We start from the raw sequence: 288,358 nt of genomic DNA on the forward strand, positions 1-288,358 counted from the left end.
TTTGCAGTTATATTCAAGGCATACCACTTAAACCAGGATAACTGAGACACCTCAGTCTACAGATTAAGGCCATGGGATGTGTGTGAAAGCTAATAGGTCGAGCTGTGATTTCTTGTGAAATATATGTCAGCATCTAACAGCCACTTAGGCTTATATGTGATACTAAATATCAATATTAGACATAATCTGTGCTTTTTGAAAATAACTATTAATTGTTGTGAAGCGGATCAGACTCCCCAACCTGACTGCGTAACCAAGGAAGTACATTTATGACAAGGACTGAAGAAGCTGCGTTCAAAGCCATGCACAGAGCGTTGGAATTCAGGGGTAAAAAAAGGGGGAGGCGACACTGAGGTAAAACACAGGACCCAAAGAGGTCATGTTAAAAAGGTTTATTTCAACAACTGTCTGAATCTTGTTTGTTTATTCTCTGTTCGAAATCCCAAAAAAGTACAAAAAAAACCAAAAAAACAAGTACATCAAAGGATTAGAAATCACATCAATGAAAACCAAGACACATTGTGTTGCTTCTTTTAAATCAATCCAAGCATTGTTTCTCCAATATTTATACATACTCACTGGATTAGTCAGACAAACATCAAAACCTCTCAGTAGCTTTATCTTAACTTTTTTTTTTTTTTACATTGACGTTTTACGTACGTTTTAAACTTCTGTATGATTTCTTTCTTTTTACAAAATACACCAATGCAGGCAGGGGGAGGGTGTGTCTATGTGTGTGTGTGTATACATATAAGTGTGGCTATGTCGTCATCTTTTCACAGTGGGTGTATGCTTCTTATGTGTGTATGTGTGTGTGTGTGTGTGTGTGTGCAGGTAAGAAAGATAAGGGACAGTAGAGTGACAGCAACAAGGGGGTAACAAGGGGCTGCGAAACAGGGGTGTGGCTGGATGTAAGGGGGTGTTGCAGGGCAGCGGCAGGGTGCAATTGGTGGGGGTGGGGTTACTTTCACCTGGGGCAGTGACGGCGGCGATGGTCGTGTATGATTTTTGCGGCGACTTGGGGCCGCTTTGTGGCAGTGTTGCCGTGTTGGAAACGGGTACAGACTGTGTTGGTTGGCTGGTATATTGGCTGGCTGGCAGGCTGGCTGATTGGTTGGTTGGTTGGTTGGTTGGACCACTTAGGTGCACACGGCAGCGGATGGACAGCAAGCAGGGAGGGGTTTGCGGGCACCCATTGCCGGCGCACCTTGTCGTTTTTCGATGTTGGATTGATGGGTTGCTGGGGTTGTTTTGTTTCACATCATGTTGTTCTGCAGTGAGTTTACCTCCGAGGAGTTCTCCTCGCCCAGGACCTTGTGGTTCTCATGTTTGGGGGTCAGAGAGTTGTGGATGTTGAGGGAGTCATCCTCCTTGGGCGGGGCCTTCACCGGGTCCTCCAGCTTGTTCTGGGAATTAGGATCATCCTACCCAAGAAGGGGTGGAGGAGGAGTGGGGGAATAAATTACAGTTAGAACCAAAGAAATCAATCAACCATCAGTCTGATTTTTAGTTACAACCCTGCTTATTGGTCGAGAACTGCCTCTGAGTTCATTTAAACTTTCTGCAAAAGAAAAGAGTGGACTTTCTTTATCACGAGGATTCTTCAGCAAACAGATTACCAATCGTTCCATATTAAGTAATTCTGTATTAACAATTTATGCCCAATGCCAGCATTCAGTGCCAGTTTAGGAAATATTTTGTGCTTTATGTACCAAGGCAAGGAAAGAATGTGGAGGTTGGAGTGGCAAATCGATATATGGCTACATCCAGCCACTATTCAGTAGTTTACATTATTAAAACCCACATTTTCCATAATGTTGACCAAGCATTTTTCAATAGTTTTTCAGTGAGACACACTCACCATAGTGTATTTTTCAGAAAAATGAATTCATGATTCACCCCAAGCACACAGATTCTGAGACGTCAGCACTGGCACTGAACCTAAATATTTATTTTACTGAATCATCCAGTACTAACATTCCTATTCTAGCTACAAACTTAAAGAAAACAAAAATGAGCTTTGGCTCAACACATTTTTGATAAGTTTTAATTTGTCTTTAATTTCATGCATGGAAACAAATTGTCATGTTCTAATGTGGTGCTTTAATGGACCACACTGCTGCTGTGTTTACCTTTTTCTTTTGCTTTTAAAGTTGGATCTAATGAGTTCCAAAAATAATACAATCAGTACTACATCAAATAATACATAAAAGTAAAGATAGGTATTGATTGATTGATTGATTTTTTTGTCTGCACTTAATGGTTAACTGTGAACTGACATTTATCAGTGCTTGGACAGAAGAGCACAGGTGTGAGAGGTGAAATAAGGATATACTCAAAACAGCAAAATATAAATGAAAATGCGTTATGTAATTTTAGGTTTTCACAAGCGTAGAAGGCCGAATGCCCTTTCTTGTGTGTAGAGCATGGGAAGCTGACAGATGCTTTGTGCATATATCAGTGTACGTGTGAATGTGTGTGGGGGGCTCTATTGTGCCAGATCGGCACCCTGAATGGAACAAAAAGTTCACTTGAATTTATGTATGTGTGGGAGCTCTGTGTGACCATGTATAAGCGTTTAAGATTTAATATGTATTTTATCCATGTTTAAAAATAAAATGCAAGTGAACTGCTCAATATGGGCATTCATTGATTTTTCTTTAATTTCGTGCACTGAAACAGAATCTCAGCTAAATCTTGTGTCATCTTGATCAGAATTGTGAAATAATGATGACTGAATTCGATTTACCTGCCACAGGTTACTGGAAACATAAAGCAACAATTGTTAAGGTTTAAGTAGCAAGAACCATTTTCCCCCTTGTGACAGGAAAACCTATCTGCCATGAAATGAAACCAACATAAGTTTTGCTGTGATGAGTATACCGGTATATTCAAGTAGGTTTTGGGACCAGTCACAGAGAAACCGGTCCTTGACACTCTGGCAATCACCAGTTACTAGGGAAAACTGTGTATTTCCCGACTGGTGAATGGTTGCTGGCAGTTGCTGGGAAATCGGTTGCAACAGCCTCAGTTATGCAGGTCTAAAGACAAGTCAGGGACTCCCTGGCAACTACACTTGCCAACATATTCTTTGTTAGTTGACGAGTAGTTGCTGACAGTGAAATTGGTCATAAAGAGATATACAGTACTGCACCAACAGCCTCCTTGTGATTTCCTTGGTTGCTAGTAGATTGCCATAGTTAGCCCTAGTTTGCAGGTAAGATGTCTTAAAGATGTCTGCAAATACTCAACTTACTTGCAGAGCTGAGAAAGTGCAACACAGAAAACAGAGAAAAAGAAAATGTTTAGCTTCAAAGTAAAAGTTGTCTTTTAAAGTTGCAGCACCCTTTTGAAACATGTTGGTGCAATCAAAGCAACTGTAAGGAGGTTTTTGATCCAGCACGCTATTTGTGACCAATTTCACCTAATGACAGCCAGCAACCTCCAGCAACCAGTTGCCAACTGGGAAACACACATTTTTCCCTTGCAGCCTCTGAATACCAGGGGCTGCCACACTTCAGTCACACTGGCTCTTCTATAGGCCTGTGTGGCTAAGGACTTAAAATGTCAGCTAGATTTGAAAATTGCAATTATAAGGTGAGCATCCATAATGCATGATAATTCTTCACTTTAACCTCTTCAATCTGAAATTCATAAGCAAAATAGAACATTCATAACATTTAGTATACAGCCTATATAATATTTTGTGACTAGTTTAAAAAACGCTCGAATGCTATCATAATGTAAGCATGTAATAAAAAGGTTGTAATTTTTAGCATTTGTGAAAATATTTACAACTAAAAGTTTTATATTGGAAAAAAATACAATAATCTATGATAATCAGTTTACACCTATCTTCATTAGAGTGTGTTATAAACAAAAAGTGATTGCAGAAAAATGCTGGTGAATTGGTTTGACTTTGGATTTGTAGTAAAAACTTTAAATTCTGCAAAAAACACACGTATAAGCCTTTAAAAGCTGTCAGAATGGTGAAAAATACCATCAGGAAAAACAGAAGGTATTGAAAGCAAAAATAATTTTAGTAGCAGTCATTTCAGTGGTTTAAAAGCTCTGCTGTTTATCATGCTTGGCTGGTATGTTGTGTTTGGTTGAGGCGACACTGAGGTGAGCTGCATGAGTGACACCATCCACCCGCCCTCCTTACACCTTCAGGCAACCCAGGAAGCACATGCACATCCACATGCAAAACCCTTACAATACACCCCATGGACAGTGATGACCGCTCATGCAGTGCACCCAGCGTCTTCCTGCTTCACCTCCACCGTGACCATTTAGTGTCCCAAAACACAAGAAAATGAACAAAAGTAAACTAACCCTGTTTGATTATCTGTGGGTACCACCGTCATACATACCCACCGGGGGAGAAAACTGTTGTGTTTTAGAGGTTTCAGTTTAATTCATCTGAATTTAATTAAGGTCAGAGGGGAAAAATTGATTGCAGAGTCTATTTTAGCTCAGTTTTCCAGCCTCTTAGCTTCCATTAATTTTGCATGGCATCATCGACCCTACTGAGCTGAGGCATCCTGGGGCGTCAGCCTGAGCCTCTCTGTCACACTCACAACCGCAAGGGTGCACCCATACAGGCAAGCACAAACAGAGTATGTCGAGATAGACACATTCATTCAAACACGTGCGCACGCACACATCAAATTCCAGACCCTGGGGCCTGTGCCATTCACAAACACCCCCTAATTGAATGTTTGTGTTTAAATTCAATGGCACTTTTTTAGAAAGGAAGAGCAGTGAGAGCATTTACCCGATGGCTGCTGGCCTAGATAGTAACTTCAGGCAAGACGTGTGGATACGTCACTTCCATGGTTACGGGATAGGGGCCCTCTTTCCTCCCGTCAGCGTGAAACTGTAAAATGTTTGTGTTTGTTGGATTTCAATGTTTTAGTGCATGGGTGGAGAGGGGTGTGGGCATTGAGTGGGCAGCAGTCACAGAGTCATCAGGACTTTTGAGTGGGTTTCATTTTGGGAGAGTGGGAACAGAGAAAAACAGGGCTTTGATGATGATGATGATGATGATAGAGGCACATGGACAGTTCCTGACGTCCTTCTCTTGTGTACTGGATTCCAATTTAGTTTAATGGTCCTGCAAATTGCATGAAAGCTTTGGGAAATAAATGAATATTGCACTTAAGATTCATTTGCAATCACTGTAATTTTAATATAATAAAACTTGATGTTAGTCTTTCTGTCTTTCAGTTATTTCCTGTTTTACTTAGTTTTCTCTCAAATCTTGTTATGCTTTTGTTCCTTTCCCTCCTTTCAGATTGTTATAACTTTCAGTCTGTGCCAGATCTTCAATGCTCCTCATGTATATGTCTATAAAGCCTCCCTATGTCCCCTCCATGTGTTTCACTAGTCCTTGTGTTTCGGTTTTTGGACCTATTTTGGTTTCACATTTGAACTTTGTGTTTCTGGGTTTACATCACCATTAAGAGTCCTGCATTTGCGTCCTCTCTCCACCCCTACCTAACCTGACATAAATACTCTTTGGTCATTATTAAATGATAAATCCTAAGCCTCTCCACACTTGCCCTACTCCCACACTATTTATGGTTGCCAAAGTCAGAAATATTTAAATAATAAACATAGAGGGTTTTTGTTAAGTAAAAGGGTAAATATGTTTTGGATCTTGTCAGAGACCTGAATTTAAGGATTTAGTGTTTTAGCTACAAAACATTTTGATGGTGTTGTATTTATGTATCAATATTTTCTTCAGTTTTTTCTCTGCAGCTGATTAACAGTGTTTAAGAGTCAATACACCTTTGTGTGTTTTAGCATTAGCATTATGCATGAACACACATCATATTAAAATATTTGTACTGGAATGCATGTGTGTCTGCTAATATTTGCCTGCTTGTATTAAAAGGAATGCCACCACGCATGTGTATACATAGCTGTTTGAGTTTACTGACTGATGTTTGCCCCTGAGTGGATATGTGTCTATATAAGGACTGTGCAGAGTTAGGGGGAAGCACAGGGTGAGGCAGGCAGTCGGGACACTGCACAATGCGGCTGTGACTGTGTGACTAATCCAAAAAGGAATAGCATGGCAAGCATCACTCCCACATCCTGACTTGGATCTGAATATGGAGTATTTTGAGTTTTAATCATATGCTACATTGTATGCATTTTATCAATTCAATTCAATTTCATTTACATAGTGCCAAATCACAACAACAGTCGCCTAAAGGTGCTTCATATTGTAAGATAAAGATCCTGAAATGATACAGAGAACCCCCAACAATGAGATGACTCCCTATGAGCAAGCACTTGGTGATAGTGGGAAGGAAAAAACTCCCTTTTAACAGGAAGAAACCTGCAGGAGCAGGCTCTGGGAGGGGCAAACATCATATAGTCTTATGTCTTTTAAAGGCCTGTGCTGAAGTGGTGTGAATTCCCCTAACGAAACAAGTCACTGAATAGGAAGTTGGGTCTTACCAACAAATAATTATTAGTAGAATTAATCATAAAAGAACAATTTCTTTGGATTTTATTACTGCAAATGGTTAAGTACCTGTATGCACTCACACTTACCTTTTTATTATTTATTTATTTAAGTGATTCTAAAGCTGCGTCCTTTCTCGAAAAATTTGGACAGTCACATGAATCATAGCAACAACAGTTCACCGCTGTCACAATGACCTACAGAGAAGTCAAATTTAAAGTCAGAAGTTTTCAACTATCTACTTTATTATCGAGATCAAAGATTAATCGCAGAGTTTGTTGTTTTAAGACCACATGGATCACAGTCTGCACAAAGGATCATAAGAACGAAATCATTTTTAAAGAGAGTATTTAGTATTTTCTTTGCTGATTTACACATCAAACCTGCAGCCTTTGCACTTCAGGTTAATTCTGTTATGATAAGTCAGTCTGAGAGCCAATTCAGTCAGTGGAAATGAAATCCTCTTAGAAATTACAGCCAGCTCTGCCTGGTCAACTCATTTTCTGTGTGGAATTTATTTAGTATTGACAGAAAACAATTTCATTTCAGGGTTTGCTGCAGAGAAAACTGTGTGTCTGGACTCTGCTGAATTTCTGTGAAGGGAAGATTAGGGACAAGTGGGTTCAATCTACCACGGTGAATGAAACACAAAGCGTTCTATTACTGCCGGGAAACTTTGAGTGTTTTTTGTGTTATTGTGCAGAAATGGCATTGTGTGAGGGGGTTCAATTTCTCTGTAAATTCGTCTTTTTCTGAATGGTATTTCTTCTTCCATTAAAGCCTCAGCATGTGTGCCTGTGTGTGTTATGGAGGTGGTACAGTGGCTGTCTGGACATGTGACAAGGACCTCACAAGGTCAGCAGCTCCTTGTGGCAGCAGCGATGCTGTTTTTATGCCTTTGTTAGACTGGATTTTTTAACTTCTAGGCATTGGATCTTTATTGCTGGAGGAACGTAACCAATTTAAATGCTATGTGTTACAAAAAAATGCTTAAAAAGGGTTAAAGGGCTACTTTAGTATCTCACTTTCATAAAATTTCATGTGACAGATTAACAAAAGAATAGTCAGATTAAAGCCGGCATGTCTAAAATATTCTCTTTCTTCTGTCTTAAAAACTGAAAATAAATGAAGCTTTGCATTCAAAGAAGACATTACTCCATTTTCATGAGCTAGCTAGCAATTTTTTTCAAAATCTGGAAGTAGAATATTAGTGTAAAGCCCCTCAAATTTGAAATTTATATATGTATATATATATATATATATATATATATATATATATATATATATATATATATATATATATACATATATTTATATTTAAATGTGCCTTACACTCGCAGGGCCTTCATGAGTTAGTGTGACCCACGAGTCCTAGTGCCAGTCTCAAGCTTCAAGAGGTTTGCATCAGGAAGGGCATCTGGTGTAAAATCTAACCAATCTGATCTGTCCACTGTGGTGACCTCTCAGAAAATAAGGGAGTAGCCAAAAGTAATTACCTACACAAGTCAAAATTAAATGCTTTTTTTTTTTGCCCTTTAAAAAACCTGTCAGTTTAATGCTACCAAATAAGTTATATTTGCATCCATTTGGCTAACACATACTAACACTGCTTAAAAAAACAAAAACAAAATAAACACCTGAAGACCATAAAAGCTGGAAAAATAAGGGTATTATATAAAGCCATACTTTTAATTCTTATTAATATTAAATGGAGCCCAAAGTTTACCAAATGTAAATATGTCAGGTCAACACTAAATATTGGCTGTCTTTGTTAATTTTAGTTGTGTGTTCTGCTCTAACATAGCATGTTTTTCTGACTTTACTATCCGTTTTTATTTTGGCTTTTATTGATTTTGTGGGTGGGAAAGGCTCAGATTGATTCACTGATAGTTGAAAAGGGTGATTGACAGGGCCACAGTAACAATGAAAGAGCTGTTTGGGAAGGCGGAAGAGAGGATCGGGACTATCTAACATTTGGGATTTGATCTTACCTCACAGTCGGACTCCTCTTTGGTCTTACACTCCCAGGTGTATCTGCTCATGGTTTTCTGAGGGGAGGGGGATGGGGCAAAGGGTTATACTCCTCAAAAACCATACAAGGCATCCTCAGAAAGACAGATAAGGACGGACAGAGAAAGAAGGAGGGTGAAGCGGAAAGAAAGAAAGAGAAGTAGCGAGAGGCACGGCAGATCAGAGGTGATACAGAGAGATTAAGTGGCAAGAGAGGCAGAGGGAGAAGAGGGAGGCAGACAGGAAGAGATAGAGACAGATAAAACAGAGAGAGAGAGAGATGGAGCACTGGAGACAGAGACCAATAGTAGGAGTAACTAGACTTCCTCTCGGATGTCAGCTGATATTCCCAGCTGGCTACAGATGCGGACTCTGGTGCTGCCTGGTTGTAACTCTGTATCACCACAGTACGTACAGTTTTGGATATTTCTGTTCAGGTCTCAGCCTTCATAGCACAGACACTGCGCTGTTAGTTTGGAAGGGAATTCAGGGTATTTGCTTTATTAGAGGATTATTTGGGGTTTATTTGGGGAAAACTGGTGAGTTCGTGTGGTTTTTGGTTTGGGTAAGTTTATATGGAAAGGTCAGTTTTGTATGTGGTTGGCAAACCTGTTGCAAAATTAATCTGGGTTGAATAGTAGTTGGAAACTTTAAGATAGTGTAAGATACTAGAGAAGGAAATCAGTTACATAAGTAAATGATTTAATAATCACTTGCAATATTTTATATATTCTGATTTATTTCTTTTACCCTTGGACACCCTCACTCTCAATAGCACTAGCATTTTTTTATTAAACGTTCATTCGAAACACTGGAAATCTTAATTCAGAATACAAATATAAATTAATAGACCTGCAGGATAAATATGTGAAGCCTGACATTGCTACGGTGATCGTAACCCAGCCTTGTGCTTAAAGGTATATTTTTGTAAATAAATATTATCCTTCTCACCAAATACTGTGATGGAAAATATTTGCACAACAGTCCTAAAGGCATTTTTACATTTCCATGTTTGCTAGCCTGTGGGTTCTTTTTTTACTGTCTTCTCTGGCAAATTCCTGCATTTCTTGGTTCATTTTCACCAGCTAACTATAAGTCAGTGATATGTATGACACTGCATCAGAAATGTGTACTATACATAATCGTCAGAATTATGTGTAGATCTCACAGTGTAGCTTAAATTGTGCAAACAGTTTACAAATACTATTCAACCCAATGATGAGAGGTAATTTGCAGGGTTTGATGGGTTGTCCTGAGTTAGGAAGGAGAGCTAAGAGACGATGTTAGAATACGATGATGGGGTTTTTTTTACTGCTTTGAGTTTTTAGATATTTCAGGGTTATAAATGGTAAACGGTATTTAGGTGTGGTTACAATGAATGGTTGTGACAGTTTTCCATCTAAAAACTGCTAGCCTATGCTGTCGCATAATATTAAAGATAATCATAAAGTAAAAACAAAAAAACTAAACAAAACAAAAAAAACCGAAAAAACCTACAAAGTTGTTAGAGGGTGGTACCACATTTTCAAAAGGTTTAAAATCTGAAAACAAAACAAACTCTTTACCAGTTGTAGCACTACAACTACCCATGCTGCTACAACGTTAGCGTTAGCTCTACAAGCTACCCATGCTTCAGTTAGTGAGGTACCTGTCGAATCTCTGCTGCCTCCTTCAGGCAGCAGCGAGACGTTGCATCTCAGATGTTTATCCTGATAACCCCAACCATGTCCAGGGAATATCCCTTAAAAGCTTACCTGGTTCTGGGATTCCTTTCCCCATTTTCTCCTCCCCCAGAAATCCAGAAAACCCTCCCATTTCCCCGCCCACTTTCAGGATAAACAAGTCAAGCAGACAATTTGTTAAAAGTACAGATTTCTTAGCAGCAAAGCAAAGCTGCGGTGGCTGATATGGCCACTGGGTGGCGCATATTAGCGACAGAGCAGGCATGCCATGACATCCTGATGCAAGAGGTGATCAGAAAGAGATGGGATAGGGAGGGGTCACAGAGGGGAGTTTTTTGTTTTTTTCTTATAGTAATCAGGGCGGTGGCTCAGTTTGCAGCTGCATTATGAAAACAGTCCATAAACATTCAGACTACATGGTTTCAGGAAATCAGTGTTTTTTGGACACTACTCAGACAAAATAAATTAGGGAACTGTTTTAGACTTTGCCTAAGATAAGAAATTATAGGTTATTTCCAGCCATTCTCACTATTTCAAGTTTTCATTGTACTTGAACTATGCTATGTTGTAAAATAGGATAAATAAAAACTACACCAACAAACTAAATCAATAAACAGAATCAAACTATAAGCCTTTACAAAAGTTGTGTTGCAATGGTAACGGGCTGCAAGGGCTCAGTTACTCCTTGGGTATTTATTTCTATGATTCATTACAGTCCATAATTCAATTCAATTCAATTCAATTCAATTCAATTTTATTTATATAGCGCCAAATCACAACAAAAGTCGCCTCAAGGTGCTTCATAACTTAACAGCAGACATCTAAGTCCACATATTTGTAGCTTGTCAGTGATTTTGAGAACAGCATTTGTATGACATGCGGGACCTTTGTGTTGGTTAATGAGAAACTTGTTTCACATTGTAAAGACATTGTAGACATGACGATCCACAACAGGAAGTGTTTCAAAAAGGCGTATTCTTCAAGTTTCAATCAAATTAGCTTTTCTCATTGTGTTAAAATGATAATTGAAAATGCAGTGTGTAGATCTACAGTTGCTAAAGGTCCTTGACTATCTGTGCAGATATTACAAATATAAGTCAGGACATGACTTCATTGTCATGGGTACCGTATATAGTACAGAACAGCATATTTTCACATGTTTATGCTCTTTAACTTGAAGTCGTGTTAAATTTAAATTTTAAAATGTAAGAATTGAGAGATTTAATGCATTTTTCTTGTTTTTCCAGGAATTGAAATGTATATATGGGATGAAATTCAACTTGCAGATGATGCAAAATAGCTTCTAATGTTATGTGAGTTTTCATCTTGGTTCATTAAAATAAGAATTTGAGGTATTACAAAGACAAAAAAACCAAACAGGAAAACCTGTAGAAAAAAAGAGTGTGATTTGTTTGTGATAAACAGGCTCAAATTTAACTTCAAAATTAATTCATGTGATATTCTGATTAATGGATTAAATTTGTTCTTAGATAAAATCCTATGAATGTGAGGGTAGAAATGATTAGAGTGCATGGATGCCCACTCGCTTTTATTGCATTTAGATTTCCTGCAGTATTTTAGAAAACTCCCACCATTCTTTATTGCACTATGACCACTCCCATCCCCCTCCTTTAGCATTTCACACCTCGGAGTATTGGAGAATACTCATGCCCATGCATTTGGAGGAGAGTCGAGGGCCCGGGCAGGATTTGGGGGAGATGCAGAAAAAGGGGTGAGAGATAGAGGCGAGAACCACGTTACCTGACAGATAATGTTATCATAGTAAGCCAATGCACGGGCATGAGGGACGTTAGGAGGGGTGTCGCACAGTTTCCTTACATTTGGGTGGGAGCCCTCAGCGATGGTGGACAGCGAGAAATTATCATTGTGCTGCTCCGATGAAGGCCGGTACTTACTGCTGGGCATCAGAGGATGGGATGGAGAGGATGATGAGAAAAAAGAAGGAAACAATTAGGAGAAGAAAGATGGAAAAAAATAAAGATGTTGAGAAATTCAGAGAAGGAAAGAATAAAATACAGAGCACAGCAGCGAGGTCAAAGATGAAAGTGAAAAGATGTGAATTTGGGAGGACAAAAAAAGAAGGTTGGAAAAGAGCGAAGATGAGGAAAGAAAGAATGACAGTAACGAGAGTAACGGTAGGAAAATTGCAGGGCCAGGTTTGGAAATGTAAGTTGCCAATTTGAGGATCCAGCAAGTAAAAAAGGGAGATGCAGCAATGATGTGAAAAAGAAAAGGGCATTAGGCGACAAGAAGAAGACAAATGGAGAGATGGTAAAACAAAATGGGATCATAGGAGAAAATACCAAAGTATCAGTGGAGGAAAAAGTGAAGAAAATGACAAATTTAGGGAAAGATTACATTGTTGACAAAAAAGATAGAAGGGGAGAGAAAAAGCAAGAAAGCAGCATTAGTCAGACAGCAAAAGATTAGGACTTCTGCTTGTCAGAAAAAATCAGACACAAACATTTTATCTGTGATGCAACGAACTAAGAATAAAAGGATACCTGGATCAGTCAAAAGACTTCACCTTGACTCACATTTGACCAATGATTGTTTAAAACAGGGAAAAATCCAAACAAGTTAAAAACATACTTTTGTGTAGATTCGCTTTTTCTCAACTCAGCTGACACGACTGATGCAACTGATCTGTGTTAATAAAATCTAGGAAAATAAAAATCTCTACCATACAAATACATTATACACATCCCCCGCCACAATATGAAGCAGTATCGAGTCTTGGACTGTAAAAATATCTGGTGGTTACAGGTTGCGAAAAGTCTGGATTGTCCACCTACAACATCGTTCAAAACCCTGCAAAATGAAACCTGCTGTTTTCAATCAGCAGTTTTCAGAAAGGAATTAGAAATGCGAGCACTGATGTAACAATCTTTTATTTAATCAGACACTAATGGGGTGAAATTACCTGCTTTCACACATCACTTCCCTGATCAGAACATGGATGTAGGAGGAAAAAAAATCATTATTCTCCTAAAGAAGCAGCTGTATATTGGCTATTTTCAGCAAAAGGCATGCAAAATCTGCACCAGGTCCTAAAATTTTAATGCTCTGATGTTAGATTTTTAACTGTTTTACTACAGTTTTATTGGCTTGATTGATTATTATTTTTTATTTATTAGCATTTTAAGACTATTTTTGTCACTGTTACAATAAAAAGCAGTTAACTACTTCTGGCTGCTCCCCTATTCACAAGGGGCTGCTACAGCAGGTAGCTCCGCATGTTTGATTTGGCAGATTATTTATACCCAATGCCCTTCCTGACTCAATCCCAAAGGGATTTGTATCTCCTCCTGGGATGGAACCAGGGATTCATATGGAATTGCACAAAAATTAAAAATCAAAAAAACAAAACAAAAAAAACTGCCTTTTAAAAAAATGAAAGAGTAAATAAATTGCAGCTAAAATCTAATATTTTGTTGACCCATCCATCCAACCCAACTTCATCTGTGTATAGCTCAGATTTCCTTTTCTCCTCTGATGATAAGAAACATGTATTGAAAATTCCTGCAAAGTGTTTCTTTTTTCCATCTTACGCCATAAAGGAACATCTTTTTACTGTATGTTAGGTTACTAAGCACACACAATGGAGCACTGACGACATATGCAGTATGGTTTAAACTATGGCGCTTCTGTCATTCACCATCTAATCTGTCTCCTGAAAACGAGGTGTACTGCTGTGAAACAGACACAGATACACTCTGGCTTTTCTTTCATCTCAGGAGAGAAGCAGCAAAGAGGAATTCCCTTTCTATTTTCTTCCACTTCAACTTCTTAACTCAAAGAGATGTGTGTCTCAGAGGTCAAAGCAGACAGTAGCAGAGTTTCATAGATTTGTGTCTTCTCAGCTGTTATTTGTCCCACGCACATATTAACCTTTATCCTGAGCCTCTTAACATTTTAAATCCCTTTCTTATCAATAGTTAAACAAAAGGCTGTGATCTACTTACTACACAGACACACAAAAAACACTACTGCTTCTCTGATCCGCATTCCTGAGATTTATATTTGATGAACCACAGAACAGGAAAAACAAGGTAATGACACGAGAGGGGGAGACACTGAAGTGCATCACCAGCTTTGGACCATTCACTCTGCTGTCTTTCTGCCAATGGCTGTTAAAATGCTGCACCTAAGATAACAAATATATATTTACATACTTGTTGCAGAGTTTTGTGCAGATTCACAAATGAAAAACTTCACAATTAGCCATATAGCAGCTGCAGGTATCATGACGTTTTCTACCTGCCTAAACAGGCTTTCCTTAATATTATTTCCTTCACAATAATGAGCCCTAATATATCCTACAGGTTTGGTAATTTTTGATTATTGAAAATTGCCAGTGACAAGTACAGGGGGTGATAAATTGGTCACTAAATGAACATACTGGTAAAGCTGGAAATTAGTATCAAAGAATTAAATGTAAGAAACAATAAACTGCAGTATAACGTAATAAAAACATGCATATGTAGTCTGAGCAGTTAAATACATAACTTGAATCTATCAGACAGGTAAGGGTAATGAGTATAGTGCTTATGATAAGTCAGACAGACCAAGGTTGAAACAGTCGTTCTGGATTTTGAAATAATATCCAGATTATTTGTCTTGAAGAAGGTCTGGGTGGATGGATGGGTCAATCTAACTTCATACTGGTGCTGTCATTTTGATTGAATTTGTCTTATTGTTACTGTTATAGCATCTACTAATGTTTAATTCTAACAAATTAGCATTCATAAACTTAAACATATTATTTCCTAAAAGTGAAACCAAGTTTGTTTTTTTTGGGGTGGGGGTGAATAGTAACTATGTAACAATTGATTCAGGATCCTATGTTTAATCTCATTCCAGCATTTGTCATTAATGACAATGAGCAGCTTCAGTTAGTATAAACAGCATTACATGAACAAACTGGTATTCAGCTTGATTCCAGATAGGTGACGCCTATAATTTGATCATTTAAATACTCGAGATAGAAAAAAGCTCATTACTGTTCAGATAGATGAAATTCCCTGAGGAATTTGAAAATGCTTCATAGCACTTCATCAATCTCTTCCTCCTCCCTCCCGTTCTCTCTTTTTTTCCCCCTGCTCCATCTTCGACCAGGATGTTGGGTCTGATCTCGACTGCGGCAGAGAAACACTGCAATTACCCAAAGCAGATGGGGGAGTGTGGGAGTCGCATGTATTCATGAGGCTTGTGAGAAGCACACACTCTCCTCTGTGTCACGTTGAGATTTTTTCTCTGTATCCGCCCTCTTTTATTCCTCTTTCACTTTCTCTTTCCTGCAACAGTCCCTCTGCCTGTTTCATCCTGCCCTCCTTTCTACTCCCCTAAAATGTCGCCCTTCGCCTCCATTTCTCCTTTATGCTCTCTTGCTTCTTTCTCCTTTCTTGCTCCTCTTTGATTTCTTTTGCCGACCACTTGATGAGGCTCTGTTGTCTCTTTCATGCTGCACCCTACCGCTCACACCCCTCAGGTCGCACAGCTGTATGTAGGTCAACCCCGCCTCCGCCTGTTTCTCCCAGCCTCCCTCCCCTCTGCCTGTTCAGACTGCCCTACTTTCAGCTGGATCCAGAGTACCACTGACATCACCCTATCCCCCCCTTTTTTAAATTTCTGCTCACTAGCATTACAGCTGCTACTGACTGCACTACTTTTCCTTCTCACCATCATCCTCATCGTCCATAATCTCCATTACCATGACTAGCAGGAAGATAACCTTCTCAGTGAAGCTAAAAATAAACACTATAGCGTGGGATCTGGTGATGAGGAGCCGGTCTTTGGGTTCACATTTGCATCCGTGATGCTTCTCATCCACAACAGCTCTGTTGCTAGGGAGATCATCACTAAAATGCCAGGACTGGCAAAGCAATGCCGAAACAACCCCCACCCACTCTTCTTGTATTCAGTCCAGCCCTGCAATCTGTCTGTCACTCTCTTTTTCTCCTTCACTGTCCTGTATATCAAAGAATCAGCCTTTTTTCGCGTTGTGCATTTTTACAAGTGTGTCCCGTGGTTACAGAATAAGGTCCCTCATTAACTCCATAAATTGTCCTGAACACGACTAACAATGTGTGTTTTAGAGGCCAAAGCAGTTCCTATATTAGAGCATTTTTAGTTAATTCTTTGCAACACATATATACATATACAGGTCTTCAAATATCCCAAGTATTATCTTCAGTGGTCAGGTCATTAGATACATGGGAGTGATCTGTGCAATCTAACTGAATCCAGCACAGCTCTTCTGCCCCAATGTTTACTGGTATGACACACACTCACATAAAAACACACATCTTATAGGTGTTAATCATTTAGGATGCAATGCATTAAAGCTGTGAAAAATGACCAGGATGTTCAGGAAAATATCTTTTATCAAAATAAAATCCATTAGTTTGTTGTAGAAAGGTATCAGCATCCTTTAATATGTCACTTTTTCAAAATAAAAGCCCCCAATTACTTTTTTAACAAAAAAAATGTGTGTTTCTAATGTTCTGACCCCATATTGCATTTTGAAGTATGCACAAACGTTTCTCATTTTTAAGTCTTATTCTTTAATGTTTAATTTTCTTATTTCTTGTGATTAAACTAAAAACTAAACATTTTGATATTCATTACTTTTGGTTCAATCTGCAAAACTTTACATCTGAACTCTTAAAGAGCTCTCTATACACTCTAGTAACATCAATGTAATTAAAGATGCAGTGCAGAGTAATTACTTCAGTGACTGACTGAAAAAGAAATGCTAATCGTTCTCCAGTATCTCAAGATTTCATGATTGCAAAATGCTCGACACATCCCCGTGTGCTGTAAGAAACTAAAACAGTTATTTTTTCCAAAAATGTTTAAAGCAGTTCAAAAATGAGGCAGGTCAATTAATCATAAAACATTAGGCTGAAAACATTTTTAAAAATCTGAACCACATGAAACCATTCAACCACAGTGGTGGTGAAAAATCCTTCACATCAAATATGCTTCATGCATCAAAAACACTTGCGATGCCTCAAAACCAGAACAAAACCTTTCCTGCTTTTCTTCTTTGCACTGCCTGCCGCATCTATCTTGTCATCAGTTTTTCAGCCGGCTGCTCGCCATCAGCTCTCCATGCCGCCCCTCCCACCCCTGGCTTCCTCCTGCATTCCTTCAGACTGTCCTCGTCTCTTTGCCTTTTCTTTGTTGGCTTTTCCCTTCTCCTCCTACTTTTATACCTGTATTTTTCTTTCTTAGCTTCACTTTAAATAGCGTTAAACTATTCTCTGTCCTAGAAACTGGATTCAGACTAACCTCGATTTTTGACTCTATAACCAAGCATCCTATTAACCTCAAAGGTTTAAGTCTATGGTAAAAGGACATTATTCATTTATTTCCACTGTTGTCAAAAATTTTGACACGTGTTAAAAATACATGAATTAAACACAAATAAAAAATCAGTTGCTGTAATATTTAAGCTAATTTTTGCCTATATATTTGTGTTCTCCTTGCTTTGCATGACTCTCAGTTCAAAATAATCCTTATATATCATACACTGGGCCTTTTTCTAGCCCATCTATATGAAACAGGTGGTTTTAGTTCATCCCCCCATATGAAGCTCACGCTCTGTCTTTGACATCAGACAGTTGAAAAAAAATCTGTGTGAAACTGGGTGTTTAAAACATTCTGGTGCCCAAGCTTTTGGCTCACAAGGATTAGTTCATTAGTGCATATACTGAACTCATTACTTGAAATTTTGGGCCATGTTTAATGTGGCCATTTCACCTCTGTCATAGTATGACAGAAAATAAGGACAGACTCTGCTGTCTGTTTTTTTTACAAAGTTCACAAGCGTAGCACTCCTTTTTTAAAGTACAACATATTAATCACACATGTGGCAAGAATTGAATAGAAGGTGGCATAACATGACTTACACAGGTACATTCATGTGAAAAGGAATGTTTTCACATGTCACTGTGCAGACCTGATTTCCTGTCCAGTACACCCTGTGATTCTAGATCCAACCTAAGCACCAATAAATCAAAATAATTAATTACTGTGTGATTTGGCAGTTTCTGACATTGCTGTAGAGGTATTTTAGTCCACACTTCTTTAAGTTGTTGCTTTAGCTCATTTAGATTTTTTAAAATTCACCTTTCCACCATTCTGTTGTAGATTTTCAGTTGTGCTTAGGATCATTGCCCGGTTTCTGACAAGCTTTATACAGAGGTCGTGATCAATTCAGTGACTGGCTGCAAAACAAGCCCAAATAACCACCCAGCGAGACATCTGCATGTCGTGATTGTGGTTATGCAGTCGCTGTACTGCTGCAGAAAAGCTGCAGTTTCACTCTTTCGTCCTTGAGCTCAGCACTGAATCTCTTTTACTTCAAATGTTCTGAGTCATTCTTTCCTGAAAACTTTGCTGTGAGATGTGAGAAGTAATTGCTGTAAAAAAAAAAAAAAATACACAAGCATTTTCTGCAGCCCTGTCTCTGAGAGAGGAAGACTCGTGTTATTGTTTACCTCACCTGCCTTTCTTTTTTTACGTTTCTAATATTTTCTGTAATTCTGCTACGAGCCTCGGACATTTTACGAAATCTTCACTCTGTGATTTCAGCTCCCTTTAATCACCTCTAAACATCTAAATTAAAATGGTGCAACATTCTTAATTAAAATGTAACTTTTACAAAAAACAGAAATTGTTTCTCAAATAATATCAAGTTTGGGTTTGGGTCCCTTAAATTAATCAGAGATTGTTGTTGTAGATCAGTGCTCTCTAAAAAGAGGCAGGATCCCTCAATGGGAGGTGCTTATCATACTCATTGAAATTCTGCTGTTCTTGGTTCTTATTATTATTTTCAGTCTTTGCCGCCTGTTGATCAACATGTTTCACAGCCAAACTTCTGAAAACAATCTTGCTGCGGTTTTAAACTCTGTACTTTTTCCTTTTTCTTATTGTACACCACTGATTTCATCACTTGCTCAGACATGCTGGTCCAAGGACCTTGCGAGCTCAGATATTTCAAACAGATCTTTTTTAGATTCCTTCTACCAAACTTATTTTCCCCTGTGCTCTCTCTCTGCATCAGCCGCTCTCTGTCGTTTCACACAAACACAAGCCAGGGTGGCACTTTGGCCCAACGGCAGTGCCAGCCAATAAACTGTTTTCTGGTTGAGTCATCGATGGAGGGAGTAATGTACTGCAGCTGAGACACAGCGACTGCCGAGTAGCTGATAATAAATCTGCTGCATCATATTGCCCAAAGGCCCCAGTTTTTAGTTTTGTTTGACTGATCTTTTAAAGTAAAAAAAAAATGAAGTAAGTGAAAGTTGAGTGTGGAGTTTGCAGGATACATGACAGAGGGGGTTTTATCTGTTTATTTCTTCTTCAGAATTTCCCTACTCAGCGGACTTAAACCATCTTTTATTTTGTTCTCTGGAAGCTCTTGTTTGCATTAACAAAAATATATCTAACACGCAGAGGCTGGTGGTATTGCCAGACAGAGTGAAGATAGACTAAACAACTAGATCCTTTCTTTTTTGAGCTGGATGAAGATCCAGTATTTAATAAAAATGGGAAGATAAACAACTTCCAGGTTTTTTTTAAATAAAAGGAAGATTTTGAGATTTTGGATTATTCGTTATTAGTACTGAAGAGTTAGAAGGGCAAAGATATGTATTTTTAATGTGAACAACAGTACAAGGTGAGCTTTGCATATCAAAGGACTTGGTTGTGTCTGCCTAGCAGCACTTCTAAAGCGAAAAGTGACTTCAAATGTTACTTTGGCAAGAGCCAAGTCACCCATTCCCAAATATATAATTTAACACTTTTAAAAAAGTATTTATGAGAATCTAAATCAGGGGTGGGCAATTCCAGGCACCGAGGGCCGGTGTCCTGCAGGTTTTAGATGTGTCCTTGAACCAACACAGCTGATTTAAATGGCTAAATTAGCTCCTCAACATGTCCTGAAGTTCTTCAGAGGCCTGGTAATGAACTAATCATGTGATTCAGGTGTGTTGGCCCAAGGTGAGATCTAAAACCTGCAGGACACCGGCCCTCGGGGCCTGGAATTGCCCACCCCTGATCTAAACTAATAAATTACTGCTACTCAGTGAATATTTTTATGTAGGATGATCATGGTTTGAATGTTTATTCAAGATGTCCTGCCCTAGTTGAAACAAAATGCATTTGTTTTTGTCACTTTTTATGATCATAATTATTTACTGGTTTGTAAGAGACCAGTGCACCCTACCCATTTTGGCCCCAAAATGCTCTCACTGTCCTGTTTACCATACACACATCAGCGGTACTAATCTTTACATGCTGTTATTTTGAGGCACAAACCAAATAAGGGTAAAAAAAACCAACTTTTTTTCAGACTTTTGTCGTCTCCTCACCTGCGCTTACGCAACTTCTTATTCTCTGTCTTGAGCACGTGGAGCTTCTTGGCGAAGCACACGATGATCATGAAGAGCAGCAGGACTACCAGAGCTGAGGTGCCCACGGCCAGACACATCACCTGGAACTCAGTAACCACCGACTCGCAACGGGCACCCTTGTGCCAGATGTAGTCCTGGACGTTGCATCTGAGGCAGACAAAGAGGTTTCAGAGGACAGGTTGAGAGAGAAATTGAGTCAGGTGGAATTACATATAGAGAGTAAAATCGGGGACAAGGGGAGGAAACAGAGCAGAACAAAAAGATATGACCGGGACGATGAACAGTGAAGAATGTGAAATGAAATAAGTTGTGAGCAGAAAGGGAAGGAAAAAAGAGATCAGTGAGTTAAAATCATGTCTTACCAATTTCTGCGAGTTTTGTGTGCCTGTCAGTTTCACGTTTTAGCCAGTTACAAGTTATACATTTGGCTTTTAAGAATTATTTAATGAACACACATGCTGTGAATGCCTCCGTACTCAAAGTCTCTTCATTAAAGTTCAGGATTTCCTCTCTGCTTCTGATTATCTTTAATCAGAAACAGAGAGATGTGGGAATTCAGGAGGCTCTTTACATGCTGCCAAAAGTCCTCCAAATGTTCCACAACATGATGCGTGTTACATAAACCTTCAGCGTAAAGCCATCTACTAGAAGAGCGTTTGTCGCCGGCAGGTTTGTGAACGCTTTATTGAAAAATATACAAAGTTATCACTATGTGTGTCTGAAAATAGAAAGTGAAAAAGGAAAAACAGCCTGAGGTGATTTTTTTTATAAACACACTCGCCATCAAACAAAAACACACGCATACACAGTCAGAAAAGATATTAGCGTTTAGAACATGTAACACAAAACATATGGGCAACCATGTGTGGATGTATATTGTGTGCACACACACACGTCGACACACAAAAACACACACAGCTGCCATGCAAGTCCCAGACTCCCTTCATAGCCATTTGGCGGAGTACGGTGTCCGCCCGGGGACATAAACGACAGGGGCAGATGGCTTTGTCTACAGACTGTTTGGCGTGTGAAATGGCAATGACTATTTCACCACTTAATGAGACTGTGATGCTGCAGAGAGGCACTACCTCACTGCCACAAGTGCAAAAATGCAGATGAAAAAAGTGGAGGTTCATTTTTGCCTTAAAGGACTTTTGCTTATTATCCCAACTATGCTCAGTGATGTCTAGTTTAATTTCACCCATTTGTTTTCCTGCCAACAGTTAAATGTGGAGATCAATAGAACTAATGTGTGTGTGTGTGTGTGTGTGTGTGTGTGTGTGTGTGTGTGTCACAGAGCTAGAATTGTGAGGTATTAAGCTTAGCTGAGCTACCTTGGCTTTGTCTAAACTCACAGCTTGTACAAAGAAATTCTACCATTCTCATGTTTATAAAACTACATTCCAGAATAAAGAATGGTCATCATCAACCAAAAGCAGCCATTCATAATTTAATTTGTCTGATGTGTGAATTATTAACAAGCAGTCCTAAAATGGTACTGATCCATCCAAACTTTGACAACCTGTGTATAAACTTAAAAATGAACGACTCTACATATGTTGATTAGGTGTATTTCTGATATTTGGACAGTAGATTAGATTGAATGTTTCCAGTTGTTATGCTAAGCTGAGCTAATTGCATCTCTGATTTGGGTATATATGATTGCATTAACCATTTTAAACCTTCCAGGGACTCTAGATTCAGAAAAGGCCATGTTGTAACCTTAATTAATACTCGTGTGGTGACAGCTTTGGCTTTGGCTGCATCTCCGCTACTCTCTGTGTCACGTATTGTATCCATAGATCTACAGATCTACACAAACGGAGGACCATAAAAGTGATTAAAGGTGCTGGTGGTGCTCATACCCTCTGACTGAGCTCCATACATGTTAAACAGGCTTCTTTCACTGGCTCACTTCCTGTATCCTTCCTGAATCCGTGATGCTTTTATTTTGCCAGCTGAAGGAAACACTGGCAACATGCCAGGAGACGTTTTGAGTTCGTGCATGTATGCAAGAAAGAGAAGCGATGAAGCCCAATATCACTTTTTTTTAAAAATGTAGACTTCACTGAATTCACTCTCAGAGTGTTTCTGCATTCATACAAGTAAGAGGTTTATGTAAGATGGATAGAGGGAGGGTGTAGGTGGGGGAGAAAGGGACGGATGCATAAAGGAAGAAGGCGAGCAAGGATGTGCTAGTCACCATGGCAACCCAGCTGAGCGGCAAACAGAGCAGACGTGAGGCTGACATGCCATCAGACACATACATCTGCTCTGAGTGGTCCGGAGGGACACCATTCTGTGTTAGTGGCCAGTTCCCCGTTTATTTTTCTCCCATTCCCTCCCTCACTCCCCCTCCTGATTCTTCACTCCTGCTGCTTGTCTTCTTAAAGATTTCTTTTCTTGTTCAGTGGCTCTCTTTCTCTCCCTTCATCTCCACCCTCATCTCTCTTGTCTCTCCTTCCTCCTCCTCCTCCTCCTCCTCCTGCACTTTGTCAAGCGCCTCCAGCTGAATTATGTCTCTCCTTTCAGTTTGTGCAACTGTATTTTTTTTTTACTCTTTTTTTTGACGTTAGGATTGAACACAGCAGTCCGAGTCGAATATCGTAATCTTGCTATAGTTGTAAAGGAATGAGCAAAACGAAAGCCAGCAATGACCCTATCTGTAATGAGTGTGTAGCCAAAGTCTGATCTATCTTATTCGTGTAATACACAAAAGTTCATCAACATCAAAATGAGAGAACAGAATTTAAATTTACAGCTCAGCTTGTCTCCAAAACTCCAACTGAGACAAATTCATCAATAATCAATCATTTTAATTTAGTGTGTTACCATGCTAACACTTGTTATTATGCACTCACTCTCCTGCCAACACATTCCCATTGTAGCCCATCAAATACTTTACACGTTGTGTCAGAAGCTGCTAGGACAAGGATACAAGCAAGGTGTCCTTTGGCATCGGTGCTTTGATGCACTGGCTGTGCTGATATTGAATACCAATAATTAATAATTATGTTTGAAAACGGGACAGTTCATCAACAGAGGGGCTGCAGTTGCTGTTCCTCCTTTGAGGTTTAAGTTCACGTTTTGCTACCCACACATTTAAGGCTTTAAGGACACGACACTTAATATGACACATTAACAATAATGATAAAGGAACAAGGAGAGCAATATTATTATTAATGATATCCTTTAATAATGACCAGGGCTAGGACTAGGACACTTATTTCATTGTTGCTACAACTCATCTTTCAATTCAGTTCAGTTCAATTGTATTTATGTAGGTGGTTGGAGGTTGGAGGTTGGAGGTTATGTTGGAGGTGAGCTTCCCTCCTTCCAAGACATCTACAGGAAGCGGTGCCTGAGGAAAGCGGGGAGGATCATCAAGGACTCCAGTCACCCCAGCCATAAACTGTTCAGACTACTTCCATCAGGAAGGAGGTTCTGCAGCATCCGGTCCCGTACCAGCAGACTGAGAGACAGCTTTTTCCATCAGGCCATCAGACTGCTGAACACGTCATAGACACCTCACCTTCACTACTGGAACTTTAACATTATGCACTCCATACTGTACAGTAATGCCACTGTTTTGCACATGTCTCAACTCTGTATATTTTTATATATTTTATTTATTGTTTGCTCTATTTAATTTGTAAAATATGTGTATACACACACACACACACACACACACACACACACACACACACACACACACGTAGAAAAATATTTAGTATACACATCCAGAAATGCATATACTATTATATATTGTACATATATTTATTAGTTTCAGATGTAGCCATTCTTGTATTTTGCTTGTTTACATTATTGTATTTTGCACAACTCTGTTGCTTGCACACAAGAATTTCACTCACATGTACTGTACCAATGTACCTGCACATGTGATGTGACAATAAAAGTGATTTGATTTGATTTGATTTGAGAACCAAGATTTTGGTAAAAGTGGGACAGAAAAACTCCTTTTTAACAGGAAGAAACCTCCAGCAGTACCAGGGAGGCTCAGGGAGGGGTGGGCTAGTTGGGGTTGAGGGGAAGGACACAGAGACATGCTGTCGAAGAGAGCCATTGATTTAGGCACCAGTGCCTGTGTCTGTCTCAGAGACGTCAGTATTTGATGACCTGGGATTGAGAACGGGGCTCACTCTGTGATGTAAATAATGACTCTGTGACACAAGATATCCTCCAGAAACTTTAAGGAGATTTTAGTTTAAATTCTGATTGTGAAACAGAAGAACTAAGCTAATAGCAACATTTCTCTTATATCCAGTGTGTAAAGTATCTGAATGACTTACTCTGACAGAGGAAGGTCTTTGCCAATCAAGCCAATACAGAAACCCATGAAATCCCGCAGTCAGCTGATGTCATTTTTGTTACTGTTGGGTTAGGAACCATGAAAAGGACCAACTGAGATGTTTGTGGGAAAATTCATGCCATCAAGACTTCAAAGCATCACGAGTAATTATTAAGTACTGAATAAAAGCCTGTTTTAAAGTTTGATTGCACTTGGAATCAATTAGGAGAAAGAAGGTAGAAAAGTAAAAAGAAATGACTGAAAGCTGAACTACCAGCTAATTCCATTGTTTTTGTGGGATGTGTTGACAGCAAGAATGACTCCGGCTTCCTCCATTAAGATTGTTGGAACACAGCTTAACAGGCTGACACAGGAGGAAATAACTCGGCTGGCTTGGCTTGGCTGAATTTCCAAGAGAATCTTTAGGATTGAATTTCCTCCTCCAAAAGTCTCGCGTCCCCACCAGCTGAAAAGGGGTGAAATCAAACTGGAAAAGACCCTTGATCAGGGAGGAAAAAACTTTTACTGTTAAATCTCCTTCAAAAGCACCCAACTCCACTTTGGCTGAGATATGACAGACAGCCTCCCTCATTCCCAGTCCTTCCTTCTATAACACTTCCCACATATCCCACAGCCCTTCCCTTTGTGTCCCACAGCACAGTTTTTTTCCCCTCCCTAACCCATCATTATCTCCCTTGCCGCGGCTCACCACAGCCGCATTTAAAGCTACGTTGTAGCCTGGCAGTAATATATCGGAGTTAGACTTGGGGCATCCTGAGCCACATTACAAAGAGCTAACAAATCCTCTCAATATTTACCTGATTATGCTGGCCTGCTGTGCTGAGTGAGGCAGACAGAGTTTTTATTTAACTTGCAGAGGATGACAACAGTGCAGAATGGCTAATAGGACCCCCTGCTAGCTTTGATAAGGAGTAATGGAGGGTGAGAATGGAGGATATGAGGGGGGTAATGAGAAACAAGTTAGGGTAGGACAGGGAACTGTGCAAGAGCAATGGTGTCCTCGGGATTTCCATATGCTTGTTTGTCATTCACCTAGGGACCATTTTTGATCCGAGGACACCACAAGGGTTACGATCGATGGATTGGAGCCAAAAGCAGATACTGCTACTCAGATTTTGGACAAATTGTCATGCAGCTCCCATGCAATATAGCCTAACTTGCTCACCTTAAAACCAGGTGGACCCATGAAGAACTATGATAAGCATATTCAACTTTTAGCAGTTGGCATCCCGTGCTTTCTTCTGTTTTTGTTGTTTAATACCCTCCTTAAGGGAAAGTGATTATTTTGCAGAGTAAAGAGAGAACAAGCAAAGGGGAGATGCATATTTTATCAGGGTCTTTGGAAGGTTAGAGGGAGAAACAACCAAACATGTCTTATCTAAAAGAGCTGGATCTGGGGTGACAAGAGAGAGCAAAGCTGGGTGTTTCCTGAATATTTTAGCATAAGTCCCAGATTTGCATTAAAAGCTGTGCTTTTTTCAAACATTGTTTTCCTTGAAGCAAAACACATTTTCTGATGCAATAACTCCAGAATGAGTATGAAGGGAAAAACTGAGTCATTCAGAAAGAGGTGAACGTCAGGATTAAAGGCCAGCGGAGGACAGGAGAGGGCACGGCACGCTGCGTCTGAAAACTATAAAACATAAGCTTTGATACTGGCTCTGAAACAAAACTTTGAGTTTCTGTTATTGAATGAAAACAAACATTCTCATTTTCCTAAGGGCTCTAGGAAGGTTCAGACAGAGGACAGGATTATAAAACTGGAGCTGGTTTTAAAACGTTGACGGAAAGAGCGAGGAAACACTGGATGCAAAGAGAATCTCATCAGACTAGAAATTTAATTAAGACAGAGAGTAAAAGTTCACGGCTTCTTGGTTTTGTTTTACCAAGGAAATTATGTTTGAATGGGCTAGAATCAAGTAGGGTACATGAAAAATACCCTTGACTTCACCAGCGCACTCAAAGACTTTACCCTCTGTATGTACAGGACTCTGCTTTCTGTGTAGTCAGAAACACCTCAGTCCAATCAAGAATTGTTGCTCTGATCTGAGTTTCTTTGATTTCCAAATACAACCACTTCTTAGTTAACTTGCACAGTTTTTTTAAATACTTGACACAAAGGCTATTCTATTCTATTCTATTCTATTCTATTCTCATTCATCTGTCTGAAGAAAGTTGTTTGAAGGTTGTCAGGCTGTAGAATGAATCTAAAATCAATCAAACACGTCCTTGCGGGTACTGAATGACACATAAAGTCCCATTTCAGATTAAATCTATCTACATATATAAACATACTAAGTGTTATAAAGTGGGACAGATAAGTCTTCATTTAGACAGTTAACAGTTAATATTTGGTGTGTGGTTACCAAATTATGGTGCTAAAACCTTTGTTGAGGCTTACCTAGTTTCTAACTTCCCCGCCATAGTCCTAGAACATGAGCAATGTCTCGACAACTGTAGTTTATAGAAAATCTTTCTGATCTTGGCTCAATGGAATTAGCTATATCGAGCTTTTCATACACATATACAATGACAGAATCGGTAATCTCTAAGAGTTGGTCTTGAGTTTGGATGTTTTCTATGTTTTGTTCTTGTAACAGTAACAAAGACTTATTTGACTCATAAATGCTTTTAGATCTTCTGCTTTCTCTCCACCTGAGCACCGGCTTCTGATTAAAAAAAAGAGTAGGTTATTTAGCCCAACTTTACACTGTTTCAATAAACTGTTGTGATATTTGTGTGCAACACCATGCAGCTGAAAGCGTTTACACCTTTCACCACTTACTGGCTTTTCTGCTGTTGTTTTAATCACATGAGACACTAGATAATCAGATAGGAGACAATGAAAAATAAAACTGATTATTAAGAAGGGAGCTCTCTGCAACAACTCAAAAAATAAAAGAGATAAATGAACAAAGAGACACTGTTTTTGTAATCCCGGCCACTTTGGTTTATTAATGTGCATTGTTGTATTATTTCAGGTCAGATGCTTTTTCTCTTTATTAGCCATCCACTTAGAGTTCCCTGAGGCATCACATCATCTGCAGTACATTCAAAACAAACCAGCTTAAATAAAATATCACCACATCGGCTTCCATTATGCAGATGAAACCATTATAACCTCATTAGCAGCCACAGAGGGTTAAAAACTGGACCATTCAATCATCCAGCGAAGGTAAATCCTTGAACTGAAAACAGAACGGGATTTGAAATGTCACAACACGATCAATGTATTACATTTAGCTTAAAAAATTTCAGAAACAGTGTTGTTTAGAGGCATTGTGCTGGACGACGTTGCTCCAATTTTAGGGTAAAGCTAGGCAAGGACGCACATATATTGGTGCATATGCTTGCCTGCTTGGAACATCTAAATATAAACACCCAATTAAGCACATTCAGTTGGCTTGTCACATTTACATATCATTTTCTGCAGAGTTGCTTGACTGTAAGTACTCAGCTTTCTGCTATTATAAATAAACTGAGGCTGCTTAATGTTGCAAATGAGTCACTCAGCACAGAGCTGCAGATATGATTGTAACCAAAACCTATTTACATAAAACCCCTGTATCCCTGGAGAGCACCCACGCAACACTATAAACTGCAAACCAATTACAGATTTGCAGATGTGTCCCATGTCACACTAACTATAGGAATTACGTGGGGGATGTGTGCATTGAAAGCTTCTGTGTGTGTGACCCTGAGAGGAATACAGTAAATTAGATCAAACGATGCTCTGGGTTTCCCAAACAGGCTGACAAATGGATTCATCTTAATGCAATTAAATAATGAAATGAAAAAATGAAATGTTGGTGAACAGATAACAAAATCCACTTACAACCACTAATGTAGAGAGGAGATCGGACCCAGCATTTATTTCTGCTGAACTTGACCATTTCAGTGCAGATAGTGTTGTTAGTATAGCTGAGAATAAAAATAGATAGCTTGAACCTTTGGCAGCCAAATCCAACCCACCTTATGTTTATGTCTTAAAGAGTCTAAGATGAAGCACTAACCATACTAGCTGAGCTACATTGAGCACTGTGGCTCCAAGATTATAAGCAAAACCTATTTTGTGGGGATATAAACATATGAAACCTGCATTACATTTGATTCATCTCACAGCTGATTCAGGCTACTAAACTCTCTAACTGGATTTTCTCACAGTTTTTGTTTTTTTAGGTTTATATGACTGCAGATGGTTTTGATTTTATTGGATTTTTGCTAAAAAAACAACCAAAAAAAAAAAAAAAACCCAACAACAACAACAACAACAAAAACCAGCAGGTGTGCAATCATATTTTTACCTCTTTGGCATTTTTACTTCATTTTTTCAATTGTAGTAAAGTGTCGTGATTATATTCTTAAATCACAACTTCTTTTGCAATTCAATCATCTTTTTGAGCATCTGGTTGGATTTTGTGGAAAGGGGGAAAACTATGATAGAGCACAAAAAAATGCAGGAGAGACTATTTTATTTATTTATTTATTTATTTTTTACAATTCTTTCAAAATAAGAGCATGCAGAAACCAAAACAGAGACAGAGAGATATGATGGACTCTGAACAGTGATTAATAGATTAGAAAAAAACCTGGATTGGAATTGTTTGTGTGTGTGTGTGTGTGTGTGTGTGTGTGTGTGTGTGTCTGTTTGCATTTCTGTGTACACACAAGCTAATAATCGAAACATAGCTAACCTGCAGCTAGACAAACCTGGCCAAAAACAAATTTGTGAATATGTATGCGTGTGTGCAGCCAGCGATTCATTATGTCAGACAAGATTTTTGGCAAAAACAAACTGTGTCTGTTAATGCATGCGTGTCTTTTTTCCCTGGCGTTCTCCTCAGCTGTAAATCTCCTGTGTGTTTGAACTCCGAGCTGCTTCCATGACCCCCACGCTCTGTGACTCTGAGGTGATCCCTCATGCACCCATAATCCAGTGTGTGAGAGCATTTGAGTGTTTGTGTGCATCTAAGTGGGTATTTTGTGTGTTTCCATGTCCTGATCATGAAATCTTAAATGAATGCAAACTGCTGTTGGTTCTCAAAACCTCACTTAATTATATCAAGCTGCAAGACGCACACACAGACACACATACACTAGTAAACTCGACCTGGCTCGCCCAAGTCGTTTCCATACTGGCAAACATTATAAGGTTCTGACTCATTCTCTCAGTCAGTTTCCCCTCCACCTCCTCTTGTTTTCTCTGTCCACTTCTCCCTTTATATCTGTCTCCTTTTTATTTCATGCCGATAGTTTCTCGCTCTGTTTTTCCCTGATCACTCTTTTGATTTCCTTTGTATGTCACTTTCTTTCTCCTTCCATTAATCTGCTTTCCCTACCACAAGCAGAACATAAACACTCTCTCCTCTCCTCTCTTTCTCTTTCCCTGATGCATACCCTCGCTCTTCACTCCCTCAGATTTCTCATCTGTTTCTCCGAATATGGTCCTTTCAGTCCTGCAGCTCCAGAGGAGAAGGCAATTTATGGCACTAATGCTGTCAGATCCCATCAGTCAGGAGGACAAGGGAAGCCAGCACCGGAGATGCCTCAGATAGCTTAAAAAACAAGATATCACATTGCAGTATGTTTATAACGACTGAGGTTTAGAGTTAACATCTCACAAAATGAAAGCAGTCACAAATGCATGTGCAAACTGAAGGCCACGTAAGAATCTAATTTGCTTAAACAGAGTAAACTTGACCAATAAAAATGTGATTTTAGTTGAAAAGAAAATGACAGCTCTGACATGTGGTGTCTCAGCTTGCTACAGACAGGCGAGTGCGAGTGTGTGTCCAAGACAGCTCAGGCTGCAGTGGAGCTGAAACTTCTCAGGAACTTCCATCTGGTGCCGTTTTTGTTGTTAATGAAACATCTCCAATCTTCAGTATTTATCACGTAAAATATATATTTACATCCTTACATTGACCTTGACTCTGAAGTACAAATATACAGCATAAAAAAGGGATATTCTAAGCAGAAAAGGCTAAAATATATCAACTTTTAGTCTATGGTATTGATCAAACTACTGCTTCCTATAAATCCCAGTCATGGAACTTCACTGAAGGCCCAGCTATGCTGAATTGCACATATTTTATTAGAAACTCTGCTTTCATTACACACAAGTCGTTAATGTTAATGTTTAGTTAATTTCCATTGTTGAATACCACCTGGGACATCTGCTGTTAGATGCTGTTCAAATTTTGCGCTGTGTGTGAAATTACCTCCATGACCACACAAAAGTATAAATGGTTCAGTCATTTATTAGTGTGTGCCACACATTATTGCATTATTTGAAATGCAGCAATTTAGGCCCACAGCACTTTTCTGTAAAAGCAGAAAACTAGCCTAAGATAAGGAACAAGATCAAAACTGGGGGACGTCTTTGTTATTAGGCAATAGTGCTGTGAAACAGTGCATCAGCATATCAAGCTGCAGCCAACAGTTTTCAAAAGCTGTGACATCCCTTTTAACAAGTAAAATCAATAGAGTGCCCATTCAAAGTCATTCTACCAGCAGTAGCTGTTCTGTCTGTGTTTCATTCAGTGAAATGTATACTTTGCCTTATTATTATTTGCTAAATATTAATAAAAAGTATAAATTTAGAAACTGTTCAATAGCAGTCATCCATATTCTAAACTGTTTATACAGGTCAGGGTCACTAGTCGGGTAGAGGTTACCAAGCAACCATTCATAGTCACATCCTAACCTACAGCCAGTGTAGAATAGAGAAAGAGACAACCTATGCAGACACGGGGAGAACATGCAAACACCACACAGAAAGGGATGGTGAATTGGTGCATTTGAACAGATGATTTTCTTGCTTAAAGAGGTAAACAATGCTAACCACTGCAGTGCAGCCCATACCTACAAGCACTGATGATGAAAATGGAAAGCTTTGCACCTCTGCAGGTATGTAATTCTATCTTTAAAAGAGATATGATGGGCATGTCTGAGGTCAGTAAAACACACTTCAAAGGGTCGTGAGTTTTACTGCAGAGGGTCAAAGGTCCAAACATTCATCCCCCTGTAATTGAATTGGCTCCATGTCCAGCTCCAACTCCAACACACATGCACAGAAATGTACACCACACACACATACACACAATTAGACACATACACGCAAACCTAGTCACATGTGTAATCAGACGCACACACAGACGAACATATTGGTCCTCATCTGTGCCAGCGCTCTATTGACCCACATTGAGCTTTTGCCCAGCAGTCAAACGCCTCTCAGTATCTCTCAGCCCTCATCTGACTCACTCTCAGGAGGTTCATCAGTGCTACTATCTGCTGACTGAAGCCCAAAATCTGCCCTAAATATCTGGATCACACTGTCCGCTTAGCAAGAGTTTTTCAGCATCGCTGAGTGAGCTTTGCTCCATTTCCCATTCAGTCAATGATATTTGTAATCTGTTGATTTCATGCAACAGAGATGATTATTTCAGTCGTGCTCGGTCCGTAATGGCTTTTTTCTTTTAGGGTTTTAGGTTTTATTGATTTGGAAATTACTATACTAAAAGCAGGTAAAATACTTGAGATTAAGTCTATGTTGTAATTCTCTGAGAGCCAAATTGACACTTGTTTGCATGATGTTTGCATGACGTCTGCAAATATATATAATAATAGTTTTTATTCAGTAGGTTAAGCTTTAATTTACTGCAGGTTTTAAGAAGAACTGATCAAGTTGAAGTAAAGCATGTGCTCAAACTCATGGTTTCTATGCCTGAGTGTCCTTGAGCATCTGTGCGACATATATTTGAAAACCTGCTCATGCCTGTGAAGGTTCGTATGGACCACTGTATGGACGTCTAAGTGCAGCCCAAAATCTGAGGCTACATGGGATGCGTATGTGCCTGAAAAGTAAACTGGATGCTTGTTGTGTGTACAATACTTATGTCCTGTTGTTTATACTGTACATTGACAATCACAAAACAGAGCATCACTTCCTGTTGCTGTCAGGAGGTTGCCATTGTGTTGTCTAGTGCACATGTGTTGAACGTATTCTTCTAGAAACACCTGTGATTGTAGTATAGAAATATGTATTCACCCAATTTTTTCATATCGAGATCAAATTTGGTGAACTATAAATGTGAATTGTCTGTGAAGGTTCTCAGTCATCCAGGTCATCGTAGTCAAAGGATGAATGAGAAAAGATAAATTTGAATTAGCATCATTCCATAAAAGCAACGGTGACCTTTAAGGACTTAGTACGGTGAGACCGTCCAGAGACAATGCAACCCAGGATTTACAGCTGTGGTGCACCATCCACTTTTGCATAATGTGAACTGATGTGCATCATGAGACATACTGTTCAATAATCATGGCCAGTCAGTCTCCAGAAATAGATCCATTTATAAAGTTAATTGTCTACTTAGCAACCATACCAGAGAGACAGCTAAGTGACATTTAGCAGTGACTGACTCGTCAAGCTCATAATACCACATCTAAATCTGAATTTACATCAACCACATACTGACTACTTGATTGATTCCTGAATCATCCCCAGTGATAAAAATATATATAAAAATACTTGAAATTTAAATACTTGGGATGGGTTTTGTTCTGTTAAGTAACTTTGATGCAACGTCATTCAAACCAGACATTAAATCAATCGTCTCCTCTTTACAACACCACTACCTGCAATACATTTATTTCAGGAAAGTGAGGTAAACAACAGCTAAGAAAGAAGTCATGACCAAATGGGATAAAAGGCAGTCAGTCCCACATTGATGAGATGCGATGTGGTCCATTAAGTTAAAGTAAGCTGAGGGGATAAATCGCTGACCTTGTTGCTTTAATGAAGGTAAATCTGGGCTTTTTATTCACAATGTTACATTCTTGTTGGAGTGCATACAGAGTTTTGTTAGTGTGTTTGGTGTATGTGAATGAGAGCAACATTTTGAGTTCCAGTGGTGGAGCTGATCACCATTGTGCATAAATTTGCATGTCAATCAATGCAGCTGTTCAGCAACTAGAAGTAGCTTCTCACCGATTAGTTGATTCCTTTCATAATTAAGGGAAAATGTGTGTAAAATCACAGACGAGCCACCATCAGAGATCATTGGTGTGCTGTGGTTGATTTTTGTTTTTGGTGTAGCTGTTTTCCTTTTAACTGTTTTAGTTAGTAGCTGCTTACAAATCACAGAATCTCTGTTTGTTTGTTTATTTGTTTGTTTGTTTTTTAATATATCACAGAAGAGAAAAATGCAAAATTTTATGATGAAATCATTAAACTTCAACTATAGACACACAAATTTTGAAAGTTCATACAATTAACCTTTTGCAAGCTGCCTTGACAACGCTGACCTTTGAGTGAACGAGGCATCAAAGAGTTCAAAACTGAGAAGTCTGATGCAGATTAGTGGCTGTGCTGCATCAAGAAACAGTCATGGTTATGAAGACTGTAACAAAAAGCATATCCTTTAAATATAGTGAAGAAACTTTAGTGCCCCTGCTAGTAAGTTTAAAATGCCAGAATAAAATACACACATTAAGAAAATGAGGTGTTCGAGTGTGCTGTTGTGTCAGCAGTTAGCTCGTCAAATATTAAATGTACAGTCATATTAAAGCAAGCAAGAGCAACAAAAACTGCACAAGAAATGATTACAATTATTGCATGATGAAAGAAAATACTCAGTGCAGAGTAGGTGTAAGCACAGAGAATTTGATAATGCATGATTAATATAGCATATTAATAATTAATAATTATTAATTAAGTATATTAATCTTGAGCTGCATCGACTGTGCTGCGGTAATAGTGCCTGTTTCAAGTTACATAAATGCAAGCTTACCACAGCTGCAGTGCTGCATATCGGCCGATCTCAGTACCAGCCAACATGCGCTGATGAGGGTCCACCTGGCCCACCAAGTACAGCAGCGTTACTAAATGTACCCGTGTTTAAATGCATGAATAGTTAAGTATTTGTTTTTCAAAATAAATGGATAAATAATAACATATAATATAATAAAAATTAAAATAAAATAAAATATTAGGTGATCAACAGCCTCAAAGACTTCATTTATTGCATACTGAAAAGTACTTAATAATATAAAGATGAAAAAGAGGTCAAAACAATTCTCTCTTTAAAGTAGGTGCACAATGCGGGTATAAATGCAGTGAAAATAATTCTGTATGATTAATTGTATGATTAAAGTATATTAAGTTTGAGCTGCACTATAAATAATATAATAATTGATTGAGTGATTGATTGATCATACTTTATTCATCCCGAGGGAAATTGGGATGTGATTGGATTGTGGTAATGCCTTTGTTGAGTTGTATAAACCCAAGCATACCACAGCTGCAGTGTTGCATATCAGCTGATCTCAGTCCAGTGTCAAGTTTTAACGCATTTTTGTGAACTTGCCTTCTCTAAAACAAACCACAATTTATTTTCTTAATCATAACCAAATAGTTTTAGCGCCTGATTCTGACCAAACTATGAAAGCTAAAGTGAAAACAAAACTAAACCAAACCAAAACTCCCACAAGGGACATGATGTGGTCTCCTAGTTGACAGCTGTGTGATCTATATCATCGTCACTCCAATTTCTCCAGTCTCCAGAGCTGTGTGTAACAGCACAAACACCAAAGCCTTACCTTATGTTTTTGTTCTAATCAACATGTTAATTGAGACTCTTTGAGGATCCTAGAAAGTTTTTCAGAGCTGGAGTGAGGGCTGTGAACAGCTGTCTGTGTTTTTCAAAAGTCAGTTTTGTTTTCTGAAAAGCAAACCCTTAGTTTGGCGCACAAAGCCGGGGCTGGAATGAATCTTACTATTCAGAACTCAGTCATTTTAAATGTGAAATGATTTTGCCCTCATCTGAATGTGGACAGGACTACAAGGCAATGTTTTGATCCACAGATGCTCTCTGATAGTTGACGTTCAGTGCTCACATTGACCTGAAAATGCTCAGTGGCTTACATTAAATTTTCATAAATGATGCACTTAATCCGTTTGACTTTTGACCTCCACCTAGATTCGCCTCCACAGCAACCCCATTGGACTGAGTCCCGAGGAAAGTTATTAATGCAGCGTGTAGCTGATGCCCGAGAAGCTAGTCGTAATGTAATGACACAGAACTGGTCCTAAATATGAGATCCTAAATTTAAGATAGCATCTAATTTACAGTTTGTTATATACATCTGAGAGAGTCTTTGTATGTGTTTACAAAACTTTGCCTTCAACTTTATGCATGTGTGTTCATAAAATCCTGTTTATTAGAGTCTGTGCAAAGTCCAGCTCTGGCAAATGGGGGGCCATTCCCTCATAAAATGCTCTTAAAATGCATTGTTTTTTATTTTGTTTCTGAGCTTTTCCACATGTTTCTAACCAAAAAGCAGAAAACTAAATCAGAATTTTGCTGAAGCTCCATTCAGCCTATCAGATAACACATTTATTTGTTTATTTTTTAACACAGTCGCAAATAAGTTAACCCGTTTAAGCCTCACACAGCTACATTTGTATTAAGTGGGTGATATTTTTGAGGCAGGTTAAAGCACACTAACAGAACCTGCTGAGTGGTTTGGTCTTGTTTCATATAGTGTTTGTATAGGCTGGTGTGACTGAGTGATCGTCATGTGTCATACCTGCAGAAAACCTCCACGCCATCCAGCTGGTAACACTGTCCTCCATTGAAGCAATAGTTGGGCAGCATGTCACACTGCGAGCGGCAACTTCCGTTTATCATCTGGTAGCCCACACGGCATCCATTTGGTAAGGCCGCTGGAGGGGCTACCACAGGGTCTTTTGGTACTGGAGCTCTTGCACCAGGAAATGACCCCCCAGGGAAGAATGAGCCAGACCCGGGAAGCTGTGGCTTGGAACGAGCAGGAGACCCAGCAGCAAGTCGGAGATCTTCATCGGTGTCATAAGCATCAGTTGTGGTGCTGTAGGTGTACTCATCAGCAGTGGGGGATACACCGTCGTCATAGGGTGTAAGATAGTCGTAAGTATCTGGCATTGCCCAGGAGGTTGTGTCGCCACCTTGCAGCTCATGGGCCAGTGATGAAGGTGAGGCGGGGGCGAGGTCTAGGTTGCGCCCACGAGAAGAGGGGTCAAAGAAGTCCACGTGGAGGACATCAGGGTTAGAGGGGTTAGTGGCGGCTGGGGGTGGGGCAGCGGTTGTGGTGAAAAGGTGGTCCAGGTCGAACACAGCTGTGTCCTTGGCATGGATCCAAGGTGGGTCAGTGTGTGGCTGACGCTCCTCTTCATCATCATCCTCCTCCTTGCCCTCGTCAACTCCCTGTTTGCGTGGGTTGCTAGGCAACAGATGCTCCGTCTCAGCTGAGTCGGGGCTGAGCTGTGGTGGAGTAGCCACACTGGCATCTTCTACTGTGGAAACCACCGTTTCACCAAACATGCCACTACTCTGCTCCTCCTCCTCGCCGCCACGGGGGATACGGCCAGCCCTTGGGGTCACGGTGCTGACTGGCTCAGGGGTGGCTGGGCTATTTATTCCAGTTACCACAGCAAACATTTTGTTGACTTTGATTGGCCCTTCCTCTTCATTAAGCAGGGAGGTGACATTGGACGCACTATCCGGCTCAGTGACATTGATCCCAACAGCGTTTCCTGCAAAGACACAGAAAGAGGTGTAAAGTAAACAGAAGGGAATTTTGGAATAGCAAAGAATTCCCACTTTCTGAACTCTCTGGAAGACGCCACTTGCAAAATCATCCAGAGTGAAGAGGCCCAAAAGTGTAAAATAGATGATCTAAAAAAAGAAAATTCTAATATTTTTAGTTTTCAGTTCAGAGACAAGGAATGTGGTTGAGTTTGTTAATTTTTTATGTGGGTTTAAAATGTAGTAAAAAGTTTTTACTAAGTAACATTTGGTAACAGCACTACAAGCTACTTTTTGATATTTTGCATTTTAATTTCACACAATACTTGATCAGAAGCCATCTGACAGACGTCATTTTTGACCACCTTAGCTGCTTCTCTTGCACAGCCTAAGTTTCTGGTGTGATTTAACTACCAATAGCATCTCTTGAAGTCATCATTTGAAAAAAAGGTGCCTTCAAGTTAATAAGTCATAATTCCACATTAGCAGAGTGCAACCTTTTCTCTCAGCAAAATCCGCTTCACTGCAAGAAAAAACAAATGGACATCTGTATTATTTCATTTCAGTTTAATCATATGATCAACACTGCAAAAACGAAAATAAAATACAGTTCTTCTGTCAAAAGCAGGTGTAAGCAATTTAGCCATTTAGCCCCCTTTAACTCTTATTCACTCATTACTACATCTACAGCGGCCTCTATGTGAACTGCAGCCAAAGCTGTCAATCGACTCTGTTAGCATTTGAAAAGTGGCCCATGGGAAACGCCGCCTTACATAAATATCACTCTGCATTATGAATATTCAAGCCATGAAGGTGATATAATTGTAAACACTGGGGTTTACCATTATGCATGAATTTCTTTTTGAAACTGTGAGCAGAGTCATGCTTCAGTACCGCTTGAATGAAAACATAGAGTTTAATGAGGTGAAAACAATTTAGCTCCCGAAAAGAGACAAATTTGCATCATTAAAAACCTTTTAACCCTCCAATTAACCTATTTCTATGAAACATAGCTGCTTTGACTTGTAGGACCTAAACTGTATGATTCTGACGCTGAGTGACTGCATTATTAACAGTGACTGAGAAATTCCATAAAATACACTTTAAAAAAAAACAATGATCAAACTATGTTAATATTCCTTTTTTGGATATGTTTGTACTGCTGACTAAAAGGTGATGATAACCTCAATTCCCCGAGGATCCCGAAAGCCCCAAACCCTCTGAGCATGTTTTGATTTTTGGATGATTTAATTCACAAATATTTGAACCACTTTGTCACAACTTCAGCAAATAACCCCATTTTTATTAGCTCATTATAAGGCTCTGTGCTCTACATGTATTCCTACACTAAGTTGTCCTTAATTAAATTATAACAAAAGAGGCCCAACAGGAAATTTGTGCTCATGGACCCCCAACAGGTTAATCCGGCTGCAGTTACCACAGATTATTAATTTAAAGCCAAAACTGCAGTTTTCAAATTTCTTTTGTTATCATCTGGACCACTGTGTACCAACATCAGAGAAAGCTGTGCTCTAAGACAGGTTAAAACAAACTCCTATTACCAGTGTAGTTCCTCTAAATTCCAATGCAACAATGGGTTTAATGACCACCATGTTATACGTTATATGCAGCATACCTGCTTAGAGTAGAGATGGACCAATCCGATATTACATATCGCTATCGGTCCGATACTGACGTAAATTACTGGATCGGATATTGGAGAGAAATAAAAAATGTAATCCGATCCATTAAATATCAAAAAAGCACCTCACAAAACTTGCAACATGGCGTAACTCGGCTCATAACCATAGCACGTCAGAGCAGTGTGCTCACGTGATAGAGCGGCTGTGTGTATTTGTAGCCTCCCTACCAAACCGGCATTTCATCTCCGAGGAAGTTATCCCAGAGAGAAGTAAAGCAAGTGTGTAAGTTCATCTCTGAATGTTTGTAAAGCATTCCAGCGTTAAGCTTAACAACCGATTTATGGAGCGCCTCTTCTCTCTCCTTCCCTCTCCTGTTGCTACTTCAATCATGAAACTGATCAATGATCAGCTGATCGGCTTTTCTGTCGCAAGTCCATCTCTCTTCTTTGTTTTTGGCCCACTTTGCACCAGAAAGAGGAAACCAGCGGCTGAACAGCAGCAGCACGTTTAACCTTGATAAGCTATTGTTAGAATGTATTTAATATTACTTTCTACACCAGGATCCTTTTCTATGCAGCTGACAACTGGTAACTGTGCAGGGGCGGATCTAGCAAAGTTTAGCCAGGGGGGCCGATAGGGTATGAACAGGGAAAAGGGGGGCACAAAGACATACTTTTCTTTCTTATTCTCATTTAAAATGTCTAGCTTTTAATAAATAATTATCTGAATCTTACACCCAAAGTTTTAATCTGATGTAAAATATATAGAAGTCCATTACTGTATATAGTAACTGTTAAGTCTAATAAACCCTAGTAAGCTATAGTACTTTTTCCTTTGGGAAGATACCATCTGTGCAGTCTGCAATTCTGTTGAAGAAAGATGTTGAATCTATTTAATTATTCTTGAAAAATAATTTATTTCTCTGTATTTTTTTTCCACACTGCATCAAATTAAAGTTGATTACGTTGATTAAGCATCATGAGGTGGAGGGTGGGGGGTGGTTCCCTATTTTTTTTTTTTTTTGCTGGGAGTTTGAAACCCTATTAGTTAGGTTGCTTAATATTTCTGTTAAATACTCTTTAAAATACCAGAATAGGAAGGATGGAGTAGGTTTAAGTTTATTAGATTGATCATTTTAGCTGAACTATGAAATATTTTGGGTGCAGTGTATTTTTTACATACAGGTATAACAGAATAGCTTTAGTGTTGTTGATTATTTAAACTTGAGTATGAACTTATACAAAATGCAGCAAGATATTAAAAAAGCAGTTTTATTGATTAAAAAACACTATATCGGATTCATATCGGTATCGGCAGATATCCAAATTTATGATATCGGTATCGGTATCGGACATAAAAAAGTGGTATCGTGCCATCTCTACCTTAGAGATTTTTACATCTGACAATCAGAAAGCTTTTAAGGTAGTTAAATAACCTTGATGAGATGAACTGTGCTGATAAAAAAGCCAAATCAACATCCAAAAGGTGGAAACTATCTTTTTCACCTCATGCAGTAACTTTGCCTTAAATAAAGCTCCCCTTTATGACCTGGCTTGTGAAACAGCCTTAGCTAATAAAAAATTGTGTGCATCCAGAAATAGAAGAAAAATGCTGATCCCAAATAAGCCGTGAGATCAGAACTATTACTATGAAATATTAAACCATCAAGGGACTGAAACAGGGGTTGGGAACAGATCACCGAAAACATCACCATCTTTTTGTATGTGACCTGGCCCTGTAAGCAAAGCAGCACAAAGTGAATGCTTATTTATGGGTATCTAACACCAATGTACTCTGCCTATCACCAGGAAGAGGCTTAAAATCAGATCATGGGAACACAAATATTGGCAACGTAACAAGAAAATCTGAAGGAAATGCAACATCTGTTGTTAATTAACTACATACATATTCAATAATGATTCAGCTGGTCCTGTTTGCGCTTTCCAGAGAATTTAAGTTTCACAAACCAGTGATCCACACAGTGACTTCACACGCGGAGCTTATTTGTCATTACAGAACGAACAGAGTGGGCTCAAGGAGGCTGGCTAGTAAAACAAATCAAAACGAGGCATGATTGGCTGTATCCTTATCCTTTGGTCGATTACTTCATCCGAGGGTGGCTTGTTGAGTCATGCAGAAAGCTGCTTTGCTGCCGCTCCCTCTTTGGATTAAAAGAATAATTCACTAATGTCTCTGAATGGTGAGGAGCTGGGATTAGGGATTACAGGACTAGAGAATGGAAGGGATTTGGGGGTGCCCTGCAGGGGGGAGGTGATGATCTTGGGGAGACTCAGACAAGACAATGTCTCGACAGCTGTAAGAAAACTGTAACCTAAATTTGTAGTGTAACATGCCATTTATACCGTAAATCATAATGAAACATTGCACTTCATTTTCAGAATGAGTATGTGCCAGTTCTTTCCAGTAAACCAATCACAGAGAACCTCCCAACTGATCTCAAACATAGAAGTAATGTTCTCGACATGACTCTTACCGACTGACACGTTCAGCCGTCAGTTGGTAAATAGTGGAATTTTTTTCACTAACGTCTCTGCTACTATATCTCCTGCTAGTTTTGCTATAAGCCACTAATTGATAATGAAGTGTTTTAATAGAAATTTACATTGGAAAACTGTTTCTTTTAGGCAGGTAGTAGTTTTATTCGGAGGAAAAAAAGATAAATGAATAATGATAAATAAATAAAATGGCTCTTCAGTCTCTTTTGGCAGAGACACAAGTCATATCAGGCTGTGACTCAGACTAAATTTGTTACGGCGATGGTTTGATTTAGTACTCTAGTTTATTACATTTTCCTAGATCCAACTTTCGGCTCAAATGCAATAGTAATGGTTCCAGTCAAAAATATTTTTCCATGTTAAGACGATAAGATTTCCTAATTAACTGACTACTGTATCAGAGACCAAGGCCTAGTCAGCTCCAATAGAAAAGAAAACATTATGCACAATGAGTTTTTAATAAGCACAAGATATTAAAAAGGTCTTCTGCATGACATATTTATCTGAAGAGAGATCATATCTGCTTTATAAGAAAAGATCGTATCAGCCTGGAGTTTAATATTAATATTGAGTCTGACTGCAATATTCACCATTTATTATCTGCACTCATAAAAAGGACTGACATCACATTTATGTAACCTGTTTTGGGCATGCACTAATTCAAGTCACCAAAGTTGAGTCACCAATGAGTGAATAAATGCACTGTTGGTCCTGTAAGGAGCTTTGGCTAACAGCCTCCTCCAAAAAGCATATGTGAGGATATCTGCGAGGATCTTTGCTGACTGCTGTTAATCTCAGATGGTGAGGCTGTGGGCATTTTAATCTCTAAACGTTTTCCTGAACACTCGGTGTTATCTCCACTTACACAGCGAGAAGTTCGTTAAATCTCATTGCCACCAAAATTTTATGACTATGACGAGATGTCTGACCAAAACAAACACACGCCCTTAGATAGTCAGAAGCTGCAATCTAATAGTGGCGTCACTTCACAAGTGCAGAAAAAAAAGAAACATCTGGCTACTGAATATTTTGGTAGAGAAAAAGATTAAAATATCTGAAAATTGTAACTGCCCAAATGACATGTTTAATTATTGAAAAATTACCACAAAATTACAAATAATGAGCCTTGAATATGATAAATAAATTAAAAAATTAATAAAATATGAAAACTGTAGAGATAGACTGGCAAATTTATGATTTATAATTAAAAATATCACATCAGCACACATAAGTATAGGACCATAATTCACCTGACTATGTCACTTCAAGTTTAAAGCTGCAATATCATGAGATTGGGGCCTGTTGTATGTAAGTTCAGTGTGCGGTCTTATCATGCTTCTGGGATCGTGAAAACCTGCAGATACTCCCTCAGACTCACAATTATATTCACTGTATAGTAAACAAGATCACACAGTATGTTCAAAGACGCAATACACTGCACTAAAACAAACTAATCCAAATAAGCGCACGTGCGTAAGGCTCCTTCCAAGCGGTCCTGTCATCATTAGGCAGTAGGCTGTCACATCAGCTGCAAGGTATTTGACAGGTGGAAGCCTTCAGTTTATTCAAAGATTCTTTTCTGGCGCTGCAACATTGAGCTGCATCTTTGAAGCTGCGGTCATTCTGGGGCTAATCCCTCCAGCAGTCCCTCAATGTACTGCTGTTTAACACATCAACTGAGCAGCCAGGGGATAATATGCCAAAACCACAATCTCTCTATTGCTCCCTCACACACATTAAAGAAATGGGCTTCACAGTAACTACACAAAAACATTTTACATGCCTAATATTTGATGCTCACTAGAAAATTAGGATTTAAGATGCGTGCATAAACACACTGCCTTTCGTTTGCTTCCCATATCTCGTGCTCTTTGCCTACACACACCTGATGGGAATAGACTCACCGCATGACAGCTTGTCCACATGAGCACAATATCTGAGACAGACAGACAGTATTCGACATAACATACTCCTCCTTTAGCTGCTGCAACAAACCTGATGAATACAAACCGTACAGGCTGAGAAGCAGACAGTAATGGCTACAGCACAACCGTAGATAATGACAGCAGGGTGATGGTGAGAGATGATGACAAGGGAAGAGAAGTAACACAGTGACAGAGGGAGGGGGGGGGGGGAGCTCAAAGAAAAACTAAGGGAGGGGGTGACAGTGTGAGGGATGGAGTGAGATGGTGAAAAAGCCAAAGTAAGAGTGACAAAGAGAGAGAGAGAGGAGGATACTTTCATGGTCTATGAAATACTCTTGGAGTTTTACTCTCACTATGTCTGTCAGTAGCCAAAGTGAAAAAAGTACACTGCAAAGATCTCCTATCCACTCTGTACTGTCAGCTGTCAGTCACCTTAAATCTAACACTGTTTCTGCTGGATAATATTACAGTATGCTTCTGGTTCAACAGGCAGTGCTTAAAGACCACTGGTGTGTGCATGCTTGACAGCATTTGCAATTGGTACCATTCAACTTACACAAAATTGCATTAAGTCTCCAAGAGGTTGAACTACTATGATCAGATCAGATCCAGAGTCTGTGACGTGTTTTGGAAGAATATGTACACTTTAGTTTCTAGTTCCACATTTAATATTCAGCTGTAGTCAACTGTACTATCAGTGCTTTGCAGTATCATAGGTACACAGGTCTCCACAAACATGTTGAATTAGCAGGGTGATTTGTCGTAGGCTTTCACCGACAGTAATTGCAAGGAGTCGTGACAGGCATGACCGAGCCTTTAGGACAAAGATCTCTAATGACTTGTCACTTTGTTACCATACGGGATGTAAAACAGCACTGACATAATTCTGTTGTGAGATATGAGTAATGACAGGACATTACGGAAACTGGATCTTAACATTGCTTCATTCTTGGCAGCTGTTTATGAGCCAGAAAAGCGTCATTCTGAATAAAAATGGAGGATGGGTGGAGCACAAAAATTACCGAAGCTGAGGCTGGCGTCGTGCCAGTCTCAAAAATTTTGGAGCTTGTCATTTGACAGTTTTTAGTGGAATAGAATAGAATAGATCTTTTTCCGTCACTGTTATAAGCACAATGAAACACAGTATAAGTCTGATTTGTAGGATTCAAAGAAAGAAATGAGTTCGGTTAGTTAACATTTTGTTATATGACAGTTTTTCTTATATTCTCAGTTCTTTGCACAAAGTAGATTTGTAATCAGCTCTCCTCACAATCTTTTGGGGTAACTTTACACAGATCTCATGTAGCCAGTATGCCGATATCCACTAAGCGACTCTACAAGAGCCAAACCTCTAACTTAAAGCCTGTTCTCTACTCTGCACAGTGAACTTTTCACCAGCAGTTTGCATCTCTAAAGCTTGAAATCAATGTGGATGTGCACTCGCTTTACTGACAGCTGATGCACTTTACTGACTGACTCTGCATTATTCAGAATAAGCATTTTTTTCTTACATCTTTACATATGCAATGTTGTGCAACCCGCCTACAGTAATTAAAAAATGAGTAAGGCACAGCCACAAAGTTTCTCATACTGTATCACCAATGAAAAAACACTCCAAAGAAGAGTAGAGCTGTTGCTTTAAAACTGTAGTTGCTTTAAAACTACTTGAAGACCTGTTCCTCTACACATGAAAGATAACTTTGAGCCCACATTCCAACTGCTAGACGCTGAGTACAGAAGGCTCATCTACAAGTTGGCACACTCAAACTTGTTTATGCACAATAACTTCTGCAGACAGAACTCATGCGGTCTGCTGTTTGAGACCACAGTGGTGTCAATGTGCCTCACTGTGCATCTGTGGACTGGGCTCCAGTTAAGTGCAATTGTCTTCCTTTCAATGGCTCATTAGCTTAATTGGATTAACGAGGAGGAACCGTTTGACAGACAGCTGGTTAAGGAGCTGCGTCTGTGACAGCCCGAGAAAGTAAGTTCTGCATCACATCGGTACACGGCATGTTTATCCCACAGTTGTTCTAATGAGCTGCAGGTAATGTAGAAAATTCACAATTTATACAGAATAAATATTTGCTATTCAGTGGTGGTATAAGTCACCTGAAGTACTTTAGCATTTTTAATGTGCACGATATCCACAACTAAATTAATAAATGGTATAATCAGGCTATGACTTATTGCCTTGTCTAAGACTCATACATAAGCGTTTCATTGTTTATGTTCATGCCTTCAGAACATAAGAGGAAACTTAAGAACAAAAGGACCAACGTTTATGTAAATGCTGTTACAGAGCTGTTTACCTGTGGGCTGCGATAACCCAGTCTGTGTATGTGTCATTAAAAACTCAGATCTCATTATGATTCGCCGATGATAGAAGCACAACCTCCAACAAAACTAAAAACTAAACATAGAATTTCCATAACACATCAAAGCAGCCACTAACAGTTTCATCACACAGTCAGTTCAGTAGATGTTCTATTGCTTTTAATCATGTCACTAGTGACATCTTCAGTTCTTTTATTGCACATTCAAAACTCACCATTTGTTGCTTGGACCTTTTGATGGTGTGGCTTTGCACCCTGCACTTTCTAGGATTAAGAAATGTTCAACCTCAGCTTTCACACCAAGAATAAATGGAAAGTTCTCAAAGTACACAGAAGAAATAAATTCACCCACAAATCAGCCGAGCAGGGTACATCATAGAGATCGTCAAATGTTTAGAGCAGATACTAAAATGGACAAAAGGCCTGTTTTACAGTATCATTTTCTCAGTGAATCACACCTCTAAAATTTGGTTGACATTTGAACTTTGGTATTAAGCTGAAAGTTGTCTCATCTTATTTTTAAATCAAAAGTGAGATTCGTGAGTTCATGAGTTGATAACATGGGGATATTTTTTTTTTTTTTGCATTTTAGCAGAGACTGTTTTGGAAATTAGTTTTCAAAAGTCCAACCTTTTGCCCCTGCTCAAAATAGTTTACTCTATAATACAGTAGGGTTTGCATTAAAAAGAAGAACTTAACCGAACAGCCTTATACCCGAGTAATGCCACAAAACTGGTTAACCTAAGCTGCAAGGTTCAGTCAGAGAGCGTCAGTACAGGATTTTGGACTCTGTCAGGGTCTGAGACACACCAGTTGAGGCTCAAATGAGAAACCACCGAAATAAAAGAGCCTTTGTTTGTTTCCCTCCCACTTCAAATGAGACAATTAAACAGCATTACGCAAGATGACGCCTCACGCCGCATGTCTGTGAATCTGTTTATGGTTGTGATTTTGAGTGTGTATGTGTCTGTGCTGTCTCTCTGCCAGCACAGCCCACTGGTAATTGGGGTGGCTTCCAGCTCCCCCAGTGAAGGGTGTGGATGGTCATAATGAGAAGAGAGAGTTCGGCTTTAGTGTGTGTGTGCGTGCGCATCAGACTGATTGTTAGGGGGTGATGGCGCCTCAAGGCCAAGTGCTGTTAGCCTGTTCTGGCGAGCTGCCGACCCTCAGGCTTCGCCCTTTGTTTAACCCAGATCAGTTTGGAGAGAGGAAGCCACTAAACCACCCACAGACCTAGGGGACTCCGACTGGCCTTGACAGACTGTAAAGAAGAAGTTGATTGATAGTGACAGTTAGGGCCCGCCAGTCACTTTGGTGACCCAGAGTGGACTTTGAAGGTGAAAGGTTGGACAGTGGACAGATGACATAGAAAGGCTTGTAAGCGTCCGTTTAAGCACTGTGGTGCTAAACTGCCCATGATGCTGTTTTGGTGTGTCTACATTACAGTATTAGCTTAAAATTTGAAAGCATGTAACAGATTATCTGTAATCACTTGCTCTGCCAAGAAAAAAGAAAAGGAAAATTGGAGGCAGTGTAAGTTTATTCATCAGTCATAAAGTGCTGTGGAGTTGGGTTGGATGTGGTGGGCAGATAAAAAATATCTACGAGGGGAGGATCCTTGCAAAAAGCGCACAAAGTAGTATTTGTGTGAACTAAATAATGCAAATTGTATTGAAAAAGGGAAATCCTGAAAAAATCAGCATCTCTTTAAAACGAACTAAAGGTGAATAATTACATGGTGCTAGTGGGAAGAGAACTGTTCCTCAAATGGTATTAGTACTCCATATTCTCAGTCTTGGACTCTGTTACGTAGCTATGAGTGACTAATAGTTGAGTGACTAAAAAGTGAATATCTATTTAATTTTTACTGGATCTTCAAGCAGTCCCTTGGATCATCTTTTGTCTGTTTATGGCCCTTTACTTGACTTTCGCAAATAGAACTCATTGCATTAAAAAAAAAAAATCCTGTAACCTACTAAATCACACAATTTTGTTATTTTGATTGAAACTTCTCACATTTATCTGTAAATATTTTAGCCAAAATCTAATCCAAAGGTGAACAACACAAACATCTACAGAAACAAAGATTGCAAAGTAGCGTAACATAACAGGCATGTTGCTGTTAAAAGGGAATTTTTTCCCCTCTACATATAATATTTTGTGAGGGGTTTGACATACCAAAAGCATTTGAAAACCAATAGACTGAAAAATAACACAACAACTGACATGAGTTTCTAGTTTTACTAGGACAGTTCACATTTTTTGCTTTCTTGACAAAAAATGCTTTCACTTTGAATACACCCTTATCTAGGTGGAATATTTGCCATTCATTTTTCATAGTTTATTGGATTAGTCATTATGGATTTAAAAAAACCCCACTACAAATAGTATCTTTGCCTTAAATAAAGATTCATTAAAAACACAGCAATCTAACTCCAATTTGATCATGTAGTCATGATAAAACCCGAATCTATCCCCAAAATGGTTTTCCCAAGTTGTTAAAGGCAAAAAACAGGACTTTGGTGTTTTTCTAGTAGTGACTGGATGTTATTCACAGGAATGAGATGATTCTGTGAAGGCGCTGGCACAGAAGTGACCACAGAAGAGACCAGTGAAGCCCAGTGAATGGTGATGAAACAGAGTGACTGAGAGCCTCTTTAACTCATTCTCATTGATCCCAGCTTCAAATACCTGAACCACATGAGAGCCACAGACACATTCCTCATCTCTTATCCCATTCCCACACTCGTTCTAACGAATGGGACACAAGGCCTCTTTATCTTTACTCGTGCTGCTCATTAATATCGACATAAAGCAGCGTTCTGCACTCTGCAACTGTTTTTCCTCACTCTCTCTTATTTTTCACTCATCCATTTCCTTTCCTATTCTCTCTGACCTGCCATCTCCTTACATGCTCCTAACCTCCCCACATCTTACATCATAAATATTACTCATCATGTCATCCCTTCCTCCTTCACTTTCCCTTTCATTTGTGCAATTCTTCCTCTCTATCACCGTCTCTTAATTTTCTCTGATTCACACTGATTTCTCTTTTCCAGTCTGACGCTGCCTTTTTTCCCTTCCGTCGTATAAATCCTTTCATTTCTGATTCTACAGGTGGTGGGATGGAGGAAGGATGTGTTGCCATGGATACACTCTCAGCCTGTCTAGGGTTGATGTAGTGCTCTGAACCCAACAAGAACGACATACATACACATAAAACATACACTAACACACTCATGGACAAACACACACACATGCACACTAAATAATACAACATTTGTCTGTGAAGGTTGATCTCAAAGTTTTGTGCACATTTGCTCACACATGAGCTTTTCCTCCACCTCTTTTCATTTCAGTGACAGATTTGGTACAAGTCCATATACGCATCTAAAGTTACACAGTTTGTTTTCCTCCTCTGCTGCAACAAATATGGGTTTATGAGAGCGCAACAGCACACTCAACACCCTCATCTGAAATTTGAATGCCAAATTTTTTGGTATTAATTTATGAATGGTGAGCGGGAATTTCGTACAACAAGGATATCTGCTGCATCATTTTAGGCAGTTGCATTTAGGTGCCTTGAGCAATGAGTGGATGATTTCAGTCTGCTAGTAATTTGTTACCATTGTACAAGGAGTAGCTGGATGTTGCATGTGGACCTTGTTTCTGTCACTAGTATTGAAAAATGGTCAAACACTCGAAGCAACTTGCCCTCTGCTTCCCATGGAGACTACAAAAAATGTCATTATAAAGACTGCAGCCAGATCAACCTTAACTCCCACTACAACCAGCTCACTCCAACTGTCTCACTCATCCACACCCAACAAGTTTCTTATAAATTGGGGTCAAGTATTAAGTTTTGTATCTCATAGTTTAAAAGGGAGAGAGAGAATGATCAGAACGCTCCTCTACAAGGACAATTTATTTCAACGCTTGTAGAAATTTCAGGTCAAATAGCATTGTGTTCAACATATAGCATTGTGTGAATTAAGCAAAGATCACACAAAATCATTGGTACTGACAAAAGAGGCAAAAAAATGATTCAAACTGTTTTGACATTTACTAACTCAAAGTCAACTTACTCAGCTTGTAGCTGCCATTAGAATGACACAAACAGGAATTTTCTTATCTTATGTCCTTTGTCTCTACCTTTCAAACTCCTTACATATATTTCAAAAACTGAAGTGTTTTTTTTAGTGTTTTGTTTAAATGACAATGATCTGGTTAAGTTTGTTTATGTGTAAATAAAATGTGTCTTGATGGAAAGTCATCAAAGGTATGACGTCTGTGAAGGTTCTCAGTCACTCAGGTCATCGTAGTCTAAGGAGGTTGGAAAGAAAAGCGTCTGGACTTCCTTAAGTTGCTTGAAGACGTTTCACGTCTCATCTGAGAAGCTTCTTCAGTTCTAAGGTCAAACAGTGGAGGGTTCCAGACTTGAGCCCTGTAGGAGTGTCCCCCCAAGAGGGTCAAGGACCCCATACTGATCCTCTACCTAATCACATGAGCCAAGGTGTGAAAACGGGTGTAGCTCGCATTCAGCCAAGGTTTCGGGTCAACTCATTGTGAAACCTGGCCCTACCCTATCATGTGAATTCCTAAGGTCAACAGGCCCAGGATGTGAGTGGGCGTTAAGGTGTCTGGGCAGGGATCTCAAAACTGGGTTATAGATGGCAGACAGTAGGTGTCGTAAGCCACCGCCTCTGTTCAAAGATGGTCGTTCACAGTGGACATAAATGGTATGACTTTTGTTTTTTTTAATTAATGGGATAACAATAAACATCTTTCAATGGTCCAAACACGTAGCCAGTCACAGCAAGAACTCCATGTAAATGCTAGATAGTCTGTTTTGGAAAGCTTGGGAAATATTTAAATATATAACTTTAGGAGTTAAATTGGGTCTGGGTTCACCAGCTTGCAGAAGACGATGAATAAACATGAAAAAACTGATGTTTTGACCCATCCATCCACCCCAGCCTACTCCCCTCATAGTTATTACAAAAGGCAAACCTGTTTATTTTGCATGAACCACAATGCTGCTGCATGCATGAATGAATCAGTCAGATGTACACAGATCAGCATTTACTGTTAGCAGGACCTATATCTATCTGGACATTGTAATATAAGACTCTGATGCTGCAGACCCTGTGCTCATTAGTGTCAGAAATACTGGATTTAAAATGTTTTTGTCATGTTACCATGACAATTTCCCAAAGCCTGAAATCAGTTTTATTAAGACTAACTCTGATTAAACAATTTATTTAATGTCCAATCACTTAATGTGCTTGATTGGTGATAAAGACTAATTGCCTGCCTGCCTTGTGTGATACTAGAGTTTACTGTCATGCAAATTTGACCGTAAACTGTGAAGCAAACATCACACAATAGGAAAAAAAAACCACTATGTAAACTATATAAACCCAGCTGCATAATTATGTCCTTTCCTTCCTGGTTGTTAGCCACGACAGGTGTGTGTGCGTCTGTGTATACGCTCACAGTGGTGTGTGATGGGCAGACTGAATGTTAATATGACAACCTGCAGTAGAGGCGGGAATGCGCACAGCCAGCTAAGGAGAGCTGGTGCACGAGCATGAACTCAGTGACTCGCATCACCAAGGACACGCTCTCAGACAGGCAGTCTAGCACCTACATAACACATTAAAAACAAACACATTTTAAGAGAGATAGACAGTAGAAAGCTGCTACTCTGTAGTACTGGTAACACAAAGAGACAGGTGCAAGCCTACACACAAGCGAAAAAAGATCTGATTCATCTTTCATACATTTTTCACCTTTTGCCTCACACACACACTACCTGCATAAAGACAGAAACATGTAAATTAATGTTCAAGGGTATGCAGAGTTTGAGTGCGCCAACTCAGCACTGCAAAGGAAAAAAAAAGCACACATCCTGTATCATATTGTCTTTGAGGGGGGAGAAAGGACAGAGGCACCCAATGACTGTCAAACTGCTCATGAAACTTTGTCAAGGATTTTCATGACTCTCTTTAGTCAAAAAAGAAAAGGAAAGGAAAAAAACGGCAGAGGATCAATGCCAAGGACGGTTACTGACAACAATCACACCTGTGAGTCAGAGCTGCAGCAAAAACACCTGGGCACAAGGATGATGACATAAAAGGGAAGAAAATGAAAATAGAGGGACACAGGTGAGCTTTAGCAGTTTTTATCTGTTGCAAGATTACCAGTTTCACCATATCAAAGGCAGACCGTTCTCACTCCAGCATATCAGTTTAATTCTTCTCATTATTCTGTGGCAATTTTTAAAGCTTCAAGGCTATGTAAGAATATTTTTCCCATGTTCCTCTTTGTAAACCCAACCTATGTTGGGTACTTCAAACAGTGCAGTGTTTTAGCTATGAATGCAGGTGACTATTGCGTTAATTTATATTACATACTGTACTTGTCCTGATACAAATAAACATTACACTGCAAAAAACAGACGTCAATGAACACCACCAGCCTGGAAGAAGAAATGTCAGATGTGGGCTGTAATTCACAGGTTGTGGAACAAGGAACGGCGAGTGTAGGTGGACTCTGTTAATTCTGCTGCACTTGTGGACTCACTTTCTGAGCTCTTGTTTGAAACAATAATATGAGCGACACTAAGGAGCAGCTGTTCCAAGTGCAGAGGTGGGTGGTTTATTTAAATGCGACAGCCCTGAGACTGGGCGTCTTAATAAGTATGGCAAAAATAACTCCGCTGTCACTTTGGTGATTTTGTCTACAAGAACAAATTAAGTCATCGCACCAAATGTGTGGAACTGATGCAGTAAATTTGCACGTTCAATCACACTCCAACCAGCGAAACCATTTAAACTACCATCAGTGAATAAATGTGATTACATTCAGCAGGAGTTCTGGTATCGCACTCTGCATTTATCTTCATGTTAAAGAGTTTTTCTTGCAGTATTGCTGTTGTTCAATTTTTTAAAAGCCACAACTTTTCTCAAATAAACACAAGAACCTTTAGAAATATGAGACTGACTGCCCTTCCAGAGATACCCAACAGTTTCTGAATCAATTTACAATTTCTTTACTATGCATAATGAAAACACTCAGTGGAAGTTCACATAAAATAACTCAACATACTTTGCGTTCTATTTTCATAGCTTGCTGCTCCATTTGGCTCAGTGTCTGCTTTTAAGGACATTATTCACTTGTGACCTCAATAAGCAAAATCTGACATTTAGTTTTATTAACTTAACTAATTATGCTTGTGTCATGATGTATCGCTGAAACTATAAGCAAACTGGTACCACTTTGCCTGGAACATACAACACACATTTTAGACTTTTTGTCCTTTTTCACTGGGCATTGCTACTTTTCGACAAATCACACACACACACTTTTGTGTAGAGGACAGTCTGTCTGCACACACACAGCAATGCCAATAAAGCCTGGACAGCAGCTGGTCGGGTCAAGCCCGTGGCCACCTGCGTATGCTAGCAGTGATCTGTGGGCAGATCCAGGTGTGAGGATATTTCAGGTAAGATTAGGATCATATAGGTTCCTAACAAACAGATTTATCTGGGATGAAACACATAATAGCCAATGACATGATAATGCTTTGTACATAAGTCATCACATGTATAACTGTAGTCATATAACGCTTCCTATACTTGGGATGCAACTTTGCATTATTTCCACACACCACCAAACAGTAAGTAAGAAAGAAAAAATGCTAAAAGTATCAAACAGTACCTTTAAAATACTGCAAAAGTGCACAACTTCAAAAGTTAACATAAAAGTTTCATAACATCCTGCTTGACTTATATTGTAAACTGTGGGCAGATTCACTTTGTGCTGAATACTACTTTAATCAAATATCCATCTGTGCCCTCATGTCAGCCACTGAAATTCAGATCTGTGGAATATCATCACTGTCGGTCACTGGGATATGTATGCTTCATAATACCAGGGGATGTTGCTTTGATATCAGCTAGCCTTAAATCAGCTGACAGGAGCAGATCGGTGTAATACTTTCAGCAGGGCTGACTCTGTGTTATAATTGGCCCCGAAATCCAACTGAAACTTTTCAAAGATTTGGTTATGTTGCAAATATGTAAGAAACTGATTTAAAATTATTTTTCCAAGACTTCGAAGAGGAAGAAAAGTTAAGACATAGCTTGGTAGCTGTTGGGTAAGATGGGGTCTAGCTGGTTGTTCTTCACTTCAGCAGGGGTTGAACAACTGCCTGTTTGAAGAGAAATGATAGACCTAGAAGTGCTGATGAAGTTTATTTTTTAAGATTTCAAATGAGACTTAAATCTTGTCCTGTTTCCATTTTCTTTCTGATCTTCTGCTAAGAGCTCTAGTGGCGTCACTGATCCAGGGTGACTGTTTAGGCCTGGGATTCTTCGGTTTATATGGAGTATGATTCTCCATAACTGAGGAGCAAGTGGTGTTTAATAAATTAGTAAGGTCCTCAGTGCTGGGATAGGGCAGGGGAGCCTGTACAGTCCAAATATCTAAGGCGGCTTTGAAGGCCCCACAAAAACTGTTAGCAATGGAGGAATTAATATAATGTGACTGGCGGAAAGGGAGATGTGGTTTTTGTAGGGGAGAGAGGGAGCAGCACATCAAAAATGACAGAGAGCTGGTCTGATAAACAAGCATCAGTTATGTTTGGATTAAAAACTGGAATACCAGATAACTAGGTCTATGGTGCAGCCCAGTTTGTGAGTGTGTGCAGAGGGATGTGACCTTTATATGAACTGATGTGAGTCTCATACAGAGCATTAAAAGGCAAGTAGTATTGTTAATGATATGCATCACATCCAATGCAATATGCAATCCATGTTTTTAATATGTTAAAGCTTTTTGTGTCACTTTTGCTAAAGCATCAAAATAAAGCTACTAAGTGTATTACAGGAAATAACACAGTCACAGTGAAGTCACAAGCCCTGGTACTCCTTCAGTCAGTGCCAAGCCTGGATAAATGAGGAGGGCTGCATTGGGCATAAAATATAGAATAGAGGAAAATGATATGCTGGGGGTTACCTCACAAAGCGATCAGCTGAGAGAAGAAGTTGAAAATGAATCATTTAAAAAAAAAAAAAACATCTTCAGAGTGTTGCATCACAGATTCCTTGTTCTGATTCAAGGAAGACAAAATGGATATCACTGCTGTCTTTTCATTTTCTGTCACTTTACTAACAAGACCGCTTGTCGCGGCTAATTGCTTCCTGAACTCTGCTCTTTATACACAACTGCAGCGTTTTGGAAACGCCAGCCATCAATCCTGGCTGCTCTGCATGTCCACGACACACTCATGCCAGCTCAGATAGAAGATATGATGCAATATATAAAATCACATCACTTTCTGTACTTTCTTATAAAACCTGGAGTGCATATGCAAACTCTGAACATGTAACAAGCACCAAGGCTAACTGTATATGAGCTGCAAGGTGGCATGAAGAGATGAAGACTGCTTCTATGTGCTGAGTTTAGACACTATTGTTTCTGGAGCCAATACTAAATTGGCTCCACTGGAAATCAAACACTGCGCCGAGTATGAAATCATTATCCAGAAATAATGAATAGACAGTACAAATAATGATAACATCTACAAATTAGAGCTGGTAATAAAAGACTACGTCCACTCTCAGTGGACACAGACACACACATGCATGTATGGTCAGTAGGCGGAGAACCACCAGACTTGGCAAGAAATGTAAGCATTAGCCAAAAATCCAACCAACATTTTGAACTTAATGGAATTCAAAGCGCGATCGCACATTATGCCCGTGATATGAACACACTGTTCAGTGGATGTGTGTGGTTTCCATGGAGACCAAAAGGTGGAGGATGAGCGAGTGCAAAGCCATTGTTCACCAATAACCAGAGCATAGACGGAGTAAATTTTGTGTTGCTTGCTTTTTAAAATAAAGAGGCTGGACTGGGTTAGTGGAGTCATGGAGGGAGGATTTGGCTTGAAGATTAACCCAGTGCACATCAAAGATAATCTGTCAACATGCAGATATGTGTCAGCAGGCCAGAAGAGAAGAGACACTGAGAGAGGAGGGGGGAGATGAAGGGAGAGCATAAGATGAGGAAAGGCTGCGTAGATTCATGAGATTCATTACAGAAACAAGCGCTGGACACCGTTACGCCATCCATCACATATCAACCACCTGAAATGCTCATAGGGGATGGGACGACGGGAGAGACGGCGACATAAAAGTGTTAAACACACAAGAGGGAGGAGGATTGCAAATGGCCACGGGAGAAAAAGACGACAGCAAATGAGTGACGGGTTTCTGGTCGGCTGTCATCGTCTCAGCACAGTTGGCCTTGGTCGTCTGAGCATCAGTCACAGATGTGGGGCAAGCTGCCGCCTCCTTATTCACCGGTGAAGCGAGAAGATGTGATGATGATGATGATGATGATGTGCGTGTATGTGTGGATGGAGAAGGAGGAGGGGGAAGGATTGTTAGCCCAAGGTTGTTTTATGTTGTCTGCACCACATCAGCTGACCTGTTTTTGTTATCCATCCACTTAAGGTTGAGCTGACACCAAATGCCTGCTATAGTGTGGACAAAAGACCCTAAATGAGTTATTGGTACTCAAGTTGAGTTTAAGGTGATCAAACTGTATTTTATTACCCTAAAATTCTTAGCTTGACCCACAAAGGTGATGATGAACAACAGCTGCTGAACGAATTATATTTTCTTACTGACATTTGAGGGCTTAAGAGGTTGAATCATTAGCTCATTAGCACCTGGTGCTAAACTAATATGGTGAATTTGGGAAAGAATATATGTGTTCATCATGTTTAGCTCAAAGCAGTGCTGCCCCTACACTCTAAAACAGATGATAGTGTAGCTGTGAGGAGATTTTTTAATGATTCCACTGCAATAACTGATTAATATTGCCAAAAAGATTTAAGTTTGGAGTCGTGATGCAATATCAATACACACCTTTAAGGGAACTTCTTAATATTCTGACAAATGTGCATACAGCAAAGACACCACTGAGTTACTGCGCCCAGATTAGAAACAGTTCCAGCAAATAATTTTAGAGATGCATGTAGTTGAATGTTTTTAACTTTTGGGGGGGGGGGGGGGGGGGGGGGGGGGTTCCAGTTGTCCTAGAAAGCCTTGCAGCATTATTAATCCTCACATATAACTTTGCTTGGGATAAATACATTTAAAAAATATTCATTTAAATGAATCTAAAGCTCTATCATCAATGTGCATTACATTGCATGGGTAAGGTTTGAAAAACTTTTAAAATCCTTTAAAAACTGGTTTTCATCATCACACTTTAGTGTGACAAAGCAGGAGAAACGGCCTGCTTGCATCCATGACATTAGTGCGGGAAACTGGAACAAAGGCTGCTGAATGAAATGACATAATTTGGTCGGAGGGTTAAGTCATTATTTTTGTTCGGCTGCTGCTGAATGTGTAGAAAGCTTCCAGACACATTTATGGATTTTGCTCAGTATTAAACAGGCGGACAATAAAATATGTGGCTTTAACCTCACAATCACACTCCATGAATTTCAGCGAGCGTTATGAAAGGAATCAGCCAGATTATATTAGATTATAACGCCAGACTGATTCCATCTCGTGCACGCTCCTGCATTATTAATCTGACAGCAATGTAGCTCGGCCGTGCGCAATGAATCTCAGACAAAGACACACACACACACACACACAGGCAGAGGCAGAGAGCTTTCTTGTCTTTTTTAATGTTTTTTCCCCTTCCTCTCTGTGTATCAGAATGTCCGTTCAGATCCCTTCATGAATTATTCATCAGGTCCCCCCCGGCCCTAATCCTCGCCTTTGTGTCGCTGTAGTGCCAGTGCGCCTCCAGGGAACCGGTTTACTGCATCGACTGGACGCTGTCACTGCCACAAATCTCTAAATTCTCCCAAAAATGTTCCTGCTGCTGCTTAATGTGTGCCCGCAGTGCTCAAAGTGATGATTTACTGAGTTGATTTGTCGGTGACTGACGTCCAAAATGCCGCCGTGTCGGTGCATCGGCATGTCTTTAATGCTGGAGCCAGTTAAACGGTTTTTAAACCCTCCCCTGCTGCATAATGACTTACATTGCTTGCAACACTGAACACTGAGAACATATAGTCGTATACTTCTATGACATCCCCATATAAGCCCTTCCACAGACTCACGGTAATATTTTAACTTATGTCTTAACACCCCCTCTTGCGCCGTGTCCGTATGGGTTTAAATTGACCCAGTTGTTGCCTCCTCTGGTGTTTCCATAATATATTCACGAGGACTTAAATTGCCGACTCGTGCGTTTATCCTGACCTGATTTTGCTTTATGCCATTTTTGTTTCTCGTAGCATCTCCATGACATCCCCACTGGGACCTGTGTTCAATGGTGAGCTTTCCGTGACCTAATCAGGACATTTTCTCTCCTAAAATGTAAAGATTCACACGAAATTGCACAGGAAGCCCTACAGCGTGATGTCCAGGTGACAGCTGTTTTACTGTCAATAAAATGTATACATTTATTTAACATATAGCCCATTTTCGACGACGCATCCTCCGAAATCAGATTTATTTCAGATTGCATTGATTAGAAAATGACCAATAAAACGTTATTAATATGGCACCCAACTGTAGTCTATTGAGTGTGAAGTGTTGCCTAACCTACAATCAGAGCCTCACTGACCTCCTTTCTGGCTGCCCTGTGGGAGTGTGTTAAGGTACCCTGACTTGCTGCAGCAGCAAGAAATTTAACAAAAAAAAAAAGAAAGGAAGAAAGGAAAAAAAAAAGAAAAGAAAAATCAAGGAATAAAACATTTTGAGGTGATTAAACTGGACAGTGAAGGGCAGTTTCTTACCGCGGACAGACAACGGGATCAAGTGCAGAGCCAGGACGCACGACAGTAGCGTTAGTCTCCAGCATCCCGTGCAAAAGATCGCTTGCTTCTCCTGCATCCTTGCTGTAGAGTGATAGGCTTTGACGGTCAGACGAAAGAAGAGAGAATCCTTTTTGTTATAATTTTAATAACAAGAGAGTTCGGTGGAGGTTGCAAAAAGTAATCCGGACAAGTGGAGCTGCTGATTTGCGTGCGGTCTAGACTCAAGCCTCCCCGCGCTTCTCCTCCATAGCCGCTTGGTCTCAGCTGTCTCCGCGTATCTGCTCCGTTCTTTCACTCGCTTGTTCAACGCAGTGAGGCTGGTTACGGCTCCATCGCCAAAAAGCGGCGGTCGGAGACGGCGGTGGTGGGGTGTTGGTGGTGGTGGTGGTGGAGGCGGGGGTTACTTTTGGGGGAGTAGACGCACGCCGTGGCTCGGTTTAGCTCGGAACGGATTGGTGCTTTGGGCACTTTGTGACTGAGAAGGGAACAAACGTACGGCGGTGTGCAGTGCGCTCGGCAGCCTTCTCATCATCTGGGAAGGAGAAAAAAGGGCCGGTGATGCCCCCCTCCTCTTCTTCCCTACGCCCCCATCCTCATCCCTCCTCCCTTCCCTCCCTCGTTCATTTCCCCTTGAAGTCTCCCTACTCCTACTCCCCTCATCCTCCGGTTTCCTAAAACTTTCCCCGACTTTTTCTATCGCCAAAGCCCTTTTATCCATCTTGCTTATCCATAAAACATTTTGTCTCCCCCCATGTATACATCTCCTACAATATTCTTCCTTCCCTCATATTCCATTTCGCCCCCTTTCCAGACCCTAAACCTCTACTTTTGCCCATTATTGCTGCCATCCTTACAATTTTCTCTGGCATTATTTTCCTCCTCACTAAGTCAAAAAAAAATCTTAAAACACAAACAGAACAGAGCAAGATGTATGGTAAAAGTTCAAAACAGTTAAAACGCTATGGATAATAATCTGTGCTTGACATAAATTGAAGTTCGCACAGCCCAGGCAGCTACAGGTTTAGTTTATGATTCCTAAAGAAGTGCTTTGACATCTAGGGGAAGCATCCATCCCCAAGTTATCAGCTAATCAGCTGTAGTAACTCACTAACTGATGGTACATTTACTGCACACATTTAGCTTGGAGGACTGATTCAGTCTCCTTCACTGAGCAAAGAGGCCTACTACACCTGATGCTGGTCTTTTGTTGCCTAAGCATCTCCCACTAGCACGTCAACCATTCCCAGTACTGCTGAATCTCCCACAGACCACATAAATCTGATGGACTACACTTTCCTCAAGCTTTATATATATATATATATATATATATATATATATATATATATATATATATATATATATATATATATATATATATATATATATATATATATGTTTAATCCTGGCAGCTTCCTCTTCTTCAAAATTCTTGTCTTTGTCTCTATTCTTTCTAAATCCATCCTCTCTCAAAACACATTCCCTCCTCCTTTCTCCATTCATTTTGAACTCTTTTTTCTCTAGTTCCTCATCCTAAGGCACTTGCCCTTTCCCCTTTTTTCTAAAAACAAGTGAATCCTTTTCTGGGTGACTCTTTTCTTCCTCTCCCAACTTTTCCACCTCATTTCACTCTTTTTTAAGGTCAACATGGAATGTTGTCTTCCCATTGTTGATGGTTTATTCTTTCCATACTGTTTCATTCACCTCTCTTCATCACCCCCTCTTTTTAATGCCTTTGTTTTTTGTCCTTCTTCCTCTGACTCATTATACATACATTAATTCATGTATTTATTGCAGAATATATCTCATTCTTCATTTTTCCAAAAACCTTTCCCATTCTTGTTAAAACCTTTTATTCTCATTCTTTAAGAAAGTTTCCCTCCTCTTCTTCACTGATTAAGTCAAAGCCTCCTTTTCCTTCAATAAACATTTTCTTCGATTTTCCACCTGCATCCCAAGACTTCTCACTTCTTCCCCGAGAGTCAAAGTTTTCCTCATCCATCACTCTTCCATTCCCACTTTTCTTTTTCTAAACTTTTCATCACCTCCACCCTCCTTCCAACCCTTTCCCACAGGTTGCGATCATTTGCTATTCATCTGATCATGCTGGATCTCAATAGAAGTGCACTCTTCACTCTGGCCACTTTTTTTCCGACGAAGGAGATCAGTCACTATCGAAGGAGCTTTACTTTCCTTTGTTCACTGCATATGCGTCTCAGAGAGAATGAGGTAGTTTGAGATCATGTTAAAAAAAAAGTGTAGTGCAGTCAAAACAACTAGCTTTGTTTGATGGTGTGACACAGAGACTCAAACAAAAGAGGAGGAGTAGGCCTAGAGGAGGGATGGGGGTGTCTGCGGTGAAAAGAGGGGGATGCACATGGTGATGAATGCCCAAGGGCCTTGGGGGTAATGATCGTGGTGGGGGTCGTGGGCATTCTTCCACACAAAAACAGCATAAAGGAAGAGAACGAGGCTGGGCAACAGGAGGTGTTTTGTGCTTGGGTGTGCATGTGTATTTATATTTATACATATATGTGTGTGTTCTTGTAACACTACTTGGCTGCTTATGTGCATCTGTGCATTTGAAAGCAGCAGCAATGGCAGATTTTGGATTTTTTACTAAATGTTTAGCAGAATAGAAAATGTGTGCAGTGAATTGTGAAAAGTGGGTCACAAGGACAACTTGGCAGCTTTGATTTAAATAATATAAAATATTACAGATCCAGCATGTAACAAAGACCTATCCTCAACCAAAATACTCTTCATCTCCCTCTCTCCTTCCACCTCCTGCAATGACCCACAGAAGCTTCAGTGTACTCATGACCACAACAATAATGCATCCACACTGCTGACCTTTCTGTTCATTTCAGCTTTCATCTGATTTTCTGGGCGACTGCTTTATCTATTCCACTGTGTGATGCCACTGACAGCAATGCTGGACAGAGAAGAAATAACAAAAGTTGCCCTATCTGGTATGAAAATTCATTTCTGGTGCATTTCAGAACAATCTTTCACCAAAACGAGATATCTCCCAAGTCTAATAAACTGGTTTATTTGCCTTTTCACCAGTGTTTTCTTCATCTCATTCAGCTGTTTGCATTAATGTTGTCAGTTGGCAGGCTGAATTATTGGTCCAAAATTCATCATTTTTATAAACTAATGATTTTGGAAGATGCAATAAAGGAGAACTAAGGTGTGCAAAGCAAGATTTCCACGCTAACAGTCTAAGCATGCTGGTGTTTCATGGGTATCATGCCCATAGTTTAGCAGGATAACATATCAGATATGGCCTATGGTGAATATGTAGCATTAGAGTTAGAATGAATCCTAATCAGGACCAAATCTCAAAGTAGAAAAACTAAAGAGTTACATTTCACAGATTTTTGTTTTCTCCACATTGTGAAGAGGTAACCTTAAGTTACCAACAATGAAGAGATTCACATTTTGGCAGATGTAGGTCAAGTAATTAATTAATAGAGAGGTAAGTAATAGTATGAAACAAAAAGGATTAGGTGTTATGCTGCTCTGATGAGTACTGCTTCATTTTCCTTATTTGTTTAATTTTTCTTATTGAGGAAACTGGAGCACAGCACTGTTGTCCTCGGGATTCCCATATACTTGTTTGCCATTCACCTAGGGACCATTTTTGACCCGAGGACAACACAAGGGTTACAATAGAACAAATTCCACAGAAGGCCCTACAGCAAGAAACCAGAGTTTGGTGACTATTTCATGGTTTGCCGTGACTTTCAGCTGGCTGTTGGGCACCAGATCTCGTGGAAATCTTTCCAAGAGTTGTTTTGATAATTGAATCAAAACAGCAAATGATCGACCTCATGATAGCACTTGAGGAACAAAAAGTCAATAAGATAAAAGGATTCTTATTCTGGGCACTCAAAATGTCCTCAATGTATTGTATGCATCATTTAAATCGGTGTGTAGAAACAGCACTGAGATAAAGTCGCACAAGTAAACATGGCAATTTCATAAAGCGTAATGTCATAAATCTGCTGTGAAAGGAGAATGTTCATTAAATTAGGATTAAAAATATAATTTAATATTTTTAAATTAAAAATCTTAAATGGTGGTGACTCAAATTTCCTGTTTGCATCAGTCGGAAACCCAGCTATTCATGAAAGTTTAATTGATCGCTAAAATTGTTGTTGAATTTCTAGTCAACAGGCTACTTGTTTACATAATTAAAAGTCTTCAAATGTACAAGAACTGGTATCACAGAAACTCCAACACAGTTTCTTTGGCAGCTGCAAACAAAATGTGTATCGATAGTAAGGTCTGATGTCTTCTGTTACAACGGGATAACCTTCATGTTCACTGTAAACAAGCACACAGATTAGGAACTACACATGAACATCAGCCTAATTCTGTCTGGACGTGTGGCATTTCCCACTGTTTTAGGGTCAATGCTTTCTACTATCGTGTACGTATCAGGGTCACGTGCTGTTGTTATGACAGTCCGGGCGCTTCTGTGTTATTAAACAGGAAACGGTGCTCATCAACACACAGATTAGGCCCATTTAATCTCTCGGTCAACCCCTGAAACAAAAGAAGCCTCCACCCCACCCCCCCATCCCCCCTGGCTCAGCACCTCTGATGGAATAATAAATGATATGGCATCCTGAGCATTACATTCTTCATCACCTACTCTTGTTTTCCTCCATCCTCCACTTGCTCTGTTGTCACAGTGCAAGCAGAATAATGAAAATCATTTCTAATAAAGTTGAACAACCAACGAGTTTCACATTTCCCTGCTGCAGTGTCATTTCCTTATCTAGAAGTTCCAGCCAAGAACAACATCCTCAAAATTTTGAAATAAAAGAGGAAAATATACACTTTTGGATGACTGGCTGGTGCATTATTCTGGCCCATAATAATAAAGACAGAAATCATTTTAGGACATGTATGAAAATAACTGTGCTGGGGCTTTGTGAGGGGACACGTACCCTGCCAGTTTAAGTCAGCATCTGCACAAGGTAGATGTAGTTGTGACCCATAAAGCAAATTGCTCACTGGTGGTGTTCCAAACAACTGGAGCTTCCTGAAACAAACGCCACAGCAGTCTTGTAAGTAATTGCAGACCTGGGGTTATTGTATGACCTATATCTCCATACACGCAGCGTAAATTATATCCAGTCTCATTAGGTTACTTTGACAAAGGGTGACGAGAGCAGAATCTGGTTTTGAAACCAGGAGAATGCTGCTTGGCATACATGTGAAAATAAGATGCTGTTTCCTGACTTATTGTTACAGATTTTGTAAGTCAGTCTTTTTAGAGTTGATGCTCATTCATTTTCTTGCCTATATCCTAAAAAAAACATTTGTGGTCCAAAAAGATGAGGAATAATTACTGTGTTTGATATACTTACAGATTTCATTTGCATGAGTTTCACACATTAAAAACATAAATGCTACAGTGTGACTGTTTTTATTACACATTAAAACACAAACAAATAGTGTACATATTTCAGGAGGGTTTAGGGAACAGTGTTTGAACAATCTGACAGCAGCGGGAGGAAAAGACGTGCAGCGTTGCTCCTTTGAACTCTGTATGTGGAGCATCCGGTCACTGAAGGAGCTGTCCAGTGCTGTCAGAGTTTCATGCAGGGGGAGGGAGGCTTTCTTCCTCAGTGAAGACAGAGAGAGAGCTCTTCTCTCTCCCCACACCTCCGTTATATCCATTGAGCATCCCAAGATAGAATGTGCTGCACCAACAGACCACCGCAAAAGACCCTCAGCCAGATAGATACATTTTAAAAAGGCTTATGTAATAAAGTCCCAAATTTACCACGTATTAAAGTATTGTTATGATTACACAGTACTTGAAACCTAACAATAATTTGTTGTGTGCTGTATCTTTTGATACTTTATTTTTAGCAGAACAGCGTGGTTCAAAAAACAAACAGAGCATTTCAAATATTTCCCGTTTGTTTCCTGTTTGTAGACTACAGCAGCAATGTCTATCTCCAGATGGAGGCTCTCACCCATCTTCACATTTTCATTCACTTATTCTTCGTATAAATATCTTGAAATCATTCCTGTCAAAAAAACTTGGATCATCTCTCCCCATGTGGGATAAATTTTACTCCTTCTAATTCCAACCTGACATTTAGTATTGCCACTTCTCACGAATGTTTATTGTTTTGTTGCCTTTTGGAGCATTTTCATAGGATTATCTGATAAATATTGCTGTGAGGAAAAAACATCCAAGAAGTTTGTGCTGCAGTTTTGGTGAATGAAAATGTGTTTTATAAGCACGTAGCACTCATTAGAGGCCGTCTGTGTGATGTAGCTGCATAGTTTATGGACACAGCTAACCTATGTTAGCAATTTTGGCACTTTGACATGACCCTGACTCATTTGAAATGAGTCAGGGTCATGTCAAAGTGCTAAAATGGTCAAATGAGTCATATGACCATTTTTCAGATGTGGGTTAGGGGTTCAGATTGCCCTCACTTGGGTAAGGGGTCACACAAAGGTGATTAGCAACTCGATAGCTCAACCCAAGGTTTACCAGTCTAGCTACAAAAAACATGTAGTGTTCGCAGCATCTTTAAAAGTCATCTTTGCACAGAGGTCTGAGGCATCTTCCAGGAATGGTGGCACTGTTTTCCTGTGAACTGACTGTCAGTAAGCGGCTATTTCATATCTGTTGATCTCAAACATGGCCTGCTTCGGAGCACGTTAGATCAGCTCAGCTGAACAAGTTACCATGGTGATGGAATTCCCTTCATCATACCGACAACTCAGAGTTAACCCTGAAGTTATCCAGATAAGCTCAAATCCAGCTTCATAGTACAAGCTTCAGGTGCAGTATTGAGTGGATTTGCTTCACAGGGAGAGAATACAACAGGTTTCTTCTACAGGAAATCCACCTGATTCATGTCCAACATGCTCTAAACACCTGACAAAACTAAATCTATCTCAGTGAAAAGATGTTACATTTGTGGTGAACACAGGAACTTGGAAGCTCTGCGGAAATTAAAATTTAATGTACATCACTTCTGTCCTTGTCATGATCATTCAACAGATGTTTCATTTGTAGCCACATACACTCATTCATTTCAGTTAAATTTGAATTATGTACTGCAAATTAATAAAAAATAAACACTAATCTCACTTACCTTAAAAAACTTTATAGAGAAGCCAACAATCTCCTGTAAGGAAATACTTGACACCTGGGCATAAATATCAACCGATTTATCAGGAAAAAACCTCCAGCAGAACCAGGCTCAGTGAGAACAGCCATGTGCTCTGACTAACGGTTAGGAAAAAGCGAGGATAGAGAAAAGAATGTAGAGAGATGGCAAACAGCATAACAAATACTTGGCAGGTTGGTGGGACCAGTCACCACAGATCGAGTAGTTCCAGAGTGAGAGAGACACGCTTGCCAGAAAGTACAGAGAGGTGGCAGAGAAGAAAAAGAACCAACCAAATCTAAGCTAGATTTAAATAATTTGTTTTCATTAGTTAATAAGACCCACTAAGAACTATAACACAATTAGGTAGAAATGATAAGAAAATCCATGCGGCTGTTTGTTTGAGTCACGAGAGGACTGGGGCCCATTCCATGACAGTGGCATGCCAGTTGTATGTAATATAAATTCATTTAAACTGTTAACTTAGACAAAAGCCAATCAAAATCTAATGTGCAATTTAAACTCTTATTGAGTTTAGAGTAAAAAATCCCCCTTTCTGTGATTGTTGGGTTTTCTCTGTATGTATTATTGTAGGGTCTACCTTACAATGTAAAGCGACTGTTGAGGCAACTGTTGTTGTGATTTGGTGCTATATAAATAAACTTGAATTGAACTGAATTGTAAAATCCAATGAGGTCAGTGTTGGAAGAAGAAATGCTGTGGATCACAGGAAGTTCCACAGCAGGCCAGAAGTTACAGAAGCTTAACTAAGGGAGGCTTAAGGGTCACCTGATCTAGCCCTAGCTAAACTCTGACATCTGAAGGCTTTGTCTCCCATTCTACTTTTGGAAACTCTAGGAAAAAAATAAGATTGCAATCTGAGAGCAAAGTGTTCAATTGATAAGATAGGTGCTAATATGACATCTAATATAATACTATGAGGTCTTAACAATATGATGGGACATGGTTATACAATGTTTTGTGGTGAGTAGAAGGATTTTAAGTTGAAATTTAGATTTTAGAGGAAGCCAATAAAGACAAGTCAAAATATGGGAGAAATATTATCTCCCCCTTCCCTGTCAGTGCTCTCGCTGCAGTGTTTTGGACAAACTGAAAGCTTTTAAGGGAACTTACAGAACAACCCAATAATAATGAATTATAAATGATTCCAAGAGTCCCCACAGTGCTGCTAGGGACGAGGGTAATGCCATCCAAGTCAGTATCTGGTTAGACACATTGTTTCTTCAAGGGCCAAGTACGAAAATTTCAGTTTTGTTTGAATTTAGAAGTAGGAAACTACAGGTCACCCAGGCCTGTATGTCTTTTAAACATGCCTGTAGTTTAACTGCTCTTTATCATCTGGCTTCACAGATAAATATACCTCTTTAAATAGCAATAAAAATTTAGGTTTTGCGTTTTTTTATAACGTTACTTAAGGGACGGATGTATGGAGCAAAGGTCTCAAAACAGGGCCCCATGAAACTCAATGACACTGCTGAATCTCTGTTTGCCCTTCTGTAAACGTCACTGTACACCACTCTCATGTCTGTAAACATCAGCTTTCATTCTTCTGTCCGTCTGTCACAAATTACCCAGACACTCATCTTCACCCATGTCACCCTGCCTTCACTCTCTTCTTTCCTCCGTTAAACACTGTCTGTTGTTTTGGATGGTTGACCCAAGGTATGGAAACTCGTCCACCTTCAATACCTCAATTCTTTGCATCGTCTTTGCTACATATATTACCTCTCCAGACTCTTGTCCACCTGCTCCCTGCTCTCACTTATGTTGTTGCAAACAACATAGTCCACAGAGACTCCTGTCTGGCCTTATTTGTTAACCTGTCCATCACCAAATAAGAAGGGCCTAAGAGCTGACACCTGATAATCTCATGGCCACCTTGAACCCATCAGTCACCCCTACCGCAAACTTGCAGTACCGCAGTTCCTCTCTTGACAGTTTATTATAGGCTTTCTCTAGAAGACACAGTGATGCTTCTTCTGACCTTGTCTATACTTCCCCAGTATCACTCTCAAAGCAAACATTGACTCTGTCTCTGCATGAAACCATACTGCTACTTACTGACCATCACGTCTCCTCTTAACCTAGCTCCCGCAACTCTTCCCCATATCTTCAAGGTATGCCTCCTCAGATGTATCCCTCTGTGGTTACTGCACCCCTGCACATCACTGTCCTCTCTCCTACACATCTTCATACCTCCACAGGCAAGTTATTGAGGCCAGCCACCTTCCAATTGACTAACTTTCCCTCATTTTCTTCATTCATCAGCGCCTCAAAGCACTCCATCCATCTTCTCAGCACGCTCACTTTACTTGTTAGTACACTGACATTTCTGTCCTTAATAACCCTAACCTGCTGCAGGTCTATTTCAATCATTAGAATGACTGTAGCAATAAAAATTAATGCAGAGTTAACTGAATCATTAATTTAACCAGAATAAATCCTCATCTGTATATCGTGGTTTAAATCATGACTCAAGTCATCACTATCACGTCATGCTTTCAAACAACATTGCAGTTTTCAGTCCACATCACTGACTACATGTGTGTAAAAGTCAGATAAAGGACTATAGTGAAACAATGGCTTTGGGGGAGGAGACAAAAGATGAGAAAGAGAGGAAGGGAAGGGTGCAGTCTTTGTATCACTCCTTCACTCCACCAGCTCCTGTAGTGCTGTGAACAGCTGGCCTACTTTACCCTTCTCCATTTTTTATGATACTCACAGACACTTATTGGCACATACACAGTGCACACACAGGCACAACATTTATGCCCTTTTAAACATGCAGATACAGCAGTCAAATGTCAGCTGTGAAAACAGCATGACCAAATTATTAATAGACAATTATGTGGTTTGCATTATCAATATATTTAGACAGTGTACACTAGACTAGGTAGCTGGGGATCGGTCCGCCAAGGCCTCCGGTCCTGGCTGCCGCCTGGCACACAATGCACTCAACTCCTATGGCGCCTCCTGCGGGTGATGGGCCTGCAGGAAGATGTGCCCATGTCCCTTTTTCAGGCTGTGCCTGGCCGGGCCTCATGGACTAAGGCCCGGCCCTCAGGCACCCTCCCCAGGCCTAGTTCCAGGGCAGGGCTCCGGTAACCCTATCCCAAGCAGGGTGAACTGTTCCCTTGATGTTCTACTCACAGGGGTCTTCTGAATTGCTCTTTGTCTGGTCCCTCAGCCAGGACCAATTTGCCATGGGAGACCCTACCAAGGGGCAAAAGCCCCCAGACAACATAGCCCGTTGGATCCCTGGGACACACAAACCCCTCCACTGCAATACGGTAGCAATTCAGTGATTTGATGATCAATTTTGTAATCGTATCACCAGACCTGCACCTCCATTGCCAAAGCAGCTTCACTGAGCTGCGATCGCAAGGTGATGAAGGGAGCCACCAGGCTAAAGGAGGAGTCTTATCGGGCTTGGTTAGCCTGTGTTGTCTTGGTCGACACGTCTCTACAATGTTGCGTGGAGATCAGGGGCGGTACCTCTGGATTGGCAGACTGGGGTGGTGGTTCCCATTTTTAAGAAGGGGGACCGGAGGGTGTGTTCCAGCTATAACACTCCACAGCCTCCCTGGGAAAGTCTATGCCAGGGTGCTGGAGAAGAGGGTCCGTCCATTAGTCGAACCTCGGATACAGGAAGAACAATGTGGTTTTCATCCTGGTCGTGGAACACTGGACCAGCTCTTTATCCTTCTATACCTGAGGGTGCATGGGAGTTTGCCAAACCAGTCTACATGTGTTTTGTGGACTTGGAGAAGGCATTCGACCGTGTCTCTCAGCGTGTGCTGCAGCAGGTGCTTCGGGAGTATGGGGTGTGTGGCCCGATCCTTATACAACCGTAATAAGGCCTTGGTCCGCATAGCTGGCAATAGGAGTGTTTCAGGTTAGGCTATTGTTGACTACTACTGACTATTGTTGAAGAGTTCCCTTAAATTTTGAGTCAACATCTAAACAGTTTCACTAGCTGCCATATGAAAAATGCTAATCCTACTGCTAGTAGTGACCACAGATTTGTAGTGGCCTAAAATTAACTGCAAAACACTTGCAGCTAGCATAGGATTTTAATTTATCTATATACCTGTGCAGCTGGTTGGAGGCTATTGGAGAAAGGCATTTAAAGTCATCACAGAGCGGTGCCAGTGGCCTCACATGGTGACCTGCCAGGCAAACTGCTTGTTGCCACAGGCAGTGTAACAACTGAGCCTTTGCTATGGCAACAGTCTCCTCCAACAAAAGGGCAAAGACCTGTGGCGCTTTCAGCTGGTGCAGGATTTAGAGAGTGTACAAACGGATACACATGGCTCGATGCACTCAGTTTTCAGCAGTGATGAATACACACAAAACTGTTGAAACACAGCAAATATTTTTTTTATTACTTTTTTATGTTACTGCATGGTTTGGATTACTTGCTATGAGAAAGTTGTGACCTTAAGTCTGACCTTAATTTCAACACCAAACTCTTTTTTGGCCAACTGTGATTATTTCTGAAGCCCTAAAATACTTGGTATCCAAGACATGGTGAGTCATGAGTTTGTGAACTCAGCTGAAAATGTGCTAAACATGGATAGCACTAATAAGAAACTGTAGCAACCAAGAACGACAACTTATTAGTGGCACTACACTGCAGCATATGAATAAGGAAAAGACCTCATGCACTGCAGCTTACTGCACTTAACAAGTAGACATCCCCCCCAGCATATCATCTGAGTGTCCACATGAATTTATGCAACAATGTAGTTAAGAAATATGGACAAAGCAACAGGAAAAAAAAAAAACACTGCAGTGCATTGAAGCGTTCCTGTTCCTGAATAACAAGTCTGTTTTGAAAATAAAGGAATAGAAAGTGTAGATACTTGTGTCAAAATTTTGGGAGTAAAAGTAAAAAGTAAATACTCAAGTAAAAATACCTGAAAATTCTACTTAAGCCCAATTACAAAGTATTTTTACTTGTATTTGTTACTTTGTACTTCGTCTCTAACTTTGTCTTACTCATTTCATATTTAAACTACTGCAGTCTTCTACATTTGACTTATGAGAAAGACTTTTGTCAGATAACTGCATCTGTGTGTGTAATTTATACTCATGTCTGGCAAATACCTAAATAAGACCGCTTTGTGTGTAATTGGATCTTTAAAACACGTGTGTAAGCATGTAAGGATGTGTTAAGGAAGGTGATGCTTCTCATTGTTGAGGCCAATTAAAGGAGAACCAAATCATGTCTTGTTTCAAGCATCTACTCACTCAAGTCTGACATTTAAAGAACAAAATACATTTTTTATTGTTTTTGAAGTATTTTTTGTTCATACAACAACTGGGCAAGCTTGTGTGAACAGCAGGACAGATCATCGCTATCACTGTCTCATCCATCCTGGAGATGATCAAACAGCACTACATCCACAGCGTTTCCAGCATCATGTAGGACACCTTCAGTGGTTCCCGCTGAGTTTTTTCACTCTTACCGTCAGAGAGGAGATATAAAAGCTGCCCCCAAACAAAAACTTTTATGTTTCTCATGGCTAGGTGCTTGATTTTATACTTGCAAAAAAAGAAAAAGAGGATTCAATCAAACAATACAATTCTTCAGAAAAAAGGGCTTGTATTAGAAAAAAAAACAAAATAAAAAATATAAAAGTTCACACAACTTGTAAAAATTGTTTAACAAACACACATGCTTGGATCGACCATTCAAAAATAAGCACTGAATTAACATTAACAATCTGTAGCATTTCAGTGGAGCTACAAAGAAGCAGCTTCTTGCCTTTTCAATTCATTTTGCTTGCTACTCAGTTTTGATGCTAATGGTTTGGGTTTGTTTTGTACTTTTGTTATTTGCTTTCATTCTTTGTGCCAGAAACAAATAGATTATAATAACAGTGACTTCAGTTTTTCCAGTTCATTAAAAAAAAAAAAAAAAAAAAAATCAGCCAGAGCAAAGTCAATATGCAAACAGATCTATCATTTCTCCCTGTTTAAGAAAAAAGAAAACTACCTTAAATGACCGTAAACGCAAAAACAAAATTAAATTTAAGGAAACTGATCTACAATTCATGTAAATCTAGAAAGATTATAATCCTCTACAAAGATCTACAACACAGCTCATGTAAATTCACCTCCTCATGCACTGGAAAAAGCTTTCTGATTAGGCCAACAGTTCAATAACTCCTCTGCAGTAATGTGGCTTTTTTGTTGGCTTTGAAATATACATCTCAAGACTTTCCAGACTGCTCACATTTAGGGTCCTGCCTGTTAAGGGTGGTTTAAAGCTCACATGTCACATCCACTATCGCGCACTGGTGTTGCTTCGGCCGGTTGTGCAAATCTAGATTTTTGTAACATGTAACACTGCGTTGTGCTGCTGTGGCTGCCGCTGGGTTACAGACATCAGTGTATGATTGTATGATCGTGTCAGAATTCAGATTATAGTGAGCGTGATGTTGCAGTAGTTTGAAAACATAAGACTTTGTGGGAAAAAGAAAAAAATCTCTGCAGTGTCTCAGAGTCTGGTTGACGTCAGATGACAGTGTTGTCTGAATGTCAGTGTCTATCATTCAGCTTCATTTGGCAACCTGCGGCTTAACCGCGGTGTCTTTACTCCCCTTCCCAAACACAATCACATTCTTGAAAAAGGTTTCTTTGTCGCATTGTGGTGATGATGTTGATCCTGTTCTCAGACAGCTCCTGCAGCTCTCTGATCAGCTCCTGCAAAGACGGACTCGGCCAGGGGTGGTCGTTGCGGTCACTTTTGAGAATGTACGAGCGCTCCACGATCAGCTCCAGCTGCTCGAGGTGTTTGAGATTGCTGAGGAGCAGGAGGTCACTTTTTGGTTCCTCAAGGAAATATCTAGAAAAAGGGCAAAAAATATATGTTTTAGACTCCTGATAGGAAGATCTGGTGTTGGGGCAACTGGAAACCCAGAAAGAAAAAAGAAAAATTTGATGACTCTTTCCAGCAGATTAATGTTTGGGTTGTATTTAAGAAAATGCTGCAACATAGTTTAAAGTTCTAGTGCCTTTGTTAAATAAATGAAGCAAGTTTAAGCCACCAACATTTTTTTTTTTTAAATTGTCAGTCAGTACTGCATGAAGGTAATCGATTAAATGTAATCTGTAATAATTTCACTGAGCAATGTTATCTATCTACAATAACAATAAATACTAAATAGAAAATAAAAATCTGCCATCTCACCGTATCCTGAGAGTCTTGAGCTGAGGAAATAGTGAGGGAAGCTTTTTGCAGAGACTGCCGGAGAAGCGGTTCTGATGCATGTCGAGGTGCTCAAGTTTCTTGACTTTCTTCACGATGAAGCATAAATCCTTGAGTGATATGATCACTCTCAGCACCAGCCTGGTCACACGGGGTGGAAAAATGGTTGTATAGAAAGCAAGAGGATTCCCACCTAGACAGACAGAAATCAGAAGAGTTACAGGAGGCAGTTTTGGCCTAAAGCTTGATCTTTTGCTTTTTCTTTTTTTTTTTAATTTTATTTGCTTCTTACTTTTACAAACAGGAAGAAGGAACAGGCAACACATGGGACAAACAAAGTTTTCATCCCCCGTTTTCTGATCGAGAAAATTTCTCCTACTAACTAAGGATGTATACAGCATCAGAGTATTCACTAAAATGCTGGCAGGCAACCTTTACACAAATACTAATACCTGCTTTTTAAAATTAAAATAATGAGTACTATTTGTAGTGACTTATGTGGCTAGTCTGTGTTACTGCTTTATTTTGTATATCAGGTCAAATTTGCGAAACTAAACTAAAAAAACCAAAAACACATTGAACAATGGTGACACTCACCAATGATTTCCAGTGATTCTAGCTGATACAGATAACTCAGCCAGGACTCTAGACGACATTTGACGCCAATTTTTAGGTACCTATAGCGAACAGTCAGTGACTTCAGTGAGGTCAGTCCCCTCAGCGCGTTCTCAGACAGCATGGTTTCTGGGTAATTCACCAACTCCAGAGAAGTCAGTGCTGGGCCACCGTACGCTTCTATAGGACCAAATAATGGGAGCAAGTTAGTCAAACGTTTGCTAATAATTTGGCACAGTGGCTGATCTAACTGTCCCACCACTACAGGCTTAGGTAGTAAGTAAAACTCTGAATGGTGACTGATCAGTAAAGGACATCTTTAGTTAAGTTTATTAAGACCCTCATTAGTTGCAGCATCATAGCAGCTATTCTTCCTCGTGTCACATGTGATCCAGCAACTCTTAGCAAGTTGACTCCTTTAGGAAAAAACTATGATAAACAGTATCATTCACTCTGTACTCAGTAATGTCTTTTATGCTGCAAGTTAGATACATTGCTAATAAATGTATGAAATTACTGAAAGCTGTCTGATTTTTTGACCCGCTGAGTCACAAAATACATTTGATCCAGTTACACAGCAGCTGTAAATGTTGTTTGGGAAGCAATTTAGCAGGTAAACCCACATGTAAAGTGTGATTTTCTTTTGATAAATGCTATTTTAATATTTCAGGTGAAAAAAAAATGTATACTGGTTCTGATGCAGGGTTATAAAATGCTGTAAAGACACTAGACTTACCTGGGTCTTCTGGGTCTGGGGGATAAAAGTAGTCGTCGGGCAGTGGCACTGGGTTCTCTGTAATCTCCCAGGATAAGTGTTTCAGCTTCTTTAGGTTCAATAGCAAGTTATGGAAGGCCTTAGATGGCACTGGTGCCACCACCTGCAGCTTTGCTTCAGCCTGCTGGTGAAACAGCAAATATTCCAGATTGAACAAGCGTGACACGCTGTTTACGAACTCAGCAGTGCTTGGCAGCTGGATGTTACACACACTCAGGTGAGTCAGCCGCTCTGCTAGCTGCCCAGTCTGACACTGCTGTAGCATTGGCTCGCTCCATGTGGCGTTTCGTATCCCGAGAGTCTTCAGGTTGGGGAAATCAGGCAGGTTGTCCACATTTTTCTTCTTGTAATGCTGCTGTGCCTCCATGCAGACAATAGTGGTGAGCCGTGGGAGGGACTTCACAAGGTGTTTCCAGTCTTTGGGCCTCAAACGTTGCACTGCAACATGGGTCACCCTGCGATACTTTAGTGTGTCCCAGAATCCAGCTGTGTAGCGTGGAAAGTTGGATAGGACCACCATGTGGTTCCGCCATAGGCATGGGTGGTCAATCAGCTTTTTGAGGACTTTGCAGCAGCAGCGTACCCTGTGCTTTTCCTGTGTGCTCAGGTAGCTGAACACCATGACCCAAACTTCGGGTGGCAGATGTGATAGCCACTTGACCCTCATGTTGACTTGTTGGAAGCCTCAGCTCCAGGCCTGTTTAACGCTCCTTTGGCCTAAAACCCTGCCTTCAAGTTTTCGAAGGCAGGCTGCACCTGAAAAGTTAAGAACAATAACACTTTTACCATCCAGACTAAAATAATACAAAGAAGATACACAGAACTCGCTTAAGCCATCTCTCAAATAAGTTTATTTTTGGCCAGTTACTCAAGAAAGTCTCTTGATGCATGCTCAGCCGGACAAGGTCTGTTCAGTGGAGAAATGTTTCTCCACTGAACAGAATCAACTTTTTGGTATTTCCTTACCTGGCTGTAGTCGAAGGACTATTTTAAAGACAAATATGACTGCAAATTCAAACATCATGGGCTAAATCACTGTAAACAAAACAGTATTGTATTAATCCAAGTTATAGTCATAGCCATTGTTTGGTAATTGGTGTCTAAACTATTTACACGGAAGTTGAAAGTTGTGCTGTGAAGAATGAAATTATATTACTCCAAGAAAGCTATCCAGCATTTTTGTCAAAATGATTGGAAACACCTTTACCTTAGGGCAGATGTGGTAAAAGCATGCTGAAAATAATTATGTGGTTATATTAACATCCATTCAAATACAATGCTTTCGCCAAATATACAAATAAATGTATATTTAACACATCTCTTTAGTGGATATATATAGTTCAAAAATAATTGTGATTTCTTACCTGGTAGAAACTCCTGGGAAAAATAAATTTGGTCTTATGCCTTCAAAAAACACATCCCCATGATCCAAAAGGCCAGAGGCAGAAGCTTTTCCAGCCTGCATGCTCAGAGTCAAATGAAAATGAATGAGTATCTCTGGTCTGTGACTCTTAAAAAGCTTGCTGGTACTTGATTAACATACGACTCCATGATGTAATAATACCTGCACATCCTGTTTATCTACAGGTTACTATCTACATGTGACCTTAGTAATCAGCCTCTTGTATTGTCCCCGAGTCTTGATTTTGTCACTAATCCTTTGTGTAGCGACAGACTCCTTGATCACCCAGATTTAAACCACACCTCAGTGATTGATTGGCTGAAGCCCCACAAAAGAGTTAATGTCTGAATATCTAAACCCGTCAGCCATTTTCTTACAGACAAAGCAGCCAGAAATTTTTCTAGGCAATGAAAGACAGATGTTCATTTGAGAACACAAATGCTCATTACAGTCAGATCAGAAAAGAGTGATTAATCTGCCAGCTCCTGAAAAAAAGTCTGTCCAAGGATGTCCAGCAGTGGTAATGGGTCTGAGACAACCTCTGACATGACCTGATTACTCAAACATTATTGGCAGTTCTTGTGTGAAAGAACTGTTAAAATAAAATACCTTGAAGGATGTAAACAACTACAAAAAGACATGACTGGACTACAACAAGATACAAAATGTGTCCAGTTCTCTCTGTGATCACATTTGCAGTGATGTGTATAAGTGTTGGCAAACAAATGTTGCTCATCTATGCAGCACATCTTGAGCACTCCACTGATTATGAAGTGGAGAAAGAAAGTTTATTTACAGTCCATGTAAAGTACTCAGCCTGTACTCTATTACTTACGTATTAGGAGGCTAAATCTTAACATCTAACAAAACTTTATAACACTCAAAAGTCAGAAGCCAAAAAGCTGAGACTATTTAGTCCTATCATATCCATCCATTTTGTTCAGTCTGTAGATGGTTTCTGCAAGCTGATAATTATAGTGCATGTCAGCTCAAACAACATTTTTTATTCTGCAGTTTGTGTATAAATATATTTCATGTCTTCAGAGGAACCCAAGTGATGATGACTTTAACGCTCATTCAGTGTGTTTCCTTCCATAATAACACAAAGAGGTCTAACAGAATAAACAACCATGTTTTCCTACTGAAACTGATCCAAAGCATGTAAGTAACGATCTGCTGATACTTTGAAACAAAGGTGGTGAGAGAGAAATGATCACTTATTTATCTACAGTTTACAGTCTTTTCATCTCATGGCCGGGTGGGTCGACTCTCCAACGACTATCCAACGACTCTCATAAAAGCCCAACAACTCTCGATAGCTCGAGTCCCCACAAGGCGGTTAATGGCTGGGTATCTATAGCAGCCAGTTGTTTTCACACATGCAAAGAAACCACCAGCTTTTCTAGACATTAAAAGACAGATGTGCTTATTAGAATAAAAAAGTTAATCAAAGTCAGACCAGAAAACTGTGTTTGATCTGCCGGCTCCCTACAATAAAGTCTGTCCAAATATGTCCAGTGGTGAGAATGAGGCACAGCTTCGAACATAAAGTGACTGAACCATCATTTCCAAGAGTTCTGGTAGAAGTGTAAACACATTCACACTTTTCCCCCACTATTTCATTTTGCTATTCATTTCTGTGGTTTTGCTACAGCATGAACACTGTAGTCAGAAAGAATTTGCATCCATAATTCTTGCTAAACTATTGTATGTAAAAAAAAAAAAAAAAAAAAAAAAAAAAATTACACTGAGTTGTACCAAAAGTTATGGCTCATCATTTTAGCTAATTGCTCATCAAACTGAAAATATTCTAAAAAATAAAGTACACTGGCAAACTGCAGATACAGATAAGAGACATCTTACAATTCTTTATCCTAGAAGTTGTAACATCACAAATTGCGGTGTAATCGCACCTAAAACATGAGACTGTAACAGATCAGCCTAAATAAAGTAAAATAATTAAATAACTGGAAATTTGTTTGCGGTTTAGCTCATTCTGTCCTGAATTTAAACATTAGCAGAGTTAAATGCATGCACGCTGCAGGCTTTCTACTGTTACAAGTAAACATGCTATCAGTTATTCATCATCAGTTTATAATATTAAACTGTTATCAGACTTACATTGTAGATGCTCCTTTGAGAGGTCTTGACCGTTATTTCTTGATCAGCTGATCAAAGTGCTTTCTTGGCAGTTATGAGGGAAATGATCGGTCAACTCCTGGGAGGGACAAGGAAAGAGATTTAGTTCAATTGTATTTATGTAGTGCCAAATCACAACATCAGTTGCCTCTATGCTATGATAAAAGGCGAAGACCCTACAATAATACTGAGAAAAGTCCAACAATCAGATGAGCAAGCACTTTGGTGACAGTGAGAAGGAAACATTCATTTAAACAGGAAGAAATCTCCTGAAGAACCAGGCTCAGGGAGTGGGAGCCATCTGCAGACACTGGGTTAGGGAAGCTGATTGTTTTTAAATTTCATACTTTTCTTTTTTAGCAATGCTATGCCAATGCTAATGATATATGTAAATAATGAATAATAAGGGCCAGGCGACGGGCGAGCCGTAAACACAGCAATATCAAACATAGTCATTGCAAGCAGAAAATAAAAACAAAAGAAAAAAGGGCAACTAATTTGGTATATGTAATCCCAGATCAAGTAGAGGAAAAGCGTTGGATCACAGGCAGTACTTTGTTGCAGCGCCTCTGACTTTCATAAAAAGCCAACCTGAAATCTTTAATTGGAACGTCTCATGACTAATCATTGAATGTCACTTTAATCCACAGTTGCTTTGGACTGCAAGTCTATGTCCTTGTGTTTAGGTGTTACTGCTGGTTATTTCTTATCTGTGTATTTCAGCCAACCAATTTCATATAATTCTGTCACAAACACTCTCCTTTCTGCCCATGTTTTATTTTTAAAAGCATGCTAATTTGAATTTTCTGCCTACCTTTTGGCTTTTTGTTTCTCCCTTCTATACAGTTATCTGCTCCACCTTAATGTGTCTAACCTGCATCTGTATTTAAGGTTTGTTTTACGTACCTTAGTTTCCTTCCAGATGTGTTCGCAGTGTTCTTTTAGTACTCCTCCCATGACAGTCTTCTAGTGTTTTTGCCTCTGCTTGCTTCATATTTCTCTGTTTGTGTGGTTGCATTGATTACCTTTGTCCCAACTCCTTTTTTATCACAAAGAATTTGAACCTTAATCTCATCAATGGAGTTGCACATTTGGGTCTTATCAGTTGTTACACTGCTGAAAGGTCCTCTAGTGTTTTGCAAGGAGCACTAAAAAGACACTTTAGAAATGTCTACCATTGCATTTTGGGGTAGCCTGTTTGTTAAGGGTCACTAGTCAGGCAGGACTCAAACAGTTCAGTGCGTTTATTTATTTACAGTAAATAACAGTTTTAACAGGAGATCAACCCCAGCAAAAGTCCTGGGCTTCCACACAACAGGGTTATTCCACAAATCCACATGGATCCAAAGATTCTCTCCCAAGAACACAAAACAGCTCACCGCTCTCCCGCAAAGGTCCCTCGTAGACAAGGAAACAGCAGGTAAGCTGCTTTTTTTTTTTTTTTTTTTTTTTGTCCCAACTTACAGGCAAACCGCACAATCCCAGTGGTGAAGGAGCCAGACTTCACTAACTGGTTAAAACTCAACAATCCAACAAAGACTGCAGCGCTGCCACTATCTTAAGTGGTAGCACAAACAAGGACATCGGGAACAGGTGTGTGACTCCTCCAGGTGTGTAAGCCAGAGGGCGGGAACCAGAAGAAACTCCCACTTCTGAACCAAAACCAACCCATGCACTCACACACTCGATAAAGGAGAGACATTAAAAACTGCATATAACTCCTGTACATCGCACATGTTGGCGAGGTGATTGTTAGGATGAAAAGCAAACTATGTTGAATCAAAGAGAGCAACAATGCTAGCTCTCTTTGAGCACAATATGCAGACTTTAGCTCAAGGGTGGGGAACTCCAGGCCTCGAGGGCCGGTGTCCTGCAGGGTTTCGATCTCACCTTGGGTCAACACACCTGAATCAAATGATTAGTTCGTTACCAGCCCTCTGGAGAACGTCAAGACATGGTGAGGAGGTAATTTAGTCATTTAAATCAGCTGTGTTGGATCAATGACACATTTAAAACCTGCAGGACACTGGCCCTTGAGGTTTAGAGTTGGACACCACAGAGCAAAGAAAGCAGAACCAAAAACAGCTTGTTGTGCAGTCACTGGGGCACCCGTCAGCCTCCCGTTAAAGACCACAGACAAACCCACAATGTGGATAAACAAACAACCAGTAAATGCTGCTGGCCTCTCAGCTTGAAAAGCTCAGCATTTTGTTACCAGGATGCAGACACGCTGGTGAACATGACAGAAGCTGTAGATTCTAACAGCTTCTTTCAGAAGATGAGGCTACAAAATGGCAGTAATTTACAGGATGGATGCCAACAGGAGATATTTTATGGGACCAAAGCTCTCGCCTAATGCTGTCTGAGCTGTAAGAAGAGAGATCACTTTCTCTTTGATAGAGTTGAATAGGTTTTTTTTGTAAGAGTTCACTAGACTAGCACTGCTTCCTTGCTTGCCCTAACTGAATGCCACTGATGTGTTTTCATGCACGCCACACATTAAATACAATAAACACACATTTTCCCCCCAACTTTTCATAATTAACATTTGTGCTTCCCCCCAGCCTCCCACATCTGGACTCAATCTGCCACTACAGATGAGCTTTACACTTCGCAGCTCAGAGATTCTCTCTGTTTCTCTCTGGATTTTATCTGTCAATCCCCATATTCCCTCTCCGCAGCAGCTCTCACCTTTACTCCTCATCTTTTGCTTCACAAAGAAATATCCGGACCACAACTCGATGCATCACTATAACCGGTCCTCAGAGGGTGAATTTACTTTTGCCAGAAGCAATTTTTCTGGCCCTGACCTGAGGGCATCTACCTGCAGGATCACATTTAGGACACAATTCAGAGTGGTAACAGAGTCATCTGTGAATGAGACAAGTCATCAGCCGGGTTTAATAAAACTAATGAAATGAGAATCTGAAGCGCTGAATGAACAAACTGTGTTGTGTCGAGGATTTTTTGGCAGTGCACACAGAGAGAGTGAGTGTGCAAAACATTTTTGGCTGTAACGCTGCATCTACTGCCACACGTGAGGTCATTTTTGAAAGAGCTTGCCAACAAAATCGGTGCAAAAATAATTTTTCTCTGCAGAGTTGCAATGGGATCGCAACAAGAATATTACTATAAGTAACACAACATTAAGTTGAATACATTAGGAAAGGTGAAGCAAAAGTGTCACCCCCAGAAACAGCTTTACTGATGGGATGTTTACACAACACTTAAAGTTACTGTGCAGTGTGAATGAACTGCAAATGTGATGCTTTTTCCCAAGTCAAAGCAAAAAAGTGAAAAACCAGTACAATCCCTTCCCTTGTTTCTGTTTGAGAAATGTGTGATCTACCAAATTTTATCACCTTAGCTGAAAATATTGGTGTCACTCCCATTTCTTCTGTCCTTTACTTAACAAACCAAGCAGAAATAAATGAGGCATAAGCCACCTTTTCAACTGCTGCTACTAATTCCTAATAGCTTTTCCATTTTAAAGGTGTATTTATTTAAAAAGGGTTAAAATGGGTTTTCAGCAAGGCTGTTTTTGAAGAAGTGAAGAACTCTTCTGAGTCCTCCCAGTTTCACTTTAGTCAGAACACCAGTCAAGCAGAGATTGACACTGCTAATTTTCAAAGGTCATAACTGGGCCAGGGATGGCTTCTCTTAGCCTCATCCTGAACCTTCCCCTCTGCTTGTACATTTAGGGCACACGACTGGCATTTACTCTGCAGAGAGAGAACACATTAACACACATGTTCCTGCCCACATGACCTCTGGGAAGACATAAGTGTGGTTTTAGCATGTGGACCTGTGAGAAAAAGTGCATTAAGGGTATATAATACCAATACCTCCATTATCACCACTGAACTGCATACTTCAATTCAGCATGTCACTGCAACTATAACATGTTTTATCTTGTAATACTAGGGATACCATGAAGTAGTATTAACCTTCACTGTCAGCTATTTAGTAGCAATTGTTGCTGTTTTTGTAACTGTGAACTTTACAAGTTTGCTCTTTGTCTTTTCAAAGTTCTATTTATGACTCAGAAAAATGGAGCTGTTACCGGCTGGAGCGACGAGCATAAACAGATTATAAGAAAGAGGATATTGTAAAATATAGCTGACAAAACACGTTTTTGTTGCAGCCAAATCTCTAATAAACAATCCTGAACTGTGTAATACTTGTATGTCCATCAGATGATGTTCACAAGGCCAAAAAGTGGCTTTAAAATGGTGAATAAAGTTAAAAACACCATTAATGACTCCATTACTCAACAGATCAGAATTTGTTAAATACGTTTCAACATATTCAAATTCTACAACACCTGAAAGATTACTTTTATTTAATCGTACTCATGTGTGGCAAGCAAACAGGAAGTCAGCCAGATTCTGAATAAGTACTCAAACAAACTCATGGCAATCATACAACTCTATGCGCTAACCTCATTTATATTGATAAATAAGGAGGAGAAAGCTAAGAGTAAGATGAGCACGCAAAAATATATTTGTAAAGTCAGCACTATTTTCTCAGACTGCATACTAAAAGGTCTTGTCACTAAAAGGCCAATGTTTGAGCTCATGTGTCAAGTTAAAAGGCCCTTGTGTAAAACCCTCAACCACTTCTTTCCATCTCGTTGTCAGGCATTTTTGGTATGCATCAGCAATATGCAAATTGGTCAGTTTTTGTATCCTCGTTGGCAGGCAGCCGGCCTGTTTTAGGCTGGTTTCTGATGTGGAAACCAGTCAAGGACAGCAGGTTTTAGAGTAAGACTTTGTACTGGATGGCTGCCAATTTTAAATCAAAGGGAAATTAATCATGACTATTAACTCTAAATAGAGCTTCAGTTTAATATTCCATTGTGCTGTTATATAATATATCACGTATATGCTGATAAAAATGTTCACGTGCACTTTTTATTAGTTTGCTGAACTAACCAAGCATGTTGATGCTCCAGGCTAAATATTTAGTATGCTAAATCTAGATCAAAGTTAGCCACCCTGCTGAGGTGTCCTTCCAAGATGCCATGCAGAAGGCAAAACATCAAGACTTTAATGCTCTTGCAGTTTAAGTACTTAGCAGGTGTGTTCCTGGGAAGTCTTTGAGTAATGACTGCTATCCAACCTGCAATTAATCAAGGGGCCTCAAGTGAAATTTCCGCAGACCACCAGAGGGTCTACTTAGAGTGCAGACATACTTTTCATCAGATTTTAACCACTGCCTGCAGCAACATCATGCCTGTATTTGTCTTAAAAACAATAAAAGAAGGCTGTTTTGTGGTTTCATGGTGGCAAGAAATTCAGAGAAAGGTTTGGCTCATGTAAAGTGGAAACAATGAATTCTGACTACTGGCTATAAGTTGTATCTAAAAATACTATTAAGAACTATTCACAATCACATCCCTTTGACAAAAGCCCATGGTTATTGCGATGCAGGTTAGCAATATGGCAGTTAGATTGTCATCCTCCAGGCAAAACCTTACCAAACCAAAAAAAGTTCAGCTGTTTGCTTGTATTTTCACCCTCTCTCTAGTATAATTTTCTCTCATAGCAACCATCTGGATGTCTTCCATCAATACATCCATGGGACACAATACCTCTCCCTTTTTCTGTCCATAATTAAAAGCCAGCTTCCACCTTTTACCATTCATAGTCCTTTTATTTAAAGTCCCTATGTTACTGTCTTTCCTCATCTCTGGCTGCCCCCCAAAACAAGAAATAGCACCAGAAATTGGCCCTGTTGGTAAACACCATTAGAAGGCGGTCCTTGACAACCTTGGTCAATCCAGAATAGAAATCTTATTGATTGATTTGGCAAAGATTTGACACTGGATGCCCTTGATGATAATACTAGTGTAAGGTTCTTTTTTTTAAAAAAAGAGTAAAGTCTAGTTATTAAAAACAATTGTTTTGAAGATGAAAATTAGCTATAGAGACAACAATCAGATGGCCATTAGAACTGCAGTTTTTCACACCAACACACTGACTTCATCCCCAGAGGTTGCTCACAGTGCTTGAGCAGAGATGTTCCATTGCCCTCTCATCAAACTTCCCACCCCCCCTTTCCCAGTCCCACTCAGGGAGTAATCACCCTCTGGCCCCTCAAACCTCTCAATAACATACACATGGTCAATCTGCTGTATGCAGAAATCCCCCCCCTCGCCAGATTACAGTGCCAGCCGGGCGGGATTAGTTTTCCTCTTCGTTTGTTCATACACAGATTCTACAAGCAGAGAGCTAAGCAGCTAAGGCAGCAAAACAAGCACACCAATGACATCTTCAGCCCAGTTATCATGGATCCCTCCAAGACCTGAAAAAATGCTCAGTTTGTTGCTTTGTTATTTCACTTAACTATAATAGCCTAAAATATAACTTTTGCAGCCCAAATCATATAGCAGTAACTTTGTGGACAGTACTTTACCTCTGTGTTAACTTGATTCATTTTTCTTTTCCTATACTACAATTATTCTCTGAAGCTGTCTAAACAATACATAAAATACTTAAGGAAATTTTATTTGTGCGCCACACAAATGCAATGTTTTAGCTTTGTTATGAAAAATGTATCTTCGGAAATTAAAAATGTAAGAAATGTGCCAAAGGAAATGAAAAAGCTCAAATTATTTGATTATAATAACAATAATAATAATAATAATAATAATGTGACAGCACTGTGTGTCTATCATAACCATTGTTGAAGAGGTAATGGCATTACAAATTAATCATAAGGAGCTTGAAAGAATAGTTTATTGTGATTTAATTCAACTTTTTTCATTGACAACCACATATGCATGTTCTGTTTGGTCAGTGTTGATTCATTGCATGGTGCTCTAAAAATCTACTGTTCATTTCAAGTCTCAAACAGACGTTTAGCCTTCACCAATTTTCTTCCACAAAAGCCGACTAAGCCTGTGACGTCACTGAAAACTGTAATTTACACATTGTGAATGCATTATGTGCAGATGTTTTGGAGCAATGTCCCTAATCCCGACACAAAAGCACAGGATAGATTATCCAGTTTGTCCTCTTGAAGCTTGTAGTTCACAAAAACACAATCACATGAAGTATTAACCCTTACAAATATGAAGCAATGTACTACTCGTGTAATCTGTTTTTTTTCTTTTGGAAATGACTAATTCAGTATTCACTAATAGCAATTTTTTTTAAAACTCTGAATTAACTTTAAGAATTACTTAATTGTTAAGACTTGGGCTTTCAGGTGATTAATTTTTAAAATACAATCTTGTAACGGCAATATAAAAACATACTTATTTTCTACATTCTTCTTTTTGTGCAGTTTCAGATGAAAACATTTGCAATTTTAGCAATTGTGCTTTTAGTCTAAAGAGAAAAGACAAAGAAACTGAGACATTTTCATACAAAACACAGTTTATTCGACAGTGTCTAGGTCCAAGTACCAACAGACCCCATACAAAATAATAAAAAAAAAAAGGAAAAAAAAGAGGGGGGGAGAGAAACAAATGCTACAAAGAACAGAGAGAACTTCCATCTACACAAAACATCTTGAAAATACATTACCAATAACACAAAAAAAAAGTATCCATTAAAGATAATATATGTAAAGAAAATCCCATCATATTTAAGTGATATTACATAACAAGCCTGGTAAAATGTTGAATGGGAGGGCACGTTGAACGAGAGTGTGAGCGAGGGATTGTACGGTGTGTTTGTGTGCTTTCTTCTTCCAACAGACTGGGAGAAGAGGGCAACAGTCAGTGATGCAGCAGTCATGTGGGCAGGACAAAGAAATTATTTTAAAAGAAATTAAGAAGAAACAAAAAGGAAGGAGGTGGGGAACAAGAGGTAGCAAAGGGGTGCGCAGAGAGGTAGTAGATAGCAAGAGGAAGATTTCTAGAAGAGGTAGCTAGCAGATGGAGGAGGAGGTAGCAGAGATACTAACAGTGCTAGCAACAGGGAAGGAGTAGTAGTTCTGGTTAAGACTTCACATTAAAACATCCTCATATTGGATTTATTATTCACTTGTATGTCAGCTTTAGAACGATGCAGGATGGTGAATGCAGACTAGTTGAAATGATGATTAGAGCAGCAGGAATAAAATAAACATTTTAATTTATTTAAAGCTAACTTGCAAGTGTCATAAAATGTTTTTAATGGGTTGAAAGCACTTGCTGATGACCTGACAAAAACAACTACGTCATGAGGAAAACGGGCTTCCAAATGTTGAGAACGACTCGTTTCGAGGAATAAAATTCCGATTTTAATTTCCAAGATTACTGACATGAAAATACTTTAAAAAGCTCAGAAAAGGGAAACCTGAGCAATGGAAAATGTGGGGAATACTGCGACAAACCGCAGCTAACAAATGGATCTTGTGGTGAAACTGTTGTCCTATCCTAGAACTAATTCAGAGGAGAGACGAAAACAAAAACAAAAAGCCCATAATGTTCCTTTTTCCCCCTTTTATAGCTACGGGATTTAATTTAAATTTTTTCAGACACTTTGTTCAGCTGATACTGAAAATTAACACGCAATAACTGTTTTTCTCTCAGCTGAGGTTACTTTAAATTTCCCATTACAGAAAAAGATAAAGGAAACCAGCATCCAGCTTGAGTAGCTGATATTTAAATACCAAATCTGCACACAAGTATTCAGTGGTTTCGCCCCTTGTTTAATTTAATTTACTGTGACATGACAGGACAGAGCGTTTAAGGACTAAACAGTTATGATTACTTAGTAACTTAATATTTTTCCGTGTAATGGTTTGATACACAAAAATGAGGATATTGCAGAGTTTTACAGTAGCTGGAAATTAATGCAAAACGTGCACTAAAGAGGGGAGGAGGGGGAAGAGGGGTTAGCGAGGTAGGCAGCACTAGGCGTGAAGAAACTGAGCATAAGAGAGGGGGGCGGGGTTTAATCGCTACAGTATCAGCACCTAAAAACATCTAGAAGCCCACCGTGCTGAGGAAGAGCATCGTCGTGTTGTGATGTTTCAGCCGCATCACAGCGTCTCCCTCTCTGTAAAGGCTGTGTGAAGGTCAGCAGGAGATTACATGTGTGTTTGTCCAGTGCTTTGTGGCAGGGTCTGGCCAAGTCGGTGTGTGCATGCAGCCTCCAGTGTTCGCCACAGCTTAGCTTACATGTCTGTGTGTGTGCGTTACAGTGCTGCAGGTGGTGTGACAGACAGAGGAAGGAGGTGGATGTACTTCCTTTCATGGCTGGAAAGTCCTAACTTGTGCCTCACAAAATGAGATTTAGCTTCCAATTTAGTTTATATTTGCCAAATACTGCAAATGTCTTTAGTAAGCAAAACTTTTAAATGTTAAAATCATACAATTTAAAGATTTTACTTCTCTGATTAGGAGGTCACAAAGCACTGAGAAGAGAACTTGGAAATTTCTGGTCTTTTTTTAAATGGAATTTTAAAGTCCAGTAAAAAGTCCAGTAAAAAGTTGGGAAAAAAAAGTAATTTTAGTTGAACCCTTACATTTCAAGCACAACTAAGAACAATTTAAACCTTTTCAGCAGGTACTGTCTCTCACGCCTATACTCAGATACTGTTAACAGTATTTACAGCTGACATTTTTGGGGGGTCAAGGAGGATGCACCTTATCAGACAAAGGCAGACCTAAAGTTAAATCTCCACCTGCCTCTTTGTTCAGTTTTGACTTTATATCTCAAAATCAGCTAGAGGAGAAGTGAGTAAAAAACAGATTCCATACATTAAAAAAAAAAAAAAAAAGGCACAAATGACCATCACCCAGCCCTCTGTCTGACACACACATTCACAGACACACACTCACACACACAAAACTACAGTGTATCATTTCAAGAGGAGCGAGAGGTAGATACTCGACAAGACAAGAGTGAGGGCAGGCTGGGTCCCCCATGTGTGTTTTATTCATGTTAATGTCTGAAAAATCTGCTTGCTTCAATACACACACACACACACCACCCACCCCTACAGGTCACACCAGCTCTCTAGTCTCGCTAGCTCCCCCTAGTGTTTGTCTTGGAGAAAGAGGAACCAGACAAAAAGCAGGGCGTGTGTTTTGTGAGACTGGAAGGGGGTTTCAGTGCAATTAAAACAGCACTGGAAAAAGAAAGGAGGAAAAAGAAAAAGAGATGAGACAGTTTTTTTAAATCATTATTTGTTCTGTCTCCTTGTTTTGTTTTCTGTACACAGGGTCATTGTCTAAATCCTTGGTTTGGCCCAACAGAGCAGAAAACAGTGTTTATAAGTAGACGACCCTTGCCGCTGTGCCCTGAGTGGAAGTCTGCATGTATGGGTGCATGTGTGAAATGTCAGGTTACCTCTGCTTTTGAACCCTGTGTGTGTCTGTGTGTGTATCCTGTGATGAAGTTTATAGTAGATGTGAGTGCTGAGTGAAAAATACCGAGCCAGTAGCAAAGGCCATCAAAAAGGGGTTGATGTTCAGAGAGTTAGCTTCAAGCTTGTGTGCTTTTGTGTGTGTGTGTGTGTGTGTGTGTCCGCGCGTGTTTGTGTGTAGCTCTTAGTTGTCAGCCACTCGCCCACTCGGAGGTGCTGGAGGACCTACAGGAGCAGGAGGGATCGCTTCAGGCTGTGCAGGTGGTGGACCAGGATCTAAGAAGGAAAATCTTGGTTTTAGAGGATAAAGGAAGCAAGCTAAAGTTTGAACTAATATATAAATGAATATGAAGGTAACTGTAATCCTGGTATTTTCAATACCAGTCATGTGTAATGAACCAGTTCTACATGGTATTTAACCCTTTAGTCTGGCTTTCATCATTTGCATTTCTCTGTGCAGTCGCAGCTGCACTGTCTCTTCTGTCATATTCAAGACAACATTACAACACTGCTTCACTAAGTGATAAGCTTGGACGTGAAGAGCTTTTCACAGAACCAGAAATTCTCAAAGACCGCTTTTTCAGTGGTTCAAGTGGCTACCATCCTCCTCCAGTACAATTTATTCATCACAGGTTAATTGTGGATGCAATTTGTAAAGCTGATATCTGACTTTAAGAGCTCTCTCTACTGGATGATGAGGCAAAATACATCAAAAACAGTCCGTATCTTTAAAGACAAAAAGGTTTCATCTCATCACAACAATCTACAACGCTTAACCTAGCTACAGGGCAATTATTAGACTAACACACACAGCAGTGGTGTGAGGCTTTAAATTAAAGCCCGCATTGATTTCTGGTAACCATAACTTATGCTGATGGGCAACATAAATGACATCCTAAGGCATGAAGAAAATTGTATTTTTCTCCTCCTTTAAAAAAAATAATTACAGGTTAGGTATCAAAAAGTGCAAACATAGCTTTAAAAGTTAACAGTCTAAGAATTAATGGTATCGCTATAATATGTCACCTGCAATAAATCGAACAAATTTTGTTTCTCTTGAGGAATGTAAATAGGGATGGGTACCGGTTCTGACATAAACGGTAGTAACCAGACCGAAAAGCAGCGCACATTTCGGTGCTTTATTTTTCCTAAGCTGTGATACACTTCTAGCCAATCATTTTACGTTTCCGAGGATAGTAGGTGGGGCCAGGTACGTACGTTCTTTTATGCAGAGCTACAGATTAAAAATGTCCAAGGCGAAGCGGTCAAAAGTCTGGCTGTACTTCACAGCAAAATATGCAAACTCAGCAGCCTGCAACAAGTGCTTTAAGCTGATACTGTGATACTGTCAAAGGAAGTAACACCTCAAATCCGATGAAACACCTGGCGACGCATAGCGTTTTTTTTTTTTTAAAGCCGAGAAATGCGCCGTATTTGATGGCAGCAGCAGCCGTTCTTCTCTGCGTGAGTAGCTTAATGTTGTTCGTGTGTAATTTACGTTGAGTAGGCTAACCACGTTATTACATTAATGCATGTAAGGTGAACTAGCAAACATCATCATAGCTACATGCGGCTGTCTTCTTGTTTGATGGCAGATACTTCCTTCACCCTGGCCAAAAAGGCTAAAATGACCAAAGAAAAAGAGGGAAACAGCTAAACATGAGAGGTTTTTGGACAAAGTTTGTATTTTTTCCATTGATTAAGCACTGCTTCCAGCCAAGAGTGATACCATATATGCCCCATAGCTGCAGAAAAGGCTAACATTGTTATCTTTTTACAAAAAACCAGCTGACCATGAGAGGTTTTTGGACCAATTTTGTGTTCTCCATGAGCACCGGCACCGTTTCAAAAGTACCGATTTGGCACCGGTATCGGATAAAACCTAAACGATACCCATCCCTAAATGTAAATGCTGAGAAGTCTCTTTAATACAATGCAAAACAAAAAATACGATTAAGTAACACCATTCAAAGAGTTCAAATTTCAGCTTTAGTACACGTGGAAACACAAACAGCAGCTGCCAAAAAACTTAAATGCATATCATTACACTGGTGCTTAATTTCAGATGCTGATTGGCTGCTTTACAAGGTTAGAGAAATCAATGCAAACCACAGGGTCTGTGCGTGCTGTGATGCTAATAAGCAGCAATGATCCAAATGTTTAGCTGCAGCTGACATTCAAAGTAAATACCAGCTGTCAGCTCCGGGTCAAAGCATTATTTGAATTTCCCAGAAAGATTTTTTTTCTTAGGTTGTTTGTTGGGTAAATAAAGGATCCTAGAAACAAGGCCATAATTTAGCGTGTATTGGTTTTGGTGAATTAAATTTTCACAAATCAACAGAAATAAACCACCTTGAGTTTGCTTATACATATTCAAAAACAACACAAGCATAATGAGAGGGTGACTATTTATACTTACACATGCCGTTGGGGGCTCCGGGGTGGCGTGGGGGCATCATGGGAGGCATGCCACCGGGAGGAGGCCCAGCAGAAGGAGGGCCAGACATCATACGTCCAGGCATTGGCTGACCTGGTCCCATTGGTCCTGCAGCATGAAAAGTACAAATAAGAGAAATCAGACACATGGAGATCAGATGGACATAAGGAAGAAAACCTACATGAGGTGCTTCAAACCAGAAACAAACACTCAACCAACAACTAACATGATTTTGTAGAGAAAAAAAGCCATTTAATCCATTCTGTCCTTATTCTCTGAGAACACTTGATATGTTATTTTGCTGAAGTTTAATGTAATGAGCCAATTATGTCCACATTTTCCTGCAGTTCCCAAAAGCAAATAATCACCAAGGGTTAGTCCAAATGACCAAAATACCAGTCCAAATTAGTGGGACTTTAATAAAGTAATTCATGTAGCTGTTCTTTTAGGTAGATTAAGGCATCATTTATAAAAAATAAATTAAAAAAAATAGAAAAAGAAAAAAGATTAAAATTGTTAAGCAAGTTAGCAGTTACTACCAAGCTGGCTAACAAGTGGCCAAGATCTAAGACTACAAAACATAGCTGCTAGTATAACTTTGGGTATATATGAAAGACAACCCACTAAAGGCAGCAGAGAGTAGCTACTGAGCTATCAATATCTGATATGGCAAATGTGTAAAACAAACAAAGTCATAACCTGGTAAAGCTGCTGACATTCTTTCCATATGAAAATGCTAATATTTCACAATATCTAAAAGCACACATCTGCTCCCCCTGTTTCAAAGCTCCTTAATCTCTGTATCACTTTGAGCACCAGTGTAGTTTTCCTTTCCCTTCACCTGTCTGTCCTGGGTGGTGAGGGGCCATTGGGTGGTGACCCATTGGGGGGTAGCCAGGGTGCATTGCAGCGCCGGGTGGGGGCCCTCCATGGTGTGGTGGAGGTGCTCCGTGGTGGGGAGGAGGTCCTCCGTGGTGTGGTGTAGGTCCTCCTGGGTGCATGCCTGGTGGAGGGGGCCCAGAGTGTGGTCCAGCCCCAGGCCCCTGTCCTTGGGCCTGGGCAGCTGCAGCAGCAGCAGCCGCGGCTGCCGCTTGCTGCTCCATCTGCTGCCTCGCCTTCATTTCGGCGTATTTGAGTTGCTCCATGTGGAACGCCTGACGCTCAGTTAGCAGCTGCTGCCTCTGAAGCTCCAACTGCACAGAAATGCAGGAACCATGAGGAAAGATTATTTTAAGACAGTTATAATACCAAATACCACCAACAACTGGCAGGTATTGCAGTACATAAAGTTACATTTTCATTGCTTTATATCCTGATAAAGTCTGCTTTACGCCAAAAAGGTGCACACTGACAAAATGCAGGCCTGCATATTTTACAGGGCAGAAGCCTAACTTATGAATACCATGGCCATGAAATCGAAACACAGTTTTTACACATAGAGGTTTTCTTGTTACAGGCCACAAAGGTATATTTTACAACTACTTTTAAAAACGTTTTTTTTTTTTTAAATCTTTAAAAACTGTGCATGCATTTAAGAACTGAAGAGCTCGTGCTCATTTCCATTTTGTCCAACTAAACAGGTCGCTGTTTTGGCCATTCCTGATGTCAATCAGCGGCCTTTCCTGAACTTCTCTAGTCTGGCAGCAATAATTCTTCCTCCAGACTGAACTTGCAGCAGATGTACAGCTAGTGTGTGTGCAGCTATGCTGAGATGAATGAGCGAAGTCCTACAATAACTACATAGGCCACTGCACTCACCACACATTCCTTATACTGATGAGACTGGACCCACAGTATCATCAGGTGGGTATTTCAAAACATGGATATAAAAATAAAGAACTACAGCCAAAGTCAAAAAGAACGTTTATGAAGCTAAAAAGAAATAAACTAGCTTCATGACAAAAATCAGAAAAAGAAAGGGGGAGGTCTGTTCAGTTCCTTCTGCATAGCACATACAGCTCTAAATAAAGCCTTGTGTTTCTTTGTTTTAGAGTCTCAGTGTTTTACAGTTTATGTTAGGAACAGCAGCAGGAGTGGGTTGGTTTCATTCCAGCGTTCAGAAAGCCTCTTTAACCAGACTCCTTTTCATGCACTGTTTACAGCTGTGAAACTGGGCTACACTGCCAATGCCGCTACCGTGAAAACACAGTTTTACACTCTCACTAGCGTCTCCAGGGATTGTGCAGGGACAGAACACACACAAACAAGAGCTGAGAGTCATTCATTTGCTCTGTCGGGGCAGGTAACACTTTCACTTGCCTCACTGAACAACAGCTTTGCTTTGGAAAAAATGTTCTCCTCACAGAGAATTAATGCTGCGTCTCTTTTTCAATCTCTATGGAAGACTTGGGCCAAGTGGGGACAAACCTGTTGACTGGCCAATATCTGTTGATGAATTAAATCTTTATTAGTTACTTGTGCCAATATAGCAACAGAAGAAGCGAAACTTTGTAACGCAGTCTTTTCTGGACAACTCCAAAGGATGTGCTAATCCAAATAGTTATATTTCTTTTTCATTTTAAAGTGTTTTACAATTATTTTACATTTTTTTAAACAGTCTAATAAAGACTTCTAACAAGTAAGGATATTTGTGTATTTACCTATTAATTATATGGTAGTGGTGTAATGTGTGCACTCATGTTCCACCTTTAAACCTCCTAAAATATTGACATTTGTCCCAACTTAAAATGTCTGTTCTTAAATTTAGGAGTTTAAATCAAACATTCAACTTTATCTCAATATTTTGTTACACGTGTTGTTCTTTTTATAAAAAAATATTTCACAGGCTAAGATGGGGTATCTGTAAGTATGAACAAGTTAAATGTAAGACCTTTATAACACAATCTTAAGAGAATATGCTGTGAAAGTCGCATAAAAGTGAAATATACCCTTCCCAAGGAAACCTGTTGATGGCAAGTTAAAATGGTGTTTAAGGAAACGTACAAATATTTGGTTAATTTTAAAACACCATCCCAATATTTATCTTTTCAGACTGCTACAGTAAACCATTTGCACATATGCAAAACCTATTAGGTGAAACCTTAACGATGCAGTCATGCTGTATGAGCTAATTGAGTAGCATTATGTGCCGGAGATTTTCACGGTGGTGAGAATGAAAACGTTCTTGACTCTGTGGTGTAGTGGTTGAAACATTTGGCGCACACAAAAGATCCCCGGCTCAAGGCTGAGAGGAGACACAAACAAGGCTTTAAGCCTTGATTATTGTGTGTATCTGTGACGTCCATGTGGCTGCCTGTTTTTTGCCACTGCTCGGACTTGTCTGCAGAGAATTTACATTACAATGCATGAGCCTTGAGTAGCAGACTTCAAAATGAGTACTCTGCTGTTGGGTCACCAAAAACATCCAAAACAAGCAGTTCTGGATCTCCCCACAATGTACAGGGAGTGCAGAATTATTAGGCAAATGAGTATTTTGTCCACATCATACTCTTCATGCATGTTGTCTTACTCCAAGCTGTATAGGCTCGAAAGCCTACTACCAATTAAGCATATTAGGTGATGTGTATCTCTGTAATGAGAAGGGGTGTGGTCTAATGACATCAACACCCTATATTAGGTGTGCATAATTATTAGGCAACTTTCTTTCCTTTGGCAAAATGGGTCAAAAGAAGGACTTGACAGGCTCAGAAAAGTCAAAAATAGTGAGATATCTTGCAGAGGGATGCAGCAGTCACAAAATTGCCAAGCTTCTGAAGCGTGATCATCGAACAATCAAGCGTTTCATTCAAAACAGTCAACAGGGTCGCAAGAAGCGTGTGGAAAAACCAAGGCGCAAAATAACTGCCCATGAACTGAGAAAAGTCAAGCGTGCAGCTGCCAAGATGCCACTTGCCACCAGTTTGGCCATATTTCAGAGCTGCAACATCACTGGAGTGCCCAAAAGCACAAGGTGTGCAATACTCAGAGACATGGCCAAGGTAAGAAAGGCTGAAAGACGACCACCACTGAACAAGACACACAAGCTGAAACGTCAAGACTGGGCCAAGAAATATCTCAAGACTGGTTTTTCTAAGGTTTTATGGACTGATGAAATGAGAGTGAGTCTTGATGGGCCAGATGGATGGGCCCGTGGCTGGATTGGTAAAGGGCAGAGAGCTCCAGTCCGACTCAGACGCCAGCAAGGTGGAGGTGGAGTACTGGTTTGGGCTGGTATCATCAAAGATGAGCTTGTGGGGCCTTTTTGGGTTGAGGATGGAGTCAAGCTCAACTCCCAGTCCTACTGCCAGTTTCTGGAAGACACCTTCTTCAAGCAGTGGTACAGGAAGAAGTCTGCATCCTTCAAGAAAAACATGATTTTCATGCAGGACAATGCTCCATCACACGCGTCCAAGTACTCCACAGCGTGGCTGGCAAGAAAGGGTATAAAAGAAGAAAAACTAATGACATGGCCACCTTGTTCACCTGATCTGAACCCCATTGAGAACCTGTGGTCCATCATCAAATGTGAGATTTACAAGGAGGGAAAACAGTACACCTCTCTGAACAGTGTCTGGGAGGCTGTGGTTGCTGCTGCACGCAATGTTGATGGTGAACAGATCAAAACACTGACAGAATCCATGGATGGCAGGCTTTTGAGTGTCCTTGCAAAGAAAGGTGGCTATGTTGGTCGCTGATTTGTTTTTGTTTTGTTTTTGAATGTCAGAAATGTATATTTGTGAATGTGGAGATGTTATATTGGTTTCACTGGTAAAAATAAATAATTGAAATGTTTGTTTTTTGTTAAGTTGCCTAATAATTATGCACAGTAATAGTCACCTGCACACACAGATATCCCCCTAAAATAGCTAAAACTAAAAACAAACTAAAAACTACTTCCAAAAACATTCAGCTTTGATATTAATGAGTCTTTTGGGTTCATTGAGAACATGGTTGTTGTTCAATAATAAAATGATTCCTCAAAAATACAACTTGCCTAATAATTCTGCACTCCCTATAGTATAATAACCACACGAGGTTAATCCCAGATTAATGGGATGGCTGTGTCAGGAAGGGCATCTGGCATGAAATCTGTGCCAAACCAAGCATGCAGAGCCATCCGCTGTGGTGACCTCTTGGGAAATACGGAAGCAGCTAAAAGTAACCTGTGACTAAAAACATTCTCCTTTGACTTCAAGTCTTTTTAAAAAACGTATTAGTTGCATTAATAATTTTATAGACCTTTTAAAGATCTGTAGACACTTTGTCTGAGAGGTGGGTACTTTATAAATCTGTCTTTGCTTCAAACAGCTAATTTTCCACTTTAGAGACTAGGCGTAGTTTTAAAGTGCCGGATGAACTTCTGTTAACAGCTCACCTTCATTTTTGATAACCACAGTTATAAGCCTTTACTGAGCATTAGAGGATTTGAGTGCCTGCATTAACTGAAAGTGAAGAGTCCAGCTGCCCAACAGAATACAACATTGTATTGAAGTATTTCTGACTTACAGCCTCTTTCTCACGGTCCATGATGGTCTCAAGTTCCTCAAAGTGTCTCAACTTGATCTCCAGTTTCTTCATCTGGGTCTCGACCAGCAGAGCCACCAAGGACTTGATCTTCCGCTCCTCCACTGCTGCCAAATGCTAAAAGGAAGGCAATGGGCTGATGGTAAATATCTAATCAATGCTAAATAACCATTTCCAGCATTTTACTATTTTAACACAAAAAAAAAGTACAGGATTCCATCAGAACAACAGGTACACAAAATTATAGCAGCAACACAGTGTCATTTGAGAAAAGCTGAAGTTGTTCCATGCAATTGCTGTTGCAGAGTCAGCAGTCCTGCAGTCTTACCTTGGCTTTTGTGGCAGCAGATGCCAAGGCAGCAGCAGCCGCAGTGGCAATGTTTCCTTCTCCGATATCATGTTCCAGCTTCTTGCCCTTGTCCTCTCCCTCCTCTGTAGGGGTTTTCTCCTCCTTCTCCTTCTCCTTCTCCTGGTCTGAAGATGATGTCTCCATAGACTCCTCTTTGTCTTTGTCTGATAAGGAAAAGAAAAAATAGAAAAGATCAAGCACTTTATGTAGACTTTTCAAAGAATGTGTGTGGAAAAACATTATCAGATTTTACAGACTAATTAAACAATAAAACATTAAATAAATTAGCAAATCATCAGGATAATCAACCAGAAGTAGACCCTTTAAATTGCAATTTAAAAACAAAGTTGCATGCCTGTGAAATGGAGCTTTAGTTTCACTTTGGCATAAACTGTTACCTGCTTGAGCGGTCTTAGCCTCCCCTCCCTCTTCATTCTCTTCTTCACGCTCCGATGCCTCCGCTCCCTCTTTTTTCACCTTTTCTGTTGCTTCTGTCTTGTCGCTCTTCTCGGCAGACTCGCTCGGCTTCTCAGCTTCATCCTTCAACTCACCCTGAAGGTTGAGGAAAATCAAAAATGGTAGGCGTGCCACCACAGAAGGAAAAAAAAACCCCAACAACAACAACTGTACTGCGAGTCTGAATTTAAGATTTGCTCTGAGATTTGAGAAATAAGTGTGGTTCAGAGTAGCTAGCTGCTTAAAAGTGTTGAATAAAGGACATTCATTCAAGGTTTTTCACCTACAAAATGCTGCGAGTACACTCAATAGTTGATCAAATCTCGCCCCTGTTAACTTTCTTCCCCCAATCACTAATGTAAGAGAATAATTAAGTCAACAGCCACTAGTGTCATTACATTCACTCGCTTTTTAAAGCACGAGACGAAGGCTAAAAGTAAATGAACTGGAAAGTTCTAAATTGTGCAAAAAATAAGTGAAGTGGCTATCAATGTAATAAGTGACAGGTCATCTGTCTGTACAGGAACACTCATGAACCTGTTACAGCATGCCAGACTATCTGAAGCTGTAACCTTGTAATAACATCAGAATAATGTAGTTAGTCTTTGTTTTGTTTCATTTTTTACTCTTGAGCAAAACATGATTAACTGATCTGTCTGGTAGTAAGACACTTCGCAATATTTTGCAATTAATACACTCTTAATAAAACCTGAGGTATAATTCAAACCATAGTTTTGATCAAAATAATCTACCTCACCATTGAATGGGATTATGTTGCATCTCCATTACCAATGCTTGTCACCCCAAGTCTGGTTATATTGTGTACTTTCAATGAAAAACCTAAACCATGAATGAATTCAGGTATGCACATGGCCCGAGTTGGATGTTTTAATCTGATTTATTAATCAGTTTGACCTTTTAATTAGTAGGGGATTTATTATAATATCCATTTATAAATAGATGTTTTCCTATGAGACAGTGAACATCTGAAGATGCATGAAAGGTGGTCTCACCTTGTCAACCTGCTGGGAGTCGGAGTCTGTTTCCATCTTTTCCGGCTCTGTGGTTTCTGTAATTGACAGCAAGACTGAAAAATCAGCATCTGTCAGACAGATAAAACTAACAAAGAGGGTCAGAGCTTATTTTAAATACATTCTAAATTTACATAGATATTACCAACATTTGTGATATGACTGTAGCTGAATATATCATCCTGTCTGGAGTGAAATTAACTTATTGATTTACTGAGATAAACAACATCAAAAAGCATCGTTTGACATGCAGGTACTAAGGTTGAAAGCACTTTAAATGAATAGGCCCACAGGAAATGATAAGTGTTGTGTGTACACTCACACGTGACCGGGTGAATACATGCGTGTGGCTGAGTGTTAAACCATGTCACGGGTGCACTTGAGCGTATGTTAAGAGTTTGAATATTGATTTCGTGCCAGTTGAGTGCTTTAGGCTAAAGGAGGCATGGAACACATTTAAACTTATTGATTACAACTGTAGCTCAAGAGAGCATTAATCTTTAACAAGTGATAAGTATTGTGTGTGTGTGTGTTTGTTTGTGTGCAGGGGCAATGTGGGTAATTTTCAAGACAACACAGAGAGAGAGAAAGCGATGAGAACATCCATGAGTGTGGTGACCCAGTTTTCTCCTTCACCTCCTCCCACTGTGCTGCCCCATCTGCAACCGCAGCTTTAATCCACTGGTTACCACAGCAGTGTACACAGAAACACCACAACATTTCACAATATGTCTTTACTCCTCAGTAGCCTGCTGGTAAAAGGACTGATGTGTAGCAAAAGTCAAATACGAGCCTAAATATGATGAGAAACATCGGTTAGCCTGGACATATGCACAGAGCAGCAATTTACATTAGAGTGGACATCCCTCATTGCTGAATAACATTGTGATGTTGGAGCTGGTCACAAAACTACCAAATCTCACCAAAGACAGATGATTATTTTAGATGATACCTGCCTTCCCCCAACAGGAAATGCTTGAGGTATTACACCTTCTAACATGTTTAGAAATACGTTAAAGACTTTCGAGGTTGGCTTGGAGGCATCAGCCTGTCTTTCTTTACTATCTGTACAAACAACACTCACCAGTCTTTTCTGGCTCCTCGGGGGCAGTTCCAGCAATGCCGCTGCTCTCCAAACCAAAGGCGGGATCCACCTTCCCAGTAGTTCTGGCCGCCTCCTGCACCTTCTTCACGTGAGCCTCCACCAACTCAGCTGGTACCTCTTCACGCACACGAGAGAACTCCTCTGCAAACAAAGAGTGGACGTTTTTTACTTTCAGACTCTCATTGATAGCAATATGACAATCCATTAGTTCATGGTGTGCTCAGACATGAAGCTAGTATTATATTCCCAAGCATGCCAGCTGGACTGTGCAGCTTGTGTTTATTCACTTTATAATGACAAAGTAGTCACATATGCACAGACAGTTTTTGGAGCTGCTTTCAGTATTGTGTGTTCACTTGGTGTTCTCTGTTTATTTAGTTTCAAAAAGCAGTAGTAACAGTGTTAATTACTCACAGAGCTAAACCATTTTTTTTTCTTTACCCGTACATAGCTACTTTCCCCGTTATTCTTCCCACTTAAAAAGAAAAATAAAAGCCACACATCAGTATCGGCTCATATTCTAGCTTAGCTGACAACAATCAAATCATTTGATATTTATTAATTACAGTGGCCAGTGTTTGTCTGTTGTCTCAACTAAATCTCATGTTACGTTATCTGAGCAATTCAGTAGTTACATTTATCTTCTACTGGTCTTTTTGTTTTTAGTGTAACTGGCACAAGACCAGGAAAAATATTACTAACTTGTGTAACAGGTCACTTTTAGTTACACAAAAGTAACATGTGTAACCAAAAGGCAGACATCTCCTCTTTAACGTTCAGAACCATTCAAAACCCAACCCATGTATATTTGTGGCTGCATGATGTTGTTTAACCCTTTAAGACCTACCATAGAACCAAGTCCGCCAGAGCTTATATTATATTTTTACATGCTGTGGAGCCATTTTTGGGAGCATTTCAAGTTGCTATACATCAATACAACCATTATAGCCCAGATTTTAATAATATGTATTCATTAAGTGCATAGTAATTACATAAATTGCAAAAAAGTGCAATAAACTACAAAAAAATTGAAAATCGTTTTTGATTTTTTAACATATATTTGTAGTTAGAGAAATTTAAGAGTCTTATCCCTCAAAACTGTAAATACAAAAAAGTTGCACAAAATAGTTTCCTACCACAGGAAATTTATTTTGAGTGTCTTCATAGTTTTATTTTTGAAATACACCAATTTTTATACACTGCAGGAAAAACGAAAATAAATATTATACTGCAAATTTGCAAAAAAGCAGCATATGCATCAAAATAAACTATTTCCAGCAGTGCAATATGAGTCCTAAGCATCCCAGAAACGACACAGAAAGTCATAAAGTCAAAGATAACTTTTAAAAAGAGCAGTATAGGCCCTGAGGCCCTGATCGCAAAAAAGACTACATTTCCGCGAAAATGACGTCACTTCTGGTTTCGGGCAGGTAATGGCGGAAATGCAAAAGTTCGCGCTGACGTCTATTCCAACGTAGGAAGTGTTTTGAACGGCTGATCAGATCGGTAAAGCGTGTTTCTGGAATATTATGTTTTTGTTCCTGCAAGCGCTTTTTATGCAGTTTTTGCAAAGCTTTATGTGGAAGGAAACCGTGACCTAGGACAAGCTGATGGCATCAGATGTAAGTACAACTCCTCCGGTTTCATATGCAAAAAAAATTTTTGCGCTAGCTTACGTGGTTGCAGTGCTACTGGGATTTAAAAATAGTTACGCATAACAGAGCGTTCCCGCTCCGATCGGCTCTAAAGGGTTAAGATAATGAAACTGAATATACAGATAAATCTCTAGTATCTCCTCTGAAGTCAAGAAACTGCTGCACTGATATTTGTTGTAAATGTTTCTGTTTCTAGCTATTTAGCAATTAAAATACAGAAGCTCATTAAAATATCATATAGATTTAAACCCTGCAGTTTATGGCTCTTTCCCACCAGTTCTCACCTAGTGCTGCCTTGGCTGCAGCAGATGCCACTCTGGGATCCACAACAGATGCCAGGAAGGCTACTGTGCTCATGACTGGGTTCCCAGACTGGCTGAAAGGTATGGGCTGATAGGAAAGAGGCCCAAGTGTGGCCTCCGTACTCTCCAGGTATGGATCTTCAATGGGCAATCGCAGGAAGTGCAGGATGCACTCATCTTGGGTGCGTGAACCAACATGCTCTGAAACTTTGTTCCAGTCATCTTTATACATCTCCAGGGCCTAGCCATAGGTGACAGGAGTGACGATACAAGTCTTATTATAAAAAGAAAGCCAGAGAACATTTAATATAGCAATATTTATAATTCCATGAGGCATAAAGAGTTTATCGCCATCTTTTTTTGTTAAAGACAAAAAAACATAGAAAGAAAATGACAGAAAAAAGTGTGTTTATTTTAAAAAAATTTTATCAGGTCATAAGAACAGGTTGAGCTTATGATCAGCAGCCAAACATTGGAAGTTTTTCTTATTTAAAACAGGACACTCCTATCTTCTGTACTTTAAGACTCACCTCGAGCAGCAGCAGAGTCTCCTGCTCAGTCCAATCTCTGGTAGTGCTGCCTGCTTTACCCTGAGGAATCAAAGTCCACAATAGACATTTCTTTGTTTTTAAATTCTAACACACCAGCTCAGAGAGACTGTTAGAACTTCAAACATGAAAAACACATTATGAAGTTGAACAAGCTCCAACCTTGATGCTTTTCCTGTTGTAGAGGTCAGAACGAAGGCTAAAGTTCTGCAGGTCGATGGGCTTGTCTTTGCTTTTGTCTGCAAAATTGGGCATTGGCTGTGGAGGAGGAATCTGGAAGGAATAAAATGGCCACACATTAGCAAACCGTCTGTATGAAGATGTATTTTTTTTTGTAATGGGACCATCTGAGACGTGCAGCAGTTTTACAAATGAAGCTCATCAATGAAATGGTACAAGGGTATAATGGAGGGAACCCAGAGAAAACAACACAGCTGTGATTTTTATTATTATGATTTCAGTGATAATTGTTTTGCAACTATTTCAGTTTGTTTTTCTTTTGACATCTTAATCAAAGTTAAACATCTTTTGGGGTTGGTGTGTTGGCACACACAAAAACAAAACAAACAATCAAATCACAGATTCCATGCTTCCCTTTTAAAGTGAATTGCTAGCAAAAAGGACAAAATTCTTCAGGAATTTGATCTATATTTGGTATAAAAACAAAAAACAAAACAAAAACCCCCACAAAACTAATTTAGGTGTTTAGCGATAACGTTCAGGGACGTTATTAAAAGCCACTCTTTATTTGGAACCAATCTATTTATCCTCAAAAAATATGGTCCTTGGCTGCACAAGTGGATTCAAACCTACTTCTTCCTTCCCTCTTTAAGTTGTCCTTACCGGTTGGGGTCTGTGGTTAAGAGGCATGAGGCCAGAGGGTGTGTCAGCCAGCACAGTAAAATGAGGAGTGGGTGGGGGGCCCATTGGCAATGGACGAGACTCTGCATCGACCTGGTAGTTCACCAAACCCCACTGCTCCAAGAATGCATGTACCCTGGAGGGGGAGGGGGAATAATTACATTAAAAAAATAATTAAAACAATGAAAAGCTACTTATCATCTTCTCTTTAAAGCATGTGTGGCACCTACAAAGGTACCAGTCAAATGCATGGCATTTCTTCAGGACTGTGTTTGGCTGAAGGCCTCCCAGTAGGTGTTAACTTGCATAATACAACAATTCAATTCATTTAGGGTAAGTTTTTAATATTCATAAATATTTTTTATTGAGTTAGCCACTGCCCATTAATCCAACCAAATTAATATGTAAAAAAAAAAAAAAAAAAAAAAAAAAAAAACCCCAGAAAAGTTAACAACATGTGGATCTGTCGAACCTCATGATGGCGCAAACATCTCCAGTCAGGTTCCTGCGGCAGGAGGTGGAGGTGAGGTACTCCTGAGGATTCAGCCGATACGTGTCGATCATGAAGTTTCGATAGGCCAGGTATCTGTGTTGAGATGTCGCAGTATGTCCCGTTAGAATGATAGGAGACTTATTATATGAAAGCTGCATTTTTATATATGTGGGACTGGTGTGTGTGTGTGTGTGTGTGTGTGTGTGTGTGTGTGTGTGTGTGTGTGTAAACTCACATTTCTGGAGTTTTGGACTTGTTCTTTCCGTTGAAGAACTCTGGCAAGGCTCGTCTCTCAATCTCATGGATGCTAACAAGAAAGGAAAAGAAAAAATATTGATAGATATCAAAGTAGGAAGAAACAATGTTATTCCTAAAATAAAATTGTATTTTTAATGGCAATGAGATTAAGAATGGCCTGCAGATGTCATCAAGTGCACCTCTAACTGCATGTAAACTGCAGCTGGTGGTTTTTTTTGTGTTTTTTTAAAATGCATCTGTAATCCATCTTCTTCCAAACAGCAACATCTCACTATCTCTCCAAAATAAAAAGCCTCCTATCATCTCCACTCCACATAAGCTTTTGAAAAGTTAGTTATAACTTATTAACCAAGTTATTTGTGTAATGTAGCTTAAGTTTCAGATTCACAACACTTACCTGTTGTAGTCAAACCAAGCAGCATAGCTGGGGATAACGATGTGATGCGTCTGTTCAGTCACATTGTCCTCATTGGCATCCAGTCGGTTTATTTCACTTTTGCCTTGTTCCTCATCATCCTGCAGAAGGATAAGCAGACAGGTCAAGTAACAGCAGTCTGAAAAAAGTCATCGTGCTGTGTAATTACAATTCATGAGACAGCCCTACTTTGGAATTAAAGTGGCTTTGCTCACAAACATTTATTTTAAAAAAAACAAAAACAAAGCCTGTATAAAGAATGAAGAAAAACAGCAGGTGCACGCTAGTTTTTAGTTCTTTGAATAATAACTATAGGGATATTTTAATCGTACCATTTCCTCATATTTCAATTAGATTTAGTTTAACTGAATCAAAATACACTGTTTATATTACATATCACTCCCAGGAGTGACTGGGAGTGATATGTATATGTGATATTCCTAACTACACTAGAGAGATAAAGACAGGAATCAGTGGTCTTACCTTTCCACCAGACATCACAGATTCATCTTCCATGTCATCTGGAAAAAATAAAAATAAATGTCTCGAGTCAGGTTTGCTTTTAAACTGCGGAGCAGCTTATGCTCACATACAAAAGATGCTAATCTCACTCATATAACTCCTACACAAGGATACAAGTTCATTTATAAATACATACCCAAGTCGGCCACATGCCCTCCTTTGACCGGTGTATTCTCGCTGTCTTTCTTTGAATTTGCTGTGCATGGAATAAAAGAAAAAAAATGTACAAAGTGAAGTACAGAAGAGGGGAAAAATTAAAATATTTAAGAAAAATTATTCAAAGACTGTCTAATTCAGCCATGGGCATGAAGACAATAATGAGCTTTCTGGTTTGCAAAAGGGGAGACTACAATAGACTGAGTGCGTGTCTGTGTGCTGGAGGAAGACAAGGAGATTTCTTTGGGACAAAAGTGGGACATAACGAATGGGACTTGGTCTAAAAAGAGTATTATAGACAGAATTGTGTGTGTTGGTTTTAAAGGGAATCTTTAAGCAGAATACAGATCATGAAAAAGAAGCACCCAAGGGTTTTTTTCTATTTTCTGACTTAAACTGTGAGCGTCAATGGGTATGTTTTTTTCCCTTGCTGCTGAGGGGATTTTCTTGTCATCATAACATAATGATTCAGTACACAGCAGCCACATAGAGAAAAATCACAAAAAAATGAATTTAAAATTGAATGAAATAAAATTTATCTCTGTTTAGAAAAGGACAAACCTTACAAAGAGAGAAACAGGACAAAGATCACAGTGCAGGTTTCTTACTGCTTATAAAGCTCTAGCTGAACATTGCAACACATAACAACAAGACTGAAGAGGGCACTTATGACAGGAATCATTTAAATATCCTAATTTCTGTCTCTGATCTTACTGGCAACTGCAGACAAATACCATTTAAAACTGTTTATATATATTATATATATAATATATATATATATATATTATGTTACAATTATAGATAAAATCTAAATACGACTCAATTGATGATCAATTAAATGTAAAGACAGTAAAGTCATTTTAGTTATGCGTACTTTGCTATACATGCTATAGAGCAAAACTTTACATTTGTAACTGAATATTAAATACCCTTTTTATCTGCTTATGTAAAATTTCTTTAATATGACTATTCTGTGATGTTTAACTACATTTAACAAATATCAAAGTATTGATGGCCAAGTTAGGATGCCTATTGTGGTAAAAAATTATTTGGTCTATGCAAGCAGTTTTTGTGTCCATGTAACCACCTAAATTTAAATTCAATTAGTTAGGCGTTTCATAATAACTGTCTGACGTTTTCTATGACAGCTAAGACAGAATAATTACATTCATTTTAGAAGGCTAAAACATTTAATGAACAAGTGTATTTAATTAATCTAATGATAATCCAAATTAATGCTTTAATACACAGGAAAAGTATCTCATGTACAGATGGTAGTTTGCAACACAAACACAAATAGAGCCAAGCTTAGCCCCTATACTCAGCACATACCATTCTTGGAGATGCTGCCCTCCTCCATGCTAGCACCAGCTGAGGAATCGTCCATGTCTTTTGTCATGTCCTCTTCAGTGTCCTCCTCTTCTCCTCTGTGGCCCCGTCGTTTCCAGTGAGGTCCCGGGTTCCTGAGAGAAAGAAAGGATTTATTTGCTTTTCTCTAACTGTTAAAACGTGACAATAAAAAAAAATCAAACACCAGGATAAATAACTGATATCTTATTATACTGCACCACAGGGCTTCATTGTCGTCCTAATTCTACTCACATCAGTCTCACTGCTGTACAAAGTGACATGTTCATTCATTAAATATAGTCTACATTGACTCAATCACACATACACAGTCCTGCTACCATAAATGCTCCCTAGCACAATCACTGTGGATTAATATCCAAATACAACTAGTCCCCAAGCCTTGGAAAATTAATTTTTGCAGCATATTTTATTAAAATCTGCTTAAACAAAATGAATGATACATCTCCTGTTCCTGAGTCACATTTAGGCCTGTTGTCTTTTGAAAAAAATGTATTGGATCACCAAGTTTTATCCTTTAGAGACAAATCTGAAGTTTTAGGAGACCACTTGCACAAATCTGCATTTACTCAGTACTCGCTACATTTTATACTACCAATAAAAACAAAAACGAAGAGAAGCATCCTTACCCCTTCTTGCCTCCCTTCTTACGGGACTCGGCTGGAGTGCTGGGTGGAGAGGGTGAGCGCCTCCTCTTCTTTCCCGCAGAGTTGGCCTTGCGCTCCTTGCGATCGGGTGTACGGGAAGACTGATCAGACAAACCCCGAGCAGCGCAGGGAGCGAGGGATGGAGGATGAGAGAAAGAGCGGCAGAATGAGAGGATGGAACGGTTGCACACACAAGGAGGGGAAGCAGTGGGAGAACGACCGTAGGAGGGGTGGGGTGGGGATGCCGTGGAGGTGGAGGAGACGATCAGGGTTCCTGTTTGTCCTCTTCAAACAGACACTCTTTCACACTGACCCTCATTTCAGGATCAGAGGAATTTCTCTTCAGCAGCAGACAAACTTCTTTTTGTCCAGTTGTCACTATTTGATTCTTTTTTTCCCCCTTTTCAAATTTAATAAAAAGTAACAAAAAAAAGGCTCCAGATTAGATAAAATGAAAAGCTTTTAATGTGTTTGCTGTGGCTCTATAGATGATGTTAACTTCGCACTCTATGACTGCATTCTGGAGATTTATCCAAGTCCTACAAAACAATTCATCCATTGTCAATAAATTTGGAGCTTTCATAAATATTTCTATCCTGCAGATGGTGCTTCATCCACCAAATTATAAGAACTAGTAGAAAAGCCTAAGCCTGACCAGTCAGCTTTTCATAAATCAATGTGATGTGAGTGCCCGCCTATTCAGCCCAAACTCACACTTAAGCGAAAGCTTCATCTACAGCTTCACACATGTAAACAAGGATGAATATGCCAGCCAGCATAGCAGTTCCTGATGATTAGGTCAGCTGGCAGGCTGTCCTGACTGCACTTACTACAATGGCCATTCCTGGCAGTCTTTTTTCTGTTTACTTCCAGGCATACTCTGGGGCTGAGGATTAATAAAAAGTTAATTCATATAAAAACTATTTTTTTGAAAGGCTTAGTGAAGCATGTGCTTACTAACCTCATAGATGCAGTTCACTCAATGTTTTGTGTGAGTCCGTGTATGACAGAGGTCAAGAGTACAACGTAAGGGTAACCCAAAGAGCTACACTTAATGGGAAACTGGAGCACTTAAACATCTGTGTGGCCAGTTTGCTTAATGCTCACATGAGTGATCATGAGTGATCAGTGAAAAGGCCAAAACAATGTAAAAGAAAACTTAATGTCTCTGGCATCATAACTTTTGGAGTTCATTTACTCAACATGAACAGGAACCCTGAAACTCATTAGAAATAGACAAAGTGTGAGGAAAGGCTTGGAAAGGATGGGCAGCATGCAGACTGAAGCCAGTTGTGAACGAAGAAGAGTGAGGTGCACAATCCATACAGCAAAGCAACATGCAATGGGACAGACTAACAGCAAAAACATTCAAATTCACACCAGCATTCACACCTAGTCTCAGTCAAATAATTTCCATTTCCAGGCTTACATACAGTACAGATTTGAAGACCAATTTTAGATTAATACCTCTACAAAAGAGCCAATTTCAACACAAGTCACTTGTAACAACGATCAGGTTGGCACCCTTTAACAACAATGGTAGGAGCGGTGCTGTCACACTGTACTGATATAACGTGGCTGGAAAACCTGCTTTCTCTTGGATTTGAAGTTTGGATCACTGACACACACCCACACAGCAAAAACACATACCTCTTCCTCTTTGGGGAAAATCTTCTGGCGGAAGCTGACTGGCTTCTTGTTCTCATCCACTTCGTAGTCTTCCTCATTCATCCACTCATTGAAGGCATCTGTGTCTAAAACCCACTTGGCATGGACCTTATCAGAGTAAGGAAGGAGATAACAGAGTAGAATCAACTCATCAATTTACTCTGCTGACCTAATTTCCCATTATTTTTCAGTGGAAGACACTAAAGAACAAGTAGAAGAGACAGAAATACATAAATGCAAAAACAAGGAAATTGGTTAGCTGATGTGGTAAAGCCGCTTCACTTTACATTTTAAAATAAATAAATACAATAAAACTGCTTGGTATGCAGGTAGAAACACATGTCAGATGCATACAATAGTGACCATTTATATTCTCAGGACAATTTATAAACACATAGGTAACAAAAGCCAAAACTGGAAACTCTAAGGGACACAAAAAGTCTTCCAGTATCAAAAGAAAACCTATTGATTACAGACATCTCACCTTCCAAGGTCTGTCAGTGCTGGGTGGGTCCTCTGGGTCACCGTCTAACTCACTGGCTGACACCCAGGTGTCGTAGCTAACAAAATAAAAACAGTTATCAGTAACTTCATGAAGTCATGAACAGAAATATCTCTCTCAGGATGATTCGAGTGATTATTTATTTTTCTTTTCTTTAATAAAATGCCAACATTTTCCTAAAATGCCCAAATATTAGAAGGAAATAATTTACATCCACCAGCTGAAGCACAGATCTTTTTGTGAGCTGCTTAATGCCTCACTCTGCTCACCTGTCTGGGTAGAGACCCCAATGGACAAGCACCTGCTTGTCTTTTCTCATGACAGGACGCAGCCACTCCTCTGCAAAACATAAATACCAATATTCAGGAGTTTTCACAATTATTTACACTTTTATAAGCAAAAACAAAACTAAAAAAAAAAACAAAGTGGTAAGATTACCAAGCAGTATTTGATCACTTTACTATATTTTAAGTCACTTTTAAAATCTTTCATTATTTAACTGTAGTAATAAGTTGGTTTTAGGTCAGAAGGATAATGAAGTGAGAATGAAAGAAAGTAGATATGTGGTTCACATTACTTGACTAAGAATTAAGTTCGTAAATCACAGAGATAACTAACAAACCTTCTTCTTGCTGGGATAGTGATGGGTAAATGATATGGGTGGCCTTCGACTTGTCATCAGTAATGGAGCCCTGAAGAGAACAGAGAAAAACAAAATGAACAACTTAAAAGGCTGCTACACCAGAGCGTCCCACGAGAATTTTACTACTCTGGAAATCATTTCATTTCTGTGCTCACCTGGTGTCTTTTGATGATGTCTTTGAGCTTACTAGCCTGTTTCTGCTCGATGTCTGGCGACAGGTAAACAGTGGGTCGAGTCAAGCAGTTATTCTACACATGAAGAAGGTTTAAGTTAGAGTCACGCAAAAAGTTGCTTTATAACAAAGCAAAAGTACAAAAACAAAAGTACACTCACTTATCTCTCAATGCAGTGATTACAGTTGAAGTTTTAAGGGACACTTGACAACATAAAAACACACCTTTACCTCATTTCCATACAACTGCATACAGTCAAAATCTGATACCTGCACACTGGCTAAATGGAATCTGAGCTTATTCATTTAAAATGTTAAAAGACTTTGAGTTACTGAAACTTACAATAATTTTAACAATAAAAACCCTGTATGCATTTTGAAATTGTGAATGCCAGTTAAACACAACTGCAATATCTGAACTTCATAACTAGAATACACGAAGCCTAATTGAATTTTATTAAAAACTGCACTTTGATTAACAAATGTACTTAGAATAAACATAAGGAGAAGCTCGAGCATTAGGACTTTGTCCTGTACCTGGACCAGGTTCTTTTCAACATTTAAGAACATTTCCACGTTCCTGTCCATCCGGGAGGGATTCTGTAGGTCAAATCTTCGCCTGAGAATGACACAAAGCCACATGAATATTCAAATAATAACTCTGCATTTATTATGACTTTATGTGCAACTTCTATGCCCTACACCATCCATGGACTGCTGAGATATTCAACTTGGGGGACAAATAAAGTCATTCAAGGTAGTACAATCACTGGGAACTGACACAAATGGTTATTTTTTTAACTCCATAAACCAACATCCTAAAATACAAGACCATTAAGATTTTTGCTTATCTTCAAAATGCACAACTGAGATAGTTTAAATTATATTTCTAAGACCAATGACTTCAAAAGGAGGGTTTAAGTTGATGATCAATGTCAGACCCATCTGCTCATACTAAGTTACACAAGTTAACTTACCAGCCTTGCTCGCTCTTAAACTTGTAGACAGATCCCAAAATGTGACAGAGAGCACCTCCTGCCTTGAAATCCAGGAAACACTTGGCCTGAAGATATGAGAAGAACCATAAGAACAGAACACTTTACCATTTGGGATTCAACTGTGATGGCGATTTTTGTAGAATGCAATGTTTGTATGCTTACAGGTAGCTTTGTAAGAGCAGGATTGTTGACTCTTCGCCCAAATGCGTCTTCCTGGAAATGCAGCAGTTGGACCACGAGACCTGCCAGGGATTTACTGGAGGGGGAGTCATTCTGGACGTACTGGAAGTAGGCACAAAAAAAAAGTTATTGGTAACATGATAGCAATGGCACAGATTCCCATCTCATCTAGCAGTCTTTTTTTTTTTTTTAGCAAATCAAGGTGGCCAAAAGACAGAAAAATACAACCTACAAGAGTTTAGATTTTTTTTTTGTACATGAATTAATTCCAAAGAAATGCTCAAAAGTCTGAGAATGGGCTTCTTCATTTGATAATAAGATAACTCTTTATTGTCATTGCACAGTCATTCATAGTACAATAGTACAATGAAATTGGAAAACTGTCCCACAACGACATTGCATACAACACAACACGACATAAGTTTTGATACTGTGATGTGTTAAGTAATAAAAGGAAATAATAAAAAGAAGTCTGTTACCATGATATGAGCAGCCACAAGAGTCGTTTAATAGAGCTCTATTTCTGTTTTGTTTTGCTATACTAGTATTAAGCAGTGGGGTATAGATAGGTTAGTCCTGTAAAGAGGCTCATGCACCTCTCAGATGGCTTAAGTCATGACGGAGAGCATCATTAGCATGGTTATCAGCAGCTGGGAACATCATCACAAAGATAAGAGCAAGCCTCGCTCCAGAACATCCAATCATGAATTCATGAACCAAATAATATACAAACTATTGAGTAATGTTAAAAATACATTTGATTATTTTGAAATTCAAATGTTTCTTGGATCATTATGTTAAGTTGGTGGGGGACAAAACAACAGGGTGATATTCACAGGTGGGCAGACTTCAGCAGATGAGGTACTACAGGGTAGAACAGGAGGTTTGGCAACAGGAAGCAGAGATAAGAGTTACTGAAATAATTAGGCAGATTAGTCGAATATCAAAATAATTGTTAGTTGCAGCTCTAGAGAGTCAACAGACTAATGATTTTTGTTTAAACTTGTTATATCTTTTGCCTTGCATGGCGACAGGTTTCTGCTTAGACTGCTGTCCCTGATATCCAGGTCCTGTTACCAGCAGGACAAGAGGGATAGTTGGATGCTATTTATTTCCTGATCTTTTTGCTCTAGAGAATCAATCTTGACCAAAAAACTTTAAAAATCAAGTCATGACTTTATCCTTTAAGGTTTAGCCAGTGCAAAATCAATGTAATCCAACGACAATGTTAGTGAATCCATTTATCCATTTATATACTGTTGCATCACCAAATAATGACATAAGGTTTTAGTTGCTTATTTTAGATTTAGTCTATGCTAAGTTCATGCAACACAACAACTAAACACTGGCCAGAAAGATCACAGTCAACAGCAACAAAGTACATTTAAAGCTGGAAGACCTTCCACTGCTATATGGCCTCAAATAACTCACATAAATATCTTTGCAAAAAAAACCCAAAAACAACAACAACAACAACAAAAAAACGGATGTATTTATTATTCTTAAAGGCAACTTTATTGAACAGTGGATATACTTAAAAAAAGCCAAGTTTATATATGAAATATTGTAATATAAATCTGCGAGTAAACGCTGTATTCACAAGCCCTTATCTATGCCATTTCATTTGAATAATGTTTCTGCTATAACTTGAGCAGGCACAACGTGTTAGTGGTTTTGAATGAGAGCCTGACGTGACAAGAGGAGCACTCTTTGTTTGGCTAACTCAGTAGGCAAGTGCAACCTGCACGGTGTGCTATGCTGCTGTGTTGACAAAACTCAACACACTGACAGCATGGAACAGGACTGGGCCTGCAAACAGCACGCAGTGAAGTAGATAATTACCTTCTAAGTAAAGTACCTTTTAAGATGGCATAAAAAGAAAGCTGGGGTTTATTAAGCTAATATTATAATTTCTGCAGGGTATGTCCCGTGACTTACATACAGGTTAGCATCACGGGCCTTTTGAAAAACTAATAAGAAAGTCTGGTTTATCGTTATTTCTTTTTAATGAGAAACGTATTAAATACAAGTTAAAAAATTATACGCGGCTATGTGTCGCTCGTTTGTAAACATTTCCCCCCTGAGCGTCATATTAGTAGCAACATTGAATGGGCAGTTAGCGAGCTAACAATAGCTATTTGATAAACAAGAACTGATAACTCTTAACTGTTCAAGACAATGGGCAGTATACTGACGGTGAACTCCCAAACAAAATTATATATGAGCACTCTTAAAACTTAACTCTACTTAGCTCTGGGTGGCTGCAGCTAACTAAAACATGAGCGCCCCTTTGTGCTAGCGGGACGCGGGCCTTCATAGAAATCAATAGAGGAGCGGGCAGCTAGCTTACCTTCTTGTAGTGCTTTCCGATCCAGAGTCGCACCGTCTCCAGCTGGGATATCGTGTCTGAACTTTCCCAAAATTTCGCAGACGGACCACCATCTTTCTTTCGTCCCACTGCGGTTAAACCACCGACGGGGCCAGTGGTCGGTCCACCCGAGCCCGTTCCCCCTGCCGTTGTCGCCGCCGTCGCCATTGTGTGTTTTGTTCGCTGCGTTGTCTTTCTCCTCCACGGCGTCCCTCAGCGTGCAAGTTTTCGAATGACATTGCGCAGCCGCAAACGTGTTGAGTAATTTGAAGTCTCGCGAGCCTGAATATCAGATGGTCCATGGGAAATGTAGGCACCTGAGAAGGTTCCTCCTTTTTTTTTTTTTTTTTGAAGTTAGTTTATGTTAAAAGTAAGATGGCGTATTGGGGCCATGGTATGTAAAATTAAAAAAAAATTAAAAATGGGACCGGGTTGATATAATAACTTAATAATAGCCATTACAAGTAATTTGAGTACAAAACTATCAATTTCCAAAATTCAAGTCAAAAATGTCAAAAAACTTAAATTAAAATATTACATTTTTAAAGAAAAATCTTGCACTCTTTATGGTTATAAATTCACAAAACTAAGAGGGGAAAAAAGTTTGTTTTTTTAATCTAAGATTAATGTCTAAAATGTATTCATTCATTTGATTATCATCATTATTATTATATTACTCTTGTCTGTTGTTCTCATGTGGTTTGATACTTTTTCCTGCAACATACAGATTTGAATCTTCGTATGAACTTTTATAATCCAGTGAATGTGTTTTTGCCAACAAGATCCAAGTAGCCACATTATAGTAACAAAACACAATTTAAATTTTTTTTGGTGTTGCTTACAGATTTTTTTTTCTGCTTTAACTACTCAAACATAATATGAGACTTATATGAGAGTTCAGTCTTACTTTTTTGGAGGGGGGGGGGGGGGGTTATATGTACTAAATTAGCACTTTTACTTTTCAAAGCTATTGTATGGTGCAATATAAATTAACTATTGTCATGTAATTTGATAGACAAAGTTGACTATTTGTGAGCAGCAGTCAGGATGGCGCCATCTTGTGGTGACACTTTTTTTTGCCTACCAGCTTTGGCCAGATTTAACCTCAAGAGAGATTACCGTATTTTTTGTCAGGTAATACAAGACTCTTTTCAGCTTAGTTTGTGCCTGTGTCTGTACAGAGCCAGGAGGTGGAGCAAGTTTACATGACTACACCGTGATGTAAATAAAACCTCAATAACATGTAGATTTCAGTATCTATCTATGTCTGTTCAAGAATAAGAGAATAAAGCTGTCTTCACATAGGTTTTCTTCTTGTAAATAAAGTACATTAACATATAATCTAAAAGTTAAGAAAGTGTTTCCAAAAAGTGGTGAAATGATTATTTTATTTTATTATTTTTTTTATTGATTTACTTTATTTGTTTTTGGTTGAACACTACACTCTACACTACATTCTACTTTTTTCTAATTCTCTAATCTCTAGTCTAATTAAATCCACTAGTTAAAAAAAGTAACTTGTTAAAACCCTTCACAAGTTTAATCGAGCACAAGAGATAAAAAATGTGTCACGTGCCCAGTAAAAGGGGTGTACTGTTTAAATCCCAGCTGAGCTGATAACGGCACTTTATGATACTGGGAATTTCAAACCCCAGCTGATAAATATCTGGTAGATTAGTGAGCAAAATCCTTTATATTCAACAGAAAAACCTGTACACGAATCACAGGGAGTGGAACAGGAGCTCTTTTTTTGCTCCAAGCACATTAGCACGGCCCTATAAATGAGAATAAATTACAATAGTGTGGCATATTCAGCATAACGTTTCAGATTTTGCTTATATTTGTTGAAAACTGAATAAACCAGAAGCGAGTCAGTTCATTACTAAGGTTGGGGTCGGATTTACTTTTGGATTTAACCCACTTGAGATTGACTTGAGTATATGAAACCCATTTAACTTTTTTGAGAAATGTTTTTCCTCTTGTTTTTATTATTCTTGCCAGTTTTTCTATTTTTCACTTTTTCTTTTTAAGTTTTAATACGCATGGTACCATAAACCTTAGAGCTAGCCTGCATTTACCAATGCTTTTTTACAAAAACATCAGAAGCTCCCAATACCCTATTTTGTTTGGTAACTGAAATGAGCCTTATCTCTACAAGTAAAAGGACAAAGTCCTCGGTGGGTTATTGATAAACAAAGCTCATGTGCCCTGGTTGGATGTGAATATAAGTAACAATCCTTAACAGCAGCTCCTCATCTGATTATAAGGTATGTAGTTTTTATTTAAACACGTAAAATATTCTCTAAGGGGGTTAAGAGGGCCACTGTTTGTTTTTACTTCGCATAAATGTGTTTTATTTTTGTTTAAATTTAGTTTAGAGTTTAAAAAATATGCAAGTTGGGGTGAATTCAAGCACATTTCCCAAATGTATTTTATTTTCTCAGTGTGAACAGTAGCAACAATGAAACACATTCCATCACTGGTTTTGCTCCTTCTCCTGGGAATGTCCTCAGCACGCACCTATCGTAAGTATAATCTGGGTATATATGGACTCTTTTTTTTAAGGAAAAGTAGTTATATGTAAAAGATAGTGACGTGAAAATGACAATGATAAACTCATTGCCTCTTATTATTAATAAGAGGCAATGAGTTTATCATCAGGTAGAGATAGAGAGTGAAGAAGTATAACAGAAACTTAACAGAGTATAATGTGTTAAGTTATTTGCAGTTACTGCAGTTTTTGTTTAGAGCTGGATGCATTATGTAATGCATCCAGCAACATCAGTGTCTTACATAACATGTAAGACAATAATACTTCCAAAAAACACATGAAGGAGTCAGTTTTTTAGTTTCTACAGTAAGAACTTTCTTTCGAACCATTCTTTTGGCTCACCAAGTTCAGCATCCTATGTAATCATTTTGAATCATGGGTAGACTTTGCTGACTAAGCAAACTAACCAGCAGTTGTGTTTGTTGATATTTTGCACCTCTACCAAATATGCCTATCCAAATATGTTCATATACTACAGTCACTGTATTACTGTAAACAGAGTTATCAAGCTAACTACGTGAGGAAGTAACTAAATGAGGTACATTTGGATGGGTGCTCATTTTCAGCTGCTTGCTTGAATGCATGTCCTTTCATGATATCTTTCATTTGCATTATGCTATTGCCAGAAAATGTGGCCCTGCGTGGCAAAGCAACCCAGTCAACCTGTATGAGTACGGTATTGTCGGCTGCCTACGCTGCAATTGATGGAAACCGTGATTCTGACCTTCGCCATGGATCATGCTCGCACACCGATCAACAGACTGACCCCTGGTGGAGAGTGGACTTGCTTGAGTCCTACATTGTCACTTCCATCACCATCACCAACAGAGGAGACTGCTGTCATGAAGAGCTCAACGGGCTGGAGATCTACATAGGCAACTCTTTGAATAATGATGGCTTAAATAACCCAAAGTTAGTAAATATAGAGCAATAAGGAATTACCAACAACACTGTGATTCTTTGTCTTTTGTTCTGGTTATCCTGTTTTGGCATTTTACTCATTTTTACCTTTGCAGTGTTTGTTTATTGCTGTTTTCCTGAACGGCAACAGGAGAGGTTGCTGTAGGACTGACATTGTTAGATGCCCATATTCTTTTTATTGGCACTCCCTACAATAGATTCCTATATTAAATCATTCCATTATATATTGAAATAGAGAATATTAAGTTACAGTTTTTGTCAATTTTGTCAGCACAACACAAGAAGAATAAAGTGAAAGAAGTGCCAATGACTCTGTGAGTATTGTGCTATAGTTATGGAGTGCTTACAGTTTTAAAAAAAAGAAAAAAAAGAAATACCAGTATGAAAACTGAGAGTACAGGAGGCACCTGTCTTAAAGGCCTATTCACTCACTCCAATCTCCTCTCTGTGCCATGTCTGTGGCTCTGGAGCTACCAGCAAATTTAACTAATTAAAAATGATCACGCTGACTATCATATGTTCTGATATTTGCTGCCATGGTAAATTGTATTTTCTCACACATTTCTTGTTAGGGTTGGAAAAATTTCTGAAGTTGGTGCAGGCAAATCCTACACTGTGAATTTCGCTGGTCGTGTGGAGGGGCGTTATGTAACTTTGACTCTTCCTGGTTCAGAAAGGATCCTCGCACTCTGTGAAGTGGAAGTCTACGGATATCACGCTCCAACTGGTGAGAATTTGAACTACTACATGAGTAAATGTGCACGGTATGCAGCTATATTGCCAAACTCCGGTATCCAGAGTTTCAAGCTGATATTAAAGCAGTTTAACAATAGATATATGAAGTGCAATAAAGTTTAAACAATTTCAAATAGAAACGTGAAAAAAAAACACCCAGTACTTTATTTCCTAAAAAAAGCTGCAAAGCCAGCACGTCATTAGTGTTCATCACTGTAACCATGACGACAAAGAGTTTGCTTCATGAATTTTCTTTTATTTAAAAGAAATTAAAAGAAATGTTTTTTCTTTTATTTATGTAACTGCTGATATTTATTTAGACTGCTTGCTTCCTATTGATTTCTCTGAACTAACTTCAGTAACGCCTTTATCCACACTATCAATATATCTACTAGTCCACATTCCTACAAAGAACTCTTATCATTAATCAGTGCTTTGATTTTAAATATGATCAGTTAATCTGTATTAAGAGGCTAAAGGCTTTTAAGGTGGAAGTAATTAAATCATTAATTCAGAAGCCTTTACTTATTCCAGCTTTCTTGTCCAGCCTAAAAAGGAAAAAGAAAAGGTTCATAATTCAGCAAAGCATAGAAAGGACTAGCAAAGGTTACCAATGATCTCTTTATTGTCTCTGGGATTGGGTTCATCTCTGTACTTGTGTATTGCTAGACGTCACTGCAGCATTTGATAACTCTGAATAAAACATTTTACAAAAGTAACTTCATATTTCCTAGAATACAATATATGTACAATATGTAAATACAATGTGTTGAAATTTTAAACAGGAAGAAAAGGAGAAGTCTATTGATTACTAGGTAGTGGGAAGGGGGGAGGGATTAAATAAGTTTAGGCTTACTTCTTTTTGAACATGAAAGTTTTTTGTAGTTGTAGTTGGTTTGTTTTCCTTTTGTAATGCTTTGTTTGTCTCTTTTTATTTCTCTGTTGTTACACTTTTTTTTAAACATGTTCATAATAAAGATTCAATTCAATAGTTATCCTAAACTGTTCATATAAACAAGTAAACAGTTTTTCGCTCACAGAAAAGTTCAATTAGGGATTGTTATCAGAAGTCAGAGCATATATATTTTCACTGCTGTGCAGTTATATTTATGTTTGGAACCAGATGATACAAATTGGTTTCTTAAACTACAGATATGTTTTCAAGACTGGATGAAAGGTCCTCCATTACAACCATTTGCAGCACTGAGCCTTGTTCTGCCAGTGGTTTCTTCCTGTTAAAAGGGTGTTTTTTTTCCTTCCCACGTTCACCAAGGCTTGCTCAAAGGGGCTTGTATGACTGCTGTGATTCTCTCTCTGATACTGTAGGGGGTTTACTCTACAATATAAAGCACACTGAGATATTGTGATTACTATTATTATGAATTGTGGCTATGTAATTAAAGCTGATTTGAATTAAAATCATCCTGGGAAAAGTGTTAGGCAGGTTAGAGGGGAAGCTGTGTGTGCACTCCAGACCCAAACTGGACAAGTGGCGTGGCTCTAGCAATAAAGTGAAAGCTGCAATCTTCGATTCTAATGAAAACATAGATGAGCTTGAAAGGAAGGCTCTAGATTTACTGGTAAATATATGCCCAAACCCTCACCCATGGCCACGAGCTTTGGGTAGTGATCAGAACAATCAAACTGCAGATACGAAGAGCTTCCTCTGTGGGGTACCTGGGGTCAGCCTTAGTTATACAGTGTGGAGCTCATTTGAGAGGGGCTAAACGTAAAGTCGCTACTCCTCCACATGAAAAGGAGTCAGTTAAGGTGGTTTGGCATCTGACTTGGATGCCTCCTTGGTGGCTGGTAGGTGTAACCAGTGAAGGCAGATGGAATGACCTCCCTGAGCCTGGTTCTGTGCAGAGTCTCTTTGTATGAAGAGAGAGTTCTTCTTTCCCACCGTTGACAAGTGTTTTCTTATGTTGGATCACCTGATTGTTGGGGTTTTATCTCGGGTATTTTAGACTTTTTACCTTATAATAAAAATAATTTTAAAGTAAATGTTTCTCTATAGATAAAACTGAATTGAAAAATGTAATTGAATCTAATGCATTTCTTGACGCCGAAACATGATTATTGACAAGACATCAATGTTTAATTTTTTTTTCATGAATTTGTTCTTTTGCAGGAGAAAATCTTGCACTTCAAGGAAAAGCCTCACAGTCCTCACTCTATACAATTGGTATTGCCTATAATGCCATAGATGGAAATTATAACGGCATATGGGGTGGGGCATCATGCACTCATACCAAACCTGACTTCAGTCCCTGGTGGCGACTCGATCTGCGCAAAACCCATAAAGTTTTTTCTGTTAAGGTACTGAATGTAATAGATTCTCTCCCAGAACGACTAAATGGAGCCGAGATCCGCATCGGAGATTCTCTTGAAAACAATGGCAACTATAATCCCAGGTACAATGCACACTAAAAACTGCAACTTTAATAGAAATTAAATTAATTACAAACTGGAACTATAGGGACATTTGCATCTTCCAAAATTGATGAGAGCAAATTTATTGTACAGCAGTGTGTTGATAAAATACAAATCATAAATGTGAACCATATTCAGGTTAATGTGGGAGTCCAAATAAATGAGGTAAAGAATATTAGTCCTCTTAAAGGAAAATACCAAAATCCAAACAGAAAATGAGTATGAACAAAAATTTCTGTGATTCCACTCATAGAAAGCAAGAACCTTATCTGACTTAATTTGCCCAATATCACCTTTGGGGTTGTCAAATTTTGCAGTTCCACACTGCCAAGTGAAGAATCCAATGTGAAACGCCCTGGTAAACGTCTTGGGTTAACCAAATAATCTCTGCTTCTTCTGCCAGGTGTGCTGTGATCTCAAGCATCCCAGGAGGTTCCATTCAAGAGTTCCACTGTAACGCAAGTGACGGGATGGGGATGGATGGCCGCTATGTTAACATAGTCATCCCTGGAAGACATGAATACCTGACTCTGTGTGAGGTGGAAGTGTATGGCTCTGTCCTCGATTAGCTGTAAAGCTTGTGAAGAATAACTGTGCAAGGTTTCTCTTACAGTTTTAGATACACAGTAACTCGAAAATGTTTTCCCAAATTCATAGGGTACGGAAGCATAGACCTGCCACCCAAAAGAAAAATAGAGCTATATTACGTTATAACGTGAAAACTTTATTGTTCTAACAATATACTTTTCACGTTTGAACAACATAATATCACGTTATTACAATATACATAATTATCACGTTCGTACAATATAATATTTATATTGTAAGAACGTAAAAGTTTTTTTGTTTGAAGTTTTCTCTTTATCATGGTTTTTACCTTACAATCTAAAGCACCGTAATATGGAACGCCAGGACTGCCATAATGAATTAATTAAATACACCATTAAATAATTAATTAAATGTGGTAATAATTAATTAAACGTGGCAATAATTAATTAGATAAATGTTTACAACACATTTAATTAGTTAATTATTGACACATTTGATTAATTATTGACACATTTAATTCATTATTGACATATTTAATTAATTAATAACACATTTAAATAATTATTGACAGTTTTAATTAATTATTTAATGATTTATTTATTTAATTCGTTTTGGCACTTTTTGTCCCCTTCATGTCCGGCCTTGAAATCATTTTATCTGTCAGCCTCACCCATCAAACTAAGTGGGCGGGGTTAACGGTGCCACTGCAGCTTCTCTAACATTTGATTGGTTGCCGTGCAAAGTTAAGTCAAGACAGGTCGATCCTAGATAATCGATTGCTTGTGTGGACTTGGGGCAGCCAGGTATCCCAGAATGTATTTCAAATCACAGGCAGCAATGGTGGTGCTGGTGTAAAGTTTTAAAATACCCCGTTTTTTTGTCACCAACTACACTTTTAACAGTGTTTTAGCCGCGAATGTAGTGGCATAATCTTCACGTCTGGTCAGGTTGTCAACATAGAACATGTTTGCAAAAGTGCTCAGATGTTTTCAGAGATGTCACTAGCTCTGCTAACAGTCAGCATGCAGAGTGTACCGAGCTCACAGCCCCGGTGATCCAGCTTAACTGTTTTTCTTTTTGTTTTGTTTTTGTTTTGTTTTTTTGAGGGGGGGGGGGGGGGGGGGGGTTTACGTTAACCGGTTTGTTCACATATTCCACTATCCGTGTTCCACATGTTGCATTCACAGATTCTCGTTTTCACCGAACATCGTCTCTTTCCGCCTGGTCATAGCTGGACTGGCCACCGGTGGGCCGATGTGATTTTTCGTTTTTATGGGCCGATCTTTTTTTGTTTTTTGTTTTTCCATAACGGTACTGAAAACACTGAAAAGTGGTGGATTGGCCAGATGCTGGGAGATGTGTAAAAATAACTCAGTTGTTTGGTGGTGGCTATTGCGGAGCTTCCACAGATTCAGTAACATTAGCAAGTGGTGGAGGCCAGCAGGGGAGACAGGAGGAGGAGAGCCCCGAGGCGGCCGCCGGTCCGAGTGTCAGGTGAACTGAACTTCAGGTAAGAAGTTATGACCTGCAGTCTATCTGGGTCAGATATAAACCAAGTTTAGTTTATTTTTGTTATGCTGACTTTTTACAGTCAGTTATAATAACTCATACTGTGTACTAGCTAGCATGACGGAGTTTTCATCAGCATTGTTGTAGCGAACTTTAAGGTTAGTTAGTAGAGTTGCCAACCCTCCCGTAAAAAGACGGAATCCTCCCGCATTCAGAGAAAATATTATGCGTTTCGTATTGAGCTGAAAAGGAACACAGTTTGTCCCGTACTTCAGCTAGAATGAAAAAAAGACACAAAGCTGGAGTTATTCTGTCTTTGCTGCACAGCTGCCTCTTCTTCTCTCATTCTCTCCTCCTCCCTCTCCTGTTGCTACTTCAATCATGAAACTGATCAATGATCAGCTGATCGGCTTTTCTCTCTTGTTTGTTTATCGCCCACTTTGCGCCAAGAGGAAACCGCCGGATGTCGCACTAAACAACAGCAGCACGTTGTTGTTGTTAGAATTTATTTAATATTAATTTCTAGTATCAGCTGATGTTTGCTGGAGCCACAGCCGTAAAAGCTGCTGGTCATGATGTCGGTTTGGTTATCTGGTGAGAGGGAAACATGAAGATGAGACCAGGAGATGTCCTTACTGAATCATCAGAGCTGAACAGGTAATGGAGAAACAGGTTTACCTTTTAGGTGACATGAATGAGTTGAAGGGAAGTTATGAACTGTTTCTGAGAGACAAATAACACCAGGATCCTTTTCTAAGTAGCTGACAGCTGGTAACTGTGCAGGGGCGGGTCTAGCAAAGTTTTGCCAGGGGGGCCAGGTAGGGCATTAACAGGGAAAGGGGGGCACAAAGAAATACTTTCTTATTCTCATTTAAAATGTCTGGCTGTTATTAAATAATTATCTGAAGCTTACAACCAAAGTTTTTATCTGACATAAAATGTATAGAAATCATACATATACCAACAAGACAGTGTACATCACTGTCACAACAGCGTCTGTTTTCATTCAAAGGCTTAATGGCTTTAATACCTGGTGGGCCGGTCTCTAGTCAAAATGCCCGGGCTGTTTTTTTTTGTCCCAGTCCATTCCTGGGCACGACATGCAGTGAATTAATCTGAGAAGGTGCATTAAAAAATAAATGGCCGGGCCAGCGATGTACATTGCATATCAGCTTGCATAGACACATTAGTTGTGCCTCTTCTTAATGACAGTATCTTAGCTAATAACCCCAACTACCAGATTCAACTTGTAATTGGCTAAAAATAACTTAGCCTACCGGTGAGAGGGACGTTGTTAGCTTTCCACATTCCGACACTTCAAAAGCTTCAGGATCTGTCCACTCAGCACAGCATCAGCACCATGGAAATACACGAGACAGAATTCACAATGCATTTTTGAGACTTTCAGGTGTATGGACCAATGTGTTATTTTCTGATCAAACCAGAAATCTTTAATGAGCAGCTAGATTTGTCTTAATGCCAGTTAATGCGACATCGAAGCAGCTGGAATCCACAGCTGTGCGTGTTCATGGAGCTTGCATTTTCACCTGCTGGACATCACTACCTGACAAGTTTAACTGTCTTCAGAACATTGCAGAGGCCTTATTGACAGTATTTGGCTCTACATATCTGTGTGAGCAGATTTTCTCTCACATGAAGAGTGTCCTCAGGTAGCCGTCTGAATGCTGGACACTCGGAGACCTGTGTCTCTGAGTGGGAGACCAGAGCACACATTAACATGTGTGTCTCTGTATTAACAAACATGCCATATTGGCCCAGTTTATTTTACTTATCATTGTTGTGAGGAGACCATAAATAGCATTTGTATTTTCTGTTGTACAGTTCATTTGCTGTTATGGATGAAAAAGTGTCTTTTTTTTGTTTCAAAATAGCTGATAACTATTCGCTGATAGCTGCCAACATCTGCGAACAAATTTAATTCTATAAAGTGGTTCTATATAGTGTGTAACTGTTAATATAGAGCGTTATTAAATTTATTGCTAATGCACTCATATGGCACACTGACCTCTGAGGAAAATTTAAATGGCACTCATCATCAGAAAGGTTGCCTACCCCTGCCTTAGTCTATGTTTGACGTTTTATATCTAATCTTTGCTCTCAAACATTTAAACAGCAGCGAGTCTGCAGCTGAGGGAATACAAACTCAAATTGTCGGCATAGGTTTGATTGTTTCTTGCGTGTATTAATTTGGTGATTTATTAAATGTATAACTGTTATTCTAATCTGCTGCTGATGAAAATGCAGATAACACAGATCACAACACCTGTTCAACCAATCACATTCATTCCACTTTGATCTGAGACAAACTGAGCATTCATCTCTGTTACAGTGTTGCGTTAGACTGCTATATTTTTGTGTTCTTTATGCTGTAGATTTTCACGTCTCTGGAATAGTTGGCAGTAATAAGGATGATTTTCTGTAAAATCATATTGATATGACCCGTGAATTACTCGTAGATGACCATTAGAGTGGTCAGCTGGGAAACTCTGTGTTAACTTAGAGAGCTGAAGATATCGTGGATATGCTGACCTCGCTCCGTGGTGTACAGGGCCGTTTACCCTCATGATTAATATTCACAATAAAAATATTAGTCGAACATCATAAAGTCTGTATGTGTGTCATAGTGTCGAACAACCTTTGTACAGTTAAAGTCAGCAGTTACTACATGACGGAAACACCAACGTTATTTCTTTTATGCATTTATACACAGGCCACGCCTATTACTGAACAAAAACCCAAAGATCAGCTGTTAATCGAATTTATTTGCTCTCTCTCCTCCTTAAACATATTTTTAATGTTAGTTATAATTCAGAATTGGCGACTGAAACATGTATGACACATAAGAACATCAGGAAATAAAAACCCGATAAATATAACCTCAGTAAATGAAGTCAGTGTACACTGGGGGTTATTACAGCTGTGTACCGGGGCCTGCGCTTTGTCGGTTGTAATAACAGCTCGATTGCTTGCGAAGCGAGCGGGTCTATCCCACGCTTTGCCGTGAGACTGGGCTGGGCAGACATCTCCGAAATCATCGAAGCACTTTTGCAAAGAGGCTCTACCTTGACAAACTGACCAGATATCTGAAGATTAAACCACTACATTCTTGGCTAAAAAATATTAAAATGGTATTTGGTGGCACACAAACAGGGTTTTTAAAATTTCAGTTCTGTTAGTTTCCACATGCTGGTTGTTGGCGTGCAGTAACGCCTTCTAAAAACAACGGCCACCAGGCCAAAGCAATTGTTTTGACTCGATCAGCGTTAACCCCGCCCACTGGGTTTGATGGGTGAGGTTGACAGATAAAATTATTTCATGGTGAGACCTGAAGGAGTCAACTGTGCCAAAATGATTAATTAAATTTGTCAAAAATATTTATTTAATTATTTCCTATTTTAATTAATTATTGCCACATTTAATTAATTATTTAATGGTGTATTTAATTAATTCATTATGGCAGTCCTGGCGTTCCATACTGTAAAGCAGCTGCTGCTGTCAATTGCTTTTCTATAAATAAATGAAATTTAAACATTTTACTGAATGTAGTAACCTAATTGTGATTACTGACAAACATCGAGGTGTAATTATTTTTATACATTTGTTGTTTTGCAGTTTGTGCTCTATGAATTTGGCATCGCTTATAATGCCATAGATGGGAATCATAACGACATCTGTGAGAGGCATTCTGCAGTCACACAAGAAACAAGCAACTCACATTGAGTAACTCAACAGAATAAGTTACAAACTACATTTTGGGGGATGTATTCTGTAATCTGTAGTGGAATACGTTTTAAAAGTAACCTTCCCAACACTTCCAGTTCAAGAATTCCAGAGTAATAGGAGACATGAAATGGATGGTCGCTATGTTAACAGTCGTCCCTGGAAGACATGAATACCTGACTTTGTGTGAGGTGAAAGGGACTAGAAAGAGAGAGCATATTTCTCCTGTTTTGGCTTCCCTTCATTGGCTTCCTGTTAAATCCAGAATTGAATTCAAAATCCTGCTCCTCACATACAAGGTCTTAAATAATCAGGCCCCATCGTATCTTGACCTTATAGTACCATATCACCCCATTAGAGCACTTCGCTCTTGCACTGCAGGCTTTACTTGTTGTTCTTAGAGTATTTAAAAGTAGAATGGGAGGCAGACCCTTCAGTTTTCAGGCCCCTCTTCTGTGGAACCAACTTCCTGTTTGGATTCGGGAGACAGACACTATCTCTACTTTTAAGACTAGGCTTAAAAGATTCCTTTTATATTCCTTTTATATATTTTGTAATATATCTATATCATAGCTAACACACTTCTGGATGGATGCAAACTGCATTTCGTTGCCTTGTACTCGTGACATGTGCAATGACAATAAAGTTGAATTCTATTCTATTTTTGCTAAAGCATATAGTTGGGGCTGGACCAGGTGACACTGAATCCTCCCTTAGTTATGCTGCAATAGGTGTAGACTGCTGGGGGATTCCCATGATGCATTGAGTATTTCTTTTTTAGTCACCTTTCTCACTAAACATGTGTTTATAGACCTCTCTGCTGAATCACACTTGTTATTATTCTCTGTCTCTCTTCCACAGCATGTCTTTATCCTGTCTTCCTTCTCTCACCCCAACTGCTCGCAGCAGATGGCCCCGCCCCTCCCTGAGCCTGGTTCTGCTGGAGGTTTCTTCCTGTTAAAAGGGAGTTTTTCCTTCCCACTGTTGCCAAAGTGCTTGCCCATAGGGGGTCATATGATTGTTGGGTTTTTTCGCTGTATGTGTTATTGTAGGGTCTACCTTACGATATAAAGTGCCTTCAGACGACTGTTGTTGTGATTTTGCGCTATATAAATAAAATTGAATTGAATTGAAAGTGTATGGCTCTGTCCTGGATTAGATGTAAAGCTTATGTCACTAATAAAAACAAATGAACAAACAAACTGGTTCTGCTGGCTACATCGAGTGATGACCTCCAGCTCGCTCTGGAAAGGTTCACAGCTGAGTGTGAAGTGGTGGGAATGAGAATCAGTACCTCCAAATCTGAGGCCATGGTCCTCAGCCGGAAAAGGGTGAATTGCCCACTCCGGGTCAGGGACGAGTTTTTGCCCCAAGTGGAGGAGTTCAAGGTTCAAGGTTCTTTATTTGTCACATGCATAGTTATACAAGTATAACACACAGTGAAATGTAGCCTGACACGCTCCTCGACATGTGCAAAAATTGGGGAGGGTGTAGAGGAAGAACATTATATATATATATATATATATATATATATACATATATATACATATATATATATATATATACACATATATATATACACACATACACACATATATATATATATATATATATATATATATATATATATATATATATACATATATATACATATATATACACATAGTATATACACTGGGTGAATGTGCAGTAGTAGTAGCAAGCAGGTGAATTCTGTACATTAATATGAATAGACATCTGACTATTTTACAGGATAGACAATATAAACATATTTAAAATTAAAGGAATTGAAATGTACATTGTGCCTTGGTTTAGAGTGTCTGGAAGAGTCCTGTCTCAGTCAATTATAGATGATGTGAGAGGGCGGGTGTGTGTGTTTAGGGCACGGATGGCTTGGGGATAGAAGCTCCTCTTGAGTCTCTCTGTCCTTGCCCGGAAGATGCAGAACCTTCTACCAGATTGCAGAAGTTGGAACAGTTTGTTGCCTGGATGGGACGGGTCCTTCAGTATCTGCGCTGCATCTTCACTTCATCCATGTAGGCCGCCTCATCGTTGTTGGAGATGGCACCCAACACCACTGTGTCGTCAGCAAACTTCGCAATGGTGTTGGAGCCATGGGTGGCCACACAGTCTGAAGTGTAGAGGGAGTAGAGCAGTGGCGAGAGGACACATCCCTGAGGTGCTCCTGTGTTGATGGTGATGCTGTTGGAGAAGCACCTGCCCACCCTCACCACCTGAGTTCTGCCAGTGAGGAAGTCCAGCACCCATGCACACAGACGGCTGTTAAGTCCCAGATCCCTCAGCTTTGTGAACAGTCTGCAGGGCACTATTGTGTTAAACGCTGAACTGTAATCAACAAACAGCATTCGCACATAGTTACCCTGTTTCTTGTCCACATGGCTGAGAGTGGTGTGTAGGACGTGGGCAATGGCATCCTCTGTGGATCTGTTGGATCTGTAGGCGAACTGCAGCGGATCTGTGGTGTCTGGGATGGAGGAGGAGATGATGTTCTTCAGCAGCCTCTCAAGCACCTTCATTACTACCGAGGTCAGTGCAACTGGCCGGTAATCGTTCAGGGATGAGGGTTTGCTGTTCTTGGGCACAGGGATGATGGTGGATCTTTTGAAGCATGTGGGGACCACAGACTTCGCCAGGGACTCGTTGAAGATGTAAGTGAACACACCTGCTAGCTGGTCAGCACAGCAGCGCAGCAGACGGCCGGTGATGCCGTCTGGCCCCGCCAGTTTACGTATCTCGGGGTCTTGTTCACGAGTGACGGGAGATGAGAGTGGGAGATTGATAGACGGATAGCGGACACTGTACCAGTCCATTGTAGTGAAGAGAGAGCTGAGTGTAAAAGCAAAGCACTCAATTTACCGATCGATCTACGTCCCTACCCTCACCTATGGTCATGAGCTGTGGGTAGTGACCAAAAGAATGAGATCACAGATACAAGCAGTGGAAATGGGCTTCCTCCGAAGGGTGGCTGGCCTCTCCCTTAGAGATAGGGCAAGGCTCAGAGTAGAGCTGCTGCTCCTTCACATCTAAAGGAGCCAGCTGAGGTGGCTCGGGCATCTGACAAGGATGCCTCCTGGGCACCTCCTAGGTGAGGTGTTCTGGGCATGTCCCACCGGGACGAGGACCCGAGGCAGACCCAGGAACAGCTGGAGAGATTATATCTCTCGGGTGGCCTGGGAGTGCCTTGGTGTCTCCCCGGATAAGCTGGAGGAGGTGGCTGGGGAGAAGGAAGTCTGGGCTTCTCTGCTTGGGCGGCTGGCGCCGGAAAAGCAGAAGAAGGTGGATGGATGGAAACAAAAACGCATGTTAACATCTCAAAAACAATAACAAACAATAACAATCATCAGAATAGATGGTAAGGTTTTAGTGTGATTGTTTATATAAAAAACAACCAGTGTAACTATGAACTGATTGTTATATAGCTCCTTTCTACTCTTCCAGAGTACTCAAAGCACTTTATACAACATACTGCATTCACACCATTCACAGAAACACTTTCTTCTAGGATTTAAGTGCATTCTATCTAACATTCATTCACACGCATTCATACTCTGATGGATGCATCGGAAAGCAACTTGGGATTAGTATCTTGCCCAAGGATATTTGGCATGCACACTGGGGGAACCACGAACCTTCCGCTCAGTAGATGACCAGCTCTTTCTCATGAGCTACAGCTACCCCTATGCAAGCTGTGAAAGTTTGTCTTGGGCTTTTAAAGATATAAAAAAGGTATCCCTAATTTTATAAGTACCCGCAAAACACTCATCAGTTAGTTGGACAGATTTCTGTTCTTGTATGAACATAGTTGGTTGGCAGTTGAATGTAAATGGGACTTTCTGAAAGCCAAAGTTAGACTATGAACAGGAAAATACTGTGCATTATTATAGTAGAGCAAAATGACTCAGCTATTATTATGGAATCTGCAGATGAGCTATATTGTCTAGTCAAAATATATGATGCGTGACAGTGAAGATGGTGCCATCCTGTGGTGACAATGTGCTGCTGTGTTTGGTGTTTAGATCCTCTGTCTTTTTACACTTATGGGATTTATAGACAAAAAATTGGATTAAAAAGGCAATTTGAAAATGGGTCTGACAATAAGATTATAAACAATGATACAGCTAGTGCAATTTGTTGACTTTATCAACATTGATTTAAATAATATACATTACACTGTTTATTTTTTTAGGTTTCACTAAAAATAAACAAACATCTAGGACACTAAAGAATTTAATGACTTTGGGTCAATTATTGGGAAGCCCAGAACCTGAAAGATCACAAATTTTGCAATGTCTCTGATCACAGTATTTTACTACGGAGTCTAGAATAAGCCACTTGTCATTCATGTAATTTATATAGAGAAAAAATGCAATATATAGACAAAAAAAAAAAGAAGAGTTAAATTTAAAACATTGGATTAGCTGCTAATTATATGATATTCTGGACTGCATCTTGTACTTTTTTATCTTTGTTGCATTGAATTGTTAAAAGTGCCTTCTATATTGGCCTACATATCACACTGCGAGAAAAAGCTTTATTGAAGAAATGGGGGTCATTGTTTCCTGTTGCAGTAATTTTTTTTTTTTTTTGTAATTTAGCATATAATAAACAATTTAAGTCTATCCATAAACTCCATTTTCGTAACCACTTATCAGTTTTAGGGTCTTGGGGAAGCTGGAGGCTATCTAAGCTGTCACAGAACAAGAGTGCAGGTCCACATTGAATCAAAGGAAAACCCTTCACACTCACTCAAGACAATTTATAATTACCAATTAACCTACTTTTTCTCGTTTATTTCAAATTGCTATGTTTATGTCATAATAATCAAACTGAATAGCTAATGAGTAACTGCCTTCAGCTATTGTGTTACCACAAAGTCTGGCAGATATAAGCAAACTGGTGTGCAAGGAATATGAATATGGAGAAAAAATATTTCAGGTGGCAAGCTGCTCATGATGCAAGAACTACTTTGTTTGGTTTGTTATTCAATATGCAGTATTTTATCTGAGCCTCTACAATGGCAGTGGCATTTGATAACTGAAATTGTTTCTGCTCACAGCAGGATCTAAAGAGCCCCATTAAAGTACCCAAACCAAAAGCTGTGTCTAAATGTTACTGCTAACTAATTTTACTGCTATATCTTGGTATTTACTTGGACATTGGCTCCCACTGTATGAATATATTTGTGTACTGAGTAAATGTAATTCAAAACCTTTAAAAGTAAAAAGCCAATTTGAACATCTGTGAGTGAGAAGTGCGAACCCCCCCCCCCAATCCTAACCCTAACCCTACATTGTGCTTCTCTGTTTGATGTCTGAACTTTTGTTGATCGGTGGGAAAATAGATGCAGCTAGGCAATATGCACTAGCTGGTGAAAAGCATGTGCTTTTTGCAGTGATTATCTCCAGCATTGCTTGTGATTGGCACTTCTGTTGTTGCTAAACATCCTCTCAGCATGCACTAAACTACCTTGACACAAGATAAGTCAATCAGAGCTTGTAAGATAATAAAATAACCTTTTGGCTATCTGACCTTCCTTATTTTAATCTTTTATAGCAGAAATAAAATATACAACCTGCCTTTATGCATTTAAAAAATGAAAGCAAAAGACTTTATTGTATGTTGAACTGTTTTACCTCACGTGGAAGCACTTGTCCTGTTGGCAGAGAAAGACACCAGCACTAGAGAAAGATAAGATATATTTTCCTCTACCTTCTTTTTACCAGTAAGGAAGTTTGTTTTGGACTCTACACTGTAATATACTAACAAACTTAAAAGACCAAACAAACAAAAAACAACCTACAGACAAACAGAGTAGATGTGATTAACATTAGTGAACATAAAAGAGACATTTCCAACTACCAAAAAAAAAAAAGAAATATGATATTACTAATTTAACAACATAAATATTTTGTTATCTAATAGCATATTTAGATAACGTGGATGTTGGTGAATTTATTTGTTTTGATCCAATTTTTGATCAATCGACCAAAGTCACATTGAAATCCATTAGTGGCATGAGCTCTTTCAAATACTTTGTTCAGTTCAAGATATGTAGTCACTACCTATATACAGTAGAAAAATATGTACTGGACATGAGATTTGTTTATGCCCTCAGCAGCCTATTAATGTCACGGTTTGGTGGACATTGAGAGGTGTGGACCCAGGCATGGACAATTATGCAGGAGAAAGTGTTTCAAACTGAGATTGAGCCTTTATTGTTGCTGAAACAATTAACACAAAACCCCTAACAAAAATCTAAACTGGGGACAGCTAAACATGAAAATAGAAACATAAAACTAAACAACCTGAAATATGAAAATGTAGCTGGAGAGACACTGGGGAAGATGAACAGGATGACCAGGCATGATACACAGAACGATACACAAATGCTCCGACGAAAAACAGAGATAACCACACACTAACTATACACACAAGATAATGAGGAAATGGCACACAGGAGGGAGATACAGCTGAACCTAATTAGATAAGACAACAGGGAAGCAAAACAGAATACATCACCTGAGACACGGACCTTCAAAGTAAAACAGGAAATACAACTGGCTCAAGGACATGGACTTGAAACTACACAGGGGACATGGAGTACGGGGACCAAAACCTAAGAACTAGAAATACAAAACAGAAACCATTACAATAGCAGTCAAACCCCAGATAAAAACAAAGATCAATAATAATACATAAACCAAAACACTGGGTCACCGACCCAGGACCTCGACAATTAATTCAGACAGTGGTATTATTTCTCTAGTTTTTATTCAGGCTACACCAAACCACCTTTGTATTTAGACCACACTCTGGACTCATGAGGACAAATACATTTATTGTACTCCAATAATTTCCAAAATCTTTTGTCTACACAGCTCCAGGTCAATGGGGGCTGAAGATAGTACATGTCTGTCCTTATTTAGGGTGTTTAGGACTAATTTGTGTAGCAAGCAGATTTTTACATGGCCCAACACATCATATTAAAATAAAATACAACAGGGTATTTTGTTGTATTGCACTTTTTTTTTCCATACTGCATTTTTTGTTTCTTTTCTTATGTTTTGGTTGTACTCAGTTATCTTTATGGCTGCTTCTCTTCACGTTTTATAGCTGATGTGACCATAAAATAATAAAAGTACATTTCCCAGCAATCCCTGATCTCACCCACGCTTGATACATGAAATGAGTCTTATCTAAATACAAGGGAAAAGATAAAGAATTCTGAGGTATGTCAACAAATAAACAGCATGTGTTGTGACAGGATGCACACATAAACAACGACTTCTCATCTCCTTCTTTTACGAGTTTACGAGAAATGACTTTTTTATTGAATGGTGTAATAAGTTCCAAACACACGGTTTAGGGGGTTATTTGTTGCTTTTGTATGCATAGTGGCAGCATGTATGCTATATAAAAATATGTATTATATAAATGAGCAAAAATGTATTTTATAACTGGAGTCAAATATTTCAAAATAAAATATCTAAAAATGTAATAACATTGGCATCCAGCAGCAAGTCTGAACTGAAATGCTTTGTTATTGTTTTTTAAGCATTACAAGTGTACTGAGTTATTTTTGTAACCTCGGCAGTCACATCTTGCAGCCATACCACAAATTAGATTCTTGTTTCACACAGAGAGACTATCCATAGATATCATATACCATGTATAGACCTGCACACCTTGTGTATGGAGACACCAGTTTTCTCTAAATTATTGTAGGGACTTTACCTTACAATATTACGTGCCTTGAGGTGATTGTTACTGTGATTTGGTACTATATAAATAAAACTGAATTTCATTGAATTAAACTAAAATTAACTAAATTGACTTGAATACATGTGACCTTGTATTTTGGGTGTAAGGAAATCTATAGTTTTTACTCTCTATTAGTCTATTAGTCTTATTTATTTACACCCATAGAACAAATGTGTTAAATACAACACATCTTAACACATGTGCTGCATCAGCTCAGGGACAACGCATTTTGTGTGCATTTTTTACAAAATGTGTGTAATTTTTGTCTTTCTTGTTGACATTGTGTCAAAATTCACACATAATGAGTTAAATGTGTCCAACGCTTTTTTCTGTAATGTTTTAACACAACCTTTTTAAGAGTTTACTGGTAAATACAGTAGCTTGTTAGAATTCCAAGACAAGATTTTACTCTGGCATATCCTGTCACTGTTGTGGCACGTGTCCCAGTCAAAGAGTCTGACTGTGTAAATCACATGTGAGCTGATAACAGCACTTTATGACCAAACTGTAACACACAAAGTTTGTAGATTTGGACAGAGTCCGTGTTTATTCAGTGGAATTCATTTAGAGTAAAAACCTTGCAAACTAGGGCATGTTATTACAGTTAATGAAAACCCTCATATTCCACAGAGGAATGGGGAGAATGGAGTTGAACAGGAAAAGTGAGTGGGGAGCGGAAAACTCGAGATAAACTCAACTTATATTTTTCAATGACGTGTTATGTTTTTCCTTTTGCTTTGGTGTTTGAATCAATAAATCTTAATGACGGCCATATTTAAGAATTGAGTTTTACAAAAACATCAGAGGCTGCCAGTACCTAACCTTATCTATCTGTGTAAGAGGTTGAGTAATAAACGTCATGTGTCATGGTAGGATATGAATATAAGTAATGCTCCTTAACAGTGGCTCCTCATCTCATTCTGATTACTTTGCAAGGTATGTGGTTTTCATTGAATATTGTATAATACAGAGTTAAAGATGTTAGTCAATGTTTTTGTGTCAGCACTTGATTAAAGAGTTATTTTGTTTAGATTTCCTTTAGGTTTCTGACTTATGGAACAAATTTATTTTAAGTTTGGGATGGGAATTCAACATTTCCTCAATGTAATTATGTTACTAATTCTCTTGTCAGCGTGAACAATGAAAAACAGTTCAGGTCTGCTTTTGCTGCTTTTCCTGGGGATGTGCTCAGCACGCACCTATCGTAAGTATGATCTGGATACATAAAACTATTTGTGTTGTAAAACCTTTTAATGGAAAATTAGTTAAGCATAAAAGATGGCATATTGACAAGGGCCAACACACTTATCATCAGTTAAAGGTAAAGTAATTAAAACAGTATAACGGAAACGTAAATAATAATAATAATAATAAATTGGATTTTATATAGCGCTTTTCAAGGCACCCAAAGCGCTTTACAATGCCATTATTCATTCACTCTCGCATTTACACACACTGGTGGAGGCAAGCTACAGTTGTAGCTACAGCTGCCCTGTGGCAGACTGACAGAAGCGAGGCTGCCATATCGCGCCATCGGCCCCTCTGTGTTACCAATATTTCAATAGCTAAAATAATTATATATTACAGTTATATTGGTCTATAATTCCCAGATGAAAAGCTTGCTAACATTAATCTCAAAAGTGGCAAAATGTCATTGTATTCTAAAATTGTTCAAGCTGTTCAAGAAAGAAAGTCCTTTATTTGGCATGTGAAATAAGAAATCTGGGTTTATAATGCAAATTTAATTATATAAAAGCATTTCTCATTATGAATCTTAAATCATATTTCTACTGTCTTATCTGCAGCAAACGTGGCTTTACGTGGAAAAGCTACCCAGTCAAATGAACTGAATCTTGAGCTCGCAGATGCCAGCAATGCCATTGATGGAAATCGTGAGTCTCACTATTGGGCTGGATCATGCATCCACACTGATCAGCAGACCAACCCCTGGTGGAGAGTGGACCTGCTGGATTCCTACATTGTCACCTCTGTGATCATAACCAACAGAGGAGACTGCTGTCCAGAAAGGCTTAATGGTGCAGAGATTCATATCGGCAACTCGTTACAAGATAATGGTGCTGGAAATCCAGTGTAAGTAAATGTATTACTCAAAACTCTAAATTAAAATGCTGCCAGACACATAAACAATTCATTGACCTTATTTGAAGACATAAACTTAACTAAAAGCACTGTTGCCTCACATTAAGAAGTCTGTTGAGCAGGTGCCCTTCAACATGATTGTTAACTGGTGGTTCTAAATGTGACATAGAAATAAATGGTTGTTGTGGTGCTGTTAGCTTGTCATTAAAGTGATAATTTAGGCTTCACCTAAATCCATGACTATAACTGGATAAGTACTTAGGAAAACTGATCAGTGAATGGATGTTAATTTGTTTGTAAGTACAAATATTTAAAATAAATTAAAAATGAATTCACTTCTTATCTTTGTTTTAGGGTTGCAGTAATTTCTCACATCCCAGCAGGCAGGTCTTTAACAATTACTTTTACCAGACTTGTGGAGGGACGTTATGTAACTGTGGTATTACCAGGGGCAAACAGGATCCTCCAACTTTGTGAAGTGGAAGTCTATGGTTATCGAGCCCCAACTGGTGAGTATCATACTGACACTTCAATTTCTATGTGCAATTACAGGTCAGAATTTGAATCATAATTGCTGAGACCATTACATCCATTTAATATAGAGGAATCTATTTTTGCTCAGTGAATTTGTACAATAAGACTCGCTGAAAAACAGTTTCACAATAGAGATTTGTTAGAGATTTCAAATTTGTTATAGATACTATCTGTTACTAATATACAAGCAATACAACCTCCACTGCTCATCACTACAACTGGTTAAAGTTTTGCATTGGTGAGCCACTGAAACAACAAACATCAGGCACACCTTGTTAAAATGTAACAATGTGAAAATAGTTAGGATTCAAAACATATTCAGACTGGAGTTCCTTTATTCTGCAAAAGCAATAATCACGCATCATTACTGATCTTTGCAACTGTGTCATTGTACAGGAGAGAACCTAGCAATCCAAGGAAAAGCCACACAGTCTTCACTATATTTACCAGGCATGGCCTATAATGCCATAGATGGCAATCGTGCCAACCTATGGAACCAAGCTTCATGCACTTGTACAAACAAGGAGTTAAATCCCTGGTGGCGACTGGACCTGGGCAAAACCCATAAAGTGTTTTCTGTTAATGTAACCAACCGCGGAGATGGTTTCCCTGAACGACTCAATGGAGCTGAAATTCGAATCGGAGATTCTCTTGACAACAATGGCAACAACAATCCCAGGTAGTTTACAGTTAATAAATAAATTCTGATGTTTCTGACTCAAGCATGTCTGCTTCAGTATTTGTTCGGTAAAGCACATTTATACTAAGTTTCAAACTCTGCAAATATTACTTTGCGTTAACTTACATCGATAAAGTATTTGGTAATGTAGTATCTTCAATTATCAGTGTTTTTTATTTTTATTTTTTATTATTCAACAACAAAACATTTTCTCTTCTGAAAGGTGTACTGTGATCTCAAGCATCCCTCTGGGCTTCACTGAAACCTTTAAGTGTAATGGGATGGACGGTCGCTATGTCAACATTATCATCCCAGGAAGAAGCGAGCATCTGTCCCTATGTGAGGTGGAGGTGTATGGCTCCAGGCTGGATTAGATGTAAGGATGTTGAAACTGTTTAGCTGAGGCTGACTTGTGCAGATTGATGTTTAAAATTTTAAATTTAGCAGACTTTCATTATTCTAAAGACTAGTAATATAGTTTGGGCAACATTTATTCTGCATGAATACATTTTTGACCACTGTGAAGCAGAAGAATTTTAAAACAAGCTGAAAAACATTATTTAACAAAATTATTTGGAGTCATTTATTTTGCGACCCCTGATAATGGAGTCGATAAAAGCAATGATGCTGGACAGTACTTTTTTTATACAATCACAACAATAAGCAAATCAAAATAACAACCAAGTGAGACTGAAGTTCAGTTATTTTCTTGCTTTAAAACTGGGGTCAACAGAAGACAAGCTGTGTTAAAACTGCAATCGATTCTTAACCACTTAAGCCCCACGCCCCCGGTACCGTATATTGTATATTTTATTTAACTTATAATGGCTGTAATATTTTAAATACAAGGTTTGTAAAACTTCTCTAAACTTTTTCATTTTTAGTACTCTATTTTTTTGTTGCTTTTGATTGTTTGTTGCTTTGCTTTTTACAGCTGTTGCTGAGTTGTTGATTTTGACTAAACTGAAACTGTACATTACTAATCCTGAACTTTTTTTTAAACAACTGAATATAAATATTAGCTTATGAAAATGAATTAAATATAATCTCTCATTCCGTGGCTGTTTTTATTTTTATTGTATATTATTGAGTATTAAAGCTTTTAGAGATTGTGCTGTGGTACCACTCTCTTCTTCAGCTTTTGGCTGCTCCCTCAGCCTCCCCTCTCTTTGTCTCTAAATGGCTCGACCCGAGCTGTACACGTATTTAATTTTGAACATATAGGAACGCATTTCTAAATTTGATAATAATGAATTACAGTAGTCCAGCCTAGAAGTAATAAATGCATGAACTAGTTTTTCAACATCCCTCTGAGACAGGTTATTTAATTTTAGAGATATTGCTCAAATGGAAGAAAGCAGTCAAGGTAAGCTGTTTGGAGGGGCAGTGGTTGGACCAAAACACAGGACTCGGAGACAGTGAATTTAACTTAAAGGTGGCAGCTTTTATTTGCTGGCAAATACAAACTGAGAAACAAACAATACACAGTGCAATAGCACTAAAAATAAAACAGAAACTCCAACTAGGATGAATGACCTAAACTGGGAAGACATGACATGACATGACATGACATGACATGGCATGGCATGACATGGCCAAAACATGATGAGAGATAAACAAACAGCTAATGCAGAGGACATAGCAACAAACAGGGGAAGACACGGGGCTTAAATACACAGAGGGAAAACGAGGGAATGAGACACAGGAGGAGAGCACAGCTGGGAGTAGTCAAACATGACAAGACCAAGGGGAAGCAAAACTGAAAACATTAACACAAGACACAGACTGTCAAAGTAAAACGGGAAACATACAACAGCAACGCGGACTCAACAAGGGGAAACGGAACAAACCTGGAACGCAGAAAGAGAAACCAAGAGACTAAGAACTCTAAATAACACAAAAGCAAAGACTATTAATACTGAACAACACAAAACACTGGGTCAGGACTGTGACAAAAGCTGTCCTACATATTTGTTTAGTATGTGGATTGAAGATATCAGGATGATTGAACATATCCTGGTCATCTTTGCATATTTGGATAACAGTAAAAATGTATGCTATGTCTTTTAATGATACTGCCTAAAGAAAGCATTTATAATGGAAACAACTGGTCCTAGCACGAAACCCTGTGGAACTCCATAATTTACATTGTAATTTGAAGATGACTGTTCTCTCACATGACCAAATTGGAATCTTTTAGAAAAGCCCCTTTTCCATTAGCACTTACACTAGTAGTAAAATGGCGCCGGTGAGGTCGGCTGCCGTGCTGGATGCTCTGCCCTAACTTCTCCACTTTTTGCAGTTTTTCGTCACTTTTTGCCATATCTGCGACAATCTTGCATGGGCATGCAAAACACACAAATCCGCTACAGTAGAGACACTACAGTAGAGACACTTTGGTTTCTATTGGTCTGCAATACACGGACATTTCACCATGTTTAACTCCGGACCCAACCTGGCCAAAGGAGATCCTGAGAGAGAACAAAGGACGTGACCCTAAGCGACGGCCTCGAGGTAAAAGAGCCGGCATCAGGAACAGGCTACGGGCTCGCGCACACCGCGCACCCATGCCCAGTATCCTGCTAGCCAATGTTCAATCCATCGAGAACAAGCTTGATGACCTCAGAGCCAGAATCAAGTTCCAGAGAGACATTCGGGACTGCAACCTCCTCTGCTTCACCGAGACTTGGCTGAACCCAGCGATACCAGACCACGCCGTGCAGCCGACGGGGTTCTTTTCGGTTTACCGCATGGACAGGACAATGGAGTCGGGGAAGAAAAGAGGTGGTGGAGTGTGTTTGATGGTGAACAACAGATGGTGCGACAGCACAAACATCTCCCCACTCACACGCTCTTGCTCGCCCAATCTGGAGCTTTTGATCGTTAAGTGTCGCCCTTTCTATCTCCCTCGGGAATTCACTGCGGTCATTGCCTGCACTGTTTACATTCCGCCTCACGCGGACTCGGACACTGCCTTATGTGAGCTACATGAGGCTCTCACACATCAACAAACACTTAACCAAGATGCCGCACTCATTGTTATGGGAGATTTTAACAGAGTGAATCTCAAACGGACATTTCACAACCTTCACCAGCACATCAACTGCCCCACCTGGGGCACGAGGACATTAGACCACTGCTACACCCCGTTCAAGAACTGTTACAAGGCTCAGCCCCTGCCGGCATTTGGAAAATCAGACCATTCCGCCATCTTCCTCATGCCTGCTTACAAACAAAGGCTAAAGCAGCAACCACCAATCAGGAGGGAGGTCGCTCGCTGGACGGACAAATCGGTGGCCACGCTGCAGGACGCACTGGATGACGCAGACTGGGACATGTTTCGGCGCAGCTCTGATGACATCAACATGTTTACGGAAGCGGTTGTGGGATTTATCGGGAAACTAGCGGACGACACAGCAGAAAGAACTATCATCCGAACGTTTCCCAACCAGAAGCCGTGGGTGGATAAAAACATCCGCGACGCTCTGAGATCACGCACCGCTGCCTACAATGAAGGGCTTGTCTCCGGTAATATGGACCTATACAAGGCTGCGTCCTACAACGTGCGCAGCGCGGTCCGAAAGGCAAAGCAGAGCTACGGGGAAAAACTAGAGTCACAGCTACGACAGTGCGACTCTAGGAGCCTGTGGAAAGGACTGCGGACTATAACGGACTATAAACGACCAGCTTCTTCAATGATGAATGCAGATGCTTCATTGGCTGATGAGCTGAACACGTTTTATGCTCGCTTCGATGCCACAGCAATTAAAACAACAAACGGCTGCGCGCGCTCGGAGTGCACCAGTGAAGAAAATGCATTCGTCATCACAGAGCATGCCGTGAGGAACACCTTCAGGAGGGTGAACACCAGGAAGGCAGCAGGACCAGATGCAATCCCTGGCCGGGTCCTTAGAGCCTGCGCTGATCAACTAGCACCGGTGTTCACGGAGATCTTCAACCTCTCCCTGGACCAAGCTGTGGTTCCCACGTGCTTCAAACAGTCCATTATTGTCCCTGTTCCAAAGAAACAACAGCCCGCTTGCCACAATGACTACCGTCCAGTAGCACTGACTTCAATTGTGATGAAGTGTTTTGAAAGACTGATGAGAGATCATATCACTTCTTCACTTCCTGCCACCATCGACTCACTTCAGTTTGCTTACCGGACTAATCGTTCCACAGACGATGCCATATCTCACCTGCTCCACACATCCCTGAGTCACCTGGACACTGGCAGAGGGAATTATGTTAGGATGCTGTTCGTGGACTACAGTTCAGCATTCAACACAATAATTCCCTCTAAGCTTTTCACCAAGTTGACGGATCTAGGACTCAGCTCATCACTGTGTCAGTGGATCCTCAACTTCCTCACAGACAGACCCCAATCAGTGAGGGTGGGAAAACAAGTCTCCCCCTCCATCTCACTCAGCACTGGAGTGCCTCAGGGCTGTGTTTTAAGCCCCCTGCTGTACTCACTGTACACTTATGACTGTGTAGCCACATCCGACACCACCTCCATTGTCAAGTTTGCTGACGACACTGCTGTTGTGGGCCTGATCTCCGACAACATCGAGACGGCCTACCTGGAGGAGATTAGGAACCTGGAGACCTGGTGCCAGGAGAATAACCTCCTCCTAAACATCAGCAAGACTAAGGAGCTGATCGTGGACTTCACTACAAAGCAGGCGAGGAATTACAAACCCCTCATCATCAGTGGCACGCCAGTGGAGAGAGTGGACAGTTTCCGATACCTGGGTGTCCACATCACTCAGGACCTGTCATGGTCCTGCCACATCAACACCCTGGTTAAGAAAGCCCGTCAGCGTCTCTTCTTCCTCAGAAGACTTAGAGACTTCCATCTGCCACTGAAGGTGCTCAAGAACTTCTACTCCTGCACCATCGAGAGCGTCCTGACATCAAACATCTGCACCTGGTTTGGGAACAGCACCAAGCAGGACAGACGAGATCTGCAAAGGGTCATTCAATCAGAGCTCCCTGACCTGCTGTCCATCTACACCAAGCGGTGCAAGTCCAAAGCTAGGAAGATTATGATGGACCTCTCCCATCCCAACAATGGACTCTTCTCACTGTTGAGGTCTGGGAAGCGCTTCCGCTCCCTTAAGGCCAAAACAGAGAGAATGAGGAGGAGCTTCTTCCCCCAGGCTATTCGGGGCCTGAACCAGGTGTAGGACTGGACTCTCCCAAACACGTCACTATAAGACTGGACTCTCACACACGTCACCACACGCACCACCACACATTTCCTATAATCCTATAATTCCTATAATTTATAATCCTTATCTTTATAATCTCTTCTGCTATTTGCACATTCTTTACTGTAAATTCCTAAGTTAATTTGTAAATTTTGTAGTAAACTGTAAATTGTAAATATTGTAAAACTTTTCTTCTGTCATTTAATGGTCGGGCATTGTACAGCTACAAGCATTTCACCCCCATGTCATACTGTGTATGGTTGTGTGTGTGTGACAAATAAAATTTGAATTTGAATTTGATACACGGCTCGCCACGACTCGACTCGACCACCTAACGTGCATGGTCATTGTTATAGTATTTTGATATAACTAGTATGCAACACGCTACAGTAAAGATGTTGAAGCGATGATATACCTGCTGCTTGGTCTTTGGCTTTTTGTCAGACTCAGGGATCATGGTGAGGTTTTTTTGAGCTATTTCACTTGTTGCTGGGTTACAAAAATGGTGGTTTGGATTTCTCTAAAGGAGACGCTGTCATAACTCATGGAGTGATGCCACTGACCAGACAATTGGTGGCATGTTGTCTCACAATGTCCCATTTTAGTACCTGCTTGGATCGCTTTGAACCCTGGCAGTGCAAGTGCTATTTTAATACCTGGTGCCAGGTACTGTGCCCTAAAGGAAAATCCTGAAAACCATGGCGAACCGAGGCAACCTTATTCTAAGCTATGCACTATTTGGTGAAAAGCATGTGATGTTTGCAGTGGTTATCTTCATCTTTGCTTGTGATTGGCAGTTCTGTTTCATTTCCGCATGGACTAAACTACCTTGACGCATAAAAAGCCAATCAGAGGTAACATAATATCTATTATTATATATCTATTGTTATAATCTTCCAATTCAAATTTTTTATAGTAGAAAAGAATACAAGCACGGTGGCACGGTGGTTAGTACCGTTGCCGCACAGCAAGAAGGTCCTGAGTTCAATTCCAACATCAGGCCGGGGTCTTTCTGTGTGGAGTTTGCATGTTCTCCCCATGTTTGTGTGGGTTCCCTCCGGGTACTCCGGCTTCCTCCCACTGTCCAAAGACATGCAGCTTGTGGGGATAGGTTAATTGGATAATCCAAATTGTCACTAGGTGTGAATTGAATGAATGTGAGTGCGAATGGTTGTCTGTCCCTGTGTGTTGGCCCTGTGACAGACTGGCGACCTGTCCAGGGTGTACCCCGCCTCTCGCCCTATGACAGCTGGGATAGGCTCCAGCGCCCCCCGCGACCCTGAAAAGGATAAGCGGAAGCAAATGGATGGATGGAGAATACAACCAGCCTATATGCATTAGAAAGTGAACCAAATGATTTTATTGTAGGTTGACCTGTTTTTACCTCACATGGACGCACTTGTCCTGTTGGCAGAGAAAGAGACCGGCACTATAGAAAGATAAGATATATTTCATTCTAACTCCTTTTTTCCAATAAAGAAGTTTGTTTTGGACTCTGCTCAGTAATAGACTAACAAACTCAAAAACAAAAACAACTCGCAGGCAAACAGAATAGAACATAAAAGATATATTTCCAACTACCAAAAAATAAAAAATGCAAAATTACTACATGACAACCACATGAATTACTTGTCAAACGAATGCAGGTACTCACGTTTTATTTAGCACATTTACATTGTGCATATTGCCAGTGGCGTGTCCAGCGGGGTGGTCTGGGGGGGGGGGGCACAGGCCAGTGTACATCACTGTCACAACAGCATTTGTTTTCATTCAAAGTCTTTATGGCTTTAATACCTGGTGGGCCGGTCTCTAGTCAAAATGCCCGATTTTCTCTCCCAGTCCAGCCCTGCAGGTTAATACTGGCAGTGTCACCATGCCAGCTGACTGTATTTCATCATCAGCCAGTGTTGTTCTTTATCAATATTACCAAAGTTTATCATAAGCCAGCATAGAAAGTATTTACTTGCTTTCAGGTTTTATTCAAATGTTAGTCTTTTCATTTGTTTCCCCACTTTTTCCTGTTTCAAAATCAAACACCAGTTTGTGAGAAGATTATCTTCTTTTTTTAATAGGCAGATAAAGTTTAACATTGGCATTGGCTAATTTGTCAATTGTTTGTTACAAATGTTCGTATTTTAATATTAAAAAATGTTTTTGCCCAAAACATATGTGCACTATATGTCAGTAAAAATACTATGCAAATATTGCTGTCCTTGAATGCTGAGTAAACACTGACAAAGCACTGATTGTATCTCTTGTACTTTATCAACGCAGTATCTAAAAACTTTGCACCGTAGTGGTTAAAATCTCATTCTAATAAGAGTTAAAAGCGCATTCAGTTATTAGATTTATAGGGTTATTGAATTATGGTTAACGGTTGGTAGAATTTTTTTTAAACATTATCTGCCAATTACATCTGCCACCCCTCTCCAAATCTGTGCCCCTACCTGGCCCTCCCAACAAAAATTTTCTAGACACGCCACTGCATATTGCTGAATGAATTTGCTTTTGATCAAAATCTTCAATAAAATTAAAAAAATAAATAAAAGTGGAAAATGACAGACCCTGTGAAATAATCCTGCACATAAGCGTGTTTTTCCCTCAGAAGTTTATTAATTCAGAGAGCAATCATATCGTTATTGTTGTTATTATTGTAGTTTTATTTTCTCTTAATTTTGTTTCATTGCTTGCCATTTTTTAGCTATGTTATAAATTTTGAAAGGTCACTTAGGTGAGATACTCAAAGAGGCTACCTGATATAGATAAAATGAAATGTGGTCCATTTCTGTTATATAATATTTGATAGTATTTTATGTTAGTTTTTAGTTTAGCATTAGATTTCTCCAGTCGTTGTCATGAGGATGTTTCTAAATTACAGTTTTAATCAGGCTGCACCAAACCACCTCTGCAATGTGGACCACACTCTGGACTCATAATGGGGACTAATAAATTTAGTGTACTGCTAAAGTTTCCAAAATGTCTTGTTCAAATCTATTTTATTTATATAGTGCCAAATCACAACAACGGTTGCCTCAGGGCACTTAATATTGAAAGAGGCTCAGGGAGGGGAAGCCATCTGCCACGACCAGTTCAGGTGAGGGGAAGGAGACATAACAGAGCTAGTGCATGAGGTTTTGGGTTCTGGATCCATTCTCTTGGAGAGGGACACTCCTGTGACAGTGGGTCACAAACCCAGCGACATGACACATCGTTTCACAACCATGCCACATGCACCAGTTGAAGTGGTTGACATGTGAGCTGATAACAGCACCTTAATGATACCAGTGATGGGAACACACCAAACTGCAAGAGATAAAGGGCCATCGGAGTCTAACAATCACATACCTATCACATACCTATCTAAAGTCTGTTCATCAATAAATCCAAATCCATCCATATACAAAAGCACAGAAATAACTTTGTTAACAGCTTTTCTGTTCTATTGAATCATTTGTTTCAGAACGAAAGCATTTAGTTTGTTTAACCACATCTCAAAGATGCACTATTTGATTGAGATCTAGTAACTATAGAGGTCAGGAAAATCAATGTCATGTTCAGGATCCTGTTTAAGATGATTTGAGCTTTGTGACATGGCATATTATCCTGCTGGAAGGAGCCATCAACAAATGGGTCCGCTGTGGTCATAAAGGGATGGCGTTGTCACCAGCAATAATAAAGTAGGCTGGAGTGTTTAAATTATGTTCAGTGGGCACTATCAGGGTCAAAGTGGGCCAAGAGAATTCTGACCCTATCATTCGTATCTCACACCAGGAACTGACACTCATCAGAGCAGACAATGTATTTCCAGTCTTTTATTATCCAACTTTCATGAGTTGGTGCAAACTGCTGTAGTCCATCTGTTTTAAGGTTCAATATGTTCTGCATTCAGAGATGCTGTTCTGAATACCTTCATTGTAATGAGAGTATTTTTGAGTTACCACTGCCTTTTTATCAGCCTAAAGCAGTCTGGCCATTTTCGTGTAATCTCTGGCATCAGTAAACCATTTTAATGCCTTGGATCCAACTTCTGCTCACTGGATATTTTCTTCCAGTACATTAGCAATTTCTGAAATAAGACCTGACCAACTGGCACCAATAACCACACTGCATTAAAATCAGCTGCATTAATAGATCTGTGAAAGAGTTTCTTAATGACATGTACACATTTAATTGTCATTAGAAAGCTAAAAGTACGTGAAGTTCAAAATGCACCATTGGAATATAAGCCTAATTGTTCCTGAAAGCCTCCAAAAATTTGGGGGTTTTTTTAATGACAAATTGATCTATGATGAACGATTCCATTAATCGGATTTTTTTTTACTTATAAGATAAGATAAGATAACCTTTATTAGTCCCACACGTGGGAAATTTGTTTTGTCACAGCAGGAAGTGGACAGTGCAAAAGTTATGAAGCAAAAATTAGAATACAATAAGAATAAATACAGTACACAACTGTACAGAATAGAATAAAATAAAATACTATATACAGTAGAATAAAATAGAATAAAATATACAATAAGATAAAAATAGAATACAAATGCTATATACAACTGAGTAAAAATACAACGATGCCAGAAAAGTATTGCACTTAGTGTTATTGCACATGTATGGATGTGTGTGTTTGTTCAGTTAAAGTCTTTATTGTGGAGTCTGACAGCAGTGGGGAGGAAAGACCTGCGAAATCTCTCCATCCCACACCGTGGGTGCCGCAGTCTCCCACTGAAGGAGCTGCTCAGTGCTGTCACAGACTGCTGCATGGGGTGGGAAATGTTGTCCAACAGGGATGACAGCTTAGCCGCCATTCTCCTGTCACTCACCACCTCCACTGGGTCCAGAGGGCATCCTAGAACAGAGCTGGCCCTTTGGATCAGCCTGTTCAGTCTCTTCCTGTCCCCGGCAGAGATGCTGCCGCCCCATCAGACCACACCATAAAAGATAGCAGAAGCCACCACAGAGTCATAGAAGGTCTTCAGGAGTGGGCCCTCCACCCCAAACGACCTGAGTCTCCGCAGCAGGTACAGCCTGCTCTGCCCTTTCCTGTAGAGGGCGTCTGAGTTATGAGTCCAGTCCAGTCTATTGTTCAGATGAACACCAAGGTACCTGTAGCTGTCCACAGCCTCAATGTCCATACCTTGGATGTTCAGTGGTTGCAGTGGAGAATGCTTGTGCCTGCGGAAGTCTACCACCAGCTCCTTGGTTTTAGTGGCGTTGATCTGGAGGTAGTTCAGCTGGCACCAGTCCACAAAGTCTTGAGTCAGTCCTCTGTACTCCTTATCGTCCCCATCAGTGATGAGGCCAACTATTGCAGAGTCATCAGAAAACTTCTGCAGGAAGCACTGGGTGGAATTGTGGGAGAAGTCTGCAGTGTAGATGGTGAAGAGGAACGGAGCCAGAACCGTTCCCTGTGGGGTCCCCGTACTGCAGACGACCCTGTCCGACACACAGCCCTGAGTCCTCACATACTGTGGTCGGTCGGTGAGGTAGTCCAAAATCCAGGTAGTGAGGTCATGGTCCACTCCAGAGTTCTCCAGCTTGTCCTTCAGAACCGAGGGAAGAATAGTGTTGAAGGCACTGGAGAAATCAAAGAACATGATTCTCACAGTGCTCCCAGCAGTCTCCGGGTGAGCGAGGGAACGATGTAGGAGGTGAATGACGGCATCATCCGCTCCAATGCCAGGCTGGTAGGCAAACTGAAGTGGGTCCAGTGATGAGCTTGTTAGGCGCCGAAGCTGAGCCAGGACCAACTGCTCCAGGGTCTTCATCAGGTGGGATGTCAGAGCCACCGGCCTGTAGCTGTTGAGGTCCTTGGTGCGTGAAGTCTTTGGCACTGGTACAACACAGGAGGTTTTCCAGAGCTGTGGGACTCTTCCCAACCTCAGGCTCAGGCTGAAGAGGTGTTCCATCACCCCACACAGTTGGTCCGCGCAGGACCTGACGACCCTCGAGCTGATGCCATCTGGGCCCGCTGCCTTCTTGCCATTAATCCTCCTCAGTTCCCTCCTAACCTGGGTGATTGAGAGAGACAGGCTGGAGCCTTGTGTTAAATGTGTGTTGGAAGCTGTTGTTGGGGGTGGGGAGGAGTGAGCAGGGTGAATAGAGGAGGTGTGAAGTGTCTGAGGTGTCAGAGGTGGAACAGCAGCAGTGGGGGTGGGTGAGTCTGCAGCCGATGTTGGAGACTGCCTCATGGCTGAATGAAATCTGTTGAAGAAATGATTCAGTTCATTTGCCCACTTCACATCCCTCCCAGGCAGAGAGTTCTGATGTTTGTGGCCTGAGATGGTTCTGAGGCCTCTCCAGACTTCACCAACGTTGTTTTGCTGAAGCTGGTTCTCCATCTTTTGCCTGTAGCTGTCCTTCCCATTCCTTATCAGTCCACTCAACTCTCTCTGCACCCTTTTCAACTCCTCTTTGTCTTTGGATTTGAAGGCCCTCCTCTTCTGCTTGAGGACAGCTTTAATTTCTGGGGTAATCCAAGGTTTGTTGTTGGAGAAACACCGTACAGTCCTGGTAGGTACGGTGTTATCCACACAGAAATTAATATAGTCAGTAATGCATGTAGTAAGGCTGTCGATGTCCTCTCCGTGGTCGTCACAGATCACCTCCCACACAGTCGACTCAAAACAATCCTTAAGAGCCTCCTCGCTCTCCTCCGACCATCTCTGTACTGTGCGGGTACTGTACTGTTATAGAGCTTTTGATCAATTTGATGTAAAATTATCAGTCCACTTATCTTTCAGATACAAGGACATTTCAAAATGGCCCCAAACTTTGAAGCAAAATTATATTTTGTAAACATCTGATTACATCTTGAGTAATAAGTAGGAGGATATTGCCAAATAACCAGAAAAAACATCAGTGCTGTGGAGAACTGCTTTACTAATTCTTGAAAATGTAATTCACAAGTGAGGAAGTGAAACAAATGTGCATGGGCACAAACCAGTAGGAAGTAACTGGATTGTTTTGAGGAGAATATGAATGTGGTTTCTGATGATTGGTTAGTTGTTGTTCAGCAGAGGCGGAGCTGCATATACATATAAAACACACACAGAAACAACATCAGTAGTTGCGCTTCTCTTTCACTGAATCATCAATTTCCAGGAAGAAGCATCTGCTCAGTCTGGATACTCAAGTAACACATTTCATTTCTTTTCTTGAAACTGATTATCTTTATTATGTTTCTCTATTTTCAGTTTAAATATAGAATTTGTTTTCTTTTTTTTGCTCAAAGCTCTTTTTTTGTATCTTTAAACTTAGTAGTAGTTTCAGTGTATAATTTATGATTTTTTTTTTTCAATTCAGGCTCACAACAAAACAACTGTAATGTAAAAATATATACATAAACTAATTCATAACTTAAGATTTGAAGAGTAGTAATCCTGTTCAAGGAAAGATCCTATTGAAGCTTGAAAGCCACTTTTTTAATTTATAGAGAATTCCAATGTTTTCATGGTGAGATCAGTGCTTGCTGCTTTAAGTGAATGGGTGATGTACAGGCATATAGTTTGTAGTGGTTTTGGTCACATTAACATTTTTCCAGTGTCTTTAAAGTGTTTACCACACTGCATTTCACTTCTGACCAACAAAACACCAGTGCACATTTGTGTTTTTTTCTTTCACAAAGTTTCTTTTCCTACAATAACTTTGATCCTAACTATTTCACCTTAAAGGTGGGGCTTAAATACTTTGACACGGGAACCAGTAATAAATTAAATTTGCAATAAAATATTGTTTACTAATAAAATTCCCATCTTTCTTAAATTCAACAGAATGATGAAACTGAATGCTTTCCTTCTGCTACTCCTCCTAGGAATAAGCTCGGTTTCCACTTATCGTAAGTGTGTGAGATATCATAAAAATAAAAACACCCCCTGATTTAGTAAAAAAAAAAAAAAAAAATGCTTTTTTGGGTTATACAACTGGAGAAGTTCTGTTAAATAGCTAGGTGCCATATTATTTAAAATTTTACAAGTGAGTAAAAGAATTTTAAAATCAATACAGATAGAAGCTAGAGTGAAAGGAAAGGTGAAGCAGGTGAACGTAGGCAGAAGAGGGTTAATAAATATGTTAGAGAAAGTCTGAATTGAGCTGCCAGGCCAGAGGAACTGAGGAGAACTACAGAGAGGATTCATGGATCCAGTGATGGAGGACATGCAGAGAATTGCATGAGAGGAGGATGTTAGGAATAAGATGAGATCGAAGCAGATAATCCACTTCAACGTCTACTCTGGTGTTACCTCGTTATCATTTGGCCGACTGTAACTCGTCCAAAACACAGCTCTTAACTGGAACGTATAAGCGAGATCACATATCTCCCATACTTGCATCATTACATTGGTTACCATTTAGTTTTTGAACTATTTTTACGATTTAAACACTTGTTTTTAAGACGCTGCATGGAGTAGCTCTTACATATCTCTCTGATCTTCTAACCTGGTATACTCCCACAAGATCTTTAAGGTCTGCAGACCAAATGCTACTAGTTGTCCCAAGATCCAGATTAAAACACAGAGGAGACCGGACATTTCCGGTGACTGCTCCTAAATTGTCAAACACGTTGCCTTTCATATCAGGACCTCCCCAACCCTGGATACTTTAAAAACCCATCTGAAGACCCATTTTTAGTCTCTGGCTTTAAATCACTATGAGTCTGTTACTACTGTTTTTATTGTCTTATATTTCTGTGATTCTATTCCCTTCTAACTTTATCCTATTTTATGTCTTCTGCTTTGACTATTGTACAGTACTTTGGTCAATAGATGTTGTTTTAAAAGTGCTATATAAATAAACTTGGACTTGAACAAAAGGAAATTGCTAGTTAACTAGTGTAGGGCAACCCTGCAGCTGTAACACTAGATGCCTCTAGATTTTGTAATATAAATTTGGATTTTTGGAGCTGTGGGTTGCAGGGAAAATTGAAAGATTGTTTTTCTGCTTTCCTGGACTGAACTTTTCTTATTGCAGAATAAATTACAGTCTCCTAGAAGAAGTGACTTTATGAAGCATAATCAAAGCAACAACTTGCATTCACAACCTCTTTTATTTAGTGGCTTATGGAAAGCTATTTTTTAATGTGCAATACTCTCCATTTCAAAAACTCTCTTTGTTTGTATTTTATTATGTACTGATATTTTATTATGCATTGTATATTTTATATTCATTGTACATCTCTGATTTGCAGAAAATGTGGCCCTGCGTGGTAAAGCAACTCAATCAACCCGTTTAACTGATAACCCCGTGTCAGCTGCCCACAACGCGATTGATGGAAATCGTAATTCTGAATTTTCGGTTGGGTCTTGCACACACACTAACGAGCAGACGAACCCCTGGTGGAGAGTGGACCTGCTTCAGTCCTACATAATCACATCTGTCACCATCTTCAACAGAGGAGACTGCTGTCAGCACAGACTCAGTGGGCTGGAGATCCACATAGGCAACTCTTTGAACAATGAAGGTTTAGAAAACCCAAAGTGTGTAAATAGAAAGGAGAAACAAATCATCAGCTATACAATGATTCTTTTTTCTTTAATTTTTGCATTTTTACATTTGTAAGCATAAAAAAGTATTGTGGTGTTTACTTCTGCCTTTCTAAAGTAATCACTGGTAGCAGGATTGGTTGCTGCAGGGCTGACTTTGTTAGCTGTCCATACTCGGACCATTGGCATGCTACATAATACTACAACAAACAATTTAATTATAGCACCTGCAATGATTTAACTACTGTAAAAATGCATCCCAACTAAATTTATATAGTACTACAATATCTTGCTGCATTATTATCACGCTGACCATAAAATGTTCTGAAATCTGCTGCTGTGGTAAACTCTGTGTTTCTTTCTCACACTTTCTGTAAGGGTTGGTACAATTTCTGAAGGTCGTACAGGTGAATCCAAATTGACTTTCACCAATCGGGTGGAGGGACGTTATGTAACATTGACCCTGCCTGGTTCAGGTAGGATCCTCACACTCTGCGAAGTTGAAGTCTATGGATACCCTGCTCCAACTGGTGAGAATTTGTGCCATTACATATAATGCTATGGAAAAGTATTTGCCCCCTTCCTGATTTCTTAGAGGTGTTTTGTGTATTGGTCACACTTAAATGTTTCAGATCAGCAAACAAATTTTAATACTGGACAAAGATTACCAAGAACAGCAATCAAGCATTTTGGGATAACTGGATATGACGAACTTTCGCCTACTCTAGGGTTTTCGAGCATGAGGGGCATGTTGAAGGTCATTTTGCAAAGCATCTTAAAGTGATTTAAGTTTAGACTAGGCCACTCAAAAACCTTCCATTGTTTTCTATTAAAAAGTGGACTTGTGGTGGTGGTGGTGTGTTTCAAATCATTGTTCTGTAGCATAACCCAATTGTGCTTGAGCTTCATGGCATTAACTGATGTCCAGGCATTCTTCTTCAGGATTTTCTGGAAGAAAGCAGAATTTATGGCTCCATCAATTACAGCAAGTCTTGGGGATCATCAAGATATTTTTTTGGCAAACGTTAGATGAACTTTTGTATTTTGTTTAGTCAGGTGTGGTTTTCACCTCTAAAGTCTCCCATGGATGCCATTTTTGCCCAGTCTCTTTCTTGTTGTTGAACACTGACCTTAGCTGAAGTAAGTGAGGCCTGCAGTTCTGTAGCTGTTTTGTTTAGATCTTTTGTGACCTCCTGGATGAATCTGCGATGAGCTCCTAGAGTAATTTGATGGTTCACTGTTCCAGGTTTTCTCTGTTTGTGGATGATGAACCAGGGTTTGAAGGAGTTTCGTTGCCTTACAAATTATTTTGTAACCCAATTAGGGTTACAACCCTTTATGTAACCCCAGTTTGGTTTGGTTAGAGTTATCACTTTAATAAATTAAATAACTTTTTAAAAATTGCATTTTGTATTGTCTCGGATTATCTTTTGATCTGGAATATTTAAGTAATCTAAGAAATCTGGAAGAGGCCAAATACTTTTTCATGACACTGTGAATAAATGTGGACTGCATGTAGCCTTACCTACAAGCTGTGGTATAAACCACAAAGTTTCAGGCTGATAAGCGGTGCTGCTGCAACAAAGGTTTAATCAATATATATTAATGCAAGCTACAAAATTGGGGAAAAAATCTTTAATTGTTGCACATGTACTGCAGCGCTTCAAGTGACTTAACAAACATGACAAACATCATACTTTTTAAAATTTGTCCTTTTTGCAGATGAGAATCTTGCACTCCAAGGAAAAGCCACACAGTCGTCAAGATATTCATTTGGCATTGCATATAATGCCATAGATGGAAATCGTAACAGCAAATGGGAAGAGGCCTCCTGCACTCTCACAAAAAAATCAATGAGTCCGTGGTGGCGGCTTGATTTGCTCAAAACACATAAAGTGTTTTCTGTTAGTATCGTAAATCAAGATTCTCAACCAGAACGACTCGATGGAGCTGAAATCCGCATTGGAGAATCTCTTGAAAACGATGGCAACAATAATCCCAGGTACTTCACATTTCATCATGGCATGTCTTAACAGCTTATACTCTTCTTCTTTCGACTGCTCCCTTTATTGGTCACAGCAGTCAGTGTTGGGAAGGTTACTTTTAAAATGTATTCCACTACAGATTACAGAATACATGCCCCAAAATGTCATTTGTGATGTATTCCGTAACTTATCCTGCAAGTTACTCAGTGTGAGTATTGTATTCTGAATATTTTGGATTACTTAATATATTGTCATGCTTTTTACAACTACATGAATATCCTATTGCTCTGTGATTTATTGCTAATACTGAAGGCTGTTCGCCACCAAGCTAACATTGTTAGCTGGCATTAGCTGAAGTTAGACTGAGGTTAGACTTATTATTTGCAGCTAGCAGGTTGTTAATGCTATCCATCAAGTCTAACAGCCTGCAGTCTATGAACTAACTAACCTGTTGAGAGCAGCTTGGTTCCTGGCAAACAGAGTTTGCATCGTCCATCCCTTTCTTCTTTAAAGCTGAAGTAGTGTCAGAATTTCCACATAAGAAATGCATTTCTGCTCGTTCATAATTAGTGATAATTGGTGATGCAGACAGGACAAACTGAATGAAATGGTGACACCTCCCCACCCTTACTTTTTACTTTTTATCAGGTTATAATTGGAAGCATACTAATATGCTGAGGCAAGTGGGTAATCAGGTCGAAAGTCATAACTAGTCATGATTATAATTGTCATGGTGAGTTTATTTTTGTATAGATGTTAGCATTTAGCCTCACATAATCAACAGTGAGGCTACAGAATAATTCAGGTTTTCAATGAGATTAAAGTGAGAAATTAAAGACTGGAGGAAAAAAACTCACACAATACAGATTTACAAGAAAAACTGATATTTTGTCAGGTTGTAGTCATGAATTTACAAGAAAAAATAATAAAAACATCATCTAGTTTTCATTTTAACAGCATATAGGCATGGTGATGGTCAATGTTTCAATTAATGAAATTATAATAGTGTATGCAGAAGTAATTGAAATAATTCAAGTCAGAGTCAAATGGAAGAGTTGGATCTGAGTGTGCATTAACTATGGCAAACACTCTGAGTGTACATTCATTGTGTGTGTGTTTATCTGACATGCCTGAGATTTGACTCAGTGACTTGATGTGAACTTTTAGGGCCCATTATGAATGTTATATTTGAAACTGAGGCTGAGAGTTGAGTTGTTAAATTCCATGAACAAAACAAGTGTTCTGATCAGAATTAACTAGATCATGTTCTGTTTCTTCTGCCAGGTGTGCCGTGATCACAGGTATTGCAGGAGGTGCTGTTGCTGTTTTCAAGTGCAATGGGACAGAGGGCCGTTACATTAATATCGTCATTCCTAAGAGAAATGAGTTCCTAAGTCTGTGTGAGGTTGAAGTGTATGGCTCGAGACTAGATTAATGCTAAAGCAGCTAAATTTCTCTCTTAAACAAACAAAACAAATCACAGCTTTAATATAATCATGAAAAACAATTGCATCTTGTCATGGTCCTGGGCCATGTTGGCCCAGTATTCTTAGTTTTCTTGTATGTTTGTATTTTGTTCCCTATTTAGGCCATGTTTCCTGAGTTGCCCTGTTGTGTTGTTCCCTAAAGTGTTTTCCCTTCGTGGCTTTTACCCCCTGTGTGCCCCTCTGTGTATCTGTGAGCCCTCATCTCTCCTTATGTTTTATTCCATGTTTCCCCTGCCCGTTATGTTTAAGTTCTCCCCGTGCTCTCTCTCCCCCCTGTGTGCCCTCTGTGTATTTATGAGCCCTCGTCTCCCTTTGTGGTTGTTCCATGTTTCCCCAGCCCGTTATGTCTGTGTTTTCCCCGTGCTCTCTCTCCTCCTGTCTGAACCTCTGTACTTCCTGTTTGACTCTGCCCGTCTCCCGTCAGTGTTATTGTTCACCCCGCCCTGTCTCGTTATGGTTATCTGTGTCAGCTGTGTTCCCCGTGTGTTCCCACTTTCCTCGTTAACCCTCTGTGTATTTCTGTCTGCGTCTCCCTCTGTTCGGCGTCGCGTTCTCCCTCATGCTGTGTGTGCCCCCTGTGTTTCCTGGTGAACTTTATGTTAGTTTTTCCCAGTTTAGTTTTCCTATTATCTTTTGTCGGCAATAAAGCTGCATTTTGAGTTTATCCCCTGAGTCCGTGAGTTTGCAATCCTGCCTGCCACACAGCGACCATGACACATCTAATTAAAAAAGCCATAATTTGAACTGCTTTGTTATCCACGATACAGTATAAGTGTTCAGTGATTGTAACATTTTACCAAAGAGTCCTGCAAACACATCAGCTTTAATAGTACTACTTAGCACATATACACAGATAACACTGTATATTAAAAAATGTTCCCATTACTCTTTAGTTAAAACAGCACTTTGTGACAACAATGAAAAACAAACATCAGCCTGCTTATGATGCATTTATTGTCACATGTCGCAATAATAATGTCACAATGTATGTATTTGTTAAGAATGTCTTTACTGACCTTGTGAACTGTGGAAACTTCACTGAAATGAATCATGGTTTTTTCTGTCAGAGAAAAGGAGAACTGATGAAAGGACGTCTCAGTTCTGACTGAACTGTAGAATTTACAGTCATCTGAAAAAAAAAAAGTATAAGAAAAATGACTTTCCAATTTTTCTTGACAACTAAACATTTGATCCCGTCTTTTAATAAATTTGGTATGAATAAACAATATCACAAGTGAATTTATTTTGTTAATAATTTTTTTTCTATTCTGCAAAAAATATAGATACATTTAATATTCGTCTCTGTAAAGACTAAGTACATATTTAGTCTTAGGAACTAGTACGCCTCCGTTTAAGAGAATAACTTTGTTAACTACATCACTGCCGTAGGATAGCTGTCATTTGAATTGTTTCTGTAGTTGTTTTGATTTTTGGTGAAATTACTGAACGCACAATAGATGTAACTATGTCACTGTCAAATTGATATGATGTGATTATATGATGTTCATAATGTGTATCACCTGGCTGAGATCAGACACACACACACACACACACACACACACACACACACACACACACACACACACACACACACACACACACACACACACACACACATATATATAAATATAATAGTATCACTAAATCACAAGCTGTTTATCTGTTTTCAGACACCAAGATACAGAAGTCACTGAGTATTTGTAATATGTAATTTGTTAATATTGTATATTAACACCCAGGCAAGTAAAAAAGTACCACTGAGCAGTTTTACTTGATTTGTTCATATTTGGTAACACTACACACGTTAAGGCAGCATCGATGGTAGATGGGTTTAGGATTTCAGAAAAAGTTCCTTTCTACAGCTTGTATCTTGTTCTTTTGGTCACTATGCAAAGTTGATAGTCCCAGGTGAGGTTAGAATTAAACTAGCCACAAAACACTTTCACCTTCTTGCTCAGCTTTCTCTTCATCATGAGAGACACCACAGCTCCGATCTGTCTGTACATCAAGTAACTTGCTTTGAAACCCAGGAAAGGTGAACTCCACACTGTCAAAAAAGAAACGTGTGTCATTTTAGGGAGCATACAACAAATACTTTCTGTTAGGATGCATAATCTGTCTGTTCAGGAGATAAGAGTTGATTCAAGTAATTACTCAGTTTTTTCATTTCATTCAGTTATTTTAATCTGGTTTATAGATTTTTCTTCAGCATGTTAAAAACGGACCTCTTCAAGCCCATTTGAATAAAAAATAAGGTGATATATGAGAAAAGATTATATTAATCAATATTGTTCACTTACAACATTCATTTTTTAATCAATTTAAGGTTAAACACACAAACAAAAAAGAACTGAAAAGAAAATGTGCTTATCTTCCAAAAACAATTCAAAGTAATCCTACACTTTTGAGCAATAGTGCATGATTAAATCTTGAGTAATAACTGCAAACAGGATATTGCAAAATAACCAGGAAAACATCTGTGTTCTGGCACGCTGGCTGGAAATATAATTCACAAGTATGGAAGTGAAACTGATGTGCATGGGGCACAAACCAATGGGAAGTAATTAGACAGTGTTGAGAAGGAATATGATATATTTTCTGCTGAGGGAAAGGCAGAAATGCATACAAAAAACAAAAGATAAAAGAAATATCATCAGTAGCAGCTTTTCTGATTCACTGACAGTCCCAAGGGAAACAGTATCTGCTTTGTTCGGATCTTCAGGTAAGACTTTTTATTTCTTGAAAAAATAAAATCTTGATACAAACTTTTCTTGACATAAACCTCCGTGTGCAGATTTCTCTTTTCTCACCGTCTGAATATAGAATGTAGACTGTTACATCGTCAATTTACAGCTGTGAACTTTTCTTTTTCTATTTTGAATTTCTGGTTAAACTTTTTTTGTTGTCAATTGCTTTTAGAGGCCAATCTACTTAAAAAAGAATCGATGCTTAAATCGACAGTTTATTCACGTCAGCATATTTTTTGGCAGCTTTCAACCATCCAATGGGGATTGGAGCATGCAAAGATATTTAGTAGTAGCAGTGCTCACAGAAAAATGCTATTTAGGTTGTTTTATTCAAAGATTTTCACGTGTGTTTTTGCACAAAAGCTTCTCTTAACTGGTGTTGAAAACATAAAATACCTAACAGTTTATTTTCTGTTTCTTTTGAAACCAGAATGATGAAACGGAGTGTTTTCATTTTGCTGCTCCTCCTGAGGACGACTTTGGCTTCTACTTATCGTAAGTGTGATGTTAGAGTCAGTGTGAGATGTGTGTCAGTTATGATTTTGTGTAATGACATCCATCCATCCATCTGTGGAATGCAGTTTGTGGGGTTAAGTTAATTGGTGATTCTAAATTGCCCATAATTGTTGTCTGTCTCTGTTTCTTAGCCATGTGACAGGCTGGCAACCTGTCAATGGTGTACCCCGCCTCTCACCCTATGGTAGCTGGGATAGTCTGCACCCCCCCCACCCCCCCACCCCGCCCCGATACACCCACAAAGCCAAGTCCTCTTCATAAAAAGTGTAAATCCAGCAAGCAAACAAACCAAGAACTTCATAGTGCACAACATAGTAGTCTTAGAACTAAAATGCCCCCCAAAGCCCAGAAATGCTTTTTGTATAAACTGTATTTTATTCTTTCTAAGCCCACCTACTGCCCCTTCCCCAACAATCCTATTATCTTTTTGGTATTTAAAATGCCAAAAAGTGTGGACATTAATTTCTAGTCATCTCAGATACACAGCTTCACCCGCCTGACATTCAGCCAACCAACCAGAAGAACGACCTTAAAATGAGGGTGGCTGTAAATGAAGAGGAGCTCAGACAGGTTGTTTCAGAGAGTAGATAAATGGAGGGGCTGCGACGAGGCCTGGCCAACATGTTCTCATCATGTATCAGATACTGTTAACTGTCACCAGTCTCCAATGTCAACATACAACACCATCAGGGAGACTGTGGAGCACATTCTGATTGCAGCGTTGTCTTACTCACTTAATTTACACTTGCTTGTTTCAATGATGCTTTTTACTTTGCTGAAACTTAACTACTAAAAAACTATTTTCTGCCAGATTGAGTGCAAGAGCCAATTAGCCTGAGGTAACAATTACAAAAAACTGTGATAGCAGTGGAACGTTTTGTTTTTGTTGTTGTTTTCATTTGATCTTTTTTATACATTGTAACGGTCTAATTCACAGAAAATCTGGCTACACGTGGTAAAGCAACTCAGTCAACCTGTTACCCGCATGCTAGGGCATCTGCACTTAATGCAATCGATGGAAACCGCAATTCTGACTTTATGGCGGGGTCGTGCACACACACTAATGAACAGACAAATCCCTGGTGGAAAGTGGACCTGCTTCAGTCCTACGTCATCACTTCCATCACCGTCACTAACAGAGGAGACTGCTGTCATGAAAGGCTCAACGGGCTGGAGATCCACATTGGCAACTCTTTGGTCAATGACGGTTTAGATAACCCAATGTAAATATAAACAAATACGTAATTATCAGCAATATTTTGATTCTTTTGTTTTTCTTTTACTCTTTCCTCGGCATTTTTCTCATCTTATCTCTGCAATATTTGGTTATTTGGGGTTTTTCTTTTAAAGATATAAGAAGATAGTCTGCTTATTTATAGCCAACAACACAAAATGACAAGCAAACAAAAACCAGCAATCTTTATATTTATAGGGGTTTTTTGTATATGAATATGTATATATATATGGAAAATGTCTGTTACAGATAGTTAAAGGCACAAATAATACTATAAAAATACATCCCAACTTGATTTACGGGGTAAAAAAATCCAATATACTTTTGAGCAGACCTGGATTTGTTGTATTACCATGCTGAAAATTAAATGTTCTGACCTCTGCTGCTGTAAACTATTTAACTCTCACATTTTCTGTTAGGGTTGGTAGAATTTCTCGAATTCGTTTGGGCAAATCCTTCGATCTGACTTTTACCAATCGTGTGGAGGGACGGTATGTAACTTTGACTGTGACCGGTTCACGAAGGATCCTCACACTCTGCGAAGTGGAAGTCTATGGATACCCTAGTCCAACTGGTGAGAATATGAGCTATTATATCATTTAATGTGGACAGTAATTAATATATCAGCAAGCTGTGGTATAAACTCAAAATCTTAGGTTGATAAGAGTTAATATCACTTTTTTTTTCACTTGAAACTGAAAAAAAAAAAAAAATCAACTTTTCGCATTATCACAATTTGCTACACGCAACAAACATCACAGTTACTCTTTTGTTCTTTTTTCAGAGGAGAATCTTGCACTCCAAGGAAAAGCCACACAATCCTCACTGTATGCATTTGGCAACGCATTTAATGCCATAGATGGAAATCGTAACAGCAAATGGGAAGATGCCTCCTGCACTCTCACACAGAAATCAATGAGCCCTTGGTGGCGACTTGATCTGCTCAAAACACGTAAAGTGTTTTCTATTAATATAGTAAATCAAGATTCTCTTCCAGAACGACTCAATGGAGCCGAGATCCGCATTGGCGATTCCCTTCGCAACAACGGGAACAACAACTCCAGGTAGCCCGTTTTAGCTATGCCCGTGCTGCATTTCAACACATCTTACAGCTACTGCAGTCTTATTGCTGACAAAAGTAATTCATGCACTTATTTTCTTAACCCCTAGATGCATAAGTGGGTCAAAAATGACCCGCATTCATTTCCTAATAAATTGCATGGGAATGTTTGATTCTTATAAACTATGACTGTCAGGAATATACATTTTTTGGACCACAAACAGTGCCACTCTATATGAAGATTACTTTGCACAGCACTAACAGACAGCATTAATTCAGCATTCAGACAGCGATTCACCTCCCTGTGATGTGTCACTGACAAGCAGCTTGTGCCATGTGTACATGGCATACATTGGGGTAGAGATGTGATGTGATTTGTTAGTCTTCAAAGGACATCCGTGGAGTTCAGTGAGCCAGAACACCACGGACAAATAATTTGTCCTGACTGGGATTAACAAATTAAATTTCTGTTTCCTCTGATAGGTGTGCTGTGATCACAAGCATCGCTGGAGATGTTGTTGCTAAGTTCACATGCAATGGAACGGAAGGCCGCTATGTTAATATTGTCATTCCCGACAGAGAAGAGTTCCTGAGTCTGTGTGAGGTCGAAGTGTACGGCTCTAGGCTGGATTAAGAAAAGAGAAAAACAAACACAAAGCTTGCACACTGCAGACGTTTAATTGGGTATTTATTGCATCTTGCATAGATCAAAACAGTAGATTAATAAATAGAACATTGATTAGTCACTTATGGATCATACATTATAAAAGTATTTGGAAACTTAGAAGAAAAAATGTATGCTAGATTAGAACTGTTACAGTAAAATAATTACTTTGATTCTATGTAAAACATGTTTGTTGTTTGTGTCTACTGACTGTTGATTCAAGTAAAACAATGTGATATTCTAGTACGTGACATTAGTGTGTAATTACAGTACTCTTGATTTTTCGACTTCTCAATTCTCACTGCTGTTGCTTTTTGTTGGATTTTTTGTTTGTTTCATCATAAGCATTTCATATGCTGTAACAATCTCTGCTCCAAGAAAAGTCTGAATTTAATCACTGCAAAAATTACATTATTTTAAAATTCTTGTTGTACTGTCTAATTTTATCAGCTTTAGTCTTGAGCATGACCCCTTTTTTTATGCTGAAATTTCAATGCGGATCATCAAGAATGAGATTACCATACTGGGCTCAGGTTAACAACCACCACATCCGGTGCTGTTGGCCAACAGAGTTGCAGTGGAAACTTGGTAGTGTTGACCAAAGACAAAAGACAAAAGTAAGAAGAACGATGGAAGATGGTTTTGCAGAAAGTGAGTGAGAAGGAAAGGTAGGAGTGTGGGTGTGACAATAGAGACTTTATACAGGAAGATGGAAAGAGCTGGCTGATATGATGGATAGATGACATAACTGTAGAGGTATGGAGGTATGGAGATGGACAGTGGACTTTTTAAACAACTTTAACACAATCTGGAAACGTGAGAGGACGCCTGAGGAACAGGAAAGACGTGTGCTGGTGCTGATTGTCAAGAGCACAGCGCTGTACATCACCCTCTTCGCTAGGGATAAGTTTCATGAGCCATGCCATGAAGATATGGGAAAGAGCTGTTGAAGCTCAGTTAAGACGAGAGGTGATGATCAGCAAGCAGTAGTATAGTTTTCTTCCAAGAAAGAGCACTATAGATGGGCTGTTTGTTTTGAGAGAGCTGATGGAGAAGTTTTTGTGGACGTAGGGTAAGAATATGATGATGTACTGCACGAGGAAGAGGAAGGATAGCGGGGCAATGGGCAATGGATGTTCAACCTGCCAGGCAGGAGGAAAAGAGGAAGACGTCAGAGGTGGTTCATAAATTTAGTGAAGTAGAAAACCTGTCACATGTGGCAGGGGAGTGTGGTGGAGAAGAAAATGACTGAAACAATAACATCATACAGTTGCTGCAGATTTGTTGGCTTATGTGTTTCAGTTGGGAAAATGGAGAAGTCACAGTATATGTCATGTTGAAACACCCGGGCAAGTGAAAATGTGCAGCTAGGCATTTTTACTTTTCACTAGAAGTTTGTGGCTTTTCTGGTACTTCTGCATATTTGTGCTTAAGCTGCATTATCAGCTGCTTAACATATTTAACTACTTTTATCTGATTTAAGTTCAGTCTGAACTTTGATCATTGATGGCTCTCTTCTATAATTTCTAATTCCCACTCTAGAACCACATCCACACATTTTCATTAAAAACACTGTTGCTGTTGCCAAAGCCTAGCACATGTACAACTCCAAATATACTGGGCCCAATACTGGAATCAATGATGTCAGTACACATGAGAGAGTCAACAAAGTCTACCAGTAACTGGCACATGAAGTCCATAAATCCTGTAGATTTTCCTCATTGAAATTGCAAAACATGCTCTGGATCCTGTCATGGAAAATATGTGTGTTTAGATTTTTTTTTGTAAAATAACCTCAGGCACAGACCCCTCTATTGAGTGAACATTTTTGAGCATTATTTCATTGTTTCAATGGAAAATGTTTTCATTATGTAGAAAAACAGAAACAGTTATTGGTGCCCTGGAACCTTTATCAATTTTCTGAAAGCTCGAGGCGATCCCGAACTTTTGAACAACAGTGTGTGACGCAAGTACAAGAACAAGGATGTTGCAAAATAATCAGTAAAAAAAAAAAATAAAAAAAATCTGCATTACTGTGTTAGAAAGTTAGGTCATGACTGGAAGTGGAACACAGATGCCTGGGAACAAACCACTGGGTCGTGAATAGACAGAGTTGAAGAGGAATATGAGATCAATTTTAATGTTTGGTTTGATTCAGCTGAGAGATGAGATGCATTGATAAAAACAAACAGAAATAGCAGCTTTTGTTTCAGGAAAAAGGCAACTGCTTTGTCCGGATCCTCAGGTAACACTTTTCTTTCTTTTATTTATGAAAAGCACAGTTAGAAATGACCATCTGTTACAGACAAAAAGAGGAACTCAATTGTAAGATCACTTTCCAGTATAAATCCCCATCTGTATAGCAACTTATTTTTTTTCTTTGAAAAGAAAACATTGAATGGCAACCTGATTTAACAAATAAATGGTGTCTGCTAGAGACTTTACTTCTAGTATTTCTTCAGAGTCTACAAATTGTGCATATTGCTTCCCACCATTTAAGGAAGAAACCTGGAAAAATATTGTTTTAAAGCCTTTGACTCTCACTGACCAGATTCCACAGGGAAAAAAGAGATAGACTTAGCTTATTTCTGAAGAAAGAGTCCTAATGGAATATACTTACAGTAATAACTAATAACTAGGAACTAGAAAGGACTAAATATTGTTTGTTCTCAACAGATATCATCTTTCTTAACCAGAATAATGAAAACAAGTGTTTTCCTTCTGCTGCTCCTCTTAAGAACGAGTTCGACTTCCACTTATCGTAAGTGTGACATGAGAGTAATGTCTTAAATGTTAAAAATGGCGTATCAGCATCATACAAAATGTCCTTTAGCAACAGTCCTTGCCTCAGTAGCTATGAAAATGCCTGCTGCCAAGAGATAATACTCCTGATTTAAAAATCCACAAATGCTTAAGTGGGGGGTTATCACATAATTCAAAGATTTACATAATGCTAATTAACATGAGGCCTTAATGACAAACAAAAAATCACCTATGAGATTGGAAAGTTGTGCAGATGATCTACTAATGTGTGAAAAATGCTGGTGCAGACAGTTTATTTCTATAATATAGCAAAGTACAAAGTACAGGTATTTTCTGTATGTTTTTAATCGCCAGTAAAAAAGACAGGCAATGGGAAAGGAATTTATGCATTCTGATACAGGAGTGAAAAATGAAATCAGAAATCTATGGAAACTATGAGAAATCAGACTACATGCAGATTTAATCCACAGAAGGGTTACGCTATTGCAAACGACTCAACTGAAAACTTTGCAAATCAACAAACTAACTGCATGCGTAGAGAAAAACAGAATATTATTTACTGACACATTCAGAGTGGTCTGCTTGTAGGAGTCTTGTAAAATAATTATACTGACATGCTTGTTCAAAATACATTATAATATCAAATAATGTATCTTTATAATTTGACTGTCTGGACTGCTTAAAGTATTGGTGTTATTTTCTCCAAGACGACTAGTTTTGGACTTTCACAACTCTGGCAGCAAGTGCCTATAAGTAATTCATATACAGTATATTTTGGTTTTTAGAATTGTGTTCTGCATAAAAGTTTGTGGTTTATGTTGTCCTGCTGTAAAAGCTAGACTGACCTTTCTGAAGGTCATACTACAAAACAAACCTGTCTTGCATAAGCTAACTCAGAAAGGAAATAATTATAATACTTTATTAATTCCAGTAGAAATTAGGTCACATAAATAAATACCTCATAACTCATGTGCAACAACTTAGATGCTTGGGCAGTTTTGCTGTCTGTTTGAATGTCTTTCCTATTATTTTATCTTATTTCTGTGACTCCCTAATTCACAGAAAATGTGGCCTTGCGTGGTACAGCAGCCCAGTCGATCTCTGAGGACCACGTCCTCTCAGCTGCCCACAATGCAATTGATGGAAACCGTAACTCTGACTTCAGGGCGGGATCGTGCACACTCACTAGTGCACAGAACCGTCCCTGGTGGAGAGTGGACCTGCTTCAGTCCTACATCATCACTTCTGTCACCATCACCAACAGAGGAGACTGCTGTCATGAAAGGCTCAACGGGCTAAAGATCCACATAGGCAACTCTTTGAACAACGAAGGTTTAGGAAACCCAAAGTTAGTACAAATAAAGAAAAAAATACAATCAATTTATACAGAGAGATTTTTTATCTTTTATTTAGCCTTTTTCTGTTTCTCTTGGTGTTAGCGATCTTGGCTTACCGCTGTCTTTCAAACTGGATCAGTGATAGCAGTAGAGGTTGTTCCTTTGTTTGTCAGTTTTGAGAAAAGGGTTTTTATCTCTGGACATGTGGTTATAGTTAAATCAAATATTGATAGTCTGAAAGCGGACAGTTAACAGTTTTGAAGGCTCAACATCTGTTACTTCATTTGCCATCATTTTTGCTCTATAACTTCCGGCTGCTTGCTACAGATATACCACTACTTAAAAATACATCTGAGCAGTATAAAGTCTGATTTGCTCTAAAGTTTGGCCCACAATTTGTTGGATTGACACAATTTTTGTGTCAGTCAAACCAATTTTGGAATTGATTTAAAACAGCTAATTGATATGTCAATGAAGTTAAAACTTCCAGATTTAATTTAAGGGAATAAGTGTATATGAATTATAACGATTTTTAAACACACATTTTCAAAGTCTCATAAGTTAAAGCTTGGCAGGCAGTTTTATGGCCAGGTTAGGCCTGTTCCCCGAGACTCCCTGAGGCTTTTTGTAGTAATTTTAAATATAAGACCGAAAACCATATTATCTGAAAATATACTGGAGGCAATCTGATGGTATAGGCAGTGTATGACTGAGAGTGTTTGAAGATGTTACTGCCATTTGAAGCAGCTGGATGAATCTTGAGGCATACAGGGTACAGAACTGCAGAACTCGTCAGATTCAGCTAAATACTGTAAAACTTACTGGACACTGTTCAAATGGACAGTGAAAAACTGAAGGCAGATAGACCCAGAAACAAGCAGCAACTGAAGGTAGCTGCAGTAAAGGCCTAGCAGAACATCTCAAGCAACTAAACAGCACTTGTTGATGTCCATGGGTTGTAGACGTCAAGCAGTTGTTCATTGTAAGGGGTTAAAAACAATCCTTACTTTTAAAATTATGTTAGTTTGTCCAATTAATTTTTAGCCTGTGATAATATATGTATTAAGACAGATGTAATTCCTAAACAACGATGTAATTTTAATCTTAAATCCCTTGAACCAAAGCTGAAAGCTGCATATCATTTGATTTAAAAACCTACAAAATGTCCAACAACTTATGGAACCAACTGTATTACTGACAATCACATGTTCTAATATGTTACCCTGGTAAGCTACACACAAGGACACTAAAGCTATATATCCTATATTTCTCTCTCACACACTTTTTGTTAGGGTTGGTGAAATTTCTGAAGTTGGTGCTGGCATATCCTTCAGTGTGACTTTCACTGATCGAGCAGAGGGGCGCTATGTTATATTGACTCTGCCTGGTTCAAGAAAGATTCTCACACTCTGTGAAGTGGAAGTCTATGGATACCGTTCTCCAACTGGTAAGAATATGAGCTATTACATAAAGATGGACAGTATGCAGCCTTACAGCCAAATTCGTAGGAATCCCAGTGATGCTAGTCTTATTAGTTTAAGAAAGAAAAAATTGTCTTAGGTAATATTGTTGGCATAGATAACATACATTTTCACTGCTATGCAGATGACACCCAATTTTATTTATCTAGAACCCAGAAAACAAAATGAATTTGTTAAGTTATATCCAATAGACATACTGCGCTGAATGATCTGTAATATTGTTCTCGGCCGGAAGTTTATAAACATGTTGCCTAACCAGGTGCTTACTGTGGACTGTATTACTTTTGTCTCCAGTAACACTGATGTATATTTAAGTCATTTTTGACCAGGATATGTTCATAAATGTGCATATTAAACAAATATGTAAGACTACGTTCTGTCATCTGCACAGTATTGGTAAAATTAGAAACATTTAGTCTCAGAAAGATGTTGAAAACCAGTCCATACTTTTTAGTATTCCAATTACTTATTATCAAATTGTTCTAAAAGATCCCTGAAGAGTCTTCAGTTGATCCAAAACACTAGTATTCAAAAAGGGACTCAAAAGAGAGATGATATTTTTCTATATTAACTTCTCATCATTGGTTTCCTGTTAAATTCAAGATTGAATTAACAATCTTCTCACGAACGAAGTCTGGAATGATCAGACCCCATCACATCTTAGAGCACTTTCATCTCCAAGTGTGGGCTTATTTCAGTTTTGGAGTATTTGTAAGTTGGGTTACATTCTCCGAGAGGTTTATTTTGGGTTTTCTTGTACTTTTCAGTTTTCCCAGTTTAGTTTTCCACAGCCAGTTTTTCTTTTCTATTTTTGTTATCTGCTTCAGTACCTGTTCTTATCATCTTCCTTAATAAACCGTTATAGTTATAGTTATAAATTGTTATAGTTTTGTCTCTCTGTGTTCTGCGTTTGGGTCCTCACGAAATCACATCTTCCTTGACATTACAAAGGTAAAATAGAAAGAGCCCTGGGGTATGAAACCCAGGTATCAAGCTGGTCTACACTCAGGCTGCTGGGGATTTGGGCTAGGAGATATGAGGAAAATAAAACATCACCATATGCTTAAATAACCTCAAAAACAAATCTTATTTTCAAAAATGTGATCACCTCAAATTACAGAAACAAAAGTCTAGATAGTGACTATAAAACGACTGACCAAGAACAGCCACAGGTATCACAGCTGGTTCATGTTTTCTTGGGTGTGGGGAGACGTTGACATGCGGAGTTTAAAACAGCCTTTTTGTAGTGGATGACTTTTCAGCTGGTGGAATAAATTCATGGTACTACAGCCTTTTGCGGCAAAAGTTTTTACAGCATGTTTTGCAAATTACTGCATTTTGCTCGACCTCCTTGTGAAACCCAAACGACAGGGAGTCTCATTCCCTCGCTTGTCTGAAACTCCCACTGTTGGCATATTTTTCCCTATCAGGTAGTATGAAAACATGCATGCTCAGCGTGTGACTTTGATATTATCTCTAACACAGTTAGTGCTTTGTCCTCTTTATTAATCATAGTCTCTATATGCTGTTCTTTTTTGTGTTTTGGTGCTCACCACACCAAAAAGAGCAAATCATTGCACCTGCACTGCAGTCTAGTTCTGCTGAAGGTCCTGTTAAAAAGAAGTTCTTCCTTTCACCATTACCAAGTGCTATTATAGGGGATCACCTGATCATTGGGAATTGATCTCAAATACTTAACCTTGGAACAGAAAAGAAATAATACATTGAAAAAGTCAATCAAATGGCATGCATTTCTTCAAGACTAACTGTAACTGTTAACAGCAAACACATGCAGATGTTGACAGTTATTTTTATCAATTTATTCCTTTTGCAGGAGACAATCTTGCACTTGAAGGAAAAGCCACACAGTCATCGTTGTATGGATTTGGATTTGCATACAATGCCATCGATGGAAATCGTAACAGCAAGTGGGAAGAGGGCTCCTGCACTCACACAAACAACAACATCAGCCCCTGGTGGCGTCTTAATTTGCGCAAAACCCATAAAGTGTTTTCTGTTAAAATTGTCAACATTGACTCCAACCCCGAACGGCTCAACGGAGCTGAGATTCGCATTGGAGATTCCCTTGACAACAATGGCAACAACAACCCCAGGTAGTTTAAAGACTGTTGACTTTTGAAGTCTGTTAAAATCTGTAAAAACACCTGGCAAGTTGCTCCCAGTACCGATGCCAGTTTCACAGACTTTGTGGAAACAACAGAAAAGCCGTTCAGTCTCACAAATGGCAGAAATTCCTTTTATAATATAATTTTAATTGCCATGATGAGAATGGTGGTGTAGACTTGTTTTACTATTTTAGCTCTACCCAAATGTAGAAACTACCCAAAACAAAACACAAAAACATGCATGTGTAGTCCTCCAACAAACCTGAACTGAAAAGTGTATATAGCTCTCAAAATCCCTGTGTGTTTTTTAATTTAAGACATTTTTTAAAATACAAAACTTGCTAACCTTTTTGTTTCATCTGCCAGGTGTGCAGTGATCACAAACATCGCGGGAGGTGCTGTTGCTAATTTCACATGCAATGGAATGGACGGCCGCTATGTGAACATTGTCATCCCGGCCCGAGAAGAGTTCCTTAGTCTGTGTGAAGTTGAAGTGTATGGATCTAAACTTGATTAGGTTCATAACATTCAACTTTTACACATGATCATATGAACCAAAACTCATCTGTCACTTACTAATCACTCATCATCTATCTATCTATCTATCTATCTATCTATCTATCTATCTATCTATAACTGAATTCCCACACAGCTCATTTTAAGTTTTTCTGTGACTGCATGATGAGACTTTAGGATAGAGGACTGAAAATACTTTGTAAGATAAATACAGACAATATAAAAGCAAAATCAGATAAACATGTATACAACCTGCACATTGTGATAGATGTCTGGAAATGTTTTCAGCTCCTAATTTTTTTTCCTACCATAAGCAATTGATGGATTGTCATTGTACCTGCTGAAGAAAGAAAAAGCTGTATGTAATGATTATTGAAATACAATAAAACCATTTAAAACCTTTCTTTTCATTTTATTATTTATTTGTCATTTAGACAATTTTCTACATTTTAAAAATAATAACTGTTTTTATTTTTTTTATTATGTGCTGTATTTAAAAGGTGTGGGGAGAAATTTAACATAATTTCATTTAGACGTTTAATACTAGAATGTCAAAGTGCTTCCATGTTTTATGCTAGCTGACCAGTATGAGTTATACAACATTTTAATGTTTAATAAAAAAAAAGGGACTGGTGGTTTTATGCTATATTTATTTTTATTATTATTATTATATTTTAGAATTTTTATTTTTAAAGTTATAGTTATTGAGAGCATCGTTACAGTCCATTCATGTGGTGACACTAAACTGTGTAATACTTACCCAAGCAGAGAGTGAGGTAACGACATGCAAATATTTTGATAGGCCTTCATGTTGACTCAACTGTTAAGTACAAAGTTCAGTAATCAACAAAATGCTGACTTTTTGAATTATATGGAAAACCAAAAAAACATAACCTGTAGATAAAGGTGTAACTACAACATCACAATGACAACTGGAAATATTGTTACAGTGTACAACACAACTAATATCGGTCTTTTGATGATGTGTTTAAATTGTGGAAGACAAAAGAGATGTAAAAAGATAAAAGACTTAACGCAGTAATTTCCAGTCAAATAGCACTGTGAGACCTGAATGTGCATTAATGCTCTGTAACATGTTTGCAAGACTATCATTTGATATGACTGGAGGGTGTTGATGACTAATGTGACTTAAAATCCCCCTCCAGAGATTTGACTGCAAGTCGACTCCTTGATCTCAATGAAGAAGTTGTTTGTTCCACAGATGACCATTTACTAGTCATTGGTTCTGACCAAGAATAAATCATTTTCTGTTACTTCTGCCAGGATGCTTGTTTTCCTTTTTTTTCCAGCAGGTGATCTAGCAGATTTTTAGTGTCTTTCCTCACGGTCCCTCTTCTTTTTTTCAACTTCTCTTGTCTACATCTTTCACTTTCCTATCCCTCGGTCATGTCTCTTCCAATTGTAATAACTTAAAAGTAAAAAATAAATTAGTAATAAAGTTCAATAAAGTGGAGCAGTATGGCAAAACCGTAATGATCCACTCGGGAAAACAAAGTCAAATAGTAATATTAAACACGAAAATCAAATCAAATCAAATCAAATCAAATCACTTTTTATTGTCACATCACATGTGCAGGCACACTGGCACAGCACATGCGAGTGAAATTCTTGTGTGCGAGCCCCACAAGCAACAGAGATGTGCAAACACAACAACACAAACGAGCAAAATACAAGAATGGCCAACCTGAAACTAATAAATATATGTACAATATATAATAGTGTATGCATTTCTGGATGTGTATACTAAATATTTTCCTACGTGTGTGTGTGTATACACAAAGTGCATTATATAAACATTGTCAAAACATTTCAAGGTGTCCAAAGGTGATAAGTGGTGGGAGTAAACTCTGTAATGTAATGTGATTGGATAGTGTCCATGCTGAATATGGTATTTAAAGTAAATAGTAATGATAAGCTTTGCCTTGCCTGAGAGTTGACTCTTTTTTGATTACGTGAACAAATTCAGGGTAAGAATTAACATTTTTATTTCAGTCATCTTACATTTTTCAACAATTCACTGTATTAAGGAACTTTTTGACAGATTTGCACTTGACTGTGCATGTATTCAGTTTTTGTACTCCAGTACCTGCACATTGGGAAAAACCTAAATTACCTAACCTAAATCTTTTTTTATCTTCTTTGTATCAACCAGAATTATGAGCTTCAGTAGAGCATCTCTTTTGCTCCTCTTTGTGCAGATGTCCTCAGTCTTCACTTACCGTAAGTACGATGTACAAATACCAGCACATTAGGATCAATTATAAAAGATCACTAGATGCAGTAGTATTATTTTTAACTGTAAAACAAATGTGAATGTACATAAAAATGGCATGCTGATCCAATCATAGTAGAATTAAAAAAATAAAAGTGGACATCCTAACTGTATAAAAAAAAGATCACCAAAGTTAATGACATGTATTGATTGTGCAAATTTCATGGCGTTCCATCCAATACGTGTTAAGTCAAATCTGTAAAAAAACAACAACAAAATATTAACCTCTTGAAGATGATGCCCAAAAGCTAAGCAATAACCAAAATGAACTGATCGAGAAAGTCATGTGTGTTGTTACTACTTGGAACCCTAAAGGCTCAACTTTCATGTCAAGCTAATGATCGTAGATTGAACACACAGGTTTTTGGATGATATCAATTCCTCCAAAGGAAAAACAAAGCTGATGAAAATATGTTTATATCTTTTACAGAAAATGTGGCTTTACGTGGAAAAGCCACGCAGTCACGTCTAATCAACCCGGGAGAGTGGGATGGATTTGCAGCAGCGGGTAATGCTATCGATGGAAACCGTAAATCTCGCTTTAATTATGGATCATGCAGTCACACTGCAACAGAGGCAAACCCCTGGTGGAGAGTAGACTTGCTGGAGTCCTATATAATCACCTCCATGATCATCACCAATCGAGAAGACTGTTGCGAAGAAAGGATCAATGGAGCAGAGATTCATATTGGCAACAAGTTACAAGACAATGGCGCTGCAAACCCACGGTGAGTCACTGATAATTTCCAGTGTACTCAGTATTTATCTGAAACTTTTCTGTATAATAGAAAGACTTGAGACTACAGGCTTCTTCCTCTCTTTTAGGGTTGCTATAATTTCTTCAATTCCTGCAGGGAGCTCACACACCATAACTTTCAGTAATCGTGTGGAGGGACGTTATGTCACTGTGCTTTTACCAGGTTCAAACAGAATTCTTACACTCTGTGAAGTGGAGGTTTATGGGTATCATGCCCCAACTGGTAAGAAATTAAACAACACCCTTTTCTTTCTCACCATACTTTTTTTGTATGTCTCTACCAGCTTTGCACATCTAGAGACTGAAATTCTTGCCCATTCTTCTTCAGCAGTTTTCAGATCTTTCCACAGATTCTCGATTGGATTTAGATCTGGACTTTGACTGGGCCATTCTAACACATGAATGTTTTGTTTTAAACCACTCCATTGTTGCCCTGGCTTTATGTTTTGGGTCGTTGTCCTGCTGGAAGGTGAACCTCCGCCCCAGTCTCAAGTCTTTTGCAGACTCCAAGAGGTTTTCTTCCAAGATTGCCCTGTATTTGGCTCCATCCATCTTCTCATCAACTCTGACCAGCTTCCCTGTCCCTGCTGAAGAGAAGCACCCCCAGAACTTTGTGCAGTGCACGACTAATAGTTGTCCTATGGACAGATTCCCCCACCTGAGCTGTAGATCTCTGCAGCTCGTCTACAGTCACCATGGGCCTCTTGGCTGCATTTCTGATCAGCGCTCTCCTTGTTCGGCCTGTGAGTTTAGGTGGATGGCCTTGTCTTGGTAGGTTTACAGTTGTGCCATACTCCTTCCATTTCTGAATGATTGCTTGAACAGTGCTCCGTGGGATGTTCAAGGCTTGGGAAATCTTTTTGTAGCCTAAGCCTGCTTTAAATTTCTCAATAACTTTATCCCTGACCTGTCTGGTGTGTTCTTTGGACTTCATGGTGTTGTTGCTCCCAATATTCTCTTAGACAACCTCTGAGGCCGTCACAGAGCAGCTGTATTTGTACTGACATTAGATTACACACAGGTGCACTCTATTTAGTCATTAGCACTCATCAGGCAAAGTCTATGGGCAGCAAAATGTGGGAAAGTTCAAGGGGGCCGAGTACTTTTGCAAGCCACTATAGTCACTGCTGAACTGTACTCTGGAAAACTGAGGAAGCGAGCAGCTCTCTTCCAGGAAGATGCCAAAAAGTGTAACCATTAAACTGTTGAGAAAAATTTTAAAAAACAAGTACGGCACAGTTTTTAAAATTTCAGTTGGCTCCACAAACCCCCCCCAAAAAAAAACAAAAGTTGTGAGAGCTTGTTTAAAGGTCTCTGCGTTGATCATCTCATCCATTCAAGTAAACTGTCTTGATGTGTCTGTGATGAGAACATAAATCCCTCAACCTTATTTTGCAGGAGAGAACCTTGCACTCCAAGGAAAAGCCACACAGTCATCAGTGCAGACCTTAGGGCTTGCATATAACGCCATAGATGGAAATCGTAACAGCAACCCAGAAAAAGGATCCTGCACTCAGACAAGCTATGACAACATCCCCTGGTGGCGACTTGACCTGCGCAAAACACACAAAGTGTTTTCTGTTAAGATAGTCAACTCTGATTCTGACCCAGAACGACTCAACAGGGCTGAGATTCGCATTGGAGACTCTCTTGACAACAATGGAAACAGCAATCCCAGGTACTTTACAGAATAAAAACTGAAAGCATTATAATTTAGCATAATTTAAAGCATTATCAAATTGGACCTCAGTTGGGATTTTTGTCTTTTACAGTCTTGATGGCAGCAGCAGTACATTAATCAATACACTCTGTGACTCCAACCATTAAGCAAAAACATTAATAGATTAAACTTGCCAGCTTTCTCCTTCATGGTCAGCTCCTTGTGCAGCTCTAAGTGAAATCTGAAGAACCCAGCGTTATTCAAAACCATTACATCAGAGACATGGTGAAAGTATCCAGGTTAATCAAGTGATTTCTGCTTCCTTTGCCAGGTGTGCTGTGATCACAAGTATCCCTGCAGGCGGCATTCAAGAGTTCCAATGCAACGGGATGGATGGCCGCTACGTTAACGTTGTCATCCCAGGAAGAGAGGAATATCTGAGTCTGTGCGAAGTGGAGGTTTATGGTTCTGTCCTGGATTAGGTGGAAAAATTATTTCACTTACGGAATTTTAACAAATCAAAAGAAATCCATCACTCTATGACAACTGGGGTAGGCCATCATAGGCAGGGGACACAGTGCCAATTTATCAGAATAGAATCAGAAGGCTAATAAAGAGAGACCTGTATTCCAATCTGAGCATCACACACTGACTTTGTGTAAACAACAGCTAAAGAACAGTTAGCTAAAGGCAGTTACTCACGAGACATTCAGCCTCACCATTACAACCAAACAGGTGTTGTGATCAGGTCAGTGGGCGAGTTTCTCCCAATGCTGTCAGGACATATTTGATGCGACTCTTGAATGTCTACAAAGGCAGTGCAGAGCGCAAAGAAAGCATGACGAATACAGCCAACAAAAAAATAAATGGAAAATACACCAGATTCAAATAAATCAATAAACAATCTTTTTAAAAATTCAAATAAATGCTTGATTTGTGCTTTTCACATCTACATTTAAGACAAAGCAATGGTGCTCACTCCAAATATTTTATTTTTTAAATACAGAAAATATAGACAAATAGAAAAAACATCAGAAACACAACGAGGCCAGAGAGTGGAATAAAGTGATTTTGTCAAAGTGTCTGGGAAAGTGTGACAATGGCACAGTTGCTTAAAACCGGGCACTTGCAAGCTCGCTTGTACACCATTAAAATCTTCAGACATTAATTCGCCACATTTATTCACATCACAGAAACGACTTTTTCCCCAACCGTGAAGATAACAGTTTTCAACAAAAAAAAAAATCTTATCTTATTCCTGATTCCAAAGTCAGGTAAATTATTCACCCCAAGACACATCTTTAATCTGTCAAGAAAACAAACAAAATCAGCTTTTTTTATATAAACTAAAACAATCATTGATACATTTTTATAAATGACTGGAGGAAATATCTTATGAAGAAAAGTGGCAATAGAAAAAACACCTGAGTGGTGACGGTTGAGTTACTCCTGTTGGTGAAGGTGGTTCACTCCTCTCACAGGAATAGTTTTACATTTTTAAAAGAGCCACACTCACCACATGTCTGTATACCAAATATTAAGCTATAGCCAACAAGTTTGTGTCTCACCTTAGCACAAGGACTGGGAGGAAAAACAAGCAAACAAACGAAACTTGAACATGGAATTGTGATTTTGTAGGAAAACATTTTCATCACACCACCTAAGAGCAGCACAGTGTGATAAACAGCTGTTTCTGCAGGTCGTGCACCACGGCGAGTTGTGGTGCTGCAGGGTGTAAAACACAAGTGTACGAAAGTGTATTGTGCCGGTTTTTATTGTCATTTTAATATTAATTACACATCAGTAAAGAAGCTCAGAGATTCATAGATTATACAGAGGGATACAAGTCTGAAAAGATTAAAAAACTCCTTTACCAGGAGTCATGGCACTTATGAATCTTAACAGGCATAAAACTGACTTCAAGGGTTTATTGAATCTGATTATTATTAAGACAAATAAACCAACCAAATCTCTGAAATAGGGAAAACTGCAGCATTACAGGCAAATCCATGTTTACCCAAATTAAAATATTTCAACTTTGATGAGAAATTTGCTTTGCAATGTAAAAATCCCACGAGAATGGTCTCTGAGGTTCGTTCCTGACACCACAGACAATCAGAAATGCAGGACAAGCTTCACTGTTTGTAGGCGGCTGAAGCTGAACGGTTAAACTCTGTACAGATGTATTTTGAGGGAATGAGCAAAATCTTAGTTCTTTATTGTAAATTGTGAAAATATTAATGTAACTTGAGCCATCAGCTGTTGATCAAGCCATCGACTTTTAGACGTGAAGATTCAGGTTTATTTAAACAAGTAATTCATGGCCTAGGTGGTTTTTAGAAAGCTGACCTTGAGTTCGAAGTCACTGGGATTCAAACTCGTCTGAGATTTTTAGCAGACAGACCTACAATATGAATTGAGTGTCATGTTCCCAAGATTCACCTCTGAGCTTGACTTTGAGACCAAGGTCACCAAACTTCTTCCCTAAAAGGGATTCAGAGTTTTCATTTCAGATTTTTAATAAATGCACCTATGCCATCAATTTGAAAATCAATTGGACTTCCATCTGGAGTCATCCTGTTACAAGATTTTCAGAAAACCTGACCTCTGACCTTGACGACGAGGTCGCCCGCAGTTGTTAGTAGACGCACTTATGGTATCAATTTCAAAATCCTACGTCACCTCGTTTTCAAGTTATCACACTATGACCTGTTATGTTTTTTTCCTATAACTCTCTAAAGGAGCCAGTTAAGCTCTTTTCCCCATTTTCCAGTCCTTTTGCCAAAATAAGCCAAGCTGATCCGCTTCTGGCTATAGCTACATATTTATTAAACAGACATGACAGGGGCATTGTTATTCTCAAGTAATGGCATAAATCAAATGAGGCATGTTTTTAATGTGGTCCGACAAAGGAACCGGCGACTGCTACCATTACCATAAAATTTACTGCTACGAATAACTGATTGGCTGTCACATAAAAATGAATTTTTCATATGCTACAGTACCCTGAATATGCAGCTTTGATAATAAAACTTCCTTTGGCAACAAACAATAATTCAAGAAGCACAAAGAACATTTTAAAGGCCATCAGCAGTTTACAAAACAACGTAGTCAGTATTTACAAAACAATCAAAGAAATCGATGTTTTCGTTACCTTCTCGGACATAAAAATTATACAATAAACTAACTATTACTGAAGCAACAACAAAAGCTCTGCTCCCAATTAAGCTAAAATGTTTTTTGAGTGAATTCAGTTCACATAGACATCAATGTTATGTACATTTTAAAACACAAGAACATTATTTTCTTCCTAGACTCCCAAAAGCCTCAAAACACTGTTTGCTTGAAAATAAAATGTTTCAACACTTTTAAAGTTGCATAAAAACGGTGACACCAATAAATTATAAAAATAGTGTACTACTGAAAAATCGTTTCATACATCAACACTGTGCATAACAATAGAAGAAGTCAGCTTTTGCCAGGTTTGCAGAGGGTATTGCTTCACAGTATGTGGACATCACTGATTGGTCTTGCCAGACAAAAGTTTACTTCTGAAGTGAAAGTCAAAATCGGGTCTACACAGTAAGAAAAACACTATACAAATGTAAGTAGAGCATCCCTTAAAATAAGGAATATATGTAACAAGACCAATGCCAGGAAGCTAAATGGAGAGCTACAACCACCACCGCCTGGCTTTCATATAATGAACATCACTAGTGACAACAACGCAGCAATAGCTAGTCTGGAAAGAGACTTTGAGTTAAAAATACTGAGAGCTGTGATGCCACCAAGAGGTTTTAGACTCATGGCATACTTGTTTGTTATGTCCAACCTGTTTTTGAGCCACCGTTTGGTGAATCAGAATAACAAAAGAAATGTGGAACCGGGGTTTTCGGGAAGTAAAAAGCAGCAACGGCAGTGAGTGACCAAAAAATGCACGACAAAGAAGTGACGCAAAGAACAGTTTGGTGTTGAGCCAGTGTGTCCAGCGATGTTATCTGAGATCTTTGGTGGCTTTGGGGACTTTGAGAACTTTGTAAATGTCATTGGAAAAGACTGTGGTAAAGTGGGGTCGAGAGTTCCTGGAAATATGGGTGCAGAGGGGGGTTTTACCAACATTTTGGGGGTCCTCAATATCCCAGATCTCTGGCATGCTGCACCCAGGTCTGATGGAGAGGAAGAATGAGAAAGATAAACAAGAATTAAATAAGATAAAAGGCAATGTTAAAGGTTTCAGGGATACCATTTTGCTGACCCACATCCACCCATCTACATTAAAGGGACGGCTGTGGAGCGTGTGAGCAGCTTCAAGTTCCTGGGAGTCCACATCTCCGAGGATCTCATCTGGACGACCAACTGCTCCAAGCTGGACAAGAAGGCTCACCAGCGCCTCTTCTTCCTGAGGACTCGGAGGAAGAACCACCTGTCCTCAGACATCCTGGTGAACCTCTATCGCTGCACCATCGAGAGCATCCTGACCACCTGTATAACAGTCTGGTACGGGAACTGCTCTGCTTTGGGCCGGAAGGCGTTGCAGAGGGTCGTGAAAACTGCCCAGCGCATCACCGGAGCACCATAAATGACATCTACAGGAAGCGGTGTCTGAAAAGGGCTGGGAAAATCATCAAAGACTCCAGTCACTCAGCACATGGACTCTTCACCCTACTGCCCTCTGGGAGGTGCTACAGCCTCCGGACTAAGACCACCAGGTACCGGAACAGCTTCTTCCCCACAGCTGTCAGACTCCTGAACTCACATTAAACTCACGGACTGAACATACACACACCCACAACCACCTACACACACACACACAATGGACAAAAACAAACAAATGGACAACTGTACCCTCATACACACAATAATAACATGGACTGAACCAACACTCACAACCACTAGAACTTTATACAGCCTCTGTAGAAATTATCCACATATTTCACTTATCTTAACTGCACTACTGTATAATTCTGTATAAACAATCATTCTGTACAATACAATAATTATAGTTCTACAACTGTTTACAACTGTTTATAACTTGCATAGTTCATATTTCTGTATAGTTTCCATATTTATATCCTGTTCATAGCCTATACATACTTATAGTTATTGCATATTCATAACATACCTTCATACCGTGTACATTGTAACATACCTATAACAGACCCATTTCTGTAATATATCTATATTATTGCTAATATATATTTGAAATATATCTATATCATGGCTAAAGCACTTCTGGATGGATGCAAACTGCATTTCGTTGCCTTGTACTTGTGACATGTGCAATGACAAAGTTGAATTCGATTCCATTTTGTTTGTCTTTTTAATTAATCCCTTTTTGAAAATATTCTTCAAATTTTTATTGTGTTGTGTTAACAGTGGTCAAAACAGATTTAACAGCAAACTTAATGGTTGCACTGTTTGCCTAAAAGGAGTAAAAGTTGTCCAGCAGGGTAGTGGTCCCCAAACTCTTTTGCGCCACGGACCGGTTTAATGTCAGACAATATTTTTACGGACTGGCCTTTAAGGTATCGCGGATAAATACAACAAAATAAAATGATACAACCAACACAAAAACTGGCATTTTGTAAATATAATAATAAACACAAATTGACTGTTTAATCGTGCAACTTCATTAGCAGCGTGGACTGCTGCAGTAGGGGGGTCGACTTAAGCTTGTCTACTGTGCACACGACAGTGAAAGGAGCAGCGGTGCTGTTGCAGTACCTGGTTCGCCTGGTGCACCACGAATCCTCAAGGATGAAAAACTCTACTCCCAGCTTCATGAGGTTCCTCTTAACGGTTTCTCCAGACATGCGGCTGTACATGGAGTAGACCAGCTTGGTTCTCTCTCTGTGAGAATCAACAATGTTATAAAGTGTGATAAAGCAGTGGGATGAGAACAAAAAGGTAATAAAGGACCTGTATTTTTGATGTGGGGAAAAATTGACCCAACATTTTTGCTTCCAGAATTAAGTTAATGAAGTGAAAAGTAGCACAATCATCATTTGAAGAATAGCTATAAAAGATTTAAAATGACCAATTTAATGCTAGATTGGAGATTGAAGAAGAGCTGTAGATTCCTCTGACCTCAGCCCAGCATCTTCGTAGTGAGGGTGGTTGACAATAGGCCGACCAGTGGAAAGCTTTACGCTGGCCATGGTGGGCATCGCTCCAGCAAACACAGCATCTGCAATCAAAGCAAAAACCAAATAAAAAGAAAACAAACCAAAAGCAGAGCATCAAACAGGAAAGTTTTCATTCATTAGATTATATACAGTACTTCATAATTTATAACAATAGAATATACCGTAATTGTCGGGCTATAAGCCGCTACTTTTTGCACAAGCTTTGAACCCTGCGGCTTTTAGTCAGGTGCGGCTTTTCTATGATTGTCCGTGATTTTTGTGATATCGTAAGACGATTTGTTTTGTTTGTTCCGCTGTTGTACGGCACTACGTTGCCTGGCGGAAGGATCGGGGTTCAAGAGTGGTATGTTAGTCACATGTCCGTCCGCCAGGCAACGTAGTGCCGTACGAAGTAGCGCGAAAAACAAACTTCAAAGTAGCGCTACGCGTTCAGCGGGAGGCGTGGATGATGAGCGGCGATAAACTTGCGAAAAGCAAGTTATGCCCAACTCCACCGGTGGAATCTGACAGCGTGGAAAAGTGTGAAAACATCCACGATCACCAACGGATTTTGAAGGGCTGGACTGCTGCATGATGGAGAGGAGGACTCCGACACTGACAATGAGGATTTCTTTGGTTTTGAAAGTGACAACGAAGGAGAGAAGCGGAGAGTGGATGACGAAGCCATCCTGAGCCTGTTTGTATCCGACACTGGAGGAGAGGACTTTGGTGGTTTTAGTGCGCAGGAAGAAGAGAAAGATGGTGGTGAATGACTGACTTTTCTTCTTGTTAAAGCCGTGTCACTGCACCTGAGCCTAAAAGGTAGTCCGAATCTATTTTTCTGGTGTGCTGTAGGTTACTGTTATGTACTACATGTGCAAATATGTACCCATAACTTGTTTTTCAAAATATTAATAAAAGGGGTGTGTCTCCAAACAGCCATCTCTTTCCTGACAATTCCCTTTGTGCATATTCTCTTACATATGATAAGTCAACATTGAAACACCTGCGGCTTTTAGTCAGGTGCGGCTAATGTATGTACAAAACAGGATTTTCCCCTGATTTTAGCTTGTGCAGCTAATATTCAGGTGCGCTTTGTAGTCCGGGAAATACGGTACTTTAAAATTTTATGCTGCAATCAGGGCGAGCTGCTTATTAATCTTAATACTTGTTTAATACTATTGTTTGCTCGGTAGCGATGAAATCAGGCAAGGTCACTCACTAGGACGGGTGTTTTCCTGGATCCAGTCCAGCAGCTCCTCCTGGGGCAGGTTGCTGAACTCTCCAATGATCGCCCACTGGGCCTGCAGATTGGTCATTCCCTGTATGGCCATGATGGCCAATACAGCAAAAACCACAGTGTGCTGCTTAAACTTCTCCCCAATCCAGCCAAAGAGCTGAAGGGACAGAACATACTCATTATATTTAAGTAAAGAGGAGACTTTGTAAGTAAAACAATATTGAAAGCAGTTTTTTTGTTTTGCTTTTGTGCATCACTGAGAGACAGACCTGTCTGGAGCAGATCAATGACGCCATGATGCACATGTGTGGCGTCAGGAAGAGCTTCAGGCGCATAATGAGGATGGCCAGGACAGCAAAAGCCACCAGCTGCAGACTGTGGTACACCATCTACAGAGAAACAGGTTCACACACAGATCGAATCAAAACGGACACACAGAAAATTAAACAAATCCACAATCATCTACCAGAAACTCTTCTGTAGCCGAGTGTTTCACAAAATCTGTTTGACTCATAAAACACAACTTGACTGACATTGCTATATAAATTCATATTTCATAGTATTTTTCATTGCTGCCTTAATGACTACTTATCACAAAGTGCTTTTCACACTGATTAAAGGGCAGAGTGTATATTTGAACATAGACCTGATTTTCTTTACTGTCAGGTTCTGCTAAAATATTTGATCAAGTTGTCAAATGATTGAAATTTAAATATATTGTAAGTAATTTAAGAAGCAAAAATTGAGCCATTGTGGCTCAAGAGGGACAGCTGGTTGTCTAGCAACCGCAGTTGTGCTGCTGGACAAGATGCTGAACCCCAGACTGCCCAAACTCATTGAATCGCACCACATGAAAGAGTGCAAGTGGCTTTCAGTAAGAAGCACTTTGACTCCTTAGAGTGGAAAAATTCTATATGTAGATACCAGTTCAAAAAGCTCAATGTTTCATCTGTGGATACAAGCCTACAGTGTGTCCACCTTTGAGGTGTAACAAATATATAGATGGTCTGTTTTTAAATGTATTGCTCAGACAAAAAAATAAATAAATGAATCACTGTAATAAAACACAGAGTCCGTTACGTTTAGAGATATCAATCAGTTCACTTAGGAAGCAGAATCTATTGTGAACCCATTTTACATCCTGAGGCGCAAATCAAAGTAAAAACAGGAGCACTGGAGAGACAACAGCAAAGCCGCCACAGAAAGAGAACGGCTTTTCAGGTGGTAACTACAGGCCATTACTGTCTCTCAGTATCTGTTACTATCCTTCTTACAGTTGGGAGCATAAAAGAGAACCTGCAGCCCAATCAGGTTGCAAAGGTAGTGTGCTATGTCTGCCAACATAGTCTCCAGAGTGTGGAGGAGATGGCCGTTACACGAGGAGAGCTAGTCAGGGCTTTGGAAGGGCATCAACCAAACAGTGGGACCGTATCAACTTTTTTGTGCTCTACATTATGACCTATATTAGGTTACGTGTGTGCATGTTTCTGACCAACGTTTGAAAAACAGACTTTATGAGGGTGGGGTGAGGTCGTGGGGTCTTTTTGTGAGATCTATGTTGATAAACCAGCATTTGCCTGATAAGACCAGAACTGGCAGGTATGCCAATGGCACAAATGACATTGGCATACCTGTCAAGGATGGCAAATGTTACGATGCCTGCAAAATCATCTTTGAACACAAAAATGTAACTATTAAAAAAAGTATTAACAAAACCACTATATTTTATTTGAATTTAAATTCAGTATTTAGTCTATAATGGTGTGTCTTAATGCTCGCCTTCCTGTTGCTCTCTGTTTTAAATGACAATTAGCCAACTGAGAACTCTGGATTCAATGCCACAGATGGAAAAGTCACAGATGACAGCTGTGCTGTTTACGGACATAAAGTGCAGACGCATTTCAGTAATGTTAGTGTCGCTCATTTGATGTAGGATTGGATTAAGCAATCAAATTTATTTGATCTAAATTTGTGATGCACATACTGCAAACTAAAAAAAACAAACAGTGGAAGTTGTCATTAACTACAATCAGAAACAGCACTGCGATCTGCTCCTTAGCTGTGATCTCTTCAGTACATTTTAACCTGTATTTTCCTGCGCAGTGAGAAAGTGTTCCTCTCTGAGCATTTATAGACCATCAGAGCCATTATATAGGCAAGCTTTAGAAACTGAACATCTGAACATTTTACTGCCCAGAGAGAGATATTACAGAAAATGACATGAAGCAGCTGGGAGAAAGCAGACAAAAGGCAGTAGAGTGGGATTTCATAGCAGAAGGGAAAAATGCCTTTGATTTCCTGGTAATGAGAAAAGGGATCAAAATCACTCTGGGGCATAGAAACTGAGCAGACTTCACTGCACGGGAGAATATAATCATATAAAACAGGTTTAGGAAAAGGGAACACGTGGAGGTGTGGTCAAGATAATTTTTATATCTGCATATATTTAACAAAAAAAATAAATGAAGTAAGTATTTTTCTCACCTCTCCTTTTGCAGCTATTTCAGACCTGCAACACAAAACAGAAATATGTGAAGCCAGCTGCCCACTCAAAACAAAAATCAAGCCATTATTTTACTTTTAAAGGTAAGACACTGCATTATTTTAGAGCATTTTATTTTCCCAGTTAAACACAGTTTCTGTTTGATCAACAGAATGCATCAAGTCCTTGAAATCACCCTAGAGAGGAAGCCTCACCCTGCAGCTTCGTCAGCGTCCTCAGTCTTGGCCAACGTCTTCTCCCCGTGCCTCAGGCACCGGACTATATCCTGGATGGTCTGAAAAAGACAAATACTTCGAAGGATATTTCTTCTCATGTTTAAATGTTCTGCATATCATGCTTTGTCAAACTGATTCATGTGTTCTTAGCTTAGCGTGGGCAGGGTATAATGAGATTAAATCATATAAATAGGACTTCCTCAAATATTTTTCCTCTGATGTTTCCCATCTACAAATGTTAGCGTGACCAGAATCGGGGGGAAATCTTTTCATCCTTCCCTTCCTTAAAGGCTTAAATATAAAAATGTATATCAGTTCCTGACAAGTCCAAATAAAACAACTGTAGTTTACTGAAACGGAAACAATAACACCTGAATTTAAAAAAGCTTCTTAGTCTACACAAGAATGGAAGGAAATCTACGTGAACTAACAAGAGCAGACAGCAGCTTTGTCTTTCAGCTGCTGTGAAGCAGAAGCTCACGGCTCAATAAGTGATTTGATCTTTATGTCTGACTGCCTGCTGTTCTGAAAGGTGAGATCGTAGCTTTCATGCTGCAGACACTTTCTGACAGTCATGCTGCATAATTTCTTCTTCACAGAAGAGTTTGAGATTTTTAAAAAAACAAAAGATTTCTTATACACATGACTGTTTGGGCTTTCTTGCTTTTTCTGCCAACATTTCCTCACCTCAAGCTTAAAAATATAAAGTATCTAAGCTCATGAGCCAGTATGTGTGATCTTCTCTGGAGTTTTTTTCAGTGAAGGAACCTTTTCTCTCATATGAACCATGGTGTGGTGACGATGTTCACTTGTACCTTTAGTGTCAGTCTGACACCATGATATTTATACAGCCATAAACTGCATATTAATGCTGCTTTCATAAGATTTCAGCAAAATCATCCAGTCTTCCAGACATTCAACAGCTGAATGTGAGAATGTGGACTTATGAAGTCAAATGCTAGCTGTTTGAGCAATTTCGATGGTTCAATATGCAGGAATGTACTGTAAACTGTAGCATAGGCGATACAGGAACAAAAAGAGCGGTGACTAAGACAGATCTTGCTAATTTTCATCCATTTTCCCACAGACCAAGAGAAACCCATAACTGTTCTGAGCAAGGCTTCCCAATACACCTCACCTGATACCGTCTGCTGCTTTCAAAACAAATGTTTATCCTTTTCATAGGGATGGTTTTATGCCTACAAGAGGACTTACCCTGCCAGCAATGAGAGCAACCACCAGCACATTGATGGGCAGCAGCAACGTTTTAAGGTAACGCACAGGAGTCTGAGGCAGAGAAGAAGACAATTCAATTCAACTCAGTTTTATTTTTATAGAGCCAAATCACAACAACAGCCGCCTCAAGACCCTTTATATTGTTAGGTATATCCTACAATAATACTTTCAGAGACAGAGGACAACTATCACATCTGAGCATTGTAGTATATCTAAGCTGAAATAATTTCAAGGAGGTGGCTGGCAAGTGAGAGACTAATGCACAGCAAATTACTACTAAAATACAAACATGGTTATAAAAATAAATAACAGTTTGGGAAATTCTTAATTGAGCACTGCAATAATTAACTGCAAATGCTTAAAGGCCAAAATATTATGAATCATGATATGTTGCAATTCTATATATAATAAACAGATTACAATAAAACTGCAAAGTGCTAATTAAATAAAATGAATCTTAAAGCATTAAGAAAGTATATGACTACACTGATTACAGCTGCTTCACTGCATTTTGCTTGAGCCAGCCTGTTCCAAAAGCATGCACCGTTTCCTCTGCAGTGCTGAGAAACCACACACAAAACCAGGCGACTGTCTAGCCCATAACTCAGCCCAAAATGAGCTGCCAGGTTTTGCTGTCAGATTTTGTTTCTTGTCAAATTCAGAGCACAGTTCTGGTTTCTTCCACACTCAGCCCTGCTGTAAGACAATCCAGCAGCTCTGATACAAAGGAGCAGGCCTTTAACAGCATTTCTGACATCTTCACAGCACTGACATTTTAAAAAGTGAGACCTGGCAAGATTTTCCTCAAAAAACTGCCTGAGACTAGGATTTTATCAGGGAAGGCTTCAGCTCAGAATCACAGTGATCACTCGTCATCCTTTAGTGGCAGGGAGACAAATTTTTAGCTCTGACAAAGGAACAGAATTTACCTCCAACTCCATGAAGTCAAATTCAGCAGCACATGTATACATCAGAGTGTGAAAGTCCTTGTAGCTCGTGAACTTAGACTTGATTAATCCACTGATGTGAGCCTAGAAAACATACATTTTTGAATAAAACTTTAATCCACCCTGTGAAAAAATTATTCTTAAATTTTGCATATTTAATTCCGTTCTTAATAATTCAATTTGACATTTTCTGATAGTGAATATCAAACATGGCTCAAGTGCTCCATATGGCTAGTCCATTTACATTTATATTAACTGAGCTACTATATCAGCCCACTTATGAGGTCATTTTTGGTTCATCTACTTAATATCTACACAATGACCTAAAAATGTTCATTTCCATTATTAATGTTGAGTCAAGAAAAAGGGTTTGATTTTACAGACGGGGAGTTAGAGTTACTTACATCATCAGAGGCACCCAAGACTGTGGATAGCAGGAATTTAAGCAGAACTGTTGAGCCGACCCAAGCCAGGCCCTGCATGACCTGTACAGAAAAATAAAACCCACATCGACATTGGTGGATTGACATGTTCAAATACATACATAAGATTCAGACAGGCGATGTATGGTGGTGAAGAACAAAGCAGTCAAACCATGAGGCTGACTGGACAACTACATAAACAAAAGCATGCTTACTCTTTGAGATGTTAGCTTCAAATATTTTAGCACAGCAGGGATACCCGACTGTCTGAGAACACTCTATTCTGTTAGATCAACATTATGTGATCTCTCTCTCTCTCTACACACTTGTTTTTGGGATATTCATGCAACCATTTTCTCGTTTTATTTTTCCTTCTCAAAAGTGTGTGAATGTTGTAAGAATGACACAATTACTGTAAAGTGGAAACATGTAGTTGTGCAGTAAAGCATAGATAATAAAACTCTTTAGTACCCAGATGACAATGCCTTGTCTGAAGACTTGAGCAAATCGCTCCCTCATTGCAATGATTACCTAAAAAAATAAAACAACAAATCTTAAGTGAAAAGCAAGTGGAATAACTCCACTCCAAAGGAAAAAAATTCAATGCAGTTACTGTTACACATGTGTTACAACTGTGTACTCTTACAAATATGCTGAAATTTAAATCCACCTGCATCACTGATCGGAGTAAACAGGACTGACTTGAATCAATCAATGATTAAACATTCGTAATACAGGAGCCTCCAACTCACCCAGATTGACACTAGTGAAGAGGCGTAGAAGGATGTAAGGAGCATGGAGTTACCAAACATCAGGACAAAGCAGACGCCGAGTGTGATCTGCATAAAGAGGACAAAGAGAAAGCATCATTCCTCACATGAACGTGGTATTCAAACCACTGAGGGCCGTTTAGTGCAGCCCCGTCCTATTTGGTGCAGCATGATGTGCATGACCCGTGTGTGCAATTAAACAATGCTGAACATCCGAGCTTGGCAGGTAGTGCTGAAGTTTAGCCAGTATTTCTAATGCTGCCATAAAAACACTTAGTCCCATGTTTACTGCCAACAGCAAAAAACGTTTCTGTAGCAGGAAGATCGTCAGGGATACAGCGTATTAATAGTCTGCATGCCACTGTTGATGTTGGCGTTTGTATGTTTTTTTTTTTAAAAACCAACACTTTTATTATGTAAACATGCATTAATGTATTAAAACATAAATATACTGCCACAACTAAAATACAATCCTATTCAATGACCTGTTTATAATGTTGACAGTGATGACAAACCAGCGGCTTCAGCAGCTGCTGTAATTATTATGAAAAAATGTTGTAGATACTTATTAGAAAAATTATACCGATTATGAAGCCGCTGCAATGCTTTACAGATTGTAAAAAGACTTTGGCATTTTATATATAAAAAGGTTTATTTTTCTGCTTCTGTGATGAGTCTAAACTCAGAGTATTGGAAACGTAAACGGTACTGCCAGATGAACCTCGGTGGTGACAGTCAAAATGTTACCAGTTATTCAGGCACTGAACAGATATTTTTACTGAAACATCATTATTATTATCGTCATATTGATGAATGTTTGCTCTAGAAAATGTCAAAGTGCTTTTCGACTGATCAAAATTGCTTTGATTGCTTAGTACCGTACATAGATTCAGGTTCTCATAATGCTAATCAACACTGAAAATTTAGAGCTTTTCCTTTTCTCTCTCTTACAGTACTCAGTCTCTGCCTTTGTGTTAGCTCAATGAAGAATGAGAGCGGTTCATTGCTCACATACTGAGCTGACTTCTTGCTTAAGAGCAAGACCCCAGATTGCAAAGCCATCCTGTGTATAAGGTTTTCCGCTCAGTGGCTTTTTGAGGGGGGAAAAAAGTCAATTAAGCATCTGGGAAGATTTTTACTTTGCAAAGTCACTAAAATGGCAACAAAAACGTGGGATGAAGCATGATGGATGCTGTAGGAGAGAGAAATGTCTTACATATTTCCACATAAAAAAGCAGCTTAAAAACCTAGAAACCAAATGATATCCGAATAATCAAATGCTGAAGTGCTGCCATTCAGACAGGAAGTATTTCTGGTATTTTTATAACAGTAGCTCACATATTTTGAGGCTTTGTATGCAATTAGAAACATCCTATTGGCATATGAGTGAACACATGTGTACGCTCTGTAACTAATGACAGTTTTCAGGCTCATTAACACGAGCTGGAGGTCACAGAGGACATCGACTCCTGGTTGTGTCTATTCTTTTCATGAACACACACACACAGTCATCACTCCCAAACTCTCTAAATTATGCAGAGCCATATGCCTTCCTCTGACACAAATCTCCAGCATCTTACCACAAAGGCCCTTCTCCTTATCAGTGGCGCACACAGGCCCTGGCTAACAGCTTGGCATGCTGAGAGGATTAAGGGTAAAGAATGTGGAAAAGAGGGACAAGCGTCCAAAATACTACACCCACAAAGAAAAATATCTTTACACGTTTCCAAACAAATACAGATATCCTTTTGTCCTTGGTGGTGTGAAATAACTTGCCCACACAACCCTCGTCTTTTAGGCACTCATGTATGCACAGTGGTATCCTTAAAGCTTTTTCAAGGACAAAGTCTCTGCTGACTTTGTCCAACCAGCTCATGTGAATTTCTCCCGGCCGAGGAGCTGAGGGAGATAAGGAGAACTGAGCGAGAGCAGGTTACAGCTCAGAGGACAGGAGCAGTGAAAACTTTCACTTATGCCCAACACCTGATTCAGAGAAAGTCTACCTTGTACATCTTGGTAAATTGCTTTAAACGAATACATTTCAACTTTATGCAAATACACTAGTGTCGAATACGTAAAGTTTTGCCATTAGAAACAAAATAACTGCAAAAGGAAAAGTTATCTACTGTACCATATGAGTGACGAGGATGGACTGCATCTTAGCAGCAGCGAGGTAGCCCAGAATGTACGAAGCAAACAGAGAAGCCACCTGGAAAACAAAGCGTAGTTTACCTTAACAATTCACTCCACAAAGCTCATTAATGCATCACATACAAAAAAGTCCAAAACAACAATAACATTCCCATGATTATCTTTACATTAAAAGTTGCTAATGTCAAAACTGGATTTGAGCCTTTAGGGGAAATTTACATTCCTTCCTTCCAAATGTAATTTGTAGTATTGTATATTAATCAAGAAAGAACAGGGAAAATGGGGTGCAATAAAACAAACAAACAAACTGTAAAATCTGCACTTTACATGTAACAACTCATTTTTTAAAGCTTTTATGGCATTGCATTACATAATGTATCTTGTGAAGCACTCTAACATAATATTTTTGTTGTGCATTTCCAGAACTTAAACCCAAAGCCTGAATACATCACGGCATTTGAAAGATTACAGTTAAAATAAAGTGACTCTCTAAATACACATAGCAGTTGTTATAAATGTAACCCGAATACCACTTGGATCCTTTACTGCATTCCTCTTCCCTTTATTTCCTGTTGTCTTGTCAGTGTATTTATCACATAAAAACCCTACTTTATATTTAGCATCCATCCATCCAGCTTTCATGCGGTCTGCTCCTATTTGGACATGCTCAAACACCTCACCTAGGAGGCATTTTAGTCATTTACTTGAACCGTCTGAAGTGGCTCCTTTCAACGTGGAAGAGTAGCAACTCTACTCTGAGCTCTAGGTAAATGACACTCTTCAGCTCCAGCTTGTTTCGGCAATCTCATTCTTTCATTCAGTCCCCACAGCTAGAGGCCACAGGATGGTAGGAACGTAGGTCAACTGGAAAATCGACATCTTCGCTTTCCGTCTCGGCTCATTCGTCATCATGACAGACTGGAACAGGATCCACATTTCTGCACACACTGCACCACTCAATCTGGCAATCTCCTGCTTCAGTCTTCCCTCATTTATAAATAAGACCGCAAGATACTAGAACTTTGATTTAGACCAGCAACTCATTCCCCACCTGGAGTGGGCAAGCTACTCTTTTCTAGCTGAGAACGCCTTAGATTAGGAGGTGCTCATTCACATCCCCACTGCAAACCACTCCAGCACAAACTAAAGGGTGCTGCTGAATAAAGAACTACATCATCTGCTCAAAGCAGAGGTAAGACCACCAGCACCCACTGGGAACAAGTCTGAGTTACTGCTGATAATGTAAAACAAAACTAACTACAGTTATAGTGAGCGCTTTAACAAAAAACAAACAAGCGAACAAAAAGAAACAAAAAAAAAACCCCTGATACTTCAAAGGACCCAGCCCACAGGACACCATGATGGGACGCTGTCCAGTACCTGTTCTTGTGATGGGAATTCACACTCAAATGTAATCATTTGGAAGGTTTTCTAAATTGGCCAATACAATTACTGATCATAATCAAATTCTGTTTGACCATTGTAATTGCTCAAGGGGGTTACTGTAGGCCTTGTAGAAAATTAACTGTGTGACTGCAAATTTTAAAACAAAACAAACCCCCCCCCAAAAAATAGTAAAACCCAACAACTGACATCAAACTCCCTCTGTACTGATGAGTAAGCAGTGCTTGTGGGTGTATTTGGCCTTGAATTGCATTATGCATGCAGTGGCTGAGGTGAATGGGTTCAATTAGCAGCTTATAAATGTGAAACAAAGAAATAATATCTGTGAAACAACACGTCCCGCGTTAAAGTCCCTGCACAAAAGCAGCAGAGCCCTGAGGGGGCAGCAGCAGCAGCAGCGTGGGCTAAACTGTTAGTAAGCACATATGCTTGCTGCAGTGACCTGTTTGTTCTGAAGTTCGACTCTTCTGTCTGCCAGCCCACACACCTTAATTTACTACTTCTTTATACTAACCTAAATGTGTCAATCAGTTAGAAAAATTTCAATTTAAGAATGTTTTTTGAATTTTATATGATTTGAATCTCCTGAGTTTATCCCTTTTCTTTCAGTCTTTCTGATTTTTTTTTATTTCTTTGCTATGTTGCCCAGCGTCTGATTTTTTGCACCTGCGCTGCCAGTCCTCTGTTCTCTCCAAGTCTCTATTTTCTCTTTAATCTCTGTGCTCCCTTTCCCTTCCCCTCCACATTCTCTCACAATGTTTATCTTGCCCTGTTTACCTGGGTGAGCAGCACAAACTGGGCAAACTGCCAAGGCAGCATAAAGCACAAATTGGAGATGCCCAGAGCGACCATAGCTGTCCGGCTCGGGTTCCGTGTCCTGGGGAGGGAAGAGACACAGATGGAGGGAAAAGGTGGTGAGAGCAAGGGTGTGGCAGAGATAAGATGAGATGTATTAAAATGCTTGAGAAAACACAGATGTACAAACATTCACTCTCACATTAATGGTAATACAGAAACCTGATTATGGACAAAGTTACGCTAAAAAGAAAATAAAACAGAAGTACTTCTCAATTTACTGTTAACTGTGACACTAAGAGAAGTCACAGTATCAAAACAGTTTTCACACAACTTGAGCTGCCAACCACCAGCTGGGTGTTAAAATGAAAAGAAAAAACAGATGCTTCCCCATCTTTCTTTATATTTTTGAAACCGTTCAAGTGCTTGGATATAATTAGGCATGCAGAGTATATACCCAACTAATGCACCATATAATATCTGAGCCGTGTAGGTGTAGGTATTATGAACTGATTACATGAACATGTGTTCAGACATCTACTTGGTGATCGTTTTATCTGGATATTATGCTTAGCTGCTTATTGTCATATAATCTGATCAGACAATCACGTGACGGCAGTGATGATTTGGGAAGTGGAGGTATTTCAGTGATGTTTGAGTATTGCTGAGACTGTTGATTTTCTGGAATTTGCATAACATCAGTCTTTACAGTTCACCCAGAATAATGAAAAACACAAACAAAAAAAACCCCCATCCAGCAGCAGCTTAGCAGGCAGAGATTCATAGCTGATAAGAGGTCAGAGTAGACAGAACGGCTAACTGTGCTGAGCAGAAAAGCGGCTCAGAATTAGCCAACTATCCTTTAGGTAGTTGTGCTTCGATTGCACAAAACCATGCCTGGGTCAACAGAAATCTGAGGCTGTAGCGAACACAAGATCAATCGAACTGGAAATTTTAAGGCTAAAAATAAAAAACTGCAGCTAGTCTAATGATTCTCCACTCTGCCAAAGCTTGAGACAGTATCCAAAGGTCCAGGCTTTTGGTGGTGTGATAGCATTGGGAATGTTTTCTGGAACACTCTGAGCTTTAATTCCAATCACCATTTGAACGCCACAGAGCCGGAGTATTGTTACAGACCATGTACATCCATTCATAGCTACAACTTATCATCTTCAAACACAGCAGTGAACTGTGTCAAAAATAGGGCTGTTCGATATAACGATATATATCGGATGACGATATAAAAACATCTATCGTTTCATTTCACGCTATCGTTTGTTTCGTGGTGTTGCAAAATAAACTGTTTACGGCAATATTTTTTCACTGTTTTGATGGTAACTGTAGTGGCTATATTCATTTCTTGAAGTTCTCTCTTTCTCTTATATTTAATATAACCACACTACAGACGGACAAGCACGTTTTTATGCGTTGTCGTTAGCAACAACGACGGTAAAACTATCGCGTGTCCGCTTGTTTATTTTCCACATAAACCTTTCACAATAAAGCTCAAGATCCTGTTGAGACTTTTCAAAATAAACTGAATCACGTGAAAGAGTATGCAGAGTGTTTACGGATGAGAAAAGAGCCGTCAGGTGCTAAAAATAAACCTTAGACTCAAACGTTAGAACAAGCTTTTCCCCGCAGCACGCCGTTTCATGCATCGGTTAAAACACTCGACTCCAGGTACACGACGCCCAGCTGGAAGCACTTCACGCAAGTCGAGCTGCCCGAGATTCACAGAATTTACAGAAAATGTAAAATTTTTGTGATTTATATCGTTATTGGGACGATAGATGTCTTATATCGGGATATGAGATTTTGGTCATATCGCACAGCCCTAGTCAAAAAAGTCTCCAAGTATGGATTCCATAAACATGATACTGAGATCAGATTTTGTTGACCTCCCCAGTCACCAACTCTGAAACCAGTAAAGCCCTTTTGGGATGTGGTCATTCAGCAAACAGATTTTGTGATTCAATTATGTCAACATGGAGCAGAATCACAAAAGATGTTTCCACCATCATTTGGAGTTCATTAAGCAAAACAAGGTCCCACACCAGTATTAACATGACAGTTATTCATGATGTGCTTGGGTGTGTTATGATGCCTTTGAACATTCTGAAACACTTTACCAAATTACAACAATATGAATTTAGCAGAGCAGTGGAGACGCTGAGTGAGTTTACCGTAGGATGTATGTGAGAAGAAGCATCTGCAGGACCAGGAAAGGGTAGGCAAAACTCTCCCTCAGAGGCGGAGTCCACATCACTCGAGTGCTCTGATAAAATACACGTGGACAAGAAAAGAATCAAATTTGCTCAAACTCAAATTCACATAGCTCTGATTTTCTTTGAGAGGAAAAAAAACAAAACAGAGATACATTTTACTCCTCTGCAGCTTATAAATAAATCTCAGTTAATCCTATATTGACACAGACTGTATAGTAACACACAGCTTGTGTAGAGATTACAGACACTTAATGTAAGACATCTGGTACCGGTCTATTGGCAGGATTTCTTAAATGCAAAAACACTGTGTGAGGAGGTTTGCATGTTCTTAATCTATGCTGTAGCAGGAGAACACATTTATTGATGAATTCTAGGTCACCTCACCAGAATAAAATAAAGCAGGTGAAAGTTTAAGCCGGTGACTGCATTTAGCTGTAGTTAATCAACTTTAGGCTGATGTGTGACTGTTTCTTTGTGACTGTACTTCATGCTTTTCAGTCCTCAAATAAAGTGATTGCCTACAATCAAGTTTAGATAAATGGATCGCATCTAACTTTCTGAATGTCTACTTTTGACATTGATATGGCTCTATATACTCGCTATAGCATTAATCATGAATTGCATTGTGGCTCATAGCGCAGTAGGTGTGCAGCTCCATAACATGAGATACCATACCGAAAAAAACAAAACAACCCCCCCCCCCCAAACTTCAAAGTAAAAATATTACAAATGAAAGACTCACAATTAAACAGAAAAAACTGAAATAAAATTAAAAGAAATAAAAATAACACCATGTAAAATGCTGAATATAGAATAAGGAGCTCTTGTATTCCAACAAATGATTTATTAATTTGATTCCTTACTCCATTTTAGTGTGAAAACAGGAACAGTAGACTAATAAGGTACAAACTGCACAGTTGCAGCTTTTATCTGTGCACGGATCCAGCGAGCAGTCTGCTTAGGTCCTGCTGTTGAGCTTGATTGAGACTTCTGCAGGAAATCTACATCGTAACCAGAAACTCCTTTTATCCCTATGCTGCAACCTTCCACACCACTCAAGTTGTTGTGGTGTGCGTCCACACGACATGTAGTTACATTTATCGAGAGGTGAACGTCAGGTCATGCAGAAGGTTACAGCGTAAAGTTAAAATTAGTTTCAGATAATAGAGCAAGTGACGATTTAGATTTCCTGCATAAGCATAATTCACAGGTTAGTGAGCCTGTCTCTAAAGGCTAATAAACACCCACACCTCTATTTTAATGCAGTCAACACTGACCTCGGAGCGACTACCCAGCCAGACTGCCATTTTACTACTTCCTCCGAAAAAGTGGAAATTACAGATGCTGCTGTCACAAGCCGCCATAGCACTCGGGGAAAGGACAGAAATGTGTTCGAGTGTGCGCTTGACTGAAATTTGTTCTGGAGGAAACTTGAGAGAAGAAGATAGGCGGAGGGATTCAGCTTTGAGTGCGAGCCAAAAACAACTCTAAGCTCCTTTGAGGGCTGAAACGAGTCCCTATTAACCATCCTTCTCTTTTTCTGAGGGTTTTTTTTTTTTCATTTTGAGTTTTACAGATTTCAGAAGCTTACACTTCCCAAAGCTCCAACATTTGAATATCCTGATAAAGATATTAAAGGAACTGCACTTACCTCACCGTGATTGAAGAAAAAACACAATGTGGTAATAACGCCACCCAGTCGACTGCCACTAATGAGGAAAAATGAAAATGAGGTGGGATTAAAAGAAGAGCAGAAAGCAGCAGACGGATTCAGAGAAGTTATCTTCTTTCCGATAGTTCAAATCTATAAATCTGACCAAGACAGCAGACAAATGGTCTACGCCTGACAGCTTATTGGGATGGACCATTTAAAAATCATCCTCTCCTCACTAGTGTCCATGTGAGCGAGTCAGGAGAGAGTGCTGGGCTGGAGAGGTTACCTGAGGTAGGAGCCGTACATGAAGAAGATGCTCATCATCATGCCGTTCAGCAGGAACACACAGGCCACATAGAAATACGCTGGGTCACCCATTCCTGGCAACAGAGACAGGCAGAAATGCAGTTTTTATCCAGGTTAAATGCTACCAATAGAGTTCTCTGACATATAATTCAGCTTTGATAACATGATAACTGATTATTTTTCCATTGACCAGCTAATTTCCTACATTTCACAAAGACTTATTAGAAAGTAGTAACTTGAGGACATCGTTTGGACATTGGAAATTGCTGATATAATGTTTTACAAATGTAAATGATCAAGAGCTGTACGTCAATATTCAACTACTGGTATATTTGCACGTCGCATAGGATTTGAAACAAACCCATCATCTCTGTCTGCAGTTACTTTCACTTCAGTTCACCTTACTGTTGCTAATTACCTATTTTGTCATGTAGAATAGCACTTCATGCTCCTTTAGCAAGATTTTCCCTTGTGTTAAAAAGTGCAACTGGAAAATGTATGAATAATACTGCTAAGCTCTGCCATCCTACTATTCTCTCTCTGAGCAGGAGCACCACCCACATGGAGGCTGAGCAGCATGTGAGAAACATTTGCTTTAACATTTTTTCTATTAGTAATGACTTTGTACATTTATCCATCCATCCTCTTCCATGTCACCGGGGGACTGCAGCCTATGCCAATTAAAGCAAATCCATTATGCACTTTTTTTGCTTGTAGGACTGCCTTCTATCCTTCTCCATCGAACAGGTGATAATTATGCTTTAGTTAACATCACTGATGCAAACATAGAAACTTTGTTGCAAGATTTAACAACTTATTACAGTGAAATATTGATGGGAGACATACCTCCTGTGAGTTTGTGGACTGTGTGAAACATTATTGATTTTAAGTTTCTCTGACTGACTAGCACAGCCAATATGTTTGAACTTATGATTTTAACTTCACCTTTGATTTTGTCAGACCACTTTGCAGTCATCTCACACACCCTAACACCCCTTGAAAATGACTGCAATCACGAAAAGAATGTAAATCTCTGATTACAGGAGTAATCTGAAAACACACCCCCACACACCCCTACGTGTTTAATGATCTGAAAGTCACATTTGCAGGCATTTTGTGTGCAAACTGGGTCACTGCAGATTGAATAAGTTAGGTCATGCAAAAATAACCCATGAAACAGGTAGGATTTCTGTGCTCCGCTTCTGCAATGAAGACACCACAGACTAATCACTTCCTGCAGACTCTGTGTTGCAAAAATTTTCAGTTCTGCTACTTAAAAAATTATAGTAAAAAAAAATCCATATGTAATCGTATGTGTGAGATAAATATATGCTACTCAGGTCTTTTATATGTCCTCTCTGTGTCTGCATGGGTTCCTCCCGTAGTAAAGGATCATGAATATTAGGTTAAATGATAATTCTAACTTGACTGTAGGTATGAATCAGAGTATGAATGGTTGTCTGTCGGTCTCTAATTTAGCCCTGTGATAGACCCGGGACCTGTCCAGAGTTTATGCCACCTCATTCCCAGTGTTGGCTGGAATAGCCTCCAACACCTCCATGACCCCGAACTGGATAAGCAGTTAAGCAAACCGATGGGTGACAAAAATAACAGTTTTTATACAGCATCTGAAATGTCATATCTGAATGACACCAAAGTTGAAGCATAACAACAGGAAGTACATTAAACAACATGTCACGATCAGCCCTATCAAAAAAAATAAATAAAAATGTGGGGTTAAAAAAAAAACCCCAAACAAAAACCATCAAACTGGAATAATACATTATTACTGCACATCCCACTGCAGGTTCCACAAGTCATTCTCTAAATTCTGATGGTGAGATTAAAGTTTGAAACTTTAGTGACAGCAAATAGGTTTTGTTCACTTCACTGCTCAGTTAAATGACATCTCGCTGCTATATTCTTGGCACGATCTCCTCTCAATGATTCCAGCATAATAAGAAGGTACACAGAACAGACCTACACGGCAACAATGACTAAGAGATTGAAGATGCATTGACATCGCTAAGAGCTGCATCGCATCATCTCCGTGATGTGACGGTAAATCACTGGACAAACAGAAAACGGATCTAGCTCCAAAACCGCTTGTTCCGTTCTACTGTGTAATTTTAAACCACACAAAAATAACATACTGGCTGACAGTTACAGGAAATGCAATGCAGCTTGCATCAGGTTTATGTAAACACTGTGAAAACAGCCTGTGTACATCAGCCGTGGGGTGCCACATTCACTAATGAGACCGACAGAAACATGGAGACTGCAGCTTCACAAAGGAACGCTGACAGCAGCTTTTGCTTGTTTTCGCTTAGCAGACTTAATTTCCAGGAAATGTTACTGTGAGCCAACTTTAAAAAAAAAAAAAAAAAAAAAAAGATGTGGAAAAGGTTAAAAACATTTTTCCCCCTCAAGGCTAGAAGAAAAAAAATCAATGAGTATATTTCTCTTCTTTCGCATTAAATGTTATTCAGTAACTGTTAGTTTTGCAGAGGATGCCTGGATGCCTTAAGCTTAACTACTACTTCTTCTTTTTTTTTTTTAAACCACGGGCCTAAAAATTATCTCTTAGCCGACTGCCGGACTGTTAAATGAGGTCAAGAATTACTTACCAAACTTCTCAAATCTGCGATATTTATACTTCTCTGCATCTTAACTGACAGCTAAACCGTTTATTCAAGCAAAGGGGCTACAACTGTCACCAAGTAGGATGAAATACGGGAACGGATTAGATTTGACCCGTGTGTGTGTGTGTGTGTCTAAATGCACACAACTGAGCACGTTTCTAGTTAAGACTTACATGCCATGGCAACAGTGTTTACCTTCACAGCTGTCCACAGGAGTGAGTCCCTCTCCTCTGTTGATGGACCAGCACATTTTTGTGGGAATCCCAAAGTAACCCATTACACCTGTGTACATCCGGTACCAGCTGGCCAGGACCACCTGGGGAGAACAGACAGGATGTAAAAATCCTGTTTAAACATCAAATTTTAAATTACTTGTTTTATCCCTTTTATTTCTGAGGAGTAGACACTAGCATGATTTGGATTCTGGTCTATGAGTTTGCAAAAAGGGATCATAAATAAATAAAGACTAATGTGATACATATATACATATATTATTTTATTTTTTTTAAGTCATCTATCCATCAATCCATTCGCTTCCGCTTCTCCTTTTCAGGGTCGCGGGGGGGCACTGGAGCCTATTCCAGCTGTCATAGGGCGAGAGGCGGGGTACACCCTGGACAGGTCGCCAGTCTGTCGCAGGGCTAACACACAGGGACAGACAACCATTCGCGCTCACATTCACTCACACATTCACACTTAATGGCAATTTGGATTATCCAATTAACCTATCCCCACAAGCTGCATGTCTTTGGACAGTGGGAGGAAGCCGGAGTACCCGGAGGGAACCCACACAAACATGGGGAGAACACGCAAACTCCACACAGAAAGACCCCGGCCTGATGTTGGAATTGAACTCAGGACCTTCTTGCTGTGCGGCAACAGTGCTAACCACCGTGTCACCGTGCTGCCTTTAAAGTCATCTAACTGTAATAAAAAATAAATAAAATAAAATAAAAAATAAATTAAAAAAACACACACACACAAAAGAATCAATGTTAAGCTGTGCAATCTATAACAACCTAATTCAACTTTCAATTTGGCTTCTCAGAAAATTACAAAAAGACAATGGAGATAAAACACTGCTGTTTCACAGTCTGTTCTGCAACAATTCTCTACGTTGGCTTTCCAGCACATCTCTTTCCTTTATTTTGTTCCATCAGAGTAGCCTGATTACTCACTCACTCATCTTCAGTGAGCATATTTCTTAACCATCATGTAAAGAAAGAATTAAACAAATCTGGTTTCTCCATCCAGCAAGATTCATTGTTAGGAAAGCGCATTAATCTGGCATGTATACCACTTCTAACTGCACTTATTGCTATTTGCTACATGACAAAGGACTGCAGACTGCAGGGAGAAAAAAGTAGAGGGGATGCATGAAAGGAGAAAATGGATGGAGCAAAATTCAACATAAGCAATCATCTAAAAGACTAAAAAAGTTTAATCACCAAACATCTATTTGCTAAATTCATAAACTGTTGTTATGTAATTCTCCAATTACTTGCATTACCCGATTTGGCTCATTAAATGCATCCAGATTCTTGTACTGCCAACACTTCAAACAATATAATACTAATGAAGTGGGTTTTTTTTTTTTTTTGTTTTTTTTTAATCTCAAAGCTTAAAAACATCTTCACGATAAAATTACCTCACCCTTCAAACCTTTTATTCCTTCTGTAAAAGAGTTTTGTTTGTACTAAGGGATTCACTGTATACATCCCACGAGAATGAAGATTTGATCTTCTTCTGAAAATATTTCAAAGTTATGAATAATTTTAGTCTGAGAGCAACAAATGAAATATGTGCACGGTAATTTGCCAAAAATCAATATTACCTCTGGATAGAGGTTGAATCTCTTCAGTGTGTTAATAACCAGCGGATGCTCTGTCAGCCGATCGTTCATGACCATGTGAAGGCCGTCCAGGAAAGAAGGAGCCTCAATAATTGTCTTGTAGTAGGAATAGTACAGACCCTGGTATCAAAAAGAACATTACATACAGAAGATTACAGAAAGAAAAAGGCAGCAGACGGATACTAAATATAACTCCAGCACTACAACTCCGACAGAAGAAACTGGAATGAGTTACACGGGCTCAGCAGATGGCCATGGCTCGCAGCCCATTTGGTAGCACGCAGCAGGGGGAAGGCAAGACAAGTATTCTGTTTTCATCTGACAAAGTTTTCACCTTGAGCGTCAGTTAAACATCAGCAGCTTTTACACAGAGTGATGGTGATCTAAAAAGCAGCAGTGCTTATAGACACAAATGTTAATTTTGCTTGTGTGCAGCTCTTCATCGAGTGTTCGACGTGGAAAGTGACAGATGAGTAACAACTGTAAAGTCCAACATGGTAAGTATTACTGATTTGATTTTCTCTGAATGGACAGTCATAGTGAAACTAGCTTAACTACAGTCATCAGTCAACAGTAAGTCTTCTTCTAAATATTTATTCTCTCCCCCTTTCACTTCAGCTGACGTCTGTGCAATGGTTATTGTTGACCAACTCTGGCTGGTGTGCTCAAGGGTCAAAGTTCACTTTAACCAACTTTTCATTGGAAATCAGTTTGCATGTCAAATAGAAGCACTGTTTTTGGGAAATTATTACAACATCATCATCTTAACTATGCAGGAATGTTTTGTGATGAGCTTGCCTCGCATTTCTTTATTAACCAGGCTGATCTCATTTTGATGGCCTTTTTAAAAAAAATGCAAACTGCTGTCATATTTTGTTTTACAGAAGGCTAACGTGACAGTGCTTATATGCTCACTGGGGCAGCAGCAAATATTTATTGCCAATAACAATCTACTCATTAAGTTTTAATGACTTCAGCAATGATGAGGTCTATAAAATGTGATGAAAATGTTAAAAAAAAAAGTGCATGTTGTGAAAGCCAAAGAGTTGTCTCTGCCTGATTCGTGTGACTAACTTCAACACATTTAAATTTTAAGCACAACTACTAAAACCCCCCCCCCAAAAAAAAAATTCCCTTACAAATGATGCATACACTTCTTATGTTGGAAATCCTATTTTAATGCAATACCATCAAGGCAACATCTAATCTGTCTCAATGTCATTTGGTAGCATGACAAAATAAAATATATCATGACATAGTTAGAAAGAATTAGAGGCATAACGTCTCTGAGAAAGTTGTTGGCCCACATCCTACCACAACAGCTCAAACGTGAAGGTTTTTTTAATGAAGATGGTGGAGACCACTTTCTAACACGTGGGTGTAAAATCCACCACATATGTTCATATGGGCTGGTATCTGTTATTAACACAAATCTATAATTCACATCCTCTCATAGCTGAACACAAATCATGGAGCCCTCATGCCTGATGGATGCACTGTCCTCTTGGAAGAGGAGACCACAAAATCATCATCCTGTTTCAGTTACTTCCTTTAGGGTTACCCTATCCTTATCATCCTCCAACCAACCCTCTACATTCCCTCCTTTGATACATCCATGAATTATCTCTGTGCCATTCTTCCTTTCCTCCTTCCTGGCAGCTCCATATTTAACATCCTTTCTCCAGTATATCCACCATCCCTCCTCAGCACATGTCGAAATCTCAACCAAAACAAAGTTAACAAAGTTAAATATATAAAAATAATCACTCACAATGGCTCTTTATTGATTTTCAGTGACCATGTAATCAAATCAGACAAGTCAGCTAAAAAAAAGAAAAAGAAAAAAGAAAAAGAGAAAGCCACCACAATATCTATCTAAGTACAGCAGAACCACCAAGCCCTCTTAGTGTAGGTCTGATGAGGTCTGTTTTTGTTTGGACATCATTTACGTGTATCTTCAGCTACAAGGACAATAAACTGCTCTGCAACAGGTGTAGTGCATGGCTGAAATATAGCCAAATACATTAACATCATGGGATTGAATTTGGGGTTATTGAAAGACCCAAAATAGTTTTCCAATCTGCTCAAACAGCCCCCCCCCCCGTTAAATGAGCAAACGCAAGGAACAATTGCTGCTATTTTGATGGTAAAGGGAATCCATGCTAAATATGAATATGATTTAGACCTTGATCATCTTGTTTTGTAGCAAAGGATTTCACACTTTTTACTGTCTTATGTCAAAATAAAGGTAGACGATGGTAAACAACGGCCATACAAAAACTGTGCCCTTCAAGATTCATGATGACAATATTTATCAAAGATTTGTGCATCCTGCTGTTGCCTTACAAAAAAGAAAAAGAAATTACCATTTCTGTTCGAAAAGCCATTTCCTTCTCCAGGTTAGACAGGTGTGAAAAGTGCCTGTCATTCTCAAAGAGCTGTGTGAGATGATACCTAATTGCAGGGGGAGAAATATGTGTGAAGTAAGAGCAAGTAAACGCAACAGTAGTTAGTGAACGATAACTTGGTAAAGCCGATAAAAGCGCAGCTTACCAGTGCAGATATCCAGTCAGAGCAGCTGTGAACAGAAAGAATTAACTTTAACTACTGCAGAAAAAAAAGCTACTTCATCACTGAGAAAGGAGGCTAGATTTGCAAAGCCACAACCCGCTGGAGAGAGGAGAGATGACTTTGAGTGATACGGGGGTTATAACTATTGTGCATTTAGAGGAGAACACCAAGCTTGAAGTTTGCCAGAAAACCTGTTAACACGTGTGGAGCTGATGTGGCATATAGGCGGAAGAAATACGGGACACTTTCATTTGATTTTAACGGACAGCAACAGCAGGTAACTACCGCTAGAGAGGTACCGTTAGGGTGAGCTAACGTTAGCCAAGTGATCGGCAGCGGAGATAACTTAATTTAGCGGAGCTGCTAATGCTGCTAGTGTTAGCACTCGTTAGCTTGTGGTTCTGCAAGAAGCTAACGAGCTAGTGGTTCTGAACTTACCGAGGAGAAGAGTGATTCCCAGCTTGGCGGCTGCAGACGGAGTTAGCCCCAGCTTGTGTCTGATGCCCGAAAGCCCGTTTGAATGCGTGCTGTTGAAAACCTTGCCCTCCCTGCCTGGCCGCCTAACGTTACTTTTGCCAGGTGGCGAAACAAGCGGGCTCCTGTCGCGGTCAGTCTGGGTCGCCGGACTCTTCCCGGTTTGCTTTTTGGTTTTAGCCACCATGATTTCCAAAAAGAGACGAGTTAAACCGAGCGGACAGCCGCTGAAGAACCCAAGGGGTGTGAGCTGCGCAGCCCCAACAGACGCTCGTATCTGGTCCTCGAATCTGCCCCTTTACTACCTGAGTGATGCTTTGACTGGTTCCTGCCTGAAATCTTGTGAAACTGTGCCCCCTGGTGGCTGTTGGGCACCACTGCAATGAGTTTGGGATCGTAACCATGGCAACACCAACCGCGAGCGTATTTTTCTTTTTGTAGTGTCAGATGCGAAATAAATAAAATAAAAATAAATAAATAGTAATACATCTAAAATGTGCAACTGCCCGATGCGACAGACAGCAGGAGCTAATCCAGGGGCCTCTCTTGTTGAAAGGTCAATTAAAAAAACAAAAAAACCCTAAAAAGACTGCAAATCTGAAATGACCCCAAATAGACACAAAAAAGGCATAACCGACAAATCTCAATGTAAAACAATCACACGCTGTAAAAAGATTACAAAGATGTCAAACATGAAACAGCCATAAACAGAAAAAAACGAGTTATATCTCTGCATACCTCTGCAAAGTATCATTTATGATATGTAACATATAAGGAATTCTTATTTTTATTATATTTTTTTGAGCAAGAAAGATTGCTTTTACTTTTTAAAAAAATTATTTTTATTGCTTTCCAAAAAGCTCCAGCAGCATATAACGGGCCTCCATCACCTTATCAGGCACTTTCAGACTGTCCAAATTGCTTCCTCTGGTTTAGATCCAGTGCTCGTTAGAAGTATGCCAAGTTTCTTTCAGAAAGGGATGTGTTCTCTACAAGTGCCACTTTAGCTGCCTTGGCAGCGATGTTTCCACTGCAGACAAATAAAGCTGAAGCAGCAGAAAGAAGATTTCTATTAACGTGAGATACTGAGCTGTAAGCTGACATGATTCACTACCAGAGCAGTAGAGGAGCAGAGCAGCGTCTAAATGAAATCCTGTCAGATATGCAGCCAAAGGTACAGCATCACACACACATAAAAATGATTGATAAATTCAACTCCTCTGATTGATTTTATGATATCGCCAGCTGTTTTCTTCTGAGTGTATGACAGCATTCTGGTATTAGTTAATTAGGACTCTCTGTTTCTTCTGAACAAATGAAGGAGATAGGCTTTGTAGACTGATAACTGGCACTATAATGGTTACAAGCAAAATGAAAATCCGCTGAGTTACAAGACCTGTTATACTGATACTCATTCCATCAAAAACAGGAGATGATGAAAAATTGTGTGAACTTTTGTTGTTTCATTTATCAGTGCTGATGATGACACAACAATAAAAGATACAGACTAGCAACTGGGTTACAAGGGATTAAAGTTCCACTCTTCCACATAGAAATGGGAATTGAAACCCAGTTCTTGTAGAGAGTCGGTTCCCACTTGTCCAGTTCCTTGGAATTGTTGGTCTGTGCCAGTTGATTCCACTTATCGGTTCTTGCACTCCTACACACAGCTGATTTTGGTTGGTATGTTGGAGGAGGAAAACAGTGACACAGGATATGGACATTACTTTTATTTTTATTGCACAAAGGATGAGAGCATGATAGTAAAGTGGAGCGTGTATCCCGGACAGATACAGCTGCATTATGCTGCTACCTGCACAGTCGGCATGCTAACACTAAACCAGCCAAGAACTCTGAGTGACGTTAAAGCTGAATGAATGCTGACCCCAGCCCAGTATCCAGACCCTGAACTTCAACAGGTAATAAACTGATGAGTAGTCAGGCTGCAGCCTTTGTTTCTACCTATTTGTGTTTCTTAATTAGAATCACCATGGCGATCAGTTTGCTTGTTTGTGCTGTTGACTTTGTGTTGTACTAATAGTAAGATCATATGTGTCCTCATTAGCATAGCGATTTGTGTTGGTGTATAGGACTATAGCCTATATGTTTATATTGTTAAATGGCAATTATGAGATAAAACAGGTCATTTTACAGAGTAACATGAAAGCAATGTAACGAGTCGTATAATGAATTAGTTTTTCATCACACCTGCGAGCATCTCTTAGTCATCTACTGATCTACTGAAGCGAACATAAAAACCATGGAACACGAAGGCAGTAACACTACATGAATAAAAATGTATACGATTCAAAGTTACAGCTCGGTTTCCAAGACAAACAGAGAGATAACTAGCTTAGCTATGCAGTGGCTGTGATGCCAGGCTGAAATTTATTTTTAAAAGTTTCCATATCACATGATACTTTTGATTCATCAGTCAATTAAGTTCATTTTGAAATGTTTTTCATGTGTTTGTAAGCAATGAAGCACAAGGAGTTAACAAATGGACAATGTAGGTTCAAACCTGGACTCCTCCAGACTAATGAAAAGTGAATGAAAAAAAAAATATGGCGAGATACACAAATAAACACAACATTCAAAAGAATTTGAAACTATTGCAGGAAATGAACTAAAAACTGTACATAAAACCTTAAAAATATGCGAAATACATTCGCAACCTGTATCAATATGAGGGTTGGTCCCAATCAATTTATTTACATTCATTTATTTTATCTTAGAAACAAAATCAATACTGGTAATGAATGTGAGCTTTCAATGTAATCATGAACTCATGAACATGATTGAGTCAGAGACTGAAAAACAACAAAGTTCAAGCAACTGAGTATGTCTGTTTTGAGTTAAACCCGTGCATGGGTAATGAAAAAAGTCATCACTAACTCATAGTTTAAAATATAAAAAAATAAGAAGAATTAGCATATAAAGGAAACTGGACAGAAAGTATTATTGACCACAAAAAGGTCATGTCAGAAAATTGCTAGCACCATCAGGAATAACCAGCAGATGTCACTAAATGACAATAATACATGTGTACCATTAACCCACATTTCATCTTCACATCGTTATCATCATCATCACAACCAGCATTTTCATCAGAGCATTAATAAAAAAAAAAGAAAGAAAGATAAAAGTAAGGCAGGTAATTACTCCAAGAAGAAAAACAGACACTTTGATGCTGATGTGTTTGAGTTGAGATGTATTTCACTGATGAAGGCAGAGACAATAACATCAGCAAAGATGATTTCATCTCATCTGTTTTTCTTCGGGAAGGACTGACAAGGAGAAAGAAGGAGAAATGGGAGTGACATCATTACATTTCTCTCATTCGATTCCCGCTCAGGGTGGGTTATGGTGTGGTGGGCTTGTATGTGGGTGCAGGGAGATATAATCATAAGAGATGATGAACACATAAGGCAGTGTGTTTGTTTCCAGTGTCTGGGCACAGCTCTTTGAGATGTGATGAGTTTCAGAGTTTCAGACAAAGAGCGATTCATAAGACCCTTATGAAAAGGACACTGAGGGAACAGTTTACCCTGCCCGGGATAGGGTTACCGGGGCCCCGCCCTGGAGCCAGGCCCGGGGAGGGTGCCCGAGGGCGAGCGTCTGGTGGCCGGGCCTTAGTCCATGGGGTCCGGCTGGGCACAGCCCGAAGAGGAGACATGGGCCCATCCTCCCGCAGGCCCACCACCCGCAGGAGGCGCCATAGGGGTCGGGTGCATTGTGTGCCGGGTGGCGGCCAGGAGCGGAGGCCCTGGCGGACTGACCCCCGGCTGCCAAGACTGGCAATAGGGACATGGAATGTCACCTCTCTGGTGGGGAAGGAGCCTGAGTTAGTGCGTGAGGTTGAGAGGTACCGGCTAGATATAGTCGGGCTCACCTCTACACATGGCTTGGGCTCTGGAACCAGTCTCCTGGAGAGGGGCTGGACTCTGTCTCAGTCTGGAGTTGCCCCTGGTGAGAGGCGGCGGGCTGGGGTGGGTATCCTAATATCCCCTCGGCTTGCTGCCGGTACGTTGGGGTTTTTCCCGGTGGACGAGAGGGTTTGTTCCCTGCGCCTTAGGGTCGGGGAACGGGTCCTGACTGTCATCTGCGCTTATGCGCCGAGTGGCAGTTCAGAGTACCCAGCCTTCTTAGAGTCCCTGGGGGGGGGGGGGGGTGCTGGAGGGTGCTCCACCTGGAGACTCTGTTGTCCTGCTGGGAGACTTCAATGCTCACGTGGGTAACGACAGCGAGACCTGGAGGGGCGTGATTGGGAGGAACGGCCTCCCTGATCTGAATCCGAGCGGTGCTCTGTTATTGGACTTCTGTGTTAACCACAGTTTGGCCATAACGAACACCCTGTTCGAACATAAGAGTGTCCATAAGTGCACGTGGCACCAGGACGCTCTAGGCCGTAGGTCGATGATCGATTTTGTAATCGTATCAGCAGACCTGCGACCATATGTTCTGGACACTCGGGTAAAGAGAGGGGCTGAGCTGTCAACTGATCACCACCTGGTGGTGAGTTGAATCAGGTGGCGGGGGAGGACGCTGGACAGACCTGGTGCACCTAAACGCGTAGTGAGGGTGTGCTGGGAACGTCTAGCAGAGGCCCCAGTCCGCGAGATCTTCAACGCACACCTCCGGCAGAGCTTCGACAGCATTCCGAGGGAGACTGGGGACATTGAGTCCGAATGGACCATGTTCAGAGTCTCCATTGCCGAAGCTGCTGCATTGAGCTGCGGCCGCAAGGTGGTGGGTGCCTGCCGTGGTGGTAATCCCCGAACCAAATGGTGGACACCAGAGGTGAAGGGAGCCACCAGGCTGAAGAAGGAGTCCTATCGGGCTTGGTTAGCCTGTGGGACTCCGGAGGCAGCCGACAGGTATCGACAGGCCAAGCGGAATGCGGCTCGGGCAGTGGCTGAAGCAAAAACTCGGGTGTGGGAGGAGTTCGGAGAGGCCATGGAAAAAGACTTTCGGACTGCCTCGAAGAGATTCTGGCAAACCGTCAGACGTCTCAGGAGGGGAAAGCGGTGCTCTACCTGCACTGTGTATAGTGCTGGCGGAGCGCTGCTGACGTCGACTGAGAAAATTGTCAGGCGGTGGAAGGAATACTTCGAGGACCTCCTTAATCCCACTGACACGTCTTCCGAGGAGGAAGCAGAGTCTGGGGATGAGGGGAATGACCCGCCAATTTCCGGGGGCGAGGTCACTGAGGCAGTTAAACAACTCCTTGGTGGCAGAGCCCCTGGTGTTGATGAGGTCCGCCCCGAGTTCCTGAAGGCTCTGGACGTTGTAGGGCTGTCCTGGTTGACACGCCTCTGCAATGTTGCGTGGAGATCAGGGGCAGTACCTGTGGACTGGCAGACCGGGGTGGTGGTCCCCATCTTTAAGAAAGGGGACCGGAGGGTGTGTTCCAACTACAGGGGGATCACACTCCTCAGCCTCCCTGGGAAGGTCTATGCCAGGGTGCTGGAAAGGAGAGTTCGTCCGTTAGTCGAACCTCGGATACAGGAGGAACAATGCGGTTTTCGTCCTGGTCGCGGAACACTGGACCAGCTCTTTATCCTCTCCAGGATACTTGAGGGTGCATGGGAGTTTGCCCAACCAGTCTACATGTGTTTTGTGGACTTGGAGAAGGCATTCGACCGTGTCCCTCGGGGTGTCCTGTGGGAGGTGTTGCGGGAATATGGGGTGTCTGGCCCATTGCTACGGGCCATTCGATCCCTATACAACCGTTGCAAGAGCTTGGTTCGCATTGCCGGCAATAAGTCGGACTCGTTCCCGGTGGGTGATGGGCTTCGCCAGGGCTGCCCTTTGTCTCCGGTTCTGTTCATAATTTTTATGGACAGGATTTCTAGGCGCAGCCAAGTGGCGGAGGGCTTTCGCTTTGGTGGCCTCAGAATCTCATCTCTGATTTTTGCAGATGATGTGGTTCTGTTGGCTTCATCGGGTGAGGGCCTCCAGCTCGCACTGGAACGGTTCGCAGCCGAGTGTGAAGCAGCGGGAATGAGGATCAGCACCTCCAAATCTGAGGCCATGGTTCTCAGCCGGAAAAGGGTGGAGTGCCCACTCCGGGTCGGGGATGAGTTCCTGCCACAAGTGGAGGAGTTCAAGTATCTCGGGGTCTTGTTCGCGAGTGATGGGAGAAGGGAGCCGGAGATCGACAGACGGATTGGGGCTGCAGCTGCAGTAATGCGGACGCTGCACCGGTCCGTCGTGGTGAAGAGGGAGCTGAGTGTAAAAGCGAAGCTCTCAATTTACCGGTCGATCTACGTCCCTACCCTCACCTATGGCCACGAGCTGTGGGTAGTGACCGAAAGAACGAGATCGCGGATACAAGCGGCAGAAATGAGCTTCCTCCGAAGGGTGGCTGGCCTCTCCCTTAGAGATAGGGTGAGAAGTTCGGCCATCCGGGAGGGGCTCAGAGTAGAGCAGCTGCTGCTCCACATCGAAAGGAGCCAGCTGAGGTGGTTTGGGCATCTGACAAGGATGCCCCCTGGGCGCCTCCTGGGTGAGGTGTTCCAGGCATGTCCCACCGGGAGGAGGCCCCGGGGCAGACCCAGGACACGCTGGAGAGATTATATCTCTCGGCTGGCCTGGGAACGCCTTGGTATTCCCCCGGATAAGCTGGAGGAGGTGGCTGGGGAGAGGGAGGTCTGGGCCTCTTTGCTTAGGCTGCTGCCCCCGCGACCCGGCCCCGGACAAAGCGGATGAAGATGGATGGATGGATGGATGGAGTTTCAGAGGCATACTACATTTTTTAATAATGGGAAAACAGGAAGTTTAAACCCATGTAAGTCCTCAAGTTGTGTATTCTTCATCAGCAAGGTGTGAGATGGATTTCAAATTCTGCAGCAATTTTAGAAAGGCAGGATCTGTTTAGTAGGTTGTTCAAGTGCAAACTAACGATTACAGGTAGGCTGAGGTGGCTGGCATATTGGCAGGTGCGCAGGCAGGATTACCAGTTGGTTGAAATGCAGAGAGGGAGGCAGGCAGAAAACAGGATCGAACACGAGTCACACAACTGGAGTGTAAGAACAACAGAGCAGAACTAGAATAAAATGACACTATGAGAATGAAAAAGCCAAGATTTCAGGTATAAATACTTGAGGCTGGTGTTGGAACTGGAATTCGGTGAGATGGGTGCAAGTTACAGGTATATTACATGTGAGCTTGAGTAAGTGGACTCATTTCACCACTTTAAATCCTCCCATACGGGACTGTTTGTTCACTTTCCTTACAACAGTTGGTTCTCACAAACTGTAATTCTCCCGACTGATTTAATGTCACAACTTTGTTCAAACAGGCTTTCTCACTGCCTACACACATTTGACATGGTGCTTATTGTTACACCACCCTCTGCAGTTATTTTTGGAGTGCCATCCATATGTGCCTTCCCTGTTTTGCTTGTCCAAAGCCTCGCCTGAAAACCACCGGCACATTTGGACATCGCATTGGAATGAAAATCCTTCCCTGCATGCCACATCTCTCATCATCAACCCCAATTTCCAACCCACCAGAAGCCCTGTGCCCCTACTCGCTACCATAGCTGTATTTTCTTAAACTCCCTTCTGATTAGAGGCAGACAGGCCAAGACAAAATACAATAACTGATGCTGAGCGGTAGCCAGGGCTGTCAGAAATGCAGAGGTTTTGCTGTACGGGACGACGGTGAAGGAGAAACTATTGAAAACTGTTAGCTCCGCTTGTGATTACACTGAGGGAATTTGTTTTTACACCATATACAGCATGACAGAGGCACCGGAGGGGTGAGAGTGTGAGTGGGTATACTGTCAGGACTTTTTGGCTGAGTAGGTGTTGTGGCGTGAGGTTTGACCTCCTGCTAATTAAAGACAGCTAACCTACACAAAAGACAGTTTTTTACTAAGACAGTTAGTAATTAAATGTAGTCATTTCTAATTACATTTTGCGGGCTATGGGCTAATTTAGGGTTTCCAGTTGAATTTAGCTAAAGAAAAGTTAGATTCATTTGTAGATTCCTGAGCATTCACTATACCGGTGACCCAATATTTACAGTTTTTTTTACAAGACTGAAAACACAAGAGAATGTGTAGAACAAAGACAAGCCACCCCCCTCCCACCCAAACATTTACATGACTACTATGTCCACTTCTTGTCCACTGTGTCTCATCCTAAAATTCTTTCTCTTGCAGTCAAATCATTTCAACATGTGCAAACAGTCCTTGTATTTTTAATGAGGTTTTGCAGACATGTGACTTGTAACCACATGGCAGTAGCTTGTTGGCTATTTTTGGCCATGTGCCTTTTGAAACATGCCACTGTAAGGAAAAACTTTTACTTTGAAGGTGAATCTTCTCCATCACCAGCTTGTGTCATACTTTCTCTCTCAAGTTATAGTATTAGTAGTTATCAAGTGTCTAAGTGTGACAAAACTACAGGCAATTGTAGCAATCTGCTAGCTACCAAAGCAATCACCTTGCAGGTTTTTGATGGAGCATCTCTTTTTGCAACCAATTTCGTTCATTGATACCTGGTAACCCTTTAACTGGCATTGTAGTGGTATCATATCCAATGTCATGGCCAAATTCTGTGTGAAAATGATGTAAAATAAGAAACGTCACTAATAAAACGATTTCACAGCAACCACGAGCTCTTATTAATCCTGACAAAGAGCATCTTGCTAGCTTTTGAATTTAAACAAACAATATGTTACAATTTTAAAAGTTTTCTTTTTAATTTGGTGATACAAACCAAAGAAAAAACAATAAGGCCTACCTCAAGAATTTTATCCATTTTCCACACTGAAAATAGAGGCAGTGGAGCCCCTTTACTGCCCAAAGTAAGTCACTGAGATAAATTAACCTTTATATATAAAGCATGTATAAAACATTTAATTAAAACTGAGGCTCTTATACCCTTTTATTTTGACAAAGACTTAAAAAAAAAACTGCCTGAGGCTTTAGAAAAAATGACTAATGAATGAAAAGACATTGAATGGTTTCAACTTCCTAGCTGTTTTGCTGGTATATGGATGACAATAGCAGTGATCTGTGCTGTACTTTGAGTTGAAACCTGTTCAGGGGACATGTGGGTCATTTAGATGACTCAATGAAAACACTGTCTGCTGATAAAAAGTCAGAAATGAGCATCTTCTTTAACAACAACAGCTGGACAGAGTGTTTTTATCTCACTTTAAGCCTGAAAGCTTGTGTGATTAGAGTACTAAATACACAAGTAACTTAAATGGATGAATCAAATCACATTTCTTGAAAAAAAAATAAAATTTACTCTTTTACTTGCAAAAAAAGCGAAAGTGATCAAATAAGACAGATTATATTACTGCATAAAATTGTTGAGGGTGATAGAAAATAAGATGACAATAAAGGAGAGAGAGGAAAGGCTAAAGCAAGGCTAATGACAAGACTATTTTGTGTTAACAATGTTGACTGTATAGATTTACTTACTTACATCTGCTCTATTTATGAAAACTAATTTGAGTTTCAGGTCCTGACAATGGGGACATTTTCTAGTCTTGCTGGTAGCATCGCTTTAGGCTTGGCAATGGCAGTATGTTGTTCTCTCTGCCTGTCTGAGAGGCAGACGACCTGCTTGATTGAACAGGTGTTATACTTGTCTTCATAAGTGTAATTTAAGCAAATCACATGCGTGCATGAACCGGGGAGGGACTGAAGAGAAGGGCGGAATTAATTTACGGGCCAAATGGCCCCCCGTGCTGTTGTGACATGTTTATAACAGAGCAGAAACACATGGTGTCAATGATCACTCGCTGTGTGAGTATCAGTTATCTGGACATTAAGGCCCATTAGTATTCTCTGGAAACCAATTCAATTAGTGCTCTCCAGGGGCCACAGGGCCACAACACCACATCAGTCAGACAGTGTGTGTGTGTGTGTGTGTGTGTGTGTGCGTGCGTGCGTGCGTGCGTGCGTGCGTGCGTGCGTGCGTGCGTGCGTGCGTGCGTGCGTGTGTGTGATAATTTAAATTAAACAAAAACAAAACTTAACAGTGAGAATATTCTGCTAAATTCTTACTTTAACATCCATTGACTGGTTTGGATAAATATATAAGTATAAGAAGTGTCTCCAAATGAAGTATAATATAACATTTGGAGACACTGTTTGTATTCACACTTACTATGGAGTAATCCTAAGAGAAGAATTCACAATAGGAGTATTTGCTTGAAAACCAGTTCTAATTAATGAGATAAATAAGGATAACTGGCAGTAAATCTGATGGTAATCAGTCAAAAATGCCTTTTATTATCATTTATTTTAATAGCTAATTTGTTGGATTACAGACTTGAATCATAGTATAACATTTTGTATTCGGGATCATTTGAGTTACCACTTCACAATTATAACCCTGCTCATTGACACTTGACAGGTTTGAATCGGTTCCTCTCACTAATGCTAAAACCCAGCCCAGCAGGGCAAAGATGCTGAAGGACAAAACATCAAGGTAAGCGCACTAGCTGTTAATACTGTATTTTGTTTAAAAGTCAAGTCAGTTAACAAAAAATTTGAATTTATGGGCTATGGGCCTCTTGACATTCATTTAGGGTTTATTACAACAAGTATTACGACATTTTATTACTCACAATTTCTTGAAGCAAGTTTGTAGGAACAGGTCTATTTGTGCTGGGTATTTACATTTACTGTTAATGTTTAAATTACAAAAACATTTTCTAGTGTCAAGTAACCACAGGAAAGGCATTTGGACTGAAGCACACTACAAATTCGAGAAAGGTAAAATATGAATGAAGAAGGCACCTGTCTAATTCTGTAGCTGATGGCAACCATGTGATAATATCTTAATTTTATTCTCATGTTCTAATGTTTTCCCTTTAACCCCAGCAGGTGCAGATATAGAACTTTTTCTCTACCCCTCAGGTTGTTGTCATGGCAACACCTGTTTTAGAAGGACACAACGATGGCCTTGGCCTCATCTTAATCCTAGTAACACAGCTGCCTGGATTACCAGGGCACCTTGACCTCGAGCGTTTGAATCCCTCGCTTCCCAGGACAAAGCTGTCAGCCAGTTCACCTGCTGCTCCCTGATGGAGAGATAAACTGACGGTGAGATGTCAGACTTAACATCAGGGCTGGTGCTTCTATTCTCCTTCTATGCTGTCTTGACTGAAAAACTGAATAAAGTGTATGGAGGCTTTAGTTACATTTATATATTCACATTATATGTCTTTTCTGTTAAATATTTGCAAATTCACATTTTCCATATCGAAGATAAGGAGGAGACGGGGATTTTACATCAAGTTAAGCTGTAAAATTATGAATTATTAATGTGAATTACTCCATTTAAAAAACTCTGAGCAGGTTGGAGGCAGAATGTAAATACCACATGTCCCCCATTAGTGTTGTTGAGACTTGAAACTGAAAATTAAGTCACCAAAGCAAGATAGCAGCAAAGACTGGAACCGTTTGCATCCATTTCATGCCTTATGAATACTTTATACTTTATATACATACTTTATACACTGAAAGTATTCATGGTTACCAGCTCCATGTTTTAAAACAAGGGGCTCAGCTGACCAAAAAAATATAGCATGTGACTTCTGGCTCACAGAAAAGGAACTTGTCAGTCATATTCTGAGCCAACCCTTTCTAATTATAAAGCCATAATTTAAAAAGTAAATAGTATGTAATGAACAAGACCTGACACTTTAAGCTGAGAACTCTTAGGATTTACTGAGATTGAAAATCAAGGGAGCAGACAGTTTTTTTCTCCCCATTAACTTCTATGTAACCAGACATTTTTAAGGCCAGCAGCGTGGCCCCCTCCTGGCCATTAGAGAGAATACAGGTCTAAGATGCTTCAAGTCTGAATTCACTTTTCAGACTGAGAAATGACCACCATCTTTTCTGCACAGTCTGTATTTTCAGAGGATTTTGAGAAGATTGTTTTCTTGTTTGCTTCTTTGTTACTTACTTAACATAAGACCTATGACTTATCCAAGCATCAAAAAATCACACCTAACTCTAGGGACGAACCAGTGTTGTGTCTACACACAAGAGACAACTTAAAAAAGAACCAATTTTTCAGTCTTATATTCAGGCACTTATTCAGCAAAGGCCTGGCAACAGACCTGAGAGATGCTTCTAGCCCTTCCATTTAGCTACTGTGGAAGTGCGGCTGACAAGAAGCCATTCTTAAGGAAGGGAAATTACTTGAAAAGGCAGAGGTATACCAAATTGTTCTGCATCAGCCAAAATTATTGGACTGAAAATCAGTGGCAACAAGTCTTAAGAAGTGATGAATCCAAATTGTCCTCGATATGTAATGAAGAAGTGCAATGGTGAGTGTGTATGTGACACCTACAAATGTATGGTCACAATTGTAATCTGGTTTAAGAACTAATTGATGCAAAATGCCTTATTTTATTTTATTGGAGTTATGGAGATGTATACAACAGGTTAGTAGTCTGAGTTAACTGTAATGCACATATAAGGACATTAAACCATTCTTTGTCTTAGTTTGAAGAATGCGAATGTTGTAAGAAAGTCTATTTTCACAGACTGAGAGAAAACTGAACTTTTCCACCTGTTGTAATGGGAGCTGCTATTCCACCTGTAGTGCAATTAGATGGCAGGCCTTAGTGCATGTGCTTCATTATGTAGCTCTGGGGAACACCTCTTTTATTCTAAAGTTACTGGAAATTTTACAATTGAGTAACATAACCTTACTTACTATGTTTCTATATGCAAATAGTCTAGTCTATACCGATTTCTGGGCAGAATATATTTGTGTAATGTTTGCATATTTGATGTATTGGTGAACATGTTAAGGCATTAAGAGAGTTTACAATGTTAATAATAAGCAGGTTAATAGCAGCATTGATGCTACTGCACAAAAATATTTTTGAAGCAGGACAGCAGTTAGTCACAGATTTATTGTAAATAAGGAGACTGATTTTGTAGACTTATACATGAAAAAAAGCTAAGTGGGTTTAAAATGAGAACTGGATAAGATGTGATGCTTTTTATCACAAGAGAAACAAAACTTTTGGGGGAAAGAGGAATGTATGTGTAAATGAACAGTAAAGAATGATGTGAAATTCTGATGAGGAAGAGACTCCGTTGAAGGCCTGTAACATCTACAGCTATCTGTAAAACAAACGGGAGGCTTTTCATGGTTCGTGTCTCCATTTCAGCCAGTTGTGTTGGAGATTTTGTCAAAACTGAAACAGGAATTATAAATACAGAAAAATACTATCAGATTTTGACCCACCATGTGGTAATACTTCCATTTCCACAACTCAAAAAAGCATCAGATTGATAACAATTTCATTTGTCAGCATGCCACAACACAACTCTATGTCATGGACTGGCCTCCCCAGAACCTGGAACTTTATAGAACAATACTGAAGCCGTGTAGGGGCCATCTTAACAGAAAATGAAGAAAAATACAGCTAACATCCAGAGAAAAGCCTTGAAATCTGAGTTCAGGTTGTGATGAAGATTAAATATACGGACTTTCAAGCAGGTTAGAATTGTACAAATTCTGCTTCCGTCTTATCTTATGTGGTTTGATATGTGTTTCAGGTTTTGCATGTTGCTGCACCTCTTAGCAAAATATACTGTGCAAAGGTTTTTAAAAATTTACTGTATGCTTTGCATTTTTCCTGCTAACTATTTACACAATCAATACAATGAATATGAATGTGAACAATACTTGTGTGTTGTTCATGCAAACATACCAAAGCAGACATAAATCAGCAAATAAATTTCAGAAATTATGTTAAAATCTCTACAGAATAACAAATCAAATTTCCAAATCTGGAAACAGCAATCAATACAAAGCAAAGTTAAACAGGCTGAGAGAGAGAGATCAAGCAAGAGGCCAAGCAGCGGGTTGAGAGAGAGGACGTGATTGGCTTAAGTCAGTGCAGAAAGATTGTTTCCTTTGGCCCTGTGCTGTGATTTCCTGCTCTGTGATCATCTCTTCCATATGATTAGGCCAATGTGCAGAGCATGCAGTCATATGACGGGCTTTGCTGCACACTGGCTGTGCAGACAAATGAAGCAAAGCAGCGACACAGTCAGCAGGCCAACACACAGAGGATTATCTGTAGCAATGAGGAATACACATGGGTGAATTGCTTTAGCTACCAAGTTGGAACTGTTAATATTGGCTCAGAAATATGCGTTTGCACCTTGTTTGATGGTCAGAGTTATGAATAGCGCCTCTACATGATATTTTGAAAGTTTGATCAGTCGTGTATCAAACCAGGTCCTTTAAATTTGTATTTTAAATAAAGTCTGTACATGGGTGCCTAAAACCAATCCTCACAAACATGGATGTTGAAATTCACATACACAAATATATGCACACACACATATGAAAGTAGACCTAAGGAGCCCTGAGTAGGGTCGATGTAATATAATTAGCCCAAATCAGTGACCTCTTTTCAGACCCTACACAATGCCAGAGGGGCCCTGCTCTCCCTCCACGTCAGCCTCCCAACACACAGACACAAATTCATCTTGCCACAATCAACACAAGCCTCCAGAGTCACCCAGCTGGGACCTTCGGGATAATGGACCAGTTAGCCGTGAGGGACAGTGTGCCAAACACATAAGGGGGAAAAAAGAAAGCCACACCAAAATGTAACACTGAGAAAACGTCATGTCGAGGGATCAAGAAGAAATAAAGTCTATTTATATTACTGTAAAACTAGCCACATATCACAGCCACAAACACTTTCAAATAAAGCAGCATTATCATATATATGTATGTATATGTAAACATATATGTAGTATAAGGTATATTGTACGTAGTATATTTTATTGGCTACATTTTTTAATGTAAAATCTTTAAATGGAGCAAAAAAATCATGTGGAATATTGTTCTGTTATGTTTACATTTCAAAACAATAATAATAAAAACTGAAGAAAGCCACAATAAAAATAGGATATAAAAGTAAAATCAAACTCTGCCTAATAAGAGAAGCAGTAGCACAATGTGTTTTGCAGCAGCTGGACAAGTACTGTAAGATACATAACTTGGTTTTCAGAGTATTCATGTGATTACAGAAGATAAAACACAAATGCAACAGAGGGTGAAAAAAATGAAACATCCAAATTCCTGAAGCTCTTTCACCAGATGTGGTTAGTGTCTATGTTTATTTCTCTTTCTCTGTCCTCCCTCCTTGTTCAGTCCTCCGTCCTTCCCATTACCGCAGCGATTTTTGACTAAGCCTCTTACTGCTACACATGTACCTGATCAAGTATTGAGGAAGCAATCTGGAAAGCCAATTGCTTTAATTGAGGTGAAGAGTTGCTGACCATTAGGAAAGAGGGGGGAGTAGACCCAGCACACAATGTGCAAACGCATGTGTGTGAGTCCACTGCTGCGACTTACACACTCGTAAAATTTCTTCTGTCACTTGTCAACACTCTGACAGTTTAATCTTTCCTGCCTGTGCGAGTATTAAAAGATTATGAGTGTTCTGCATGGCTTCATGCGCACTGCATAAGGGCTGGTTCTCCATGGGCCCCTTAGTGAGATCTCAGAGGGGGTGAGATGGAGGCCGATGGGGACAGAGGCACAGAGAAGATGCAGAGGTGATGGTTTCTAAAGACACTAAAAGCCAAAGCAATGATTTTTTTCTATTAGCTTGTTAGCAGGGATTTACTAGTGAGACCTTAAGGGAATACTATTTTAATAATCACTGGCCTGTATTGACCTTTTGTTAAGCTGCAATCAGCCTTTCAGTTTACTTGCTACTAACTTTTGAAGTAGCTGGTTCTTCATCAGTTCTTTGATGGTCTGACGAAGGACCAATAATCTGTATAAAAAATCAGTGTTGAAAAAATATTTATATTGTACAGGAATGGAAGTTGTGTATAGTTAGGTCTACATACAAAAATCACTTGGTTTGGTTCAGGGGGGAAATACCACACACACTAATGTAGGAAATGCCACTTCTACCATGTTAAAGTCCAATGTTTTGCTGAACCATCCACCACAGTCTCCTCCTACTGTAGACGTGATGGCAGTAATAACATTGTAACTACAAAGGCTGCAAAAGAGCCTCTTAATATAAATACCTGAACTACACATTGTCCTTCCCAATAGCAACCCAAGACAAAAAAGAGCAAATCTTGGTAACTCATGATTGTTTATGTAATAACTTCACAGATAAATATTATCTGTATCTTTGAACCAACTTTACTTAAAAAAGCCACCCAAATTGCTAAATCACCTCACTGCGGCCATAAGAAACTGGTCAGATATTTTCAAAAGTAAGTAAGCCAAAGCAAACTTGGCGCATATTTTCAGTTAGTGTGAGATCTGCAGGACATAAATAAAAAGATCTTTACTGGGTTGTATAGACAAACACTCCCACAGTGCCTCCCTACCAATCTGCAGTCTATATTCTTGTACAGCAAGTTAGATCAGGTAAATATAGTGCATGTGTCTTACAGGCAGAGCCAATGTAACTGTAAGTTTTCATTAACACAAGGTCCAGGTAGAGAGATGAGGTGTAATAGGCTCTTTCAGCACCTCAGCTGGCTGGCGTGCTGCGGTGATCTTTCAGCGGCGGGGCTCCCTGCTAACACCTCTCTGCTCACTGCGGTTCTTCAATTAGCAGTTTATTATTGCGGGGGCCCTCGATTTCAGCCTCCCAGGCGCTGATAGCTACATGCCAATACTGCTACTGACAGTGTGTGGCTTATAGGTGTGAGAGAAACTGGGTGCCAAAGTGCAGAGTGACACCTATCAACACTGATCTTTGGAGTTTTTAAAAAATCTATGATGTGAGGTGATCAAAATGTCCTGTTCTACAATGCAAAAGCATAGATGGGTTGTAACAAACTCAGTATGGTTGGCGAAAATGACTGCCTGATCATTAAGTCATATTGAACATGACTTTTAAAGAATAATAAAATATTTAAATTTTTCTTTTTGTTTACATTTTTTTAAACTTTGTATTTAATTTTATGCAAGAGTAAGACGACCAATAGTAGTCTAATATAGCTTATGAAGGGTACTTTAAGAAGCTTAGCTTAGCATATATATAAAAAATAAAAATCGGGTGAACCACATTACCTACACTGTAAACCCGAATGTTCAAAGTAATTAAACAGATTAAGTAGTGTATACTCAAAGTCTTTAAAAAGTTCTGTTAACTTAAATATGTCAAGTTCGTATAACATGTTCTTCTTTTTGAGTAAATGAAACTAATAATATTTGATTGAATTTAACTATTTCTATATTAAGTAAGCATCACTTAAAATAATAACTTAAGCACAACGTAACACAGTTAAGTTAGGACATATAAGAATGGTAAAGTCCTGTTATTTTTGTTGTTTCAAGTAGGTAGGATTTAATAATAAACTTAATTTATGTAGCACATGCTAAAATACAATAAAATCTCAAAGTGTTTCACCAAATAAGTAAAATCAAATTGTCTTAAATGCATTAGTGGAAGACAAAATGTATTTATTTTAATATTCATTGTTTTATCACTGTGTCCTACATATATATTTTTAATTTTTTCCGTAAGTGTTGAGCAGCTGCAGGAATCAATTTTTATTCCGAGTTAATCTCTGATTCACCCTCCGAAGCGGAAGGCGGCGCTAATGAGCATTAATACGAAACACAGAAGAAGTAAAGGTATATGGGCGGGAACAGCACCAAAGAGGCAACACGGACGACTGGAGAAAGTTGGACCTAACGGCAGCAACTAGCATCACTGGACTTACAGTAAGTTTTCAATGTTGATATTAGTTTATTGTTAAAATACGAATATTTAGTTGTATTTTGGGTGTGTGTCGAAAAGAATAGCAGAAATGTCGGTCAGTGTTTTTTATGTGCTTTGCTGCTCTCCCCGAAGGAAACTTTGCGCTTGCAGAGCTAGCATTAAGTTGTTGTAATGAGGGTCGCAGGCTGTTTAAAAAGTTAGATACTACTTGCTCTAGAGGTGGCGCCCGGTCGCCTAGTATGAAACAAAGTATTTTAATCTCTCTAAATTTTTAAACCCCCTCTCATGACTCAGAATAGTTGGGTCCAAACAAGCCCGTTGTCCCTGCAGTTACACAACGGAGATGCCTGTCTGCAGTGAGAGTGCTTTCAAGCAGTTTTCTTGTTAGAAACGCTATATTTTAAACTATATGTGCAGGGTTAGGGTTGTGAAGGAGCTCTTGGACCTCTGGCCTGCTCTAAAAATGGAGTCTGAGGTAATATGGATCAGCTCTGTTTAAAATGAAAATTGTAATTCTTACTCATGTGGCAGCTTTTTGCTGCTTTATAAAGATGTGCGAGATTCTTCAAATTGAACTGTATTGTCCTTCTGCTGTAGTTGTATGCAGAGTTTCAGCGGATTACAAATCAGAACCTGCCCAATACATTCTACGCTGAACTTGACCGCCATCTTCCTCGACTGATGACCTTATTCAGACAGAAGGCATCAAAAACTGGGAAGACAGCAGATGCCCTGGTTGAAATTCTAAGAATTCACAATGAACAGGTAATAATAGATTGTTACACATTTCATAGGTTGAACCAGTGGAACATTGGACAGGTTCAATGATTTAAATGAGCTTTTTGAATTTTGCTATTACTCCACTTTGTGTTTGCTATTTGTCTGACTGTATTAAAGATGTGAACAGGTTATTTGTGGACATATGTTCTGATTTGACTGTTGTTTTTGTTGTTGTTCAGTAAACTCACCAGTATATAAAATTCTGTTTTTATCTGGAAATAGGAAATCCATGATATCCACACCAAGTGCACTACCGTTCTCCCTGCCCTTCCTGTCTATCTGCATGAGGATGTCTCTGGATTTTTCAGAACCTGCACTGTGAGTGTCCTTAAGTATCTAACAGATACTACTGTGTATATAAACAGTGCATCAAAGTACAAACATGTATTTTGATGCACTGTTTGGACTTACCTTTGTTTAGTCTACTCCTGTGTATTTCCTTTAGCTTAGTTTCAGTCTATCTCACACCACTTGATTCTCTGGTGAATTAGCTGATTTATGTGTGCAGAACATGGATCTTCTGTTTTTCACCTCTTACAGTGAGACTCAGGTCTCCCTTGTAAAAGAGGTATTGGATCTCAGTGGGAGTTGGTAAAATGAGAAATTATATGTCGTCTGTTGTATTTCTTGGGTTAGATTGTGATTAGTATCTCTTTTTCATTAATTCAGGACGAATCTGATGAGTTGGAGCTTGATGGTGTTGAAGTGGCCCTCTTCACTGTCATCAGTGACCATCACACAACAAGTCCAGTTCACTACCAACCTGTGAAAATCTCTGTCGTCATTGAAAGTGATGCCGTGTTCAGTCTCCCCAGATTTGGTGAAGCCTTCCTAGTAATGTTTGGACTGATCTATGCACTTCACCTCAGCTACCCCAAAGCCCTGACCAACACTTTAGAATTTACTCAAAAGATTTTATTTGGTCTAGAAAGTGGTAAACTGTCACCCAGGTTACAGACCCTCAAGAATGACTTGGTTATGTAGGAACTCATCTGAAAGAAGGATGCAGGGTGAAGCATTATAAAAGGCTAGTTCAAAGTTCTCTCCTTTCACCTAAATAATGCCTCAAAACATTATTAGATTACTCTACAGGTGTTCAGCCAATAGGTCCAAACTATACAACGTGCCTTTGTTCTCATTAACATAATGCAAAGCAACACTAATGTTTTGTATGTTTTAATGTTTTTCGTAATACTATTTCCAAAACATTGTGGGCTGCGCAAGATGACCTAAATTTCACTGTTTGATACTGGTTAATGTAAAACAAATAGCAATGTAATTCACTCAAATTGCTGCCTTGTTGTCTTATTCAGATATTAGCCAGAGAGCCAAAAGCACATTTTGATATTATTAATTATTATTTTTCATTACTCTGACAGTTTTCCTGACTAAACAATTTTTGGTCTACTTATTTTAATTTATAAATGTTTTTGTTAATTATTTTTAATTTATGTAATTTTTTTTTTTAATGTATTTAATTTCAACATAGTGCTAAAAGGGAGCAGGCAAGATACTGTTCAATGGCAGATGTTTATGACTTTTGCATATTAAGTTACCGATACTCAGTGTAATTGAGGCAATCAATTGCCTCAAAAATTTTAAGTTTTGGGTCACATGTTTTTAAGTATCAAGTAGTCAACATATTTGACTAACGTGTACTTAAAATAATGACAACACAAACTAATAAACATTTGAGTTTTGTTAACATAAAAATGTTGTAGTTGTGTACTTATTTTTTATAAGTTCTGTGAACTTATTTCTTTGAATTTGTAAACTTGAAACTTTAAGTCATATTAACTGCAAATATTTGAGTTGACCGTTCTCAAAAGATACAAGTACCATGTAATCCAAACTTTTACGTTCTGGAAAAATTTGGCTTTTGAGTTTATCAACTCAAAAAAATTGAGGCAATCGATTGCCTCAATTTTTTTGAGTTCTGGTAACTTATTCGGGTTTACAGTGTAGTACTTTCTCCAGTTAATATATAGAACTCATCAAACATCTAGTGTTGAAAAGTTGAAAATTTAAATTGTTCCAATTATGGAAACATAACACTGCTGATGCCTGACTGCCCTTGTTGGACTTTTTAGTAGGGAGAGTCTAACATTTTACTAAATATTAGATCTAAAACAATAAATTTAAGTAAACATTCTCAATAGAGAATGACTAACGAGTAAGAAAAATGTGCCCAAGATCAAACTCGTTGTTGGATGTTGTGTGGCTGTCTGTTAGCAACCATTTGGTACCCAAATTAGTTTTCATTTAAGTTTGACTGTCTTAAAAAAGTGCATTTGCATTCTGAGTTTTTCATGACTTCAGGTTTGCTAAGATGATGCTCTTGGCTTTAGCTGCAAACAAAAACATGTCTTTTGACTCATGGCATTTGACACGATCCATCAAAATTTATGACATGAAATCCTTCTTTGAGATGAATTAGATGCAGTATTGGGGTAACAGGTTGCAAGGTAAGTTGTTATGGTACTCACATTTTTGTTGTAAGGCGTAAACAAAGACATTAGTTTTACAATTTAATTGGATATTTATGTATTTTTAAAAATAAGCAATCCTTTTTTCTGTTGAAATGTTAACCTTATCTCACTGTTCCTTTTGTTGCCACCAAACAAAACAAAATGAAAAATCATTAGCACATCCATTCCAGTGATTAGCTACAGCCATTGTTGTTTGGCTGTATTTGGATTGTTTGGAATTCGTGAAAGGATATTGCAAGGTCAAGGACAGCTGCAAACTTAGCAGCTGTTGGTGGCTCACTAAGGAGGAAAAATGAAGTCAGTGATATAGCTCTGAAAAAGAGCTTTGTGTTCAGCTGATGTCACTCTGAAGGAAATTAACAAGCTTGCTGCTGGTTAGGTGAAGGATGCTATCAAAATCAACCCGTTCTGAAATGAGCTCAACTCAGTTCATTCAGAGGTAAATGTAAAAAGACTCTCTGGAGAATATAACCAACATTTGCAAAGGGATGTTAATGTCAAAGTACGAAATTTCCTTTCACAGTAGGTATCAGTGTACATAAAGTAATGGATTACTTTTTCATGGCAGCAATGAAAAAACTTTTACACGTTAACAAGTTAGTTCTACCCCACAAAGTGACTTGTCCTGGTGGAACATTGGAGGAAGACACCCTTCAATGAGCTGAAACATTAACTTTTTTTTCATCCTGCTTAAAACAGATTATTATGGATTTCAAAATCTTATTTGGTTTTCATATGTAACTATTTTTGGTGATATCAAATTTAATAGCAGGAAATTAATTAGGCATATAATGCTTTTCTTTCTCTCTCTTTCACCACATTTTTCCACAAGTAACCTGTATAGCAGCGTAATAAAACTGAAAATTCTGTTTTTGGTATGCCACCCCAATATTTTTAGTGGGCCTATGTGGCCACAACTATGGAAAAATTCTGGAGCCGCCCCGGTCTGCACAGAGGACAAACTTACTGTCCTCTGTGTATGATCCCAACTATCTTTTTAATAGATTTTTTATAGACTTCATGATACATTTATAAAAATATGCTAATTGGAACCTGTTGCCAGGTATTGTTTTTCCATAGGTTGGCTGTTCTGGACAAATATCTATGAATTTTCACAAATGATCCAATGACTGTATTCACACAATTCATACAAGTGGAAAGATTCGATTATTTACAGCATCATTATCTGTACATGGAAAAATTTACCATGTGTCATTATAATCACCGAGTCATCACCTGTATGAATAAAAAGACAAATATATTCTTTAACTCTTTGAAGCATTTGTTTTTCTCCAAAACATACGGTTAAGTTTAGGGTACGAGTTACCTTCTATCATTAATGATGACTCAGACATCAGGATAACCTTTAAGAAATAAGAAAAGTAATGGCTTTAGTCTGATCTCTAAATAGTTTTCACGGTCACAGTTGGATAGACATCCAGCTGAAGTCCTGTTCACTGCAGGCGTCTCGCATCTCTCTGCTGCTCTGAGTGTTTTGCTGGGTGGGAGTGGGTTAACACACACTACTGGCAAATTGTGAGCTTCTCTCTCTTGTTTTCTGCATGCTCAGAGACTATGCGTGCACAAACACGCACACACAGAGCTGTAGCTCCCTCGCTCTCTTCTCCTGCCAATGCGCTGCTGGTTAGATATTGTTAGCATTCCATTTGCCATTTACATTTTCTCTGCTTGACATAATTGAGGAATGGATGCTCTTATGAAAATTAAACTCGCAGTCCTCCTGGGTTACTGTAACCCTGTTAAAATGTAATGAGATTCTTTATGCGTCGTCTTGTGATTTTTTTATTAAATAGAATATCAGTATGACTAATTCCCTGGGCCCAAATGTGGACTGGGACACCGCATTATTGATAGGCCAGTGCATAAGTGGTCTCTCTTGGCCTGCCTCTAATGGCCTAATAATGCATTATACCAGTATCAGTGGGCCTGCGGCTTGCAGTGCTTATTGTCGTTATTGAAAACACCTGGGCGGACCATTCATCAAGGTTAAATCACCAGGGCCCATCCGTTCATTAGGCTGTCAGTAAACATCTTTATTTAGTTTCAGCTGCCGATACTGACAGAAAAAGAGGCTCAAGGAGCCCTGACGAGCAGCTGCGGCCCCACAGCATCCAGGAAGACACAAGAACATGAAGCCGGTTGTGTCAAGGCTTCCAGCCCGCGGTTTGTCCACAAGCACCGGACCGAAGCTCCCCTGTCAATTGTTGGGATGATAGAGTGGAACGGATCAGGGTGGCCGTTCCTGGAATAGAGGCAATTTTACGATAGCTGTGCATTCACTGTGCATATTTATCTTCTCTGATGATTGTTTTGAGTGTAAGCAGAGGGAGAGGCTGAGAAACTGTCGGCCAATCTCAGAGAATTTGGAGGCTTTTTTTCCCCTCGTGACAGATAGATGAAGGGCCTAATGAAGAGAGATTCCCCTGTTGGAGGAGCCAGTGGAGAAATGATTAACCTCATTGACTCCCAGCTGTAGTTAAAGAGCAACTTGACAAATCATCACTGCACTGGCTGTATTAATATACTAATATGGATATTAAATAGCATCAATTCAAAACGCAGACACCTGACAAAGGACATTAAAATACTCTAAGCCTGAAAAGTTTGTTTCATGTATACTCTTTTAAATTTTTATAATTGATTGATCAGTATTGCTTTATTTTACTTATTTAAAATATATATATATATATATATATATATATATATATATATATATATATATATATATATATATATATATAAATATGTTTTCCCTCTGGATTCTAATCACATCCATTTAAAGTTTGTGCACTGAAAAAATGTAATTGTTTTAAATCTTTTGAGATCAACTTCTTCTACCTTTGGTAACATTAACAATCATACAACCATGAAGGAAAAAACAAATAACAAAACCCAAACTTTTGGCCTCCCACTGAGCAATAAAACATCATTAGGCTGTACTGAGACATTTGTTTAGCCCTGGTTCCAACATGTATAAATAATTTATCGTCTTTTCATTATTAATCTCTTTACAGCCACCGCACCCTTGTAGCAGAATTGGACAATTTAATGAATAAATTAGGACGGTTTGAGAGAATTAGTGACGTCTACTGCTGTGAGCTGTAACACAAATGGGACCTAAAATGGTTGACCATGACATTAACCATTAATTCAGAGAAAATTGCAGCAAATTAAGCAGATGGGATAAGGTTTAAGGCCTTAATTTTAATAAATAATTTAGGAAAAAACAGAGCATATAGACTCTGCTTTATTGGTTTGGATTCTAATCTGGAAAATGGGCTAAAAATCAAACCCTGCCATCACTGGCTTTTAGTTGCTTTGAAACAAATGATGTGGGGGGGCTTTTGAAGATTACAAAAGCACGGTGGTAAAGAATTTGCTGACTTGTGGCCCAGTGAAACAAATGATGTGTTGCTTCATCAGTTTATCACTGACACTGACTGTCTGGAAAATGCACATATTTACCAGAATCATCAGCGGGGCTCTTAATAAATGTCATTTCTTTTCCCTTTCTTTAAATAATCACTCTTCTCTTTAGCAGATGACAGTAAACTGTCCTGCCCTACAAGAAACTCAGGCTTTTAAGATATTTACCGAACATATTACTGCTATACAATAAATATCTGTCAGGAAAATTTTAAATATTTTCAATATGTATTGCCATTCTGCCAAGATTGAATCTGTTCCGTAATTAGCTGTGCAGTTTCCCACTTCAGGGCTTTTAGTTTCCTGTCTCACTGAAAGCTGAGTCTAAAAAATGTAATATGTAAATATGTGATTGCCACCACAAGCTCAGTCTAAATAAAAATACACATATTTCTTACCCCAGTTTATGCAATTCTCTGCACAAAGCATCCACCTATGTAGTTTCCAGCTCTTCTTTATCATGCATGGACACAGTAACAGATGTACAGAGTTTGACCCTGTAGTGTGTAGTTTAAACAGAGTATTGTCGCAGCATTTTCGAAGACTTCATGAAAATGTATATTCTTCCTGAAGATTCCCTCTTTTTCTGAAAATATACCCTTTAATTAAAGAAATCAGCTCATCACTTTTATATATACACATATACATTTTAGAATATTCATAACCCATTTTGACACAGGTGGTGCAATTTTGCTGTGTAGGTTTGCATTGCATTAAAAGTACAAATTATTATTTTAATAAATTGTGAAGCTTTGGAAATTTCCTGCTAGGTGTCCAGAACTAAAGCATGATTTTGCATCTGGAATTTGCACATGTTGTGACACGTGCATCAGTCTGATTTGAATGAAGTCGTCATTTAGCTGTAATGTGTTGTGTAATCTCTACTTGATGCAAACTCAGGGGTGACGTGGCTTACACACTGCACAGAGGTCAAGAAGTGAGTGTGTATGCAGATGGTGTAGGCGTCGGCCCCGGCTTCAGACGGTGAGGCTCTACACACACATACAGAGACATACACACTGCTCCAGCACACTTGGAAGAAACTGCTTGTATGAAATGGTCAGTTGCTGGTGTTGATAAATTGATGGGGCAGGCAGCTCAGGACACACAGCTGGAATTCACGGGACACCAAACCTAACAGAGATCCATATATCTCTCAGAGGCGGAGGCGCGTTAAAGAGCTCCACGTATCTGTCACTGAGCTCGCCGGGCCCTGAGACCTCAGACCAAACACAAACAAACTGCAACAGCTGGATCCTGCGCACTTTGATGCAACAATGTTGTGTACATAAGAGACTCTCACACACTGCTCAGACTCATAACCTGGATTCAAGTTATCGTGCATAACAACTGCTTATTTGAAGGAGATCACACAGCTGGCTATGGGAGAATGATTTTTATTGTGGCTATTGAATTTAACAAGCTCAGTAACATTCAGGAGGAGAACTAGCTGTCAGTTGTTGTCAGTGAGAGTTTATTTTTTACTTAAACCTGCTGTAATTTATTTTTAATCCCTGAAAGTGTTTCTTTTAAATTGGAAATACATCTAACATAACTTGGGTTTGTAACAATGGCCAACTGTTACTTACTGTTGTTGGTTTACATTTTTTTTTTTTGTTCAGAAGGATTTTGGCTTGATAACAGTGCAATGGAAAATGAATAGAGGTTGCCCATAAATTTGGCAACATCAGGTTCAACAAAAAGAGCTAATCTGAAACGTCCTTTGAAGTTGATACATACAGAATGTGTGAGCATCATACTTAAAGCCATGTTTCTTGAATATTCGCATTCTGCTTAGCCTGATTGTGTTTTTACCTAAGGCCAATGACGGTCTCTTTAGTAATTAAATGCTCTATTATACTCACCGGTGAACTGCTATGCGTGTTAGTGGTGAGCGTGTTGCACGTGTATGTAGCATTTATTTTATTTTATTATGTTTATTTGTTTTTAAAATTGACCTCATGAGAGCGGTGAAATAATTGGGTCCATTGCAATAACGTACATGTGATTAAATATTACTAAAAATACCAATTACAGCAGAAACAAAGGGGAGAAAACCAGATACAAAAAGTCTGAATTCCCAAACTTTATTACATATTACATACATATGATATTATATTTGGTCATTCATAAGTGATCAGACAGTGTAGCACACAAAGAAAACAAGAGGCAAAAAAAGTAAGCTAAAGGTCATGTGTTAGAAAACTAGTGAGGAAACACGAGAACAAAGCTGCACAAAAGAACACTAGGAATGCCAGACAACAGCTTAACTGCTGCAAGCACTGAGAAGACGGAGAAGCTGAACACAAATGATGCTAATCAGGGCGAGGCAGGTAATCACAAAAGACGGGAAATGAACTAAAGACTGGAAGCAAAACAGAAATAAATTTCACAATGAAGCTGGACTTCACAGGAACTGAAGCTCAAAACCCGGACACAGAGCTCACCATTGAGTATTTATTTAGATTTTTTTGGGATGATACAGGATTTGTTCTGTCAGAGAACACCTGAAAAAATTAAATATTTAAATTGTTAAAGTCTATGTCTTATAAGCTCATGAAACCAATTTATAAAATCTATTTCATTACTGAATTTCTATACATTTAATCTGGTAATGAAAATGGATGTCTGAGGAGATTGGAATGAATTTGATATACATTTTTTAACAAACAGCAAACAAATTAAAAAACAACAACAGTTGTGCACTCCTTCCTCGTTGTTCTCCGAGCGGTGCTGGAAGGTGCTGCGTGTGCTTGTGATTCCCTAATGGACCTCTGGGGGGCGATAACAGCTTGAAAAGCGCTCAGCCCTTCAAGAAAAACAACCGCAGAGGGGGAAAATATAAGCTTTCAAAAAACTGAAAAAAGTCAGAGATGGAAAAGTATTTTCACCTTCATCTGATTTTAAAAACATAATTTTGTCATAGTCGTTTACTTTTACTATTTTTATTTTATTTTTTACTATTTATCCACATTAAAGCAACAGATGCTGTTTAGAAATATATATAGGACAAAGTGACCATAAGTCAATGTGTAAGACCTACAAGAAAGAAATATATATAAAAAAGAAAAGAAATAAAGCTGCACTTTCTTTAGTATTCAGGTTCCACTGATCCTTTTATCTCTTTTTTCCTGAAATTATAAGAATGGCATATCTCTGTCGTGTCTTTACAACAGCAAAATTAATAAATGCTTTCTGCCTTTTCTCCTCTTTCAGAACAGTGCCAACACATTTTTCCAAGGATCTGCAGGCAGACAGGAACAATTAAAAGCTGTTAAGTGACTTTGTTTGGCAGCGGCAGCGACAGCACACAGCTCTCCTGGCAGAGCAGAGTGAGGGGAGAGCGAAGCCTTCTCGACAGCGTTCGTCATCCCAGTCGGCCCTCGAGAACTTCTGAATGAGTAAAATGATTTGATTACGTTGAGGCTAATGACGAAGGGCATACTTAAATCCATCTCCACGGTTTTCTTTGCTTCTGTCCCTGATTCAGTGCCCTGTCAGCAGCTTATTAGACAGGTTTTTCACTACACTACAGCTGCTCGCTGGCCTCTTCTTACAAATACTGGGAAAGAACTGGGAAAGAGGGAGTGAATGAGAGGCATGAAGGTAACGTAAGAAAGGGGAAAAGAGGATTAAAAATGATACAGAAGCTAAACGAATGTTTAACCCGTGTTTGATCCACTGAAATTGGCACTCAAGCAAATACTTCACTGACACCACGGCTCTGACCTGGACTTTTAAGTTACCGAAAAACTGAATTCATAAAAATAAGAAAAATAGAACAATTTGATTCTCATCTGCGTGAGAAATATAATTTTTAAACAAAAACATTCCCCCCCAAAACGTACAAATATTAAAAAAGGTAAAAGACAAAGAAAATCCCCAAAGACAATATAATTTACAATGTACACACAACAAAAATAAAAGGTAAAAAAAAAATTAACAATGATTTCTAACATTAATTTGGGGAGAGTGTCTGGTTTTAAGCTTAAGCAGTGCCATAGTTTGTACTAAATTTGTACTAAATTTAATAACACAGACTTTGATTGTCAGGCTATCAGAAGGGACAAGTAATACCACACACACACACACACACACACACACACACACACACACACACACACACACACACACACACACACACACACAAACACAGAAACACACACACACCTACTGCCAGTTTAGAATTAAACAAGTCTTTTGGTCTGTGGAAGGAGGAAATATCATTAAAATGGTGGTAAAACACAACACTTGTGTCTTCATCTAAGCTGCAGCAGCAATGGTAAAAATTTGAGAGGTGCATGATCGGCAGAAACAGCGTCAAGCAACAGCAGATGTGACCTTAGCAGGTATAATGGGGCCCCATTGTTTACGTAAAGGCTGCAATAACTGCTCAGAAACAGACCAAGGCTTTGCTCCAACCCATATCACAATCCAATCTAGACTTTGCTGAATGTCCCTGGGCGATCGTGGCTCAAGAGTTGGGAGTTCGCCTTGTAATCGGAAGGTTGCCGGTTCGAGCCCCGGCTTGGACAGTCTCGGTCGTTGTGTCCTTGGGCAAGACACTTCACCCGTTGCCTACTGGTGGTGGTCAGAGGGCCCGGTGGCGCCAGTGTCCGGCAGCCTCGCCTCTGTCAGTGCGCCCCAGGGTGGCTGTGGCTACATTGTAGCTTGCCATCACCAGTGTGTGAATGTGTGTGTGTGAATGGGTGGATGACAGGTTGTGTAAAGCGCTTTGGGGTCCTTAGGGACTAGAAAAGCGCTATACAAATACAGGCCATTTACCATTTAAAAAGTCACAGCCACCCCACACTGCAGCCCACACAACCCACTGGTGCCAGACATCACTGCCAAAAGGTCCCGCATGTCTCCACGCCCCAGCAGGTCAGCAACGTTCAGTAACTCAAGATCGACCTAGACAATATTTGGGAAGGTGTCTTTAACTTTGTGAATAATTGAAAAAAAAGTAGTGTTGTTAACGTGTCTCCATAACACAAAGTCATTTTGGAAATACCCTTAATCATTAAAAGATGCTAAAGATTAAAAGACGTCATCTATCTTTCAGCATGTCCATACACAAACTATGATGCTACTGTCAGCAGCTGGCTAAGCTGGCTTAACACAAAGACTGAAAACAAGAAGGGACAGCTCACCAGTATCGAGCCCAAGGTAAGAAAATTCACCTAGCAGCACCTCAAACACTCAACGATTAATATTTCATAGCTTTTTTATTAAGCGATACAAGAACAAAGTATAACAAAATGTATCAAAATGACCATTCCCTGGCTGATGGACTCTTAGTTCCCCAGAATCACTGACTTATTATTGAAAAACTGGTCCCAATTTGAATATCAATAAGATCAGTCAATAATGATTTGGTATGTGCTACTAAACCCACGCATGTATGTGTTTAACACAGACAAATACATGAAAGAGACGTTAACATATGGATGTTAATTAGCGTCCCTGGTGAACGTTATCAATTGAGACCATATGGAGGCATGGGATCCTTTCTGCTGTAATTGACAAAAGTTTAATAACAGGACCAAACCTCTACAATCAGCAGTGTGTAGAGCTGCACATTGATTGACATGTCGAAGCAGTTGAACAAAGCTGGTGACTGCCAGACAGTGACCCTTGCTTCCTGCCCGTCAGCACAACAAAGATACGCATTTACAGACAGCTGCCGTTCATGACACAACGTTAGGCTGACCTGAAACAAATTACTGTAAAGAAAAGGAAATCACTTTAGGGACAAGAGTGGATATGAGGAAAATTATAGCCTGCTGTTCTGATATTAGCTGTTCTATTGTTGCAGGTAAAGCTGGGCCTGCTGGGAGCTTTTGTATTTACTACTTAGTGCAATGTTTGGTACAATTTGTGTGTGTTTTGTTGCATGTCTGTTTCCCCAGAGTCATTAGAGCCAATCATTATCCGGTTACTGTCCTGTCTACTATTGTTTATGTAACTGGACCAGACGGATCTATTGAGCTCTTATTAAATATCAGGTATTGGTCAGTCAGTAAATTGACAAGATGAAAAAGAAAAAGGAAAACAACCTGCAAAAGGCTAAAAAAATGTACTTTTTTCTAAGACCAAGTTAATATAACCCCAAAATAACTGATATATTTCTTTTATTTCTTTTATTATAATATGTCCAGTTTTCATTTTTGTTAACACAATAATCTGCCATGAAATCCATTATTATGGCACCTGTAGAAGTCTGAGTAGCATTATATTTATGTAGGCTTTGGTTATATGGATATAAGGAGTGTATTTGACGGCTATTGTCTGATGACAGTTTTGTTTGTCTTCCTTTTTTCCAGATTTCACACACAACACATATTGATGCATATCGGCTCATTTTAATTTTTAGGAAATCATTTCCAACACAACTTAGTTACACACAAGGTGTCTTTTGGCACAGCAGCCAAGAAAATGGTGTTCAAGGGGTAAAGGTACCTATAAATAATGGTTAACTTTAAAAATAAACAAACCTTGACAATGAAAGATAAAACCAATAAAGGTGACTAAAACCAGTGCAGTGGTTAGCACTGTTGGCTCACAGGAAGAGAGTCCTGGGCACAAATCCACCAGCTGACAGGGGCCCTCCAGTCTGGGGTTTGCATGTTCTCCGTGCCCCAAATTCCTCGCACAGTCAAAAGGCATGGAGCCTAATGGGCACCCAAGACCAACGCTTCTCTACCTTGGTCTTGGGTGTGAATGAGCGTCTGTTTCTTTCTGGTGACCTGCCCAGGGTGCAGCCTGCTCTTTGCCTCATGCCAGCTGGAATAGGCTAAAGCCTCCGTTAAACCCTGAATTCAGTACAATGAAACGGATGGATAAATGGCATCTCAATATGGCGAATATAAATTTAAAAAAGCATCAAAATTGGGCAAAAGTAACAAAAACAGACAGGCGATTCTTTAAAATGGTCTCATTGGTCTATCCAACTAGCGAGACAGACTTCTTATAAGGTGGGGTCACCAAAATAAGATTAAACAACACAAACATAACTGAGAGTTTTTTTCAAATTTAGAATTATTGATGTGAAGAGCTGCATTTTTATCTCAGGTCAGGACCTTTTTCTGAAAATTTCCAAGTAGTTTGTAGTGCTTAAAACTGCAAAACACAAAAGCTGAATAGTATAAAAAAATGAAAGAAAAAAACAGATCCTGGCTCACAAAACTGCCCATTAAACTGCCGCACCTTGCTAGTGTGTTTCATTAGCTAACTATTCAAAAGCTATTTTTCATGCAGACACGAGGAAAACTGTAGTTTTGTGGACGTGAAAATGTCAGTTCTCAAAAATCCGAATCAATCAACCTCCGTATCTCCCTGCTAATGTGCCTGCTTCCCTGCATCACAACCTGTTAGTCTCTCAGTGCTATCGTCACTTCCTCGACTGCCACCGCCCCATGACCTGCCATGGTGAAAAAGACAAAGAGGGAGTGCATGGACTGAGATGGAGAAGAGGAGGAAGAGGATGAGGGAAAAAAAAGAAACGTTTCACCGCTTTCAGAGAGACTCCACTGGTGAGGACCCTCCTCTCCTAATCACATTACCCGAGAAAACTTTTACTTATGGCTAATGGAATTCGCTTAAAATTGAACCGCTGGGCTGAAAGTAGATTTGCATTGATCCAGATATGTATAGAGCCAAAGTCAGTCTATCTATTCTTTGAAGGAATTAAAGGCCGCTAAGCCTATAGAGCCAGACTGTATAATCCTATGTTAAAAGATCAATACTGGCTGGAACCCACATGAGCTTTTTTCATCGTGTGTGTTTTTGTGTGTCTGCCTGAATATACAACCATGTGTTTTTTATCCACAGTGTATATTTTAACTGTAAATCATTCAGCTTGTGGTCTGTTTGCTCCTTTGCTTTGTGCGCTTCATCATGAACGAAGGCTTTTTTTGGACAGATTAAAGGGGCGTTGTGATGGGGTTTGCAGTCTGACTGTTAACACCATACAAATAAACCTGACTGCCCACCGTTTATTTAGTCTGACGCCCTCATCTAGTATGCCCCCTGCCACGTTTAACCAGCAGAAAGAGCAAACTGTCTCGGCGGCTGGGGTACAGAAAAGCCGTGGCTGGACTCTAAATATACTGTTGCATCATCCACCCCTGCTGCTTATTTCTGAGCAAACAAGACCCTGATCTGGAGCCTTCTGTGCTCAAGTCTTAGACTCCACGGTAGCTAAAATTTACACTTGGGTATACAACACATTTGTAAAATCACTATTTGGTGTGTCTTTTGGTAAAGAAGACAAGCAAAACAAATGCCTAAAGATGCTTTTTTTTCCACTTACGTTGAAAAATGTAGGTATTGTAACAACCCTTATTATGGCATAGCGTAAGAGCATGGTTGCCAGTTTATTGATCTTTGTATTATCATCATAAAATCAATTTTCTTGACACACAGGTGCATGTTTAATAACCTTTAAAGGCTAACAAAAGGCTAGCTAGTGCACTGCTAAAATGTTGTGGAAGTGTATGTCAACACAAATGTACAGTAACTATTTTTTCACTGTGCAACCAAAGAAGGCTCATCCCAAATGGAAAGTCGCCCGACAGGTTCAGGAGGAAAGCATTCCTGTTGTATCTGTGAAAAACATCACTTTAAATGCCAGGGTTAACATTTAGAGCAGATATGTTTAAAGGAAACATTTCTGACCACTGAGTGCATTGCTTCTTTGTTCATTGCATTCCAACAATTTCCAAACATGTCAGTCAGACTAACCTTAATATAGTGAATTCGGGCAACAGAATGACGAAGTATGTTAGACAAACAACTTTGTGACATAGTGATATGATGATGTTTCCATTTTCCTTCCAAGGAGTCAGACATTCTTGTTATTCTCAATAGCTCTGCAAGCTTTCAAAAATGAAGATCTTTCAAAGTTTTTATTTTTTTATTTTTTGGACATTGGCTACTTTTCACAAATTTTCAGTCCAGTCTTAGTATGTGACCATTTTTAGAGGATTTTTTTTGTTAAGTCACTTAACTTGACCTATGAATCGTCAAGCATAAAGAATGCCTCTGGTTCTGGGTCTACACATGACAGAAAGAACCAACTTTAAATTGCAACTTTCAGCACTTTGTAAGTAACAGCTTGTCACAAAAACATGTAATTTGTTTCGATTCTTTTTAGCTGAATCTACCAAAAAGGTCAAAGATAACACAATTTAACAGGCATAAAATAGAATTTCTTTGCCACCAAGGCATGGTGATCACAAAGAGGTATTAGCTAAAAATCTGAGGAACCTGAACAAATGGAGAGAAAGTTTCAGGCATAAAAAAAAACAAAAAAAAAAACAACTAAAATAGATCAACAGATCTGGAAAGGCTTATATGATTTACTCATGAAAGTGGCCACTTTCTCATTACTTTCATATATTGTTTTAGGAAGTATCCAAAACATACAAGTTTCATTTATATATTTTTTCAAGGGATCTTATATCTGTTTGTATGCTTTTCATACAAGTTTCACACAAGACAGATACAAACTTTATAAGATTTATATATATATATATATCTTTTCCATATGGGGTAATTCAGTTCATTTGTTTGCCAAAGCCTCATCTGAAATGTTCTCAGTGAAAGGGTAGCCAAGTAGCCAGGAACGAAGACGTACAATAGTAAGTGTGCAGCTATCTGTAAAACATTGTTGAGGCGTATTCATGGTGTGGAGCTGGTGTGGAGCACCACAACCAGTGGTGTTGGGGATCTTGTCAAAATTAAAGGAATTACCAGATTTTGATCCACCATGCAAACCAGAAAGTGTCTAAGCTTGGAGAACTACTCCTTAAGATTACTTAAATCACAAGAAAACTGATAACTGTACATTTTTCCATTTTCTTAGAAAATATAAGGGGTCACTCAAGACCTTTGTGCTGCAATGTAATTTATTTAAAATAAAGGCGAGGAGCATGTTTCCATGTTCAGATTGGCTTTTATCTCTGAAAAAATCACAGTAATATTGTGTAAATTATTCACACTATTATCATTATTGTAAAATTTCAGTTTTACGGTTTCTACCTCTGCGTGTGCTTAACATGACATCAAACAGGGAGATTAGCTAAGTGGTCAAACCTAATGAAATCACAAGGTTTTAACTGGGTGACATTGATTAACTGGGGAAAATAATTCCTCCTGGTAGTCCATCAATCTCATCCATATTCACTCCCCCCTCCAACATCTCGACAGTTTCCCCCTGCAAACCCCGAGAATGTGCTAAATGACCTCAAACACTGACAGCATCGCTGCACACACAGTTGATAGTGACCTCATTGATGAGCCAGCTGCTGCCAATACTGTAGCACACACTCACACACAGATGCTCATCAGTCAGAGGGTCACTGTGACCCCCATCATCATCACGCTGGCAGGAATGGGCAACAGTAGCAGCGCGGCAATGGCATTGGCCATCCATGGTGAATCTGATGACTAAGAAATCCAAATATGGGATTAGCCCTCCTGACTATCCTGCTCCTAAGTGCCACTCCACACAAATGGGGCCCTAAGAAGATAATAACTGTACAATTGCTTTTATAGGGAGGGAGTTATTCAATTACAAGCCCCTGGAGTGAAATGTTGCTATAACTGTACCTTGGCCGGACATGGTTTGGAGAGCAGCTATTTTAATAATATGTAATAAGAAGTTTCTAAAAGAATGAATGAAAAAAAAATTTTTTTCATTTATTTTTTAACAAAGGTACTTCATGTTAATAACTACAGTTAAAGTTGTGCATACAGATTCAAAGTTTTAAACGGTGCTCCTTCTTTAATAGAAACAGTGCAAATGTTTAAGGTTGTGTTACTTAACAGTTAGTTAACTATTTGAATGGAAATGAAAGTGGCACATTTAGAGGCACACAGTGCAGACTACACTATGATATTTGTGTGTTCTGCGCTGCTGGATGTGGTTATTTTTGTCTACTTGAGGTATGAACAGATCACCTAGACATGGGCATTTCCTGTTTATTAATTCTGTTTTGTTTTTTGGGGGGGCACAGGGTAGACCAAAAACAAAGCAGAGGAGATGTACAGCCAATCAGAATGTACTACATTCAGTTTAGAAAACCTGTCTTAATACAGATATACAGTGGGGCAAAACAGTATTTAGTCAGCCACCGATTGTGCAAGTTCCCCCACTTAAAATGATGACAGAGGTCAGTAATTTGCACCAGAGGTACACTTCAACTGTGAGAGACAGAATGTGAAAAAAAAATCCATGAATCCACATGGTAGGATTTGTAAAGAATTTATTTGTAAATTAGGGTGGAAAATAAGTATTTGGTCACCTCAAATATGGAAAATCTCTGGCTCTCACAGACCTGTAACGTCTTCTGTAAGAAGCTTTTCTGTCCCCCACTCGTTACCTGTATGAATGGCACCTGTTTGAACTCATCATCTGTATAAAAGACACCTGTCCACAGCCTCAAACAGTCAGACTCCAAACTCCGCCATGGCCAAGACCAAAGAGCTTTCGAAGGACACCAGGAAAGGTATTGTAGACCTGCACCAGACTGGGAAGAGTGAATCTACAATAGGCAAGCAGCTTGGTGTGAACAAATCAACTGTGGGAGCAATCATCAGAAAATGGAAGCCATACAAGACCACTGATAATCTCCCTCGATCTGGGGCTCCACGCAAGATCTCATCCCGTGGGGTCAAAATGATCATGAGAACGGTGAGCAAAGATCCCAGAACCACACGGGGGGACCTGGTGAATGACCTGCAGAGAGCTGGGACCAAAGTAACAAAGGTCACCATCAGTAACACACTACAACGGCAGGGAATCAAATCCCGCAGTGCCAGACGTGTTCCGCTGCTGAAGCCAGTGCATGTCCAGGCCCGTCTGAAGTTTGCCAGAGAGCACATGGATGATACAGCAGAGGATTGGGAGAATGTCATGTGGTCAGATGAAACCAAAGTAGAACTTTTTGGTATAAACTCAACTCGTCGTGTTTGGAGGAAGACGAATACTGAGTTGCATCCCAAGAACACCATACCTACTGTGAAGCATGGGGGTGGAAACATCATGCTATGGGGCTGTTTTTCTGCCAAGGGGACAGGACGACTGATCCGTGTTAAGGACAGAATGAATGGGGCCATGTATCGTGAGATTTTGAGCCAAAACCTCCTTCCATCAGTGAGAACTTTGAAGATGAAACGAGGCTGGGTCTTCCAACATGACAATGATCCAAAACACACCGCCCGGGCAACAAAGGAGTGGCTCCGTAAGAAGCATTTGAAAGTCCTGGAGTGGCCTAGCCAGTCTCCAGACCTCAACCCCATAGAAAATCTGTGGCGGGAGTTGAAAGTCCGTGTTGCTCGGCGACAGCCCCAAAACATCACTGCTCTCGAGAAGATCTGCATGGAGGAATGGGCCAAAATACCAGCTACTGTGTGTGCAAACCTGGTAAAGACCTATAGTAAACGTTTGACCTCTGTTATTGCCAACAAAGGTTATGTTACAAAGTATTGAGTTGTATTTTTGTTATTGACCAAATACTTATTTTCCACCCTGATTTACGAATAAATTCTTTACAAATCCTACCATGTGGATTCATGGATTTTTTTTTTCACATTCTGTCTCTCACAGTTGAAGTGTACCTCTGGTGCAAATTACTGACCTCTGTCATCATTTTAGGTGGGGGAACTTGCACAATCGGTGGCTGACTAAATACTGTTTTGCCCCACTGTATTACATGAAAGGTTAAACTGTGCAAGAGGGTGAAATTAATATCGCATTGAAGCCATTATACTAACGGGTTCTTTTCACCTGTACAGTGGTCCCTCATTTATCGCGGGAGTTACGTTCTAAGAATAACCCGCAATAGGTGAAATCCGCGAAGTACCCAACTTAATTTTTTACAATAATTTTAGATGTTTTAAGGTTGTAAAACCCCTCACTACACACTTTATACACTCTCAAAGTTCAAACCTTCGTAGAAAAATAAGTCCAGTATTATAGAATGAAACCAAAGATCAAACCCTGTTTTCAGGTCCAGAACATGGAAATAGAGCAGCTGCCAGAGAGTCAATGGTATGGAAGTAGGGGAAGCAAGAAGAATGAGTTGAGTATCATTTGACTTATCTTCTGACTGTTTTGTTTCGCTTAATGCGCCTTATAATCCGGTGTGCCCTATGGTCCGAAAAATACAATAACTTCTACCTTCCTTTAGCATGCCCAGAAGTCCAGCTTTTTGTGCGATGGTTAACATTTTCCTCTGCCTTTTTTGGTGCTACTGCAGGTGGATTGGTCGGTGCAAAGTGTTTCGTCGACATTGTTGTGTTTGTTGGGGAGAAAACTTACAAACATACAGTACAGCACTTCAGAGTCCCACTGCTAGCGGTCGAAGATTTATGTAAATTTGACAAGCCGAACCATTCTGTACTGTGCAGAAGACACGGAACGGAAGAGATTGCTGTAACTGTAGCTGTAACTGTTACAAGTAATTGCTTCCCTTGTCCTTGGAAGTATTCAAGTTAACTAATCTGCAAATGAGTGATTCAGAATACAAAGAGAACACATTTCACAACCAGGTGTGTGCAGATCTATTGCCAAACCTGATAAGCAAATTCAAAATGCTCATGAAGGCTATATAATCAAGCTGTAATAAAAAGTTGAAGGCATAGTCAAGCCGCATACTTAAATATATATATATATATATATATGGTGATGTTTTGAGTTCAGAGACTCAGCTTAGTAAAAGTGTGGGCTTGAAAAACACCACTGGATACATCAGCCTGTGTCAGAGTCTAATTGTCAAAGTTTTCATTCGGTTTAAACAGGTTAGTGAAAAATGTTCACCTCTAATACAGATTATGCAGTCCCACGTTTTAAATATGTTTATTTCTGCTTGATGCAGCTAGACCCAGCCTCAAGTGGCCATTCAAGGAACTGTAGTTTTTCCTGTCTAGTTAATCACATTTGGTTTCAATTTGCATAACAAAATTCTTGTTAATGTCACCAGATTTAATTTTTCCTTCCACATTGAGATGCATATGCAGGTAATAGACAATAGACAGAGCTGTAATACCGTCTCTCTTTCCACCAATGAGAATTAAGTGCTGCTGCATGGCTGACCACCCAGATAAAGAATGAGCATGTTTGCCCATTCTTCGTTGGCTCTTTGGCAGCATCCCCCCAGAGCTGTTGAAAGTCCAGAGCAAAGCTGGCCCTCTCCCCAACCTGCTACCTTCAGATTAATCCTGTTTGCCTCCGTTTACCAGGATTGAAGTGGATAGGTCGCTCTGGATGCCCCGGCTACCTCCCCCTCTTAAAAACATTTGCTGCACCACATCTACGTGCCCTGCTCCAGGACAACTTCTATTACTTACAAATTACGGTCTCAGTAACCCAGTTACCCACAGGGGCTTCAGTTCTTCTATAAATTGACATGGTTTCTAGGGGACGACGGCTCATCCAAGGGCAATCCACAACTGGCCATGTCGTCTTCATAAAGGAAGATGTTGAGAGCTGAGACACAAAATTGTAATCCAGGATTTCTCAAATGTGGTTCTTTTTCACCATCTTTCAAAGTAAGACACATGGTTGGTTGATGGCGAATCAGATCCACAAAGTATCCCACATCTAAAAAGTCAAGCCTTACAAGGTACAGTGACTACAGATAACAAGGTTAATCTGATCAAAATATTTCATGTGCTTCTTTTCACATAAGTATCACATGATAATCAATTGTCTTTCACTCTGTCCTCCCTAGAGCGTTTCAGAAGCCATTAAAACTATTGATTAGTCATCCAAAGACACCTCTTGACTGTTTAGAGTGAAAGGAGGAATCGTGCCAGAGGGTAATCGCTCATAAACTGCTTGGGTATCAGTGATTAAGTGTTGATGCAAGGGATTTAAGGGAAAATCCTATCAAACTATGACTGAAAGGAAATTCCAGGTCTTTGGTATTTTCTTTTAACTGCATGTGTAAAGAGACCTCCATGAAGAGTTGTGACCTGTTTCTTTAATCAAAGTTTGGAAGAATTGCAAATAAATAGCAAAGGTGCCACCTGTCATCAAACTAAGGCCTTCAGTTATTAAGACACAGACTTTCTTTCAAGTGTCCAAGTTCCACATTTTCTTTTTTCTTTTTCCTACACAATGATATCCAAGCTGTTTTCACCAGACTGTGCGACCACACACTGGGTCAGCCTGGGTGCTGATCCTATGACACAATACCCGGATGTTGCACTGTTTAGTTGATAAACAAGGCTGTGAATCAGTGGTGAGGAAAGAGGCAGCTTAGTGACCTGGGCAGTCTCCTCTTCCTATAGCTGCTATTTTTATACCCACCTCTTGAGTTGCTTCAGTGTCATTATTAAAAATGAAGGTTGACCTAAAAGTTCTGAGCTGCATTTTCGGCGACAGTCGTTTGACTTGCCGTATTTCATTTTATGGTTTTCCATTTACCAACGTAACACCCACCAAAAAAAAGGAAGAAAAAACACAAACAAAACAGCAGAAAATCCACCAAATGTTAGGTCTGAACAGACTCACAATGTTTGACTTGTAAACATCAATTATACTATTCAGTATTCAACTGATAGGTTTGTTAGTCTTGACTGGCTGACTTGCTTAAGCATGATATGAAGTAGACCGCCAGAATCATACACATTCCTTTTCTTGGAAATCTCTCACGCACAGTCTGTCACATATGGTAAATGGCCTGTATTTGTATAGCGCTTTACTAGTCCCTAAGGACCCCAAAGCGCTTTACACATCCAGTCATCCACCCATTCACACACTGGTGATGGCAGCTACAGTGTAGCCACTGCCACCCTGGGGCGCACTGACAGAGGCGAGGCTGCTGGACACTGGCGCTACCGGGCCCTCTGACCACCACCAGTAGGCAACGGGTGAAGTGTCTTGCCCAAGGACACAACGACCGAGACTGTTCAAGCCGGGGCTCGAACCGGCAACCTTCCAATTACAAGGCGAACTCCCAACTCTTGAGCCACAATCGCCCCATATCTCAGCCACAAATAAGCAAAATTTTATGTCTCTATAGGAAGAAGTTGCTCAGAAACCTGGTAGTAGGTAAGCTGTTGTCCTTGCAGATAGACAAAGTCTCAACCATTTCCTGACTGCTTTCAAACAATTTTCAACCTCATCTGCGGCAGCAAGTACAAAGAGTTTTCCACTTCTCTTGCATATTTTTTATTTCAGTGTGACACTCAGTCTTTGTCCAGGTTGCTCCAGGTATAGACTATACTTATAGCATGTATAGGAGAAGCTGCTAAATTTCCCATTTCCATACATGCATGATTGCAATCTTCACAAGAAACTTTAAAATGTTTATTTTCAGAAATCCTATAGTGGACCTTTTGCACATTTAATTCCAGTTAAGTATCAAGAGACCACAGCGAATATTTGTTTTACACCTCAACTGTGATCTTAACACCATCTGAATCGGCTCAAGATGCATTTTTCATCTAAACCCTGAACATTGCCACACTTTTGAGGTTGTGCTCTTCTTGTTAGCATTCATTTGCAGAGCCAGGACAGTGCAGCAGAGACTTTGAGCTACTGTGTGATATATGAGTCTTCATAAGCGCAGAGGTGTGAAGATCTCAAGACATGCAGATCTGTGAGGTTGCCCGAGTGGTGCGCTGGCCTCCTGCGAGAGGGGATTAGGTTAAACTAACTCTCGGTCATTTACAGTTTATCACAGACGGGGCTGTGTCTGCCAACTACTTTAGAGCACTTTCAACAGACAAGTTAAGTCTGGGAAATTTCACACAGACTCAGGCTTTACTGGTGCCTTTCTTATCAACACAAACAGTCACACAGATGTATGTGGGCAGACGCAATTATTAAGTATCAAGACAAATTATTCAGGATTTAACAGTGACTCAAAAACTACTGATCTCAGCATGTTTGTACATCTTTGTGCTACTTATGTAGCTTAAAGAGCACGTTTAGCAAACTGCTTTCTGTGTAGACATGTTCTAACTTGTAACATGTGAGCAAAACTTCCTCACTTTCAAGGCCATATCTCGACATGCACCTGCCCATTAAAGAGCACATGCATAGAGTTCACGTTTGCATGTTTGTGGAGTTCAAAAGATTCTTGCTAATTACAACTTTACAAAAAAAATCTTCATATGACAGAATAACAGCATGAATTGATCTTGCTGGAATAAGTGATATATTTAGACATACTTCTATTTAAATGGGTGTAAATTGCTTGATTGTTAATGGTTTGTTTAAACACACTTTTATAGAGTAATTGTTTTAACTGACTGCATAACAGTGGTAAAGTTACAGTATTTAATTCGTCATTTCCAACAACAGATGAAAAAATCCCAAACACAGAAGGTGGTGAGTTGTGGAGCAGAGAGGGACAACACAGCGACATATTTTCAAAGTGACCTGCAGAGTTGGATTTGTTTTATTGCCGGATGCATCCCCAAGTTGTAAGTTGTAAGGCTACACAATATTTTTCTTTTTCAAATTTTAAAATATACAGTTTTGATATTTTTTCAGTCAGAATATTTGTTGTACATGAAAGATTCTACACACACACACACACACACACACACACACACACACACGCACATGCATTGATACACTCTTACAGTTTATGTCCTGTTTTTTGTGCTGATTATTCATTGCAACTGATTGGAAAGGGTTGTTCCTAAATTATAGGAACAAAAATCAAACAAGAAATACCTGCCTGAGTTGGTATTTCAAAACTAGATTATGTGATAAAGATGGAATAAAATCAGATTTTTGTTGCATTTTCATGTTCTTGCGTCTGACTTTATTCTCCCTGATGGACAAAACTAAATAAACAAAAGTTACTTACACAATTTCAGTTCAAATCTAAAATTTGTTAGATTTGCATGCGCACTCACACCCAGAACACACACCGTTTAATTAATTACACACTCACCTTGTGTCTCCTCCAGTTTACCTTCCCACCAGCAAGCTTGGAGGGCAACAAGCACATTAAGTGGCTGCGGGCTAATTAGCTAATAACCTGCTAATCAAATCGGCGGCAGCCGCCCCTTTAAAGGCTCAGGGTCAGTCCATTAGCATCAGTGACTGTCGTCAAAGCTCTGATGCATCCAATATTCAACCAAAGAGCTCAACATTTCTCATCCAGCATTGCACCTTTATCCATTCACAAGTCCTGCTGATAACAGCCTTGTGGACTAAAATAAAAAGTCCCTTTGAATGTTTACAGTAAACGACCCAACGCACACACACACAGTGACACACACACTGCATTTAAGAGCAGAGAGCTCTCCTCGCCTTCCCAATTAGGCCTCTAATTTGGCTAATGGAGCATTAATGGAGAAAGAGGCTGCTGAAGACCCGAGCTCAGCACAATGTCCTCCAAACCAACGCACACACACACACACACACACACACACACACACACACACACACACACACACACACACACACACACACACACACACACACAGCCCAGTACAACACACAAAGATTAGATTTCAGCAACAATAGTATCAGAATGGCGCTCTCTGGAGAATACACACATACATGATTTTAAGAAAGACACTAGAACGTTTTAGTTGTCCTGCAACAATCATGAAATTGTGCACATGATTTACTTACTGCAGGATCTGCTGGGCAAACATTATTCACCAGTATGTTATAAATAATAAGATAAATAAATCATAATATCAATTTTAGGAATTTTTATAAAAATTAAATGACAAAAAAAGCAACATGAAATATCTGCTAACAAGGAATCTTTAGAGTGCAGTGCACAAATTATGTACTTAGCATTACCAGCATTTTAATTATGCGATAATAATATGAATTATATTTATAACAGTGCCATTAAATGTTAATAACATAACATCAAACAGTTTTCAGGTTATAGAATCAGAATTCCTCAAATTCAACTTCTGAACTTTGTTCTTGGGAGTAGCATTCCCTTTACTATGCTTTACTATTTCCCTTTCATTTAATAGGAGCAATGTAATAGTTCCAATATAGAAGAGTAAACTCATGTGATGAAAAACCAATAAAATACACACAGTACAATGCACATATAGCACATCAATTTACCTTAGTAATGTTCCAAATTTGTTCTTTCCTGTTCGAGTTAACCTTTCATCATCATCAGTTACTGCTATGGTCAACCACTAAGTTCAGTGACACATTATTAAGTAAGGCAATTGATACAAATTTAAATTTAATTACATAACAAACCACCAAAGTAAATTTGCAATTCTATAAGTCACTGGTCTTTTAATTCAATACTATTTTTTTCTGTAAAGTCCTGAATTAGTCAGGAACAGCTCACTTATACACATTTGTTTTATTTATTTTCCATATTTTAAAGTGCTACCTGCTACTTGTCAGCCATGGCAATGCATGACAGGAACACCTTCTAGTGAAATGTTGACACCCACTAAGACAGAGTTTGTGAGGGTACTTACAAAAATCAGTGTCCTGCAGAATTCATCAGATTAAAATTGTTACATCTTAAGACTATACAAAAGACAACTTAGAGTATTTATACCAGGATGAATGCATTTAGCCATTAATGTTGCTGATTTGTTAAAAAAAAGAGAAAAGAGTCATTTTAAGTTTTAGAAATTGTAATTTAAAAAAAATGTTACTTTTAAAAACGTATTATAATGCAGCTGAAAGCTGGAGAGATGCAAATATCCTTTAGAGTATTTAGACACATCATATTATTATATAAAAGTATTTATCATCATCATTGGTTTACATATTCTTTGGTGCTTTTTTATCTTTTTAGTTATTGACTTATCACACTTTGAAAAATATATACATATAAACTGTCAAATGAGTCTGAATTTCCCATTTAAAGTAATGCTACTTAAAGTAAATTAAAAAAACAATATAAGTACACACATCCTCTCGTACTCATTAAATGATGCAGACAGCATGGGAACTGCTGCAGCACTGCTGAGAGGAGGATCAACATGGCGCCATCAGAGCACTCCTTATCAACCACATACACACATATACTGGTGGTTATCTACTGTACAATATATATACATAATCCCATATAATATGTGAACATATATAATCTGACTGTCGAGGCTTTGCTTTATCTTTTGTATCTCGCGTGAAACAATTGCAACTCTAGTTTTGTCGAATTTCTCACTCAAATTGATTCCATCTTCAAAGCTGAAAATATGAGGTCATTGCCCAAAACACGCTTGTTGAATATTGACCAAGTGCTGTGATGAAGCCCTCCCTTGTTGCTGGGTTGCGTTGGAGTTTCCGAGGTATGACGGCGCTGGCGACAGCCATATCTGACACTCTGACCCTTTTCAAGTCTGCCGCTAGCACTTCATTCTCTCTTTTTTTGATGCTCACACACACACACACACATCCTCCCAGCATCTGTAGATAGTGTCACTGCTCTGGTCTCCAGGCCCACGATAAGGGGAGGGGAGCGTGGAGTGCTCAGTCTGCCAGTGGAAACCCAGGGAGAGTGTGTGCAGTCATCCTAATCTTTAACCCGGCTCCATAAACACTGCTGTGGCCTCACAGAGCCAGATCCTGAGCAGCCCAGCAACTCTTTGGCTCCAAGACTGATGTAACATCACGTCACACTACTACCACTACTGCTGGTCACCAACAAGCCCAGAATAGTCCTATCTGATGATGTCATCAAATGCTGTTTTTGGTGACCGAAGGAAAAAGGGTACGGAGCTGGCTCTAGAACGTAAAATAGACACAGAAACACAGAACTGCAGGCACATGATGATACAAATGTCATGGTCCAGTTTACTACGGTTCCAGATCACTGGATCAATCAGGTCAGACTCATGACTCACACCCATCTGACTGGACGCTGATCCAGCCAACGCTACTCCCCCCAAGGCATTTCCCACCTGCTTGCCAAGTAATCCACCAAACCCCGTTCATTCACATCTCGCCTCGCCTTTGTTTCCCAGTGTCCCAACTAACCCCTCTCTCACTCTGTTTCAGAGCCTTCATGCTCGAGATCTCATTTCCCTTGTGTCAGTGCTGATACCTGTATTGCTCAATAAAAGTTTAAGCTAAATCTGATTACTGATGAATCTTACTGAATCTGCTTTTGGGTTCACATGTACATACTGTCCTCTGGGCCACCTTGACAACAAATGAGAATGTTTTGCAGGAGTTTAGGCTTCTGTAGCATCTTGTGTGAAATTGCAAACCAAGGATAACACTGTTTTACGCATGCATGTTGGTTTTCCAACTCTGGGCTACTGTAGGAACATAGTGAGTCTCTTGGACACTGGTAAAATCAGATATCTGCATATATCTGCATACGGTATGCAGACTCTGTTGAGTTTTGGCAGTGGAACCTTTCTGGTTTGGGCTGGTTCTGGTGACCAGTCACAAGTAGTCTTTGGTTCCTTATAGGAATACAGTTCACGTGGAGAAGAAGAAAGGGATTGAAATGATGAAATATTCATCTATAAAAAACGACTTAGCTATTCATTAACAGCAGACAGAGAAGACCCGGCTATCAGATGTATAAATTACAACCCCAGGCGAAACAGCCAAAAACTGGCTTTTTCCCCTGGTGGCCAAGTTAGCAGACTAGCTGATGTTTCCTCTTCTGTGACTGATTATAATGTCATTCTGCATATCTGAGTAAATACTTACACAGAGGCAGACTAAATAAAGGCTTTCAAAGGTACTGTCAAAGCTATTAAAAAACACTCACTCTGCGTGGTAAAACTTAAATAAAAAGTAAAAACTTGAAGTTGACATAAACTACAATCATCAAATTCAAATATATGAATTTGTATAGTTTCCTTTCAGTACTTTTGATGATTTTCAGCTTTGGGCTGTTGATTTTATGATGCCACTCTGAGATTTTATTATTACAATTACATTTAAGTGAGTACAGAGAACTGTCCAAACCAACTGTCGGGGGGAAAAATCATAATTCAAGGGTTTCTGAAAAGGCTATCCACAAGAAGCAAAACATTATTTGTCCATTTGTTTTATTGTAAATTAACAAAATTAAACATAATTTGAGGCCATTTTTTGCAAAATTATGGAATGTTTTTGTTTTTTTTTTATCAGAAGGTCATTCTTGAACTTTTGCCATGTTACTGCAATAAACTTGTTGTTGCATAAATCACATTCCTTACTTTGGTTAAATGATCACAACTAAGCAACAAATCGCAATTTGCTGATTTCATCACTAGCTCAAACAGTTACCCACTCATAGTATTGTAGCGTCCTATAGTTTTGTTTTCAACTTTTTACCCACTATAGATCTTAAAATCAAATTGAGCTGTTATATGGTATGACATCTCTAGCGTTTACTCTGGAGGCTGGGTGGTCTGGACCTCGAAGAACAGGAAGCTGATCTTCTCCTCATTCACCCATAAAACATGACACAAGCAAAACAACAGCTTAACACAAACAGCACCCCACTTCCCATGGCATGACTGAGCGAAAGTGTGAGAGGGCGTGTGCGTCTTGGCCTGATGGTTTATTACTGCTGCCAGTTGTTGTGTTTGCTGTACAATGTTTTGTTAAGGAAGAAAAAGTGTTGCGCTGATGTTGGTTCCCACTCGAGTGCTTTTGTCCTGAAAGTGCAAACTTCTCATTCATCTTAGCTGAAAAGTCAAAGCAGTTTAAAATCCACATGACTGAGTCAACACTGCCTCAAACAGGAAGAACTGATGATCTACTTCCTGTCAAATGAGTCAATGACAGAATAAAGCCTACCCAAACACACCAGGTAGAGTAAAAGTTGAAACTTTAATAGATTTCTAATTTTGAACATGCATGCACTGGTGTAAACCTAAAATATGGAAGTGTAAAGTGTAGAAGTAAATTTACATGCCATTTGATACACAAAGAGGTGCCTACAAAAATTACAGAGCTAGTTATGTACCTATTTGATGGTGACATGTTTTGATATTTACATGTTTACACATCTGAATGTTAACACATGCATGTTCAAAGCAGTAATAAGTATGTGTTGAATATGTCTAGTTGTTTTCCCTGCATTGATCCGAGTATAGGGTTTCCTGGCTTCTGAGTGGCCAGTGAAGTATTCATGCACTGGACATGTTTGGTTGTTGTTGCTGTGTGCTGAGAGTAAAGAGGCTGCTAAGAAAGTTATCCGTTCTTATCTTGCTGTTACTAATCATTCAGAGAGATTCCAAACCACATAGCGAACCCTCACGTTACACAAGTTTAAGGTTTTACACCAATTTAGAAAACATTGCTGTTTACATAGTATGGCTTAATCACACTTATTTTTATGTATACTCTCCAATTTGGTCAAAACCATCATTTCTAATGTATTAGATGAATTTCATACAAGATGAATTCCAGTGATGGATGTGTTTCATGTAAGGTTGTGTTTCATGCAAGCCCTGAAATGTCACAATATCATTTGTAAAACATCATGTAAACACAAAGTAAACTTCAGAAATCCAAGGTAATCTAGAAGTCAAAGTAATAAAAGATCAGGCAATGGAGAAAAATGAAAGGATTGTCAAAGACAAACTATACATCATATCTGCAGGGAAGAGGCAAAAATTAATGGTTGCAAAACAGGCAGTGATCAGTAAAAAACATGCACGCTTGACTGGAAAGGACAAAATAAACTGGCAAATGGAAAGAGCTACACAAGAGGGATGCATACAGAAGAGAGTAACTGGCTAATTAACATAACCTAACAAACCTAAATAACTCAATATTTAGTAAAACTCACATCCAGTCTGTTCAAATCAATAACATCTAACTCACAAAGAATCTGTACAACTGGAATAAAAAGTACAACTGGAGTGCCACAAGGACTGATCTTAGGACCTCTACAAAAAATGTAAATCTCACACTGAGTGTTGATAACACACTGACAATATATTTTATGAGAAAAACAGTTTTTGTCACTGATCCTTAATAGAGGAAGTTCAATATTTAGACATTATTTTCTTCATCCTTCACTTAGCTTTAAATAGCAAATCAAAAAGATGTGTAACATACTCAAATATAATTTAGTTACTTTTTTACAAATTTGTAATGCATGAGAGAAACATTGAGGGTGTGCTTAAAACAATGATATATCATCACATTAACTAATTCTGTAACCAATCAAATCTCTTGATAATCAAGCTTTAAATATCTGTAGTTTAGATCTGAAACTGTGGAAATTTCTTTAAAGTAAAATATGTTGCGTGGAGATCAGGGGCAGTACCTGTGGACTGGCAGACCGGGGTGGTGGTCCCCATCTTCAAGAAGGGGGACCGGAGGGTGTGTTCCAACTACAGGGGGATCACACTCCTCAGCCTCCCCGGGAAAGTCTATGCCAGGGTGCTGGAGAGGAGGGTTCGTCCGCTAGTCGAACCTCGGATACAGGAGGAACAATGCGGTTTTCGTCCTGGTCGCGGAACACTGGACCAGCTCTTTGTCCTCTCGAGGATACTTGAGGGTGCATGGGAGTTTGCCCAACCAGTCTACATGTGTTTTGTGGACCTGGAGAAGGCATTCGACCGTGTCCCTCGGGGCGTCCTGTGGGAGGTGTTGCGCGAGTATGGGGTGTCTGGCCCATTGCTACGGGCCATTCAATCCCTATACAACCGTTGCAAGAGCTTGGTTCGCATTGCCGGCAATAAGTCGGACTCGTTCCCGGTGGGTGATGGGCTCCGCCAAGGCTGCCCTTTGTCTCCGGTTCTGTTCATAATTTTTATGGACAGGATTTCTAGGCGCAGCCAAGTGGCGGAGGGCTTTCGCTTTGGTGGCCTCAGAATCTCATCTCTGATTTTTGCGGATGATGTGGTTCTGTTGGCTTCATCGGGTGAGGGCCTCCAGCTCGCACTGGAGCGGTTCGCAGCCGAGTGTAACGCAGCGGGAATGAGGATCAGCACCTCCAAATCTGAGGCCATGGTTCTCAGCCGGAAAAGGGTGGAGTGCCCACTCCGGGTCGGGGATGAGTTCCTGCCCCAAGTGGAGGAGTTCAAGTATCTCGGGGTCTTGTTCGCGAGTGATGGGAGAAGGGAGCTGGAGATCGACAGACGGATTGGGGCTGCGGCTGCAGTAATGCGGACGCTGCACCGGTCAGTCGTGGTGAAGAGGGAGCTGAGTGTAAAAGCGAAGCTCTCAATTTACCGGTCGATCTACGTCCCTACCCTCACCTATGGCCACGAGCTGTGGGTAGTGACCGAAAGAACGAGATCGCGGATACAAGCGGCGGAAATGAGCTTCCTCCGAAGGGTGGCTGGCCTCTCCCTTAGAGATAGGGTGAGAAGTTCGGCCATCCGGGAGGGGCTTAGAGTAGAGCAGCTGCTGCTCCACATCGAAAGGAGCCAGCTGAGGTGGTTCGGGCATCTGGCAAGGATGCCCCCTGGGCGCCTCCTGGGCGAGGTGTTCCAGGCATGTCCCACCGGGAGGAGGCCCCGGGGCAGACCCAGGACACGCTGGAGAGATTATATCTCTCGGCTGGCCTGGGAACGCCTTGGTATTCCCCCGGACAAGCTGGAGGAGGTGGCTGGGGAGAGGGAGGTCTGGACCTCTTTGCTTAGGCTGCTACCCCCGCGACCCGACCTCGGATAAGCGGATGAAGATGGATGGATGGATGGATGGATGGATGGTAAAATATCTTCTAAATATAAAATTTTCAGTGTTGAGAATTTAATTCTTTATTCCGATGTGCAACGTGATTTTAAAATGATGTATAGTATTGCACCCCAACAAAGAACAGACAACCAAAAACTTGGAGATCAGGGGCTCAAATGTGTTCTAAATTTCCTACAAGAAGCATTGTTTCTCTGTCTCTCTGAATCAACTTTTTTATTTAACGCCATTAACCTTTTACATTCATAGTGTCTCAAGTAATTTCCAGTTCAAGAAATCAGATCTGTCAGCATTAACCATTTAATAGCTGTAGTGTTTCTATGTAGTAATTTTTCTGATATATAATTTGATGTATTTATTATTTATGTGTTATTGTTATTCATATATGGGGGTGTGGCATCAGAATGTGTGTTATTTTATTTGAAGAAATTTTAGCTGAGGTATTTATGTTATTAGATGGGGTTTCTCTGTTCAGTTTGTATTACTATCATTTGTTTCTTGATGTTGTGATTTTATGTATTTATTATTATTGTTTGACCTTCCTCCCAGACTGCAAGTGAAAATTTGTTAGCTGTTAAATCTGGTACTGTGGAGGTAAACACAGACGACACGAGAGCTCTCGATAAACACTGCTCGTTTATTACTCATCACCACAGAACTGAACACTTTCCCTCCAAAACACAGCAACAACACTTCCTGAGAACTGGGTGTGAGTGGAGCCCTCCAGTGGTCCACCACAGTACAATATATTTTTCATATTGGGAGTTGAATATTTTTTTTACACACAGTCCCTGACAATAAATAAATACAAACACGGATGCTAGCTGCTACATTTCAAATCATATTGAGACTCTCACCACAGAACTCTCCTCTACTTATAATTTTAAACCAAACAAGCAGCTGTCCACTAGATAATTAGCATTAGCATCATCAATCCTCCTCCCATTGGCAGAATATACATTGGTGATACCTTTCAGTTGCAGATTGTAGGCAAGAAAGCTTAGGGAGAAAGATGGTTAAGTTTGAATTTTACACTCAAAATAGCAAATCATGTTAGAAGGCACAGGTGTTATCAATTTGCTGGTGTGTGTTAGTGTCCATTGAAACTGGAAAAAAAGGCCACATCTCTTGTTCATGGCTGTACAGTTAGAAAAAATGTAACAAGTATGGCTTGTTTGGGAGGATTTTAAGGAGAAACATTTCTGAAAGAATAGCAGTCCATCCATCTTAGGTTTCAAAGTGACAAACCAAAAGACTTTTAGAGCAATCTCCTTTGGACAGACAGAAGAAGTGTAGATGAAATAATGAACAGCATGGCAGCAATAACATCTCATACCAACTGTGAAATACGGTGGTAATGATTTGGGTTTGTTTGGGGGTTTTTTGCAGCCACAGGACCTGGACACCTTGCAGTCACAAAGTTGATGTTAAGCTCCTATATATACCAAAATATTCTCTTTTTGTCTAGCCTAAGTAGTCATGCAACAGGACAGTGATTCTAAGCACATCAGCAAATCTATATAATGGGTGAAAAACACTGTTCCAGGAGAACAGTCAATGCCCAGATCTCATGCCAGTGGCAGTACCTTAAGAGAACTTGTATAAATGAATGTCTGCAAACCTCAATAAACTGAAGTAACATTGTAAAGAAGAGTGAACCAAAATCCCTCCACAATAATACGAGACACTGATAGCGTCATAGAGAAAACAGTTACTCTGATTTCTTGCTGCTAAAGGTGGTTCTGCATACAGGCCTGTGAAATACAAGCATATTTTTTATTTATGTTGAATATTTCTATCATTTCTACTACACTGCTCCTCAGGTTCATGTTATTTTGTCCATTATCTCTGTTAGCATACCCTCCAGTATTTTGTATGCATATTTGTGATACCACTGTGTTCCTTTGAGCTCTGCGTAACATCACCTCGGCTGGGGGCCTGTTTTCTCATGTGCTGTGTAATGACTCAGATGGTCAGAAACTCACCTAAATAACACATAAATGCATAAACTTAATTTCATGGTAGAAAATAAAAATAATAACATTGTGTTTGTGGTTTTTCTAAGACCTCAGAGTAATGTCTGTGTGTGGTAGGGGTGTATCAAGAAACGCAAGGAATGCTAACAGACGGTTAGTCTTTATTTGGTCTGGCCCTGAGTGTTATCTAGTTCTGCCAACATTGTGCTTGGTTGTAACCAATCACAGTCAAGTTTAAGTTTCACTTCAAATGGGAGCAGACTAAGAAAGGCAGATCTTGTTTTCTTTTGAATGAGAAATCAAGTGTATACAATAATAAGTTCAAAAGAATGTAGTTTGAGATAGCAGGAGAAAGGGATACAAACATACCGTCTACATGATATCACAGCAATGAACAGGCAGCAGTTTGAAGCATTTTACTCTAAACCTGTATTTAAAGCTGCAGTGTTATAGAAGAGAAGGATCACTGTAGATAGAAAAGTATGCGTCTGTTATTATGTTCTATTAAAGGGTTTATTACAATTGCATGAGGTTAGTCTTGAACAGGCAAGCACAGGAAGTGCCACTGGACAGACATGTGAAAGAGCAGATGTTTCAAAGAACAGCAAGTAAGCTGAGTTAGCACACGAAAGCTCGAAAGCAAAACACGTGGGCACAGAATTAAGTTGCTGCTGCACTGCTGTGAAGTGGTGGAGTGGTCCACTGCGGTTTATACACAGCAGCTGTCTCAGACATGGTGAAGGATTACTATATACCTAAAATGCAGGAAAGAGGAGGAATGCCAGATGAGTGACAGTCAAGGATCCACAGGTGCATTCTTTTTGGAAGCGCTTTTAACCTTGACACATAAAATAAGCACGCTGTATTTCTTGACTATTCAAAAAAACAAAATAGAAAGAGGAGGCTTTAACAAAGACTTGTTTGTATTCATAAGTAATTTCGGTTCTTTAAGATGATCATGTGTGTTAAAACTTTCTGTCCTTAAACTTTCTAATCTTGTCCATCCAGGTCACTCCCAATGAAAATCTCCACGTTTTTATCTCTGCCACTTCAAAGTCAGCCTTGTGTCTATTTGTTAGTGCCACCATACATCATACTGTAAGAGGCCTCACTGCCATCTTGTCACCCCTGACACTTCTCTCCACCCTGCCTGCACTCCCTTCTTCACCTTTCTTGTGCACTGTCTGTTGTTTAGGTTGATTTGTGTTCATACACTTAAAAGTTGCTCAAATGAGAGCTTTAAGAATAGATAAAATATATAAAAAATATATATAAAATATTGTAGTAGACTTTAATATACAGGTATGATATTTAGTAGCCAAGCTACTAAATTTAACAGATATTGCTATAAGTTCGTGTCTCTGCAGCATTTCAAAATATCCCATTTCTGCCTCTTCCTCAGCTTGCCCACTCACATTGTTGGTAAAAGGAATTAAAATGGAAGGAGTGGAATCAAAGATGTACAAACTGAGAAATAAGAGGAAGTGGGGGTTCTATTGCTTACATTTGAAAGCCTTAAAGAAAATAGGGTCACTAACTAAATTAAACTGGAAAAGAAACCAAAAAAAAAAACAAGGAAACTTGGATATTTGGGTGTAGTCTGACTATTACTCCCAAAAGAAACAATCCACTGAGTCACAGGTGTGTAACTCATTTGACTTCATGACGTTACATGCAGCCCACTTGATTCTTAAGGGGTCTGACCAATAGAAATCACTTTATAATAACCTATAAAAAATTCTATTCCTTCAATTATGAAGTTTTTATAGAAAAATAAAACATGCAATGAATGAATCATCTATGTTATGAAAAATAAATGCAATTTCAGCCTGTCTCAATTTCTCTGTTTTCCATCAGTCTGCTGTCATTAAAAAAAAAATAAAAATAAAAAATCCTTGTGAAAGAACTGTGTTGGCAGGCTCTTCAGCTTATACAACTTATACCTTAAAAATAAATAAATAAATAAAATAACTTTGTGATTTTTACTATTTGCCAATCCATCCAAGAGGGTGGACTGGACTCTTTGGCCAACCACTGTAGTGTTGAAAAGGCAGATGAATTAAATCCTCTCTGAAGACCTGCTACAATGGGCTTGAATACGTGGCTACATGCTTAACAATGCTGATGTTCACTGACAAGCCATGACTTAACCAACTATTTTACCTTTGATCACTCAGGTTATACCTTCGTGTTCGCACCTCTTCTGTGAGCACGTCGGTGTGGTGTTAACAGACAGTTTTAAAGAAAACACTCTGAGCGAGAGCTGCTGGCATCCTCTGATCCTCACACTTCAAAGACCATAAACATGTCTCTTGTATTGCAGCACAAATTGCCATACGTACCATTTTGGTATTCATCTCTATGGATTTAAACAGTGTCTGTGTTGTTGAGGGTGCAACTGCAGCCACGGCCCCGGGGAATCCACTGGCTGAGAGTCTCAAAGCCACACAAGAGGAGCTAAGCTCTGCTAAAGAGAGGCTGTCATCCTCTCCAGGCTGCACCTGTGGAGACTGGCCTGCTTCTCCAAAGTCCTGGACGGGAAAGAGAAGGGAGCTTTGGGAGGATTTGGGTGAGAATGGGAGCCCACTTTGCACCATGACACTGTAAATGCCTTGAATGGATCAAAGATCTTCAGGATCAGGCCCTGCGGGGAAGAGATGAAGATGACACTGGAGCCACAGAGCTTGTACAGCTGTTGTGGAGCAGGGAAATTATTTTACTGCTATTGTTAAATAATTGTCATCATTACCATTGCATTAATAATATAATCTGGAGTTTATATTGTATTCAGGGGTTGAACAGTGTGTCTTTCAGAAAGGCTAAAAGTAACAGGACAGGAAACAGGCTTGGAGAGTTTGCAGAAGCAGGAAGTTATTTTGAGCAGCAGGCTAAGACGAGGCTTTAACAATGTAACAGATAGCTTTAAGAAGGCCTTAAGCAGTTATGACTATTTTATACACAATGCATATCTGTGCTTATTAAAGAGTTGGAGCTCGGTCAATTAATTGGGGGTCGGAAGCTTTGTTCGGCGCGATGTTCGGACAATCTATTGTGCAAGTGACTGGGAGCCATAGAAGGAATTGCAATACATGCTTACAAAACACTTATATATCAGATCATTTTATATTAAGCTTTTAAGTAGAAGTTCTTGGTTAAAACATTTATTTAGTAGAAGACATACACATAGTCTCAGTGAGCTTCTGGTCTAGTGAAAGGTCAGAAGTGCAACAGGTGAATTGAGAAAGAGCATGTGAGGTCAACACACACACACACATGAGTTAGATTTATTTAGAGGAGAGATTAGTCATGTCTCGGCAAGAAAGAGGAACAATTCACTTTAAGACAAGAACGGAAAGTACCAGCCATGAAAATAGAAGATGATCTTCTGGGTTAAAAGTCATTGATCTGATCTATGTATAAAATGTATCTGTGACGCATGAAGGGGCGTCAGTAAATCAAACCCTGATGCTATAAAATATCTGTTTATGCTTTGATTAAGTCGGAGATCACTTGCTGTCGGCGTACAGAGTATCTTCCCACACGTGTGTTCATTAAAATCATTGTTTGACCAAGAGCTTCTGGACCAAGGGTGGTTTGTACTCTCCTTCCTCAATTTTGAACCTTAACACTGTACAGACAGGAACAGGATGATTTAACTCAAACTAACTTATTATTCCATCAGATTGTCACACATACTTTTACAAGACGCACGACTGATTGTCATCAGTGGATTCTGAGGGGGACTATTTGTGAGTGCATAAATACAAAATGAATAAATCCACCTAATTTTCACCACTGTACAGTGTTTTTCTTTTTTTGCCTGCTATTCTTTTTTCTCTGTTAAGTCCATGGGAATAATTCCCTGCTAAACAACTCTACATTGTGTCAGGGGTCTGCGGTGGCAGACCTTGTGTTTCTGTCAGCGGACCCAAACGCAAACACTTGAGGCAGGAACAGTTCAATAAAAGGTGAGCCGTTTATTAGGAAGGGTGAAGATAACAACTAAGACAGGTGGATACTAAAGAAAAACTTAACTAGGACTAAACAAAGAGGAACTAAATGGTAGCTCAGAAATATGACGTAACACAGCAGAAAAACCAACAACAAATGACAGAAAACTCACACACTAAATACACAGAGAGGAGACGAGGGGAGTGGAAACACCTGTGAAACACAGCTGAAACACATGAACCTGATGCAAACAGGGGAAGCAAAACTAGACACACCAGACATGAAACATAAGACTATCAAAATAAAACAGGAACCATAGTGACGTAGACTGACACATGAGCTTGACACAGGAGGAAAGGCAGATGAGAAAGGGAGCGAGGGAACACAACAGAGAGGGGACGAGAAAGCACAAGAGAGAGAGACATGACGAGCTGGGGAAACATGGAATAAACATGGCCGACAGGGGAGGCATGGAATGACATACAGGAAGGGGACACAAGACATCTCGACAAGACAACGGGAAACGGAAATATATACTAAAAAAAAATAGAAAACCCAAATATTACAACACACAAAAAAACATAAACTCAAAATCTGGGTCAAATGACCCAGAAGCATTACACATTGTTATATGTCTTTAAAATAAAATGTCAGAGTGACTCTAAGCAGTTATAGTAAACTTTTTCCGAGATTTGTAGCATAAATTGTTGGTGCGCCATAAGCTGCAGCAGGACAGGAGATTATTTTTTTGGAAATTTTAACTATGCTATACTATATATATTGCTCATAGTCTTCCAGGTACTCTCGATATTGTAGTTAAAAATGTTGAAACAAAGTTACAAGCGAGCAAACTTTAAATGATAAAAGCTCGAGCTAATTTGTTATTCTTGGAGGACAGATGTAGTGTCAACACTGAATAACTATGCATCTGCAGAAAGCAGCACCAAGTTGATCTGATGCCTAAATAATGAAGCCTGACACTAAGTATGGCTATGGACTAAGGTTATGGTGGCAACACTGAGGAGGAAGAACTCCCTTTTAATGGGAAGAGCCATCTGCCATGACTGGTTTCTTTTAATGTTATCAGTCCTTTGAATTGGTGTCATTATTGGTAATTAGCCCAGGAGATATGGGTCAGAAGACACCAACTACCTAGTCAGAAGGTTTGTTATCATCAATTCACATAAAACTGGAACAGATGAAGACACAAGATCCAGTCCAAGGATTAACAGCCTGTGCCTATAAAAACATAACTCAAACTATGGTTCACGATCACCTGATCAACCTGATTTATACCTACAAGCTTTTTCAAAATTAAAAGGAAAGCTTTAAGACCCATTTTAAAAGCACAGAAGGTGTGTGTCTCCTGAACCCAAACTGGAAGCTCATTCCCCAGAAGAAGGCTCTGAATCACAAAGAAGTCTGTGGTGCTATTACTGAGATATGTTATTATAACATCTTTTTTTCATGTTCGCTTCTAAAAAAGAAAAGAGACAAAGTATTTATGAATCACCACTCCTGCTTGCCTTTCAAAATGTACCTAGAAGATATCCTCACTAGGAATTTGGTAAACATCGTCATCTGAGGTAAATCTCCACAGGGTGTTTTAATCCTAAATAAGAAATGAGAGGTGAAAATTGATCTTAAACAGTTTTATATTTTTGTCTCACTAAAACGTGCCTACTTTTATTTAACAAATCAGGATGAACACAGGTCTGAAACCAAACAGTAAGAAATATATTGTCATGTTTAATGGCAGTTTATTGTTAGTTTTATTATGGCTTTTCTCACATGGATGAGTTAGACATGCATGGCTTTAAATTTACTTGATTTTCCCATCTTAATCTCTCCACAGGAGAGCATTTCACAGTCTGGTACTGAAGACATGTTTACACACACTTAAGCCTCACTGTATTTATTACCAGCACGATTCCCAGGTACTTATTCAGTCAGCCCAGAATTTAAAAACACTCCAGCGCACACTCTGACAAATAGGCTCACACACACTTATGAATCTCATGAAAACCACATTTTGTACACACACACTTTTTTCTCCAAACATGCAGCTAAGTATGCTGCTCCAAAGTACTTAGCGCATTAGAGAAACAAAACAGATCGACCTCTCAGCACACACTTTAATCCTCAGGCATCCAGCTCTGGGATGGTGTGAGAGTGTCTGAGGCTGAGCTCTGTATCCCAGCCGGTCTGCGCTGACAAACAGCGCTCTCTGCAGAGAAACAGGTCACCAGTTCATGTGACCTGTATTTGGATCGCCATGCTGTTAATCAAGCCATCCATCTTTGATATGCTGTCATCAGGCAAGTTAAGCCAGAAAGTGTAAGGAAACATGGTGATGAAGGTTGGAGTATAAAATTATCTCTAAACATACAAAATTAGTAACGAAAAAGTGTTTGTTTTTTTGTTTTTAACTAATGATAGCTCTGTATTAAAACTCTCTGCTTAAGTGCTCACAGCAGATCTTTCAGTATCTTGTGTTTGGTGTATGCATCTCATGTTTTAGCCACTGAACATACAACCCTCAAACCCTCAGCCCGACTTGATTTGACAATTGTTTTTAGGGTTTTCCATTATGTGGTAGTACCTGGTACTACATACTTTTTCAGTACCTGCTCAGCCAGGGTTCCAAGTGAGCTGAACCGATCCAAAAATGTGACGCTGTGACGCCATGCCACCAACTGGCCAGTCAATGACATCACTTGATGAGTCATGGAAGCGACTGTTACTCAGCTTGAGTTAAATGACTAGTAAAGAACTTTTTTGCTTTATAGTGGATATAAATATATAGTTGTGTTTAGATGTGTAAAAACATTTAGTTAAGGTCAGGATTTCAAACCTAAGAACACTGTGCCAACTGTCAAGCATGGTGTTGGTAGCGTCATACTCTGGGGTCTCTTTTTTACTGGCAGCGGTACTTACCTCAAATCACTAGCTATCAGAGTTGGGTTGTTCCAGTGACAGCCATCAATGGCAATGCCCCCAAACACATATAAACTGATTTTGGAATGGAAAAGTGGGCATTTTCATTGCGTTTCTGAAATTGCCCTCTCATTAACCTTGCTGAAAATTTGTGGAATATGCTTAAAAGCTGGATCTATGCTATAAAACCAACCTGTATGAATAAACTCCACCAAGCCAAAGTGCAACTTGCTAAGAAACATTAGACCAAATATCAGTGGAGCTCTATGTATAATTTTGAGGGATGTGTTAAAGGGAGAAAATCCCAAATAAACTTTGTGCACCCAATTTCTTGTTTTTTAAAGCCATTCAATTTGTTCAAAGAAATCATTCATTACCACACAATTCATGCCTATGATGAATAAATAAGCATCAGCGTTAACTTGTGATGATTTTAATGTTGGTTGATTTAAATGTTGGTTGCTTAACCCACAGATCGCCAGCTAGATGGCTGAAACTGATTTAAATGTTGGTGGCATCATCAAATTCCTTTAAGCTGCATACACACTGGAAGCGATTCGTGGCAAAGAGGCGACAAGAGACCATAGAAAGTGAGCTATATTTGACAACTTCATGTGACTACGGGCGAAAAAAAAGTGCTGGTAACGTGTAGTAGGCAGGACATGCGAGGACCCCTTCTCAACTTCCAGGTGAGTGACTGAAGACACTACCCAATGAAACCGGAGAATACTGGTGACATATTATCTTCTTTGAACTCTTTTCCTTAAGCATTATTTTCACCTTTGATCAATTTTGAGTATGCTTCAAACATGCTAGATTAGTTTAAAATCTTTAATGCTTTCATCATTACAGCTGGGTGGGTTAAATCATAAAGTATGGATGTAAAACTAGAGGAAAAATAGCAGGCTTTATGTCAAACATGCAGCTGAACCAGGATCCACTCAGTTACACCACATAAAGATGTTTGCTGCAAGAAGTGGATGTGGACAGTTTGAGGAATGGAAGCGTTTATAATCTGTGCAGGAACAAATGGAGGGCTGAACGAGCACGAGCAAAGTACGTGATCGATCATGGAGCGGGAGGAGAGGATCGGAGGCGGGGGGAACGTGTGAGTGAGAGGCTGGGATGGAGATGGAGAGGCGGCCAGGGAGTGGAGGAGTCAGGGGGCTGTGTAGAGTGGGTGGGTGCAGATAAAGTCGAGCTCTGGAGGATTAACTTGTCTTGAGTATGTTTCAGAGCCGGCATGGTTGAGGGACAGGCACTCTGCTCTTGGAGGGCTCTGGATGTTCTCAGCAACATCCAGACGCCCTGTCTGCCTTCTCCCATTCACATACACAAAGACACACAATCAGAAACATAAAAATAACATCATGAACACCAAAACATCAAGATACAGACGTTCAATGTATTTCAGACCGAGTTTTAAGCCTGTTTATCTGCATGGCCCTAATTTTCTTCATTCCTCTTGGTAAATGGAAAACATGTGAATGACTAAAATAATCTATTTTATATTTACTGACATTTTTGCTGTGATCAAGACTTGGAAGAAAAACCTTCCCCTTCATCATTACCACCACTAACGTACCCTTGAATGAGATATAAGTTGACTGGTGACCCACATATTAGATTGTGGTCATCTTTTAGCACCCTCCAGCATGTCATGTGAATGAAAAACACATCTCAGTTTAAATGTCCTTAAAGTTTTAAAACTATTCCCCTGCAACTTATAACATCTCTAATACTCTTGCATGATTTTCCCGCCTCATAACAACCATTCAATCTCTCAGTAGCTTTAAAGCAGTCATCAATAGTATTGCCTTTATCAATTGTATTTCAGTTCAATTTTATTTATATAGCGCCAAATCATAACAACAGTCACCTTAATGTTAAATAATTTTTAAAGAGTCACACAAAAGTGTATGATGTCCAACAGCTCATAACTCATCATGTGTGCTATAGTGTGCAGATGATCTTCTGGTAACATGAAGGTAATTTTAGCGCCTGCCTTCCCATCACCTTACAGGTAAGTGGGTCAGAAATGTCAGAAGTAATTTATGAGTAATGATGGACGGTTTCCCTGTTTGCAGATACTTGTGGACGTTTAACAGATCTGATCCGTGCAGCCTTTAATCAACCTAACATGAGTTAGCAGGTCTGTTTCACACCGTGACACTCTTGGCTCTGGCTGCTTCACAGGTGTCAGCTGAGGAAGGTGACAGGCGACCGTGTGAAAGTGCTGATAGGAGCGTGCTTTTCCAGAATGTTCCCACCCGGAGCATCTCCAGAGCCACTGATGCTGACAGCACAATGGGTACCGAGTCGGCCATGCATTCACATTGCTCCCGATGACAGTTAATTGATATAACATTGACTTTTCTGAGTTTTGCATCAATAAAAAAAGCATGGTGGTGTCTAGGTGGTGAATAAAGCGATGGTGGGTAAAGTCTCACTCAATTATGCCGAAAAAGAGCAATAAGTAAGGCCTTGCATATTTGTAGACTACATGGAATGCAGTTAAATACATTTTTTTCACTTAAAAATAAACAGAAATGTGTTTAAGGTCTAATAAATTTCAAAGGGTGTTGGTAAATATAAATAATCCATGTATTTATGGCAAAATGCATGTATGATTCAGTAATACAGACCATTTTATCTGCTGAGTGGACATGATTGGAGGAAAGATTCTGATTGTCTGCTAGAGGAAAAACTTTAATACAATATTGTAAAAATAGTGAATAGTGGATTAATAGTGGATCTTTTGTGTGTGAGGTAAATGTGATAACTAAACTATAGAAGCCACAATATGGCTGAGATGGGACTACTGACTAGTAGTAAGATTTATTTATTTATTTATTTTGTATCTTGATTGCTCCTGCCCACTAAAATTAACCAATTTGTCAAAAGTGACATGTTCAAATGTTAACAACAATGTTTAAAACAAAAAATTGCAACTACATTTATCAGAAAGTAAAAGTATAAAGTATCTACTTTAAGGTGTGCATATGTTTCATTTTATGTGCACACAATATGGGAACTCATCCTCAAGAGGAAGTCAGATTCAGACAACATGAAACATACAGTGAATTGACAAGCGTGTGTAAAAATACACAGATTCACACATACAAAGACACCTGCAGTCTGGATTATGTCTCTATGTAGAGTGTGTCTGTTTTCTGTGGAAGGACCTGCACTGTGTATGTGTGTGTCCAAACAACACAATTTGTGTGTTGTTTAGATGGTCATTATGGTCACAGTAACAGCGACACACACACGTAGTGCTGAGAGGACGGGTGTGTGAGAAGCCTCAGGCTGTGACAGGCAGCTAATTGAACCATTACCCTGTTTAGATAATCTCTCTGCTTTATAATCTGACTGATGGACAGTATTCATATGAAAAATATTAGTTAGCATTTATGACTGTGAAAGAGACGGCTTGTATTTATGTTGTGGGGACGCAAATCTTTTTATAGTCACATTGTGGGAAGTTGATATGATAACGAGCAAAGACAATTACCAAAAGCAAGTCCAGCTGCTGATTGAGGAGCTGTGCTGTGCTGAGAGTAACACATTACAAAGCACAGACTCCTCAGTTTACTTTTTTGTCCTAACAACTAACATAAAATATTACTGTTACCGTTCAACAATTCTTTCTTTTGATACTTTTACAGAAACACAGTGTCTCATTGGGGAAACTTTATCATGTTATCTGAGTTTTCTATTTTTTCATCATTTTTCAGAACAATTTGTTTTCTTGCCGAAATTGCCGAAAGGTGAGTAATTTATTTCTGTATGACTAAAGCTTACAAATGTATTCTTCTCATATTCTATTCTTTATATTTTTCTATACAGTCTGAATTAACCTGTTAAACTAGTAATCTCTGATGTTCTCCTGCATTATAATGCTCTTCTACTGAGGAAGCAAATAAAATTTCTTGAAAAAGACCTCTTCCGTCAGCCTTTTTCTGCAGTGGCTGTTCGCTCTATTGTGTCTGTGATTTGTCATCTCTTTTGCTTCAGGACACTTGGCCAGGGGACAGCGGCCTTTGTGCCGTTCTGGTGTTGAGCCCTGGTGAAAAGGCAACAGAGACGAGGCAATGAGCTAAGTGATATTTAGCTCTTTGCCTGTCTGAAACTGACACACAAACACACACACACACACACACACAAAGACACACAACTACATCTACAATAGATCTACACAGACACAAAGTGCACACGCAAAAACCCCAAAACACTCACAAAGTCATGTTAGTACACTCAGCAGCTGTCATGGCTGGCTCCAAACCTTCATGAGCACACACACAGACTCACACACACATACTCGGTCAGTCTCGAGTTGACGTTGACAGGCCGCTCTTTTGTCCATCATTCACCCGCAGACGAGAGTACAAACAAGAGAGAGAGAGAGAGGGAGAGATAAAAGCCCTCCCCCCTGCCCGCCGTAATCCAATTACAGGCCTGCAAATTTGATTGGCGCCCTGGGAGTGTGCCTTCAGCTGTCCGTCATTAGCGACTAGAGAACAGGGGGGCTCGCTGAGGGTGCTATAAGGGAGGTGTGTGTGTTGGTGTGTGTGTGAGAGAGACAGAGCAGGACTTACATTTTATCTCTGTTGGCTCAAAAGCGTCTCCTCTGTCTTCATGTGCCAACGTTCGATGTATACTTCCCATTAGTGGCCATTAGAAAAAATAAAGCGCATTGAAAAATGCCTTTATTAAACATTTGTCAGATTATCAAATGTTCTGTAGATTCCTTTGCCAGGCCACCTATTCGCAGCAGGAGTAATAATGTATATATAGAGTAATAATATATATATATATATATATATATATATATATATATATATATATATATATATATATATATATATATATATATATATATAAAACAAGGCAATAAATGCAGAAAAAAACACAGGGCATTTTCTGTGGTTTGTCTGATAAATCTCAAAAGTCCTGGCAATCTGGTCAGCTCAGCGTCGCAGACACTGAAAAGAAAAAACAGCGGAAATGTAAGAGATCTGGAAACCGATTGGCTAAGTGAAATGGCCTCAGTAGAAGCTTTGAAAGACTCACTTTATGACTGCATTTGTTTTTTTATTCACAGATTAATCATAAGATAAGATAAGATAAGATAACCTTTATTAGTCCCACACGTGGGAAATTTGTTTTGTCACAGCAGGAAGTGGACAGTGCAAAAGTTATGAGGCAAAAATTAGAATACAATAAGAATAAATACAGTACACAACTGTACAGAATAGAATAAAATAAAATACTATATACAGTAGAATAAAATAAAATAAATATACAATAAGATAAAAATAGAATACAAATACAAATACTATATACAACTGAGTAAAAATACAACGATGACAGAAAGGATTATTGCACTTAGTATTATTGCATATGTATGGATGTGTGTGCTTGATCAGTTAAAGTCTTTATTATGGAGTCTGACAGCAGTGGGGAGGAAAAACCTGCGAAATCTCTCCGTCCCACACCGTGGGTGCCGCAGTCTCCCACTGAAGGAGCTGCTCAGTGCTGTCACAGTCTGCTGCATGGGGTGGGAGATGTTGTCCAACAGGGATGACAGCTTAGCCGCCGTTCTCCTGTCACTCACCACCTCCACTGGGTCCAGAGGGCATCCTAGAACAGAGCTGGCCCTTCGGATCACCCTGTTCAGTCTCTTCCTGTCCCCATCAGAGATGCTGCCGCCCCAGCAGACCACACCATAAAAGATAGCAGAAGCCACAACAGAGTCATAGAAGGTCTTCAGGAGTGGGCCCTCCACTCCAAACGACCTGAGTCTCCGCAGCAGGTACAGCCTGCTCTGCCCTTTCCTGTAGAGGGCGTCTGAGTTATGAGTCCAGTCCAGTCTATTGTTCAGATGAACACCAAGAGTAAGAAAAACGTTTCCACATGTGACCACATGAAAATTCGTCCTCTAGTTCACTCATTCACAAGTTTACCTCATTCACAGTAAAAAGGTAAATCACAGTAGTGATAATTTTCATTATTGATTCAAGATTTGTTTCTAGTTTTGTGCATCAAATTGAAAAATACCATAAAGGCAAGGCTGAATACCCAGAGCCCAAAGGGTCCCAAAAGCCAATTGAATTAATCACACATTTGTCAGAAATTTGCATTACTTAAGTCAATTTAAGGTTAGCCATCAGTCTGTCCATTGGCCTCACTCATGCACAGAGACCCTCACAAATCAAGCAGTTTTAGCTTATGTTGACGCAATTTGTTGTTTATGTCCCCTAACACACAGCTGTTTTTTTTTCTAACAAAGATAAAGTACAAAAATAGTTTTCAAACACTGTGACCATGCCCAACAAAGTTTATTTGGGGCAAAGGGTGTGTTTGTATGGGATAATGTGGGACGAACTAATAATGCTGCAATGATGTAAACAATTTTTGATACACCTAACTATACAAAATATAGACTTTGAAGGTTATGACAGTTAAAGGTTTGGCATCAATCAATTACAAATAAGTATTTCTTTTGAATGCAGTCTTCTTACTTTTCCTACAATAAGTAAATAAGTTAATCTTAAATAGTGAATAAAGGTGACTTTGCAGGCGTTATAGCATCATGATTGAAACAGAGCACCGATACCAAAGCAGCTACACGCCCTTGTTTCATTATTAGAGGGTCTGCATATACTTTTCTGTACTCTGTAGGGGTTGGGAATATCTGTTTGGTGCATGTCATAATTATCCCCATAAGAGCGTAAACAACAACATCAAATCAAGGTTTTAGTCTTTATTTGGAAAGTAAATTAAATCTAATTATTTCAGCTCTAGGCTGCAGGTTGGTTTCTCAGTGCCTGTGTAATAATAAAACTGCCATGTCAATAAGGATCCAGCAATGTAATACCTTCTTCTTCTTTCCAGCTTCGTTTAGCTATACAGAAAGAAGGATTGATATTTGGTGACTTAAAAGTTTACTCTTTAAACTTCCAAACTACGTATACATTTCTTGCTGAGGTAAAGATGCTGTCCCAGTTTGTTTAAAATCCTGTCTGAAGAACTATGCCTAACGACCTTAGTCATAAACCTTTCATTATACCTGATATGAATGATGAAAATAACACCATGAATTCAGGTTCAGCCTCAGATAGGCCTTGCTCTTTGCTTGAACACCTCCATGTGAGCAGTGTATGTTTGCTTTCTCTGTGGATGCCAATGAGACGCCAGACATATCAGTGCGGTGCCTTGTATCTGCTAAAGGAAGATCAGTGAGGAAGTCACAGACATGCCCAAGGTCTTATCTTTTATTGGCTGGCTCCTCTGAGGCTTATCTTTTATTGGCTGGCTCCTCCGTCAAGCTTATCTTTATTGGCTGGCTCCTTCTGAGGACAGCCTGTAAGCTGTGCAGGGCTGAGGTGGAGCTTGAGGGGTGCACTGCCTGCATGACTAGGACTGACACAGATAGCTCTATCACCAGTGTGGGAAAAACACGCAACCTTGTTTCCACCTTCAGGACAAAGGGACAGTCACTACTGCTTCTCCTCACTTCCTTTCCTTCCTAGCTCGTCATCTGTCATTGTTTTGACCTCACACCAATTTTATGTTTCCCAGTTTTTCACAAAACGGTAACAGCAGTGTGACATTTTTTTTCTTAAGGCTAAGTCATCCCAGACTCTGATAAAATGAATACACTTAAACAGAAATGCAGAAATACAATCTGTCTAAAGTTTTTGGTAATTTTTGAATTTTGAAACATTTCAAATTTGTTTTTGTTTTTCTAAATCAATAGTGCAATAATTTTATCAAACTGTCTTTACAGTCTGTGTTTATCATTGCATCTCACGACCTTCTACTGTACAAGTCAAGGCAAGAAACACATTTAGCATTTTGCTAATAATTCATTACTTAGTATGTCACGGTTAAATAAACTTTCACTTTTTGGAAATAGAAAAATAACAGGCCAGAAAGTAAATTTGTAAAAAAAAAAAAAAAATTATTATAACTTTCTAACAAATCAATTACTTTACAAACAGTTACACGAAAACAAATGTTAGAAAAAATAAATAATAAAATATGTGTTCTGACCATAACTCAACTTATTGGCTAATGCTAGCTAGCTTGGTTACAAAGGTGGCTGTGCACTGTGCACATGCTAAACACATGCATGCATATCTGCTAGTAAGTAAAAACTGATTTCTTTCACCTTCAATAAAATGGTCAGTGCTCTCCCAGGTGTCACAACAAAGTTTAACATCCAGGCATCCATGAAAAACAGGATTTACAAAGTTCGTACGCAGTTAAATTTTAGCAGGAAGTTAGCTCGTTAGTTTCCATCTAAAGCTGATATACCATTCTGACTGACAAATTTCTAAATTACTAAAATGCACAACTTTGCTATCACTTTGGACATAAATGAAGACAGAAATTTAAACAGCAGCAGTGTTTGTAGAGTTTCTGAATTTGGATTAGTTGGCGTATAATGGTGTGTTACCTGGTGGGTAACTACAGAACTATGGTTAGGTACACATAATCACATTAGCATTGTGAAGCTGGAGGATGAACATTAGCTTTTTTCCCTCAATAAAAGTTCATGTGAGAGTCTCCAATGGGAAGAGACAAATACAATCATATGGGAGAAAAAGATGCTGAAAATGGACCAAACTTCATTCAGGGGAACACTTGAGGATGGATGAATGTACATTAAATGTTATAAACTGAGCATATGCTTTTTGCAGTGAACCTAATAATAGAGATTATATGAGAGACAATACCATCATAATACTGCTGACATTTTGCTTCTAAAAATGCAAAAAGGTATTAGCAATATGCTAAGTGGGTACAGACCATATATCTCTGGTTTAAGCATACTTTAAAGAATTATTTAGAAATTAAATGGACAAATGTCCCTGTAAAAGACAATGTTTGCTGTGTTGTCTATTTTCTGATTGCTTTTTTTTTTTTTTTTTTTTTTTTTTTTTAACATTTCCTCTCAATATCTCTGGTTTCCTTGAACAAACACAGGCTGACAGTCTGATGTGCTGCTTTCAGTCAGCAGCCTCCTTGTTGCTCATCACCTGTGGGATCACTCTGTCCTCTGTTAATGTGTGTGCGTGTGGCTGTCTGTGTGAAATGACAAAATAAGATGCTATTCTCAACACTTGTTTCCTGGAGTCTGGCCTATCAGCGAGATAAACAGCAGATATCCTTCAGCAGGTCTGTTACAGGAACTGCTGTTCACAGGCATTACGCTTTTATCATCCACAGGAAAGCTGATAACTGAACCCAGCAGACCCCAACTGTTAACAATAATTAGCATTCTAAGAAGACTGAGACACCTGCTGCTATTGTACACTGTGGAAAACATGATAGTTTCTAAATATGCAAACACCCTTACAGTTTGTATTGTTTTCAATACATTTTAAAAGGAATAACCTTCTGTCACTCATTATAGTCTGCAGATTTAGTGACAATTAAAACTATACAAACTGGATGTAGCCAGATGTCTAGTAGACATCTACTAAGGAGCTCTACTAAATTTTAAATGAAACTTTTTAAAAAAGAACATATTTTAGCCCAGTATAATAAATAAAGTCGGAAAATGTCACCTGGAATGCCCGAGTCTTTTTTAGAAAGTCAAGAGTGTTTGAATCCTGAAACAGCTAGCAGCAAGAACAGGAAGTGACTAGCGGCAGTGTGATGACAAGAGACCATAAAATGACAGTGTCCGTACAACAAGTGAAAAAAACCACTGGCAAGGTGAAACAGATGAGTGACAAGGAAAACATCTGTAAACTTTGAGGTGAGAGCTCCTAATGACTAACAAAATATACCACTGATTGCCATTTGAGGAGATAATAATTACGTTACCTCGGTAACCCGAGCCTGACCAGCCATCAGCTACAACGCGATGATTAGATGGGGTTTAGCTGAACAGATGTCCCATAATTTTAATGACTGAAAGATTTTATTGTTATAGAAAACTGTATATTTTAAAAAAACAGCTTAAAAGATTGATTAGTTATCAAAGCAACAAAAAATATTCTCTCTATTGATGTTCAATTGTTCAGATAAATTCACATTCAGGGACAGTGGTCAGTTTTGATCTTAATAAGAAATTCTGGCCCCCTGAAGAGGTTTCTCTGCATCTTTTATCCTCTCTGGCTGTCCTGTCAGCTCTCAGTGAGGGGCTACCCCCTGTGCTCAGGAACCCAAGACCTCTTTATCAGCCCCACAACCAGCCAAAGTCCCCTTCAAACACCCATTTCTCCAAAAGTCCAGATAAGTGAGCGTGTTTGCATTATTGTGTCCTGCTGTCGCCTCTGTCTGTCTCCATGTCTGGAATGACATCACTCGACCAAAAAAAAGGGGAAGTGTGTCTGGAGGTGGCGGCTTGTCTCAAGGTTGCCGTGACAACAGCATCATCCATCCCGAGGGAGGGAGAAGTGGAGGCTTATCACTCTGAGAAGCTTTTAAAACAGAAAAAAAGAGTTGTGGCTTTAGGAAGCAGAGCCTGATGGGTAAATAAGTTAACCAGGATCCATGTCCGCCATTTAAGACCAGTTCCCGTATTCTCTCATTATTAACCGAATACTGTGTGAGGGTGCGCTTTTGTGTATCTGTGAGGTCCAGTCAAATTTCTTTCAACTTTCAAAAAAGGACAATGAACAGTAAATGTGTGCACATTTTAGAAGCAGACAGTAGAAGGAAATGTCATCTAGTGCAGAATATTCACTTTGCTTTATTTAAGGGGCAAAGCTGCATCATCACATGTGTTTCATTTTGTGATGATAGAAAATAACCACGATGTGATGTGAAATAAAGGGGTGCTTTAGGGCACAGCATGACAATCATGTCATGAGTTGTCATTCCAGCTGTTATATAACACCATTTTACCAGATGTCACCTGTTACTAACCCTTATCTCTACCCTCTTGATAGCGCCCCTTGATGCCACTACCAAGCCAGCAAGAGACCCTCTTGGAGACTTATAACATCCATTTTAGCAGACTAAAGAGTTGGTGGTCTCATAAGTTTCTGATTTGTGATGCAGGTGATCCCCGTACATATTGTGTTGGGAGTTTTCTGTTGTTGTGTCATTTTTTTAAACCAATGATCAGTTTGTCCTTCCACAAATGCTTAATAGATGTGGGCACTGGAAAATACTGTGATTTCCCGTAACAACTCACCACATTCATAAAGTACGAGTTAAAAGTTACATTACCTTCTCACTATCACCACAACCCTGAGTGTTCTGTAACACCACCACCAAAGGATGCATGCCCAAGTGTGACACAGGTGGTGTCTTCGAAAAACAGTATTTGACAACAACAACCAAACTCAAAGGCGAGGCAAATCAAGCCCAGTTTGTACACACAGTCCCAAAGAGAGGTCTAATAAAGCAGTTGAGTAAGGCCATACTCACACACAGGCCAACGTGTCCACGTGATGGACCGAGCTGAAAAAGCAGGAGTCACAGGAATTATTAGAAAAATAGGGTTTCGGTTTATTTAACCCCCAAAAAAATGGCTGATCAGACCACTGTGACACACAAGGTGCAACTAAACAAAAGCACAATTGTAAATAACAAACAATGCAGTATAGTCTGGTTTGTTAATAAACTAAACACCAAAGAAGAAAATAAAAAAATACTAAACCCTAAATTCAAATATTTAATTAAGTACAAATACTTTGTTTTTAATTAGAGAAAACACACATTCTCCACCTCAGCAGGAAGTGGTGGTGCGGTCCAATTATCCCTCTTTGTATTTAATGGCTCTAAACCCTGGCCACCATCTTTTGTCTGGCACCTCCCAGGGTTGATGGCAGGTAAGAAGCAAATAAAGAAACAAGGATAAATCAAAAATCAAACAAAGTAATAAACTGGTATGCATACATAAGTAAACTAAATGTGCGCGCTTACAAATAGAACAAATGTACCCAAACCAATCAATAATCTTATTGGAAACTAGTGTGTTATTGTGTTCAAACAAAGGAATAAAAATACAAGAGTTACCGCCTTTAGAGTGTGGCCATGGGTTTGGCCATCACAGCCCGGGTTCAGCAATCTCACTTCTCATTGAGTTTGAATGGACTGACATCATGCACTGCCAAATTGAATTGTGGATCTGTTGCTTCACTTTGCTTTTAATAGAATGTTAAGAGGAGTTTTCAAGCTGCAGCGTAGCTCCCAACCAATCAAATTACATGACTAGTGGCATGACTGATCGCTGCTATAATCACAGCAGGCTCTACCACAATGAAGTGTACATGAGTTCTGCTTAATGCATTAAGCGAAGGGTGCAGTCAGTCTAAAAGAAAACATGTAGTACAACTGTCATTCTTTCTGGAATATTTTGGCTAAATGAATGCAAAATATGTGTGAGCGCCTCTTTCAGCTTTGTTTCATTGTTTAAATAGTATACTGGTGCAGATCCTAACACGCTACTGCCATAAAATTATGTTGTTTGTTTATATTTTAGATTCGTGGAGCACACTGAGGTCACAGTGTTCAACTCATGACATCTAACATCACTTCAACTTACACATGATGGAGATTCTCTGTTCAGTCACGTTATTGTGAGGGGTTTTCTGTGAGATTTTGTGGCGTTTTTTTCTATTTCTGTAGGTTTTTATTCTACTTCCATTATGTTTTGTGCGCTTTTGCCACATTTTTCTGTTTTGCCAGTGTTTTCTTAAGTTACAGTGCATTTAACCTCTCCGGGCCACCACACTTTTCTTTCCAAAACACGTTCCTCTGCTTTCATACTCCTAAAATAATTTTCTTCTCACTTTGTGCATCTTATCCAGATTTTTTTGTAAAATCAGGAATGACACTGTGCCATGACAATCTGCAGATCTCTCGCCTCATTGGCTAAAAACAGGAAGTTATCCATGCATTGAGTTTCCATACAAAACACAGCATTACACTTAAGCTTTAGATAGTTGTCATACAGCAGACAAACAAATGAGAAAAAAACAAAAGAACAGTCAGAATAAATCAGAAATATAACTCTCTTATGTGAACACACACACACACACGGTCTGTTAAACACACATACACCCTGTCCAGACGTCCCTCCTTATCTCTCAGCTCCTTGGCTGCATCTTAACACACTAACCATGTACAAATATGGAAAGAGCAAAGCACTGTCAACACCATCCCAGTCATCCCAGTATGGGCCAGAGCCCTGCTAGTCCCACTCAGCATGCACACACACACACACACACACACACACACACACACACACACACACACACACACACAATCATAGGTTCAGAGACACACAGACGGTGACAGAAACACTGTAATGCTCAATAACTAGCCAGAGATAACACACACTCAGTTTCACTTCCGCAAAAATAAACCCACATGGGCTGACTCACAAACACAACTTTCTCTTTCTTACAAGATGTTCAGACACTTTCACTCTCACAGTCTTAAACAAACAGTGATTGAGACCTGCCCAGTTCACCCCTCCTCCCTGGGAAAGGGTGAGAGGACAGCAGGCCATCACTATTAGCGCTACATACCACTCAGAGCGCGCTCAGATAAGACAAGCAGAGGAGCCGAGTCCTTCAGAAGACCACAACCAGATCTACACTGAGCTGCCCACAAGGCTGTTGAATACTAAAAAAATATAAATGCATAGCCAATTACTAGGTTATTATTAGTAGTAGTAGTAGTAGCAGTATTATTATTATAGTATTTTTGCACCAAAAACATTCTGTCTCTCTAACTTTACTGTTTAGACTTTTGATATCCAATTACCAAAAGAAAGAGGCATGTAATCTTTACAAAAATGGTGCTATTATCATTTTATCATGACTATTTTTTGTTTAGGTTTTTAATTTCACTTGAAAATGACAAAAAAAGAACATTATAAACACACACAAAATGAAATCAAAGGTGTTACAATGGAATATCTAAATAGTAAATCAAAGTTTGAATCAATCTAACCAAGGAGATTAGAAACAAGTTGGGGTTGGGGGAAGTATGATGGCCAGAGTAGAGCTGATAAAGGGAGGACAAGGTGTTGCATTCTCTTATTTGCTAATTTAAGACGTTCTCTAATTGTGGCTCTGTGATGGGTTCTATGGCTGCTCTTAGGATTGGTGAGATAGTTTATCTATGAACTGACAGGATACTCTATCTGCTAACAGTTAGCTAAGCTGTTAGCTGTCCATGTGCTTGTTTGGTGCTCGCACACAGAGAGGAGTTTTATGGGGTTTTCTTCCAAGTAGAACCACTTGTGGGAAAGGAAGCAGCTACAAGAGGCTTCTTCTTCTATCATAGTTTATTAAACACATTTTCTCTGACTCCATGGTGATAGTGATAATACTCTCTAATCTAATCTAAAATACAATTTGATCCAAGGCTCTATCACTAAGATCGTATTCTCCTCAATGATATGTAAAGTATTAAAGTTTTTGCTTAATCTAATTTTTTTTTACCTCACTAGAAAGATGCAACTTTCACCACATTAACATTAGTGGTTAAAGTGGTGAAAGTGCAGTTGGCCTTCAGTGTGTAACTGACTCTTTTTTGTGATCTAGCAGTTTGCAGCTCTGAGGTTATATCAGAGTTTGGGGTGGGGGGTCAGCAGGTCACTGTGGGAGGCCAGAGCGTTCAGGGACAGACTGTCTGTGGTCTAATCCTCAAGCACACACACTCACCCATAGACCTGACCTCTCTACCAGCAACACCTTCACAGACTGGACCTGGAAATTGGGAGTGAGTTTACATTTGCTTTGTGACGTTTGCATAAATCTGTCCTGACTGCACGTTTGTCACATTTGAGCACGAAAGAGTCCATATTACTGTGCATGTGCACTACAAAGTCCAGCATCAATCATCATGCTAGTTGCCAGATTGCAGTCTGCTGCTGCTGCTGCTGCTGCTGGCGAACAGCGACAGACTGGGAGGCAGGGTGAGGGTCAAAGGTCACAGAGAAACAGAAGTCCCTGGCCACATCTATCTATCATCACTCCATCCTTCTGCACCTCCTTCTTCTGAGCAGTGCAGAGGAATGGTCAGCAAAGTCATGACAGAGTTATCAACACTTCATCAGAAAAAAAACTGACGTCTGTCGATTTGTTTACATCTTCCGTTTGCGCCACATCATTAACAAACTCAATACACTATTTGTAAGTAGTCACCAATCCTTCGAGCTTCACTGACAAAATGGATTTCTACCACAAAAAGTTTTCTCTTTATCGTTTTACTGTTTTTACAGTTTCTAGACAACAGTCGAGCTCTGTGACAGAAAAGGTGAGCAGAAAAGCATCCTCACTGCTATTTCACTGCTAAAATTGGCCTCATTTTTGTGACTGAGACTATAAGCTACATGAACATGATGGATTTATGACATCACTCGTTGGTGTCGGGACTCTCGATTTAAAGTCTTAAAGCAGTTATTAAGGCCATTGCCGTTCTTGGCTGGAGCCATAAGTGCCCATTTTTGGTATGATGATGAAGATGATGGTAACAGACTAATTAATAACTAGAAATAAAACCAGAGGCCAAACCTATTTGTGACAGTCTACAGTTTAGTACAATTACCCACACAGAAAGCCATGCTGTTTGCTGCATAAGTCCATTAAAAATCTACTAACACCAGCCAAAGGCTCCAGTTCAGTCCATGAGGCGAAGCCCAACAGAGCGCTAACATGGTCAGAGCATCCCTTTCACGACAGTACATACATACAGTTTAAACAGTTTAAACTGGAGTGCTTTAAAATAGAGTTACAAAATATAACCAGCTGAACAGCTGTCAGAAGCTCTGAGTGTATGACTAACTTACCTTACTGATCCAACTTAAAGTGAGCATTTGGACACATTTTCAGCCATGGCGGTTGCTGCTTGGCTAAGGCAAAACTACAAACTATAAATATGTCATCTGGTGCGTTTATACCAAAATAACTTGGATTTAATATTTTCCCTAAAGAATACTTTCCAAACGCTGAAGCAAATTTGTGTGATTTTCTCCATCACTTGTAAAATTAGCATAACTGATTATTGCTGGCTAGCTCTGTGGCAGGTTGGCAACCTGTACCACACCTCAGCTGGCTGAGAATGGACAGGAGGCAATTTATTTAGTTTGGCCTTTACACAAAACAGATTTGGTGAATATTGTAGCGATGCTATAAAATGGGATGTGTGGTGAGTCTCAGACACAAACTATGTGCAAATATTGGGAAACTGTAGTGCTTACACTCAAGCCCAAAGTCACATATGGAAATAAATCAATGATTAATGAATATAAAGTGGTGGCACCTGAATGACACTGGTGTTGAGTTGCATTTCTGACAGTCTGGTCTTCAGTTTGAGTGTGAATGGGCTTGTGATGCCTAATAATTTGCTTAAAAAATAGGCGTCAAAGCTATCGGAAGAGCAATGAGACAGAAATTTTCAGAAGTCTATCCTCTTTCATAACTGCTGCCAAAAGATTTGGTGTAAAGTGCCTCGAGCTTGATTTATTTTTAGTGCTGTACATAATGTCCATTTTTTCTTTGTCTTTAAAACAATATTGAATTTTGTCTGTCTTTTTTTGTTACGTTCAGTGTTGAACTGATGCTGTAAGGTTTTACCATTAAAGTCATTCAAGTTAAAGGCAGTAGTAATTCAATTCAGGAGGCAAATTAATTCATTTCTTTACATCTCTGAAAGTGAAGCTGGAGACATCAGTCATGCATGCTTTAAAACCTGATAAAACATTATTTTTATGTAGCGATTGATTTTCATTCCTCAGCGTTAAATGCATCAGCTGACAAAATGGACATAATTTTTATTTGTGTCGAGACTTGTGGGCTGCAGGGACATGTGATAGTGTGTATTTGTTGTCAGCCACAGATACAAGTTGTGTGTGTATGTGTGTATTGTTGGGGGACCATTAAGACGGGACAGTGTGTATGTTCAGTCTTCTCTCGATTTTAGCAGCAATGAGCATCACTCAGTTCTTAACAGTTAGTGTTTCTCCAGAGGCCTGCAGACAAAGTGTGTGTACATACAGTGCAGTGTGCACACAGGTTTCCCTTAAGACTTTCTTGAATTGTTCTTTCTTTATTTTGTAAGCTTTCAAATATTACATTAAAGGTTATTTGTACATGTGTGCACTGTAACATATTTTTATATATTAAATGTCAACTTCATAAAACACCACAATTGTGGCTGAATCAGTGTTTTTTTTGAACAGTAGAAATCAGAGTAATCACAAAGCTTTTCTGACTGTCAGCAAAGGTATTTGTGTTGTTTTATTTGTAGGAAAAAAGCCGAAGCTTGTCCAAAGCATGAAGGACTGTATATATGACTGTTGATTTGTAATCCTGACTGATTATTGTAAAACTGAGACATTGTCTCTTAGGAGCAGTATGTAAGCCATAGACAGGGTTAACATTATAGAGTTAGACATTTGAAAATGAAACAAAATGTATTTTTAAGTCTTCACACTGTTCATCAATGCATTTAAGTATGTTTGTCTGTCCTGGGGTTACAAAAAATCAAATAAGTCATATTTTATTTTTTTTATTAATAAGGTTACAGTGAATAAAATCTTTCTGTATAAAGTAATACATCTAAATACATCCTCCTAAGTTAAGTGAAGGAGTGAGAGCTTTCTTTAACCCAACCAGGAAGCCAGCATCACCTTAGTTCCTTTGATAATAAATCTGAAAGGAGTTTTCAATAAGGTTTTAAATTATCACAGAAAAAAAAGTCCTGTGTAACATGAATATTTATGATTCTTACATGTTTCTGTCAGTAAGAAAATCCCCTCAAATTATAACCTGTGATTCTAAGTATAATTTAAACTGAACTAAAATGGTAACCTTGGGCAAATAAACACCGCGGTCCATGAATAAATCTGAATTTATGGTACTGGAAATGTGTCTGTCTGCACATTTCCATTCAGACCATGAGAGTAAAAGGGTTTTCACCCACTCACCAGTGTGCTCCAGTGCAGCCCTCCAAAATCCCAATTGCGCATTGCTGATAGTGGACAAGGTATACGTATGTTGAAATTTGATTGGTTGAGAGGTGAAGTGAAGAGTTCACCAGTATTGGGAGAACCACAAAAAAAGATTTAAAAAAATACAGGAAAAGCACTGACAGTGGCTGGAGTGGACACTAACACTCGTTGTCATTTCAGCTCTTGGTAATATATATATATATATATATATACACACACACACTAACAACACCACTCTTTGCAGGTACATCATCCTGGGCTACACCTGCTGAGCCATAAATTCCACTTTTGTAAATCACAGAGTTAGACTGCAATTATACTTTCCACATGTCTGCTAGACACCGCTTGGGTCCATATAAGTACATTTCACAAAATGGTAAGAATGAATGTCTGTGTGGATGTCTGAGTGCCTGTGTGTTATTTTGAGGCTATGTGGATTTGTCTGTGGAGAATTAACATTATAATGCATCAACTTTGCATGCACCCTAGGTGCATTTCAACCAGGTTTGCAACCACCAAAATAAATAAATAAAATTTTAAAAAGAAATGCAAACATTTGATCTTTTAGGAGGCATTCCTGAGAAAATCTTAACATTAGTCTTTCTTATAACAGTATAAACAAAAACTGAACATTATTAACTGAACTGAACATTAAAATTTAGCTTGACATACCTAATAAACTGGAAACTGAATATACAGTAGAAACAAAAAGATTCAAGTGTTCTCTCCAGAGGTTACAGCAGTTCTTTGCAGCTGTTTGGTGTTTGGTATGACACCTCTTCAGGAGTGCTAATGCTGGAGAGGCATTTAACAGCCAAGCAGTCCGATGATCCCGCTGCTCCTCCTCGCTGCCAGGAAACAGTAATGGATGGCTGGACAGTGAGGGGGGGCACGAGTGAGGGAAGATGTTGTTAGGAGGAGTGTTCCTCATCCAGATCCCATGGCGGCTCTCCTGCTGCGCTGGATGAAAGCTCCCCGACCAGCAGTCGTCGCGGTAACTAATTTGCTGAGATTTTCTGCTTGACTGGAGGCACGAGGAAGAACCCCCTCCCCACCAAACCCCACCTCATCCTATCTAACAGTCAAGTTCCCCTCACCTCCTCCTCCTGCCCACTCTCTAAATCTCTGCTCTTTGTCTCTATGCATCCTCTTCAGCTTTTCGGAGATCTAAATCTCAATTCTGATCATGAATAATTGCAAATGAAATTAAGAATCACATGAAAGTATGAAAAAAATCACAAAACTTCTTTGTTGTCAGAACAGCATCGTGTCAGAGTCATTTAGATATTCTTAGAAGTTGACCTGTCATGCTTATTTTTTAGCTTAGTTTTCATGTTTGGACTTTATAGCAATAGCACTGCATAGTTCGAAATTCTAAATAATTGGATTTATCATATACTGGGTCTTTGTGCAACAACTCATCCACTGCTTTAGCTGAACAGAATGTTTGGAAAGCAGCTGGGTGGCCTGTTGTGTTCACAATCAGAGCTATGCGAATGAGACAACCTTTTTAGGTTTATCCACTCTCATCGACATCATACAGAGCCAAGAAAAGAAAAGAAAAACTGAAACAAAGCCTTTAGAACAGTCTAAAGTCTGAGCTTTTGGACCACGAGCATTGTTGAGTTCATTCTTTGAAGTTTTGATCATGTTTTATATGAAGATGCAACATTGTAACAGTATGTATGTGACAGCAGATACAGTAAGTAAAAGTATAACAAATCTCCTTTAACTTAAAAGAAGAAAATCAGTTTTTAATTTTCTGACAAAAGTCAGTACAAAACGTTTTTTCCAATAAAACTCACGAAAATCTCAAAGTAAATGTTGAAATCAGTCTCTTGGAATGAAACCTCTGCTAACTGAATTATGATTTGGTTTGCTAACTGATTTTATGAAAAGATGCATCCATCCCTTTTCTGTACCATTTATCCACTTTGCGATCACAGTGGTGCTGGAGCCTGTCCTAGTTGTAACTGGGCAAAGGACAGGTTGCCAGTCCTTTGTAGGGCCACTCCATGTATGGTACTGTCAAATCTTGCCATCCACATACAAAGAAAAAAACACCAGTAACTTAAACAGAAAATGCGTGAAGAAGAAACATTATACTTATATTTTAGTTACAATGCAATATAGTAATATGCTGCTGTTATTAATGGCACTGATGCAGGCATGCTCTGTTAACAGAAACGTAAGTAATGCAATTACTATTGTTTGTGTTAGTCACTGATCACTCATCAGATCCTGATGAGGGTATGGGCTCAGTCACTCAATGTGGGGCATAGTGAATAAAACATAAAGTTCATTTTCAAAATTTTGGTGATTCCGCACATTGATTCTCACAGTCAGCGGAGCCTCTTGCTCACTGTGTTGTCATGCTTTGCCATGTTCATCATCTTAGTTTAACCTACAGTATGGGTATTTGCTAATTAGTAATTACTGTATATTTTGTGTATTTATTATCTCACTCTTATTGCCTGTTTATGCCCTGTCCTTATCTTCAACATCATGCTGCTCTGTTGTATCTTAATTGCCTCTTGGGGATAAATAAAGTCTTTCTGATTCTGAATTGGCACTAAACACACACCACAGCTACATCTTAAAGAGATGCACATAATTAATCGTAAAGTATTGGTTAACAATTTACCTGGTGGTGAAAGGTGTAAAGCCAAAGGATCATCATAGTGAGCTTAATTTGAGGATCTGAGGATGGTAATCCATCCATGTTGTAGTTGTTGAGCTTTTTCATACTCAAGCCAAAGTGGAGTCAACAGACCTGCTGCTAGCATGGCTCAAGATTAACATGCAGCCACTCATAAAACCTCTTTCACCCTCTTCTCTCCCTATTATGTCTCAGCCCCTTCATCTTAATAATATTCACTAATTACCGTCGTGGCACCCTTTAGGGTTCAAACGGGTCATTGGCAAGAGGCCATAATCCTCTTTCTGAACTCTGACCCGCCACGGCCATTTTAATGGGGTCAAATACTGGAAGCGGATCACATCACAACCCGACCAGCGTCGCAAACTTTGACATATCGGCTGCTGGAGGTGAGAGAATGAAGGCTTTTTGTGTCTTTCACACTTTGAATTCAACAGTTATGTACCAGGAGAGAATAAACATGAGGATTAAATGCAGAAGGATCAATAATATTGATTGAGACACAGAAGAAGATGTGATCGCTCTATGAAAACCATGTAAGGGGCACCTGCGTGTGTGTGTGTGTGTGTTATTAACAAATCTAAGGGAACTGTGTGAAAACTGCAAGAAATGATCAATGTTGTGCTTGTAAGTGCACAAGTCTGTACGTGTCTTTGTGCATGTGCCCATGTGTGACACTATGTGTGTGTGCATTTTGGAGTTACTAAGCACAGATAATTCCAAGCATTAACAGCACTTGGACAACAATAGACCTTTTCTTGGGGCTGTTTGGCTCACCTCCAGTTTCCTCAGTGTTATTATAGCAGTAAGGCTAATCCCACATCTAGCAGTGTTCAGGCTAAGAGACTGCAAGATTATGGTTTATAGACTGTTTTTCTGCCTGACATGTAATCCATGTAAGCTTGTGTAACCAAAAGCTTGTACAAGTTTACGATTATGAATGTCATTCTTATAAAAAATACAATAAATGAAAAAAAAATTGGCTGAAGTATTTTGAACTTTAATAATATCTCTAATATCTTTTGGTCTTTATTTCTAGGGAACATTTAGCTAATGTTTTTCTGGTTATCTGAAATACACTACATGGACATAACGAACAGGGCCAGCTACAAATTATACCCACAGGAGTTGTTGAGCCATGGAAATCTATGTCTTGAAGCTCCACTGCACAGTTTTTCTGCTGATGTTAATGCCAGAGGAGGTTTGGAGCTCTGCTGTTATTGAGTCAGAGACTTGGCAACTTTTATGCATTTTGCATTTCAGCACTCAGTGACCCCGCTCTGTAACTTTATGTGGTCTGCCACTTTGTGGTTGAGTTGCTGTGGTTCCTAAATGCTTCCACTTTGCATTAATACTTCGTCAAGAGAGCCCCAGGTCTAAGTTCTGGAAGCTGGAATGGGTTCTGTCAAAAGAGGATGGGTAGACTAAGAATTGTTACCAGTGTACCACAATTTCTGGCCCAAATTGGGAGACAGCAGAGGGTGGACAGGCTGGTGAGTTTCTTGGTGAGCTTTCACAGGAATGCACCAACACAGGATTGCAGGTGAGTATTCTGCAGAGGGAGTTCATCAGTCGGTAAGGAAGGCTACACGACATTCGATAGTGTCGGTAAGGAGTCATGCACTTTCCAGTATATGTCTACATTTTATGTGTGTGACAATTTACAAGACACGTGTTTGTTACATTTGTCATTAAGAGTATTCCATTGAGTTAAAAGATTTCATTGTTGCAGAAACCAAAGAGAGTCACTGCGAACTAAAGCAATTTTGACTCTAAGATCACACTATGTTTTAAACAAACTTATGTGTGAATTGAGGAAAAAATCTTCAAAGCAACCTCAGAGTGGTGGAAGAGCTTCAATATGGGGGAGGAGAACAGGGGTGATGGGTAAGGGAGGGTACTCGGGGTTGTTGAGGTTATTGGATAAAGGTTAAAGTCAAACTAACAGGGGCTCTTTGCACATGTGGTGCCTTTGCTGGTTGTTAGCACCTCAGATCCCATTGCTCTCCAAGTCTGCTGGCCCCAACTGCCCCAATACACAGCTACGCACAAATAACCACACACATACAATTGTTAACTGATACAGATTGAATATTAAACTTCTGTTATCTGACTTTTAGTGAGCTTTAAGACATAGTCTGTTGTTCTGCTGGAAGTAGCCATCAGAAGATGGGTATAGTGTGATCATAAAGGGATGGACATGATCAGAAACAAAACTCAGGCAGGCTGTGACAATGGTCAGTTGGAACTAAAGGGAACAAATTGTGAAGAAAATGTTCCCCCTTGCAATTACACCACTACCACCAACCCAAACTGTTGATGCAGAGCAGAACATGCTTTCATGTTGTTTGCACCAAATACCCTACGATCCAGATGTTGCAGCTGAAACGGAGACTAATCAGTCCAGGCAACATTTTGTAATCTTCTGTTTTCCAGGCTTTATTGGCCGATGTAAATTGTAGTTTCAGCCTCCTGTTATTAACTCATAGGAGTGGCTCCTGGTGTGGTCTTCTGTTGCTGAAGCGAACCTGCTTGCAGGTTCTGCATGTTGTGTGTTCATAGATGCTATTCTGCATGCATTGGTTGTAATGTTTATTTGCTCGAAGCAGTTTAGCCATTCTCCTCCGACTTCTGAAATCAACATTTTCACCCAGAGAAACTGGAGCCCAGTGGATTTTTTTTTTTTGACAATATCTGTAAACCCTAAAGATAGTTGTGTGGGAGAATCCAAGTAGATCAACAATTTATGAAATACTTAGACAAACAGATTTGGAAAACCATACCAAGTCCCAAATCACCTAAATCACCTTTCCCCCCACATGCTTGAGCATGCCTACATGCTTAATTGCATTGAGTTGCTACCATGTGATTGGATGATTAGATATTTGTGTTGAATAACTGAACAAATATATTATTCATATTGCGTACAAATGTTGTATTTCTAATATATTCACAGACAACGTCTCGTATTCTTTTCCAAAAAAAAAGCAAGGCTCATATTAGAATATCTAGTGATAGTATCAAAAACATTTCTTCAAACCGCATGACCCTAAAAGACTTTTTTATGTTGTGCCATTTTCAGTTTTCTGAAAATTTGCATCAGAAGCTGACCTTATACTGTCCTTGACTTTTCAAAAGATGACTTTTGTCATCTTGTTGCACCCTGTTTTTCAACACACATATGACACATAACAGTATATCTGCAGAACAGTAGATGAAGACAGGTGTTAAGTGTGTATTGTATTTTGTTGATTTTAGTGAGTTTTAGCTGAAATGTGCACTGCACTTACTTGGAAACCTCAAATACAGTAATAAGTATAATTTGTAATAATTTGACCTAAAATTAGTTTTATATATTTATGAAATATTCAAATGATCTGCAACTTTAAAATAAACAAAAAAATGTAAACACAACACCAGCTTATCAGGACTCTAGGAAATTAAACCCAGAAAATACATGAAAAGTAAGTTTCCTTTTTTTTTTTTTACAAGTTGTAAAATAACCTTAACTTTTAGTTTGACTTGTTATGTTTGGTGTGAAGGTTCCAGTGAGCACATCTTCTTTTCTCTCTTTGTCAAAGTGAAAATCTGTGGAGCTGAAGTGTGGAGTTCTGAAGTTGAGGTCAAACTAATACAAGGACATGGAGGTGAAGTCTACAGTCTAACATGTGGGGATAAATCCCCCTCACTCTGGCCATATTTAGAGATGTGATCTTGGCACATCTCAGAAAAAGTCTCCCTGGAGGTTTGAGAGGGTCGATCCGGTCTGGAGGACCACAACACAATTACAGTTCTGTTTCTTACAGAGATGTATAAAAGGGCTGAGGTGCACAGTGGGTGTATGTCTAAAATCCCACTGTTAGCTTTTAGCACCACACCCCTGTTGCTAAAATCTCCTGGATGTCCCTGCTATGTTGCAAAAAGGGTTCGGGTGTTGCAATAAGCGTGTTATTAACCTCTTGCTTCTGGCGTTTGTCACACCCTCTTTCTGACAAACACTGCAGGATCCTGTAGATGTGCATCAATCTGCCTTTTTCGTAACCACCAAGCTCCTCAATTATTCAGGAGCAGTGTGCAGTCAAACATTCCCATCTAAAGATCTAACACTTGTTTGACCAGCAGAATGTCCAATAGTCGTGTAGAGACATATGGAGGAAATGGCTCCAAAAAGCACATAGAGGATGGACCCAAAAATTTTTCAGGCTGAAAGACAGTCTGTATTTCATTTCATTTGAGCAAATATAAGCTAATGTTAATGGCATGGGTTTTTTTTTAAATCTTCTATTGATATTTTGCTGTATAGGTCAGTTTTTTAAAACTGTACCGATGTACTGATGTACTAATTCACAGTCCATAGTGTCACATGACAGAAAACCATAAATATTCACCAAAGTACTGAAATGTTCACTGATACAGGCGTTACTAGTTACATGTGTTCTAACGAATGCCCGGACACAAAGGTCAAAAAGTAAATTAAAGCCATAGATGTACACACAATTATTATAATTTCTTTCCCCTTCAGATGTGGTCCCAACTCTGCCAACAGGAGTTGAGGAGTTGCCCCACAGAGATCCTGAAATATGTACGGAAGGGGCCGTGATACATCTTCAACTGCTGGATTAAACCATGAAATCTGCCTTGCTACTGCCTTCTCATGAGAATGGAATGAACCCAGATATTTAGTTACTTACTGTTCTTGTTTAAAAACATCGGGACCAGTTCATCATTGCTTGATGTCGATTTTGGTCTTGATGTCGCAAAGCCTTGGGTCTGTGTGTACAAATTGAATGACAAGTTTGTATCCAAAACCTTGGGAATTTCGGGTTGTTTTTTTCACATCATGTTCAGTGTGTAATGGCTTTCAGAAAGATAGAGTTCATGTATCACTAGCAATACAGCATAATACTTGTTTTTTAGTGCTTAAAAACAGCACTGCAGCACATTGATGGATAGAACCTGATCAGTGCTCTGTATGTGCCTTATTTAGTGAGTCAAAAATACAACAGTGATGATGTTTTTATTTTCTTTTTAGTGGCTTTCAACTTTTACTTTCAGTCAATAGATATATTTATTCACTAAAATTACTTAATAAAGAGAAGAGGGACCATCTGGCTTGTTGACGCCCTCACTTCAAAAGCCTGGTTTTCTGGTGGTATTGAGGCACATCAGTGCCTAAGGAACTGGCAGCATTTCCTGGAAAGGCACCATAAAGGTTTTACAGCTACATACACTCCCTTCCAGGTCACATCTTGCTCTGGAAAGATCTTGTGAAACAGCACACTTCATCTAATTCAACAGCATAGATTCACAATAGAAGAATCTGGGTACTGAACCAGGCTACCTGCAGTCCAGATCTTTCACCAAATGAAAAGAATTTGGAACATTATAAAAAGCCAAGCTACTGTTTCATTGAGAGGGGATGAAGGGGGAATGCTGCACAGTCATAATGTGGTCAATAGTAATACGTCCCCATCAAATTTAAAGTTTTTTAATTG

At 39.5% G+C, this 288,358-nt stretch overlaps 11 protein-coding genes across 28 annotated transcripts; 7 read left to right on the forward strand and 4 right to left on the reverse strand.

The window, feature by feature from the left end:
* Positions 1-377: 377 nt before the first annotated feature.
* Positions 378-59,324, reverse strand: cspg5a (chondroitin sulfate proteoglycan 5a). 9 transcript variants are annotated; one of them, XM_023153220.2, is made up of 7 exons: positions 58,770-59,324; positions 36,538-37,522; positions 20,574-20,762; positions 12,010-12,088; positions 8,470-8,526; positions 4,778-4,879; positions 1,290-1,424 (listed from the first exon to the last, which is right to left on the reverse strand). In XM_023153220.2, exons 1-6 carry the CDS (start codon positions 58,864-58,866, stop codon positions 4,793-4,795), a joined length of 1,494 nt encoding a protein of 497 aa, XP_023008988.1. In that variant the 5' UTR covers positions 58,867-59,324; the 3' UTR covers positions 1,290-1,424; positions 4,778-4,792. The 9 variants fall into 9 exon arrangements, with proteins under 9 accessions (XP_076746321.1, XP_012777032.1, XP_004560228.1 ...); XM_076890206.1 differs by lacking the exon at positions 4,778-4,879 and having other exon boundaries at positions 378-1,424; positions 12,010-12,085; XM_012921578.4 differs by lacking the exon at positions 4,778-4,879 and having other exon boundaries at positions 378-1,424.
* Positions 59,325-71,228: 11,904 nt separating this feature from the next.
* LOC101480993 (uncharacterized) lies at positions 71,229-79,695 on the reverse strand. 3 transcript variants are annotated; one of them, XM_076890208.1, is made up of 9 exons: positions 79,489-79,695; positions 78,092-78,188; positions 75,933-76,027; positions 75,776-75,801; positions 75,535-75,603; positions 74,530-75,324; positions 73,776-73,973; positions 73,161-73,371; positions 71,229-72,815 (listed from the first exon to the last, which is right to left on the reverse strand). In XM_076890208.1, the coding sequence occupies exons 6-9, from the start codon at positions 75,233-75,235 to the stop codon at positions 72,563-72,565; spliced, it is 1,368 nt and encodes a 455-aa protein (XP_076746323.1). In that variant the 5' UTR covers positions 75,236-75,324; positions 75,535-75,603; positions 75,776-75,801; positions 75,933-76,027; positions 78,092-78,188; positions 79,489-79,695; the 3' UTR covers positions 71,229-72,562. The 3 variants fall into 3 exon arrangements, with proteins under 3 accessions (XP_076746323.1, XP_014264948.2, XP_014264949.2); XM_014409462.3 differs by lacking the exons at positions 75,535-75,603; positions 75,776-75,801 and having other exon boundaries at positions 79,489-79,694; XM_014409463.4 differs by lacking the exons at positions 75,535-75,603; positions 75,776-75,801; positions 79,489-79,695 and adding an exon at positions 79,016-79,449.
* A 5,778-nt stretch (positions 79,696-85,473) lies between these two features.
* On the reverse strand, positions 85,474-113,245 carry smarcc1a (SWI/SNF related BAF chromatin remodeling complex subunit C1a). Of its 2 annotated transcripts, none has more exons than XM_024804174.2 (28): positions 112,994-113,245; positions 110,626-110,745; positions 110,443-110,528; positions 110,003-110,084; positions 109,449-109,541; positions 109,273-109,342; positions 108,920-108,989; positions 108,633-108,708; positions 108,131-108,256; positions 106,463-106,557; positions 105,798-105,928; positions 104,446-104,505; positions 104,271-104,308; positions 103,770-103,888; positions 103,350-103,421; positions 103,094-103,207; positions 102,604-102,757; positions 101,923-102,033; positions 101,743-101,802; positions 101,195-101,453; positions 99,235-99,396; positions 98,133-98,188; positions 97,062-97,215; positions 96,643-96,827; positions 96,297-96,431; positions 91,693-92,044; positions 90,834-90,959; positions 85,474-88,690 (listed from the first exon to the last, which is right to left on the reverse strand). In XM_024804174.2, exons 1-28 carry the CDS (start codon positions 113,177-113,179, stop codon positions 88,599-88,601), a joined length of 3,384 nt encoding a protein of 1,127 aa, XP_024659942.2. In that variant the 5' UTR covers positions 113,180-113,245; the 3' UTR covers positions 85,474-88,598. The 2 variants fall into 2 exon arrangements, with proteins under 2 accessions (XP_024659942.2, XP_024659941.2); XM_024804173.2 differs by having other exon boundaries at positions 106,463-106,581.
* A 1,949-nt stretch (positions 113,246-115,194) lies between these two features.
* Positions 115,195-126,642, forward strand: LOC101481567 (uncharacterized). Of its 2 annotated transcripts, XM_076890210.1 has the most exons (7): positions 115,195-115,278; positions 115,456-115,536; positions 116,189-116,474; positions 117,056-117,210; positions 119,350-119,632; positions 120,055-120,185; positions 126,312-126,642. In XM_076890210.1, the coding sequence occupies exons 2-7, from the start codon at positions 115,473-115,475 to the stop codon at positions 126,377-126,379; spliced, it is 987 nt and encodes a 328-aa protein (XP_076746325.1). In that variant the 5' UTR covers positions 115,195-115,278; positions 115,456-115,472; the 3' UTR covers positions 126,380-126,642. The 2 variants fall into 2 exon arrangements, with proteins under 2 accessions (XP_076746325.1, XP_012776998.3); XM_012921544.4 differs by lacking the exon at positions 126,312-126,642 and having other exon boundaries at positions 120,055-120,578.
* Positions 126,643-134,372: 7,730 nt separating this feature from the next.
* LOC105940419 (uncharacterized) lies at positions 134,373-136,919 on the forward strand. Its single transcript, XM_012921545.3, has 5 exons — positions 134,373-134,436; positions 135,038-135,323; positions 135,687-135,841; positions 136,263-136,545; positions 136,769-136,919. The coding sequence occupies exons 1-5, from the start codon at positions 134,373-134,375 to the stop codon at positions 136,917-136,919; spliced, it is 939 nt and encodes a 312-aa protein (XP_012776999.3).
* Positions 136,920-148,831: 11,912 nt separating this feature from the next.
* On the forward strand, positions 148,832-155,931 carry LOC101481859 (fucolectin-1). Of its 2 annotated transcripts, XR_013100873.1 has the most exons (7): positions 148,832-148,887; positions 149,525-149,589; positions 150,937-151,225; positions 151,610-151,761; positions 152,954-153,233; positions 154,501-154,726; positions 155,420-155,931. XR_013100873.1 is itself a non-coding variant. In XM_012921561.5 (6 exons), the coding sequence occupies exons 2-6, from the start codon at positions 149,526-149,528 to the stop codon at positions 154,649-154,651; spliced, it is 936 nt and encodes a 311-aa protein (XP_012777015.1). In that variant the 5' UTR covers positions 148,832-148,887; position 149,525; the 3' UTR covers positions 154,652-155,931. The 2 variants fall into 2 exon arrangements, 1 of the variants encoding a protein (XP_012777015.1); XM_012921561.5 differs by having other exon boundaries at positions 154,501-155,931.
* A 1,231-nt stretch (positions 155,932-157,162) lies between these two features.
* Positions 157,163-161,348, forward strand: LOC105940423 (uncharacterized). Its single transcript, XM_012921560.4, has 6 exons — positions 157,163-157,425; positions 157,881-157,945; positions 158,904-159,189; positions 159,620-159,774; positions 159,985-160,264; positions 160,744-161,348. Exons 2-6 carry the CDS (start codon positions 157,882-157,884, stop codon positions 160,892-160,894), a joined length of 936 nt encoding a protein of 311 aa, XP_012777014.1. The 5' UTR covers positions 157,163-157,425; position 157,881; the 3' UTR covers positions 160,895-161,348.
* A 1,624-nt stretch (positions 161,349-162,972) lies between these two features.
* LOC101482163 (uncharacterized) lies at positions 162,973-169,549 on the forward strand. The gene is made up of 6 exons (XM_012921562.4): positions 162,973-163,169; positions 163,601-163,685; positions 164,750-165,035; positions 166,317-166,471; positions 168,340-168,619; positions 168,998-169,549. Exons 2-6 carry the CDS (start codon positions 163,625-163,627, stop codon positions 169,146-169,148), a joined length of 933 nt encoding a protein of 310 aa, XP_012777016.1. The 5' UTR covers positions 162,973-163,169; positions 163,601-163,624; the 3' UTR covers positions 169,149-169,549.
* A 1,493-nt stretch (positions 169,550-171,042) lies between these two features.
* Positions 171,043-174,783, forward strand: LOC105941118 (uncharacterized). Its single transcript, XM_012921559.4, has 6 exons — positions 171,043-171,135; positions 171,321-171,388; positions 171,871-172,168; positions 172,266-172,420; positions 173,596-173,875; positions 174,189-174,783. Exons 2-6 carry the CDS (start codon positions 171,325-171,327, stop codon positions 174,337-174,339), a joined length of 948 nt encoding a protein of 315 aa, XP_012777013.3. The 5' UTR covers positions 171,043-171,135; positions 171,321-171,324; the 3' UTR covers positions 174,340-174,783.
* Positions 174,784-174,831: 48 nt separating this feature from the next.
* Positions 174,832-203,763, reverse strand: dpy19l1l (dpy-19-like 1, like (H. sapiens)). 3 transcript variants are annotated; one of them, XM_004560173.4, is made up of 22 exons: positions 203,357-203,762; positions 202,901-202,925; positions 202,714-202,801; positions 200,330-200,467; positions 198,691-198,811; positions 195,834-195,927; positions 195,545-195,602; positions 193,852-193,943; positions 191,648-191,747; positions 189,447-189,524; positions 187,298-187,384; positions 187,017-187,076; positions 186,528-186,608; positions 186,106-186,207; positions 185,156-185,227; positions 183,920-183,999; positions 183,707-183,731; positions 181,492-181,611; positions 181,205-181,379; positions 179,945-180,044; positions 179,582-179,707; positions 174,832-178,023 (listed from the first exon to the last, which is right to left on the reverse strand). In XM_004560173.4, the coding sequence occupies exons 1-22, from the start codon at positions 203,577-203,579 to the stop codon at positions 177,852-177,854; spliced, it is 2,217 nt and encodes a 738-aa protein (XP_004560230.2). In that variant the 5' UTR covers positions 203,580-203,762; the 3' UTR covers positions 174,832-177,851. The 3 variants fall into 3 exon arrangements, with proteins under 3 accessions (XP_004560230.2, XP_076746324.1, XP_004560231.2); XM_076890209.1 differs by lacking the exon at positions 200,330-200,467 and having other exon boundaries at positions 203,357-203,763; XM_004560174.5 differs by lacking the exons at positions 202,714-202,801; positions 202,901-202,925 and having other exon boundaries at positions 203,357-203,491.
* Positions 203,764-220,465: 16,702 nt separating this feature from the next.
* On the forward strand, positions 220,466-223,606 carry LOC112432808 (uncharacterized). 3 transcript variants are annotated; one of them, XM_076890212.1, is made up of 5 exons: positions 220,466-221,115; positions 221,531-221,588; positions 221,711-221,878; positions 222,116-222,211; positions 222,563-223,606. In XM_076890212.1, exons 2-5 carry the CDS (start codon positions 221,577-221,579, stop codon positions 222,875-222,877), a joined length of 591 nt encoding a protein of 196 aa, XP_076746327.1. In that variant the 5' UTR covers positions 220,466-221,115; positions 221,531-221,576; the 3' UTR covers positions 222,878-223,606. The 3 variants fall into 3 exon arrangements, with proteins under 3 accessions (XP_076746327.1, XP_076746328.1, XP_076746326.1); XM_076890213.1 differs by lacking the exon at positions 221,531-221,588; XM_076890211.1 differs by lacking the exon at positions 220,466-221,115 and having other exon boundaries at positions 221,222-221,588.
* Positions 223,607-288,358: the final 64,752 nt, after the last annotated feature.

This window comes from Maylandia zebra, linkage group LG11 (assembly GCF_041146795.1).
Source record: "Maylandia zebra isolate NMK-2024a linkage group LG11, Mzebra_GT3a, whole genome shotgun sequence".
Taxonomy (NCBI): domain Eukaryota; kingdom Metazoa; phylum Chordata; class Actinopteri; order Cichliformes; family Cichlidae; genus Maylandia; species Maylandia zebra.

What these genes read in the sequence shown, in the direction of transcription:
- LOC101482163 (XM_012921562.4), top strand. Translation starts at nt 163,625, where the DNA reads ATGAAAACAAGTGTTTTCCTTCTGCTGCTCCTCTTAAGAACGAGTTCG. An exon ending in GAGTTCGACTTCCACTTATC is followed by an intron (nt 163,686 to 164,749) that starts GTAAGTGTGACA and finishes CCTAATTCACAG; the next exon opens with AAAATGTGGCCTTGCGTGGT. An exon ending in AATGGCAACAACAACCCCAG is followed by an intron (nt 168,620 to 168,997) that starts GTAGTTTAAAGA and finishes TTCATCTGCCAG; the next exon opens with GTGTGCAGTGATCACAAACA.
- dpy19l1l (XM_004560173.4), bottom strand. Translation starts at nt 203,579, where the DNA reads ATGGTGGCTAAAACCAAAAAGCAAACCGGGAAGAGTCCGGCGACCCAG. An exon ending in CTGACTGGATATCTGCACTG is followed by an intron (nt 202,802 to 202,900) that starts GTAAGCTGCGCT and finishes CCCTGCAATTAG; the next exon opens with GTATCATCTCACACAGCTCT. An exon ending in CCAGGAAAACACCCGTCCTA is followed by an intron (nt 180,045 to 181,204) that starts GTGAGTGACCTT and finishes CTTTGATTGCAG; the next exon opens with ATGCTGTGTTTGCTGGAGCG.
- LOC105940423 (XM_012921560.4), top strand. Translation starts at nt 157,882, where the DNA reads ATGATGAAACGGAGTGTTTTCATTTTGCTGCTCCTCCTGAGGACGACT. An exon ending in GACTTTGGCTTCTACTTATC is followed by an intron (nt 157,946 to 158,903) that starts GTAAGTGTGATG and finishes TCTAATTCACAG; the next exon opens with AAAATCTGGCTACACGTGGT. An exon ending in TGGATACCCTAGTCCAACTG is followed by an intron (nt 159,775 to 159,984) that starts GTGAGAATATGA and finishes TTCTTTTTTCAG; the next exon opens with AGGAGAATCTTGCACTCCAA.
- LOC101481859 (XM_012921561.5), top strand. Translation starts at nt 149,526, where the DNA reads ATGATGAAACTGAATGCTTTCCTTCTGCTACTCCTCCTAGGAATAAGC. An exon ending in AAGCTCGGTTTCCACTTATC is followed by an intron (nt 149,590 to 150,936) that starts GTAAGTGTGTGA and finishes TCTGATTTGCAG; the next exon opens with AAAATGTGGCCCTGCGTGGT. An exon ending in GAAGGTTTAGAAAACCCAAA is followed by an intron (nt 151,226 to 151,609) that starts GTGTGTAAATAG and finishes ACTTTCTGTAAG; the next exon opens with GGTTGGTACAATTTCTGAAG.
- LOC105940419 (XM_012921545.3), top strand. Translation starts at nt 134,373, where the DNA reads ATGAAAAACAGTTCAGGTCTGCTTTTGCTGCTTTTCCTGGGGATGTGC. An exon ending in GTGCTCAGCACGCACCTATC is followed by an intron (nt 134,437 to 135,037) that starts GTAAGTATGATC and finishes TCTTATCTGCAG; the next exon opens with CAAACGTGGCTTTACGTGGA. An exon ending in AATGGCAACAACAATCCCAG is followed by an intron (nt 136,546 to 136,768) that starts GTAGTTTACAGT and finishes CTCTTCTGAAAG; the next exon opens with GTGTACTGTGATCTCAAGCA.
- LOC101480993 (XM_076890208.1), bottom strand. Translation starts at nt 75,235, where the DNA reads ATGAGGGTCAAGTGGCTATCACATCTGCCACCCGAAGTTTGGGTCATG. An exon ending in AGAATCACTGGAAATCATTG is followed by an intron (nt 73,372 to 73,775) that starts GTGAGTGTCACC and finishes CTGTCTGTCTAG; the next exon opens with GTGGGAATCCTCTTGCTTTC. An exon ending in CTCAAGACTCTCAGGATACG is followed by an intron (nt 72,816 to 73,160) that starts GTGAGATGGCAG and finishes CCCTTTTTCTAG; the next exon opens with ATATTTCCTTGAGGAACCAA.
- smarcc1a (XM_024804173.2), bottom strand. Translation starts at nt 113,179, where the DNA reads ATGGCGACGGCGGCGACAACGGCAGGGGGAACGGGCTCGGGTGGACCG. An exon ending in ACATCATCAAAAGACACCAG is followed by an intron (nt 109,343 to 109,448) that starts GTGAGCACAGAA and finishes TGTTCTCTTCAG; the next exon opens with GGCTCCATTACTGATGACAA. An exon ending in GATGTTTGCGCCATCATGAG is followed by an intron (nt 102,758 to 103,093) that starts GTTCGACAGATC and finishes CTCCCCCTCCAG; the next exon opens with GGTACATGCATTCTTGGAGC.
- LOC105941118 (XM_012921559.4), top strand. Translation starts at nt 171,325, where the DNA reads ATGAGCTTCAGTAGAGCATCTCTTTTGCTCCTCTTTGTGCAGATGTCC. An exon ending in AATGGCGCTGCAAACCCACG is followed by an intron (nt 172,169 to 172,265) that starts GTGAGTCACTGA and finishes CCTCTCTTTTAG; the next exon opens with GGTTGCTATAATTTCTTCAA. An exon ending in AATGGAAACAGCAATCCCAG is followed by an intron (nt 173,876 to 174,188) that starts GTACTTTACAGA and finishes TTCCTTTGCCAG; the next exon opens with GTGTGCTGTGATCACAAGTA.
- LOC112432808 (XM_076890211.1), top strand. Translation starts at nt 221,523, where the DNA reads ATGTGCAGGGTTAGGGTTGTGAAGGAGCTCTTGGACCTCTGGCCTGCT. An exon ending in CTCTAAAAATGGAGTCTGAG is followed by an intron (nt 221,589 to 221,710) that starts GTAATATGGATC and finishes CTTCTGCTGTAG; the next exon opens with TTGTATGCAGAGTTTCAGCG. An exon ending in TAAGAATTCACAATGAACAG is followed by an intron (nt 221,879 to 222,115) that starts GTAATAATAGAT and finishes ATCTGGAAATAG; the next exon opens with GAAATCCATGATATCCACAC.
- cspg5a (XM_004560169.4), bottom strand. Translation starts at nt 58,866, where the DNA reads ATGCAGGAGAAGCAAGCGATCTTTTGCACGGGATGCTGGAGACTAACG. An exon ending in GGCGTGGAGGTTTTCTGCAG is followed by an intron (nt 20,763 to 36,537) that starts GTATGACACATG and finishes TGTCTGCCTCAG; the next exon opens with ATGCAACGTCCAGGACTACA. An exon ending in AAGAAGTTGCGTAAGCGCAG is followed by an intron (nt 12,089 to 20,573) that starts GTGAGGAGACGA and finishes TCTGATGCCCAG; the next exon opens with CAGTAAGTACCGGCCTTCAT.
- LOC101481567 (XM_076890210.1), top strand. Translation starts at nt 115,473, where the DNA reads ATGAAACACATTCCATCACTGGTTTTGCTCCTTCTCCTGGGAATGTCC. An exon ending in GTCCTCAGCACGCACCTATC is followed by an intron (nt 115,537 to 116,188) that starts GTAAGTATAATC and finishes TGCTATTGCCAG; the next exon opens with AAAATGTGGCCCTGCGTGGC. An exon ending in CGGATATCACGCTCCAACTG is followed by an intron (nt 117,211 to 119,349) that starts GTGAGAATTTGA and finishes GTTCTTTTGCAG; the next exon opens with GAGAAAATCTTGCACTTCAA.